Source organism: Eschrichtius robustus, chromosome X, assembly GCF_028021215.1.
Source record: "Eschrichtius robustus isolate mEscRob2 chromosome X, mEscRob2.pri, whole genome shotgun sequence".
In the NCBI taxonomy this organism is placed as follows: domain Eukaryota; kingdom Metazoa; phylum Chordata; class Mammalia; order Artiodactyla; family Eschrichtiidae; genus Eschrichtius; species Eschrichtius robustus.
In genome coordinates, this window is record NC_090845.1 from 41,569,567 (window position 1) to 41,857,924 (window position 288,358).

Genomic DNA, 288,358 nt, shown 5'->3' on the forward strand with positions numbered 1-288,358 from the left:
TTTAGGCAGGAAGAGAGTTCAGGCAACGGTGGCAGTACTGTTTGCTTAGAGCTGGAAAGAAGGTTGTGGAAAGTCAGGTCGCCAAGGCAGGTTGTGGCCAGATGGTGGGGAACCAGCTGAATGCCAAGCTGAGAGTCTGGGCACTCTTCTTTTAGGTAAGCATGTTTTTGACCCAGAGATGAAATAAAATCTGAAATTGGCCGTATTGAAGTACTTGGTAATTGGCACTTGGTGCTGCTTGCTGTAGGCCATTCACCCACTTGACAACTCCTCAGGGAGTTCTAAGGGTGGTTCAGTAGGGAGGGGTGTCCAAGTTCAAGGTAAATGCAACAGCAGACCTCTGAAAGCAACAGGCTAATCCCCAGCACCTTGGGCCCAGACTCAAACCAGAGACTTCTCAGTGAGCCCCAAAAGACATAGAGAGTAACTGGTCCTCAGAAGGGCACAATGCCCAGCAGGTCCCCCAGAGAACGGGGGGCATCCATATTTTTCTCATTAACTTCTTCGTGGCATGAAGTATTATGTCTTGCTGAGGATGGTGGAAAATATTTCACTGAAGTCTTAAGTTGGAAAAAAAAAAAAAAGAAAAGTTAAAGAGTTTTTTTCTTTCTCTTTATGACCTCAGGCCAAAGAAAAAGTTTGTCACTCTGAATGTTTATGAGAGGGGTAAGCCAGAAGAGCAGACATAGCCAAATCCCTCTGACTCATTATGAACAGTAGGAGTGGCACGCTCAATTAGCAGGCAATATAATTTACCGAGCCCCCAGGGTTGGAGGTGGTGGGACATGGGGTTGGGGGCGGGGGCGGAGTGAGGTGGAAATGAGAATTTTCAAAGTTATAAATTTACCCAAGTGAATGAGATAGCAGGTGACCCCTGTGAGTGAAGCCAGGGCTACCTGGCCGTCAGTCACTTGTGAGCTCCAATAGGTCACTTGTTTGACCCTGCTGTCTATATTGCTAAAATGAGTAATGTATTAGCAATGTGAGAAGCCTTGGATCATAAAACCAAAGGGGAATAAATCCGCCAAGACTGTCAGGATGTGGAAGAGGCAGAAATTTAGAGCTGGGACCCACTAGGCTGGGTGATGCTTTTCTCGCTCTGAGGATGCCAATTTCTTCCTCCCATGGTCAGGTCAGCTCCAGGGCTGCCCTGTATGGGTACCAGTCCAGGACTGAATTTTCTGCTGCTCCTGGTGAGGGAGGGCTGTTGGTGATAAATAGCATCCCATGGAGATTTTCTTGATTGTTGTGGTTTTTAACACATTTTTGCTCTCTGTTTCACCCTTGCGTGCTCGTTCATTATTTTCTTCACTTATTCGTTCATTCAGCTAAGACTGTTTACACACCAGCTATGTGCCAAGTGCTGTGCAAAGCACGGGTGACTACAGTGCTGGCCAAGACCCAGGCCTGCTTTCAAAGGGCTTTCAGTAAAGAGGGGCATGATAGTCTGAAAGTTTTGGGTTCTAGATTATTCCAGAATGGCCCATGCAAGAGGCCGCTCCAGACCACAGGGCAGTATAAGTCCTCAGGGAAAACTGAATCTGGCTTGGACTGAACAAGAAAGATTTCTCTGACTGCCTCGTGGTCTGAGAGGGAAAGAGGTTTGGTGGAAATTAGCCTAGAACTTTTTTCTCCCTGTCATCCTGTGTGAGTGATAAGATCTCTACATGGATTCCCAGACTCAAACCCGGACCGACGTACATGAGGCTTCACTTCCTCTTCTGCCCAAGCCTGAGTGCTACACACCCCCAGCCCCAGTGTCATTCTCACACTCAAAGCTGCTCTGTCCCATACTGGCAGTTCTGTCTGAATTAAACACTGGCTCCTCCATAGTGGATATAATTGCTCAATGGTGAAACCAGATAAATCTAAGAGTGATAGACTGATTTTCATACCTGGAGAGTAAAAATAGTATACTTACTACAACATTCCTGAATAGGGATGGGTCTCTCAGGAAGACTATTCTGTTCCATCTTAATGTGACAAGATAATTTTTGAGGTCTTAATTGATGTCCTCCCTCTCCCTATGTATTTTTCCCTTTTCCTTTTCCTGTTTCCAGCTGATAACCAGACTCTGGGCTTCCTCGTCTCAGAGAAAACTGGCAGTGGGACAGCTGAAGTTGATAATGTGGAGCGCGCTGGGGCCACAGGAAGAGAGAGGAGATGCCTTAAGGCAGTGAGTCTAGAGGAGAGAGAGCCAGGGAAACTCAGGAGGGGTCGCATTTTGTGGCTTCTGAGAACAGAGGAGATCTGCTGATCTGCACCCTGGGGGCCAAGCAAACGTCATAGGGGAAGGACTGTGAGATACTCCTTAGGGAAGCTTCCACTGGCCACAGGGGCTCCCATTCTAGAGCAGAGCGCTGTGCTCCAAGCACACCTGGGGAGCAGGGGAGCATATGGGCTGTGAGGAAGGACTTCTCAACAGTAACAAGTGTGGCAGTTGACCTAAAGACTTAAAGATATGTGTATGTGGTCTTGTCACTTGGAAAACCACAGGATGTTTGCATCACCCTAGGAGTCGGGGGAACTTCTAAAGTTTTGGATTTCCTATCAATCCAGCCTGATGGGATCATAGTATAAATGAAATTGATTTAAGTACAATTAAGAATTGCAATATTCCTACAATCCTGAGAGTATCTTCTGAGTCATACCTGTTACTCTCTCCAGATATTTCTTTCTTTACCTGTTTTGGCCAGAGTGGGGATATCAGGCCTAGCATTCAGATTGATCTTAGCGTAAAGCCTGCCCCTCTGAGGTAGACAGCCTCACCTGAATAAAAGCTTTTCTGGAGTAGAATCCTCCAGGATGTACACATACATTTTATGCTCCTACATGCACATTCTATGCTCCATGCCTCCCTTCTCTCTCTCTCTTTCTCTCTCTCTTCTCCACCTTTCCTCCCTCCCTTTTCCCCTCCTTCTCTCCCTGCTTTGGCTTCAGGGTTTATGCTCTTAACCATTACACTATACTCCTTGTCTGTCACTTTGCAAATACCAAGAAAGGATGGTCAGTTCTATCTGGGTTAATATGAAAATATATCTCCAAGAATCAAGGTGCAGAAGAGTGTGTATGGAATGATTTTTTGTGTGTAAATAAAGGTAGACATTTGAATGGATAGACAGATAGACTGATTGATGGATTTCTTGGTATATGCCTAAATAATTTGGGGGGTGGGGAGGGAGAGACGAAATGTATTAACAGTAGTTGCCTTTGGGGAGAGAGACTAGAGGTGCAAGGATAGAAATGTTCACCTTCAATTTTGTTCATTTATGTACTATTTGAATTTTCTAACCACATATATGCTTTACTTTTTAAAACTATCTACCAAGATCATATAAAAAGTGAGATTTATATAAAGCTTTTTTAAACTTTCTTCCCCAAACATCTTTTTGTACAAACAACTCATAAATACAAGTTACCAAAAAAAAAATGATAATAATTGCACTATGCTTGTCAAATAATTCTAATATTCTGATGCTTCCCCCTATAGGCCAGGAGAATTCTGAGGTGATCCTTAAGACACCCTCCGTCATGGCTGGCTTTGTCAGGGGGTCGGGTTCTAGATTGTTCTGGATGTGAAGAGGCTTGTGTAACAGATGGAGAAAGTACCTGTTGATGATTACATCTGCTTTCCTCACCCCCAAACCCTCAAAGACCCTGTGAGGAATCGAGAAACTGCTATGAGGACGAAGCTGACATTGCCAAAAGCATTTTTTTTTTAACATCTCTATTGGAGTATTGCTTTACAATGTTGTGTTAGTTTCTGCTGTATAACAAAGTGAATCAGCTATATGTATACATATATCCCCATATCTCCTCCCTCTTGCGTCTCTCTCCCACCCTCCCTATCCCACCCCTCTAGGTGGTCACAAAGCACCAAGCTGATCTCCCTGTGCTATGCGGCTGCTTCCCACTAGCTATCTATTTTACATTTGGTAGTGTATATATGTCCGTGCCACTCTCTCACTTCGTCCCAGCTTACCCTTACCCTCCCCACGTCCTCAAGTCCATTCTCTACGTCTGCATCATTATTCCTGTCCTGCCCCTAGGTTCTTCAGAACCATTTCAGAATCATATCACGTCATCTGCAAACAGTGACAGTTTTACTTCTTCTTTACTGATTTGGATTCCTTTTATTTCTTTTTCTTCTCTGATTGCTGTGGCTAAAACTTCCAAAACTATGTTGAATAATAGTGGTGAGAGTGGGCAACCTTGTTTTGTTCCTGATCTTAGTGGAAATGGTTTCAGTTTTTCACCATTGAGAATGATGTTGGCTGTGGGTTTGTCATATACGGCCTTTTTTATGTTGAGGTAAGCTCCCTCTGTGCCTACTTTCTGGAGAGTTTTTACCATAAATAGGTGTTGAAGTTTGTCAAAAGCTTTTTCTGCATCTATTGAGACTATCACACGGTTTTTATCCTTCAATTTGTTAATATGGTGTATCACGTTGATTGATTTGCGTATATTGAAGAATCCTCGCTTTCCTGGGATAAACCCCACTTGATCATGGTGTATGATCCTTTTAATGTGCTGTTGGATTCCGTTTCCTAGAATTCTGTTGAGGATTTTTGCATCTGTGTTCATCAGTGATATTGGTCTGTAGTTTTCTTTCTTTGTGACATCTTTGTCTGGTTTTGGTATCAGGGTGATGGTGGCCTCGTAGAATGAGTTTGGGACTGCTCCTCCCTCTGTTATATTTTGGAAGAGTTTGAGAAGGACAGGTGCTAGCTCTTCTCTAAATGTTTGATGGAATTTGCCTGTGAATCCATCTGGTCCTGGGCTTTTGTTTGTTGGAAGATTTTTAATCACAGTTTCAATTTCAGTGCTCGTGATTGGTCTGTTCATATTTTCTATTTCTTCCTGGTTCAGTCTCGGCAGGTTGTACATTTCTAAGAATTTGTCCATTTCTTCCAGGTTGTCCATTTTATTGGCATGTAGTTGCTTGTAGTAATCTCTCATGATCCTTTGTATTTCTGCAGTGTCAGTTATTACTTCTCCTTTTTCATTTCTAATTCTATTGATTTGAGTCCTCTCCCTTTTTTTCTTGATAAGTCTGGCCAGCGGTTTATCAATTTTGTTTATCTTCTCAAAGAACCAGCTTTTAGTTTCATTGATCTTAGCTATTGTTTCCTTCATTTCTCTTTCATTTATTTCTGATCTGATCTTTATGATTTCTTTCCTTCTGCTTACTTTGGGGTGTTTTTGTTCTTCTTCCTCTAATTGCTTTAGCTGTAAGGTTAGGTTGTTTATTTGAGATTTTCTTGTTTCTTGAGGTAGGACTGTATTGCTATAAACCTCTCTTAGAACTGCTTTTGCTGCATCCCACAGGTTTTGGGTCATCGTGTTTTCATTGTCATTTGTTTCTAGGTATTTTTTGATTTCCTCTTTGATTTCTTCAGTGATCTCTTGGTTATTTAGTAGTGTACTGTTTAGCCTCCATGTGCTTGTATCTTTTACAGTTTTCTTCCTGTAATTGATATCTAGTCTCAGAGCGTTGTGGTTGGAAAAGATACTTGATACAATTTCAATTTTCTTAAATTTACCAAGGCTTGTTTTGTGACCCAAGATATGATCTATTCTGGAGAATGTTCCATGAGCACTTGAGAAGAAAGTGTATTTTTGGATGGAATGTCCTATAAATATGAATTACGTCCATCTTGTTTAGTGTGTCATTTGAAGCTTTTGTTTCCTTATTTATATTTTGAGATGTCCAAGCAATATTAGAATGCAAATATCTGGGCAGCAGTTGGATGGGCAAGTCTAAAGTACATGATAATAAATTAGGTCAGAGGTACAGATTTAATATACATGACATACAGAATAAATGTCAAAGATATATATATATATATATATATATATATATACACACACACACACACACACAATGGACTACTACTCGGCCATAAAAAAGAATGAAATTTTGCCATTTGCAACAACATGGATGGACCTGGAGGGTATTATGCTTAGTGAAATAAGTCAGACAGAGAAAGACACAAACTGTATGTTTTACTTATATGTGGAATCTAAAAATTAAAACAAAAGAGTAAATATAACAAAACAGAAACAGACTCACAGATACAGAGAACAAACTAGTGGTTTCCAGTGGGGAAGTGGGGCTAGGGAAGGGGGAGGGACAAGGTACAGGTAGGGAGTTAAGAGGTACAAACCAGGTATAAAATAAATAAGATACAAGGACGTAATGTACAGCACAGGGAATATAACCAATAGTTGATAATAACTTTAAACAGAGTATATAATCTCTATAAAAATATTGAATCACTATGCTGTATACCTGAAACTAATATAATATTGTAAGTCAACTATACCTCAATTTAAGAAGAGAAACAATTGTGAGATTTTGATAATATTTAGCCAGGAAGCCAGGAGTGCCCAAGTCCTGTTTATGATAACTGCCCCTGGCTCCCACAAGTAGGACTCGGCTCCAGGAGCAGCGTCTGTGAGTAGGGGAATGCAGCAAGCCTGGTAGCTGGAGCTTCAGGCCCACATCCGCAAGGCAGAGGCTCTGGTAAGAGGGGCTACATCATGGCATCCAGCAAATATATAGATGCTCAGGGGGCAAAGGGCACAACCCATCTTGGTTTGCCCCAGACTGCCCCTGTATCCCGGGAGATCCCTCAATTCCAGGCAAACAGGACGATTGCTGTTCATTCTACCAGTTGGTGTCCTCACAGAATTCTAGACCCAGAAGGGATCTTGGTGACTAATTCAATTTTCTGTCTACCCGAAATTTAAGTAACAAAGGTTATTATTTGATTCAATTTGCTTTATATGTAAAAGTTGTGTGTGAGAGAGAGAGAGAGAGAGAGAGAGAGAGAGAGAGAGAGAGAGAGGGAGGGAAAGGGATGTGAGAGAGAGAAGAGAGGGAGAGAGAGAGATTCAAAGTGGGGAAGGAAATTGCTTTGTTCATCCAACAGTGATTTACTGAACACCTACAGCATTCTAGGAACTGTGTTCAATAAAGGTTTGGTGCAGTCTTCAGAAAGAAGTAACTAGAATTTCCATAATATTTTTAATTTTAAACAGTAAGAAATTAAATAGACTTTGATGATATTTAGTATGCTGGTTGAATTGGCATCCTCTCAGAGGTCACATGAGACACACAGTAGGCACCTTATTCTGAGAAAAAGGAGGGAGCTTCAAAACACAATGGGGACCAAAAGCAGATGGGGGGGGGTGGGTTGCCAGGGGCTGGGGAGAGGGTAGAATGGGGAGTGACTGTTTAAAGTACAAAATTTCTTTTTGAGGTGATGAAAACATTCTGGAATTAGATAGTGGTGATGGTTGTACAACAATGTAAATATGCCAAAAATCACTGAATTGTACATTTTTAAATGATTAAAATGGTAAATTTTATGTTATGTGAATTTTATCTCGATTAAAAGAAAAAAAATTAAATACAACGGGATGGCCAAGGCATCCTTACAAGTTCACTTGCCACCTGCCTTGTGAGGGATTGAAGTTTGAACGCTCATTTAGGTAGATTTATGGTTTATGGATTATACTATCTGAAATACCAGAATCTGTATAAAACTTCCTGGTGGGATGGGTAATAATCATCTTCCGCTTGCACCATACGGGGAGGAAATTTCTTGTCGGAAAGAAATTTTAAAAGTAGTGAAACTTAAAGATGACTACTGCATTGGTTTTTTTACTCTAAATAAGGGTTCCAAATTTGCTAACCTTTACTAGGATGTCAAGTGATCCTAACTTTTGTTATTTAGCATAAACTAAAGAAAGCACACGATCTATCCCTTTGAGATTAAAAAATTGAAAATTTTTAAATGAATGAGAAATTAACTACTTTTTGAAAGAAATCTGTGCTATGGAGAGAGCATAGATATTTGGAAGATTCCTTCATTGTGCTATTTTTGTTGCAGAAAACTGTGTGTATGGTGACACTTATAAAAACTTTCATATCTGCACACATTAAAAAAATAGAAATGAAATTTTCAGTCCTGTTTACCTATCTTCCAAATGAGGATATCTTCCAAATGTTGCATCTTCTACTTGTTTTATTAGAACAATGTGACATTAAGAGATAGAAATTCACTAGTCAATTTTCAACAAAAATCTTTGCCGAGTTGGTATATGGCTTGAAAAAAAGATTGTTGCAATTAGTCAGTGCAGCCAATGATCCACTTCTTCCCTTTGAATTTACATCTTTGTCAATGTCTTTTCCAGCCATGTCAAGCCATTACAACCAAGTTTCATCAAAATAAATGAAACTTAGAACCAGACGTTCAAATCACATTTTTACAAAGTGTTAAACTGAGATTTTGCAAAAGTACAAAGCATATTCAATCACATTGCTTTCACTTACAAAGTAATTTTAGTAAGATCAAAAAGAGGTTTTGTTCCTCTAGTTAATAATAATAATAAAAATATTTTTTTACCAAGCAGGATTTAGTCCAGGTATGCGAGACTAGGTCAGTGTTCAAAAATCAATTAATGTATTCCGTCACATCAATAGGCTAAAGGAGAAAAATCTCATGATCATATCAAAAGATGCAGAAAAAGCATTTGACAAAACCCAACATCCGTTCATAATTAAAAACTCTCAGTGAACTAGGAATAGGGGGAAACTTTCTCAACTTGATAAAATCAGAACATTTACAAAAAACCTACAGCTAATATCATACTTAATGGTGAGAAACTTGAAGCTTTCCAACTAAGATCAGGAACAAGGCAAGGATGTCTCCTCTTACCACTCCTCTTCAACACTGTACTGGAAGTCCTAACTAATGCAATAAGAAAAGAAAAGTAAGTAAAATGTATACCGATTGGGATAGAAGAAATAAAACTGTCTTTGTTCACAGAAAACATGACTGTCTATGTAGAAAATCTGAAAGCATAAACAAACAAAAAAACCCCTGGAACTAGTAAGTGATTTTAGCAAGGTTGCAGAATACAAGGTTACTATACAAAAATTAATCACTTTCCTAAATGCCAGCAATGAACAAGTAGAATTTGAAATTAAAATAAAATTTATTAAAAAAAATAGAATGACTACAGTCTATAGCAGTGATCTATATAATTTTTTACGTGCATCACGTCAGTAAAATATTTAGCGTATGCGTCCTCAATGAATGCCCATTTATCTTTTATAAATTTTGTAAGTAATGACTATGATTATACTAACACATTGTGCACACTATAACAAACTGAAAACAGACATTCAAAAATTATTTTTATAATAATTGTGTATTTTTATGTTTATTTCATCCTTTCAGAACTTCTTAGTATATATTTTACAGTATATATAATAAAATAAAATCACGAATATAATTTATAAACAAATATGCATACATTAGGGGTGGACTCAGAATTTTTTTATTAAAAGGGGTTCAAGTTCCACCAGAAACAGAGCTGAGACAAAACCTCGGTGCAGGGATTTCATCTGGTAGGTGATCCTGGAAGCAAGAGTGAAGGAACAGGGAACATGAGACAGGGAAGCTGGCAAAGCCAGTACACGGTTGAGCTGGTTACCTCTGTGGGCAACTGAAGCTCAGTCCTACTAGGAACCCTCTGAAGAACTACCAAGTGTACCTTGGAATTGGAATTGTTCCTTCAAAGATGGGACGCTGGAGCATTTATCTGCTGACTCCCATCTCTCACTGATGAAAGGTCCCTCCCACCCCCTAGTGTTAACTCCACCCACACACGCTTCCAGACTGCCCTGTGTGGGCTGAATGAGTTCCTGAAAGCAGACAGAAGTGACTAACACTTGGGGTGGGACTCTAAATGTGTATGGAAACTGTCCACCACAATCGATGTGGTGTGGAACACCAAAAGCATTTGCTACAAGGACTGTGTTAAAACAAAAGTTTGGAGAATCCCTAGTTTGTTGAAATGAAGATAGGATCCCCCTTCACCCTGTAAAGAAAACACATCCACGCAAACGTCAATGACATTATCACACTAATTATTATTACTGTTTACACATATATTTCTTTCCACTGTCCTGAAAGTGGTTCCATGAGGTTCTGACGTCAGACTGAACTCGGTGAATATCCCTGATCCTTTTCTTACTGGCTACGTGACTCTGAGAAAGTTACTTTCTTTTTCTCAGTCTCAGTTTCACCAGCTGTACACTAGAGATAATAATGCCTACCTCAAGGTTTAAAGTTAGGATTAAAAGCAGATATATGTGTAAAGTGCCTGGCACAAAGACACCACCAATAAATAAGAATTGTGGTTTTCTTTTTTCATTCTTTGCCTCTCCTATACCCCGATGCAGTAGTCATATAGCTTGGGGGTTAACAGTATAAATCTTAAGACACAAACACTTCGGTTCAGAGCCAGGCTCGGTCAAGTACCAATTTCAGAAACTTGAACAAGATCTTTCAAGCCTTGTTGAAACCCTTTCTAGCTAATTAATCCACCTCTTTATCTAAGCATATATAGAATATTGAACATAATTTAAATAGGGTGCCTATCACTGTACTTCAGACTTGCATCATGCATCTATTTCTTGATTTTATTTTCTCTCTTGAGATTTAGGATCTCACAGTGTATTGGATTATCTTTTCTTAAATTATGGAAAAGTTTAAATGGATACAAAAGAAAGAGAATAGTACAATGAGCCCCTATTACCCAACTTCAACAACTACTTTTCTTTCATCTAGGTCACTCACTTCTTCCTCTCCCATATTATTTTGCAACAAATCACAAACATAAGATCACCTTATCCGAAAAGATTTCAGTACGCATCTCCAAATGATAAGGACTCTTTAAAAAAACATAAAGACAATACTATTATCACAGCTTAAAAAATTAATAATTCCTTAAGACTATCAAACACCCAGTCAGTGCTCAAATTTCCATTTATCTCATAAATCTTTTTTAAGCATTTATTTGTTTGAACTAGTATCTAAATAAAGTCATCACATTGTGACGGAATAATCTGCCTTTTAAATATCTTTAATTCTGTAGATACCCCTTGTATCTCTTTTTTTCTTTCAGTTTGTGAAGACACTGGATTGTTTGTCCTGTAGACTCCCTAAAGTTTAGGTTTTGCAGATGGCATCTTCATGGTGTCAATTAATAGGTTTTCTGTCTTTGTATTTCCTGTAAATTGGTAGCAGGATCTAGAGATTGGATCAGATTCAGGTTTGCTCTTTTTGAGAAGAATGCTTCCTAAATGGCAGTGTGTTCTTCCCTCAGGAAGTACATAATATATGATTGTCTCTTTGTGATGTTACCAGCCATTGATGATCAATGCCTAGATCCATTAATTTCCTAGGGGTAGCACACTGACACTCTAGGTCATTAATAAAGATGTTAGATAAGGACTCATCTGAAAGTGACCCCCAGCAGCTCTGTTAGATGTCTCTTTCATAAATTGGAAAGCCATGGAAGGGTGAACTTAAGCAGGATACTTTGCATTATCCCAACATCCCTTTGTTCATGACGTTTCAATCTGCTTGAATTCGTTGAAACAACTTTGAAGTCCAGATTCAAATCAAATTTAGCGTGTTGCCTACAAACATCTCCTTAGGCTCTGGAACAAACTCATCAATCATTAAATACCAAACATGTGACATGCTCCACACTCTCTGAATGTACCATTTCTGTAAGTTACTGAAAGGGAATAGTTCATTGTGATAACATAAAGTGTCCTTTTTCACCATTCTGGGGCTTTCTAACTGAGCCAGCTGTGGCAGTGGGGCGGCAGGGCGGGGGGAGGGATTTGCTATCACCTAAGTCCTTATTTAACATCTTTACTAATGACCTAGAGTACATCAAACTACCCATGAGTGAGTGACCACTGAACTGGAAATAAGGACAGGTCACGCCTGAAATGGAGAGGAAAATAGCAATGTGTTTTGACGTCGTGTATGAACAAGTCCCTTGTATGATGGTCCGGGGAATGGGCCAGACCTGTTTCTTCACTCCAGGATATGTAGGAAAGCAACTGGTCTGCCACCTGGGAGGAGGTCTGGACTGAAAAAGGTGTGTGAGAATGATAAAAATAAATGCCTGTGCAAATCTTACATAACAAAAGCTGAAGAGGAATGGCCCCAGAAATTACAGAACAACACATGTCATTTCTGTTTTTGGAAAATATAGGAATAACATTGAAGCAAGATAAACCGTTAAGTTCTAAGCATAAAATGGTTACAGGAAAGTAATCTTCATAGCTTTGTAAGGAACTAACTCAACAGAATTTCCCATCTTAAATCACTGCATAGACAATATGCGTACTTGCTCTTGACTTTAAAGAGCCTTTGATTTTGTCTGGAACAACAGATTCATTAGCAAACTAGAAAAATCCATGCGGTCCAAACCACACAGTTTTGGGGAAGGGCAGAAGTTCATACCCAGAGACTCATTATGAATGGAGCGGTCACCAAATAGCAATCTCTTGGCTATGCCAAGCACTTTACAGACTCCAATAATCCTGACAACTTTGTGGGGTTGCTATTATTATCTCTATTTTATTGACGAGGAAATTGAGGCTCAAAGAGGCTAAGTGGCTTGTCCAAGGTCCCTCAGCCAGTAAGTGGCAGAGCCTGCTTTTAAACCCTAGGTCTGTCCGTCCAAGCCTTCATACTACTCTGCCTCATGACATTTTGGAAACAGCACAAGGACATGACATTTATAGAGCGTCTTCATCTAAATTGCCCATCAAGGGCCACCACTTAGCTTGCCCAAAGCTCAACAAATAAACACAGTGCTCTTAACAGCTATACTCTGCCACCAATGGGGAGGTAGTATGAGACTTCACACTTGAACGATGACCCTGAAGGTCAGTCTTAAATCCATTACAAAAGTGACCTGGGGGACAGAACAAGTCTGATCAACATGTTTACACATAATGGCATTCTGGACATGGGGAATCCCAGGGAAAAAGCTGCCCTGGAATCTAGGGACTACAGTATTGAAAGCCCCTAGTAAAACTCAGGAAACAGCTATAAAGCAAGAGGAAAGAGATCAGTAAAGGTAATCGCTAGGATTCAATACAATAAAATTCAACAGTCATGCCCATATATGACTAAAATACCTGCAGACTTAATTCCTAAACATGTTAGCTAAGCAGCTCTATCATTTAACAAAGATCCAAGAGAGACATATAAGCAGGAATATTGCATACAGGGGCTAAAAGACTTTTTTCACTGTAGAGTATCCCCTTTTGATTTCTACCATTTAAAAATTCAGAAAGTCTGCATGAAAAGTTGTAGAGATGATTGAACAGTCCTACTATAAAATCTACAAAAGAAAGTGAAAGAAACTAGGAGTTTTACAATAGCCAAAAAGAAAAATAGGAATAATTTAATCATGGGCTCTAAGGAAATTACAGATTTAATCTTGTTGGAGATATTCAACTGTAGTAAACTGAAAAAATTTGCTAGGCATGATCTTAATATTAATCCCTTGTAATGAAATAATTAGCTCTATCAGGGAAGTTTTTCTTCTACTCAACCCAAATTCCAGATTTTCTTATTGCTTTCTTTCCCTGGAATGGTGTGAGAAAGCAACTCTTTTGTGTAGCTAATTCTTTAATAATTATTTTAATATAATCTGGCCTTTCCATTTTAAATGTTCAAAGAAAAACTGAAACAAACTAATTGGCTAGGCCATCTTGGGGGAAAGTCCTGTAGGAACTAAAAGTAATACAATGTGGATATTTCTATTCATAAAAGAAAGGTCCAAGGGTAAAAACAATCACACGGCACCAGCATTATAGTCCAATTGTTCTTTCCAGATGGGTGATTGGTTCTAATTTATCCTTTTGGCTTAAGTTTCACTTTGAAGCAACCCAGAAACCAAGAGTGAAGAAGTGCAACAACAGTTTAGTTTTATAAAGAACTTTACAGTTTATAAATCATTTTTGCATTCTTTTCCCATTTGATCAGCCAGCAAACTCTGTGAGAGAGATGGTGTGGGAATTTTGGTTCTCTTCTGGCAGATAAAGGCCCTCTCTTCTAAGAAACTGTCGGCAAAATGGTTGGGATAGAACTAATAGGACATTCAATTGTCCCCTGCATTAGGATTCTCCAGAGAAGCAGAACCAATAGGAAATAGGAGATGTATCTATACCTATACCTATTGATATATAGGTAAAAGGAGATTTATTTTAAAGGATTGGTTCATCAGATTATGGAAGCTGAGAAGTCCCAAGATCTACAGTTGGTAAACTGGAGACCCATGAGGGCTGATGGCATAAGTTCCTGCCCAGGTCTGAAGGCCTGACAGAGAGCCAATGGTATAATCCCAATTTGAGGGCAAGAAGACTGATGTCTGAACTCAGTCAGACAGAAGAGGTGAATACTCCCTTCCTCCACCTTTTTGTTCTTTTGGGACCCTCAACAGATTGGGTGAGGCCCACCCACAATGGGGAGGGCAATCTGCTTTACTCAGTCTACAGATTCAAATGTTGGTCTCTACCAGAAATACCCTCACAGACATACTCAGAAATCATGTTTAGCCAAATATCTGAGTACCCTATGGCCCAGTCAAATTGGCATATAAAATTAATCATCACATCCCCTAATCCCATCTCAAGGAGGCAGTTTCCACCTCTGAGGGGCTCCACACTTGCTCTACCCTGGTGGTCACCTCAAGACATTTCCTCCCAAGGAGGCCTGGATGAAATCCCCTCTGAAGATCTCATGCAACGTTGGACACCAGAAACCTATCCATGTGAAAACAGAAACTCATTAATAAAAGTCAGGACAGGGTAGCCATCAGTGAGAATTAAAGAGACTCTCCAAATGCAGAGAACAGTAGCACAGAATTCATTTAAAAATACAATCTAAAATATTTGGTGTGGTGCAATCTGAGGGAGAGTTTGAGCTGATTCTTAAATCAGACTGAGATGGATTCTAATACCAGCTCTGACCCTTCTCATATGACCAGGGCAAGTTTGCTAATCTCTCCAATCTTCTGTTTACTCACAGGTAACATGGGGATTAAAATATCTCACCAGGAACTGCTAATAAACACAACAACAGCCTCCCACAGACCTCATGTGGAGCGAAAAAAGACAGACATGAAAGAATAACACACTGTATAATTCCATTTATATGAACTCTCAGAAGAGCCAAAATGAACCTATGGGGATAAAAGTCAGAATAGTACTAGCCTCTGGAGTAGAGAGAATTGACTGAAAAGGAGCAGAAGAGAACCCACTGTGGTGATGAAAATGGCCTGCATCTTGACTGTGGTGCGGGCTACACAGGTGTATATGTGCATCAAAATTCATTTACCTGGATGCTTAAAATCTATGCATTTTACTATATAGTATATTTCAATAAAATTTCAAAAAAAATATGCATATCTCATTGGGCTGTTGTGAAGGATGAATGAGATAATATAAGAAAAATATCTTCTGGTGGAGTACTTAAACACACATCAAGAAATGATGGCTGGGGCTTCCCTGGTGGCGCAGCGGTTGAGAGTCTGCCTGCCAATGCAGGGGACACGGGTTCGAGCCCTGGTCTGGGAGGATCCCACATGCCACGGAGCAACTGGGCCCGTGAGCCACAATTGCTGAGCCTGCGCGTCTGGAGCCTGTGCTCCGCAACAAGAGAGGTCGCGATAGTGAGAGGCCTGCGCACCGCGATGGAGAGTGGCCCCGGCTTGCCGCAACTGGAGAAAGCCCTCCCACAGAAACGAAGACCCAACACAGCAAAAATAAATAAATAAATAAAATTAAGAAATGTTGTAAGAAAGGTTTAATTTAAAAAAAAAAAAGAAATGATGGCTAAAACATGTTTCTTAAAAGTAACCAACTAAATGTCCATCAACAGATGAATGGATAAAGAAGATGTGGAATATATACACAATGGAATATTACTCAGCCATAAAAAAGAGTGAAATAATGTCATTTGCAGCAAGATCGATGGACCTAGAGATTATCCTATACTGTTGGTGGGCTCCTCCTACACTGTTGGTGGGAATGTAAATTGGTGCAGCCACTATGGAGAATAGTATGGAGGTTCCTTAAAAAACTAAAAGTAGAGCTACCATATGATCCAGCAATCCCACTCTTGGGCGTGTATCTGGAAAAGATGAAAACTCTAATTCAAAAAGATACATGCACCCCAGTGTTCATAGCAGCACTATTTACAATAGCCAAGACATGGAAGCAACCTAAATGTCCATTGACAGATGAATGGATAAAGAAGATGTGGTACATATATATATATACACATACATACATACACACACACACACAATGGAATATTACCCAGCCATAAAAAAGAATGAAATAATGCCATTTGCAGTAACGTGGATGGACCTAGACATTATTATACTAAGTGAGGTAAGTCAGAGAAAGACAAATGTCATATGATATCACTTATATGTGGAATCTAAAAAAATGATACAAATGAACTTATTTACAAAACAGAAATAGACTCACAGACATAGAAAACAAAGTTATGGTTACCAAAGGGGAAAGGGGGGAGAGATAAATTAAGAGTTTGGGATTAACAGGTACACACTACTATATATAAAATAGATAAACAACAAAGGCATACTGTATAGCACAGGGAACTATATTCAATATCTTGTAATAACCTATAATGGAAAAGAATCTGAAAAAGAATATAAATGTACATATATATGTATGTATAACTGAATCAATTTGCTGTACACTTGAAACTAACACAACATTGTAAATTAACTATACTTCGATTAAAAAATAATGTGATGGTATAAATATGAAAAAAAAGAGTAACTGACCTCAGAAATCTTAATTAGTCTGCATAATCCAGAAATCCCAGAGGATTCCAGAGTGGGGTGGATATTAGAGATTTACTCCCTCCTTCAGTAGCCTACTTGTGGTCTCCCACCAGCACAGCACCTTGGCCTCGCCGAGCAGGCAGGTGAGTACTGTTCAAAGAAGCTGACAGCAGGCAAGGACCCATAGGTGCATGGGTCTGAGATGGCCCTGGGCAGGGCTGCAGTCCCAGGAGGCTAAGGAGGGGACTGGCGAGGGAGGGATTCCCAATCCAGAGGAAATGGGTCCCAGTCTGGGGCCCCAGAGACTGAACTAGGGAGTAGGAGCGAAGGGGCAGGGCAAGGACCTGGCTTCTGGAACTCAGTGTCAAGGCAGGGCCTGGGCAGGAGGCTGGGTCCACCTTCTAGGACAAGCGAGGAGGAAAATAAAGGTCTTTCTGAGGATTAGGCTTACCCTGGAGCCTGGGGTGAAATCAATCCTGGGTGAATCCAGTTGACTCTGCTACCACTCAAGTTGTCTAGAATTGTCCTGGGTTGAACACTAGAGCAACACTTCTCAAAGGTTAATGTGCACATGAATCACCTGGGGATCCTGTTGAAATGCAGATTCTGATTCAGTAGATCTAGGATGACGCCTGAAAGTCTGAATTTCTAACAAGTTCCCAGGTGATATCCATGGATCACTGGGATTACCAAGAACCTCCTAGGAGATGCACTGGAACTCTTCAATTATCTGTTTCCTCTGACTCTGGGCTCAGATGAAGAGAGAGGGGAACAACCCCCAAAACACACACACACACAACTTTAAAATCATGGAAGTCAATATGCTACGAGCCATTCTAAGAACCTCACTCCTATTTACTCTGGGTTTAAAACACTGCCATAGATGGTGTTGCAAAGAGATTTATAGCTTTTAATCTTCTCATATGGCACAACTGCTAAATACAGTAAAATATATGGGACAGGAATTAGTTCGGAATTTATTTAAGACTTTATCCCCTCAGTTCATATGTCAAAAGATTGCCATTTCCAATTATTTATTAGGAATGTGATGTTTTTCAAGGTGGATGCATTACTGTTGTTATCTGCTTTCAATTAGCTGAGAATTTACTATGCTCAGCCAAACGTCCATTCATCAGCAAATTCCAGATTCCTGGCAGTCTGATTAACTTCCCAGGGCTCTTCCTTTATAGTTAAAATAAATGAGGCTGTCTATATCCCTTGCTTTCTTGCTTATGGAAGGAAAAAGAGTAGGTTTTGGAATTGAAGAAGAAGGAGGAGGAGGAGGAGAAGAAGAGGAGGGGGAGGAGGAGGGGGAGGGAAGAAAATAAAGCTTCCTCAAGCAATCAGGAAATATTATAGATAGTGATAAATGCTTACCTTAGACCAAAAGCTACTCCACGCTAGAGTTTTTTCAGCCCTATCAAAGCTACCAGTTTGGTAGTATTATACAATGCCTTCAGTGAAGGGTTGAAGGACTTGAACTTGGCACATTATTCATTGCTGTGGGGCCTGGTGTAATGGGAGAATCATAAGCTTTGGAACCAATGGGGCCTGGCTCTTAAAACTGGGGTGCGTGGGCTAAGTTTTCTAACCTCCATTTTAAACGCTCTAAGCTTCATTTTCTGTAAAATCATGGCAATAATGACTAACTTGCAGATTTATCATGAATGTAAATGAAATCGGGTTTATGAAAAAAACATGTCAACTAAGGTAACCTGGACCTTGACTTTCAAACATCATTTGTTCAAACTGCATCCACTGTGTGTGGAAGATCTCAAATCTCTCCCAGTCTCTCTGGGGACTTGAGGAGGGATTGGGGATAAAGGGATGGGGATGGTTAATGTTCGTCCTGGCCATGGTTGGCCACAAGCTCTTCTACCTTCTGAATTAGTCCTGTTCTGGATTCCCCACTGTATGTACGACATAGGTCACCCCTGCTCTTCCCAGTGTATTAGCACCCATCCCCAAATCAAGCCACTCATGCAAGGTCATGTGTGTGTAGCAGATTTTGTTACTGGGGATAAAGAGGAGGTTTACCTTGCAGCAATCACACACTTAGAATCAAATATTTGCCACCCTGCACTTACAAGCTTACAACGCCATTTTTGTTAACTATGACGCCTGCTGTCAAACACGTGACTTGGCCCTCTTTTGGCCTTCTCTCTGTCTCTCTCTTTCTCTTCCCCTTTTTCTTGGGTCGGTGGGACGAGGCAATAAAACGAAACCTAAAATCTCTTGCATCCCCTTACTCATATCGGTTTAGCTCCTGATTGGCACTGACCTTACTTTTGGGAGCCCACCTTGAACCTGAGTCTTGACATCTCATTGACTCTTCAAATGTGCTCTTCTAGGGAAGCACAATTCCTCACTCTCAGGGATTTCTGTCTGAGTGGTTCAGATCACTGTATTAGAGCCCTACATCAGTCAGACACATACGGCGCAAGCTTGATGCATGGCACATATAGGTACTGGACAAAGGTTGCTCTCATCTTAAAGTTTGCTGAATAGCAGGCCTGCCTTGGGGGAAAGTGGCAAGGCTGGTGAAATGTGGCTTCCATCTGATTTTCTAATTTTTCTCCCCTGTGTTTCATTTCTTAGTCTATTTTTGTATTTTCTGGGAAAATTATTTTCTTTTTTTCGGCCACAATGCATGGCTTGTGGGGTCTTAGTTCCCCGACCAGGGATCAAACCCAGGCCCTCAGCAGTGAAAGCGCAGAGTCTCAACTACTGGACCTCCAGGGAATTCCCTGGGAAAAGTATTTTCAACATTATCTTGCAACCCTCTACCAAAAGTTGTAAACACCCTATTTTAACTTCCAAGAATTTGTACTTATCTTCCATTTGTTCTGCTTTATCATGTCATGTTCTTGATTCATGAATTCAGTGTCTTCTCTTACAAATTTAGGAGCATTAATTATTATTGGATTTTTTTCTTTGCTGTTATTGTTGAAGTTTTCTCTGTCCCCTGAATTTTCTCTAGGTCCCTTCATTTCATGAATTTACTTGTTTGATCTCTGTCTTTTGTGTGATGGTTTTCTCCAAATGTCTGCTGACCTTTGGCTGTCTATCATATTTAACAGAGCTAAGCTGATTGGAGGTTGTGTGTGTGAGGGTAACCCTTGTCAACTGGTAGCCTTCACTGAAGGGAAACCTGGCAAAACAATGAGCTGTTTCATTGGTTTTTCTAAAGAACTTTGCTCTAGGATCACTCGGTTTCCCGAGAAAGAATCTTTTCATTTTCCACCCTTAAGGCAAAGGTAGTAAAGAGTGGGAAAAAGAGTGGAGAAACATAAGCCTGGAGGGCAGCACTCTTGGAGTGGCATACAGAGAGAAAAGAGGTGGGGGTCTCACGACGGAGCATGGGATCTTCAATTCTTCAGCCTTTCTGGAGTTCTATGCTGTAGAGCATAATGTGTTTCTCAAACTTTAGCTCACATAAAAATTACCTGGAGGGCTTGTTAAAATACACATTGCTGGGTCTCACCTCCGGAATTCTGATTCACCTGAAGAAGTGACACAAGCCCTGAGATGTTTTCCTCTACCAGTCAAATCTATTGGACAGTTGAAAGTGGCTGATGGGTATGACACGAGACACTAAAAAACGAACAAACAAACAAACAAACAAACCCCTCTCTTCCAGCAACTATAGCAAATAAATGTCCGGAGTTAAAGAGTCCTTCCCCTTGGTTAATAAACTCCCCCTTTAAACTATGACTATTCATGGAATGCAACTCACTGAGGAGTGACATCTACGGCCCCCCCCCTCCCCTTGAGTTTGGACAGGCTGATGACTGTCTGGACCAATGGACTAGGTGAATGTAAGACTGGGTAATTTCCAACTCTGGGTCAAAAAGGCGACACAGCCTGTGTTTAGTTCTCCTGAAACATTCACTCTTTGATGGCCCTCTTGGAGTGCTCCCTCTTGGAATTGAGCTGCCCTGATCTGTTGAGCCCGAGCCACATGGAGAGGCCACACGTAGGGGCCTCGGTTAACAGACCCTGCTGAGCCCGGCCTTCAAGGCATCCCAGCCCAGGCTCCAACTGTGTGAGTCATCTCCAGATGTCTGCAGCCCCAGGCTTCAAGCCATCCCAGGTGAAGCCCAGACATCAGGGAGCAGAGACAAGCCATTCTCGCCATGCCTTGTCTAAACTCCCAGCCTTCCTCGTCCAGAGAAGACTCTGTGCTTCACACCTGCTCAGAACAGCACGAACGGGAGCTGCAGGTTCACATGGATGCACGCGGTGATGTGCTTCCTGCCTTTCTCCTTAAGGACTGTGAACAACTTGAGGTCAGAGACACACTGCTTTGTTCATTGCTATATATCCAGGGCTTAACACAGCGCCTGGCATATGTAGAAGCCCAATTATTTCACCTTACTTATTGATAAATGGAGCACTCTAAGCAAAGCCTTTCAATTACTGTGTTAATAAATCCAAATTCTGCTCTTCACTTGGCTCAGAAGAACAAGTATTGCCTGGTGTAAGGCTCGGTGGTCACACAGGTGGGCTTTGAGGCTGGTCTGCCAGAATGTGAAGCCCCAGCTCTGCTTCTTTCTGGCTGTGTGATCTTAGGTGAGCTAAATGCCTTTCTGGGCCTCATTTTTCTCATCTGTAAAATGGAGATAATAACTGTACCTACCTTTTAGAAGCATCGGGAGGATTAAATACATGTACGTGTAATATGCTTAGTACATCATTTAACATTTACTAGGCACTCAACGGCTGCTAGCTATTTGATTATTGTTGTTGTTACTGCTATTATTATTATTACAAGGCAGTTCCTCCAGGAACCAAACTGCAAATTCCCCCTTCTCGTAAAAGCAGCTCCAAAAGGATGCTCTTGGCTCGGAGCCAGCTGTTGCCAGTGCCCATGGCACTTCTCTCCACTAGGCTTTTTTATTGGCCTTAGTTACCAGGGGTCTTATTGAGTTTGCTACTCACCACGCATCTGCACATATCATGTGTGCCATTGGGGACTTGTAAAATCTGTTGCTTTTTACACAACGACTCTTGGGTGCAAAAGAATCACCAGGGAAGCTTGCTAAAAATGAAGATTCTGGGCTTCCCTGGTGGCGCAGTGGTTGGGAGTCTGCCTGCCAATGCAGGGGACACGGGTTCGAGCCCTGGTCTGGGAAGATCCCACATGCCACGGAGCAACTGGGCCCGTGAGCCACAATTACTGAGCCTGCGCGTCTGGAGCCTGTGCTCCGCAACAAGAGAGGCCGCGATGGTGAGAGGCCCGCGCACCGCGATGAAGAGGGGTCCCCGCTTGCCGCAGCTAGAGAAAGCCCTCGCACAGAGACGAGGACTCGACACAGTCATAAATAAATAAATAAATAAACAAATAAATAAAAAAGAAAATAGGCACTCTGATAGAATTAGCCCTTAAAAAAAAAAAAAAAAAAAAAAAAAAAGAAGATTCTAAGGCTCTGCTTTAGCCAGTCTGGAGTAGGGCCCAGAAACAGGCTCTTTTAATAAGCCTCCCCAGGAAGCTCCAATGCAGGGGTCCCTGGAAGATCTGTTTCAGCAGGTGGTCTCCTTAAGACAAACACCACCCAAACCTTGACATCACCACCACTGATTACTCAAATAACTGGAGTGGTTTTTTTTCTAATTCTTTGACACAGAGTATCCAAAAAAATCAAGAACCTCCAAGATAAATGTATATTTAAACAATAATGTTAGTTTCTATTTCAAATAATATGCTCTGTACATTTTTTTCCAACTTCAGAAATCTCCTAAGGTGAAATACCTCTAAATTTAAAGCAATGGGTCCAATAGTTAATATGAAAAAAAGTTATATATAATATATTAAATATATGACAATCACTATATTACAGAAAGCCTAAAATGTCTGGAAACACAGAGAAAAGAGTGTATTTATAAATACACATTTGTCATTTATAAATAAATACACTCCAGAGTGTCCATAAAGTCTAGAAACACTTGAAAATGCAGCTAACATACTGCTTGATAATAAACGTATCCTGTGTTTCCCGGACGTTCAGACACCTTGTAGAATGTCAATACATCACTGTAGTTACATGATTCTGATATATCAGGGCCCACATCAAGCCTCCTTCCCTCCCTTCCCTCCTTCCTTCCTTCCCTCCCTCCCCCTTTCCCTCCTTCCCTTCCTTTCTTCCTCCTTCCCTCCATGTCTTTCTCTTTCCTTCTACCATCATTTCCTGAGCTCCTAAAATATGGGGGAGGCAGAATCCCTACTCTTAAGGAACATTCTCCTTGGGGTGTAAAATATAAATATGTGACATATTTAAATGTTATTATAAGCCACATCTCAATTAGGTGAGTGATTCAGAGACTGTGTGCTATAAAATTCTGGGGCAGAGGTGTCAGGCTGTCCAGGACAGTCCAGATCACTTTCAAGGCATTTCATTATGCTGTGTGTAGACTTTCTTCACTATCTCTCCATCTAGGAAACAATCACACAAAAGTCCAACAGCAGGTCATAAATGAGCCCTATGATACAGTGAGGAAAAAAATGTTTTTCAAATTTTATATGAAAGGACATCTTGATTCAAGGGGATTATGTTTAATTTTCCACGCTGCGGGACCTGACCCCAACTCAAGGATGAGGACAACGGCATGTCACCCAGTTTCTATTCCAAGGTTCTGACACGCGTTGGACATTGACATAGGTAGCGAAGTGAATTTCCTTTTTAAAATTTTGACTGAAATAATGTTTATTTGTTTTTAATATTGTTTATGCATAATATTCATCATTTACATAATGTTACTATTTTATGAGGTTGATTTGTATTCAATTTTTTTTTGAGGCTATGGAAACTTTCTTTTTCTTTTTTTTTTTTGTTATTGAAATACAGTTGATTTACAAAGTCGTGTTAGTTTCAAGGAGGTAAATTTTTCCATCTCCTTTCTTCTGGTTCCTTTCATGCAGGTTACTTCTCTGGGGAGGTGAAGAGATGAAGGAGATATCACCATCAGTCTCCAGAAGGCAGGAGAGAGGAGAAATTTCCTTGCTCAAAATTATCATTCATCATCCTGATCAAGAGAGTCTGCTGAGACAAAGCCTCAGACTTTTACAGAGATCATCCATGAGAATTTGCCCAGAGTAGGGTTTCTCAACTTAGGCATGATCGCCACTTGGGGCTGGATAATTCTTTGCTGTGGGGGGCTGTTCTGTGCACTGCAGGATGTTTAGCAGGATCCCTGGCTTCTACCCACTAAATACCGGTAGCACCCGCCCCCAGTTGTGACAACCAAAAAATGTCTCCAGACATTGCCAAATGTCCTCTGGCAGAAGTGGTCAACATTTACCCTGGGGAACAAAATCGCATCTGGGCTGCACACTGGAACCACCAGAGGAGCTTTAGAAAGTACTGGTGCCTGGGACTCTCCCCCAGAGTGTCTTATTTGATTGGTCTGGGGGTGGCCTGCTCTGTAGGATTTTTAAACACTTCCCAAGGAATTTCATTGTGGACCAGGGTTCATCTCAGATTTACCCACAAATTCTGCCTCTGACACGGACCCCCTCGCAAATCGCATGTCCAATGCCATGTTGGCCTCGTGATTACCCCAGCCTGCATCCTCCTGGCTTATTGGCTCAGTGTTGGCTTTGGTTTTTCAGGTTAGAACATTGCCTTTTCCACAACTATTTGTCATTCACTTATACGTTTTACCAAGGAAATTCAGACATCAACATCAGGCCAATGGGGGGCATTTTGGGGTCAAGGGGTCTTTGTGACATTCCCACAAAACACCTCAAGAAGAAGGCTTCTCTTTGCAACCCATCTTGTGAGAACGGAGGCCACGTGTGCATGCCTGGGTATGTGCGCAGGAGAAAGCACACGAAGTAAAGCAAAGGGGGAAGGGCCACAATTTCTCCTCTTGGAATTTTCTCAGACTAGCCCTGGAATGGCAACACACCAAAAAAATGAGCATCCGTGCTTCCACTTCTTTCAACCAAGCTTCTCCTGAATGAATTAGGACAGCTACAACCTACTGACCCATATCCTCTGATCTAGGAACTCTGCTCCTAGCTCTCCATCCAACAGAAATGTTTACTTATATTACCAAAAGATAAGTACTAGAATGTTCATAGCAGCACTCTCCATAATAGTCACAACTAGGAATTACCCAGATGCCCATCAACAGTGGGATGGATAAATAAACTGTGATGTATTCACACAAAGGAATACTACACAGCCATGAGAATGAACGGGCTATAACTTCACACAACACACTGATGAATTTCACAGATAAAATGTCGAGCCATAGAAACCAGACCCCAAAAAGGGTATATACTGATGATTTAATTTATATAAGTTCCCCCAAACAGACGAAACCTATTGGTACTGTTAGATGTCAGGATAGGGGCCACCCTCAGGAATGGGGATAACGAGTGGAGAGCATAAAGGGGCTTCTGGGATGTTTCAGGTCACACTTTGTTTCTTGATCTGGGTATTGGTTATGTGAGTGTGTTTGGTTTGAGAAAATGTATCGATGTGTACATTTATAATTTATGTACTTTTCTGTTTGTCTATACTTCAATAAAAATATTTAGAACTTAAGAATTACCTTCTGTTTCTCAGCTGCTGCCTCTTCCCTCCCAAGCTGGGAGACTGGGGGCTTTGACACAACACTGGTGGGTCGGGAGCCGGGCAAGTCCCAGATAACCCCTCTTATTCTTGTCATCATCCCCACCCCTACACTGCTGCCCTCCACTCAGGTAGTCATGCATAGGCTGGAAGCAGATGGCCCAGAAGTGAGGGGACTCAGTGTCCCATGGCCTGTCTGCTGGAACCAAGACAGTTCTACTGACGATCAGCCTCCTGAGACCACAAACAGAGTCCAGCTCCAAACTGGGCAGAGAGCTGTGCGATTTTTTTTTCTTTTAGTCTAGATTGTTTATCCCTAAATCAACAATCTTGCAGCAATGACAGAATCGGGCTGCAGCTCGAGGGTGGGATCCACTGGTGTGGCCTTTTGGCATGCACCACCCCAGCACGTCACACTCCAGGCTGCACATCAACTCTGTCCAGGGCCTCTGCCCCTCGTGGCAGCTAATGTGTTTTTCCCACAGATGATACCATTGTATTTGTCCCAACATCTGGATAATATTCTGGATCGCTCGCATATGTGAATCAGGTGTTTATTTTACTAGTGAACTACACCTGCAGCCTAAATAGCGTGTGCTGAGCAGCTGTTGGTGACTCTGAATTGAGACCTAGGTGAGGAGTCGTAAACCCGGAGGTTCATCCTTAGCCAGAAGGATCCAAGACTTTCCAATTCAATAAATCTGGACACTATTGAGAGAAGAGAGACATCATTACAGACAGATAATGGTCCAGAATCCCAGCCAGTGATGACTGGGGAAGCAGATGTAAGCCAGGATGATTTTTATATGTTCCGATAGCCCCTGCCGGGTGGGAGATGAAATAAGCAAAAGGTCTGATTGGTAACTACATTTGGGCCACTGAGCAATTGCAGAGGTAGAAGCAATCACATTGCCTGTGCTTGCCAGAAGGAAAAGGATGGGGTTGACCTGCTAAAGGCAATCGACTTGTCACATAGCTTTACGTACTCAGACATTCTCAAACCCAGTTACATAATCCACCTAAGATGCTGCCCGTCTGGGACAGTTACTGTCCCCCACCCCAGTGTATTCAGTTGTTCAGCCAGTCCTTCTGATGTTTGAAAATTAAAAAAAAAAAAAGAATATTTATGCATGAAGTGAGGAGCTGGGAATATAATAATGAAAAACGTGACCCCTCCCCTCAAGGAGTTCATCATCAGGGTGGCCTGGTTATTGGCTGTTATATAAGAAGCCACCCCAAAACTTAGGGTTTCAATATAATAACAGCCAGGGTGACTGTCTTAGTCAGCTCAGGCTGCCCTAACGAATACCATAGACTGGGAGGCTTAAACAACAGAAATTTCTTTCTCACAGTTCTAGAAACTGGAAGTTCAAGATCAAAGTGCCAGTAGATTTGGTTCCTGATGAGGACCCTCTTACTGGCTTGCACTGTGTCCTCACATGACTTTTCTTCTGTGTGTGTTCGGAAAAAGAGATCTCGCCCTCCTCATCTTCTTGTAAGGGGACTAATCTCATCATAAGGGCCCCACCCTCATGACCCCATCTAAACCTAATTATCTCCCAAAGGCCCCACCTCCAAATACCATCACATTGGGTGGTTATGGCTTCAACATATGAATTGGGGTGGGGAGACTCAAACATTTAGTCCACAACAACGACCAACTGCACTAGTTTGCTCCGGCTGCCATAACAAATATCATAGGCCAGGTGGCTTAAGCAACAGAAATTTATTTTCTCACAGTTCTGGAGATAAGTCTGAGATCAACGTGTCAGCAAGCTTGGTTTCTTCTCAACCTCTCTCCTTGTCTTGCAGATGGCTGTCCTCTCACTGCGCCCCCACATAGTCACCCCTCAGTCTGTGTGTTGTTTGTGTCCTAGTCTCCTCTTCTTAGAAGGATACCAGTCAGAATGGATTAGGGCCCACCATAACGATCTCATTTTACCTTAATCATCTTTTTAAAGACCCTGTCTTCAAATACAGTCACATTCTGAGGTCCGGGGGGTTAGGACTTCAACAGATGAATTTGGGGGGGACACAACTCAGCCTGTAACACCAACCATCTTGGCTTGCCCAGGACTGAGGGGATTCCTGGGATGCAAGACCTTCAGTGCTAAACCCAGGAAAGACCCAGGCAAGCTGGGACACATTGGTCATCCTAAAAAATATTTCTTTTGCTCTGTAACATGGGTAGGGCTCAGAGGAGACAGCTCATATCTGCTCTACTCATTGGCTGGGGCACCTGAAAAGCTGGGGGTTGGACCCATCCTAGGTTCATTCAAAATCTGGCAATTGACGCTGGGGAGACTCACACGGCTGCGGGCTGGGACAGCTGTTGCTTCTTGGGCATCTCTCTATCTTCTGTGGTCTCTCTTTGTGGCCTCTCCGGCATGGCGGCCTCCAGGTAGCCAGACTTCCTACACGATAGCTCCAGAATCCCAAAGCCCCTTTCCCAAGAAAGCCAGGCAGAAGCTGTGTTCTCTTTGATGACCCAGCCTCTTAAAGCCACGTAGCAGCACCTGTTCCACATTCTATGTTACCATGGCAGTTAACGAGGGCCTTCCCAGCTTCCAAGGGAATAGAGAGAGACTCCGTCATGTGGTGGTGGACTGACCAGAACATATGGGCATACAACATACTGTTGTAGCCCCGTTTAAAGTTTTTAAATTGTGGTAAAATACACAAAACATAAAACTTATTATCTTAACCATTTTTAAGTGTATAGTTTAATGGCATTAATTACATTCACATTGTTGTACAACCAATCTCCAGAACTCCTTTAATGTTGCAAAACTGAAATTCTATGCCAGTTAAACACTAACTCCCCATTCCTCTTCCCCTCAGGCCCTGGCAACCACCATTCTACTTTCTGTTTCTATGAATTTGGCTCCACTACGTACCTCGGATAATTGGAACCACACAGTATTTGTCCTTTTGTGACTGACTTATTTCACTTAGCACAATTTCCTCAAGGTTCATCCATGTTGTAGCACGTGTCAGAATTCCCTTCCTTTTTAAGGCTGAATAATATTCCGTTGTATGCACTGACCATGTGTTGTGGCCATTTCTGATCCAATCTACCACACTGGAGGAGGACACAGCCCAGTCAACTCAGTTATAGGACAGTGGCTTGGGTACTGTGATTAGAATACCACAGAATACTATGAGGGCACAGAGGAGGGGGAAAGGCTTCCTGGAGGAGGTGATGGGTTTTAGGTAGGCAGACATTGTCAACTCTGCCTTCCGGGCAGAGAGAGCAGGAAGCATAAGGTCCCTGGGGACAAAAGTGAGCAGGGTGTTTTGGAGAGCTGCTGACAAGGGTAGGGCAGGGCTGCCTGGTTCAGGCTGTGCACTCTGAGCTCTAGAGGACGCCACTCACAAGACGGCAATGGCGCCCTCCACAATGGCGCTGTGTCCAACCCGCTCATCCATCCTCAGCAGTCCCGTGAAAGAACAGGGCGGGGGCAGGGAGCGGGGGAGAAAGCAGGGAGATGAAGTGCTCAGAGACTAGGTCACCAGAGCCCAGATCAAGAAGAGTCTTCTACAAGATCCTGAGGGTTTGGGAATTGGTCCTGGAGACAATGGGAAACGGCCACAGGATTTTAAATGGGGAGGAGGAGTAACCAAATTCAGGAATTACTACGATTAATGGAAATAAAGGTACCATCATGGACTGGGGGAAGGGGGCAGATCTCTTCTAGCTCTCTCTTTTTATCTTCAATGACTGATTCACCAATCAACACCTGGAAGCCTCAGGAAGCCTGGTCATGAGGTGAGATAAGAACATACATTTTCTTCCTGAGTCCAGCATTCAGAACTCCCAGCTCTAAGCCTACACGGCATTTCCATTCTAGTCAAGGGAGAAAGACAATAGGAAGTGAAGGAATGACTGGGGTCATTATGGATGGAGATTAGTGTATGGGGAAATAAAGCCAAGTGAGCTGGTAGAGAGTGACTGGGTAGAGGTAGGTGATCACTGAAGGGCCCTCTGAAGAGGGGACTTTTTTTTGCCTCTCAGACATCACTTAAGATCTTCTCAGCCTCACCTGTTGATGGTGCCTTTGGCAAAGTTGTCTGCCCTGGTACAGTGGTGACCAGCTCTGTATGAGCTTGTGATTAACTTCAAATAGACAGAATCCAACATCACCTCACCTCCTATCTCCTCCATGTGCCTCTCACCTCCCCTTGGGATTTTCCCCCTTCACAAGGAGGCACGTATACCCCTAAGTGCAGGGAGTTGATGTCTTATGTGGAGTTGATGTCTTTTGACCCACAGGAGACAGAAGTTGGTATATTCCTCCACCTTTCTCCCCTTGGACAGACTGTCTTGAGATGCAATCCTTACATGGCTTCTTGGAAGTCAGCCCATCAGCTCAAGCAATCAGTTTCACTTGATGCTACATCTGTAATACACGCTCCATTGGCTCGCCACCCTTCCCTGCCTCACTTCCTTCGTCCCTCACTCCAGTTTCCTGGGATTGCACATCCTAATGTCATAGGACCACGTGAGCTTTCCCACAGACTCTATTTTCTGGGAGTATCTGGGGCTGAGATAGACATATGCAGATCTGCCTTTTACAAAGGTCGCTCTGATTTCTGTGTGGGTGGTGATTAGTCAGAGACTAGTGTGGAAGTCGGGAGAGACACATGAAGAGGCTCTTGCAGTTGTCCAGGCAAAAGATGATGGCTCCTGAGAGGAAGGGATGGTACTGGAGATGGAGGAGTGGATAGGTTCATGGTTTATCTTGGAGGCAGAGCTGACAAGAACAGCTACTGAATTGGATGTGGCACAAGAGACAAATCAAGGCTGAATTCTAGGTTTAGAGCTTGGGCAACTAGCCAGTGATGGTGCCTTTTACCGAGGAGGAGAACATTGGAAAAGGAGCAAGTTTGGAATACTTAATTTGCTCATCAAATGTTTTTGGAGCATCCACCACGTGCCAATGAAGGGGTTCAGAATATGCCACAGTGACATAAGGGTTATTTTGAACTGAAGATATTCAAGATTCAACAGCTGCAGGAAGAGACTTTTTCTAGCCTTCCCCTTATCTTCCTAAAAGCAAAGCCTCCCCAAATAATTCAACTCTCATAAATATCCTCCCAGGAGTTTCACAACCAGGGACAATTGACTCTTATCAATGAAGAGGAGAAGTAAACACAAGTCAGCATTTGGATAAGAAGTCACTTCAAACAGATATTGTCATAAAACTATCATATCTCCCATCTCTTCTCTTAAGTGCCCATTTGTCTTTCCTAAAAGTCATTTGTTCTCCCAGAAGTGCTCCTCTGCCCCTCCCCATCTCCTATTAAGGTGATATGTAAAAATTGTAACCACCTCCTTGGGTCACATTTTTTTCTGAACTCCTGAGCATAGGTACTTAATTAAATCTGTTTTTTCCCCCCTCTTGCTAATCTGTCTTTTGTCACTTTAATTTGCAGACCTCCAATTACTGAACCTAAGAGGATAGAGGAAACGTTTTTCCTCCTCAACACTAGGCAATGCGTTAGGTGCTTTGGACACAGGTCTGAGAGGCCCAGTCTTTGCCACAAGGGGCTCAGCAATGACAGTATTGTGGAACCATGAAAATACCAAGGGACATCAAATGTCACCTCTGGGGAGGATAGAAGGAGTCAGGGAGGGAATCCTGGAAAAGCTTAGGAGGAGTTCAAAGGGTGAGAGATTTACTCAGAAAAAGGAGCAGGGAAAAGGTGATTAAGGTAGCAAATGCAAATATGCAGCAATGTGAGAAGGCTTGGTCCAAGGAATTAAGAATGCTTAGGGAGAAGGTAAAGGAAGGGAAAGAATGAAAGAAAAATTTCAGAAGCAGAGAGGCCAGCCAAGTGAAGGGCTTTGTAGGCATGCTGCCATGTTTGTCCTTTAGCATAACAGCTAAGGGGAGCCACTGAAGGGATTCCCCAAACCATACAAATATTTGACTGTTTTGTGCTTTTGTACATGGGGTTTCCTCAGCCTGGAACATTCTCCCCCGTCCCCAACTCCTGACAAAGTGCTACTCATCTTTTCAGGTCTTAGTCTTTGGCTATCCTCTCTCTGTTGGATCCCTCTTGAAACCGAGCAGGACCCTGTGGGGCTCCTGGGCTTGGGAGCCTTTCTGTTCAGCCTCCATGACCTTCCCTGAGTTCCAAAGGGCAGGTTCAAACAGCCACTAATTAGGGAAGGGAGGGGACGCAGAGACAAGGGAGGAGCAGTCAAGGGACAATAGCGCAGCCTTGGGGCAGGGTCCTGGTTCCGCCTCAAGGGATACACATAACAGTATCTTTGAGCTTTTCTGCAGAACTAAAACCCCCAACAAATGGAAGATGTTAACTACTTGATGAAGCATTCTTCATTCCAGAGAGAGAGAACATCAGGAGACCGACTGAGGCCAGATTAAAGGAATGCAGGCCCTGCACACACCCTGATCCTTATCAGCAACCCCGCCCTTGAACCACTGCTGTAAAACTCCTCACCAAACCCCACCCCCCACCCCCCACCCCCGGGGTAGGGACACACAGTTTTGGAGAAAGCCTCATGGAGAAGGCTTCCTTGTTTTTAAAATTTGGCCGCACCTTGCAGCTTGTGGGGATCTTAGTTCCCTGACCAGGGATTGAACCTGGGCCCCTTGCAGTGGAAGCGCAGAGTCCTAACCACTGGACCACCAGGGAATTCCCAGGGTCACACAGTTTTGAAGGGCACAAGTCCACTGTGTCCCCCTTTGCCTGGCAAAGCAATAAAGCTATTCTATTCTACTTCACCCAAAACTCTGACTCTGAGATTCAATTTGGCACCAGTGCACAAAGGCGAAGTTTCGGTATCATTCTCTACCCCGCAAGCCATAGTTGACTGCAACTCATTGCTGCTCAGCTCCAGGATGCCACGAGCTGGCTATGGCCTTGGCTTCCCCCTTTCCTGCCAGGCTATGAGCTCCTTAAGGCTTGGGCTCTCTCTTTCAGGTTAGAGTCCAACCCAGGGTCCAGAGAATGTAGAATCTGCTCAGTAATTGGCTGAATTGAATGCCTTTAAAATGTGAGAGAAGCTTGAAGCCATGGAGAAGAGACACCACCCACATCCCTGGGAAGAAGAGCTGTCTATACAGTCAGATGAGAGGAGGCACTGAAAAGCCATCAAAGACTGTCTAAGAATGTCTCACATCAGCCTCGACCCAGAGACATGGGAGACGCTTTCCACTGGGTCCAACCACTCTTCAGCTTCTGTGCCCTGGGGTCAGATCTGTTGGGCTCAGGTCAGTGATGTAGGCAGTTACCCACATAGACCCACCAGACCAAGACCACCAACCTTTTTTACACAGCACAAGACATGGCATTCATTGAAAGGCTGATATGTTCTGCCAGTGCAGACCCGGGTTGGCCCTGAACCAATGGTTGGAGGGAGAAGGTGAAAATTTCCATTTCTCCTTTTCTGCTGTTATTCCCTCTTGCACATATGGGATTTATTCTTTACAGGTTTAAATGTTACATTGAAAATAAACTCAAGTGACCAAAATGTTTCACTGAACAATCCATAATAAAGATAAAAGCCACCTGCATTGGGGGAAGCACCGACAGCCAACTCTAAATTGCTCTAGTGTTTGGAACTTCCTGAATGGAATTCTCAAGCGCTTTCTGAGCAATTTAAAGAACTCATCTGTCCAGGGTTGATTAGAACCGTCCCAAACTGGGCTCATCATACCTCAAGCAAACAAAAAATGGAGGAAAACAAAACTTCCTGGGAAGACAGAAACAAAATAAAATAAAATAAAACAAAGTCACAACTGCCCCCAGTGGATTTGAATAGCATGGAGTTTCCTTATTCTTGTACAGAACCCAGTATATATATATGTATAATACACACACATATATATATACGTATATACACATATACACAGACACACATATAATTTTCCTTTTATCCCACTATGGAATCTCAGTCTAAGATGATAATGTAATGAAGAGACTTTTATGGTCATCTCTACTTTTATGGTCATCTTTATGATTGACCTCACAAAATAATGTGAGTTATATACATGCATGTACACATAGGCCAGATTCTCAACTGATGTAATTCTATGGGAATTCACAGAGTTATATTGGTTGAGAATTTGGCTTCAGCTTCACTTATTGTAGAAATTCCCATCAACTAGCCTGAGATGAGGTTCCACACACATTGCCACAGAGCTTCATAGGCTGAGAATCTGGCTGACGGAGCACAGAATAATGTCCATCCAAACATCGGCTTGGATTTTATCTGGCCTTGTTTTCCAGAGCAGCTTGCATGATGGAATGAGCAAATGCCTTTGGCCTCTGGAGCTTTATGAATCAGTGTGACCCACTATGGGAAGCCCCAGGCTGTCCATCCATCCTGGAGGGGCAGAGTCCCTTCCCACCTCAGTCTCCCTACCTGGGAATTGGGTGGGACAATCACTTGCCTCTCCCTTCTCCCTCCGAACATTCTCTGCTATTTATGAAAGTACAGTTTGTAAATAGAACTCCCAGAAAATAAGCATTAAGAGCTGGAGTCCAGCGTTGGGTGCCAGGGAAAATGCATTTATTTGCTAAGTTAGCAAGTGCCAATACCATTAATTGAATTTGTGCCAAAACATGCATTTTTGCAAATGTTGTTCTGTTCCATTCATTATTTATAGAACATCACCTAAGGGCAGTGCATGCTACAAGCCAAAAATCTCATCCTGCATTTTATCAGAAACCCATTGCAGGGAAGGGGAGAAGGGAGACGGAGGGAAACTATAAAATGAGATTTCTGGAAAAAGCTAAAAGAACTCGTCTGGCATGTTTTGTCTGGGCAAGTAATGCCCACAGGGCGACTTGATAATAATCTCCAAATGCAAGGGGACTGGAAAGAGCAGCTGCTCTCTCTTGCCACTCAGGACGGAAGAAGAAATGAACCTCCACTGCCACATGAAAGAGTTAGGCTAGTTAGAAGGGAAAACTTCTTTAACAGGGAATGTTATCGAGAGAAACTGAGAAACTGAGAAACTTCATGTGTTCCAGATAGTCTAAGGGTAAGAAGTCAATTCAATATTTCCTCAACCCTGAGACAATAGATGTCCCTGGAGGTCACTGCCACAGTAGGAAATTGTCCTGGTCCTGATGGTTTGTCATCACATTAGAGGCATGGGTTTTGGTGTGAGAAACCTGCTTTGACATGCCACATTTGGACAAATTACTTGATCTCTCTATGCCTGCTCAAGCATTTGTAAAATAGGGATAATTACTCATTCAACACTATTACTGCACCAGGCATTGTTCTAGGGGATGGGGGTACAGCAGTGAATACAACAGCTTTAAAAACCCTTGCTGATTCTAATGGAGAGGGAGGCTTAATATAATAATAAAGAATAAAGAAGTAAAATATACAACATATCAGATGGTGGTAAGTGCTATGGAGATAAATTAAGGAGGGAAGGGGATGGCAGTAGGGAAGTTTCCACTTTAAGTAGGGTTGGGGGTGGGGAGGTCGTACACTGAGGAAAGATTTGAAGGAAGGGAAGGAGTGAGCTAAGAGGGTGGAGTGGGTTGAATGGTGGCCCCCAAAATGTTATGTCCACGTTCTAATCCAGGAACCTATGAATGTGACTTTATTTGGAAAAATGGTCTTTGCAGATGTGATTAAGTTAAAGTTCTTGAGATGAGATCATCCTGGATTATCCGGGTGGGCCCTAAATCTAATGGCATGTGTCCTTGTAAGAGAGAAGGGGAGAAGACAGACACAGAGAAGCCATGAGAAGATGGAGGCAAAGACTGGAGTGATACAGCCACAACCCAAGAAACACCTGGACCAAAGAGGCTGGAAGAGGCAAGGAAGGATTCTCTCTTAGAGCCTTCAGAGGGACCATGGCCTTGCGGCACCTGGATTTCAGACTTCTGGCCTCCAAAACTATGAGAGAATCAATTTCTTTTGTTTTAAGCCACCAAGCTCGTGGTGTTTTTCATGGCAGCCCTAGGAGATTAATACAGAGGGTATCGAAGAAGTGGTTAAGCAAGAGAACAGCAGGTGCAAAGGCTCTGAGGCAGGTCTTTTGCCTGTCTGCTTGGGAAAGAGCCAGGAAGCTTGTGTCTTTGGAGTGGCAGGAGTGATGGGAGTCTGCAGCTGAAGCGGACTCTGAAGGAGTTAACAGCTGAAGGCTCTCTGCTGATGGCGCTCCCCACAGAGGAACAGCAAGTCTTTCCTGGAAGAGGCAACTGGGTGGCACATCTCTGTGCCCAACACAAGCAGTGAGTCTAGGGGTAATGCCATTGCAAAACAATGATGGCTTCGACCAGGTTGATAGGAGTGGAAGAAATGAGATTCTGAATATGCTTTTGAGGCATAGAAACAAGTGGATTTATGGTAGATTGGATATGGGATATAAGATAAAGAGGGAGGTCAAGAATGGCTCCGAGCATTTTGGCCTGAGCAACTAGAAGAACGGAACTGCCATCAACTGAGTTGGGGAAGGCTGTAGATGGAACGGGTTTTGGGGAAAAGATCAAGAGTTTGCTTTAGGACACGTTAGATTTAAGATGCTTGTTAAACATCCAAGTGCAGATATCAGATAGATATATGACTGAAGGGGACATTTCTGATCCGGAGATATACATATGGAAAAATTTTTTACTTTATTTCTTAACTTACAGAAAAATTCTTGCTTTCTGTTGTACAGTTTTATGAGCTTCAAAAAATACATAGTCATATAACCACCACCACAGTTAAGATACAGAACTGTTCCATTATGCTAATAAAATCCCTTATGTCACCCTTTTGTACTCAGACTCACCCCTCATCTCCAGCCCCTGGCAACCACTGATCTATTCTCCATCCCTAGAGTTTTGCCTCTTCCATAATTCACATAAATAAAATCATACGGTATGTAGCATTTTGAATCTGGTGTCTTTTTTCAGCACGATGTATTTGAGATTCATCCACGTCGTGTTTATCAATTCCACTGTATGGATGTACCATAGTTTGTTCACCCATTGACCCATTGAAGGACATCTGGGTTGTCTCCCCTTATTAGCAGTTATGATAAAGCTAGTATAAACATTCATGGTCTTTTGTGTAAACAAAAGTTTTCGGATTTCTTGAATATATAATGAGGAGTGGGATTGCTGGGTCATCCAGTAAGTATATGTTTTCAAAACTGCCTACTGTTTTCCAAAGTGTTTGTACCATTTTGTGTTTCCCGCAGCAATATCAGATTTTAAATTATTTTTTAAATTTATTTTTAACCACTCTAACAGGTGTGTAATAGTATCTCATTGTGGTTTTCATTTGCCTTTCCCTAACGAATGATGATGTTGAGTGTCTTTTCATGTGCTTATTTTCCATACAAGTTTCTTCTCTGGTGAGGTATCCATTAAAATCTGTGCCCATTTTTAATTGGGTTATTTGTTTTCATACTGTTGAGTATGGAAAATTCTTTATATAGTCTGCTTACAAGTCCTTTGTCAGATATGTGATTTGTAAATATATTTTCCAAGTCTGTAGCTTGTTTTTTTATTCTCTTAAAAGTGTTTTTGGCAGAGCAAAAGTTTTAAATTTTTTTTAAGATTTTTTTTTTTTTTATGTGGACCATTTTTAAAGTCTTTATTGAATTTGTTACAATATTGCTTCTGTTTTATGTTTTGGTTTTTTGGCCACGAGGCATGTGGGATCTTAGCTCCCCAACCAGGGATCGAACCTGCACCCCCTGCGTTGGAAGGTGAAGTCTTAACCACTGGACCACCAGGGAAGTCCCAAAAGTTTTAAATGTTGATGAATCCCAGTTTATCATTTTTTTTCTTTTACAGATCATGATTTTGGTTTCATATCCAAGAACTCATTGCCTAAATCAAGGTCACAAAGATATTCTCCTTTATCTCCTTTTAAAAGTCTGATGGATCTATGTTTTATATTTAGGTCTCTGAACCATTTTTAGTTAATTTTTTACAAGGCTTGAGGTACAGTCAAGGTACATTCTCTTTTGCATATTGGGTGTCCAATTTTTCCAGCAGCATTTGTTGAATCTCTACTTTCCTTTTTAATTTTAATCCTCTTTTAGTTCTCCAGATTGGATAATTTCTAATTACCTATTTTTAAGTTCACTTACTTTTTCCTCTATCATCTCTATTCTACTGTTGAAGTTATCCAGCGATTTTTTTTAAATTTTAAGGTATCATATTTTTCAGTCCTAAAATTTCAATTTGGTTCTTTCCTCAATAGTTTCTATTTCCTTCTTGAGAGTTTTTAATCTTTCCATTCATTTCAAGAATGTTCACCCTTACTTCATGGAACATGGTTATGATAGCTGCTTGAAAGTCTTTGCTAATTCAAACATCTGGATCATCACGGTGTTGGCATCTGTTGTTCTTTCTCTTGAGAATTGGTCAGATTTTTCTGGTTCTTTGTATGTTAAATAATTTTAGATTTCTTTCTGGACATATTGACTATTATATTCTGAGACTGGGTCCTGCTAAAATCCTCTTGAGAATGGAATGTCAATAGATTTGTTGTTGTTTTAGCAGGAAGTAAACACCTTAGGTTAAGACCATAAGTTTTGTCCTGCTTTCTGTGGGCGGTGGTTCAAATATCATTTCAGGATTCAATGCCATTGTTTTTATTGCCCAGTATATGTGACACTCAGGAGTGTGTCTGGGACTTGGGAGTGGTTTGTATCACAGCTCAGTTCTCAGAGATTTTACTCTGCTCCTTTTGGGTCTGTGCTGCTCATGCACAGCTTGGGGGTGAGCCCAGGATTTGTGTTAGTTCATACACAGAATTAGAGGGATTCCTTTTTCCAATTCTTTTCTCTCTGGGATTTTCTCCACATTCTCTGGCTCCCAAGATCCCCCTTTTCCAATTCCTTTGGCCAGAAAAATGGATTTTTCTCAGACTTTTAGCCCTCCCTCCCCCACCACACTGTCTTACAATTCTGTGTCACTGGAGCCACCCTCAGGGTGAAGCAGCAAGAAAAAAAATAATGGGGTTTCCTCCTACACTCTTCACACACAAGGATTCCTTTTTCTGGTTCCACTAGTCAGACAGACAAGGTTCAGGTATCTGCACCACCACCAACATTGTCACCACAGCAGTACAGATCCGCAACTGGGGTTGGCCTCCAAGACAAAGCCAGGAGAGACAAAAAGAGAAAAAAGCAAAAAATGAGGATTTCCCCCCCCCCCCAACTTACTGTTGGCTCTCAGGGGTCTCTTTCTCCAATCCTCTGGCCAGAAAGAGTGGGATTTCTATCGGAGTTTTGGGTGCCCACCCCCACTTCAAAATTCTGTGACTCAGATCTCCAGGCCACCCCCATATCAAGTCCAGAGACACAAGAAGAAAAAAAGAAAAGGAGTCTCCCTGGTACTGGCCGTTCTTCCAGTTTTGATTGCTATTGTTTACTTACCAGAGTCATCAGGTAGTTGCTTTGTATACTCTGTCCAGAGTTTTCAGTTGTCATCACTGGGAGAGATAGACTAAGTAAGCTTACTCTATCTTGGTCGGCCCTGGAAGTTCTGGGAATTTTATGTGTGTGTGCATGCATGATATTTATGATATTTCAACCATTTAGATTGGATAGTCATGATATTGAAACAATTATTCAGATTAAATGAGATCACCAAAGTTTTAGATAGAAAAGAGAAGGGGTCCAAGAACTGAGGCCTGGGGCACTCCGACAATTAGAAGTCAGGCAAATGAGGAAGAATGAGAAGACCAGAGATAAGATGAAAACTCAGAAAACCAAGTGTCCTGGATGCGAATAACAGTGCTTCAAGCAGGAGGAAGTGATCCATTGGGTCAATTACTGGCAATAAGTAATATGAAGACTGAGAATTTGCCTTTGGATAATTCCTATGGTTGTGGGGGGAATTAAGTGAGATGCTAAGTAGAACATATTCAGTGCAATCCCTTTCAAAATACCAAGGCCATTTTTCACAGAACTAGAGCAAATAATTTTAAAATTTATATGGAAACACGAAAGACACTAAATAACCAAAACAATCTTGAGAAAGAATGGAGCCGGAGGACTCATGCTCCTTGACTTCAGACTATACTACAAAGCTATAGTAATCAAAATAGTATGGTACTGGCATAAAAACAGACACATAGGTCATCGAACAAGACAGAAAGCCCAGAAATAAACCCACGCTTACATGGTTAATTAATCGATGGCAAAGGAGGCAAGAATATACATTGGGGAAAAGACAGCCTCTTCAATAAATGGTGTTGGGAAAACTGGACAGCCACATGCAAAAGAATCGTACTGGACTACTTTCTCAAACCATATACAAAAATAAACTCAAATTGAGCTGGTTATTTTTCAGAAACCAGCAGACATGGGAGAAGCTTTGAAAACCAATAAAAGTTACCACTTTGTAAGAGATATTTATATTTATAAGGCAAATCTCCATTTGTAAGGGTGTCTCCTTCTACGTACCAGGAAGAGAAGGATGACTAAATCTCTAGAAACTCTTATCAATGAAGATGGCAACTGACTTGAATGTGTATAACAACCTTACCCTTGTTTACTATGCTTTTCCTGATAACCACCCATACCTGGCCCCTGCACCCCCCCCCCCCACACCCCCAAACACACAACATCTTCTTTTGCTTTAGCTGGAGATGGTATTTAAGGTGGTGGCTTGGGCCATTTTGGAGAGTTACTCAGTTCTCCTGGGTATCTTCCGTTTATATAAGAGGTATACATGTTATTAAACTTCTGTTTGTTTTTCTCCTGTTAATCTGTCTTTTAATAAAAGGATGGTCTTATCCAAGAACCTAAAAGGGTAGAGGGAAAATTATTTTTCCTCCCTTACAATTCCATATATGATATCCTCTCAATTAAGATAAGGAAATCAATGATCAGTCAAGATTGTTTCCTATTTCAACCATTGATCCTATAGTAGCCAACTTCCTGCATGACCAATACAAAATTGCAATGAATTTGAAGGAACAGACTCCTTCTTACCTATTCTCCCTCTCACTTGGAGAAAAGCACCCTCTATGTTGAATTACCTGTGAAAGACACGACACCATCCTGTATTTCTTGGGGTCACAAATGGTGGCTTACTAGCTTATTTATGGTCCTGATCCCATTTTCTGAAAACTGTGTCACGGTTGTTCTAATAAAAGGGAGATGCCTTCGGAGAGACGTTGATGATTTTTAGGGAGAAATTAATTTATAGTAAATAAGTTGTATGCTTTGTTTGTATCCTACATCAGCCTCACCTCTGGACTGGACCAAGCTTTGGTGCATCGGCCATTACTGTGATTTATCATTAGCTGATTACCTAGTCAATTGTTCTCTTATTGAAATAAAGCGAGAAAAATCAAACTAACCTTCCATTCAATGGAAGGTATTACAAATGGCAGTTCCTTTTACACTCAAGAGACTCCAGGCAGCCCAGATGATCACCCGGTATGATGTGATACACACAGCTGCCTAGCAGGTACAATGTGGCTCTCCAAGGGCACATCCACCTCCAATCATTTAGTGCTTGTCTTTGGCCATGAGTGTGTGTGTGTGTGTGTGTGTGTGTGTGTGTGTGTGTGTGTAAGCAGGCAACGAGAGTTATTTGGGAGGCCAGGACTGATGCAATAAGTCAAAATTCTTAACACCAGATGCATGATCATCCTTCTGTGTTAAATTATTGTGGGATACTATTATTATTATTATTCACACAAAGGGAGGCTACATTTACTTTCCTGGGTGTGGAAAGGCAGGACTGGACATTTAAATCTAAAAAGTACTAAAGAAGAGTGAAGCCACGCTGGGGTTGGGGATGGCGGTGGGGGATGCAGGCTTTGAAGTCAGCAGCTCACCCAGGTATGGCTTGCCCAGAGATTGATTCAGACTGCAGGAAAACAGCACGCATGTTCAGTCCTCTGACATGCGGTAGCCTTGCTTTTCTGAGTCCATAAAGCCATTGTAAGTCTGAGATTTGGCCTTGGTTTTTCAGTTTCAATGTGATTACATTTCTAACGAGAAATCTGTAGTGGCATGAGGTTTGTCTTTTATCTCAAGCCTCTCCCAGTAAATTGCTAAACTCCCTCAATCCTCTCTCAGCAACCTTGTATGCCTGTACAAGGGAGGAAAAAAAAAACTGATATATTGTTACAACTAATGCTATTACCCCGAAAACTCCCCAGATTTTACTTTGTTGCACCAGGAATTAGAAAGTTTCTGAGGCTTTCTTATGTTTCTGAAAGGGAAACTTTGGGGGTATGCTCATAATGGGTAACCAGCCTGCAAATATGTTAGCTTTTCTTCTCATTAGCACATAGTCTCAGCTGGGAATTTAGACTTTCCAAGAGGGAAGAGCCAAGTGTCAGCACAGAGCATTCACCCAGGTTGGCTTAAGATGGGCCTATACAGCTCCTTGATACCTATACCAAAACTCCTCTGGATAAAGCGACATGGGAACATGCTTATAGAGGAAAGCAAAATTTTTTTTAAGTGGCTGGGTTTATTTATTAGAAATTAATATGCCTCTGTGGGGACTAGTTTTGTGACACATTGTGTCATTTGCAGAACTGGTTGGGGGTCCATACACCACAGCTGTTCATTTTCTCAGGTGCTGCACATTCCCCATGAGATAGTCTTCATCCACCATTAGCCTCATCCCTAATGGCCTATATTAATTTATAACTGAGGGGAATTGCAAAAATGCACTATGTTTCACAGAAGCAAGGCGAGCTCTTGCAACCCTTTTAAAGTCATAATAAATTAAGCTGCAAAGTATGCCCATATTTATCTTGCATCATTTTTATAGTTATTGCTGCTATTTTTCTTATGCTACCTTAATTAAGATATGTCTTTGGAGGATTAACTTCTGTTGGAAAAAAAAAAAGCAGAATTTTAAAAAATAGCTTTGTTTTGTTTCTGTGAATAAAGAGTAGGTGCTTTGGGTTGACCAGATGGTAGAAAGAGGCGGGGAGCTCTGGCCTGGGAGTCTCATTCTGTTTCTACCTTATACTAGCCAGGTGACTTGGGTGTTACTTGCCCCCCTCTGGGCCTCAGTTCTGGAAAAAGAAGAAGTTGGACTAGCCAATCTCTGGGGCCCTTTCCTTGGTTCTTTGACCGGCCCCTCCCGTTGTTAACTAAGCAACCAAGCCAACGGCTGTCAGATTTGTTCATGTCTGTCATGAAACTCACTGAAATAGTTAAAATCTGAGTTAGTTTTTAATGACTGAACTGAGTAGGCTACTCAGTATCCAGATAGATCATTCCACAGCTGGTTGTTATGACAACCAGAAACAATGCTGCAAAAGCCAAGGACTCAGTGGAGAGAAATGGTCACAACCAGTGGCCCCTCTGCTATGGGAGCTTTCAAAGGGCCGAGTTAGCCCTGTGGATTTGTTCTCTCCAGCCCAGGGCCAACACTGGTCCCATTAGTCTTTCTATCTGATATGAGGTTTTGCACTTAGTCATTTTACAACAGCTATGTATTTAATCTACAAAGCAACCCTGAAAAATCCCTTGGTGTAGCCAACCGTAGCCTGCTCTTCAAGCTAATTATTTTTCTTTGTTAATGAGGAAGTATCCATATGCCTAGTAAATTCTTGTCCGTATACATCTTTATTTTCATTAATTTTATGCAAGATAGCTCAAGCAATAAGTCAATGTCTGGTTAAGAAGGGCATACAATGCCCTTTTAAGGTTTTACAATCACAAAAGATTTCCCCTCTTTAGTTCCTCTTGAAGAGGCGTACTTTTTTTTTTCCAGGTCAAAGAGAAATAACACAGCAATCCTTCCAGCCAGGCTCTCCTGCAACAGGCCACACTCCACCAAGCGGAGGTTGGCCGTTACCACTTACGGTAAATCACTAGACAGCGGAGCCATCTTTGCCAGTCAGAAATATTTCCTCACCACACTGGTTCTGTTTGATTGGTCTTGGGTTTATGCAGTTCCTGGCACAGGGAGGGCCTTTTCCTCCTCTGCCAGGTTTCTTTCAGCCTTGCTACAGCCTAGTTTCAACTCTGGCTTAGAATCCAACCCACAAAGCTACCTTTCCAATTGCTCCTTTTGGCCCAAAGAATGTCACCCAGTTTCCAGTGAAGGCCTCAGTCAAAGGCCTTGTTGTTCTGGGAGGTGGTACCCCAGTGGGATGGGCCATTGCCAACCACGTCTCCCTCACCCACCCCAGCCCTGGGGACTACTGGGGGACTTTGAGTTCCCACAGCTCCATAAGCAGGCACTGAGGGTCTGGGATGCCTTTGGACAAGGTGGCGGGGCATAATTAAGGGGTTCTGAAACTCATGACTTATAAAGACCCTGGTCAAGCTGACTCTGAAAATAAAAGAGAAAAAAAAAGGTTTTCAAGCAATAACAAATAATAATAATATGGATTAGGTCTCAAACTAACACAAACTAATTTAGGATTTGAGGCCACTTAGCAGGAAACCTCCCATTCATGTTCCCAGAACTCTATCCCTCCCTGTTGTCCACACACAATGTTCCCTTTCTCAGGAAGTAATTTCTGTTAAAAAGCTTTTATTGCTCAGTTTATGGGGATTTCATACTCGGATTTACAATACTTCTCAGGCTCCATACACACAAGTCATGGGATCTTGATTTCTGAAGAGGGAGTAGCTGCTGATATCTTAAAGAAGACATCAGCTTTGGCCAATGCCCCAACTTCTTTAGGGGAAGACTTTGTCCCTAGAACTGAGAAAGGAATAATGCTGGAAATGCCATGTGGTCACTGGTGGCTGAACCTCATATGAACCACACGTCACCTGACCCCACCTCTCTCCATCCCTGCCCCTCTCATTGCTGCTCCCACTTATTTGATAATGGGATGGGAGACATCAGGCCAAAATATTTATTAAGCACACTCTGAATGCAGAACAAAGTCCAAGGCAAAAAGAATGGGGAGAAGGGAATCAAAACTTATAGTTCGGACCTTAATAGTCTTTCACTAGGACTCTCACTACAGCCTGATAAATGGTCTTCATGCTGCTAGCTTCTCCTCCATTCTCTAATCCAGTGGTTCTCAAACTTTAGGGGCATCAGATTTACCTGGGGGGGGGGGATGATTATTAAAGCACAGGTTTCTGGGCCTCACTCTCAGATTGTCTGATACAGCAGGTCTGAGGTGAAAGCAAGAATTTGCAGTATTAAAAGTTTCCAGATGATTCTTATATTCATGGACCAGAGACCACACTTTGAGAACCACTGCTCTTATCCATTCTTCTCCCTGTTTCCAGAACGATCCCCTAGCATAGGAGTCTGATCAAGCACTCATCACCCAGTCACCATGGAATAAAGTCTCAACTCAACATGACGTTTAGGGCCTCCCCACTGGGGTCCCAGCTGATGTGTGCAGTCACAACCTCACACATCCCACGTTTTAGCTTTTAGCTTGGATTCCCTCAGAAGCAAACCCAGAGACAAGGATTTGAAGGGTAATGCCAGGAAGCAATAGCGTAGGAGGCAGTAAGTAAGACAGGGAAAAAAAGGAAACCAATACAGAGTTAGTTAAAGAGAAGATTACTGCTGTGGGCAACTGGGGTCCAATCTCACTGGGGGCCTCTGGAGGACCGCATAGAGAACACCTCAGAGCTATCCTGCCCAAGAGCTGAAGTACCTGGGGAATTATCCACCAATTTCTGTCAGCCTTTCGTTGAGGGCTACCTCTAGACCCATCAACTGCCTGTCACTTCCGGCGTGCCCCTATACAAATCTAGGTCACTGTGGAGGCCAGAGAAAGCACTCAGGCAGAGAGCCCTAGGTACTTGAAGCAGGAAGCCATCAGGTCAGAGTATATGCAAATGGTGACTGCTGAGCGCTCTTTGATGCGCCGCCATCAGCTTCTACTCTACAAGTCCTCTTCATACCCAGCTCTTTCACACATCTCTTCTCCTGTGCAGAAGGGCCCAAGCCTGCCTTCTTCTCCTGCTCTGGCTCTCTGGAAGACAGAGTTTTGGATGGGGCTGAGATGATTCTTTAGGGCTTAGGTTGGCAGTAGGCTGGGTGATCATCAGCTCAGTGGCACACAAGTCTGTATGACCAGACAAAGTTAAGGAGCCCAGGGGCAGGTGGTGAGTAGAAACAGCAGCACCAAGAGGGCCATGAGCACTAAGGAAAGACGCTGCAGGGTGGGGTGGTGGCGTGGGGTGTGCTGACACAGCAGCTGAGGGGGTGTCTGCAGGCAGTCTTTTGAAGTCATCCTTTGGGACAAATTTTGAGCCTTTTGGCCTTTAGGCCAGTGGTGGCCACCTGCCCTGCAGTGATTATGAAACACAATCGAATGCAAGATGAAATAGTGGAATTACATCATCCTGTTGCCCCAATGGTAAGTCTTAGAGCACAGGCTGGTAAAGAAGGGTTTGCACAGCACTCGTGGGTGTGGTTACTGTGACCATACCCTGGCACTTAGGTGACATGCTGCCCCTTCCAAGTGCTGCTAGAACCCCCTCTTTCTCAGTCAGTCTTTGCCTCAGGCACTGAGCCTCAGATATTGTTAATTTCTTGAGAACCCAACAAGGTGAGAATATTCTCTCCCTTGATTTTCAGACTTCTTGTTCTGCTATTGGGGTTATGGGAGTGCAGAGTTATGGATGGCTTAAAGTGATTCCGGGCAACAAGGATGTGTAACACTGGTGTGTGTGGGTGGGCAAGAAAGACAAGAGTAATAAACAATCAAAAATTCCCATTTAATGTTATATAGTAACTTAATATTCACTATATAAAACTAAAATGTCTTCTGTAAAAAAAAAATAGAAATTTTTTCCTAAGGAAATCTTGTGACCGAAACAGTCTTAAGCTCATGAAATGTTAGTGAGTGGCTGATTCATATCCTTTTTTTTTTTTTTTAACCCCTTTATCCTTTTTAATCACAGTTGAAGTGATATATGCATGAACTTTGCAAGGCATAAGAAAACATAATTTACCTGACATGATTTGGGGAGAGAAAAACTGAAATATATTAAACATCACTCAACCACATTATTTAGAGAGAATAAAATCAGAGACACTAATTGCCCATGATGGCTATTTATACAATGCGCCACTGGAGTGAAGGGATCCTGGCTGCTCTTGAAATAGGCAGCTTAAATTTGATCCAGAAGGCAACCAGTGGAGCCAGTAAAGACACATAATCTGGGAGGTGACATGTTTTCTCTGTTAAAGTACAGCTATTGAGACGGTAAAGAAACAAGAACAGGCCCTAGTCTAGTCTCAAGTGAGACCGCAGGGTGGAAAAACTTTGCCCCCTTTTCTATCTCATTCTCCTGCTTGATGTCCTTCCTTCAGATGTCCTGAAGATGACCCCTAAGTGTCCCAAACTCAACCGGGCAATGAATTCTGCTTTAGAATGATCCTTTCTTTCCTCCACATCCACCAAAATGTACCTGTTCTATGTCTTAATCTTCAAAAGTTTGCTATGTGATTAATTAGCTATCAACTATAACCTAATACACAAATTCCCATAAAGACTCAAGGACAAATGGTGGCACAAGGAGAATCCATCAATTTCCCATGTCAATTTGGGGATCACATAGAGAGGTCTTCTTTTTCTTCATGCATCCTGTTAGTGTGAACAATAAAATTCAAGTGAATAAATGCACCCGAATAAAAACACCTCAGGGTTTTAAGGATTCTAGTACTTCCCAAAGAAGTTGTGATGGGGATGCATAGGTTCAGTTGCCAAATCATTTTGTTCATGGTGTTGACATTTGAGGATCCCTATTAGAGAAAGGAGAAAGGTCTACGTTCACATTCTTCCAAATATATAGGCTTGCTTGAATTTCCTAAAAATAAAAAGGTCTAAGGAAGTTACCTTAGAATTTTCAGTTCTAATAAGTTAGAAATAGATTTTTATCTTTCCCTGGTGAAATTTAAGCTCTAGTTTCCAATTCCTCAAATCATTCCTTTAGGCACTATACTACCTGGAATGGCACTGGTCTCTCTAAGCCTTGACGTATCTTCGTTTTTACGCACTGCCAGGCAATATGAATGTCATCAGGGTAATAAACAGCCAAAACAGCCACACAAAAGACACTAACCAATTTGCGCCAATGGTATAAAGGCTCACCCCCAGGTTCTCCACAAAGGGCCTGTGCCCACTGCCAGGTGCCCTTCACACCCAAAACACTATTCCTTTGCTCCCAAAGATGTTGCAGTTAACACCGTCAATTAAGATTACTTTGGGGAAGGGAATGGAAACTAAGTTAAACTAGTAGTACCTGCAATATACCAGGCAATGTATTAAGGTGCTTTCATAGACCTTTATTTCCTTTACTTGCCCCAAACGCTTGTAAAATCGGCATTATAATTCTCTACTCCTCAAAGAGAAACCTGAAAAAGAAAAAGTTACTTGCCACCTAAATTAAGTAGCAGAACAAAAACTGGCTCCAAGACCCATGCTATCTCCTCCAAATTAGTGGTTCTCGAATGTGTCATTCTCCAGACCAGCCGCGTCATCATCACCTGGGAACTTGTTAGAAATGCACATTCTCGGGCCTTGCTCCAGATCCACTGGATGAGAAACTCAGACAATCTGAGAAGCTCAGGAATTTGTGTCTTAACAAGCCCTCCAGTGAGGCTGATACTCCTCAAAATTGGAGAACCCCTGTCCTAGAGCACAAATCCACATGACGATACCCAGAAATGAGCTCATCACAGTGTGGTCCCTTGCCAGGGGCATTCAATCGTTACAAGCCCAGATACAAGCTCACTCCTCTGTAACCTCTCTGTTCTCAGATGATCTCTTAGTCTTAACAGCCATCCTTGTCCGTATCATCTTTTTGCCATTTATCACTTATGTCTCACAACAACTCTTCCACTGGGGCCTGAAACTCTTAGATCTTTGCAGTGATTTAATTTTTCACATCTGTCTTCCACTTAACAGTGCCTGACAACAGTGGCTTGCGTAAAGCTACAAGCTCCATAAATATTGGTTTCCATGATGAATGGACATATCAGAAGAGCTAACAATCACTTTGTATGCCTCAAAAATATTGGAATATTCTTCAGCCTGGAGAGAACCTATTAAATGAAATGCTGACAAATGAGAATGTGTTCTCCTCAAGGTCGGTGCTTCTTCAAGTCCGATGTGCCCACAAACCACTTGAGGATCTTGTTAAGATGCAGATTTCATTCAGGAGTCTAACATCCTACAAGCTCCCAAGTGATGTCCATGCCGCTGGTCCACAGACCACACTTGGAGTAGTGTGGTTAGGGTGTCCATGATCTCAAAGGGTCTGAAAACTGGGACACAGGAAGAATAGTTGCGGTGGAGTCCTCTATGGTTGGATTTGGATATTTGGAGGTGAAGGGTAGTACATTCACCCTCAGCTGGCCCAAGGGCAGTGAGGGGACGTTATATTACATTTAGAAGATTTTGATTTCAGCTCAATAGAGAGGAACTCCCAAACCATCAGAATTGTCTGTGCAGTAAATGGGTTGCCTGAAATTATCTGTGCCCTCCCCACCTTCCCCAGCCCGGGAAGTGTTCCGTGGCAGATGAGGGATCAATGGGCAGGGGTATCACAGAAGGGAATCCTGAATGGGACAAGATGGCCCCAGGGCCGATCCAGCAAGGTTTAGGTACACTCTTTCCTTCTCCAACTGAGAGCAGAGACCACGTCTCATTCTTATTAATAATGTTCTCAGTGTTCCTAATATAGGTCAAACATATATTCTGAAGAAAATATGAATTTATAAAAGTGCAAAGGAAAAGTGAAAAATCAGTTAAGTCCTATTACCCAGAAATAACTACTGTGAACATTATAGACTATTTCCTTCAAACTCTTTTCTAAGCATATATTTTTAAACGGTTGAGATTTTCTTGATATAAAATTTTGAACTCTGATTTTTTCCCTTAGTATTTATATCTTAAGTAATTCCTCATGTCATTAAAAAATGCTTCATAATGCTTCTTAATCGCTGCATCATATTGTTTTCTTGTACGTACTGAAATGGATTTAATCAACCCCTAATCACAGGCCATTTCTGCTATTTCCATATCCTCACTATTTTACATAATGTTACAAAGATTAACTTAGTGCATAAATCTTGGTCTGCATCTCCGATTATTTCCTTAGGTTGCCTTACTAGAGTATGGATATTTTAAGGCTCTAAATAGATATTCTCCAATTGCTTTTTAGAAAACTTGTACCACCAGAAATGAGAGAAAAGTATGGATTCCCCACTTTCCTCAGCAATAGGGAAATTACCACTTTAAAAAATTTATGACATTGATTTCATAGAAATAGACTCATTATAGTATTCCAGTTATATTTCTCTGACTCCATTTAAAGTTAAATACAATTATAGGTTTGTCAGCCATTTTTATTTCTGTTTTGTGACTGAATTCTTGGCTTATTTTCCATTAGTCCTAGAATATTCCTTATGAAATGTGTATGATATTCTTTTTACATATTGAAGATAAATCTGATAAGCCATCAGTTGTTGTATCTGCTTAAACTATTTATTGTCTAATGTTATGTTTTCAATGTTCCAAAAGTTTTAATTTCATTATCAAATCTATTAATCTTTTTCTGCTCCCTTCAACGTCTTTTATACTTGGAAAGTCTTCTCCAAGTACAAAGGATATACTTAGTCAATAAATGTTCAATTTTTATGGTTTGAATTTTGACAGTGAACTTTAATCCACGTATAATTAATGTTCAGGTGGGCTATATAGGTTTCTTTTCCAAAGAGCTGTTCTTCTAACGAATGTATTGAATAATGTGTATCTTCTCCCACTGAATTTTTCTACATTGAAAACTTTTGTTTGTTAAAGGTACAAAAACACTTTGTTCTGTCAGTTTATTAATATTTCTAGCGAGAGCATATGATTGAGTATGCATCATTTTTAAAAAATCTTGACTTAAAACTTGCAATCTCAAAGTCTCAAACCAAGTTTATTTCTCAAATTTTCACTTTGAAAAATTTCAAAACTACAGAAAAATTAAAAGAATAATACAATGAATACCCATATACTCTCCACCTATATTCACCAATTGTTTATAGTTCCTTTAACTTTTTATACGTTCTCCCTCCCCTCCCTTCCCCTTCCCTGTTTTGTTTTGTTTTCCTGAACCACTTGATAGATGCAATCATTTTGACACTTGAACTTCACCCCAAAATCTTCACCATGTATCTCCTAAAAACAAGAGCATCTTCTTACATAAACAAAATACTTGGGAAACAACATTCATACAGTAGTACTATTAACTAATAAATTGTCCATACTCAAATTTCCCCAATTGTCCCAATTATATTCTTTATAGTTTTCCTTTTCCTCGTATAGAATTCAATCAAGGGTTACACATTGTATTTAGTTCTTGTGGCCCTTTAGTCTCCTTCTTTTGTCTCTCATGATACTGACAGTTTTTCGATATTTCAGGCCGGTTGTCTTATAGACTGTCTCACAATCTGGCTAGCCTGAGAGTTTATTCAAGAGTAGATCCTAGTTAAATATTTTTGTTAGAAAAACTTCATAGGTAGTGTTGTGTCTTCTTAGAGCATCACATCAGGAGACTCCTACTGATTTTTTTTTAATCAGCTTAATTGACATATAATGTACATGCATTAAAATTAGCCAATATTAAGTGTAAAATTGAATGGATATTGACAAATTTATAGTCGTGTAACCACCACTTCAGTCATGATTTAGAACACCTGCAACATCCCAAAAGGCTCCCGTGTGGCCCTTTGCAATCAGTCTCTTGCCCACAATCTTAGCATCCACTGACCTGCTTTCTGTCACTATAGTTTTGACTTTTCTAGAATGTCATACGAATATATCACACAGACTTCTCTTGTCTGTCTTCTTTCGCTTAACATAATACTTTTGGATTCATCCATGTTGTTGTATGTATCAATACATCATAGTTTGTTTATTCATTCACCAGTTGATTGACATTTGGAGTCTCTTCTTTTTCCTTTCTGTTTTTTTGGCTGCACCCGTGGCTTGTGGGATCTGAGTTCCCTGACCAGGGATCGAACCTGTGCCTCCTGCAGTGGAAGCGCGGGGTCTTAACCACTGGACCGCCAGGGAAGTCCCTGACGTCTTTTCAACTTGGGGCTATTATTAACAAAGCTGCTATGAATGTTTGAATACAAGTCTTTGGACACATGTTTTCATTTCTCTGGGGTATATACCTAGGCATGGGATCAATGGGTCATATGGTAGGTACGCTTAACTTTATACGAGACTCCCAAACTATTTTGCAAAGTGACTGGACCATTTTGCATTCCACCAATTGCTCTGCACCCTAGCCAGCACTTGGTATTATTAATATTTTTTAAAAATGTTAGCCATTCTAATGGGTGTGTAATGGTGGCACATTGTGGCTTTGATTTGCATTCCCTTAACAGCAGATAATGTTGAACTCCTTTTTGTGTGTTTCTTTGCCATTTGAATACCTTCACTGGTGAAGTGTCTCTTCAAATCTTTCACCTATTTTTTAAATTGGGTTGTTTGTTTTCCTAATCTTGAGTTTTGAAAGTTCTTTATATATTCTGGATACAAGTCTTTTGTTGGATATGCTATTTACAAATATTTTTTCTCCCAGTCTGTGGCTTCCCTTTTAATTTTCTTACTATATCTTTTGAAGAACAGAAGTTTTACAGTTTGATCAAGTTCAATTAGTCAATTTATATGCTGTAAATATCCATATATAGGTTTTTGTATGAACTTATGTTTGCATTTCTCTGGATTAAATGCCCAGGAGTGAAGTTGCTGGGTCATATGAAAGGTACATGTTTAGTTTTTTTTTCAAAACATCTTTATTAGAGTATAATTGCTTTACAATGGTGTGTTAGTTTCTGCTTTATAACAAAGTGAATCAGTTATACATATACATATGTTCCCGTATCTCTTCCCTCTTGCATCTCCCTCCCTCCCACCCTCCCTATCCCACCCCTCTAGGTGGTCACAAAGCACGGAGCTGATCTCTCTGTGCTATGCAGCTGCTTCCCACTAGCTATCTATTTTACGTTTGGTAGTGTATATATGTCCATGCCACTCTCTCACTTTGTCCCAGCTTACCGTATCCTCCCCGTATCCCTTCCCTGTATCCTCAAGTCCATTCTCTAGTAGGTCTGCATCTTTATTCCCATCTTGCCCCTAGGTTCTTCTGACCATTTTCTTTCTTTCTTTCTTTTTTAGATTCCATATATATGTGCTAGCATATGGTATTTGTTTTCCTCTTTCTGACTTACTTCACTCTGTATGACAGACTCTAGGTCCATCCACCTCACTACAAATAACTCAGTTTTGTTCCCTTTTATGGCTGAGTAATATTCCATTGTATATATGTGCCACATCTTCTTTATCCATCTATCTGTTGATGGACACTTAGGTTGCTTCCATGTCCTGGCTATTGTAAATAGAGCTGCAATGAACATTGTGGTACATGACTCTTTTGGAATTATGGTTTTCTCAGGGTATATGCCCAGTAGTGGGATTGCTGGGTCGTATGGTAGTTCTGTTTTTAGTTTTTTAAGGAACCTCCATACTGTTCTCCATAGTGGCTGTATCAATTTACATTCCCACCAACACATGTTTAGTTTTTAAGAAAGTGCCAAGTTGTTTTACAGAGTGGCTATACCATTTTACATCCCCACCAGCAAAGTGCAAGAGATTCAGCTTCTCCACATCCAGTCAGTATTTGTTGTTGTCACTATTTTTTTGGGCACTCTGAGAGATGTGTACTAATATTGCACTGTGACTGTTTGCCTTTCCTTAATGGATAAATGACATTGAGTGTCTTTTTATGTGCTTATTTTTCATTTTTTGGTGAAATTTCTGTTCATGTCTTTTGTTCCTTTTGTAATTGATTGTTTGTTTACTATTGAGCTTTGAGATTTCTTTACATATATCCTTTGTTGGATATATGGTTTGCAAAGATTTTCTCTTGGTCTGTAGCTTGTTTCCTCAGCCTCTTAACCGGGTCTTTTGCAAAGCAAATATTTAAATTTGATGAAGTCCAATTTATCTTTCTTTTTCTTTTATGTATCATGCTTTTGATATCAAGTCTAAGAACTCTTCACTTGCCCCTTATCCTGAATGTTTTCTCCTGGGTTTTATTTTTCTGAAAGTTTTATGGCTTACCATATTACATGTAAGTCCATGATGCATCTTGAGGTGATAAAGTGTGAAGTTTAAGTAAAAGTTCTTTTCTTTTTTGACTTATGGATGTTCAATTACTTCAGTATCATTTGTTGAAATGCTATCTTTCTTCCACTGACTTAGTTTTGCTCATTTGTCAAAGATCAGTTTGTACCATTTGTGTGGGTCTATTTCTGGGTTCTCTCTTCCCTTCCATTGATTTATGTGTCTATCATTCCACCAATGACAAACAATCTAGATGATTGTAGATATATAATGAGTCTTTAAATCAGATAGACTGATTCTTCCTACTTTGTTCCTCTTTTTCAAGATTGCTATAGCTATTCTAGTTCCTTTCTTTTCCATATAAATTTTAGAATAATGTTGTCTATATCTCCAAAAATTCTTACTGAAATTTTGATAGAAATTGCATTAAATCTGTATACCAATTTGGGAGAATTCACACCTTTAGCATATTGAGTTTTCCAGACCATGCTCAATTGATATATTTTTATTGAGGTGAAATCCACATAACATTAACTATTTCAAAGTGTAACTTTTAGGGGCAATTAGTACATTCACAATTTTGTACAATCATCACCTCCACCTAGTTCCAAAACATTTTCATTGACCCAAAATAAAACTCTCTCCTTCCGGTCCACTCTGCTTTGTCTCTATAGATTTAGCTATTCTGGATATTTCATATAAATGAAATCATACAATATGTGAACCGTTTCTATCTGCCTTCTTTCACACAGCATAATGTTCTTGAGGTTCATCCATTTTGTAGCATCTATCCGTACCTCATTCCTTTTAACAGCTGAATAACATTCCACTGCATGTTAACACCACAATTTGTTTATCCATTTATCTGTTGATAAACATTTGAGTTGCTTCATTTTTAGTTATTGTGAATAATGCTGCTATGAACATTTGTGCATAAATATTTGTCTGAGTACCTGTTCTGCCTTCATTTTTGAAAGATATTTTTACTGGGCATAACATTCCACATTATCACTTTACTATTTCAGTACTTGAAAGACGTTGGTCCATTATCTTCTTCCTTGCATTCTTCCTGATGAAAAATCTGCTGAAATCCTTACTTTTGTTCCTCTGTGCATAACATGTCATTTTTCTGTGGCTGGTTTTAAGATTTTTCACTCTATATCTAGCTTTGAGCTGTTTATGATGTTCCTTGGTGTAGTTTTGTTCATATTTCTTGTGCTTGGGTTGAGATTCTTACATCCATATGTTACTTATTTTCATAAAATTTGGAAATTTTTAGGCCATTATTTCCCTGTCTTTCTTCTCCCTCTGTTATAATAATTGCATATTAGAGTGCTTTAAGTTGTCCTGCAGTTCACCAATGTCCTGTTCACTTTTTTCCAATTTTTTACTCTTTGTGTTTCATTTTGGATAATTTCTATTAGTATGTCTTCAAGTTCATTAATCTTTTTCTTCTGCAGAGTCTAATCTGCCATTAATCCCATTCATTATATTTTTCATCTCACCTCATACATTGTAGTTTTTATCAATAGAAGTTTGAGTTGTGTCTTTTTAAATCTTCCAAGTCTCTCCTTAACTTTTTGACTATATGGAAAACGGTTTTAATAGCTGTTTGATTGTCCATTTCTGCTAATTATAACATCTGTGTCAGTCTGGGTCAGTTTCTATTGATTTCTTTTTTTTTTTCCTCGTTGTAAGTTGAAGTTTCCTTTTCTTTGCATGCCTGGTAATTTTTTATTGGAGGCAAGACCTTGTGAATTTTACCTTTTTGGTTGCTGAATATTTATGTATTTCTATCAATATGCTTAAGCTTTTTTTTGGTGAGACATAGCTAAATTATTTGGAAACAGTTTGATCCTTTTAGGTATTGCTTTTTAAATGTGTCAAGTGGGATAAGAACCATGTTTAATCTAACGTTCATTATTCCTTATTATTGGGGCAAGAACTTTCTGAGTACAATTCTCCATGAGAGACTTTACAGTCAGGTTGTTGAGAATAGGCAGTATTATCAGCTTTGTTCAGACACTAAGTACCATTCTCTCTAACCCTTTCAGGTGGTTCCCCAGTCTTGGGTAGTTTCCTCACACACATGCACTGCTCAGTACTCCACTGAATACTCAAGGAGCCTTCTGAAGATCTCTGAAGCTCTATCTCTGTGCAGTTCTCTTCTCTCAAGTAATATGTCCTTTTGAACTCTAGCAACCTTGGTATTCCTAGACTCTCAGTCCCATCTCTTCTAGTCAGAGAGGCCACCATATTCTATTTTGTTTCCCTCTTCTTGTGCCATAGGCCAGAAACTTTCTCAAGGCAGTAATCTGCGGCAATAGAGGGGTTCGCCACATTTGTTTCCTGTCTCTCATGGATTACTCTCCTTCTCTACCTGAAATCCAGTGTCTTAAAAAGCATTGTTTGATATATTTTGCCTGTTTTTCAGTTCTTTCAGGGAGAAAGGTAAATCTGGACCCTGTTACTACATCTTGGCCAGAAGCAGAACTCTAACAGTAATAATTTTAAAAATTATTACTCCAACATAAAAGCGAGATCTCAAAGAGATATCTATGTTCCCACGTTCACTGCAGCATTATTCACAATAGCCAAGATATGGAAACAACCTAAGTTTCTATCAATGGATGAATGGGTAAAGATATATATATATACAATGGAATATTATTCAGCTATGAGAAAGAAGGAAACCCTGCCATTTTGTAAAAATATGGATGAACCTTGAGGGCATTATGCTAAATGTAATAAGTCAGACAGAGAAAGCAAATACTGTATGATCTCATTTATGTAGAATCTAAAAAGGTTGAACTCAAAAGAACAGATAGTAGAGTAATGGTTACCAAGGGCTTGGGGTGGAGGAAATGGGAAGATGTTGGTCAAAGGGTACAAACTTCTACTTATAAGATGAATAAGTTCTGGGGAATCTAGTGTATAGCATGGTGATTATAGTCAAAAATGTTGTATTGTATACTTGAAATTTGCTGAGAGTAGATCTTAAATGTTTTCACCACAAAAAAGAAATGGTAATTATGTGACATGATGGAGGTGTTAGCTAACACTACAGTGGTAATCATTTTGCAATATATAAATGTATCAAATTAACATGTTGTACACATTAAACTACGCAAAGAAGAGCAAAACTGGAGAATTAAAACTACTGATGTCAAGACTTATTATAAAGTTACAGTAATCAAGACAGTGTGGTATTGGTGTAAAGACAGACACACAAATCAATGGAACAGAAGGTCCAGACATAGATCTACACATATATCAACAACTGACTTTCAGCAAAAGGTACAAAGGCAATTCAGTGGAGAAACAATGATCTTTTCAACAAATGGTACTGTAATAATTGGATACCCATTTGAAAAAAATGAACTTGGAGCCATACCTCACATCATAACAAAAATTAACTAGAAATGGATTACAAAACTAACTGAAAAGCCTAAAACTATGAAACTTCTAGAAGAAAACATAAAAGAAAACCCTTGTGGCCTTGGTTTAGTAAAGATTTATTAGATACAACACCAACAGCACAATCCATTAAAAAATGAATTGATAAAATAGACTTAGTCAGAATTTAAAACTTTTGCTCTCCAAAAGGCCCTGTCAAGAGAATGAAAAGACTACCAGAATTTGGGAGAAAATATTTAGAAATAACATATCTGATAAAGGACTTATATCTAGAACATACAAGGTACTCTCAAAACTCAATAATTAGAAAACAGGCAACCATAATAAGATACTACTGTTAGGGGAACCACTGACTGAAACCGTCAGCCCTGGTCAGGCACCATAGTAACCACTTGCATGAGTTATCTTACAGCAGGAGGTCCTGGTAAGGAATGCCAGGAACTAACAAGCTACCGCCAACTGGAAGAATTCGGGAAAGGTCAAAAGGAGAGAGGAGACGCCAGTCCGTCTGTCCTACCGTCCTCCCAGAATCCTTCTCGCTGGAATCCATCTTGGCTGAGCGATGCACGCGCCACCAGGAAGGACCCTGAATCAGAATGAGTGGCCAGAGATAACCCGAAAGCTAACCCCATTACCATAAAACCCCAGACTGCGAGCCACGTGGCAGAGAAGTTCTCCTGGGTTCCCTTACCCTGCTGCTCTCCGCTCGGCGCCCCTTCCCAATAAAGTCTCTTGCTTTGTCAGCACGTGTGTCTCCTTGGACAACTCATTTCCGAGTGTTAGACAAGAACCCACTCTTCGGCCCTGGAAGGGGTCCCCCTTCCTGCAACACTACTACACATCTATTAGAATGGTTAAAATTAAAAGGCTTGGTCATACGAAGTATTTGCGAAAACATGGAGGAACTAGAACTTCATACAGTGCTGGAAGGGAAAATAAAATGGTCCAATCACTTTGGAAAAGAGTTTGTCAGTTACCGAAAAAGTTAAACGTTGTTAAAAAGGAGACAGCAGGCCCAAAATGATGTGCTAAACCCCATGTCATCAAACCAAGACTTAACACCTAGCCTAACTGCAACCTCAACACCCCCACCCCGCCCAGGAATGTAACGTTTAGCCAGTCAACCTGGAATTACCTAGTCAGCACTGGTGAGGTAATCTCCCCTGCCCCGCCCCCCGAATAGGCCCCTTCCATTCCCCTTAGGAGGGTGACCCTCCCTGAAACAATGCATTCTTTGCTCATAATTTTCTTTTTCTGCGATTTTGAGAAATAATCACAGCAGACACAGGAGAAGCTCTGAAAACAGAGGCTATCCTTTCGTAAGGGACGTTTATATCTATAATGGAAATCTCCATTTGTAAGAATGTCACCCTCTCTGCACCAGGAAGTGAGGATGGCGCAAAATCACAAGAAGCTCCTATTAATGAAGAAAGCGCTGATTTAACACCTGCAAAACAAATCTTACCCTTGTTTACCTTGCGTTTCCTGGTCATCTTCCCCTCCTCCACAACACACACCTTTCTTCTGTCTTCAGCTGAAGATGGCATTTAAGGTGGTGGCTTAGGTCACCTTGGAGAGTTACTACTTTTTTCTGGATATCTCCCATGTATACCTTCTGGGTTTTTTCTCTTGTTAATCTGTCTTTTATTACAGGGGGTCTCATCCAAGAACTCAGAACGGTAGAGGGAAAATTATTTTTCCTTCCCTACAACGGGGCTGTGTAGAAGGGAGGGATTTCAAAGGAGCGTGAGGAAATTTGGGGGGAATAGGTTCATTATATCTTGATTGGGATGACATTTCACGGGTACATAGATGTGTTAGTTTATCAGATTGTACACTTTAATATGTGCAGTTCATTGTATGACAAGAAAAAGCTCTTTTTAAAAAAAATTAGTAAGTAATACACTAGGCACTGTGATTCTCAGACAAGAGGCTCCCCCTAGCCAATCTTACCTAAGCTCACAATTACCATCAAACGTGCATCTCCAGCGCTGGTCATTCTGCTGAGATTTAGACCTGTTCATCTAGTTGCCTTATCAACATCTCCACTTCTCTGTCCCACAGGCACCCTAATTTTAATGTCGCATGCCCAAGGCAGAATTCTTGATTCCCCCTCAAACCTGATTTTTTCCTGGTATAGCCCAGCACAATGAATGGCAACTCCACCTACCCAGCTGCCAAAATGACCCAATCCTAATTTTGACTTCTTCTTCTCCCTTATCTTCAACATCCTGAACGTGTCCTGAATCTATCCACTTCTCAGCAACCTCACAACCTTGCTGACGTTACATTAATCCAAACCAGCCATCACGTCTCTGGCAACAGCCTCCTATTCAGCCTTCTCACTGCCAAACTCACTCTTGTAGTTCACACACACAAAGCAGCCAGAGATTTTTAAATGCAGACGTGATCTTTTCATTCTCCAGATTAAAATCTTTCAGTAACTTCTCATGCCCTTAGGATGACGTTCGAACGCTTTTACACGTGACGTGACACACACAAGGTGGTCCCTATTCTCATCTGGCTCCCCTCTGCAGTTGTCATCTCCTGCCCCTCCCCTTCTCTCTCTGCACTCTCTGGTCATAGTTCAAACTAGCGCTATCTGCCGCAGTCTGAAATGGCTTGTCAGCTCCGGTTCTGTATGCAGGGAGTGGCTTCACAACGAGAAGGAAGAACGGTGGTAGCAAGGGAGAAACAAGCAGGCAAAAGTAATTTTATCAAGTTCCTCTTTCAGTCAGCTGTTCTTGTACAGGCAAAGTAAGAAAAAGGACACACAGAGATGACTTTGGTGGAACTATTTCTAAAGGAGAATGTATTTTGTGTTTTTCACCAAGCCATCAGCCCCTCTGGATTTTAATATTATAGTGGGGTCATAACAAGCATTTCCTCTATTGTTGGCTTTATACAGAAGCAAAGCAGTTGCTCAGGAAGCTGGGAGACTGATGAATAGTTGGTTTGATGTGTTTGAACCATTCACCACTTTGAGTTAAATGTGCATATTCTGTTCAAAATAGACAATGGGGAGGGGCGGTCCCCCTTTCCCTCTATAACTTGCATAACATCAGGCCTCACTGCTTAAACTAATGAGTATTTAGAAGTAAAGGCTCCTACTGATTCTAGCCAGTCATTAATTCTCTGCTTGCAGAGCCACTGTGGAGTTTTTCATCAGCCACATTTTTCAGCCGTTTCCAGTTGCTTCTGAGCAGCAGCGCTGACCCTTGGCTTCCTGTGCCATGCACCAGACACATAATGGGCTCGGCAGTCCCCTTGGAAGGAATTTTACTGGCGACCAGGCACAAATGCAAAGAAGATGCATATTCTAGTGTTAGAACTCTTAGTTTGGGGGAACTTAATTGAACACGAAACGAAAATGTTTATTTAAACCAATATATAACCTGGTAGAAGAACGCGAGTGGGCGTGAATTCCAATTTCTTTTAAACTAATTGCACAGTCAGCGTTACCCTTTGTAATAATGATGTTTGCTCCATTATCACTCCAGGTTTATTTGTTAAAATAGCTTCATTGATCTCGCCTCAGTAGGTTTTCCATTTTTACACATCACATTCTCTTGGGAACTGAAAAGCACTGTGCTTCTGAAGATGCTCAGTCAACTTGAAGAGACTCATTTTTGAGAAAGTCTTAACCTGCTTTCAACTGGAAGCAATTCAAACTTTGCCCAAACAAGTATTAGGGCAGAGACTCACTACTTGAGTATATGTTTAATATCATCATTTGGAAGCTGTCTGTCTGAAGGACCATTTACAGACCAATTCTAAAGGGTATTCAAAAATTCAGGCATCTATATACTTAACTAAAACGAACATACATATAATTGGGAACGTGACTATTCATTATTCAGTGGATTCTGAACTATGAAGCAACATAAATATTTTGTGGAAAACCCTACTGTTTCATTAAGCTACTAGTGAAGGCTCCTACTGCCAACTTATAGCAAAATCAGAATGTATGGAAGAAGGGGTCAGGGAGATGAGGAACAAGTGGAAAAGGCTATGATGATGAAGCAGTCCTCACTCAAAGTAAGATAAATAAATCCAAGTTGGAAAGGCAAGAGTTCGTTTTTTTTTTAATTTGGAGAGACTTCATTTTGTTCAATAATTCCCTACTATTTGAAAGAAGGAAGGGCAATTTAAATATCCTAAACTCATGACTGAGGTATCCATAAAGCCTGGAAGCAATACAACCTCCCAAAAAACCAACTTCAAACAAAGACCGAGAATGGTATGTTTGACATTAATTGGATCAGAGGCAATACATAGACTAAAGTAGGCAAAATGTCTAAACTACTGTAATACTTAAAAGTACAATGCTCCTTATCTCCTCTCTATTGTTTAAAATTTTAACTACTTAATAAGCACTAAAGTCAACCAATAGATGCAGCAACTATGGAAAACAATATGGAGGTTCCTCAAAAAAACTAAAACTAGAGTTGCCATATGATTCAGCAATCCCACTCCTGGGCATATACCCAGACAAAACTATAATTCAAAAAGATACGTGTACCCCCCTATGTTCACAGCAGCACTATTCACAATAGCCAAGGCATGGAAACAACCTAAATGTCCATCGACAGATGAACGGATAAAGAAGATGTGATATACATATACAATGGAATACTACTCAACCAAAAAAAGAATGACATAATGCCATTAGCAGCAACATGGATGGACCTAGAGATTATCATACTAAATGAAGTCAGAAAGAGAAAGACAAATACCATATGATATCACTTATATGTAGAATCTAAAATATGACACAAATGAACTTACCTACGAAACAGAAACAGAATCACAGACATAGAGGACAGACTTGTGGTTGCCAAGGGGGAGAGGTGGTGGGGGAGGAATGGATTGGGAGTTTGGAGTTAGCAGATGCAAAGCATTATATGCAGAATGGATCAACAACAAGGTCCTACTGTAGAGCACAGGGAACTATATTCAATATCCTGTGGTAAACCATAATGGAAAAGAGTATATATGTATAACTGAGTTACTTTGCTGTACAGCAGAAACTAACACAACACTGTAAATCAACTATACTTCAATAAAAAAAAATAAATAAAGCCAACCAGTAGACATATCCACATTGCTCTTCAAACGGTTAGGTCCAAACGGTTCAGTTAGGTTAAAAAGGGGGAAAAAGGCAAATAAACACTGAACGTGAGTGATCTGCTGACAACATCCATACTTTACAACAGTGACTCAGCAAACCATTTAATGTGAACTTCAACAGCTTTTAATCAGTTCCTTATGCAAAGACATGATTTGATTTGGGCTTTCAAATGACTTTATCAATCATTCCCACAGTTCCAGGAATACTGAAAAACAATGTTCTTAGTACAAAAGGTTTGCCTATATTAACCTTCAACTCACCCAGACATCCACAGGCAGCACCTGTTTTTCCATCAAAATGAGAAATATTAGCTGCTAAAAATATAAGTATATGCAAAGGTTGTGAAACTTCTTTAAAAATTATTACCCAGGAACAATGACAATAGTTGAGATTTCTCTTTTTTAGAGGAAAGAGAAGAGGCAGCTAAAAATCTAAGTGCACGCAAAGGTGGTGAAACGTTTAAAAGTTATTACTCTGGAATAATGGCAATAGTTGGGATTTCTCTTTTTCAGAGGGTAGAGGAGACACAGAAATTACGGCCATCTTCCCCACATCCCCCAAAGATTTGAGTCACAGGGCTTATTTGTGCTGAAAACCAGAGTTATCTACTGCTTGAAACCTAAGCAGACTGCATCAGCATTTCAGGACCACCTGGGACCAAGGAGGTGAGGGCTGGGAGATTTCCAGATGGATTGTAAGACAGTTCATTGATATTTACATAAAGAGAATAAATGTTTTTCCTAAGATAGCATTTCCCTTCAGTGTCTTGAGACCACCAGCAAAAGAGGGAGGTACAGAAATTCTATTACATTAATAGTCTTTGTTTTTATGGCTTTGGCATTTATTAACTAGTGGGAGCTGTTTACTGGGTCATAAACTTTACTAATGGGCATATTATCTCTAAATTATAAATCTCCTTCAGTATATGGCTTAGTTATAAAAAGAATAATTATTTAAAGTGTCTGTATGACTGCAATGTATCATGTTTATCGGCATGATTCCTATAATGGCCGTTTAATTGCTAATTGTGGGCTTGTACTGTGAATAACCAGGGCAGTGACACACATCTATGTAACAGAACAAGCAGTTGTCATCCTACAAACTCAGGAGCATATCACTGGCTTGCTTCCTTTCCTTTTCTCCTCCTACTTCTCAAATGAACTATATTACAAGCCTATACAAGGGCTAAATTATCTACATATTTAAAATCTTGAGGGAAAGACAACTGACTGAAGAGTTGAATAGGTAACTGATGAATGTGTCAGCCTGAAAAGTTCCAGGAAAGTGTCATCCTTCTAAAAGCTTGCTCTTTGGGGAATGGAAAATCTTAAAGTGACAAAATGGCTTGGCACTGTCAGTTGTCTCTGAAAAAAAAAAAAATCAAGAAGTCAAAATTAGACTTTATGAGTAAATGGTTCTAGTATATAAATTGAGTATTCTAGTTTATTGGAAAATCCTATGGGATCTATTTTAACAATGGCACATGTGGAATTATCCTAGGTTTATATATAGAAATGGTTTATTGATGAACTTCAAATTTAAAAAATGAAGGAGCCGTTGTTGTCAAGCGAATTGGTACATCTGACTGCCAAGAAGCCAGCTCATTTCTAGGCAAAACGCTGCAAATGTGGAGTGAAAGAATAAGAAGATAGAAGGGGCCCTTGAGATGTCACCAGTTCCTCTTCCTCCCCTCAGAGCAGTCCCTGAACGTCAATGTCGAGGACCCTTCTCCATAGGCCTCCATCGTCTCTGAGAACACCAGACAATTGGATTTATGATACCTAGCACCCAGCACTGAAAAATGGGGTACACTGAGACAAACTTCTCACACTGAATTCCCAGAGGTCCATGGTTTTGACTTGTAATCGAATATACACTACATGACAAAAGTTCTGCTGCGACTCATAATGTATAGTCCTAGAAGAAAACTAAAAATAGGACTAGAGAAAAGCAAAAGGGAAACATGCTGTAGTCTTAGAATATTAAAACCTCTGGGGTAGGCGGTTATGTATATGTGGAGAATGAACCAAAACAGACCTCTGAAGATCTTCAGCGTTCACATCCTTAAATATTTCAGACATAATACATTTTTGGTCATACTATAATTATATACACATGCATATATTCCTAAGTTAACAAGCTAACTTCAGATATTAAAAGAGCATTAAAAAGATAAACACTGCATATGTTTTAATTTCTCTCCCCAATTTTTTGTGTGTGTATGTGTTGTGAGGGAGGGTTTTTTCTTCTCATAGCTTTGTTAATTTCAGAAAAAAATAAATACCTTCACTCTGCAGAGGTTTAAGGATTATTTTGAAAAGGTGAGTTGCTACAAAGTTTAATTATATAAGTAATAAGCGTGTGTCAAAAAGATTTCAAAAAAAATGTTTAATAGAATCACAACTTATTGCTCTGATATAATTTGATTTTATATTTCATATATAGCTGTCAAAAGTCATTTTCTTTTTGTGTTGTAATGAATCAAATTATGTTGGATAGAAAATTACCATAAGATTCTAGGTATTAATAAATCATATGTATAATAAGAATGCTCAACGTTTCTTTAAATGGCATTTTTAATAGTACTGGTACATCAGCAATATAATATGATGTTCTGAAAAACTGAAATGACAAAAGGAGATTAATTTTGGAATATGGATTTTAATTCAATATGAACCTTGGTTTTTTTTGTTTTTAATGGAATCATATCTACTGAAATAAACTTGGCAAAATTAGAGCAGGAAATCAGGAAATCAAAGGGAGTTAACCCAAACTGCATGGTTACTCATCCTCCAAGCCAAACACATCCTTTAAAAGGTTTAAATAGTAAATGCGTTTCACAGGAATAGGTGATGGCATCCCAAGCCACTCATCTTCACATCTCCAGGAAAAAAACCCAAAGATGGATATAATTAGAACTACATTTCAAAGTGCAGCTTTGTAAATGCAACATCAAATTGTTCCCTGTCAAGCTCTTGGCTAAGCAGTTTATTTCCAAAGCAGATATTTCTACCATCCACTTTCAGATCATAAGGACCCTGTGGTAGATTGGATTCTTGCCCTCAATCCTTCGTCCTTCCCTGTATTAGAATTATACACTGTGCTCTCTGCCATGTGAATTTGCAGAACCTCCTATGGAGTCCTTTTGCCTGCCCCTTTGACATGAATTTGACCACATGGCTGGCTTTGGCCTATGTAATCTTAGCAGATATACCACAGCCAGAGGCCCTAATGTGCTGGCATGATTTGGCTTGGCCCTCTGTGCCTCTGCCATCACCCTGAGAAGAACATGGCCCAAGATGCTGCTGGTCCCAGAATGACACAGGTGGAGAAAGCCCAGCTGGAGCCAAGCCCAGCAGATCTACGGGCCCATGGACAAGAAAAATAAACATCTGCTGTTGTGAACTACTGAAATTTGGGGGGGTTGTTATGCAGCATTATTGCAGTGATAGCTCCTCCTATACTTTATTAAGAACTCAATTTTTAAAATCCAGACTGCTAGCGTATTATACTGGTTGCTTGGTTACTGTTTCTTCAATCTAACAATGAAATGAGCACTAGATCATTCCAGGTATGTTCTTGGGGATAAGCTACTTTACATACGTGTGTATAAATACATATACACATATGCTTTATATATATATATAGTATATATGATACATATATGTGTGTATATATTTGCTAATTTCAGAAAATAAATACCTTCACTCTAAAGAGGTTTAAGAATTATTTTGATAAGGTGGGTTGCAACAAAATGTAATTATATAAGTAACCTCAAGGAGATTTCAAAAATCTTGTATATATAAATCTATACACACATACACATACACACTTTTTACTTATGCTGCGATGGTGAATTAATATTAATATCAATGGTGGGGGGGGGTGAGTCCATAACTACGGCTGCTTTTATTTCTACTGTCAAGGTTAATTGTTGCATATAAGAGGTGTTAAATCTTTCCTAGTGCCAAATTAGTATCCAGAGTCACAAGATGTCACAGAAACACAGGAAAGGGCTCAATAATTCTATGTGATGGAATTGTGGAAGCAACCTGAGTCAGTGATATTTCACTTGGGCTTTATGGGATGAGGAGCAGTTCAGCAGGGGGTTAAAGTGATGAAAGGTGCTCTAGGCATAGCGAACAGCATAAGCAAAGGCCTGGAGACCTAAAAATCTATTTTCAAGAAAGGGTGACTAGCCCAGCGGGTTTGGGGTACACGGTACAAAGGGGCAAGAGAGGCAGCTGGAAGGAAAAGGTGGGGCCGAACTTGAGGGCTTCTGTGCTAGTTTATACTTTACGCTGTGGCTAGGGAAAGGCACTGGTGGGTCTCAGTGAAATCGGATTGGAAGTTTATTAGATAACTCATTGGATGTATGAAGAATGAAATGAAGGTGGAAAATCACTCTGGAGGTTACTGCAATAATCCTGGGGAGAGATGACTGTGCCATAACCAGGGCAGCTGAGCCTGGGATGAACAAGGGCTACATCTGAAAGGTTTTGCTGCAGTAGAACATACAATACCTGGAAGGTGACTGATGTGAAGTGGTGATAAAAGAAGGGGGTCATGTTATGGGTTGAACTGTGTCCCCTCAAAAAAGATATGTTGAAGCCCTAACCCCCTGATATCTCAGAATGTGACCTTATTTGGAAATAAGGTCATTGCAGATATAATTAGCTAAGATGCAGTCATACTGGAGTAGGGTAGACCCCTTAACTCAATATGACTGGTGACCTTATAAACTAATACAGATAAGGATGGTTCTAAGACTTCTAAATTTAGTCACAGCTGACGATGTCTGTATTAGTTTCCTAGGGCTGCCATAACAAATTACCACAAACTGAGAGGCTTAAAGCAACAAAATTTATTCTGTCACCGTGCAGGAGGCCAGATGTCCAAAATCCAGGTGTTGGCAGGGCTGGTTCTTTCTGGAGGCTCTACGGGAGACTGTCCCATGCTCCTCTCCTAGCTTCTGGTGGTTGATGGCTATCCTTTGAGTTCCTTGGCTTGTAGATACATCACCCCAATCTCTGCCTATATCTTGTTCTGTGTGTGTGTGTGTGTGTGTGTGTGTGTCTGGCTTCACGTGGCCTCCTTATAATAACACCAATTACTGGATTTAGGGGCCACTCTAATCCAGTATGACCTCATTTTAACTTTTAGTAGATGTTTTAATTATATCTGCAAAGACCCTATTTCCAAATAAGTTCACATTCTGAGGTTCTGGGTAGACATTAATTCGTGCGGGATAATGTTCAACCCAGGGCAACATTATAAGCAAAATAAGGAAAGCAAGAAGAAGAAGAGTTTTAAACATTTTTAACTGGGAAAATAAGGATCAGAGGGAGAAACTAAGTTCAATCTTGGGCATTTTTATTTGAGGTACCCATAGTACATCAAAGTAAAGATTCTGGTAAACACCTGGAAATAGGGTTCTGTATAGCACAGACCTAGAGTCCAGAACTGTGCAAAGATGTGGAAGTCACTTAAATATGGGTGATATGTAAAACTATGGTAATTAATAACACTAATGCAGAATCAGAAGAGCACCAAGAACTGGCATCTGTAACTAAAGCATAAAGCCTTAGTTTAAGAGATGATTTATGATGATGATGAACTAATAGCAGACTTTTTCAGGATTATAGGCATCATAATTACCTAGTAGTGATGATGATGATGATGATAATAATACTAAATTTATTGGATATTTACTATACGACAGGTATTCTTTTAAGCGTTTTACAAGTATTGAGCTATTTAATTACTGCAGTTTAAAAAATTAATAAACAGAAACTTCAATTAAATAGAGCCAGGAGACCAGAAGGGGAAGCTTTCATGCCCTGCAATGATAGCAGAGCACAACAGGAAGAAGAAGACTCCTCTTCTTTCCTGGTAAGGACTCAGCCAGTGAAAAGCCACGGACTCTTTACTATCGCTCTCCCAACTTCCTTTTCCTCTCTATAAAAGTGTTCTCCTTCCTTTGCCATGAAGGAACTTGCACATGGCTTACCATGGTTGCAGACCCCAAAATGCAGTTCTCTGCTGATCCCAAATAAATCCATCTTTGCTGGAGAAATATCTGGCAGTCTATTTATTTTTAGGTCAACAGCAGAAAGCCCTAAGAGGTAGGTATTATTATGATACCCATCCACAGGAAAGGAAACTGAGTCAAGGGAAGGGTTAAGTAGCTTGTCCAAAGTCAAACTGCCGGTAAGTGGAGTAGGCTGGACCGCAACCCCAGTATTAGGGCTCCAGAGCTCTGCTTATCTGCTGGGCTACCCTCCAAAACCCAGGAAAGGAGTGGGCCTATTCAGAAGCAGCTGGCTCTCATCCGACATGGCTACATTTGGTCCTACCGCTTTCAACAAGAAAAGTTAAGTGATTCTTGAAGTAACACTACACTTCTCTTTCAAGAATGCCTCCTGTTGGATGCTGGAGGTTGAGCCCAAACTGCCAACCAGCTGTGTAAAGAAGGAAATGACCATTCAGATGGATGATGGCTAAACCAACTCCTAGGGCGTGTTCTGTGCAATTCATGCTACATGGAACTTAGTGAAATATGCTTCCTATGCCCAAAAGCAGTAAATCGTTGTGCGTCTGTGTGTGTGCATATACAAAATGTGTGTGTATTTCATGTGTGTGTATATGTATATATACATGTACACACACACATATCTTTTTTTAGCCCAATATCTTTTTAATTTAAAAGATACTATCATCAAAAGGCCATATATAATACATATATATATATAAAACAGTCTCCTCCCTAAAATCCACGTTATTCCATGATAGATTTTCACAGCGACTACTATATATATCAATATATTTTTCAAATCTGTTCAGTTATCCTTTGGGTAATGCTTTTAGAATTAAAAGATGCCATTATCATCGCAGTCTGAACATTGTACCATTAGGGAGATGTGCTTAGAAATGGTTCAGTGATTTGCTCATTATGATGACTATTTACAAAGATGTCTATTTACATTAGCAATAAATAATCCTGATATCAAAAGAGATAATGGTCATGCACACACCGAGACGGCTGCATGCTCTTAAAATATTTACATGTAGTTTCTCGGTTAGGGCTTTCCCATTAGCAAGTGAAAGTGTGCTCCCTTCAATTTTCTCCACATCGGTCTGGCTTCTGGGGGATGCATCCTTCCATTTCTACAACTTCAGGCCATCCTTCATATTTGTTTGTGTCTTTATTGTTCTTTATGTGCTATTCAAAAGGGCTTTTTGTCTTAATGCCTTATCCACCACGGAAGACCTAGTTGTCTCTAAAACCAAGATGAGTAATAGATGTACTCCCCAATTCAGCAATGAGCTGCCGGGCCTCATCATTAAGTTTGGTTGCTCCGTCATCATATGTTCCCATTAAGACTATTGTTTCATCTTGTATGGTCTGCAGAAACTCAATAAATGGGGCCACATTTCCTCCCCACATGTCAAAATTATCTGGTGTCTATTAGATCTCCTGTTTTTCCATTTACCAAGGCAACACTGATCCCTCTTGCAACATTATTCTTAACACCACTCATTAAAACATTGTCCTCCAGGCAGATTTTGGGTCCCACCACATTGGCTGCTCCACTTGCCATTTTAAAAGCAAAATGCTTCTCAGGGCAAGCTTTTGGGATCCCACATTTATATCTGGGAGGTTTTGTAGAACGTGCAACTGCGTCCAATGCTGACCTTGCAAATAGATTTCCTAAACTTGCATCCATTTTTATTTCAAATACTTGAGAAATAACATAGAATGTCAGCAAAAATACTGCCACAGCTACCACCAACTTTGCAGCACCTGCTACCCTCATGTTTGGTTTTTCGGCCTACGGCACTTTTCATTAAATAAGCTCCTCCAGCTTAGAAGACACTAAAGCTTTACAAGTGAGCCAAGACCGCCCTCCACAGAGTTCAAATGCAACGTACAACTCCATCCCCGCCTCTTTAGAGCACTCGGCCCCCCCCGTTTCCGACCCGAGCTGGAGCCCTCGCGCGCCCCACGTGCCAGCCGCTGGCCGGAGCGCCAGGCGCCGCGCCGCCCCGCCCTCCGCGGAGCCGGAGGACTGCTACATATCTCTTTTTAATCAATGAAGTCTGAGGTCAATAGTCATTCAATTCGACTATTCAACATGTCCTCAAAAATTTCATTATAAAACTTAAAGCAATTTTCACTCTTAAGCGGTACAGTAGTCCCTCAGTATCTTTATTGGTTCTAAGACCCCCTGCGGATACGAAAATCTGAGGATGCTCAAGTCCCTCACATAAAACGGTGTAGTATTTGCATATAACCTATGCACATCCTCCTGTATACTTTAAATCATCTCTAGATTACTTATAATACCTAATACAATGCAAATGCTATGTAAATAGTTGCAAATACAATATAAGTACTATGTAAATAGTTGGTGTGTGGCAAATTCAAGTTTTGCTTTTTGGAACTCCCTGGAATTTTGTTTCCAAATACTGTTGATCCATGGTTGGTTGAATCTGTGAATGCAGAACCCATGCATATGGAGGGCTGACTTTATTTTTAAATTTTACCATGTTATAGAAGAATATAGAACAAATATATACATTCAGAATCACTATTCCCTGATAGGTTTTTTTAAACACAAGTTTTCAATACAAAAAGAAATACATTATGCAGCTCATAACATTACAATGAAATTATTTGGGGAAAGGATTCTCTCATGAAACAGGTCAACACTAGAAGATCCTTCCTCATACCTTATTAGGCAGCAAAAGTTTTGGTTTGTTTGGTTTTTTGTTTGTTTGTTTTTTGAGCAAGGAATCATGATTTAAATCCTAACAACAAAAGAAAAAGAAATAGAAGAACTTATACTGGAATAATGATAACTCAAGAATTTGGAGATGAGAATTAAATTTATTAGCAACAAGCCAAACTTGGGTAAATGAAACTCAAGTAAATACCCCGAGATTTGAAATTAAGGATAATTTAAGATGAAAAAATAATGTAGGGGAGCAAAATCTGCCACCCCAAAGTGTGTCTCTCTGGCATGAAGATTATTTTAAGTTGATTATTTTTTTTTATTGGGGTATAGTTGTTTTACAATGTTGTGTTAGTTTCTACTGTACAGCGAAGTGGAGTTCCCTGTGCTATACAGCAGGTTCTCATTAGTTATCTATTTTATACATATTAGTGTAAATATGTCAATCCCAGTCTCCCAATTCATCCCACCCCCCCCCCCTTTCCCCCTTGGGTGTCCATACGTTTGCTCTCCATACCAGTGTCTCTATTTCTGCTTTGCAAACCAGTTCATCTGTACCTAGAGACTGTCATATAGAGTTGATTATTTTTAAGAAACAAAAGACTCAGGAGGCACTCTTACCTCCCCCTTAACTGCCTAAAAGAATTTAGATACAGGGCCGGTACCAAGAATGGAGCTATCACCGTAGATAACTACATGTGAGGTAGACAGGGAGGAAGCTAGCAAAGTCTGTTTGTTAAAATTCCTCACTGTGTCCCATTGTTTCTGCATGGCCCTGCAAACATTTATTTACCAAACATTTGCTCTTTTCATCTTCCTGTGAATTGCTTTCCTTCCCTTTGCAGTCCCAGACCCCTAGCCCCTTCTCCTTAGCCCCTTAGTCAAGAATGACAGATAAACCTCATTTTGCCTGACTGTCTTTGGAATCCCCCATGTTTACATGGATTCCCTATACATACGTACTAAATTTTGGTTTTTTCTCCTGTTAATCTGTCTTAATCTCATTTTAATTATTCAACCAGCCAAAAGAACATAGAAGGGCTGGGGGGGGGGCGGGAAATTATCCCCCCCCCCAAAAAAAGTAACAATAATGCATTTCTTTTAATCCTGATCACTTTAAATCCCATGGCTCACACAATACCTTCCTGAGTGCTCCAGCCCCCCTATGCTCTCTCTCTAAAATCAATACCACTTCCCTCAAATTTATTTCCCTTTGTCACTTTTCTCCAGGTTCTAGGTGGGAGTGACTTTTTCTGCCTAAATAACTGATAAATGCCACAGGCATATTTGCAGTGCTTGAGGAACCCAAGGTCTGTACATTGGCAATATGCTATGGTGATTTATAATAAGAAATATATATTTGGTTTTTGTCCCCATTTCTGGCACAGAGTTCTTAAAACTCTTAGAATTTCCTAAGTGAGGAGAGCGATAAGGTCTCTTTTGTTACGTTAATGAAACATTATTGAAAGGCACCAGGATGGGGGCTGGTTGCCAGTGGAGCCAACCACGTGATTAGAGGGTTGGAACTTTCAGTCCCCAGCCTCCACTCCCCATCCCCACACCTCCGGGAGGGGAGAGGGGCGGGAATTTGAGTTTATTCACCAACGGCCAATGATTTAATCAATCGTGTCTATATAAAGAAGGCCCTGTGAACACCAAAAATGACGGGGTTCGGAGAGCTTCTGAGTTGGCAAACACGTGGAGATGTGGGGAGAGTGGTGAGCCCAGGGAGGGCATGGAAGCTCTGTGCCCTTTCCCCACACCTTGCCCTATGCATCAATTCTATCGGGCTGTTCCTGAGTTGTAGCCTTTTATCATAAACCAGTGATCTAGTAAGTAAAATGTTTCTCTGAGTTCTGTGAGCCGCTCCTCCCAAGGAGGAGGTCATGGGAACCTCCAATCCACAGCCAGTTGGTCAGAAGCACAGGCGACAATCTGGACTTGTGAATGGCATCTGAAGGAGGGGAGGTAGTCTTGTGGAACTGAGCCCGTAACCTGTGGGATCTGAGGTTATCTCCAGGTAGATAGTGCCAGAACTGAGCTGACTTGCAGGACGCTCAGCTGCTGTTGAGAATTGCTTGGTACGGGGGAAAAATACACACTGGAATTGGTACCAGAATTGTAGCTAGCTCCCAGTTTTAGGGAGATTTTCGCAGGTACTCGTTTAAATGAACTAACAGGAATCAAACTGGGATCTAAAGGAAGGAGGAAGCAGGAGACAAGAGTTAAGAAACTCAGGGGGATGGGGCATCGATAAAGTAGAGGGAAAAAGTATCTTCCTCATAATTTTGCCCGTAATTGGGTCCACCTAAAGGAATCACATGGCCAATCTCTTTGTAAAATAAAGAGGTCTTTGCTAACATGAGAAATCCCCTCACTACCACTGCCTAATTGTTCTAATAAATCTGCAAATGCTCCAAACGTTACATAATATTTATGACTGGGCAGTGAGTTAAAATATTCTTTGTCCTCACTGACCTTTTATTCATCCCACACTACAAAATTCGAAGGAAACTCCAGATCATATTGTTTCCCAGCAGTGCACATAAATTTTAAGCGGAAATAACTGCATGGTGATTTTATAACAGGTGAGCTCATCCACAGCAGTCAGTCCCTCCTGTTCTAGACGAGGACGAGCCTGCTTGTATTTCTGTAAAACACCCCGCCTAAAGGTGCATGATCAGCACCTTAAATATCTGTGTGTATCGGGTTCTGCTAGCACCTCTCCTGATCCTCTCACCCTTTCCACTTTGGCGCACACCAGCCTAACTTCCAGCCATCAGCACCTGCATTCCTTCTCCTGAGAGCTTCCCTTTGGCCTCTGAGGCCTGATTTGGCTGTCCCTGTGACATGCCACAAGTGCTTGGGAATTCATTATTTTCCCCCACTTCGGGAGCAGCTCTCAAACAATGACAGGAATTGATGGATGGGATAACGCTGAGGTACCTATCAGCCACTGGATCCCTGTGTTTCCCAGAGGCATTACGCTCCAGTCATTCACATTTTTACTGGTTTGATAATATGCCCTGTATTAACTCCTTCTCTTCCATTTCTCACTTCCTTGCTCCCTTGCTAGTTACTCCCTTCACTTCGTCCAAAAAACTATTTATACTCAAATCCTTGTCTCTGAGTCAGCTTCCAGAGGAAGTCAAAGATACTATGCCATTTTGCATTTTTCAAAATTAATAAAATGTCTATGAAAGTCACAGTATAGCTCGGAACAAAGCAACTTCTTGACAAACTGTGGATGGATCCAGAGTCTCCAATGTGACTTCCAGGTAATTCCAGAGACAGTACCCAAATCTCAAAACAAAATTCAGTTTAATCTGGAGCATAAACAGTATGTGCCACGTAGCATTTTCTGGAAGAAGGAAGAACTATGAAATGCAGAGTGAAATTCAGCAATAATGCAAAATCATGACTCTAAAATGGCTGGAAATCATTGTCTGCAAGAGGGCCCCATGACAGCTTTCAATCTGGCTGTCACTAGAGCTACTTAAGATGTCAGAGAAGTTGGCAATAAATTACTTATTCATCAATGGTGAAAAAAAATGTAGCTGCCGATCTGTAAAACCACATATCCTTGAAATGGGAAGCAAAGATGGCACTGGATGGAAACCCAGTAAACAGCAGCTGCCCAGCGAGAACAGCAAAGCTGTGTGTGAGCTCATAGGCCCTGGATTTATTTGCTTTGACATTTTTAAAAGGAAATTTAATTGGATTATGTCTCCTTCTAGTTTAAAATTTTCTACTGTAGTACTGGCCACCAGATGCATGCGGGGAAAAGATCGGGAGCCAATTAAATTCCACGCTTCACTGAAACAAGGTTATTTTTATTCGTCCCAAATGTAAGGCTGATAGAGTCATGTTAGTGATTTCACTCTGTTACTCCCCCTCTGCTCAATCAAAAAAAGGATGTTTTTATCCATGAATTTGTAGAAAAATCCAGTACTGTGTATGGAATTGAAATTGTGGTTTTCTTGGATTTTCTTCCTTCTACTAGGTTGACATGACCTTGGAAATAATCAAATTAAGTTGACAGAAATCATAAAAACAATTAAATTTCAGTAAAATCAAAATGAAATTAATTTGGGGAAGAAATTTTACAGATACTTGCTGAGATAATCAAGAGCATTCTGATGACATAAGGAAAAGCTCAAAACCAGGAGATTTGCTTATATGCCTATCCATTTCTGTCTTTACTGTAATGCCAATATTTCACAATTGCTTCTCTTTGCTCTAGACAGAGCTTCAGTAGAATTGTCATCTGTGTGACTGCAGCTAAAACACAGTTGTAACTTTTAAACAAGAAACCTTTCCTTGAAATTGCATTACGGGGCAAGTAAAGTTTTCAAGGAGACATGGATAATTTTTAGCTTTAGTGATAGGCTTATTCATACAATTCAAGTAGACATCGTCCAAACCTTTAAATCGCAGTAGATTCTGGAAGTTTCCTACTAGGTCACTGCTTTGTGTTACGTAATCAGTATGTGTTTACCAGTTACTTTTTTAAGTCTTACGAGAATGATTAATAATCTTTTATTTCAACTGTTAAACTCAACTTGAAATATTAGACATAACTTTGCTTACTTAAAGGGTTGGCACTAGCCCCTAACTATATAATCCTGACCTTTAGGAATGCCTTTGAGTCTCAGCTTCCTATCTATAAATTGGGAATGATACTTATTCTCACAAAACGGTTGGGACAATAAAATGTCACAGGGTATTCCACGCTCTAAATACCAAAAGGAGATCCTCGACAAGTGGGGTGCCCAAAGATATATCCCAAGGTGTACCCCACTGTCCCCTACTCCCCAGTGCCAAGGCTATATGTCATCCTGTTGTGACAAGAGGAAACTTTAGAGCCAATTGTTAATGCTTCTGCAGTTCTAGTGCTCGTAAAATGAAGCCACATTCAATTTTTCTCAGAAATGTCAAAGGATAAGTTGCCAGTCACACAGTGCAAGTTATAAAGTTTATATGAGAACCGATTTAGTGTTAGTTTTTAAAACGTGACTTCTGAGATTAACCAGGCAGGCTCTAAACAGCGGGACCTCTTTTGCCAGTTTTACAGCTACCATCTGTGAGCAAGCACAATAGAATGGAATTGGGGTCTCTAGGCCGTGACAGCACCAGGGCAACATGCTGAGACCACAGATAGTCACATAATGGAGTGAGAATTAACTTACAGCCCCAGTGGCTCACCATGGGCTGCTGTGGAGGCCAGGCAGAGGCCCGGCCAAGGGAGCTCCTGAGAATCCAGGCTACAGGCCACAGTCAACAATCCTGGTGGGTGACAGTCAGCTCCCACCCATCCACATAGGGAAACCTCTCACCAAATCAAAGCTGGACTCGCTACAACCACAGTCCTCTCTGTGAATTTTGCTTCTTTGTTGTTGATCCGCAGGCCTACTAGCTGATGCCATGTAACAATCACATGTAGGTGGAGCCCCATCGGAGTCAGAGGGACCAGTCCTAACATCCAGCAGACCCAGCTTCAGGAGCTGTTAGTCTTAAAAGCTGGCTGTGAGGCTTGCTCACTGGAGCCCAAGTCTTTACTCTGGTAACAGACTGTACTGGCTCATCCTCCATTTGCCCCTCAAGATCCATTTTTTGCCCTTCTCACCAAGCTCTCTGCCCTGGGAGGCTGACCTCTGTGGACTGCATCACTTCTCGAGCCTCCTTGGCTCTCTGGCTTCCGAACGGGTCCAGCCAATGGGAAGCAGCAAGGGTTCAGGGTATTGACTCCACTTCCCCTCTGCCTGCCCCCTCCCTGCCCAACCACGCTTTGGCAGTGGCTACGCTCCTCTCCCTGCTGCCACTGCTCCGGCTCCTCCACTGGGCTCCAGTAATACCAGTCCCTCCCTGCTTCTCCAGACCTAGGGATGGTAAAGGCTTCCCACTCTAGCTAGGCCCTGGGCACTCCACCGCCCTGATTGGTTCCCTTAACCCTACCCTCTCCTCTGTCAATAGTCCCTGCCTTAAATCCATATCCCGACTCCTCTGAGTGGGCCGTGTGTCTCCTGCTAGAACCTCACTGGTATAGGGACCCAGCCTGCTCTGTCCCCTGGGCGCGGCTGAAGGCGTGGTTCAAGCCTGCTGGCTGGCCCCCTCTGGTCGCTGAATAGCGCTAACTTCAGGATCCCCACCACTGTGCTCCCTGTTTTGGAGAGACCCCCTGCTAGAACTCCCTGAGGCGCTGCCCTTCCAATCCCAAGTACTGTGTACCAGACCACCCCCCTACTCAGCCTGTGGTTGGCTAAAGCCCATGGTCCTGTTCCTCTTTTTTTTTTTTTGTCCATTCCTGCTTCCATTCACTGTAGTTAATCAAGCTAGGGAAGCTGTCCCAAATCTCCACCCCTACCATCCATCCTATCCATTAATGCTGATGCAAACAGAATTGGTGTTGAATCTAGTACTGAGACCTGCTCAGCTTTCATCAGCTAAGCAGTCTCTTTTCATTTTTCAGTAAGATCCCTAGTTCAGGGAAGAGAGCCTGTTGAGGACAACATTCAGCCCAAGAGTAAGGACACCCAGGTTCCGAGTGGAGGCTGGTAACTTCTGGAACTTCAGCCAGAGACAGCCTGTCCAGCTCATACACTGGAGGAAGCACGCAGCCGCCCCTCTGCTGGCCTCCACGTGGGCCATACTTCCACGCAGGAGCTCAGCCTGCCATTCCTTGTTCTCAACAGAACTTTAATCTGTCACGTCACATTCAAGGCTGGGTCACTTTCACAACCTGGTGGATCTTGTTCTGAAGTCCCACATATGATTTTTGGGCTACAGCAGACTCCCTAAGTGTTGGCAATCCCCAAAGCTCGAAGTGAGAGGTTTTCTTTGCCCAACTGGGCCCCACAGACCTACGCATCTGGTCCAACTCCTCTACCGCTTCCTCTTCTGCCATAATCACGGCCTCTTCTGGCATAACCAGTTTCTTGTCAGTTCCCTGCCACGGGTGAAAGCTCAGACAGTAATAGAGGAGCAGGTGTGTGGAGAAGGCTGTGCCACAGGCCAGGCCTCCAGTTCAGACCAAGAATAATCAAGAGTGGTTGGTTGCCAAGACATGATATACCATCCAGAATCCCCTTGAGGAAGGACTTGGTGGCCCAGCTGATGGGAGACCCCTTCAGGGATTACCTCAGCTACAGAGCTGTCTTGGCTGCAAAGAGCCACGTTACCCCAGGTCATACCCCTTTCTAAACCAACCCACAGGGATAAAGTCCAGGCCATTTTGGCCGACCTCAGGACAGCTCTGAAAGGCCATTCTAGCTCCAGAGTTCCCTTCGGACCAGCCAAGGCTGTCTTTGGACCTGCATCGAAGCTCAACTTCTCCCTCTGCCCACTCCTATGTCCCTCCCCTCCCTTCCACAGGTATTGATCCCAAGGACACTCCCAAATAAATATACTGCACATTAAACTCCATCTGCTTCCTGGAGAACCCAACCTGTGACAGGCTCTGACCCAGAGTGTCTCAGGGCATTATTAGATATTAACATTTAAGTACACTTACATGGTTCAGGAGATACTATACTTTTCATTACTCATTCTACTCTCTGAACTATGCAATATTACGCTCAACCCATTCACACTAAATATTTTCACATAGATTACAGACTCACTGATACCATTCCCAAGCTATCTTATATCCTCTTTAATGGAACGATAGCAAGCTCAGGAGTACCAGAGTGCTTCAGACTCTGGAATTTAGTTAAGTTCTCATTATTGGTTAAATTGATCAGGTACCATTTTATAACTATGTTCTTCCTTTATTTAAAAAAAAACTGGCTGATAAAGAACGGCCCCATCCAAATGTCTCCCACAGACTGAACTGCTTCTAGGCTTGGTCATCAGAATTGACAAGAGACCCTAAGACTAAAGTTCTTCTCACCATAAATGAGTAACAGTTGAAAGAGCTGACTTACTGCTAAAGCACAGGCCCTATCTGATGCTACATTGCTGTTCTGTAGCTGTTCTGACTCTTACGTTTAACGACAGAATCACTGATCTTAGTCTTGGAAGTTGACTCCTCAAGGCCCAGCCCACTGACTTGAGGACGTAAGGCATCTCCATTTTAGAACAACAGTAATAGCTAACATTTAAGCCGTTACTATGGGACAGGTACTGTGATAAGTGTCTCACGTGTATCAATTCAATCCTTACAAGCAACCTGACAGAAGCGCTACTTTTATCTCCATTTTTGAGATGGGGCAATGTGAAAGGTTGAATAACTTACACAGTCACCCAGTGAGTCAATCATAGAGCTAAGGATTTGAGTTCAGCTTCATGTGATTCCAGACCTTGTGCTCCACACTATCTCTCTAAAGAACCTGAGGTCCATGGCTCAGTAACTGCCCCAGTTGACAGAGTAGGTAAGAGATGAAATGGGGGAGGGGTGGCTAAAGGGAAAGTGGATCTCTGGCCTTTCCACGCACTGACTCCTCTTCCAATATGGGTGGTGATTCTTTTGTAGGTCCTTAAGTCAATTTAATGGGTAATGAACTATATTCAAAAGAAAGAAAGAAGGCGGGAGGAGAGAAAAGAAAAGAGAAAGGAAAGAAAAAATATCATACATCATCACATGCAGTTAGAATAGTATTGTTTCATGAGACGTTTGGGCCATTGTATATGTGCATGCTGGGTTGCTAGGGAAAAACGTCTTTCTTACTGTAGGTTGTAGTACCAAAAGGTAATTAAATTTCATTCAAGCTCAATAGTCATCAGGAAGATAAAAATTCAAGTAACAAGATACCACATGTTTTCAAAGGCAAAAATGTAAAAATAACTTGAATGCCTATCAATAGAGAAATGGATGAATAAATGATTCCATATTCATACTACAGTATTAAAGAATGGCTTAGGTCTACACATATTAAACTAGAGAAATGTCCCATGGTGTACTATTAAGAAAAACACACTGCAGATAAATGCCTGTGGTATGATTATATTTTTGTGCATGAAATGATGAAACCCCCAACACATAGGTAAACATTTGGGTGGTGGATTGGGTGGAATGGAAAAGGAGAGAAGGAGGAAGTAAGGAAAAAAACACAACAAAGGCTGTTGCTAACTAGCCAAAATAAGTATGTGTATCTTTCAGGATCCCAGAAGAAATAGCGGACATATGCAAACTGTGTAAATTGAGAAGAGTTTAATAAAGAGACTATTTACAAAGTTGTGGCAAGTGTTTAGGAAAAGCAACAAGGGATCCTCCAGACCCTCAGGGACTGTAGCAACAGGGAGCCACTGCCACCACCTGGGGCTGAAGGGGCACGTGAGGGTGGCTGCCAGAGCCCGGAGTAGACAGCTATGTGGAGAGACCCTCCAGACAGGTACTGTGGCCCTGGGCAGGAGGAGGCAGTCAATCTCTTGTGACTGTCAGGGAGGGAGATGACTTCTGTCTCGTCCCACCCTCCACTCTCCTGCTGGTGCGTCCCATTGGCTCCCCCAACTGGAGGCCAGAGGGCTAAGGGTCCCATTGATGAAGCCCACAAAGATCAGCTGTCTAGGATTCAGAGCAGGGTAGACGGGGTTGGAGAAAAGTCCCAATGGGACAATTGGATGATATCCAACACAGAATACTGTAACATTAAATGAAAAGGTGGAATATAAACTCCATCTATCATTGTTCTTTTTACATGTAAAAATTACATATTTGCATGGATAAGAATTAAAAGGTTACCAAATGACAGTATTTATTTGTTTTTGTGATAGTATCTTGGACTTTAGTTAATTAAATCCAATATCTTCAATGACGATTTGTATTTAAATGATTTTTTCCTTTCTCATGCTTTGCGGTAAAACAGACCTGAGTTAAAATTCTAACTCTACCATACCCTGGCTGTTCCTCTAACTTCCTCATCTCTAAAATGGGAATGATAAAAGTATCTACCCTCAGAAAGTTGCTCTGAGGATTAAATGAGAGAATAGATTTTGAGGTCTTAGAACAGTGCTTGACACATAGTAAATGCTTTAAAGTGTTTGCTGTTGTTATGGTGACGAAGGGTCGTCAAGAGCCTCCTATGGGGTCTACTTGTCTCCTTGTCCTCTCTCCAACCTACCCACCACCCAACCAGAGCAAGCTCCCTTTAAAGGGCATACCTGATCATGTCACTCTCTTCCTTGAAATTTGTCCACAGTCTGCAGACTTTGTAGGACGATACTCAGACCTCACCCGTGCAGGTGTCTCCAGCTTCATTCATCTCCACTCCTCCCTCTGTGCCTCCATCCCAGCCACACCAATTCTTTCCGGTTCTGCACAAGAGCCGTGGTTCTGCACAAGAGCCCTGTCGTCCCATGCCCTAGAGCCTCTGTTGGGAATGCCTCTGGGCATACCATGCCACTTTTCCTACCTAGCTCTTACCATTCATCACTGAAATTTCAAGCATCACCTCCCCTAAGACTTCCTGTGCCCCCCAACCCTCCTTAAGGTAGCAATAATGACTGTCTCTAGACCCCAGCGCAGAGCATAGAAACTGCTAAGAGTGGATACTTAAACATGATTTGTCTGAGAATTAAATTTATAAATGAATGAGTTAAGTAACTGCCCCAAAGTCACTCAGCTACATAAGTGGCAGAGCCAGAATTCAACCCCAGCTCTGTTTGACTCCAAAGGCCACCAGTGTCTCCCAATCATCTGGAAGTTCTAAGGCTGCCTGACACTCCAGAGTAGCTGCATGCCTGAGGGAACTCCCCAAGGGCACTAGACCAGTTCAGGCCAGAATGAGCTGGTCATCAGAGACCGGGAGGAATAAATGCCTCCTTTCTGGGAGTATCAACCACATGACATTTGCTTTATCAAGGGACTTTCCCAAGAAAATCAATTTCTGGAGCATGTTAAAATATAAACAAACCACCACCCACCCACCCACTCCTTAAAGACAATTGGTCCAAAGAGATCTTAGAGAATTCAGACAATTTCACAACGTTGAGAGCATCATCCGATCACATGAACTCTGTTTTCCCTAACCAAGCATTTTTCTACTGAATTTTTATTTTACATTTGGCCCCACTATGAAATATACATGTCCATACTATACTGTTTCACCCAAGGCAAACCTGCATGCACAGCCGCAAATACACTGGGGATTCTTGACATATGCACTATTTGAGACTTGCTCTTGTAGCCTATGATGATATTACCAGAATCCCTTGAAAACAGTGTTTGTATCTATTTATAACTGTAACCTATTATCCTATTTTCCATATAATTGGATACGACTTGGGTTAAAAAACATTCAGCTGCATATGAAAAATCACGCTCTTATACAGCAGATGTTCACTCAGTATGGAAAGTGAATTCGACTTTAACACAAATACCCAGAAATACATAGTGCTCTTTCCAAAAGCACTGATGTTACTATTTTACATTGAAAAATAATTTTAAGATAAAGGATATTAAAAACGCAAGGGAGGTAGCCACAGCTGGTTTTTAAAACAGGTGTTACTTTTACCTCTTTAATGCACCATACTGCTTCCAATTCGGGCATCGAGATTCACTCTCCAGTTCAGGGCACAGAAAAATGACTCGTAATTTATTTGTTTTTCACTGTCTTCAAACCTAAAAATATAATTATAATATATGATTTGACTCAATCTGCAGATTTCGGGACCAAACTGTCAGCTTAAATCCACCATGAAAACATACTACTAGATGTGCTTCAATACAGATATTTTTCTTATTTCTTATTACCTTGTTTTCTGTTTCTAACCCTCCAGAATGTAAATTCTTTGAGAGCAGAGACCTCACACATCTAATTCACCAAAGTATTCCCAGGACCTAGATCAATGCCGGCACATAGTAGGTGTTCAACAAATACTTGTTGCAGTTGCCATAGAAACAAATTAATTTATTCAGCAGCTAAGACCATTGTTATATTTTGTTAACAGTATTGAAGTTCTTCTTAGTTTAATAGGTTGATACTATGTCAGTAAAATTTTTAAAACGTCTTCATTTTTCTTAAATTGTATGCCTTTTAAATCTTTAAAGCAAGCCTAGATTCATTTTGTCTACTAATATATTTTTAGGAAAAACAAAAGGCACTTTAATCATGTATCATGTAGCCATTAAAAGGGGTTATGTAGATCCATATATGTTGTCATGGAGATGTGCTAATAATATATTGTTGAGTGGAAAGGCGGTTATAAAATAGAATGTAGAGTTATGGTCTCACTTTAGGTTTATATTTGTACAAAACAACATTTAAAAAGTCTAGCAACAATACACGGAATTATTAAGAACAGCTATCTGTAGCAAGAGCGATTATAATTTTTGCTTTTTCTTTAGACTTTTCTGTATCATCTGAACTGTTTTAAATTCATAATCAGAAAATGTTAAGCCCATTTTCATTTTGAAAAACAACAACAACAACAACAACAAATGATTACCCTGCACCATAAAACTATGGGTCAAAAATAACTAATCTGTTTGACTGCTATTTCCTAATTATGGAAATTGACATAAATTTATCCTTAACCATAATAGAGTTTTGGCAATTAAGACCCCAAAATTTCAAGACAATTGCTAAAATGACCTAAACACAAACAAAATACTTCTTACTGTAATACCTCAATGCTATTGTTCTATTCTGAATTTGACCACCTCTGCCAATTTCTAAGGCTAAATACATACTGGTTATGTAACACGATTTTTTGAAGAAAAAGACAAAGGTGGTCACTAAGGCACTGTTACAAGCACCCTGCTCCAGGCTCCTGCCCTTCTCTCAGGACCTCTAACTCAACACGCCCCTCCAACCAGCAAGTGAGGTGCACAAAGTTACTACTGCAAGGATGAACAGAGGATAATTAATTATAAGAAAACTCAGTGATAACAGAAGCAGGAAAAAAAAAAAACCTATTCATAATCAGTCAAAAGGCTTTTCTCTTTTTTTATCAAAGCATTAAGAAAATAATAGCTCATATTTATAAACTAATAACAATTAGCAGCAATAAGTTAAATGTTACAAGATGAAGTTACATAGACTCATTAAGCTAAACAAAGTAGAATAAACAGAGTGATCAGAAGAGGGGAAAGGGAATTCAGTCATTCTTTTGTGTACATTTTCTTTGGCCAAGGATTCTGGGATACAACTCCAATATGCTGCCCCCTACCACTGTTCATCCTTTGAATTTTGGCTCACTCATCATTTGAACCCCTTGAAAGGACACGTTCTGTTTATGGAAATATTTGTAGCCAAAATGCAGGACCATTATGTCTTTTATTTGCATGTGTTTGGAGAGAAGAACTAAAACTCAATCAATTAAAGATATTTTGTAAGAAACTCCTTTAGCATGGTGCCTCGAAGAAAAGTATTCCCTAATACTCTGAATAGGAGCTGAGGTCACAGAATGAGATCATGGAGGGCCTTTGACTTCCATACTAAGGACAACTAAGAGCCATTGGAGTATATTGTACAGAACAGTTACCAGATCTAAGTTATATTTTCTGAAGATCACTCTAGCTGATATATTGCAACTACAATGTAGGGGCAAGGCCAAAGTGGCAAGGGCAGTTAGCGGTCTTCTGCAGTAATCCGGACAAGAGATAATGGTGGCTAAGGTGACAGTGGTGGCAGTGGAGGGAGGGCAGTGAGGAGTGGTGAAGCCTGAATATATTTTGAGTATAGGACTCCTGAAGGATTGTATATAGTGTATAGGGGAGGCGAGGGGGAGAATGAATAGGAATGGATTCAGGACGACTCCCAGGGTTTTGCTTGAGCAACTGGAAAAACAGAGTTGCCCGAACTGAGATGGGAAGGACTGCAGGAGCTACAGGTTGGGAGAAAAGATGGGGAGTTTGGTTTCGGATGTGTTACATTTTGATGAGTCTGTAGTTCAGGGAAGATGTTTGAGTTAGAGATAGAAATGTGGGAGTCATTAGCATACAGATGATATTTAAAGCCACCAGACTGGAAGACTGAATGAGATCACCAATGAACAAAGTTTCTTCATCTGTTCCTACAATACAGAACTTAATTGTTTGTAAATTCCCATCACATTGATGACAGGAGGCACGTACTGAATCCTAGAGGTTTCAGAAGTATAATATCCCAGTAATTTGGGAACCAGTCAAAAGACTACCAAACAGATTTAGAATTACACCACCCCTCATACACAGTCCACTAACCAGTCCTGTAGGTTCTACCACCATAGCACATCACAAGTCTCTTTCTCTCCATCTTTTCTACTATTCACTAATTCCAAGCCACCATCATCTCTCACCTGGATTACAGGAATAGCTTTTGTATCTCGGTCTTGCTGCTTCTACTCTTACCTTGCTGCAAACCATCCTCCACCAGAATGATCTTTCTAAAACACAGATCTGATCAATTACTTCCTTGTTTACGACTGTGCAATGGCTTTCCAATCCACTTAGAACGCAAGCTGAACTCCTTACCAGGGTTTATAAAACCGCACATAATCTGGTCCCTGCTGACCTCTCTGACCTCCTCTGAAAACTCTCTCCTGTTCACAATGTTCCAGGTACACCAGCTTTCTTCTTGTTCTCTGAGCATACCAAGATCGTTCCCAGCAATGCAAGGCATTTGCACCTTCTGGTTTCTTTGTCTGGAAAGTCTCAATTCCAAAGTCTCAATTCAAAGGCCTCAGAAAGGCCTTCCTGCAGTTCCTCTTACCTAACCGAGCCCCCATGCCTAAGTCTGCATTCGCCCTGGATGATACAGGAAAACTTCTGGAAGTCACCACTGGAAGTCCTATTATCAGACCTCCTTACCAATCCGTCTTATATTTACTCATGCTCACCCGTTAACCCTGGGCCCCCAGCACTCTTTCCTGCCCAACTCATGATATGTCAGACTCAACACATCTAACCATTTACCCATCTCAAAAGATATTTGGGAAGGATATTCCTGAATCAAATGATATTCGGGAAGGATCAAAAGCTGTAAATGAAAGAGTACACAGCTTAGAAATGATGTATAAAATCTTTTTGAGGAAAAATGTTTGAAAGATTTAATCTTTCCGAAGTCCCAAAGCCAGGCCTCAGGGAAGAGTTGAGCTAATGTGGTAAAATACTCCAAGTTTCTCTTTTCAGTTCTGTCTTGGAGGATTTCAATGGATATGGGAATCCCCCCGAAAGGAGCAAGGGAGAAAAGAACAAAGAATCTTTCAATTAAAAGGGATAAAATTAGCCAATGCTTCTTGGAAGAATTCTTTGCTCTTGGGAAGTGGATAGAGTTGCAGTAAATCACGATGGGTCACTCACAAATATTTATCTCCCTTTCCCACCAAAATCTCACCAAAATGACAACAAAGAAATAAAAATAGGTGATAACCCCCAATGGCAAAGATAGCTGGAAAACAAGGCAACAGTGGACAAGAGATTTCAAAATCGTTTGCAAGATGGAAATCAGACTAAGGATTGGTAACTGGCTCGGCAGAGCTGAGGAAGGGAAGCTGAACTCGAAATGTCCATGGCAGAGGCAGGGGCCACTTAGAGATTAGCCAGTGTGGCCCACAAATCTTCTGAGAGGCTCAGCGATTACAGACTCCAGGTGCCAATAAAGGCAGGGATACGGTGGGGGCCGGAAAACAAGGACTGCTTGAAAGCCTACATAAAGCAAGAGCAGCTGAACCCTCAAGTATCTCCTTGTACACTGTACTCTTCCCTACAGGGGAGTGAGGCTTGTTCTCCAGAGAAATTCAACAAAAGCAGCTCTAGTCTTGGGGAGAGGAAGCATAATGGAGGGTAGAGAAGAACATTACACACTACACTGAACTTGGGTCTCTCAGCCCCCTTCCTTCTCCTTTTCTGTTTCCAGAACACCAGTGGCCATACTTAAATTCTCTTCCTTTCCCGTATCCCACCCTCCTTCCTAGCCCCACAGGAGGAGATAGGATTCTCCTCTCAATACTCTGAATGGCCCCAAATTGTGGCTTCTGGCGATTACCTAATGAAAATGTGGGCTAGGAGATGGCTCATGCAGCGAAACCCACTAATCAACAAGACCCACCCCCAAAAGCTTCCAACATTAAGGACAGAAGTCAAAACGGCAACAGGAAAAAAAAAAAAGGTATCAAGCAACAAAGGTAATTCAGGTAGCAGAGGGAACGATGTGAGATAAGAGGATATATTACACCCACAAAAAAAGAACAGAAGACTAAAAATAGGAACCAAAAGAGTGCTCTTGGAATAAAAAACATGATAGTAGTAAACAGATGCAGAAGAAGGGGTGGAATGTAAAGTTGAGGGAACCCCTTAGTAAGGACATCATAATGACAAAGAAAAATTGGGGAGAGAAAGATCCAAATTCAAGAGAGCCAAAATGTTAATGATAGGAGTTCTCACAAGAGGAAAATAAAAATGAAGGAAAGGAAATTATTTAAAAATTAATGGAAAATTTATCAGAGCCAAAGGACAGAGTCTCCAGACCGGAAGGGCCCATAAACTGTTAAGCACAATGAATCTACATACAGACACACACACAGACACACTCACACACACACACACACACACACACACACCCCACAAGCCCCATCATGAACTTCCAGAACACCAGGAATAAAGAGACGATCCTAAGAGCATCCAGAAAGAACAGCAGTAATGGGAATCAATATTATGCTAAATTCTCAAGCATCGTAACAGGAAGTAGTAGCAGTATCTAAAAATGAGAAATCCAGAAATAGCAGTACGTACATGCTATTTAAAGGTCTGCAGAAACAGCTAGAAGGACTGAAAGGCTGTTTCTTGAGAACGGGTCTGGGAGGTGGGGAGAGATGTGGCTGGAAACTGCTGTTGTCGGAATAAGTTTTTTAGAATGATTTGATTTTTTTTTTTTTTTTTTACTATAAGCATGTATCAGTTTGACATAAATAAAAATGTAAGAAGTGTAAAAAGCCGATGAGAGACCTTGAAGCGTGCTTTTCAAGGTAGTAAACTCACACAAGTCAGACCTGGCAAGGCAGGAGCACCGCTTGTTGGGAGCATGTCCCGGTTTTCCTCCATGCTCCAAAACTCAGCACAGAGCTGCCTCCCCTGGACCACTGACATAGTGAGATTTTTCACGCCCTCATTTGCTACTATACACTATATCTACTATACGCTACTGTTAGATGAGGTTGGGAGAGAGAAAAGACTAGGATACAAAGGAGTGCTGCAGCTCTAAAAACAGTCCAGGTTGGAGGAGAAGGAGCCGAGAGGGAGCAGTTTAGAGACGGAGAAAGGCTTGACTATTAGGGGAGTGAGGACAAGTAGGTCAATTTCCCCTGAATATTATCTCCCCAGCCGTCCCTCCTGCCTCATGACTACAGGTAATCATTCACCAAATCCTCTCCATCCTTTCAAAGTAGTTTGGAAAAGCCTATGAATCGCATAGAAAATGGATCTCCTTACTTCAGGGTCGTGCTGTGCTTCTGATCAAAAATGTCAGCATCCTCGTTCCCCACCTGAATCCCCGACTTCGCTCCTTGCCAAATGACATTTGACTCTTGCTTAGACTCCGATTCATGGTCAAAGGACAAAGATTTGCCACTCTGGAGGAAATTCTTTTGAAAAGGCTGTGAAGGCCATTCCAAAGAAGAGCTTTCTATGGCGACATTGTTGGAGTCAGCGCACAGCCTTCCAGGGGGACTGCCCTAAAGGGCAACACTAATTCTGGCTTTTAAGTGCGTCGATGCTTGTTAAAAAGTCAGCCTCCTTACTTTAAAGTCCCAGCTCACAGTGCTAAAGTGTTTTCCTAAAACCTCCATAAATTCTTCTTTTCCTTTGATACTTGGGCAAGCCACCATTTCCTTCCCTACACAAACTAAACGACATGTTTGTGGAAGAAGAGGGAGGGAAGGCAATTTCTCTGGTTCTCCTCTAGATAATAATGAACCCCAAGCAGGCTTCCCAATGCCTTGCTAGGTGGGAGTTCTAAGAAGTGAGTCTAACGTGTCATTTGACAGGTGCTCCTGGTCCCCCTCCCAAAACTGATGAATGGCTTGAAAACCGCAGAAGCCATCCATCTCCTTGCTGTGGGGAATAATCCTGATCTGCTTTATTTCCACCATCTGTGGAGGTAATAGGCACAGCAGCTGTATTCTGCTGAAGAGTAGTAACATGGGTCCCCCTCTGCCGCAAAGGCCATCTCATAACTTAGGGGAACGGGCTGGCGGCAGGAACAGGGCTGAAAGGGAGGGAGGGTGGTGAAGACACATTTTTGACTCACTTGGTTGTGTTTGGTTTCAGTTCATTACCCAACAAACCCAGGGGTGCACACTGAAACACCTGGTGAGAGTCTTAAAGACCAGACACTTAAGGAAAAACAGTGGAGCTCTAGGCCACCCTACCGGTTGGTCACAAAAACTTAGGAGTCGGCAAGATGGCACTGCCCAAGTTGCCAATGAGTTAACTCCTGTGATCTCAAATCGCCAGGCCTCTAAATTCCAATTGTGAGCCCAGCACAGATCTCCTTAGGGACCAAATCACCTTATATTTGAAAAGGTAGAAAGCATCTGTGTGTGTGTGTGTGTGTGTGTGTGTGTGTGTGTGTGTGTGTGAGAGAGAGAGGGAGAGAGAAGGAGAGGGACAGAAGAGGGTTTCTCTCTGAAAACTTCCCAGTGCACCAAACACTCTGCAACATTAGCAAGCACATGGTTCAACCCTTGCCCCTCAGCTTCACTGACACGTATTGTTGGGTGAAATCACTTGAGCCCCAACCATGCCTCTGGGAGGGGGGCAGAGGGAGAGGCTGGGTAGAGTATAATGAGATGATTTTAAAGCCCTGTTAACTTTTTCCATTTTAACTGATATTTCTGGATGAGGCACCAGCTCTCTTGGGAGGCCAGTTCTAAGGCATTCCATGGAGCCCAAAGACAGCTGTAAAAGACTAGCTTGGGGCAGAGCTGCTGGCGAAAGAGTCGCACTTGAATTTCCAGCTATTCCAAGCCCCAATTCAGAAGGCTACAATTAGGGGAGCAGGCTGCCTCTTTACTCCCCAGTCCCATCAGGAACACAGTATGGAATGACCTCAGAATACTCGCTACCTCTTATGGTTTGAGAACCAGGATTTCTTGCTTATTAGTACTGAGGAAATATTAATACCCTAATGAAGGCGGAGAGGGCTTGACTCCATTTACAGGGATCACCTGGGCAGAAGGCAGTAGGGCTGGACTTCAGAAGCAGCTCTGGTAGAAATCAAGCCCATGTGTTTCTCCCTGCTGCCCAGTGTACCATCATAGGACAAGTCTCTGGGACTGCAAAGGTGAATGAGATATCGTCCCTACCCCTAGGAGCTCAGATAGAAACAAAGGTTTAGGGTATCTTAGCGAGCTGTCGTTTTAATTCCATTAGAGAGCCATTCAGGCCTAAAGCAAGCTCTTTGAGTGAGAGAGCCTCCTTATACCTCAACGTTTGCGCTCACAAAATGAGGTATCATGCCTACCATCAACTAAAATGTACCTTTTACTGTGCTCAAGGATTTACAAAATATTCTAGGGCCCTAGGCACTATGTCAATACAGAGTGCCACTCCTTTTATGAACGGGTAATAGCTACCACTACATGGAACATTTAAGTCTGATGCTCTGTGCATTAGTGAAATGACTTCTGACTTCGTTTGGCAAGTAAAGTGACCTCATACCAGCTACCACAGCACAAACTGACAGGGGCTGGGTAACCAGATGTGAAGAGATTTTGAAATGCTGATTCCAGCAGGACTTGTGCTCATAAGGAAAAGACCTAACTGAATCACAAGAAAAATGGAAATGGAGTAGAGGGGAAATCTTCGTACCCACATGCTGGGTCAGGAGAAATTCACAGGTAACAATCTGGAGTGGGTGAAAGAAATCATCCGAATCTTTAGCCACATAGGTTTTCGTCTCCTGATCTGAATTCACACAGCAGCAGGGCTCTACAGCTGCTCAACAGCTGCCCAGCTCCATCCCAAGGCAGGTAAAACTGCCCCTGGGCAGAGTGTGTGCTGAACCAAGTCAACAAACTCCGGGCCTGTCTCCCACGGGAGACTGCAGACGTCAGAGGGGCTCTGGCTTAGCGTGCCACAGGAGGGCTGTGTAGAAAGAGAGTCTGGTCAAGGCTCTGGAAAGCCCTGTGGAGTCTGTGGGGAACAATAAGAATGCAGAATATAAATGTAAGCTGCAGGCTGATGGGCCCATTAGGAATTAGGGCAGTCTTTGAAAGGAATCTGCGGAGATGATGCAAAACACCAAGCATGTGACCCAAATCGTGGCAGGGCATATTGGAGGGAGAGGGGAATGGGAATGAGACATTTTCTAATCTGATTAGTCTGAAGTTTCCCCTGAGTGTGCAGAAGGGTCAGTGCACAATTAGAGGCAAAGTTAGACTGCTTAGCGGCTCAGAGGGATGACCTCCTCGGAGCTAAGCCGGGCTCGGAGGCGGATGTGATCTGAGACTGAGCCGGCTTCGCAACGAGTTGGGGAATCGTCTTTCTGCCTTTAATGTCAAATCGTCAAGGCAAAGACAAAACAGTCTGCTGAGAGGATGAGAGGATGACGACTTGGTGGCCTCAGTGCTGGATAGGAAACATCTAGGTCCCCCGGAGGCCAGGCTCCCACATTACTGGACTTTCCAGGACAACTCATCCTCGAGGCCATCAAGAGATAATCTAATAAACATCCGCAGCTTCCTGACTAGAAGACAGCTTAATGTGTGAAAGGCATTCAGATCCAACTGTTTAAAAACAAGGCTTCCTCTATGTGGAAGGACGCAGGTCTCTTCCAGTTCATTTCTAAGTCAGAGTGTGTGGTCTATGGTCCCTGATGGAAACTCCTCTCCTAGTCCCCAGTCAGTACTTAGTACCAGGTGCTATGGCACTGGGGAATTTATGTATGTTATCTCAAGTCACCCTGAGAACCGTGAGGAAGTAGGTAGTGTTATCTCGTTCTAGAGGTAAGGAATCTGGGGTTCAGGCAGGTCAAAAATCTTACACAAGATTACACAGCTAGCAAGTAGATTCAAAGAATATAGGAGACAAGGTAGGGGTAAAACTGTCAAGATGTGACAAGCCACTGCTTATTTTTAGGCAGTAAATCAAACAGGTTAGAAGCAGGCCTCTGTATCTAAGTGGATCAAATGTCTCGTCACAAGTCTTCATTACAAGGTAAGAGACAAAAAAAGAAACATAAATAGTGCTGTGAGAATCCTTAGCAGGAGATAATCACTGCCAGCCAAGCAAATCCAAGAGGGCTTCATGGATAAGGTGCTATTTGAAACGGGTCGTAAAGAACAAGCTTTCAGCGGGTGAAGAAAATTGGAAGCTAGTTCCTACTGAAGAAACAGCAAGAGAAAAGGCAAAAAAGTGGGAATGCAGGAGGAATACATGTGAAATGCTAAATGAGCCATTTGGCTGGACTGTTGGGAATGAGAAGAGGAGCTCTGGGAATGTGACAACTGTGGAGAAACCGGGCTCCTAAGCCTGCCTATTTCATCTCAGGTCCTTTACACCGGGATGGCCTATTTATCCCTCATACTGCTGCTAGCAAATGAAAGCAAATAGAGCTGATAGTCTAGAAGATAACCCCAGGTCAATCCAATGCATATACACACATCCAACTGAATTGGCCTCTTCTTGATTCCCCTCCTGATACCTTGGACTCTAGTTCTCCCACATGGGATTTAGTTTTGTCTGCTTCCTTTTGTTTCTTTTTTTGTCTCAGATGAGGACTCCCCACTCCAGCCCCTGCTTGAGAATAATGCCCTAGTGACAACCCTAAGCCCCACAATGGAGAAGGGGGAGAAGGAGCTCAAAGCTAAGGAGTTTGGTCATTCCTTAGAGAACAAAGAAATGGTACAGAAGGCTTATGAGTAGAAGAGTGACACTATGATATTCTTGCTCTTAGAAGGTACTTAGCTGCAAGATGTAAAGATGGATTTAAAAATTTAGAGGCCGTTGGAAGAAAGACCAATGTGGAAGCCCTGAAACAGTCAAGAAGAAAGGTGGGTCAGAACAAGAGTGAAGGTGGCGGGAATGGAGGGGAGAGAGTAGATGCAAGTAGTAGAAAGGAGGTAGGCCTGTCAAGACATTCTGATCTACTGGCTAGTTGTAGACAATAATTCAAAATGGTTAGAAGCAGAAGATGTGCGTTTTAAAGGTTCAGGGGTTAAGTCACAGCTCTTCTTTTTCTAGACTATGTGACTTTAGGCAAAATTTTCTCTCTCTAGACCTCAGCATCCTCTTGTAAGATAGGATAATAGCTCTGACCTCACCAAGCTGTCCTCACAAAGTAAATGAGGTAATGTATTCAAAGCAATGATAACAATGCCTAGAACACAGCCCCAAATGTCAGAATTATCAAGATAAGTACGCTAGAGGGGGGGCTGGAGTCATGCCATGGTAAGCATAAAAGATGACCAGAGTCTGGGTGGCTAGGAGGGTGGTGCCAGGAAGTCAAGAGTCAGGTTCAGTACAAGAAGTGAGGTGTTTTAGAAAGCGGTTGACTGTGCTTCCCTTTTGCAACATCATAATCTCTGCACTTTACATCTAGTGTTCTAGCAGGACAGAGCTCTGTGCTAATAACACGAGGTGCTCTTACTGCATGTCTGTGGCCATTAGAAACTACTGCTTTGAAAAATCTGCCCTAAATTTTACATCTAAGACTCTCATAACCAATGAGGTTGTACATTTTCATTTTGTCCCAGGAATCTGTGTGCATATAAGTATATCTTAATGTTAAAAAGATAAAATGATAATTCATAATAGGCTCTCTAACATTCAAAATCATGACTCATTTCTCCTTTTTAACACTTAAATGGAGATGTGTCATCGGTAATAAATAAAAACAGTCAAGGGTAAATCAAGGGCAATTAAAGGTAGATGTAAAACCAGGAACAGTCTCCGAAACAAAAATATGCAGGACATTGCCCATGAGGGTGGAGTTCTCACTTACCTGGAGAGTAAGGATCCCAGAAGATCATCATTCAAAGGTAATCTGGAGGACCTGCACAGCCTTTTGATGTCTTTGCTGGGTAATAATCTTTCCCTGCATTAAAACAAAGTAAATGGGCTTTTATATACTTTTTGTCTCTTGAGTAACAATTACACTCTATAGGAAAGAAAACACAGATGTGTCCTAAAAGCATGCACCTGGAAATAAGTATGAAAACTGGTACTGGAATCACAGTAAGGAAAAACAGTAATACTGCATTTCACCAACTTTTTTTTCCATTTCAGAAGTCACTAGATTCTGTCCTTACAAAGGCCTTTCCATCAAGATTCAGATTCTTGGTTGGTGATAGTACAGCCTATTAAGGCTGTAGCCACGAGTGTTGCTCTAAGTAATCGATCTGCATTCTTGACCACTAGTCAAAAATGGTTCTGATATTTGAAAACATCTCTTAATCTGACAGGCATCTAGAGCCTCCAACACAAGTATTATATGACTGGAGGGTGTTTTTCTAGTCTTTTCCTTGGACCCAAACCTTATAACCTAGAAGCCCCAACTGGGGCCTTAACATTCACCTCAATTTTTTCTCCAGACCAGCCCAACAGCCATTTTCCCCAGCCTGCTGAGGGCACAGAGATGCTTGTCCAATGTTCTAACTCAGACAGTGTTCTTCCAGGCATCAGGCAAAATTAGAACCAACAGGAAAGAAAGTGGGCTTCTTTCTTTGCAGTAGGTTATAAAGTGGTAAGAGAATGTTTATGTCTAGAATTGGAGCTTGTTGGATCTGGAGAACCTCAGAGTTGTCTGATCAACCAGCCCCATTTTCCCAGGAGGTGGTCCTTTAGTGAAGGAGGGTCACAATTCTCACCCTGGGAAGGGGTACCACTAGGGTGGAAGGCAAGGCCCGGGTCATGCAAAGCTCAGGCCACACATCCTCCAGGAGGCTCAGAGAAGCTTAAAGATTCAAGGAAAAATACCCTCTTTATAACAACTCAACAAGGGTGTATTATGGATTAGGGGAAAAAAAAACATATTCACAATTAAAATAAACTATGGGACCTTCAAAGATATTTAGGGTATGTAGGTAGCCACTTGGGTGCAGACTTCAGGTTTGGGGATGAAGGAAGGGGTCATGGGGAAAAGAGATGGCAGTGGTCTATAGTAATAAAATCAGAGGCTAGGGTTTGATCTAAGGTTTTCTAACTCCAGTTGAGTATTCCGCCCACCCCTCACTATATCAGTCTGTGGATAAGATGAACACCAAAACATATTAAGATGGAGCTCCAGTTGTCTGTAACAGTGACTCAATAAAGCTCAATGCAAACACGGTAAATGTATTCGAAATAGATTATGCTGAGCTTCATTATCTTCAAGGAGAAATAATTTCAAAGAAATTCTATAGAAAGTTTACTTGCAAATCCCCTGTTCTGTGTATTATAAAAGTCACACTTATAAATCCCACTTATCACTAAAATAATGTAAAGAGATGACATCTCAGAATTAAACCGTCTAACATTGATTTACTATGTTTCAATTGAAAACCTCTAGAGACCAATTAAAAGAAAATGCAAAGGGGCAATCCTATTCTTTTGAAGATACAGGGCCTCCCCTATTCCATCAACAAGCAAAGCTCACCATCCATCACTATGAAATATCTGTACCCAGATAATCTCCAAAAATGATTTAAGGTGGCTTTGCTACATAGTGGAGTATGAGGAGACATGTCAATTTTCTTTTTTGCCCTTTTTGATAAAATACAAATTCCTTCATTAGTCAGGTTCACAGAAACGTAAATGATTTATTAGAATCAATAAAATAAAAGCTTACTTTTCCCGATCTTGGTATACACAGGTAGCAATGAGTCTTTCAAAATTCTCAGAAGTATTTTTCTTGAGCTGTTCATGGGCCTGTGCAATGAGGACATTCGTATCTGGACGGGGGTCCTCAGGCACCCGGTAGTGACGTGCAATGGTTATAACTTCTTAGTCTATGAGTCTCCCGACAGACTCATCATTATTCCTCTGTAAAGAAAATGGAAAAACACTCAAGAAATTATATCTAAGACTACTTTACCTTTCTTTCTATTAAAAATATCCAAATCCCATTTTACAAAACTTTACCAACTGCCTAGAGACAGGTTATTATTTTTCTTTAATTTAATTTCTCTACCTATGAGCAACAGGAAGGCACTCGTGCTAGAATGGAAAACAATAAGCACAACAGCTTATAAATAAAATGGCACTTTGCCCAGAGTCAAACTTCTACCGCATAACAGCCTACAACCAGGAAGTAAATTCTTAAAGTCCTCGAATGGTCAAAAATCCTGTGACTAAATACATGATTTCATTCAATACCTATTAATCTTACTGTATACAAAATAGTAACAGACTTGGGGTTCTGGTTTCCCAGGGTATAAAACTTATAAATCAGTAAGTTAGAAAGGTGTTTTGGAGATGGGGAAAGCGATTGTGCACATTTCTGTAGTAAAAAGTAAAAACTGACATACCCTACCAGTGAGAGAAAAAAGTGAAAAGTGAAAAGAGCTGTGTAAAGGTACAGTTGTCTGAGTCTTTAGAAGGCAAATGGCACTGATATCATTTGGCAGAGCAAACGAACAAACAACAACAACAAAAAAACAAATGACAGCAACACATTCACAATGAGGCCTCAAAGCTTAACAAATTGGCTGACATGTTTTCAATATATTCACTATATGAAAGCCATAAACCATGCAACAGGCATTAGAAAGAATTACATCAAAATGGTTAAAATGCAAACTGTTATGGTGGTTAAATGAATAAGCTTCCACCATCTAGAAAATCTACTTACTGGGAAAAAATTCAGTTCCCAAGAATCCCAAATAAATGAGGGAATACAAGATTTGATTTCTTCTTCTGTTATAGACTGGTCTTTTGGAATAATATGGTTTTTAGTTCTTTTAAATATTTCTTGTCATTTTCACTATCACTTAAGAGATCTGTAGGTTCTTCTGGTCAAGAATTTCCTTAGATAGAGTGTAGGAAAGCCCACAGCTATGATGTTGACCTACCTGAAGGAACTGTATTTCACCTACATCCACTTATTAGGGTCTCTGGGGTTTTTGTTTTGTTTTGCTTTGCTTTTGTTTTTATGATGGGAAATGAAGGCCAAATTCAACCAAGAGGACCCCACCATTGCAGCAAGTCAGTTTGGGTTAGACGATCAATCAGTAACGTTGGCCGGGGGCTCACTACCTGGAAAACACTGTAGTCACTTTGGCATCTGAACTTTTCAGAGTCTATAATCTATTTGGGCTGTCCAGGCATCCAGATGAGCTCCCTAGCTGCTAACTGGGAGGGGCACTTGAATGAACTGAGTAATAATAATAACCCTCACCACTTGTTGAGTACTTGCTATGTGCCAGGTCCTGTGCTGCTGGGTCCTTTTGGCATGGATCATCTCATCTGGCCCAGAAGGTAGATACTAGTATTAGCCCCATTTTACAGATGAGAACACTGAGGCAGAGAAATGTGAAGTAATATGTCCAGTGTCATGAAGTCAGAATGCAAACCCCTGCAGTCTGGCTCCAGAGCCCATGCTCCTGCATACTATTCTGTCCCTCTTCTGTTGGGACACAGAAGAAAGAGTGACCGCATGCAGTGGGGCTCATTCAGGGAAAGCTGAAGGCAGTGGCTTTTGAGCTGATTTTTTAACAGACCTCTCGATTCCCTTTCCCGTCCATGACCTGTGCTTTGAGGGCTATCACTAACCCGCATAAATAAGTAAGAGAAAGTAATTTCAGAAACCCTGAGTCACCAACCATCTCTGACAGAGAGCCAAGTGACCACGGAGGAACCACACCAAGGGAAGTCCCCGGCTCATTTAAAACACTGGTCATGGAATAATCAGTCACGACACATGCCCAGAATTGAACACTATGCAACCATGAAAAGTAGGCTGTTGACTGATTGGTATTAACTGGTATGAAAGACATCCATGCTATGTTGATAAATGTAGTATGATCCCAATGAAACTAAAGATACCGGTACAAATTGACATATATATGCACAGAAAAAAAGACTGGAAGGATACATACCAAAACATCTATAGCATTATCCCTGATTGCTGAGCTTTCTTTATATATAGGTATAAAAATGATTTTATACCTATATATAAAATGTCTGCTTTTTCTGAATTTTTATAATTATCAAATATTACTTTCATCGTCAGAAAAATACCCCTTTGAAATCTTTTTCTTTTTGAGGGTAGAAAACGGCATGAAGAAGAAGTGGCACACTCCCAAGGACGAGGGAAAAGAGCGTCTGCAGCAATAACTAGAAACTTACCACGTACCTTTAACTAAACCTACTCTAGCCCCACCAGGTCATAAAAGTTTATTTTCCTCTAGAGGGGTGGGATAGGGAGGGTGGGAGGGAGACGCAGGAGGGAGGAGATATGGGGATATATATATATGCATAGCTGATTCACTTTGTTATAAAGCAGAAACTAACACGCCATTGTAAAGCAAATATACTCCAATAAAGATGTTTAAAAAAAAAAAGTTTATTTTCCTTTTCATTGGATAAACTGAAATTATCCTGACCTCACTGCAGTGAAAATTTATATCTGCTGGGTTCTGCATGCCTGGGTTTTAAACACCTCAGTATTCCACTGCTTTCCATGTTGTTGTTTTTTAAATTTTATTATTTTTTTAACAACTTTATTGGAGTATAATTGCTTTACAATGGTGTGTTAGTTTCTGCTGTATAACAAAGTGAATCAGCTATACATATACATATGTTCCCTTATCTCTTCCCTCTTGCGTCTCCCTCCCTCCCACCCTCCCTATCCCACCCCTCTAGGTGGTCACAAAGCACCGAGCTGATCTCCCTGTGCTATGCGGCTGCTTCCCACTAGCTATCCATTTTACGTTTGGTAGTGTATATATGTCCATGCCACTCTCTCACTTTGTCCCAGCTTACCCTTCCCCCTCCCCATATCCTCAAGTCCATTCTCTAGCAGGTCTGTGTCTTAATTCCCGTCTTGCCACTAGGTTCTTCATGACCTTTTTTTTTTTTTTTCCTTAGATTCCGTATATATGTGTTAGCATACGGTATTGGTTTTTCTCTTTCTGACTTACTACACTCTGTATGACAGTCTCTAGGTCCACCCACCTCACTACAAATAACTCAATTTTGTTTCTTTTTTATGGCTGAGTAATATTCCATTGTATATATGCGCTACATCTTCTTTAGCCACTCAGCTGTCGATGGACACTTAGGTTGCTTCCACATCCTGGCTATTGTAAATAGAGCTGCAATGAACATTGTGGTACATGACTCTTTTGGAATTATGGTTTTCTCAGGGTATATGCCCAGTAGTGGGATTGCTGGGTCGTATGGTAGTTCTATTTTTAGTTTTTTAAGGAACCTCCATACTGTTCTCCATAGTGGCTGTATCAATTTACATTCCCACCAACAGTGCAAGAGGGTTCCCTTTTCTCCACACCGTCTCCAGCATTTATTGTTTGTAGACTTTTTGATGATGGCCATTCTGACCGGTGTGAGGTGATACCTCATTGCAGCTTTGATTTGCATTTCTCTAATGATTAGTGATGTTGAGTATCCTTTCATGTGTTTGTTGGTGATCTGTATATCTTCTTTGGAGAAATGTCTATTTAGGTCTTCTGCCCATTTTTGGATTGGGTTGTTTGCTTTTTTGATATTGAGCTGCATGAGCTGCTTGTATATTTTGGAGATGAATCCTTTGTCAGTTGCTTCATTGGCAAATATTTTCTCCCATTCTGAGGGTTGTCTTTTTGTCTTGTTTATGATTTCCTTTGCTGTGCAAAAGCTTTGAAGTTTCATTAGGTCCTATTTGTTTATTTTTGTTTTTATTTCCATTTCTCTAGGAGGTGGGTCAAAAAGGATCTTGCTGTGATGTATGTCATGGAGTGTTCTGCCTATGTTTTCCTGTAGGAGTTTTAGAGTGTCTGGCCTTACATTTAGGTCTTTAATCCTTTTTGAGTTTATATTTGTGTATGGTGTTAGGGAGTGTTCTAATTAATTTCATTCTTTTACACGTAGCTGTAGAGTTTTCCCAGCACCACTTATTGAAGAGGCTGTCTTTTCTCCATTGTATATTCTTGCCTCCTTTAGCAAAGGTAAGGTGACCATATGTGTGTGGGTTCATGTCTGGGCTTTCTATGTTGTTCCACTGATCTATATTTCTGTTTTTGTGCCAGTACCATACTGTCTTAATTACTGTAGCTTTGTAGTATAGTCCGAAGTCAGGGGGCCTGATTCCTCCAGCTCCATTTTTCGTTCTCAAGGTTGCTTTGGCTATTCGGGGTCTTTTGTGTTTCCATACAGATTGTGAAATTTTTTGTTCTAGTTTGGTGAAAAATGACATTGGTAGTTTGATAGGGATTGCATTGAATCTGTAGATTGCTTTGGGTAGTAGAGTCATTTTCAGAATGTTGATTCTTCCAATCCAAGAACATGGTATATCTTTCCATCTGTCTGTATCATCTTTAATTTCTTTCATCAGTGTCTTATAGTTTTCTGCATACAGGTCTTTTGTCTCCTTAGGTAGGTTTATTCCTAGGTATTTTATTCTTTTTGTTGCAATGGTAAATGGGAGTGTTTGCTTAATTTCTCTTTCAGATTTTTCATCATTAGTGTATAGGAATGCAAGAGATTTCTGTGCATTAATTTTATATCCTGCTACTTTACCAAATTCATTGATTAGCTCTAGTAGTTTTCTGGTAGCATCTTTGGGATACTCTAGGTATAGTATCATGTCATCTGCAAACAGTGACAGTTTTACGTCTTCTTTTCTGATTTGGATTCCTTTTATTTCTTTTTCTCCTCTGATTGCTGTGGCTAAAACTTCCAAAACTATGTTGAATAATAGTGGTGAGAGTGGGCAACTTTGTCTTGTTCCTGATCTTAGAGGAAATGGTTTCAGTTATTCACCATTGAGAACGATGTTGGCTGTGGGTTTGTCATATATGGCCTTTATTATGTTGAGGTAAGTTCCCTCTATGCTTACTTTCTGGAGGGTTTTTTTTTATCATAAATGGGTGTTGAGTTTTCTCGAAAGCTTTCTCTGCATCTACTGAGATGATCATATGGTTTTTCTCCTTCAATTTGTTAATATGGTTTATCACATTGATTGATTTGCGTATATTGAAGAATCCTTGCATTCCTGGGATAAATCCCACTTGATCATGGTGTATGACCCTTTTAATGTGCTGTTGGATTCTGTTTGCTGGTATTCTGTTGAGGATTTTTGCGTCTATCTTCATCAGTGATATTGGTCGGTAGTTTTCTTTTTTTTGTGAAATCTTTGTCTGGTTTTGGTATAAGGGTGATGGTGGCCTCGTAGAATGAGTTTGGGAGTGTTCCTCCCTCTGCTATAGTTTGGAAGAGTTTGAGAAGGATAGGTGTTAGCTCTTCACTAAATGTTTGATAGAATTCGCCTGTGAATCCAGCTGGTCCTGGGTTTTTATTTGTTGGAAGATTTTTAATCACAGTCTCAATTTCAGTGCTTGTGATTGGTCTGTTTATATTTTCTATTTCTTCCTGGTTCAGTCTCAGGAGGTTGTGTTTTGCTAAGAATTTGTCCATTTCTTCCAGGTAGTCCATTTTATTGGCATATAGTTGCTTGTAGTAATCTCTCATGATCCTTTGTATTTCTGCAGTGTCAGTTGTTACTTCTTTTTCATTTCTAATTCCGTTGATTTGAGTCTTCTCCCTTTTTTTCTTGATGAGTCTGGTTAATGGTTTATCAATTTCATTTATCTTCTCAAAGAACCAGCTTTTAGTTTTATTGATCTTAGCTACTGTTTCCTTCATTTCTCTTTCATTTATTTCTGATCTGATCTTTATGATTTCTTTCCTTCTGCTAACTTTGGGGGTTTTTTGTTCTTCTTTCTCTAATTGCTTTAGCTGTAAGGTTAGGTTGTTTATTTGAGATGTTTCTTGTTTCTTGAGGTAGGATTGTATGGCTATAAACTTCCCTCTCACAACTGCTTTTGCTGCATCCCATAGGTTTTGGGTTGTCGTGTTTTCATTGTCATTTGTTTCTAGGTATTTTTTGATTTCCTCTTTGATTTCTTCACTGATCTCTTGGTTATTTAGTAGTGTTTTGTTTAGCCTCCATGTGTTTGTATTTTTTACAGATTTTTTCCTGTAATTGATATCTAGTCTCATAGCATTGTGGTCAGAAAAGATACTTTATACGATTTCAATTTTCTTAAATTTACCAAGGCTTGGTTTGTGACCCAAGATACGATCTATCCTGGAGAATGTTCCATGAACACTTGACAAGAAAGTGTATTCTGTTGTTTTGGATGGAATGTCCTATAAATATCAATTAAGTCCATCTTGTTTAATGTATCATCTAAAGCTTGTGTTTCCTTATTTATTTTCATTTTGGATGATTTGTCCATTGGTGAAAGTGGGGTGTTAAAGTCCCCTTCTATGATTTTGTTACTGTTGATTTCCCCTTTTATGGCTGTTAGCATTTGCCTTAAGTATTGAGGTGCTCCTATGTTGGGTGCATAAATATTTACAATTGTTATATCTTCTTCTTGGATTGATCCCTTGATCATTATGTAGTATCCTTCTTTGTCTCTTGTAATAGTCTTTGTTTTAATGTCTATTTTGTCTGATATGAGAATTGCTACTCCAGCTTTCTTTTGATTTCCATTTGCGTGGAATATCTTTTTCCATCCCCTCACTTTCAGTCTGTATGTGTCCCTCGGTCTGAAGTGGGTCTCTTGTAGACAGCGTGTATACAGGTCTTGTTTTTGTATCCATTCAGCCAGTCTGTGTCTTTTGGTTGGAGCATTTAATCCATTTACCTTTAAGGTATTTATTGATATGTGTGTTCCTATTACCATTTTCTTAATTGTTTTGGGTTTGTTATTGTAGGTCTTTTCCTTCTCTTGTGTTTCCTGCCTAGAGAAGTTCCTTTAGCATTTGTTGTAAAGCTGGTTTGGTGGTGCTGAATTCTCTTAGCTTTTGCTTGTCTGTAAAGGTTTTAATTTCTCTGTCGAATCTGAATGAGGTCCTTGCTGGGTAGACCAATCTTGGTTGTAGGTTCTTCTCTTTCATCACTTTAAATATGTCCTGCCACTCCCTTCTGGCTTGCAGAGTGCCTGCTGAAAGATCAGCTGTTAACCTTATGGGGATTCCCTTGTATGTTATTTGTTACTTTTACCTTGCTGATTTTAATATTTTTTCTTTGTATTTAATTTTTGATAGTTTGGTTAATATGTGTCTTGGCATGTTTCTCCTTGGATTTATCCTGTATGGGACTCTCTGTGTTTCCTGGACTTGATTGACTATTTCCATTCCCATATTAGGGAAGTTTTCAACTGTAATCTCTTCAAATATTTTCTCAGTCCCTGTCTTTTTCTCTCCTTCTTCTGGGCCACCTATAATTTGGATGTTGGTGTGTTTAATGTTGTCCCAGAGGTCTCTGAGACGGTCCTCAATTCTTTTCATTCTTTTTTGTTTATTCTGCTGTGCAGTAGTTATTTCCACTATTTTATCTTCCAGGTCACTTATCCGTTCTTCTGTCTCAGTTATTCTACTATTGATTCCTTCTAGAGAATTTTTAATTTCATTTATTTTGTTGTTCATCATTGTTTGCTCTTTAGTTGTTCTAGGTCCTTGTTAAATGTTTCTTGTATTTTCTCTATTCTATTTCCAAGATTTTGCATCATCTTTACTATCATTACTCTGAATTCTTTTTCAGGTAGACTGCCTAGTTCTTCTTCAGGTGTTTGGTCTGGTGGGTTTTTACCTTGCTCCTTCATCTGCTGTGTATTTCTCTGTCTTCTCCTTTTGCTTAACTTACTGTGTTTGGGATCTCCTTTTCGCAGGCTGCAGGTTCGTAGTTCCCGTTGTTTTTGGTGTCTGCCCCCAGTGGGTAAGGTTGGTTCAGTGGGTTGTGTAGGCTTCCTGGTGGAGGCGACTGGTGCCTGAGTTCTGGTGGATGAGGCTGGATCTTGTCTTTCTGGTGGGCAGGACCGCGTCCGGTGGTGTGTTTTGGGGTGTCTGTGAACTTATTATGATTTTATGCAGCCTCTCTGCTAATGGGCAGGGTTGTGTCCCTGTCTTGCTAGTTGTTTGGCATAGGGTGTCCAGCACTGTAGCTTGCTGGACGTTGAGTGGAGCTGGGTCGTAGCGTTGACATGGAGATCTCTGAGAGAGCTTTCGCCGTTTGATATTACGTGGGGCCAGGAGGTCTTTGGTGGACCAGTGTCCTGAGCTCGGCTCTTACCCCCTCAGAGGCTCAGGCCTGACGCCTGGCTGGAGTACCAAGACTCTGTCAGCCACCAGCTCAGAAGAAAAGGGAGGGAAAGAAAGAAAGAAAGAGAGAGAGAAAGAAAGAAAGAGAGAAAGAAAGAAAGAAAGAGAGAAAGAAAGAGAGAAAGAAAGAAAGAAGTAAACTAAACTAAAATAAAGTTATTAAAATAAACAATTAAAAAATATTATTAAAAATGAAAAATTATAAAAGTAATAAAAAAAAGAAAGAGAGAGCAACCAAACCAAAAAACAAGTCCACCAATGACAACAAGAGCTAAAAACTATACTTTTAAAAAAACAGCGGGGGGTGGGGGTCACGGTGTGATGAATTGGGCGAGTGGGATTGACATGTATACACTGATGGGTATAAAATGGATGACTAATAAGAACCTGCTGTATAAAAAATAAATTAAAAAAAAATACATTATGGAAATAGATAAGTATAAGAAAAATAGCTTTAATCTTGGGATTATATTATAACCTGTCATCACACAGCATTTTGTTAAGGCACAAGACTTCCAAGAAGTGTTATCAGAGATAAATAGTACCAGAGACTTAACCTTGTTAAGCAGCATTTGTTTCTACATCAAATGACGGGACAGACTTATGTCATCTTCCTTGTCAAATGCTGTATTTACTTTTACAATGTTCCAGCTTCGTTACTGAAAGATCCTGTACCCGTTTTCTTCTTGCTGAATGAATAACTATAAAATAATAATTTGTTTAAGTCTTAGAAGTGTTATAAATAATAAAGTAATTTCAATGATCTGTAAAAAAAAAAAAAACCCCAGAAAAACAAAAAAACCGACAGACAGAACCCTAGGACAGATGGTAAAAGCAAAGGTATACAGACAAAATCACACAAAGAAGCATACACATACATACTCACAAAAGGAGAAAAAGGAAAAAAAAATATATATATATTAAAAAACAAAAGGAAGAGAACAACCAAATCAGCAATCAAATCTACCAATGATAATAAGCTCTAAATACTAAACTAAGATAAGCATAAAACCAGAAACAAATTAGATGCAGAAAGCAAACCCCAAGTCTACAGTTGCTCCCAAAGTCCACCGCCTCAATTTTGGGATGATTCGTTGTCTATTCAGGTATTCCACAGACGCAGGGTACATCAAGTTGACTGTGGAGATTTAATCCGCTGCTCCTGAGGCTGCATGGAGAGATTTCCTTTTCTCTTCTTTGTTCACGCAGCTCCTGGGGTTCAGCTTTGGATTTGGCCCCGCCTCTGCTTGTAGATCACCTGGGTTAAAGGAGCAGCTGATCTGGGGGCTCTGGCTCACTCAGGCCGGGGGGAAGGAGGGGTACAGAATGCGGGGCAAGCCTGCAGCGGCAGAGGCCGGCGTAACGTTGCAACAGCCTGAGGCGCTCTCGCAGGGAAGTTGTCCCTGGATCATGGGACCCTGGCAGTGGTGGGCTGCACAGGCTCCCCGGAGGGGAGGTGTGGATAGTGACCTGTGTTTGCACACAGGCCTCTTGGTGGCTGCAGCAGCCTTAGTGTCTCATGCCCGTCTCTGGTGTCCGTGCTGATAGCCACGGCTTGCGCCCGTCTCTGGAGCTCCTTTAGGCAGTGCTGTGAAACCCCTCTCCTTGCACACCCCGAAACAATGGCCTCTTGCCTCTTAGGCAGGTCCAGACTTTTTCCCGGACTCCCTCCCGGCTAGCTGTGGCGCACTAGCGCCCTTCAGGCTGTGTTCACGCCGCCAACCCCAGTCCTCTCCCTGGGATCCGACCTCCGAAGCCCGAGCCTCAGCTCCCAGCCCCCGCCCGCCCTGGCGGGTGAGCAGACAAGCCTCTTGGGCTGGTGAGTGCTGGTCGGCACTGATCCTCTGTGCGGTAATCTCTCGGCTTTGCCCTCTGCACCCCTGTTGCTGCGCTCTCCTTTGTGGCTCCGAAGCTTCCCCCCCACCGCCATCCCCTGTCTCTGCCAGTGAAGGGGCTTCCTAGTGTGTGGAAACTTTTCCTCCTTCACAGCGCCCTCCCAGTGGTGCAGGTCCCGTCCCTATTCTTTTTTTTTTTTTTTTAATTTTTATTCATTTGTTTATGGCTGTGTTGGGTCTTCGTTTCTGTGCGAGGGCTTTCTCTAGTTGCGGCAAGTGGGGGCCACTCTTCATCGCGGTGCGCGGGCCTCTCATTATTGCGGCCTCTCTTGTTGCGGAGCACAGGCTCCAGACGTGCAGGCTCAGTAATTGTGGCTCACGGGCCTAGTTGCTCTGCGGCATGTGGGATCTTCCCAGACCAGGCCTCGAACCCGTGTCCCCTGCATTGGCAGGCAGATTCTCAACCACTGCGCCACCAGGGAAGCCCCCCCATCCTTATTCTTTTGTCTCTGTTTTTTCTTTTTTCTTTTGCCCTACCCAGGTACATGGGGAGTTTCTTGCCTTTTGGGAAGTCTGAGGTCTTCTGCCAGCATTCAGTAGGTGTTCTGTGGCAGTTGTTGTTCCACATGTAGATGTATTTCTGATGTATTTGTGGGGAGGAAGGTGATCTCCACGTCTTACTCCTCCGCCATCTTGAAGCTATCTCGCTTTCCATGTCTTTATGTGAGGATTCCAAACAAGCTGCCCCACACTTAAAACCGCCCTCAGTCATGCAGGACACGAGGGGCCCCTGAGTGGCGGCCGGGGTTGCTGCTTCACCCACACGAGCCAGGTCCTGGCACCGGCAATCCCGGTCAGGCAGTGCAAGCCTTGCCCTGCTAACCCCTTTGCCCTGTGTTTGCCACGTGTCCCTTCTTTAGGACCCACCCCACCCTGTCAAACTTTAATGGGCTTCACCAAGAATGAGGAATGTTTTCAAAAGTAGCACATTCCATTTCTTTTTACTGTGGTGAAATACACAGAAGACAAAATCTATCATTAGTGGCATTTAGTGCATTCATAATGTCATGCAACCACCACCTCTATCTGTTCCAAAATATTTCCATCACCCCAAAGAAGCAATCACTCCAGTTTCTTCCTTCCCCCAGCCCTCTCCCCACCTGGCCACCACTAAGCTGCTTTCTATCTCTGCAGACTACCAATCTGGATATTTCATATAAATGGAGTTACGCAGTATGGTCTTTTGTGTCTGGCTTTTCTCGCTTAGCATAATGTATTCATGGTCATACATGTTGCAGCAGGTATCAGTACTTCCTTCCTTTTTATGGCCGAATAATAGTCCATTGTACGAATGTACCACATTTTGCTTATCTATTCATGCATCAGTGGACATCTGGGGTTGTTTTCCCCTTTTGGTTACTGTGAATAGTGCTGCTATGAACATTCATGTACAAGTTTTTGTTTGAACACCTGTTTTCAATACTTTAGGTATTTATACCTAGGAGTAGAATCACTGGGTCATATAGTAATTTTACGTTTAACTTATTGAGGACCCACCAAACTGTTTTCTGCATACTCCATTTTTGCTAGCAGCGGTCACAAAAACAAAGGTCCAACTTCCATCAGACATAGCCCTTTTTCACTTAAACCTTCCGAGTGAACCTCCAATACGATCTGAGAGCAAAGTCTCATCTTGGTACTTCCTGCCCCATCATTTAAGGAAAATAAAAATGCACTTTAAAAAGCAGTCATAATTTTAGTGCTTACTATTGTTCATCTTAAAGACTCAAATGGCAATCACCTTTGCCTTTACTCAACATTGTACTATGCTCCTGGCACTAATATTTTATACAGATCATCACAGTAATATTTAATTAATCTTATAAGGGATGCTGCCATGATTTTCTCTCCATTTTTGTAATTTAAGCCATAAGACTAAAAAAAAAAGCCAAACTGCTCTAAGGTATTGAGGTAACTACGCAGAATTCTGAAACATGAAATGCTAAACAGTTTTACAAGACATAATTCCATTAAAGTCACCCAGTCAAGTAATGGTGAATCAAAACTTCATTTTAAAGGTCTGAATCTTGGGGTATCTTCTTACATATCGAATTGTTAAAGTGTAAGCAATGTCTTTCAAACAAACTAAAAAAATTAGTTTCAATGTAAACAAGGGCTCAAGAGTCTAAGCCTTGGGCCCTAAGGCTTACAAGAAAATCTGGTTGAGCCTAAATTAAACCAAGCAGCAACTTTAATGACAGTTAGATAGCACCCTGTATCATCTCCTTCAATTTGATATTCAACAAATAAAATGTGTTTCACTTTGTCTAATCAGAAGCCAGGCACACCTGCTTAGGCCCACAAGTAACAGAAAACCTGAGGGAATGTAGGATGTGAGCAGGTTTTCCCATAACTTACGTCCTAGCCTGGCATAGTGCTGGACTAGTGTGTTGCCAGACTGCGGAGAGTAGTAGAGACAGCTGGTAGAATATGTGTCAGAGGAAGGAGAAATGGAAAGATAGATCAAATGGAGCCAGTACAAATGTCTTACCAGATTTTGCTACCAGCCTAACTATAGCTCAAAACCATTTACAGAGCTCTTCAATCTCACTGGAGAACAAAGCCGTTACATATGGCCACGTTGGCTGGGTACTGCCCACCTCCAGGGAGAACATTTATAGACTTATGGCATAAACTGTGTCCCCTGGAGTTGTGTGACATGGTGGCCTCGCCAGAGAAGCCAAGGGACTCCAGAGAAAAAAGAAAAAAAGAGGTCACCACAGACTATAAGAAACTCATCTACCCCAGCCTGGGTCACAACCTGTTTGCAATTGGGAGGCAGTGTGGTTTAGTGGGGAAAATGTGAGCTTCCAAATTACACAGACCTGGATTAAAATTGCAGCCCCACAAATTCTCTAATAAATGGGAACTCTGGTAAATTTTGAACTTTTCTGAGGCTCTGTTCCTTATCTGTGAAATCGGACAAGACCACCTGCTTCACAGAATTTTATGTTACCGCAGGAGCCCGGATGATCCTGTGAAAACGTAAGTCAGATCACATCATGCCTCTGTTCAAAAGCCTCTGAGGGCTTGCCACCTCTCCTGAAGTTGCACCCAAAAGCCTCATGACGGCCTACCAGGCCCGACACGATGTGCCCCCTCTTCTGCTTTCTCTCTCAGACCTCGTCCCCTCTCTTTCTCTCTGCACCCACCATACTGCACTCCTTGTTCTTCCTCAAACAAGGCAGGCACATTTCCAACTTCAGGGTCTTTGCACCTGCTCTTCCCTCTATCTGGGATGCTCTTCCCCAAGACAGTTAACACAGTTTGGTCCTTCACTTCCTGTAGGGCATCTTCATCTGTTTGGGTGTCATCTTCTCCATGAGGCCTTCTCTAACCATCCTTTTCAAAAGTGTGACCCCTCCCCCTGTAAGCCTGGCATTCCCTAGCCCCTTCTCTGCTCTCTTTTCCTCAGGGGCACTCATCATACGCCAACTTAGTATTTCATTTATTTTCTTATTCTGCATATCGTCTTTCTTCCCCTGCTAGAACGTAAGCTCCACAGAGGGCAGGGCTATTCGTCTATTTTGTTCCTTGCTGAATCCCCAACACATTCAATAGCCCCTGACACATAGTAAGCACTCTGTAATAGATAGTTTTCTGAATAAATGAAAAATGAGGGTTAAGTTTGCAAGGTATGAAAAGCATTTAGCTTTCTATAGTGCCTGGAACTGTATGAATGCTCAATAAACAATATCAATTTTATTCTCATCGTCCCAAAATGAAGATAGTTTCATGTTGTATTAAACTAGATGAGTTACTTCCTTTAGGCAAGTTTATCTTGGAAAAATGTGAAATGTCTTTGATGAGTGAAATCATGGAATTTATCACAGAATGTAAAAGGAAGACGGTACACTTGTTTTAAATAGTCAAATTCAGGATTTAAGTCTGAAGTGATAAAGTAATAAGCTCCAGGTGTGCCTTCCTTTATATAATGGATAGATTTGAGATGCTGCACAAATGCTTAATTCTTAGAATTCAAATTAGATGCCTCCTTTCACTCTCTATTACATATAAAGATACTCTATCTTCATTTTGGTCATTTTTAATTGGCAATGGCACCTAACACCTTAGCTTTAAATTCCTCTAATATCTGTCAAGTTGTTAACAACAAGCAAGCACACTGAACTCTGAAATAAGTTCTTCGGAAACTAAAGAATCTTTTAACAGTATAATAATTACTGCCAAATTTCTCTGCTTTGTAAATTGATTTTTTGATGTATTTTCTCAAAGAGAAGTACATCTGCATGGAAAATCATTGAGCTTGTTTTCTTATTCCAAATAAATGTAAGCAGCTTCTAGTTTTCTCTCTGTTACTGCTCTAATCTTCATTTCACATCAAATACTATGGCTTTTCCTGTTTTGACATGTAGTGGAATGTACATGGTAATTTTGATTTATTTAGTTTGAAATCCAGTATGTCTTGGTGCACTCAACTTTGGGGTTGTTTAAGTGTAGCCAGACAAAATGAGATATTCTCATGCAGTTAACAGTAATTGCTGTATATCAGCAATATTCTTCATAGGGGTACAATTGTAGAAACCCTTTAAAACGCTCATCTATGATTCTTCTACAATTTGGTACAATATGCATTTAAGCAAGCTAAGACAACAGTGAGGTTTCTTTTGTTTTTTGTTTTTTAAATCATGTCAAGATTTTTGCATCCAGCAAGTGGACCCGGGATGATGGTGCTTAACTTGCATGTGGGCAGAAAAGAATGAATATGCATTTCATTTACAAGCAAAGTGATTTGTTTTCTACCACCTTCCTTTTCATTAACACCCATCCTGTGTTCAGGGATTATTTGTCTCCAAGCAAACCTCACTTGTTTGGCTTTTTGTTTTTAACTCTTTCTCACTGGTGGCCAGACGTGATGTTTTAGAGGCCATGCTAAGCCCTGTGACAACTGTGGTTTCTTATATGGAGGGTGACCTCATATAAGCCCACAGGTTATTTACTGGTCACACAATCGGCTGAACACAAGACCAGATCTGTGCCCTCCAGTACTTAAAATCAACTTCATAATTTAAGACTTACTCATGTCAAAACATATCAAACAAAATATAATCAGATTCTTAATTGTTTCTGAGCACACACTTTAACATATAAAGTTTATTGGCTTTACTCCATTGTAAAAGGAACACATTTCTAAACATAGAGAATTTGGATAATATATAAAAGCAGGAAAAAAACCCATACGCACTCCCACCATCCAAATATAACCAAGTAATCATTCTGGTATACTTCCTCACAGTCTCTTTTCTATGCATGGGTCTCTACTTGTCTTTTTTTTCTTAATAGTTGTGAGCATATTCTATAGTCTGCTTTTTTCCTTTAACTAATACATTTCTTATCATCACACATTCCTCTGAAACTAAAATGCTAATCCACTCTTCTATTATTGGATATTTTGTGGGCTTTTCTCAAATTTTTATATAAATAATGTCATAATGTACATATTTACACATAAACATTTGTTTGTATTTAAAATTATTTCTGTTACTGTCCCAGAAGTACAATTAGGTGGGCAAAAGAAAAGGACATTTTAAAGGATCTTGACACATGGTGTTAAATTGCTTTTACCCTCCCACCAGGAACAAGAAAGAGGCCACAGAAATAGATACTATCATTTTTTTTTTTTTTTAAACATCTTTATTGAAGTATAATTGCCTTACAATGGTTTGTTAGCTTCTGCTTTATAACAAAGTGAATCAGTTATACATATACAATATGTTCCCATTTCTCTTCCCTCTTGCATCTCCCTCCCTCCCACCCTCCCCATCCCACCCCTCTAGGTGGTCACAAAGCACCGAGCTGATCTCCCTGTGCTATGCGGCTGCTTCCCACTAGCTATCTATTTTACGTTTGGTAGTGTATATATGGCCATGACACTCTCTTACCCTGTCACATCTCACCCCACCCCCTCCCCATATCCTCAAGTCCGTTCTCTAGTAGGTCTGTGTCTTTATTCCCATCTTGCCGATACTATCATTTTTAAAAGCGTTTCCTAATTCATCAGGTAAAAATGATGTCTCATTTTAATCAACAGTGATTTGATTACTAATAAACTTGAACATCTCTTATTTGCTTGGAAATTATATTTCTTCTATAGTGTTCTGTCTGCACATGTCCCTTACCTATGTATTCATTTATTCATTCATTCATTCATTCATTCAACAAACACTAAATGAGCACTTAGTCCATGTCAGGCCACATCAACTGATGGAAAATAAGAGAATGGACTAGATTTGACTCCCAGCCCTCCATGCCTGCACCCTACAGTTCATCACAGACCAAGAGAAAGGCCAAATCAACAAAGTAGAAAAAGGGCTATAATAAAGATATGTCCAGCTCAGAAAAAGTACCCCTCACCCAGTCTGGCATGTATACACATCAAGGGGGAAATCTAGGAATGCTCCACAGTCGAGGTGTCAATAGAGCAGACAGACCCTGCAGATGAAGGACAATTTGCTAGTCAGAAAAGTAGGGTGGGGAGGGGAAGGAGGTTGGGAGGAATGGGAGAAAACCATATTCTCAAAGATACAAGGAGAGCAAGAGGATGGTACATCTTAGGAGCTGTACAAAGTACTAATAACAGAAGCTACCATTTATCACGTGCTTAGTGTATGCCAGACAGCGATCTAACTGCTTCACATGTATGAACTCATTTAACCTCACGACAACTCTTTAAGTAGGAACTTGGACTATCCCCATTTTACAGATGAAGAACTAAGGCCCAGAGAGCTCTAGCAAATTGCCCAAGGGCACACGGCTAGTATGTGGTGGAGCCAAGATTTGAACCCAGTCAGGATTCTTAGGATGACTAGAACATAGGGAAATGAAGCAAGAGATAAGCTAGAGAGTTGGCAGGTGGGGCCCAATCATGAAAGGCACACATGGGGCATCTGGGTTTTCTTCCACAGGTGAAGGGAATCTCTTGAAGGATGTCAAGCAAGCGAGCACTATGAACAGAGAGTTGGACGTCAGGGCACTCAGGAAGCAACGTGAGTGTAGGCACACCAGTAAGGGCTGCTGGGGCAGAGGAAACAGGGCAAGAGGGTGAGCTGAGAGGCGTCAACTGGGGTTGGATGTGCTTGGCCGAGGATGGGTCCCAGTCTCTTTCTTGTTCAGGGTCTGGGAAACAGGGCCATCATGGAAGCTAGCTTTGGACAGCAGAGGGGGCGCCTTTTCTACCGAGGTGAGAAGGGAGGAATGCGAAGCTGTGGATGCAGGGGCATGGGGGAGGTTTGTATCTCAGGACCTCTCTATTCTCTGCTAACCTGGAGATGAGGTTTTCTGCCACCCGTTGTGGAGAATGGGCAAAGGCATAACTATGCCTTGACCCATCCTTAACTGCTTCTTCATCCCTAACTGCCCACTGATCCATCAACTATCCAGTCTGTCATCTATGCCTTCGATTTCTTGGTCCCTATTGATCCTTTCTCTTCAGCTTATAGACATGTTCATGTCTCTCCCAACTTAAAACAACAGCAAAACCTAGCCGCTGATCTTCTGGCCAGCTAGGTCATCCCGGTGGCATCCATCAGCCTGGCAGGACCAGTCTCCCACAGCAGCCTTGTGAAGCAAGGAGCCACAGCAGTGGTGTTGGACAGTGGTCTGACCCTCCTTGGACAAAGTCACCCTCCTGGGGTTCCTGGACAACTAAGGGGGAAGGGGAAGGGAAGAGGCCTCAGGAGGAATATATTGATCATTCCTCAAGAGGAATTCCTGATAATATGGCCCATGGGAGCTCAAGGAATTAAACAGGAAAGTAGAAGAGAGATGATCATATGCCAACCTCAAGAAGACAGAATGTGTCATAATGGCTGCAGGGGCCATCAGGGAGTTCACATTTATGGTCAAGACTTCTCCTAGGACTTTTTCTTCCCTTGTCTTCTGGTTTTGTTTTCAGTTTTTTATGTACTGTTGCCATTACCTTCTATTGCTACTTGTCTTTTGCCATAAAGACTACACTAGGTTTGCTCTTAGATTCTGCAATTTTTTTTTCTAAAAAGGAACACTACGCCTTATGCTTGTCTTTGTTTCCTAATAATAGGTTTTAAAATAATAAAATATGTCATCAAATTCAAAGAATATAAAAAGTTATATAATGATCTCCTCCCCACCTCAAGCTCCAGTCCCACTCCCCAGAATTCTTTTTTCACTCAGCTTTATTGGCAGATAAATGACAAAATTATATATATCTAAAGTGTACAACATGATGATTTGATATACATATACATTGTGAAATGATTATTAGATTCTGCAATTCTATTTGGAATTTTATCTTGGTTAAGTTGAAGCTTCCCTAAAATATTTTAAACTTACAACTACCTGATTTTCAAAGGTAAGCATGAAATATGATTTTACCCTCAAGATCAAATATGAAGAATTCAGCCCTTAGTTTCCCAACTCTCTTTATTTGGCTATTTTATCTGTGGTACAAACCATGTCATCTTCCTTTTCAATTTTTCTAACAATATTCACTTCTTGAAATAATGTTTTATCCTTGAATTTAGCTGTATAACCGTGTGTGTGTGTGTGTGTGTGTGTGCGTGCGTGTGTGTGTGCGCGCGCGTGTGTGTGAAACCTGTCTTAGCGTTCAATGCTGGTCCAGTCTTTCAAGATAAGATGTCCTCCTTGAGTTCTCAATTTTGATTTTCTCTTCATGTTCTGGAGTAGTTTATGAAAGTAATAGGTCACTTTGAGTAATGTATCAAAGAAACTATATCATAGTCCGTTTTCTTGAAGATTTAAAAACATTTCTATTGTCTCCATGTACAAAAAACAACTTTTCCCCATTTTGCTTGCTCTCAAAGCACTGAAGATTTGATCCATTTTCTCCTTGCGTTACCTGAAGCCACATCTTTGTGGTTTTTAGGTCACTGGTTCTGCTGGTGGTGGTGGTGTTTTCAAGCTTTATTTTGTGTGTATGTTTTGCTTTGATGCTCCTTATAAGATTCTTTCCTCATATATGACCTTTAAATTTTCACCAAGGTGTATCTGGTGGTCCCTTTTCACATATTTTGCTTGGAACAGAGTGAAATCTCTCAATTTCCAGACGTATTTTTTTTTTCACTTAGAAAAGGATTTTTCTTTACAAATTATCATTGATTATTACCGTAGCTCCACTTGTTCAGTTCCCTCTCTACCTCCATTTCCGCTCTCTTCTTTCTCAACATTTTAATCTCTTGTTTTGCTCTGTTTGAGAGTGTTTCTAAAGATAGTTCTCTGGTTTACTACTGAGTTTTCTGCAGCGTCCAGTCTCCTATTAGTGCCTCCTGTTTAATTTTTAATTCAGAAAATATGTGTTTTGTACATTTTAATACAACTCTTTCCCTATTTTGGTCTGTGTGCTTCTCAAAATGGTCAGCTCTTGCTGAGACCATCATACATCTGGTTGTGACCATTAACTAGGTTCTAAAAACAAATAAACAAAAACCAATTTTTCATACAATCAATCACTTTTGGAATCTGCATGGCACCTCCTGCACTGCACGGTTTAGTTTCTCTCTGTTTGTGCAACCTTACAAAGAGGTTTATAGAGCAGTCTGGGCATTGGCGTGGGGCTGCACTTAACCAAATTCCAAAGGATCTGTCACAGATGGGGCGTATGTGTATCTGTGGGGGGGGGGGGGTGGGCGTTAAGGAAAGGAGGGATCCAATCATGGCCATCCTCAATAAATGTGCCCAAGTCAACATGAAAGACAGTGGGAGAGACAAGCTTTTGATTTGGAGACCAAGAAGCCAAATTTGGGGTGGGGTGTTGGTAGGGAAAAAAAGATTAAGTAGCAGAGAAAAGGCTGGGAGCCTTGTCCCAGTACCCCAACCACTGATAGAGGGACTAGAAAAGAGCCTCTCCATGCTTGGTGTCCCCAGAATTGTGCAGTCCACAATCTGTACAACCCTTACAGTGGCCCTTCCCTAGGACCGCTTAATGACATAGAAGCCCCAAGATAGACTATTTGGCTTACGCTCAATTGACAGATCGTCATTAAGGCAACTGGGTCTCCTATGCCAGGAAATAAGTCAGAAGAGGAAGAACTATAAGTCCATCGATGAATACAATGATTTACTTCCTTATCAGAATCTGAAGTAGGAAAATTTCTTACATTTTACTGTCATGTCCTATTTTTTTATTTGTTTTGGTCTTCTATGAAGAATTCTGAGCTTGGGCGAGGGCAGCACTGAAATGAGAACTAAATCACTTATCTGAATCAGAAGTCATAGACACAACCTAGGCAATCGACCGGACTACACTCTGACAGTGGCTGGAACTATTAAACTTTACAGTGTCAGTGAGAAATCATTTTCAGTCCAGATAATATAATGAGAACTTGTTCCTGGCTCCTTGTTCTAAACACCCTGTGCTTAAATTATGTAGTGAATCCTAGTGTGTAACCACAGAACACCAGACCTCAAAATAGCAGTTTTAAAAGTAATTCAGAAATCCATACGCTGATACCTCATCTATAAAGCATAAATGGCTCTAAATCAAAACTAAAGTAAATATGCTTATCTATGAAGAGTGTGGCATTTCTATAAAAACTAAAGGGAAAATGAGCAGGAATGAATTAAGATACAACGAAATAGGGAAGCTGGTTGTCAGTCACAAACCTAACTTCCCTGCCAGTTCAGAAGCCGTGTTCTCCACTCTGGGCAGGAGGGAGATTCTCTAGCAAGTGCTGGAGCACAGCCCCTCCTAAGCCACACAACGGTCACTCCCAGGGTCAAGTTTGCCCAGAGCTGACTTGCAGCAACAGCGACTAGTCACAGTCACGGTGACTTCAGGCCTAAGCCTCCTGCAGGCCTAATTAACCCGCATGGTGGCAGCAGGTACAACCAGAACAGGGAAGGGCCTCACGCCCAGAGAAAACTCAAATTCAAAAAGAGACACCCACCCCAATGTTCATAGCAGCACTATTTACGATAGCCGAGACATGGAAGCAACCTAAATGTCCACGGACAGATGAATGGATAAAGAAGATGTGGTACGTATACAGAGTATTACTCAGCCATAAAAAAGAATGAAATAATGTCATTTGCAGCAACATGGATGGACCTGGACATTATCAGACCAAGTGAAGTTAAGTCAGACAGAGAAAGACAAATACCATATGATATCGCTTATATGTGGAATCTAAAAACAGAAAACAAATGAACTTATGTACAAAATAGAAATAGACCCACAAACATAGAAAACAAGCGTATGGTTACCAAAGGGGAAGGAGGGGAGGGATAAATTAGGAGTTTGGGATTAACATATACACACCTCTATACATAAAATAGACAATCAACAAGGACCTAATGTAATACTCCAATATAAACTAAAAATTAAAGAAAAATAAATTTCACGCTGTCAGGAACAGCTTCCCTGATCATGACACCAAAAAGAGCCTAACCCTCCCCTCACTCCTGCACTCTATCCCCTGCCCTTTCTCCTCACAACACTCAGCTTTAGCTGACCTATTAGATATTTTTGTCTATTATCTGCCTGCCTCCACTAGAATGTAAGTCCCACGAGGGCAACCATTCCCGTCAGTTTAAGTCACAGCGTGTACCTTCAGTGCCTAGAACAGGTCCCGGCACACAGTAGGCGCTCCACAATGTCTGTCCAAAGCGTGACTGTGTAAAACACTTGAAGTGGTGCCTCTGACATGGCAGACGTTCATAAACGGTTGCTGAATGAATCCATCAATGAATCAATGCATGAAGGCATGAATGAGGAGGTGAACCCCATCCCATCTTGGGTCCCAGAGCTGCCCTCTCCCCCATCCCACCCCCAGAAGACCTGGGAACCAGCCATCGGCACAACCACAGGAACTTTATTTACAAACACAAGGCTGGGGCCGGAGGCGGGTGGGAAGGTGGACAGGGGCAAGGCTGGAAGTCTCCTACTTCTGCTCCCGCCTCCAGACGATGACCATGCCGCTAGCATCGCTGGAAGCCAGCAGGCTCTCATCGCAGTTGAAGCTGACATCCAGCACGGGCGCGCTGCGGCCCTGCAGCTTGTTGACGGCGGCCTTGGCTGCCCGCTCCACGTCAAAGAAATGCACGCACATGTCCTCGCTACCCGTCACCGCCCAGATGAGAGAAGACCATCAGGAGGTGCTGCAGGAGGCAGCGGGGTGCCCTGCGTGTGAAGTCTCTGAGGCGTCTGAGGTGTTGAGGGATTTGTGTCCAAGGTGTGAGGTCGCAGGGCTGGGGGCTCTGGGGTGGACCATCCCTAGATGCAAGGTCACCTAGCTGTTTTGGCTCTGCGTCCAGAGGGTGAGGTCTCTGAGCTCTTTGTTGGCGGCGGGGAGCGGTCTGTGTCTTAGGCTGTGAGGTTTCTGGGCTGTTTGGGGGTCTGTGTTCAAGGTGTGAGGTTGCTGGGGCGGGAGAGTTCTCGAGGCCCAGGAAGTCAGGGCATTAGGATGTCGTGATAGCTGAGCCAGGTCAGCACCAGCCCTGGTCCCTGCCCCTCCCTGGCCATCCAGACACCCCGACCCCCTGGGACTCACCCACACAGGCCCCCTGGCGGAAGGACATGAGGGGGCAGAAAATGCTGCGCACGGGGTGCGAGCTCTGCTCAATGGGGAAGCTTCTCTTCAGCTGCAGGGTCCCCTCGTTGTCCACCACCCTGAGAGGAGGAAGAGAGCGGGTCGGGGGGCAGCCTCAGCCCCAGAGGGGGACGAACGGTGGGCCAGTCTTGGGCTCTGTATTAGGATTCCTTCTGCTAAGCAATGGGCTTACTGTTGCTTTATGCTCGTGGTCTCTTATTTGGTGCTGACCTCTAGGAAGGTCAGAGCCAGCCTATGGCTGACCTCTAGTAAATGCCCATGACTTCAGAGTCTGTAAATACACTCTGTGTGCCAACTCCACCCTGCATCCACAGTTCGTTCCTATATTTATTTTTTTCTCTCACTTTTATTATCTGTATATCCATCTTGTGTTATAGAATTGTTTGCATCTTAGTAACTCAACTTAATCCCATTTCTGAAACAAGGCAAAATAGAAATAAGTATAAAACCACATATAATAGAAGAAAAACCTAGGGGGTATATGCCCAGGAAGTTTTTTTAATCCCACCCCAACTGTGCTCCTTTCAGAAGAGAGCCATCCAGAAAGGGTAAAGTCAAGAAAGAAAATTTCAATGAGAGCAAAGATCTCAAGGTTTGTACAGACAGCTGCTGGACCATCCGGAAGCACACACATGCCTTCTAGCACCAGAAAGTATAGGTTCCATGTGGCCAGTGGTGAGGGGACGTGAATGGAATGAATGTAACTGGGCATTTACGGGCTTGGTGTTTAACATATATTAACTCATTTTATCCCCTCAGTCATCTCCTGAATTATTCTCATTTCACAGATGAAGACCATAAGGCATTAGAGGGGCACAATGAGGAGTCAAACTTACCTAGTTTTTTTCTAAATCTTAGAACTCATGATGAAACTGCTAGACTGCCTGGTGCAAATCCCAGCTCTGCAACTTAGTATGTGATCTTGGGTAGCTTCCTTAAGCTCTCTGTGCCTCAGTTTCCTCATCTACAAAATGGGTATAAGAATAGTATGTACTTTTTAGGATTGCTGTGAGGATTAAGTGAGTTAATATATAGAAAACATTTAGTACAGCACCCGTCATGGGGTAAGTAGCATGTAAGTATTAGCTCTTTTATTTTTATTGAAGTGTAGCTGATTTACAATATTATATTAGTTTCAGTTGTACAACAGAGTGATTAAACGTTATTATAGATTATCCTTCATTTAAAGTTATTACAAAATAATGGGTATATTTTCTTGTGCAGGACGATATATCCTTGTTGCTTATTTATTTTATACATACTAGTTTGCGTCTTTCAATCCCACACCCTTATCTCCTCCCGCCTCCCTCTCCCCACCACTGGTAACCGCTAGTTTCTTCTCTGTATCTGAGAGTCTGTTTCTGCTTTTTTACATACGTTCCGTTGTTTTATCTTTTATATTCCACACATAAGTGACAGCATAGAGTATTTGTTTTTCTCTATCTGACTTATTTCACTAAATGTAACACCCTCTAGGTCCACCCACATTGTCACAAATGGCAGAATCTCATTCTTTTTATAGCTGAGTAATATTCCATTGTATATCTATACCACATCTTCTTTAACCATTTATTTATTAGTTCTAATAGTTTTTGGGTGGAGACTTTAGGATTTTCTACATGTAGTATCATGTCATATGCAAATAGTGACAGTTTTACTTTCTACCTTCCAATTTTGATGCCTTTTATTTCTCTTCCTTGTCTGATTACTGTGGTTAGTACTTCCAATACTATTTTAAATAGAAGTGGCAAGAGTGTGCATCCTTGTCTTGTTCCTGACTTTAGAGGAAAAGCTTTCAGTTTTTCACCATTGAGTATGGTGTTAGCTGTGGGTTTGTCATAAATGGCTTTTATTATGTTGAGACATGTTCTCTCTAAACCAACTTTGATGAGAGTTTTCATCATGAATGGATGTTGAATTTTGTCAAATGCTTTTTCTGCATCTATTGAGATTATCATGTAATTTTTAATCCTTCCTTTTAGTAATGTGGTGTATCACACTGATTGATTTGCAAATAATTGAACCATTTTTGCATCCCTGGAATAAATTTCACTTGATCATGGTATATGATCCTTTTTATATACTGTTGAATTCCATCTGCTAATATTTTGCTGAGGAATTTTGCATCTATAGTCATCAGAGATGTTGGCGTGTGATTTTTTTTTTTGTAGTGTCTTTGTCTGGTTTTGGTATCCGGGTAATGGTGGCCTCATACAGTGAATTTAGGAGTGTTCCATCCTCTTCAATTTTTTGTAATAGTTTAAGAAGAACAGGTATTAGCTCTTGTTTATGTGTTCGGTAGAATTCCCCTGTGAAGCTGTCTAGTTCCAGACTTTTATTTGCTGGGAGTTTTTATTATTAAAAGTTCAATTTCCCTACTAGTGTTCGGTCTGTTCAGATTGTCTATTTGTTCCTGATTCAGTCTTGGAAGGTTGTATGTTTCTAGAAATTTGTTCATTTCTTCTAGGTTGTCCAATTTGTTGGCATATAACTGTTCATAGTATTCTTTTATGATTTTTTGTATCTCTGTGGTATTGGTTGTTATTTCTCCTCTTTCATTTCTTATCTTTTTATTTGGATCCTCTCTCTTTTCTTGAGGATTCTGGTTAAAGGTTTATTAATTTTGTTTTTCTTTTCAAAGAACTGGCTCCTGGTTTCATCTTTTCTTTTCTTTTCTTTTTTTTTTTTTTTTTTTTGGTCTCTTATTTATTTCCTCTCTGATCTGCTGACTTTGGGCTTTGTTTAGTCTCCTTTTTCTAATTCCTTTAGATGGAAGGCTAAGTTGTTTATATGAGATTTTTCTTGTTTCTTGAGGTAGGCCTATATTGCTATAAACTTCCCTCTTGGAACTGCTTTTACTGTGTCCCATAGATTTTGGAAAGTTATGTTTCCATTTTCATTTGTTGCAAGGTATTTCCTGATTTCTTCTTTGATTTCTTCATGGACCCATTGGTTTTTACTTAAAAAAACCACCAATGTTGTTTAGTCTCCACATGTTTGTGCTCTTCCCATTTTTCTTCCTGTAAGTGATTTCTAGTTTCATACTGTTGTAGTTAGAAAAAATGCTTGATATAATTTTTATCTTCTTAAATTTGTTGAGACTTGTTTTGTGGCCTAGCATGTGATCTATCCTGGAGAACGTTCCATGTGCAATTGAGAAGAATGTGTAGTCTGTTATTTTTGGATGGAATGTCCTGGAGATATCTATTAAGTCCAACTGGTCTATTTTGTCATCTAAGATCACTGTTGTCTTGGTGATTTTCTGTCTGGATGATCTGTCTATTGATGTAAGTGGCATGTTAAAGTCCCCTACTATTATTGTATTGTTCTCAATTTCTCTGATTAGGTCTGTTAGTATTTGTTTTATATATTTAGGTGCTCCTATATTGGATGCATACATGTTAACAAGTAAAATATCCTCTTCTTATATTGATCCCTTTATCATTATATAATGCCCTTCTTTGCCTTTTGTTATAGACTTTGTTTTAAAGTCCATTTTGTCTGATACAAATATTGCTTTCTTGTCGTTTCCATTTGCATGAAATATCTTTTTCCATCCCCTAACTTTCAGTCTGTGTGTGTCTTTAGTTCTGAAGTGAGTCTCTTGTAAGCAGCATATAGATGGGTCTTGTTTTTTAATCCAATCAGCCACCCAATGTCTTTTGATTAGAGTATTTAGTCCATTGACACTTAAATAAATTACTGATATGTATGTACTTATTGCCATTTTACTACTTGTTTTCTGGTTGCTTTTGTAGCTCTTCCCTGTTCTTTTCTTCTTCATTTACTTTCTCCCTTTGTGGTCTGATGATTTTCTTTAGTGCTATGCTTATGTTCCTTTCTTTCTTGTTTTTGTGTATTTGTTGTAGGTTTTTGGTCTGTGGTTACCATGGGGTTCATACAAGTTAATGTGTAACTATATCTATTTGTGTGTGTATATATATATATATATATATACACATACACACACACACACACACCACATCTTCTTTATCCATTCGTCTCTTGATGGACACTTAGGTGGCTTCCAGACTTTGGCAATTGTAAATAATGCTGCTATGAATACTGGGATGCATGTAACTTTTCAAATGAGAGTTTCGGGGGTTTTTTGGATATATATACAGGAGTGGAATTGCTGGGTCATACGGTAGCCCTATTTTTAGTTTTTTGAGGAACCTCCATACTGTTTTCCACAGTGGCTGCACCAATTTACATTTCCACCAATGATGTCGAGGGTTCCCTTTTCTCCACATCCTCACCAACATTTGTCATTTGTGTTCCTTTCGACTATATGTTCTATTTCCTTGTTAAAATATATATACACTACCGAATGTAAAATAGATAGCTAGTGGGAAGCAGCCGCATAGCACAGGGAGATCAGCTCGGTGCTTTGTGACCACCTAGAGGGGTGGGATAGGGAGGGTGGGAGGGAGGGAGATGCAAGAGGGAAGAGATATGGGAACATATGTATATGTATAGCTGATTCACTTTGTTATACAGCAGAAACTAACACACCATTGTAAAGCAATTATACTCCAATAAAGATGTTAAAAAAAAAATTCTCACTGTGTTCATCTATTTTTTTCCCTAATTCATTTAGCATTCTTATTACTAATGCTTTGAATTCTTTATCTGGTAAATTGTTTCTTTCTGTTTCAAAAGTTGTTTTTTTCAGAGTCTTCTCTTGTGCTTCCAATTGAGACAAATTCCCCTGTCTTCTCATTTTGCTTCTCTCTCTGTCTCTATGAAATTAGGTGAAACAGTTACCTATGGTGGTCTTGAAGAGGTATCCTTATGTGGGAGCAACCCTATACAGTCTGTATGTACCCAGTGGCTTTGGTGAGAGAGCTGGATTTGATGTGAACACAACACATGTCGTTCCTCAGGGTGTGCTGGCAGGTATCACCTAGGTAGACAATGGGGCTGGAGATGGAGGGGCTAGGGCAGAGCAAGGTGTGAGGGGGGCTTCCCCTCTGCTCAGTGGCCATCACCACCCTATGAGGGGTAGAGTCAGGTCCCAAGTTGCTGAAGCAGAAGCCCTGAGGGTTGGGGCTGAGCAGGCTCAGTTCCATTTAAGTGCGTGCTGTTCCCCCTCCCAGCACCAGCACCTCCACCCAAGAGGGGAGCAGTGCTGGAGCAAAAAGGGCTGGTGTGGGTACTCGGTGAGAGTCACGGCATGGGCTGTGGTGGTCTGGCCACTGCCAGAGATCCGGACCACCTCTGATGCACCACCTGCATGATCACCAGAAGTGGCTACCCCCTCCTTGCTCAGATTCTGCTTAGGCTTTGAGCCACCTCAGTGTCTATTAGCCAGGCTTCTTCCTCAGTCATAACAGCCCTCACTCCAGTGTGGAGCTACAACACAAGGCAAACAGTGCTGGAGTGTTCACTCGGCTCAGGCTGGGGCGTGTGCCAGGGCAGTCACAGGAAAGCAATCAGCCACCTGTGCAGTTTCAATCACCCATTCCACCCTGCTTCAGGAGCAAGCAAGCATTAGTGTGCTCCTCATGAGTGGAGTCCAGGCTTCCCACGGCCTTCATGTTAGTCCCACTGGCTCTCTAACTAGCCAAGGGGGCTCATCTTCTCTTTGTCAGGCCCCAGGACTGAGGCACTCAATATGTGGTTCGAAATGCTCACTTCCCAAGGAGGGTCTCCACCTGTGTAATCTCCCTTTTCCTCTGAGTCCCCTCCCAGGGGCATAGGTCCCGACCTGATTGCTTCTTTTCCCTTCCTACCCAATTCCGTGCAGATCTTTCTTATAGCCTTGGTTGTACAGGAGTCTTTCTGCTAGTTTTCAGTTTTCAGTGAGAATTGTTCCACACGTAGATGTATTTTTGATGTGTTTGTGCAGGGAGGTGAGTTCCACATCCTCCTACTCCACCATCTTGATTCAAGTCTCCAAACTCAAGTATTAGCTATTATTATAATTATTAATAGGTAGTAGAATGAACTTGCCTTCAAGAAAGGCCAAAATCAGTTTAGAATCCCCTTTCTATAGGATCCTAACTATTATGTGAATGAAAGTTGAATCCAAACAAAGGTCATTGCCTTTGTTCATGCCTGTATTCATTCACTTATTCTTCAACTAACATGCATGAGGGAATAAAAAGATGTGCTGAGTGGCACCAGCCATAAATGCAAGGAGATCAAAGAGACAGAGATCACTGTGAGCCGGGGTGTTCAGGAACATCTTAAGAGAAAAAATGTAAACTGGAATATCTTTAAGGGTAGGAGAAAGCTGGACAGCAAAGGAGAGATCCCTTCCAAAATGGCGTGGAAAGAGAATGACATGAATTGGGTGGCCCAGAAACGTCAGTGCCAGGTCCCATGGTGATTGATCGAGGTTCAAAGATGAGGCTGGCATTCTCCAAGGGCAGCTCGTTCATCTCTGAACCCACCATGGGACCTGATACAGGAGTAGGTGCCTAATATATGTTTATTGAATGAACGCTACTGAGAGGCACACCCTCCATACCCAGTACTTTGGGTTGCAAAATTTACTTGAATGAAAAACAGCCAGGTAGGGCTTGCCCTATGGTGGCTTAAGTGTCATTCCCCTCCTGCTCTGTAATGTTCTCTCATTTTACATCATAATTGTTACATCATAATTCTCCCTCTTAGGAACTAAAAATTAGCATTTAGTTACTGTTTTCATTTTTTAAAACAAAACTGGGACTCTAATTAAAGGAGAAAGCCTGGGTGGCACTAACCTGGTCATTTGTTAGCAACTAATGGCCACACAGCTGCCTTGCTTTTATTCTTCAAAAAGAGACCATTAGAACACTGTATTTTGGATGAAATAGTAGTTTCACTGTTAATGATTTACCCACTCCCACAAGAATATAATCATGGAAAAAGAAATAAAAGAAACACAGTATAAAAAAAAAAAAAAAAAAAAAAAAGAAACACAGTATAAATATACATGTATATATAAAACCTCAGAAAAAGAGTTGGTCCTTTTTCCACTCTTCAGAAACATAAGAAATAGTCTATCTGTTTTGGCACAACATTATATGGTTTATTTATTCTAAAATGCCAAGAATTTTTTCTAGCATCCCATAAAACTCAAGGCTATAAGAATGGATATGCTTCAAAAATAGAAAGAGAAAAGCCTGAGAGTTATTAAGATTTTAAATAGTGGAGCTGATTTTAACTAGGTCTACACAAGCAAAGCCAAATCCACTTCAGCATAGGTATTTATAATGATGTTACATTCCCCAATAATGTGTCTAGTCTGTATTTTCTCCATGGTAAGTTGAGAGTCCGTATGGCATGGTAAAGAGATTATGTGTGGCAAAATGGTAGACGAGATAGCAATTGAAACTCAAACGGCTGGCTGAGCTTGTGAAAAAGGAGAGAAAATGGCGCAGGTACCAAGGCAAACAGGTAGCTGGTACAGCCAGAGAGGAAGGTGTACAAGCTAACAGGGTGGCACCTGGGGGAGGTGGGAATCGAACACTATTAACAGGTAAGAGCTTGGATTTTAATGCTCACTCAGGCACAAGAAACAAGGCCTCTGGCCAAGGAGAGTAGCAGTTTGGAACTCCTACATACAAAACCTGTGTGTAAAGTTAGAACCGTAAAAGGCTGCAACTGAAGTGAAAGAAGGATTAATAAACTCTAACCATTGTCTTAGACAGATGACAATGGACCTTTTTTCTGAGTCTCTGTATAAAAAGGGAGGGAGAGAGGAAAAAAGGGAGGGAGAGAGGAAAAAAGGGAGGGAGAGAGGAAAAAAGGGAGGGAAGGAGGAAGATGGATAGATTAGCTGCTAGATCTCAAAGCCAATATTCTGCCTAATAAGAATTTGTAGTACAAATTTATTTTACCCACTAACTATAGAAAGCTCCAAGGCAATAAATTAACATCAAAATTAAGATTAAATTAAGTTCAGTTTATAAGCCCGCCTGGAGAGGCAAAATCAATACTCTGAAAGTTCTACTGCTGGATGCTAAAATTAGTGGGTGAAAGCTTGAGGAAAAGCAGGATTTGCATAGTCTCAAAGTATCTCTCTCAAGGTATTTATTCACTACAAAAGGAATGATAGTAACTTTACAATGGAGAAATCTGACAAACACCATCTTAATAAAGTGATCAAGGTCAATACCACCAGTAATAAGACATCGACATCATGAGCTCCTTGATGTGATGCACTAAGAAGGATGCATCATTTCTGTAGAATTTTTATAGAAAATTGCCAAGATTGCGCCAAAAATGCATAATCTTAGTCCAACCATGAGAAAACATCAAAAAAGAATCCAAATTGAGGGGTATTCTACAAAATGACTGATTCAAAAAACTTATTCAAAAATATTGGGGTCATAAAAGACAAGGATAGACTGAGGATCTATTATAGATCACAGAAGACTAAGAAGAGAGAAAAACTAATGCCGTGTAGGATCCTAAACAGGATCCTGGGAAAGAAAAAAAGACATTGGTGAAATTCAAATAAGATGTTTAGTATATCGTCCCAATGTTAATTTCCTGGTTTTGACGATAGCACTATGGTAAGGTGCTAACATTAGGAGAAACTGAGTGAGGGGTATATGAAAACTCTCCATACTATTTTGGAACTGTTTTGTAAGTCTACAGTCAGTTCAAAATAAAAGGGTTTAAAACAAAACGAAACAAAAACAACTCTGAAAGGCCAACCCAAGCAGCAAAGGAACACTGCAGTGGGGGAAGAAAGTCCAGTTTAAGGTGAGCTTAGAAAACATAAAAGGAAATAATCCACCATGAGTGAGAGTCAGCGGATGTAACAGAAGGAGTAGTACCCCATGAATTTGGGACAACAGTGCAAAAGTCAGTAATGGACTATGAAATATTATGTTTAAAATTACAAAACAGATTAAAAAATAGAGAAACCATAAGAAAAGAACACAGATGCCATGGAAAATAACAGAAACATTTAAAACACACATGAGTGCGTGTACACACACACACACACACACGCACACACAACTAAATAGCACTTAAGGAATTGGAAGGTAAAGTCACTTAACCAATGAACTGGATGACGGATTTAAGGAAAATTCCAAGAATGCAGCACAGAATAAAAAAATCAATGAAAAGAATGAATGAGAGGTTAAAAGACATGAAAAGAGAGAGAAGTTTGACAAGTAGTTAAGAGGAAAACAGAAAACAGCTTGAGAGTTTGAGAAGAAAAACAGAGAGAATGGACAAGAGATTTGAAGAGATAATGGCTGAGAATAATTGTCAAATTGAAGAATTACAAATAGTTCCAAGATACACTGTAATGAAACTGCAGGACACCAAAAACAAAGAGAAAGGCAACCAGAGAGAAGAAAAAGGCATATGACTACAAAGGAACGATTATATTAATAAGAGACTTACCAACAACCACAATGGAGGGCAGAAGACAACAGAATAATATCTTCAAAAGGTCAAGGGAAAATAACTATAAATCTAGAATTATTTACCCAGTTAAACTTCAAAAGTAAGAGAAAAAATACATTTCAGAAAGTAAGTTTATTCATTCCCAGAGTTACAAAGCAAGTCTCAATAAATATCAAAGAATTGGTATCGTGCAAACCATATTCTCCAACTAAATGTAACAAAAAGAGAAAAAAGAACTATAAAGCTAACGTCATACACATCTGGAAATTTAAAAACAAACAAATAATTGGCCAATTTTAGGAACTATTTACACACAAAGAACAATAAACACTAAACACACTAAAGCCAAAGTAGTATTTACAAGGCAAATTAAGCCTCAAGTGCATTTCTTAGAAAATAAAGACTGATAATCAGTGAAACAAATGTCCAAGTCAAGAAATTAGAAAATAAACACAGAGAAAATAGAAAGAAGGACATAATAAAAATAAGAGTAGGAGTTAATAAAATAGAAGTTAAAGGTAAAAATTGGGGGGGATTAACAAATTGAAATCTGGTTCTTTTTAAAATTAATCAAATAACTCTAGTGAAATTGACTTTAAAAAAACAGAAAAAGCACAAATCAACAGTAATAGGGCTTAAAAAGGTGATAAATTTTAAAAATTAGACGAAATGGAAAAGTTTCTAGAAAATATATATAATTTTCAAAACCAACTCAAGAAAAAATAGAAATCTAGAATAGCATGTACTCTCCTTAGAGAAAGTGAACCATTAGTTAAAAAATCCACCCACAGAAAGAAAAGGAATGGCTATATGGTTTTACACACAACTTCTACAAAACCTTCAGAGAACTAATAATACCTACTTTTTACAGAGAGTGAACGTTCTGAAACTTATTTTATAAGACTATTATAAAACACTGATATCTAAACTGGACAAAGACAGTATGAGAAAGTAAAAGTATAGGCCTGTTTCCTATATGGACAAAGATGTGAAAATCCTAAATAGAATACCTGCATCTACCAAAAAACCTACGACCTTAATGGTGAAATATTAGAAATACCTCTTTTAAAATCAGGAAAAAGATAAGGATCCCTGCTATTACTACTTATCTTACATATTACACTGCAGCTGTTAGCCAAAATATTATAAGAAAAATAGAAAGAAATCATATAGGTTAAAAGGGAAGAGGCAGGTCTGTCATTATTTACAGTTTATATGATATGGTCCAAAATAATATCCAAAAGACACTACATATTCTGAGGACTCAAGAGGGAAAATAAGACCAGCATACAAAAAATAAAATACAAAAATCAGTAGCATTCATATACACCAGCAACAACCAACGGTAAAATGTAATTCTAAAATTAAAAGACAATATTTGCGATGACAACAAAACTATACAGTATTATAAAACAAGATACACTATATTCAAAGATGGGAAATCTCTATTTCACAGTGACAGCAGTTCTGTCCCCTAGTTAATCTATAAATTCAACACAATTCCAGTCAAAATCCAATCTGGCTTTTTAAAGAACTAGAAAGTGGTCATAAAATTGATATGGAAAATTAAAAGCCTCAGAATAGTCAGAAGAAGAAAAATTAGAACCCTGCTCTATATCACAACTTATGATGCCATAGTAACAAATTAAAACAGGTGGTACTAGCCTATGGCTAGACAAGTAGACACATTTAACAAAATAGAGAGCTTAGAAACAGATTCATATGGATATGGGACTATGAAATATGTCAGATGTGTCAATACAAACCACTGGGGAGAAAAGGATAGACTTAATGCATGGTGCTGGAACAACTGGAAATTCATATGGTATTCATAATTTCTTAAAGAGGATGCAAAATTCACTAACTATAAAGGAAAAAAGCCCATAAATTCATTCACAATTAAAAATTTAAACTTCCACATGACAAAAGACACAATACAGGAAGTGAATAGAGAAGCCAGACATAGAATACATCTGCAAAGCACATAACCAACAGAGGACTCGCATGCAAAATGTATCAAGAACGAAGACTTTAAAAAAGACTTAAATCTCAACAGAAAAATGAGCAATGTGCAAAGGATGAAAATATAAATTGATGCTTCCACTTTCTAAGAAAAATTTAACAATCCTTAGTGAAGTTAAAGATACAGCTTATAGCCTAGCAATTCTACTTCTAGGTTCCTATTCTAGAGAAACTAGCACATATCCACAGAGACATGCACAAGGATGTTCCCTCGCAGCTGTTCGTAATAGCAAAATAGCTGTTCATAAGTACAGGAGACTCAAGAATGGTGCCCAAAGATATCAGGTCCTAATCTCTGGAACCCGTGAATGTGACTTTATATGGAAAAAGGGTCTTTGCTGATGTGATTAATTTAAGATCTTGAAATAGATTACCTGAGATTATCCTGGATTATCCAGGTGGGCCCTAACTGCCATCACATGTATCCTTATAAGAGAGAGTGAGAGAGATTTCTCTCATGCACGCACACACGCACGCACACACGAGGAGGAAGCGACGTGAAGGCAAAGGCAGAGGTTGGAGTAATACCACAAGCCGAGGACTGCCAGCAGCCACAGAAACTGAAGAAGAAGGGATCAGATTCTCCCAGAGGGAGCATCACCCTGCCAGCTCCTTTAGTGCAGCCCAGTGATACTGATTTGGGACTTCTGGCCTCTAGAGCTGTGAGAGAATAAACTTCTGTTGTTTTAAGCCACCTAGTTCGCTTTGGTTACAGTAGCCACAGAAAACTAACATAATAAGAAATTGGTAAACGGTAGTTTATCCATAAAATGAAATACCATAAAACAATGAGAATAAATAAACCAGAGCTACATGTACTGACGTGGAAATAACTGAAAATCATATGTTGATTGAAAATAGCAAGTCACAAAAGGATACAGTGTTTACCATTATGTACATTTTTTTTAAAAAAATTATTTATTTATTTATTTATTTTTGGCTGTGTTGGGTCTTCATTTCTGTGCGAGGGCTTTCTCTAGTTGCGGCAAGCGGGGGCCACTCTTCATCGCGGTGCGCGGGCCTCTCACTATCGCGGCTTCTCTTGTTGCGGGGCACAGGCTCCAGACGCGCAGGCTCAGTAGTTGTGGCTCACGGGCCCAGGTGCTCCGCGGCATGTGGGATCTTCCCAGACGAGGGCTCGAACCCGTGTCCCCTGCATTGGCAGGCAGATTCTCAACCACTGCGCCACCAGGGAAGCCCTACCATTATGTACATTTTTAAATGCACAAATGATATTATAAATTGTTTATGGATACATACATATGTGGAAAAAATTAAGCATGGGTATTATATATACATCTTGATACTGGTAAGGGAAAGAGATGCTGAGGGAGCAGGCATTAGCTGTGTATCCACTTCTTGCTTAATTTTTAAAAAGAAAGATAAAAAGAAAATGTAGAAAAAAATGTTAACTTTTATTAATTCTGGGTAGTGGGTATATAGTGTCTTTCAGCACATTTTGGTATAGTTAAAATTTTAGTAATTACACTTCCATTTAAGTTTTGAAAGAGAAAATATCAGATTTGGAATCAAACAGACTTAGGTCTGAATCCCAGCTCTGCCCCGTGACCTTGAGCTGATTAATGAGTCTGCCTTGCAGGGTTATTTGAAGGATGAGACGAGTTTTATATAATTGTCCAATACAACCTCAAAGACTAATAGCAAAGTGTTCCAGGTGGGAAAAGACTGAGGCCTCTGAGAAAGCCTAGTCCTGATGGCCAGGAGCATTATATACAGTATTGTTTCCAAAATTGTTTGATCGAGCAGCACCACACCGTTGAAAAGTTTTTGAGCAGTCACCCTCAATTTACCACTTAACAGTAATACGCTTATGCTACTGTACTTTTATATACAATAAGAGATGTGCAAAATAATTTAAAGGGCTAAATGAAGATAAATGTAAATCATGGGAAAATAAATATGAATAATGGAAAAGACCATTTTCCATTAGAATGCAAAATAACAGATAGATCATCAATCCAGCCTCTTCCTTTTACAAGTAAGGAAATGAAATCCCAACAGGTAAAGTGACCTGGTCACCATGACAGGCACAGAACCCGTTCTGTGAGGCTTCATGAAAACACAGGCAAAAACTCTAAACAAAATTTTCACAGATTAAATACAACAACTATAAAAGGGAAAACAACATCATGACCAAGTGAAATTTATCCCAGAAATGCAAGTTTTAACATTTGAAAAATCAATCAATGTCAGTTATTAAATTAACAAACTAAAACAGAAAACTAATCCGATCATTTCGACAGATGCAGGAAAAGGACTTGACAAAAATCTAACACTCAACAACATAGGAATAACAAGGAACTTCCGCAACCTGATAAAAGACATTTACCAAAAAGTCTTAACTAACATTACACCTAATGTTAAAAGATTAAATGCCTTCCCCCTAATTTTAGGAACAAGAGAATGATGTCAAATGAATCCAGTTTGGAAACAAAGAAGTAAAACTGCCTTTATTCTCAGATGGCATGACTGTCAATATAAAAAATCTGATGGAATAAAAAAGAAAGCTATTAGGACAAATAGTTGAGTTCAGCAATGTATCAGGATATAAGATCAATACACAAATATCAATCCCATTTATATATACTAGCAATATACAATTGGAAATTAAAACTAAAAACAATACAATTTACAAAGGCATCAAAAATATGAAATGTTCAGGGATAAATCTGACAAGAGATGTGCAAGACCTGTACCCTGAAAACTATAAAGTATGTCTGAGACAAATTAAATTTCAAATAAATGGAGAGATACACCATGTTCACGAGTCAGAAGACTCAATGTTGTCCACAAGTTTATCTATAGATTTAATGTTATTGCAATCAAAATCCCAACAGGGCTTGTTACATAAATTGACAGGCTGATTCCAAAGTACCAAAGGAAATACAACAACCTAGTATAGCCAAAATCACTTTGAAAGAGAAGAACGAAGTTGGAGAACTAACACTACCTGATTTCAACATTTATTATAGAGATACAGTAATCAAGAAAGCGTGGTATCAGTGACGAGACAGACAGATCAATGGAACGGAACAGAAAAAGGCCCATCATATACGGACACTGATTTTCAACAACAGTTCTAAGGCAATTCAGTGGAGAAACGATAGTGTTTTTTTCAACAAACGGTGCTGAAAAAATGCATATCTACATACAAACAAACAAATAAGACTTCAATCCTTATTTCACACCACAAACAAAAAATTAACTTAAAGTGAATCATAGACCTGACTGTAAAACTATAATGCCTCTAGAAGAAAACTTCTGTGACCTTGAATTAGTCAAAGATTTCTTAGATCTAATTCCAAAATCATGATCCATAAAAGCAAATATTGATAAATTGAACTTAATCAGAATTTAAAACTTTTTCTCTTCAAAAGATACTTTTCTAAGGGAATAAAATCACAAGCCACAGACAAATATATTTGGCAAGCATATATCTGATAAAGGACTTGTATCCAGAATAAATAAAGAACTCACAAAACAGGAACAAGAAAACAAAAAACTCAAAAAATGTTTGGGAAAAAGACCTGAAATCTCCTCTGGCTTCACCAAAGATTTATGGATGGCAAAGAAGCTCATGAAAATATGTTTAACATCATTAATCATTAGGAAAACTCAAGTAAAAACAACAATGAAATACTACTACTCATCTATTAGGATGGCTAAAATTAAACAAATGGACCATACCACGTGTGGTAAGCATGTAGAGGAATTGGAACTCTCAAAGACTCTTGGTAAAAATGAAGATGATACAATCACTTTTAAAAAACAATTTGGGAAGTAAAAAGCTGAAGAAACTGAAAAATCAACAATTCTTCTTAGATCCATCTGAGAAGGGAGGTCACCGGGCAAACCACTGTCCCTCAAACTGGAAAGACAAATAGACACTCAGATCCAGAGAATCATGACTTATCAGAGCAGAAACCCACAAGCAGAAACCTCAGTGGGAACCAGTAGCAGGGTAGGAAAATCTGAACTGTAACTGATGAACTTCTGGAGGCTGCATGTGGACGAATCTAAGAGATAAAAACTCCTGGGGAGGCCAGTCATCAAGGGAGCCCCACACTTGCGTGAGCTTTATCTCCAGGAGCTTTACCAGGTTCTCACAGTGAACATCAAGGAAAAATTCTCTCTGGCTTCTGGCAGGAGAGGAGAAAAGTAACCAGTTTGAAATGTGCAAGAGCATTCTGTTCTTAACAATGCCTGCCTTCAAGGGAAACCATTTTACCAATGGGGTTTTATCAGAGCCTAACCCACCTGGGGAAAGGGAAATACTCAACTCCAGCCCCCTCCAGCCTTACACATAAGGGAAGGGAAATACCCAAATCTAGCCCCCTCCGGCCATCCTATCCCACCTAGAGGGGTGGGGGAGGAAACTAAAATGTACTTATGAAGTTCACAGCTGAGGGACACAGGCACACTAAAAAGACTGAAGCCTAATCATAGCGATAGAGAACACTTCTCCCCCGACACCTTACCACCACATCACCAAAGGCTTATTTACCAGAGTTTCTTTTATCTAGTACATCATGTCTGGTTTCAGCAAAGAATTAAAAGGCATACTAAAAGGCAAAAAACATAGTTTGAAGAGACAGAGCAAGCATCAGAACCAGACTCAGATATGGCAGGGATGTTGTAATTATCAGTCTGTGAATTTAAAACGACTACGATTAACATGCTAAGGGCTCTAATGCAAAAAGTAGACAACATGTAAGAATAGATGGATAACAGAGAGATGGAAATTCTAAGAAATAATCAAGAAGAAATGGTAGAGCTCAAAAACACTACCAGAAATGAAGAATGCCTTTGATGGGCTCATTAGTATATAGCTGAGGAAAGCATCTCTGCATTTGAGGATAGAAACATCAATAGAAACGTCCAAAACTGAAAAACAAAGAGAAAAAAGACTTAAAAAATGGAACAGAATATCCGAGAACTTCTGGAAAACTACAAAAAGTTATAGCATATGTGTAATGGGAATACCAGAAGGAGAGGAAAGAGAGAAAGGGACGGCAGAAATACGTGAAGCAATAACGAACGAAAATTTCCCCAAATTAATGTCAGACACCAACCATGGATCCAGGAGCCTAGCGAACACCAGGCAGGATAAATGCTTGCCCAAAACTACACCTAGGCGCATCATATTTAATCTGTAGAAAGTCAAAGATAAAGAAAAAAATCTTGAAAGAAGTCAAAGGGAAAAAAATACCTTACCTATAGACGGGCAAAGATAAGAATTACATCCTATTTCTCCTCAGAAACCATGCAGGCAAGAAGAGGGTGATGTGAAATATTTAAAGTGTTGAGAGAAAAAAACCAAGCTAGAATTCTGTATCCTGTGAAACTATCCCTCAAAAGTGAAGGAGAAATAAAGACTTTCTCAAACAAACACATACCGAGGGAATTTGTTGCCAGTAGACCTGCCCTCCAAGAAATGTTTAAAAGAAGTTCTTCAGAAAGAAGGAAATTGATATAGGTCAGAAACTTGTATCTATATAAAGAAAGAGCATTAGGGATTGTTAGGGAGTTTGGGATTGACATGTACACACTGCCATATTTAAAATGGATAAGGACCTACTGTCTAGCACAGGGAACTCTACTCAGTATTATGTAATAACCTAAATGGGAAAAGAATTTGAAAAAGAATAGATACATGTATATGTATAACTGAATCACTTTGCTGTACACCTGAAAACTATCACGACATTGTTAATCAACTATACTCCAATATAAAAGAAAAAGTTAAAAAAAAGAAAGAGCATTAGAGAAGGAATAAGTAAGTCGATAAAAAACTTATTTTTCTTAAGTGATCTAACATTTATAATTTGTTCAAAATAATAGCAACAATGTATTCAATTATGTGCATATACATGTATATGAACATATAGATGCTTCTGTATAAGTGAAATGAATGACCGTGATGTTATTATAAGGTTTCCTCACTACTCATAAAGTGGTATAGTGTTACTTAAAAGTGGACTTGGACTAATTGTAAACGTGTACAGTATTGCAAACTCTGGGGCAACCACTAAAAAAGATGCCACTTATAATGGCACCCAAAGTATGAAATATCCAGGGGAAAATGTAACAAAAGATGTAAAAAAAACCTCTAAAACAACAACAAAAAATACCAGTTTGGTAGTTTCTCAAAAAGTGAAACATATGCCTACTGTACGATCCACACATTCCACTCCTAGGTATTTACTCAAGAGACAGCATTATTCCCATTTTGGGGGTGGGGGGGTGTGTGTGTGAGGGGGCAGGTGTGATGGAACTGTTCTGTATCTTTATTGCGGTGGCAGTTGCACAACTCTAGGAATTTGTCACAATCATAGAATTGTACACCAAAAAGAGCGAATCTCAGTGTATGTAAATTTAAAAATAAATTAATGCCTAAAAAAATCAAATGTGTTCTTGGAAAATGAGACCACATCTTCTTCTTTGGATGGAAAACGTATCTAAATTCACAAAAGCCTCCACCCCCACCTCACCTGGCTCAGTTCTGGTAGAAAAAGGAAATTTTACCACTATTCTTCCAGATGGAAGGTACACATACTAAGAATTATTTCTTTACTTTTTTTCCCCCACCCAGCATATTCTGTGTTCTAACTGATGTGGAGATCTTTTCACAAGAGCAACTTCCAAGATGTGGCACAGGATTTCTCCACCTCTGCAGTTAAAGAACTGGGAAGCCAGGACTCTGAGGCACTAAAAGACATCAGACTGTTTCTCAAAAAGTTAAAAATCGAATACTTAATTTGAGGGCTGCATATTTTCAGTATTCTAATTCCCCAAAATGTGTTGGTGCATGCTGCTTCAGTTAATATTGTTGTTTAACAAATTACCCTAAGAATCAACTGCTTAAAGCAACTCTTTTGTTATGTTCATGGATTCTGTGGGTCAGGAATTCTGACAGGGCACAAAAGAAGGTCTGGAGTTTCAGCTGCGGAGATTCTGTAACTGGGGGCTTGAATTATGCAAAGGTGTCTTTGCTCATAAATCCAGTGCATGGCAAGGGCCATCAGCTGAGATTTCAGTTTGGGCTGTCACTTGAATTACCATCTACACGTGGTTTCCCCATGTAGCTTGGGCTTCTTCATAGCATGGCAACCTCAAGGTGGTAGAACTTCTTACACGGTAGTACAGGGTTCCAAAAGCAAGTGTCACGTCATACAATGTAGAAGCTGCATCATCTTTTCTGACCTGGCCTCAGTTGTCTCACACAGCTGTCTCATCACTTCTGTCGCATTCTATTGGTTACAAGTGAATCACAAAGCCACCCAAGATTCAAGGGGAACTGGCATAGACCCCACCTCTCAGTGGAACGAGTGTCAAGTTCACATGTTGGACACTGCTGCAGCCATCTTTGAAAAATACAATCTGTCATACATGTGTAGTATACAGTTTCCTTCAGTTAACAAGATCATTGGTATCTAGCGTTCCTCAGTTAACTGGGATACTAATGTAGTGAGAATATTTCAATTCTCAAGAAGTGGGAATGTACTACATAAGGAAATTGGTGGAAGTATAAAAGATCAGCATTTCAGTTTCTTTTGCGAAGGAGAATTTGCAATTTTAATAGTCAAAACTAAGTCACGGAACAAGAAGAAAATGAATGGGGAAGACACTGTCACTAATTTAATAAGAATTTGAAAAAACTTTAAACTCTTCCATTTCAAAATTATATTTTAAAGCTCTGGAATTGTTTTACTTCAATATAAAATATTCTGGCTTATAATAGAAAACTTTGGAATACGCATTTTAAGAATTTAAGTAAAATAAACCTGCATGCTGATCCCACAGCATACATAAAATTTAATTTGAGATGAATCATAGACTTCAAAGTAAAAGCTAAAATCATAAAGCTATTAGAGAAAAACATAGGAGTCTATCTTGGTGACTTTGAGGCAGCCAAAGGCATCTTAAGCAGAAAGCAATAACCTTAAAAGAAAAGACTGACCATTTGGACTTCATCAAAATTTAAAATATATACAGTATTCATCAAAGGACACCACTGAGAAAGTGAATAGGAAAGCCAGAGACTGGGAGAAAAACATTCGCAAAAAGTGTATCTGACAAATGACTTGTATCCAGGAAATATAAAGAATTCCAACAACTCAATAATAATACAACAAACAACCAATAAAAATTGGCAAAAGATCTGAAAAGACACTTCACACTCACAAAAAATACAAATAGCCAATAAACACATGAAAAAAAGTGCTCAACATCATGGGTTGTCACGAAAATGCAAATTTAACTACAATGGGATACCACTACATGTCTACAAGATTGCTTAAATTTAAAAGCCTAATAATAGCAAATGTTGGCAAGACTGTGAAGCAATTAGAACCCTTGTACGTTGTTAGGGGAAATGTAAACTGGTATAACCTCTTTTGGTAAAAGGTCTGCCAGTTTCTTAAAAAAACTAAACATATACCTATGTCCTAGCAATTCCATTCACAGTTATGTAACCAAGAGAAAGAAAATTATGTTCACAAAAATATTTGTACAAGAATGTTCAGAGCAGGTTTATTTATATTAGCCCAAAATTGGAAATAACCCAGGTGTCTATCAGCAGGGGAAAGAATAAACAAATTGTGGTATTCTCATACAATGAAACACTACTCAGCAACATGAAAGAATGAATTACTGATACACTCAACAATATGGATAATTCTCAAAATCATACTTAATAAGAGAATCCACAAAAGAATATATGCTGTATAATTTCATTTATATGAAATTCTAGAACAGGAAAAAAGCCATTTACTGTGAAAAAAATCAGAAAAGTGGCTGCCCCTTGAATGGGGGATGTGGGCAGGGACTGACTAGGATGGGGTGTGAGGGAACTTTCTGGGTGACAGTAATGTTGTACATCTTAATAGGGATTTGTGTTGCACAGGTGTATGCATTTGTCAAAATTAAGCAAATGTATACTTAAGGTTGATGCATTTTATTGAATATAAATTATACATCAAAAGGAAAAAAATGTAAATAAATGGTAAGCATGCTGATATATTTAGAGGGAAGTAATTGATGTCTGTGATTTTCTTTGAAGTGCACCAAAGTTAAGATGGATTAATGGATGGATAGAGGGGTGTATGAATGGAGAGGTGCATGATAAAGCAAATAATAGTAAAATATTAATGATTCAGTCTAAGTGGGGAAAATAAATGGGTAAGAATTTGTTGCTAATTTGACACGAATTTGAAAATTATAAAAACCATTCCATCCCAAATTTAATTGCGAAGCTCTGGAATTTTGTAACATAAATATAAAATATTATGGCCCATAATAAAAGAATTTTAAGTAAGCACATTAAAATTATTTGACTCTAATCAATAATCAGAGTAGAGCATCAAGTGGAACAACTCATACCCTGCTCTATGATTATGAGACTCTTGACTTTTGCTCTAAGCATTCTGCCAGCATTTGTCATTAGCTCTTTCTGGAAACTGAAGCAAGAAACGAAAAATGCTCAGTGCTCTTTGCCCAGGCTTTTTGGTTTTATTTGCTTGAGCTTTATCTATCTTTTTAATTTTTTTTTCTACAATTGCTCATTGTTAAAAAAAATATATATATCAAAGAATGAGGCAGCTTGGTGTGCAGCCTGCTAGGATTTCTTCAAAGGATACACAATCCCTGAAATATTTGTATAAATATACAAGCACATATAACCTTTAGACTTTTGGCATAAATAGGATCATATTATACAGACCTCTGAATTTTGCTTTATCTACAAAACAGCATGATATCTATATGGTAGCCATTAGTGCTGTTTACCTAACATCTGGTTTCCCTCTTTCCTCTGAACATATGGGTGGAGCCATGTGATCAGTACTGGCCAATGAACTGAGAGTGTAAATGATATGTATTTCTTCCCAGCTGAGACTTATTGGGCTTGACCCTCCAAAGCTCTCTTCTCTCTCTGGTATATTCAAGGTAGTGGCTGTTCTGTCAGATTCAGTCCCTGAGTGGCTACTGTGAACAAAGCTCCCTCTGACAACAACAATGGATACACAGAGTAAACAAGAAATGACCTTTGTTGATTTAGTTCCCTGAGATTTGGGGGTTAGTTATTACTGCAGCATTACTTAACCAATCCTGACTAACACATTGAACATTTTCTCAAGTATGCATATTTGGTCTATCTCATTCTTTCTAATGGCTAAATAGTACAGTCTTAAACCAAAGCAGTAGAATTTATCCAACTACTCCCCTATTGTTGGACATTTGATTTTTCCAAATTGTTGCTATTACAAAGCTTGCTGCAATAAATATTGTGTGCACACACACACACACACACACACATATCTATTACAATCCACTTGTCAAATTTTTTCTGAGTAAAAAGTTTCTAAACGTGCAATGACTAGGTAAAAGGGTCTAAGCATTAGATGCTGCCAATTGCCCTCTAAAATGCTGAACCAATTTAAACTCCTATCAATAGAAAATGAAAGTACCTGTTATCCCACATGCTCATCTGGAGCCAGTTATGTTATTCTTTTTAAATGGCACCAATATAATAGATGGAAATATTTCATTGTTGTTTCAGCTTGCGTAATTATTGGGCTTCTTTTCACAGGTTTGAAGGCTGTTTGTATTGCTTCTGAGAATTGTTTATTCCTGTCCTTAACCCATTTTTGTCTGTTGATTTTACAGTTTTTCATAAATCCTTAATGTCAATCCCCTGGTTCTTATACTGGTTGTAAATATTTTCTCTCAGTCTGTCCCTTGTCTTTTCAATTTGTTTACAGTATTTTTTGCCTAGAGAAATAGAAAATTTTCCTGTAGTCAATACAGTCAACTTTTCCTTTATGGTTTTTGGAAACTGTGCCCTACCTACCACAAAATTAAAATGTATTAAATGTTTCCTAATCAATTATCACTAAAACCTTTATTATTAATCCATTCATTGTCCACTGAATTGAGAATTTCTCTGTACCTTATAATAAAGTCCATAAAAATGAATCTTTTACGGGCTCTATACTCTGTTTCACTGATATTTTAGTTTAATCCTCTATTAGTATATTACAGTGTTTTCAAATATCTATAAACTACATAAATTCTAGTATCTTGACTGTAATATTCTTCCTTTTCAACATTTTTTTCAATCCCTGATTTTTCTTGAGGAACCTCAAAATCAATGAGCCAATTTCTCTCCCCTAACTCTGCAAAACAAAACCAAATCTAACAACAGCAACAACAAAAACTCACATCGTAGATTCTGATTAGAATTGCTTCAAATCTAGATTAATTTGAACAGATTAGAATTTTTTAAATAGCGTCTTCCCATTCAGAGATATGATAAAGTTTTCAAATTGTATTCATTTTAGTCTTACACATTTCTTGTCCAATTTGTTCCCAGGTATTTCATAATTTTTGTTGCTATAGCGAATAGTACCCCCCATTGCATAATATTTCCTGTTTATCACTAGTAAAGCTATTGCTTTTTATGTAGTTTTCTTGTATTTAGCTACTTTCCTAAATATTCTTAATATTTCTAATCATTTTTAAATTGAGTCTTTTGGATTTTTAGATATAAAATCACACTTGGGTTCTAATTTAAAAATCAGTCTCCAGTTCTATTTTGGGCTATTTACACAATGGGTTCCTAAATGCCTATTTCCACTATACCTAGGGTACAAAATAATGGAATTTTATGGCTGGAAGGGACCTTAAAATTATCTAATCCAAGAGTTACCTCGTCAAGTACCTTCTGGGATATGCAGGTAAGATAAATGGGAGAAGGTATACGACAATAAGGAATTGCAGAAACTGGGGAAGAGTGCAGAGAACAGGCACAGTCTGAGGCGGACAGTTGCCACTCACCCCCAACTGACAGTTGACATGGGGAAATGTAGGCCCAGTTTCTATTTTTCAAGAGGAGAGAGAAATATAGACTTTTATGTTTAAACTCTTAATTTTAAAAAACATTAAACAAAAACCAAACAAAACACGATTGCCAGCTATCAATCCATGAACTTGAAAGTAATCCAATGCCTTCACTGAAGGCAATTTAAACTCAGAAAGGTGTGTCAGAGATTGCAAAAGTAGTGGAATATAGGGGAGGAGTTTGTATTTTGTTTAGCTGCTCGGGTAGATCAGAACAGTATTTGCAAAGTGCTAAAACCAGGCAAGTGTTTTGCTTGGTTTGTTTACAAACAAGGAGCTCAGTTCCTAATGTTGACATTTTATGCCCCCTGTTTGGCTCATCTTGGCTTGGATTTGCCGTCATAGCAAATGAAGAGGGTACCTTTTAAATCGCCCATCTATATTTGGGGAAATTACCACGTTATTTTCTCCGTCACCCCAACATGGAAGTCAGAGCTCAATTTCCCAGGCTTCCTTGCAGTTAGAAACATGCTGGTGACCCAGGCTCTGCCAGTTGGGGAAGCTTACACGAGACCTTGACTTGGAAGGGATTAACAAGAGAAAACCAGCTAGGCGTGGCCACCTTTGGTGTCAGAGGGGTCCAGCTTTCAGGGGTAGCAAAGGACACAAGGTTGCCAAAAGTAGTGGCAGTGATGGTTGTGGTAAAATCAAGTTCTTGGCAGCAGCGCAAATGTAGCAATGAGTGTGGGTGGTGCAGTAGGAACAGAGGCCATTTTCTCATCAGACAAGTTCTACAGCCCAGTTCTGGGCACTGTTCCTAGAACTGAGCCTCAAGCTTGTTGCTCCAGCCCTTCCAAAGATACTGTGAACCACCCAGGATCCTTTTTAAAAATTCCTTTTCTGCTTAACTAGCCAGAGAGGATTCTGCTTTTTAAAAACTAAGCCCTCACCAGTACAAACAACACCATCAGGCAGTGACAGAATCAAATCAAAGATCTCGGTCTTTTTGATTCCCAGGCCAGCATTTTTTCGATGACATCACATTTATTTATATTTAATGCTTTTAGGAAGGTTCAAAATGCTGTTTTCAAAAATGTATGCTGAGGCTCGTATCTCAAAGATATAGTATGGACACTGTCAAAGTGTCTGTTTGGTTCAAGATGAGAGTACATGTTTGAGTGCTTTGGGAATTTGTCTTGGTTTTTCCTTCTGTTCATATAGATTCGTAGACTAGTGGCTTCCTTAAAAGATGTTAGTTAGGCTTACAATAAAAACACCAATAACAATGTACACAGAGTTGTTCAAAAAAAGATAGAGCAAAACCACATAAAAGGAGAGATAACTGTCTGAGATAAATCAGGATGAGATCATTACAATTTTCTAAGCACTAAATTTATAATCTTCTTCCTTGAAGTAAAGGACAGTAATGGGGTGGATTATATTAATGTTTCCCAACCTTGGTCCACCAACGGTGATGTTTATTTTCCACCTTCATGGCCTCCAAGTTTTTAAAGGGCTTCTTCCAACCTCATTTATTAAAGAATGCTTTCAATGACCTCATCAAGAGTAAATACAGAACTTACTGAAATATCGAAAACAGGACATAGATTCCTACTACTATTTTCGGTGACTATTTCAAACTATTCCAACTATTGGGATAAAGGGTTTTCATTTTCTAGTGTCCGCTATGCACTACAGTGTGCTACAATAAGAACTTTACATATGTTATCAGATTTATTCATCACAACAGCTCTGTGCAGGAGGTATTATTACCATCCCCATTTTGTAGGTGAAAACATTGTTCAGCAACTTACTCAAGGCCACCAAGCTGACAAATGGCAGAGCTGAGATTTGGATGCAAGTCTACAAGTCTAAAATTGAATCTGTTTACTACATTATACTATCTCTCTCAGGAAGAATTTTAAGTTTACAAGAACGAAAATTTCCTCGAGGCTGTAAATCTTGGAATTTATTACATGGATGCTCACAGGAAATCTCCTGATCCCACAGCTGATAATGGGGGTCTGAGGAAGAATGGTGTAATAATTCACTACATTCACTGAGGCCTGAGACACGGGGTGCTGGAGGTATCTAGGAAAGACTCCAGGGTGAACCGGGCACGTGTCCTGCCCTTGGAAGAGAGGTGAGCACTGAGCACACAGAAAACCAAAATACATGCAGGCTACATGGGGCGGGTGTCATCTCTGATGGGGAGATCAAGGCTCGGGGAGGTGGCCGGAGGGAGGGGCTGGCCACGTCTTCCCTGGCACAGGGCCCTCGCTGCTGCTGTCGCCTAGGGTTCTGAGTCCAGGGCCCCCATCAGGAAGCCTCACCCTGCCCATGTTCCCAACTGCACGAAACACTAGCCCTGCCGAGCCTAGTCCCTGCCTGGCTCCCTGCTGAAACCTGCCCGTCAGGTATCGAGGCTCTGAGAAAGGCTCTCTGCACTCTCTTCGATAACAATCCATGGCTGTCACAGGCCAATCTGACAGACCATGAAAAAAGGGTCCCAGAGAAATAGGTCCAGCCTAGAGGCAGAGCCAGTGAGCCCCACAAGGCAGAAGAGAAACACTCCCTCCCAAAAGTGCCCTCTGTTTCCACCTGTCCCTGCATTCCTTCGGGTCACTTTTGAGGCAAATATCTCAGGAAGGCCCATAAGTTAATCCAGTAATCCATTATCAACCACGGCACCTTATGCAGAGATAGTTTATTAGCTCCTGCCCGCAAGGTTTCCCTGAGAAGCGGTGCAAATCTCTGAGAAGAAAGAAAATGCCCGGGGCTTGGACTGCTGCCCAAAGCAGCAAGGCCGGGCTCTGAGGCGCCAGGTACATACTGAGAGGGCCAGGTATGTAAGCAGGGGAGAAAATGAGGGCCACAGAGGTGAAGCCCAGAGGCCTACACTGCAGTCCTGCCTCCGCCTGCCCACTCTACTACTTCGATGCACAAATTTGAAAAGGGAACATTTTACAAGTGTATTCATAAACCTACAGAATGTTTCAGAATGTCAGCGCCTAGAAGGGGCCTTAGAGACCATTATATGGACCAAAGAGTGAGGTGTAGGTAGGTGAAGTGAGTTGCCCAAGTCACGTGACTTGTGAGAGTCGGGACTAGCTCTCCCTGACTTCCCTACAGTCAGAGACAGATTTCCCTTCCCCAGAGCAAGGTAATCAATTATTTACTTGTTTGATGCAAACTTTAAACAGAATGTTCCTTGAGAAATAGGACCATTCATTAAATTATTCAACGAACACCTATTGTACTTGGCAGGAGCCAATTGTGGAGGCAGGGAAGTAAACGAATAACTCAACACGGGCTACCAGTGGATAATACAGGAAAAGCATTTAGCACGATGTATGGTCCACAGTAAGTGCTCGATAAACGGTGACTTCTCCAAAAGAATAATTCGAGTGAGATGGAAATAAGGGAAGAGGTGGAGGCAAGGGTCCGATCATGACCAAACTCACATGAGACACTAAAAGGTTGGGATTTGCCCTACAGCAAAGGAACGACATGATTAGATTTTAGGGAGGTCACTCTGGCACAGCTTTGGAGGATGAGTGTTAAGACAAGGAGTCCAGGTGAACAGATGAAAAGCTGAACTGCAACAGTGAAGCTAGAGATGGAGAGAGGTAGTTTAAGAAGTGCAATTTCAAGAGGGTGGGAGAGGTCAAGATAGGGGAAAGACAAGGTACAGCCTGGCCCAGGCCCTGGGGACAAGTATGGTGCCCTTTACCAAGACAGGGTCCCCGGCTGCAACTTTATGGGAGAAGAAAATGAGGTCAATTTAGGGAAAGTTATTTGGGGATGCCTTAGGGACATCCAAAGGGGAGATGTCTCGGAGGCGTTCGTATTTCCAGATTTATAATTCAGGAAAAAGGTCTGAGCACGAGGAACTAAATGGAGAACTCAGCCTTTAGCTGACAGCCAAAGCAGGGGGTGCTGGATAAAATGCAGCCACTCAACAAATATTCACACCCAGGCACTGTGAAAAGTGATAAACCTAAAGCAAAAAACAAGAAAGAGAAGGTCCTTGCCCTCAAAGAGGTTACGTTCTGGTGAGAAGAGCCAGAATATACACTCATACATACATACAGAAATAAAAGAAAAATATTAGCTAGTAAAAGCTCCAAGCACATAATTAAATTAGGATGTGGTGTGATAGCAACTGACTAGGTACTTTCTTTGCCTTTGCCCAGGAAAGAACATGAAGAGCAAAAAAGAGGGCTGAAGACCATGAACTAGGGACCCACAGATGGCGTAGTGCCCGACACCAAGCATATCACACGGACCAGGACGTCTTGACGCCTCTTCTGCACTCTCATCTGGAGACAGAACCCCCAAGAATAATCCTAGCATCTCATTATTCCATTCAGGAACTGTGATATGTAGTGAGCCCAGCACGAGGTGCCAGGTTTAGGGCAGTGAACAGGGCTGTCGACATTCTAATAGGAGAAGACACACCCAAGCACACACACACCAAGTACAGCTATCTAAATAAACTTAACTGCAAGCTGTGCTAAGTGCTATGAAAAATATAAACAAGGGGCTAAGAAAAACAGTGAGTGATCTCCTTTAGGTAGAATAGAAAGAAATCCCCTCCAAGGAAGGAGCGTTTACAATGAGTCACAGGGTTTGCCACGAAAAGGATGGTGGTGTGGACGTTCTGAGCAGAGAGAACTGCGTGTGCATAGGCTTGGAGGAGGGAAAGAGCTTGATGTGTTTGAGAAAGCAAGTGACTGACGGTCAGCAAGGCCAGAGGGCAGAGCTGGAGGAAAAGAAGTGATGACACGGGAAATACAGAGTTGCATCGCTCAAGGCCCTGCCGGCTGCAATAAAACGTTTGGATCTTATTGCAAGCCACTGAAGGGTTTCTCAAACCAGGTACAGCCTGATCTGATTTCTGTCTTAAGGAATTTCTGTCCAGGAGAGGGCCTAAATATTGGGAGCTGGTTCTTTCTGAGCATCTTTCTGAGCCTTGAGGTCACCCTGCAATCACACAGCGTGGCCATCCTTTATCCCGCCCACAATTAGGGTCAGGCCGCAGAGCAACTTTTCCTCCTTGGATCTCCTGCCTGGCCTAAGTGCTTCCCCCAAAGCCCCATAAACTTACTAAAGTGTTTCCAATAGACACTGCTAGAGTACTAGGAGAATGGGCGCTTTTGTAAAAGAACACAAAATAATAAAACGAAACCACTCCCTCATTTCTGATGGAAATTCGTTTTCCCCTCCACTGCTTTCCATTAATCCATGGCCTGAGCAATTGTCTCTGCTCTTTACCCTGTCTCCATTTATTTTCCAAGAGGCCATGAACATGTGTACTGCTATGAACAATAACAAAGAACTATAAATTCTTATTGATCCCAGAAGCTCGGGAATTCTAAACAATAAAAATATGTCCTCTGACTGCTGCTCTCAAAAGAATATTTTGGAGGCACGGAAGAGCTTTGTTAAAATAACAAATGAGCTTTGGGGACACGCTGGGCCTAATGGAGGGCTCGGGTCACCAGGTATTGATGCAACAGGCAACTTCAGACACAAAGTTAGAAAGACCTCCCTGCCACCCTCTCCTGGGCTCACGCCTTCATTCCTCAGCCACATCTTGACTGTATCAAGCTGAGTTTCCTATATAGCTTTCAGCCACTATTGTTTTTAGGAGCCAGCATTCTCAGCCTAAAGAGAAAGTCCTCTTTGTCCTCCATCTGTGATTTAATTTACATTCTCCTGAACGCTCCATTCACTTTGTTTTCAGGCTAAGAAGTCCCACAATTGTACCAGACGCTGAATTTGAATTTCCCTGTGTTTCTGCTGTTTGGAAATTTGCCTAGGTCAGTCACTGGACAGTCCTCGAATTCAGCTTAACCTTAGAGAAAATCTTTATTGTTCATGATTTCTTATAATACTTCTAACCTCTGTCATATATTTTCCCCTTGATTTCTACATTTTTGTGTCTTTCAAAATACATACGTGTGTGGGCGTACATACACACAGATGCATACATAGCACCTTTCCTCTGATAATTGCCGAAGTTTCCACTATCTTTTCCAACTGGATCGCATTCCTAAGGAGATGTCCCTCCTAGGTTCCTCAGATTTCAGAGGGGCGCTCTTAGCTGCACTGTTTTCCTGGCATTCCCCTGATCCTTCAATGCCCTGCGTGATTCACAAGACAATGTGCCCAACTGACTTACTATGCCTTTGTCTCTCTGTTCTCCCCTAGGAACTTCTTTTATATGCAAATGCATAAAATTTACTAGAAATGGGCAAAACTTGATCACAAAGTAATACGGATGTAAAGAAACACCAATTCCTAGGAAAAAAGTATGTAGGAAATTAATGAAGAAACACTAGGGAAGAAATTGTTCCTTCTGTTCTTTGGACAATCTTGAGGAGAAAACAGATTACTGCTAGCAGAATATGGCTTACCTGAATGTATTATAATCCACCATCTTCGTGTGCATGCAATCAGCAGCTGTAAACACCTGCTTGAGCTCTCTGGATTTTGATTCTTCTTGTTTTATCTTTTGTAGGGCAAGTTCAATGTTGCTCATAGGAAACTGGAAAGGGGAAAAGAAAGATATTTAAGATAGGGAGCCCAATCTTCCGGGTGGCCAGCAAAGAGATTTCATACTGTGACCCTTGACTTAGCTGGCTATGTCTTTCCATAGAGACCAACACAGAGAAGACATGACCAGATTTCTTCAGCTATGGCTCTAGGACAACGAGTGACGTTAGCACAGGGCCAGATCTGAGAGAAATGCACTTAAGGGACAGCGGGCCACAGGAATCAGAAAAGAACCACTACTCCCACCTCAGCCTCCTCCCTTTAACCCTTGGACATTGACCCGACATGTTGGGAGACCCTAATGGAGAGCACGGGGATTCAAAATTGAATAAATGGACCCCCATCTTCCCCAGATCTTTAGAGTGCGCCCCCAGAACTGTCAGCCACCAGATGATACACGCACTGCAGTCCCCTTACACTCACTCTCCAGGCAGCCCCCAGTTCCTGTCTCCTACACTGTGATTTGGCTTCTGACTCTGTAAGAATACTTCTTATTCAATCCACTAAAGCATAAGCTTGTAAATAACTACAGCAAAGAGCTAGAAAAGGAGAAGACTAAATACAAAAAGAAAAACACTGATGGTAACTTAGAATAAAGTTCATCTCTGCCCTGGGAAGGGGGAGGCATTCCCTCCCTTTTTTGCATTTCCTTTAATCTGTTTCCATGATAGGATTAGCTCTTTTGAAAAGACTCCTCAGACTGATATTAATCTTTCTCTGCTTAGAATGTCTTTGTTAAGGGTAGTTTTAAGATAATGCAGTTTTCACTTGGGATGCTGATACTAGATAATGTCTTACCCTGCTTTTATCTTTCTGAAAGGAGAAAAGCCCTTTATGTCTCATATATATATGAGATATATATATATGTGTGTGTGTCTGTCTGTGTGTGTGTATTCATGCTATATATTTTTTATATTAAAGTACAGGTTTGCACTGTGTTTGAAAATGGAGCTCTAGTTACAATAGCTATTGTAAATTGTACACTGACTGAGCTTGCTATGGGCCACATAGAGCTAAGCACTTAAAACATTTTCGCATCCAATCTTCATAGTAACTCTCTGAAATAGGCACTGTTGGTACTCCCATTTTAAAGATGCGGAAAACAAAGCTCAGGGAAGATACACATCTAAGGCCCCTCAGCTTTTAAGGAGTCAGGTTTCCTAGCCAAGCCTGCTGGTCTCCAGGAATCTAACTGCCCTATTATTGAGCCTCTCACCTGACTTCAGTGCTTTTGAAGAGCTACCGGCTCATGGTGTCACGCTAACCCAAGTTCCTAACGCTGCAAATGAAGAGATGGTGTGGCAGCCCCAGAGGGTGCTGCCCAGGCCTGCCCTCTAGAGGGACCACGCAGAGAAGAGCACTGGTAGCGGACAGCGCCCAGCTGCTGCACCTTCGTGATCACTGCAGCGCTGCAGCTTTCAGAGACCCCACGGAGGCCACACTCTCCCCAGACTCTTACCATCCAGTGACTGAGCAGGAAGGAGGCACCAGAGCTGGGCCATTCCTGCCGGACATGGGATTTCTCTGATAGCTAGCGTTTGCTCCAGGGCTCCCCATTGGCCTGGTGCAGACTTTCCCAGAGCTACGCTGTGTCTGAGGCTCTTCCCACCCCATCCTCCTTCCTTCCCTCTCCTTTCTCAGGGATCAGACCCACATCCCAGTCTCCCCACCTACTCCTGTTCCCTCCCCCTTTATCCTTCATACGCATTTGCCCCAAGACATCTCTCGCATGTCTAAGTCTGTCTTGGTACCTGCTTCTCAGAGGACCCAAACTGATCCGGGTAACGTGCTATACCCAGTGAGACTGATCTTAGCAACTTACCCCGAGCATTTTACATATAAATGAAATGGAATTGGTACTGTATCTACATAAATGGCACATAAATATTATTATTTTCAGGCAGACTTTTTAAATACATTATTTCTAGATAGATTCTTCAATAGTAGGTAATGGTTCTGAGACATACGTGTTTGCACACCGGACTAGTCCACACTTAAAAATCAAGATTTTGTCAACATGTTATTTTTACTGACCGGCACTGCCATAATGGAACTTTGAGTAATAGTACCCACGTGCCATACTATTTCAAATGAAAAAACTCTTGGCGCTCACTGTTGCCAATTTGTCCTTGGATTCCCATTTAGGCCTCAGGTGGCTCCTGTTATGGGAAGCTGCAATCCCAGCAACTATCAGGTTCCCTCGGGGTTTCTGTTTGTTTAGGTCTTGGCCTTCTCTGCGGGCCTGTGCCAATTAACTGGGACAGCACAGTGTGTGGCACCAGATTGTCTTCCTTTCCGATCATTGCTCAATTTCTTTCTGAAAACATTGTTAGCGTCAGCGGAAAACCCAGGAAACTTGATTCAACCTTGGGCCTGCCTCCTGCCTGTGCCTGGCATCCATGATGCTGGGCAGTGGAAAACCCAGCACATAAACAGAGGAGACCAGGCCCTGGCCTCTGTGACGGGACCTGTGGCCAAGTCGTGCAGATCCATTATTCATGCCCACATGTGTGAAAGCACAATGTAAAACTGGTGGCAAGATGAAGAAGAAAAGGCCTGGAGTAAGAAAAACACAGACTGCAGAGTGCTGAGAGGTGAGTCAAGAATTACACCAAGTGAGTTCACCTTATCTGAATTCCTCTCCATGTAGTTTAAGGTATACACATCAGCACTGACCAAAAGAAATAGGTAGCCATTCACGTTCACTTTGGCTCCAACATACAGCTCCTCAGCCTTGATATATTCTGAGAGTTTACTTTTAAAGACTTCTGGTCCAGGCTTCTTAACACGAATTCTTTTTAAGAACATCCCACCAGTATACCCTATAGAAAAAGAGAAAAAAAGTTAATGAGTAGGTCTTGTTCTTAAAAGAACCGTACAGGGCTTCCCTGGTGGCGCAGTGGTTAACAATCTGCCTGCCAAAGCATGGGACACGGGTTCGAGCCCTGGTCTGGGATGATCCCACATGCCGCGGAGCAACTAAGCCCGTGCGCCACAACTACTGAGCCTGCGCTCTAGAGCCCGCGAGCCACAACGACTGAGCCTGTGTGCCACAACTACTGAAGCCCGCACGCCTAGAGCCCGTGCTCCGCAACAAGAGAAGCCACGGCAATGAGAAGGCTGTGCACCGCAACGAAGAGTAGCCCCTGCTTGCTGCAACCAGAGAAAAGCCCGCGTGCAGCAAGGAAGACCCAACGCAGCCAAAAATCAAATAAATTAAAAAAAAAAAAAAGAACAGTACAACTTGCCTTTAGAGTTACTTCATGCTCAAACACAGACCGTACAACTTAGCTGTGAACTTGTGAACTCATACTGCGTATAGTACTTAAGGGAAGAATGAGGCAGTGGGTGAAGAAATGAGACTTCCTAGATGAGTGTGTAAAGAAGAAAAGCGGCATGGCATTCCAGCCTTTTCTTTTCTTGCTCCACTCCCTTCCCAGTCCAAACACTTAAATAAACACTTAGCGAGGACTTGCTATATGCCCAGCAGCATCCTGGAAACTGGGACATCAGGAACATCTTTAGAGCCTGCCTGAACAGTACCAGGCAGAAAATTTCTCACCTGAGCTTATCTCCACCTCTTTGTCCTTATACTTCTGCTGACATACAGATGAAATGTAAGATGCGCCATTTCCGGAAAGGAGCTTACTGAATTGTTTGAAGATAACTACGGGAGTCCCCTGAACTCTTTTTTTCTACAGGCAAAATATCTTTGCTTCTTTTAGCGATGCCTCATTTTTCTCACTTTCCAGAATTCTCACCATTTCCTCTGCTCTTTTCTGGGCATTATTTGGTTTTTGAGCTCTTGGAAAGCAGTGAGCAGAGTTGAATGCGGGACTCCATTACCTTCTAACTGAAAATGAACTGAAATCTTCAAACCTGTGAATACAACCTGAGACCAGATGAACTTTGGGGATCAGCTTCATCACACTCCTACCACTTGCAGAAACCAGGGGTGGTGGAAAGACATAGGCTTTGTAGCCAAACAGAGCTGGAGTCCATCCTGGCTCTGTCATTTGCTTGCTGGATGATCTTTAGGAGTCATTTAACCTCTTTGAACCACTCTGAATTCTCATTGGTAAATGGGAATAATATTTGTGGGGGGCCATGAAAATGTACTTCTCAGATTGCCTGCTGCGGGGAACAAAGTTGACAGAAGGCTCCAACTGCTATGTTCTGAAATCTATCCCCAGATTTGTGCCGAGGTCATGCTTCCCAGAGGCTGCTGCCAACACACGACTGAGCAAGGCAGGGATACTAAGGCAGGCCCATTCCTGCAAGATGGGAGCTCCTCCGACTGGTGACTTTGGCCCCAGGACTCCCAGTCGGCCTTGGCAAAACTTTCTTAGAGTTTCACTGCAGTCTAAGACCTTCCCCTTTTTCCCTTTTCTCTGTCCTTCACAGGAGTCAGACATGCACTGCAGTCTGATGGCTCTCCTGGCCTCTTCTTCTGGCTCCTGCCACATTTTCCCTCACCAGCATTTCCCCTAATAAATCTCTTGTACATTTAATCTCATCTTGGGGTTTGCCTCTTGGAGGACCAGGACTAACACAAAACGTAACCTCACATAGGTCTTCTAAGGATAATAGTAGGTACTCAATCAGGACTGCTATTATTACCAGCAAGCTTGTACTTGACTGCCATCACTCCTTCTGTTTTATGAATGCTGCAATTGGTTTGGCCATATCGTCCCCATTCTAGATGTATAGAGTTGATTTTTTGACCTTCAAGAGCATGACTTTATATTCATCCCTATTTGATTTCATATTTTAAGATCTGATTCATTATTCAAATCACCGTGGACCCTGACTTAGTTATACAAATTATTCATTATTCATTGGTGTGCTGAGTGGCTCATACCAGCTCATAAGGGCTGGTTGTTAAATTTTCAAGGGATTTTGCAAGCCAGTTGTTAAAACTGTTGGTTGCTTGAAATTGGCCATGGTTTGGGTATTTGCATCATGGAAATTGACAAACAGTACAAAACAGAGCTTTTAAAATTTTTTCAGAGAGCCGGTTAACCAGCACACCATTGATTATTCTTCTCAAACGTGTGTCTTGGGCACAGATAAAAATGTTGAACGTGTTGGGACAAAGAAGAGAGCCCTACAGTTCCATAATTTGGTAAGTCAAAATCAATGGCTCTCTTCAGCAATGGCCACCCTATCAGTCTATTGCAGAGAGGCACTCCGTGGGCCCTGCAGCTGGGACCTTGGCAACAGCCTCAACAGCCAGAGGGAAATAGACTCTGAAGATTAAATTTGTTAATCTGGGATTCTTGTCCTAGAGCTAGACAAAAATTTCGTACGTGGTACTATCAAGAATACAGATTTCTTCTTGTCTTGCTAGCTTTGCATGGAACTGGTGGTAGCCAGACCATGATTTTGAAGCCGCTGGATTCCACAGAGGTGCCTCAGAGGCCACGGAGGAAGTAGGGAGAGTGTCTAAAAGGAGATGTCCCAAGTCCCCCAGTCCTGGGCCAACCAGAACTGTTTCTCTTTTATCATTTTATATGTCTGGGTTCACATTTAAGGGATCTTTGTAAAATGAACTTTAGTGGTTAAAAAAAAAAAAATGAAAGCCACTCTCTTAGATCATCTAGGCTATAAAAATCAGACCATAGGGCTTCCCTGGTGGCGCAGTGGTTGAGAATCTGCCTGCCAATGCAGGGGACACGGGTTCGAGCCCTGGTCTGGGAAGATCCCACATGCCGCGGAGCAACTAAGCCCGTGAGCCACAACTACTGAGCCTGCGCTCCGCAACGGGAGAGGCTGCGACCGTGAGAGGCCCGCGCACCGTGATGAAGAGTGGCCCCCGCTTGCCACAACTAGAGAAAGTCCTTGCACAGAAACGAAGACCCAACACAGCCAAAAATAAATAAATTAATTAATTAATTTAAAAAAAATCAGACCATAGTCCCTTTCAACATGAAGAGACAGTTAATTATTCTGAGGAAACTGCTATGACAGGTATGTCTCTTACCTGAATTCCTCTCCATAGGTTCAAACACTGAAATTGTGTCATCACTGAGAAAATACGAAATAACAAACATCCTTTCCACATCAGCACATTTGTGTGTGATTAGTTTTGCAAAACAACGGAGTGTATTGCTTATGTTGCTGTAGCTAAATGGAAGAAAAATGAGGGTTATAGCATTATACAAGTAATCTGCCACATATTATGTGTGTAAAAAAACCTGCAGGGGCTTCCCTGGTGGCGCAGTGGTTGGGAATCCGCCTGCCAATGCAGGGGACACGGGTTCGAGCCCTGGTCGGGGAAGATCCCACATGCCGCGGAGCAACTAGGCCCGTGAGCCACAACTACTGAGCCTGCGCGTCTGGAGCCTGTGCTCCGCAACGGGAGAGGCCGCGACGGTGAGAGGCCCGCGCACCGCGATGAAGAGTGGCCCCCGCTCGCCGCAACTAGAGAGAGCCCTCGCACAGAAGCGAAGACCCAACACAGCCAAAAATAAATAAATTAATTAATTTTAAAAAAAAACCTGCAAAAGGTATGCTATGTTTTTTTATTGAAGTTTAACTGACATATAACATTATATTAGCTTCAGGTGTACAACACAATGATCGGATATTTGTATATATTGTGAGACGTTCACCACAATAAGTCTAGTTAACATCCATCACCACACTTTTACAAAAATTTTTTTCTTGTCATGATAGCTTTTAAGATCTATTCTCTCAGCAACTTTGAAATACGTACTATAGTATTATTAACTATAGTCATCATGCTATACATTACATCCCCGTGACTTATTTATTTTATAACTGGAAGTTTGTACCTTTGACCCCCTTCACCCATTTCACCCACCTCCCATCCCCCAGGTGCGCTATGGTTTTAAGATAGTAGCATAAACTCTCAGAGGTTGAAAAAGTTCAACCATCTTCTTATTAAGGCTCTAAATCTATATGCAGAGGCATTTTCTCGGTTTATTAAAATCTCTTATTCTTTCGATGTGCAGGGTAACACATTGGGAAAATGTACCCAAAACAGATGTCATAAACACACTGCTCAAACCATCTGCATTACATGGTTGTTCCCTACTCACGAGGCTGGTCAACAATCACAGTCACGTCAGCAAGAAGCACAGCACCTGGGCCTCACTGCCTGAGCAGGCCAGAGGCTGCGCTCTGCTGGTGCCTAGAGCCACCTCCCCATTTCACCGCCCACTTTCTCATGCCCATTCCTTATCTTTCTTCAAACCCCACATTGTCTCCTCGTTGAGTCACTCTCCCAGTTCCCCAGCAGCCCCCTAACTCCCTTCAAGGGAAAATTTACCTTTTCCCTTTCAAATGCTATATTAAATATGATAGACCCGCCTTTCGTAACACTTATCACCCATAAGTCGCCATTACATGTCTGTTTTCTGAAGGCAAGGACTGCATCTTATTAATCATTGTCTAAGACCACATTTTTTACATTCTAAGTGCTCAAATGTTTGTAGAAAGTTTTTATAAGATCCGTATAGATTGGAATTTGCACTTAGAATTCTGTGCATGAATAGTCTAGAAGAATGAAGATGGGATCGAAGTCTAGAATCAAAAGTTCCCAAAATTGATTGCCTGGTCTTGGAAGAAATTAATTTATGGTCTGTCAGCAGAAGCATGTCTGTGGATACCAGCTAGTGAAAGGTGGACTTCATGACAAATACTGAACGCTTTGGGAGGTCTCTGATAATCAAAATCACTACCCCAAGGAGGCACAGAGTAAAATAAACCATGTATTTAATCCCTTCCCTGTCACAACTCTGAGCAGAGAGGGCCTCACTTTCAGTCTCGTATGCTGAAATTCACTCTTTCCTTGTGATCACACTGATTTTAAAACAAACAAACAAGAAAACTTATTTGTGATTTGCAGAGGCGGAAGGTGCTTTTCTCTGCTTGCTCCTTTCTTTGACTGTCCAAGGAAGGAGGGCTGAAAAAGCATGGCACCATGATTCACAGCTTGAGGCCTCAAGTGAGATGGGAAGTAGCAATCTGGAAGGCTACCCCGAGGGCAGCCCTGGCAAAACAGCCAGATCTCCATAGCTGTTCTCTTAGTCCCTATTTTCCCAGGCGTCAGACAGACCTCATACAGCATAGGGGAGGAGAGCAGCTATCCCTCTCAACCATCTTCTCTGGTACATAATTGGATTTAAAAGTAACAAACAGATTTGGTAACCCCCCTCTCATGAAAGACCCATACTTTTACAGATGCCTGAAATATCATTCAAACAACTGAATGAGGTCTAATGTCAGGCCAAATGAATACAACTGCAAATTTAGCTTCTTAGAGCTTACATAAATGTATAAGAGTGTATGTTAAGTATGGATTTTTCATGTTTAATATGCCCTTTTTTTTTAAAACCTAATTCTAGTGTTCTGGACAGCTTATCAATCAGGAATATAATCTACTCAAACAAAATCTTTAGACCAGTCATTCACAAACTTGGCCATGTATGAAAGTCACCTGGGAGCTTGTTAAATATACAGAATCCAGAGTCCTACCCCCAGAGGTATGGATTCAGTAGTTAGCTTGCAGCTCCAGAAACCTGCATTTTTAATAAGCTCCCCAGGAGATTCTGATGAAGTCATCCCCAGAGCACACTTTGAAAAACACTTGCAAGTAGCTTCAGACATTTCCTTGGCTAATAAGCTAATTATCAAACTTTTCTAAACACTCTTTTTATCACAATATGCCCAGCACTCAAAAAAATTTTAGCATTTTCCCTGCTCAATCTGGCTTCCTGGGCCATTGATAGTCAGGTTCAAATACTCACACATACAGCTATTTGTCATGACTGCCAATAATACACTCTCTACTCAAGTCACACAAGCCACTTCACTTAGTGCCCCACACTGTGCTTGCTTCTACTTCCAGGCCTTCGCTTGGTGTCATCCCCTCCCCCAGGGTACACCCTCATCCTGTCCTATGCCTGTCCAGAGTCCTGTCCATCCATTTGGGCCCCAATCAGTAGAGCTCTCTTTGACCACGGCTGCTCACCCAGCTGACCACCTATTCACGCCTCCTGCACCGACCATTATGCATGGCACCCAATTTAGCACTGTATAGACTTGTATTCTTGACTGGTTTTTTAAAATGTGTTTATTGAATACCATTGTCTCAAAACAAATGATGATAAATTCCTAGGTCCAGCAGCCGTGTCTTAACTTTTTCTACACACAGCCCAGAGTTATCTATAATCACTGTCTTGACTTCTTCTCCCATTCTCTCTTAAATCCACTTCCATTAGGTTAGCTCTACCTAAACTACCCTTGTCAAGGTCAACAATGATCTATCTCCACAATGCCAATTCCAATGGTTCATTTTTGTGTCTAACTTGACCAATCAGCAGCAGTTGGTACAAATGATCACTCCTTCTTCCATGACATTCTTGCTTCACTTGGCTTCCAGGATCCTGTATTTTCTCTTGGTTTTGCTCCTACCTCCTTGCTTGTTCCTTTTCAGTATCCTTTGCTGGTTCCTCCTCTTTTCCTCAATCTCTTAATTTGGGGTGTCCCGGGGATAACAAGGAATAACTTGGTCATCCACTTCTCTGTGTATATTCACTCCTTCGGTGATCTCTTCTAGTCTCAGGCTTTAAATACTACCTACATGCTGATGATTTCCAAAGTTCTATCTCTAGCTCAGACCTCTCTCCCGGAACCCCAGACTCGTATATCCAACGGCCAACTTAACATCTCTACTTGATATTTGACATCTCAAACTTAACTTGTTCCAAAACTGAACTTCTGCTCTTGCCCCAGACCTACTCTAACTATAGTCTTTCCCATCTCACTAGATGGCAACTCCATCTTTCTAGTTGGAGGAATCTTGGGAGTCATCTGTATCTCCTCTCTTCTTTCATACCTCATGTCCAATCTGCCAGGAAATCCTATTGGCACAACCTTCAAAATATTTCCAGAATCTGTTATATCTCATCATTTTCATGGTACTCACCCTCATGGAGCCATCATAACTTTTCTCTTGGACTACTGCAGTAGCCTCTTAACTGGTCTTTACTTCCACCACTGCCCTTCTACAGTCTTCGCTCAACACTGCATCTGCAGTCATTCTTCTAATATGTAAATCAGATCAAGTCACTCTTCTTCTGCTCAAATCTCCCAATGAGTCCCCTTATCACTTGAAGTCAAAAGAGTCCTGACAATGGTCTGCAAGGCCCTATGTTATCTGATCGCCCATTACTTCTCTTAATCTGTCTGCTCTGCCCATTACTCATCTGTTCTATCCTCGTCAGCCTCCTGCCTGTTCCTTGTGCATCCCAAGCCTGCTCCTTGCTCAGGGTCTTTACACTGACTGTTCCTTCTGCCTAGAACATGTTTCCTCTCCTCAGTAAAGTCCATCCAGACCACACCGTTTAAAATTGAAACCAGGGGTGCTCTTCAGGCCCACATTCCAAGTCCCCTTTATTCTTTTCATAGCTACCTTCTTTATTTTTTCCATGGTACTTTAATACCTTCTATATACTACAGAATGTACTTATGTATTACCTTTATTGTTTATTATCTGCCTCCCCAGCTAGAATGTAAGTTCTATGAGGGCAGGGCTTTGTATCTGTTTTGTTCACTGATGTGTCCCAAGATCAGTGCTCGGCACATAGTGGGTACTCAGTAAATATTTGCTGACTAAGAAAATGAATGGCTCACCCAGGGCTACATACCTGCTGAGAACCTTAAAGATAGCTATAGCTATAGTCTTATGGTTAGAAGAGACATGAAGGCTTATTATTATTGATGGGGAAAACTTGTTTAAAGAGGAAAAAAACATGACTGATGGAGACAACAGATGGACAATATCTGAAACAAGTCAGAGGTTAAGATTAAACCGTGAATTTTTAGATGCTATGTGATTATGAATAGCACAAGTCTGGGATAATAGCCTTCCTGGTAGGAAGTCATCCGTCTCTTCTATCCATCATTAAGAACTAAAAGGGTGCATGTTCATTCTATTTACTCACTTATTCATCATTCGTCCTCTTACGGACAAAATATCTATTGAACCCCAAGTACATAGCCAACACTGTTCTAACTCTAAGAGAAGCAATAAAGCCAGTCCCTGCCCTCAAGGAGCGCTTGGTCTCGATATAAACAAGTAATTGCCACACACTGTGATAAGTACAGATTCTGGGGCAAGAAAGGTGAACTCCAGGAGTCAGACTTCCCTGTGTTCAAATCCTACTTCAACTAAAAATTAGCTGTATGAGCTTGGGCAAATCGTATAGCCTCTCTGAGCCTCAATTTCCTCATGTGAAGAATGGGTACAATAATATTACCGACTTTATGAGGTTGTTTTGAGGATTAAATGAGACCAAGTATTGTAGTTAGCATACCATAACCATAAACTGCTTTTTATTAGTAATATTATTATTGTTAGAGGTATGATCAGCAGAGTATTGTGAGCACACAGAGAACAAAGTACCTAATTCAGCCAGGTGCAGTGAGAAAGATATTCTTCTGGTTTTCCCAAGTCAGACTAGACAATCTGCCCAGCAGGCCACCACAGTGAATTTTTACCCAGACAATAAAGGTCTTCATTCCATCAAAAACCTCATACGCTTTAACTTGAAACTATCTCCTCCAATGACTCACAGTAGATCACCATTAACCTCATACAACAATAAGCAGCCAGTACATTTTTAATAGCAATATATATAATCAATATATGTCATGTACTATTGCACGTCTCAATTCACGGTTTATTTATTTGCATTAAGAAACTGTTCTTTGTATGCTTTGTGAGATCATCTTCCTTAGGTTCTCACGGTTTTAAAACCTTGGGTTATTCAAACTCATGTATAAGTCTCCAGCTGAATGTGCCAGTTTCTATGGAAACAAGGTCACTGTGTGGGAGGAGCTTGAGGGAAGTGTACTCCTGGCACAGAACAAGCAGTGGACAGAAAGAAAAGAAATTAGACCCATTCGTGCCTGTACCACCATCCTCCGGCCACAACAGCATGACAAGAACGTGGAATGCTGTCTACAGTCAGTGCTCTGTGGGCAAGTTGACAGAAAGAGAGACTAAGGCAACTACCCACAAGGAGCTCTTTTCCCCCTGGATTCCACAAGTAACACACTGGATCGTGTTTCATCCTGTTTACTTATAGGAAAAATTCCCTCTCCTTTTACAATAGGGACATTCTTTCTGCCCACCTCCTTTGGTGGCTGCCCTTCAAAACAGCAGTTAGTGAAAAGTATCCATCAAAAGTCCTGCCCTCGAACTTCACTGTAAACACTGCTACCTATAAGGGAGGATGGAGTATGAGTTGGTGTCCCTCTTATATGATCGAAATCAGTGGTTCTCAAACCCTGGTGCCCATCACCAGAACCCCCTGGAAGTCTTGTTAAAACACAGTACCAGGCCCCACGCACAGAGATTGGGCCTCGATAGGTCTGGGGTGAAGCACGGGAATCTGTATTTCTAACCAGTGCGGAGGCCACACCTTGAGTAGCGTCAACTCTGAAACTTAAAAACAAAACTCCCAAGTCCTTACAAATAAAAGATTATTTCTTAAAAGACAAAGGACATCGTGTCAGGGCAAAGGCAGCCTTTTAGACATTCTACACAATTCGTAACATATTTTCACCATGTTTACAGTTAGAGCAAAACTATTCTCTCCACCTCAAAATATTCTACAACGGTATCTGATGCCATTAAATTTTATCGAATTCAGGGTGCTGTCTTGTTCTTCTCCTTCTCCTGCTCTTACTCCATGTTCCCTTTATCATTTTTCTCCACAGGTTCTCCTGACCCACTATTTCCCTCATGCCAGGACTTCGGTGTTTAGCCCGCATCCTATTCAAGCATCTGCAACATTTTCCCACCACTCTTCCTCCCTGACTTCTTTCTCCAGGGCCTCCATTCTCTGAAGAAGCAAAAAGTAGCCACGGGCAGTGCTCACAGCTATACACATGACTCAGGGGCAGATTTTTCCTCATATATATTAGGAACACTTCTGAAAGTCCATCTTTTGAAATCATATTCCACCACACGAGCAATCTATGGTTACTGAACTCAACCAAATCTCTCAAATTAAAACCACGTTAATTGCCAAATAACATGCTAAAAAACACTTATAAATCACTGAAGCCACTACAGCCTATGGGCCAAATACAGCCAGTCACCTGTTTTGGTATGGCCTATGAGCAAAGAATGATTTTTACATTTTTAAATGATCGAAAACAATCGAAAGAATAATATTTTGTGATATGTAAAAATCATATGAAATTCAAATGTCAGTGTCCATAAACAGTTTTATCGGAGTGTAGTTACATATTGTCTGTGGCTGTTTTCATGCTACAATGACAGAGCTAAGTGGTTGTGACAGAGGCCGCGTGGTCTGCAAAGCAGAAAATATTTGCTACCTGACCCTTTAAGAAAAAGTTTGCTGACCCCCACTCTACACCATTTCTTAGGGACCATCCTGAGGAGATATATACATGGAAAGGCATATATATACACGGAAAGGCAATATAGATTGTGGATAATATGGCTTTAGTAGCTTCCAGATGACCCATTAAAATAACCACTCAACGTGAGGGTGTGGAGAAAAGGGAACCCCTTGTGCACCGTTGGTGGGGATGTAAATTGGTGCAGCCACTATGGAAAACAGTATGGAGTTTCCTCAAAAAACTAAAAATAGAACTGCCATATCATCCAGCAATTTCACTTTTGGATATATATGAAAAGGAAATGAAATCACTACCCCAAAAAGATATCTGCACCCCCATGTTCAATGCAATATTATTTGCAATAGCTAAAAGAGAGAAACAGTCTAAGTGTCCACTGACAGATGAATGGATAAATAAAAACATATATATATGTGTGTGTGTGTGTATATACATATATCGATATTTATATAAGATACATACACACAATGAAATATTATTCAGCCATAGAAGAGAAGGAAATCCTGACATCTGCGATGGCATGGATGGACCTTGAGGATATTATGCTAAGTAAAATAAGTCAGACAGAGAAAGACAAATACTGCACGATCTCACTTATATGTAGATTATGTAGAATCTACAAAAACCAAATTCATAGAAACAGAGATCAGACTGGTGACTGCCAGAGGTGTGCGGAGCAGGGGAGAATTGGGTGAAGGTGACCAAAAGGTACTAACTTCCAGCTATAAGATAAATAAGTTCTGGGAGCATAACATACAACATGATGACTAGAGTTACTGATAATGTATTGTATATTTGTAAGTTTCTAAGAGAGTAAATCTTAAAAGTTCTCATCACAAGGAAAAAACTATAACTATGTGAGAATGATGAATGTTAACTAATCTTATTGTGGTGATCATTTTTCAATACATACATATATCAAATCATTATGTTGCATACCTTAAACTTATACAGTGTTATATGTCAATTATTTCTCAAAAAGCTGGAAAAAAATAAAATAACCACTGAAGTAAGAACCTGTTAATAATTACATATTAATCAACTTCATTAAAAAGGTATAACAACATGTCCCTGGACTTGAAATCAGACAAATTAAGTGTCATCTGTTTTGTCACGAGGACAATATTATAAACCCTGAACACATTTGGGAAAGATCAGACTAAAACAGCGGTTCCCTCAAGCACCTGTCATTTTCCATGAACTTCTTGAAGTTCCTCTGATGAGGTGTGGGCACGAGGCCTATGCAGGAGCAGAGAGAATCCTCTTCAGAACCAAAGCCGGTGTAACGTGGAAATTTCCTTTCTATATTTGGAGGAGGTGGGGCCTTGCATGAAATCGAGGTAAAGTTCTCTATAACAAAACAAAGGCAGATGAAACATCAATATTTTTTTTTGCCCTGATTATGGCTGTTTTGAAAGGTTTGTTATGTTTTCAAGATGAACATGGAGATCTTTGTAGACTATTTTAAACTCTTTCAAACAAAACACAGCAAAATCCTGGGAGGGTAGGTTTCAATCGTGTTTACAAAAACCACAAAACTCACTCAATAGTTGCCATTGGTTCAAAAGAAAGGAAAAAAAGAGAGAGACTGCCTGTGTCGAATAAGTAAACATTTATCTTTTGTCATCGCATCCCCATTTCAGAATATTTTTTGTTCTTCCCTGATTTTTCCAATGACAGGAAAATTCAAACTTGGAACTTTATGCCACCCATGCCATATTTTAACCTGTAATGTAGCCCTGTCCTATCTTTAGTCAACAGTCACTAATCAAATTCCTTTCCAAACAGGACTGACTCCTAAGTGTTTTGCTTTACCTTCCCCATCTGATGTCCCCTCCTCTTGTGCCCACTTTTTAAATGCTCTCCCTTTCCTCCAACTCAGCTCCAGGCCATGACACTTCACTGTCTAGATCAAAAACAAAAACAAAACTTCTTCTCACCAGCCACCACTCCAGGGTGCTTCTGTTATTGCCCAAGTAAAGACTGCAATCGTACTGAAATGTGATGAAGCAAAAATAAATAAATAAATAAATAAGGAATAAAACCAAAACCAAACAAACGAACAAAACCTTTAAAACAGCCACTGTCTACTCTCAAAGGGAGTGTTAAGTGGTAAATACTGTTGACTTTCTTTATTCATTTGTCATCTGTGAAGAAGGAGAGGCATATTTATAATAGCCTAGGAGCTGTTGGTACTCATTTGTGAGGCTGTACAATCTCTGAGAAGCAAGTGTGTTCTCCAAAGCAAATAATACATTGACTCAACAGATCCCAGTCACCTGTGTTTGTCACACCACAAATGGCAAAGAAGATGTCAGGGTCTTTCTTAAAACAAAACAAAACAAAGCAACAAAACAAAACAACCCATGGAATCTAATTTCTACCTCTTCCCCAAGGTTGACTATCCCATAGGCGTTTCCATTAATGCGTGAAAGGAGGTTCACATAAGCAAAGATTTCCTTTTCCATTGCCAAAGTTCTAATAGAAGGAAGAGTACAGATTTAGTGCATACCTCTCTAACTGAAAATGTGCATCAATTTGTCATCCAAGGCAACCTAACTCTTAAAATTGAGGGAGTCTTTTTTTGTACTGATTGATCAAAAGGCTAAGGGTTTGAGGCTGTTTCTAACTCTGATTTGAAAACATTTTCAACTTTCACATTTACTTAGACTTCCTAACAGCCTTTGTGTGAAATCTCTTCAAGCATAATCCCCAAAAGAGTATTGTTCCATCCTAACAGAAACTGCTTACAGAAGACATACTGGCAAAGAGAATGCCATCAAATATTTCTCACCGACTCAGTGAAAGGGGGCAGCCAGACTGCTGGTACGGAAGTGACTGGTGAGCCTCTCCTATTGCTATTTTTGTGGCAATTAAAGAGAAGCTTTGGTAATAAAGAGGAAAGTTCAAATCTTGGAATTAGGCAGAATTACAGTAGACCCTTTCATTGCTAATTGTTACATGAAACACACCACTAACTGGTACCTTCATTTTAGGAAAAGGACCATAGGGATTGCAGGGAGAGCTCTACATGATTATTAGAAAATTGGGGCGTGATTGGTTTCTTCTAACAGGGGACATACGCATACAACTCTATATACTAATCTACGCAGCCTAACCAAAAGAGGACACATATTGAATCTCACAGTAATTAAGAATGCATTCTACACCTCCCCCCAAAATTACAGGTTTATAACACAAAACAGGTTTTGTTTTCTCAACTACATAATTTTTGCCACAGATTTAAGTAACAAAAGAATCAATTTAGAGCTTTCCTCTGCACCCACAGTGCCATCTAGTGTATAAACGCCGAGAACTGTTCCACTCCACCATGTCTGACTTTTTTAACAATCCAATCTTTTTGGATACCCTGACTTAAGATCTCATTTTTCTGGGTAATTGCGTATATTCACAAAGGTTTGAACTCGCACCTGAATAACTTTCTGTCTTTGGTTTTCCATCACCCCAGCATCCTGCATGTTTCAGGTGTTAAAAAAATATTTAATGAAAAAGTATACCTTTTTTTTTTTTTACAAAGCATCTTCCCAAATATCTCCTTAAACTGACAACTCTGATGGATCCTGAGACACATCTGTCTTTCAAGTAGTCTGATTCCTCTAATTCCAAAAGACTTGTAAAAACATATATATTGAATGTCCATCCACACTGACCAGATGGCAACAAATTTACCGAGAGGTGATAGATTTTTTTAAAGGATATGTCTTAATGCTCCTTCACAGTGATTTACGATTCATCATCTCATTTGGAAACGATCCTGGAAAGAGCCTTCATCGAAGTTCATCTCTGATGTACTAGTAACCCAGATATGGACCCAGGTTTAAAGCTTATATAATTTGGGAGAAGCTCTTTAAGACTAAAAATGTCAAATAATTAAGACAAAATTAGGCCCAGGACCTTGGAGTGGGGCCCCTGCAAAGAAAGAACCCTAAAGCTTAAGCTTCATTAACTTCAAGGTAAATCCACCTCTGCTTGTACCCAATACCCAGGTCAAATGATTTTGGTGGGACGTTCATTTTTGGGTCAAATAATTAATGAATCACATAATTTTCTAGCTCTAGCTAGAAAACCCTTAGAAATCATCTAATCCTCAACCCTCTTCACTTCATAGGAGAGGTTAAAAAAAAAAAGGTGAAATTGTTAGCTCTATCAAAGCCATGTGGAGAGACGAGAAGCAAATTCTACCTCTGTCGCTGCACCTTGGGATGGCTAATTTGCTCAAGTGATCATTAGACTCTCATCTTGGATGCCCTGCTGCTTCTAACGCCAAGAGTTCAGAGGCGGCCATAAACAACTCCACAAAATTAAAGGTGCTTTCAGTTTTTTGCTTATCCTTAGTGTCGGTATAGCCTAATAAGTATTCGAGAACAACGCGAATGAATGGTCTTATTACTAGTTTGGCTGTCCCAACCACTAAGAATCGATAATAAGAAAGTCCTCTTATAGACAAAGAAATAATAACCCAAGGCAGGAATTCTAGGTGAGAACAGTTGACATTCAAATCCCTGTCTCTTCAGTGAAAGAAACACCTGCTAGAGCCCCTGGAGCCTTTTCCAACCTTCAGGCTACAGGAAAGTCCGACAGGCCTCCATCTGCCAGTCCGTGTTCATGCACATGAAATAATGAGGGAGTGACAAGCTCCCGCCCGGCAGACACGCCAGGGCCAGCGGGATGGCCAAGCTGCCTAGTGGGGGACTCACATTGGACTGTTTTGTGGAAGAAGTTGCCTTCTCTTTAGAATCCTTAAATACACAAAACAATCTCATCTTTTTAGGAGTCAGATTGGGTTTTATGCAGGGGTTACATACATCTCTTGGAATTCTACCAAGCCCTCTGCTTCCACATAATAGAAAGCTTACTCATGCACAATTCTTGGGACTGTGGCCAACTCCATCTCTTAGTCTGTCTGCCATTTTTTCTCCCCCAAAATATGTTGGGGCGGCATTAGGTAAGAGAAGGTACTGAAGCACCCAGGCTGTATACTGCGTTAGAAATTTCCCCCTGGCTTCCTCTTAGGGAGGTCCCTAGCTGTGTCGTTGGCAGTTGTCAGCTCCTTCCTGTGGAGACCACAATTACTGACAAGGAAGGAAATGTGACCACCGTTATTGCCAGGACTTTGTCCTGGTTTGGGCTTCAAGGATACCAAAATATAATGCATAAAACTTGGTCAGTCTCATGAATTTTTAGAACCAGGTGAGTTATAAAAAAATTAAAATGTCAGAAGTAACTGTATCTAAGTAACATTAAGTCTATTAATTTAATGTTACCAAAAAGTCAGGTAAAGCAAATGTAAAGATTATCAGAGAATATTGATTCACTCCCCTCCACCCTGAATCACAGATATAATTTCCAGTCATTAGTTATATTAAGTACACTGCTGTTACTCAAGAAATGTTGTGTAATAATAGTGTCTGTTAAATGGGGTATTTTAACATATGTTATGAGAAGTATAAAAAGTCAGCGTGACTATAAAATACATCATAATTTTGCATTTGCATAATTTTCTGTTTAAATGCATAATGCTCACGTTATATTAGCTTTAAAGGCACAAATGACTTTTTTTAACGTAATACAGTAAGTCTATAGAGTGAGCAAAAGAAGTGAGCAGAAAGAAATTAAGCACTAGGGCTCAACTGAAATGGACCATAGGGCATTTGAAGCTGATACAAATCAAGCTGACAGACAAACATCAACCGAATGTTGGACTTGCTATTTAAGGGATCATATGATGCTTTGAACCTTTACCACGTCCTTTAAATTAAGGTAATCTTTCAGTAGGACACAGGTAAATGTCTTCAGTGACTCATTTCATATATATATCATTTTTAAAAATTTTCCAAGTCTACACTGAAGACTTGCTGATTCTGAACAGGCACTTACATTCATTAAAAAGCAAACTATCCTTCCCAACTATCTAAAGGTCACTAGCAGCTTCTCTACAGTAGCCACTACCTGCACATTCCTGGCTGCTTCTTGCCCTCAGTCCCTAAAACAAATATGCCCAACTGTGTCCACTAAATAGGACTAATTTCAGAAAAGAATATAAGAAGAGGCCACCAATTTGGCTCCATTTTGACTCATCTGGCACGCAGATGCTGTGGAACAAGTTCCCTTAATGCACAGAGGAGGGAAATTGAAATTCTTTTTTATTCCAGCCCCTTTGTATGCTGTGTGCCTTCTCCCATGATATAAAGATTCCCAGGAGGCCAGGAATACGACACAGTGGGGACACCAAGACACGTAAGGTGGGCCTCGTCTCATTCTAAAGACAAAGCACCTTGTCTTTTAGGAAGCTGTGGTTGCTTCTGGCTTCCAACTCATCGCTCAGGAAGTGAGCTCGTATGAATGCTCCAAGGTTCAGAGCGGGGTAAGCATCCCCCATCAGAGCTCCAAACCCCAGTCTGGGAGGTTGGCACCTTCCACCACCCCACTTCGCCAAGCACCGGTAGGTACCTGGAGCCTGGGGTAGAGGGCCCAGGTGGGGGCAGAGCTGGCCGGCAGGTTTAGCAAATGGAGGGGCGTGTTTTTCAGGTTTCGCCGCAGATCCTCCACCTGCTTCTGTGACTCTTACCACACCGTGTAACATGCGGTAGGTCTCTGCTCCCCTTCAAGCCTAGAAACTCCTTACACAACTCTGCAGCTCCTCTGTCGACTGCAATGACCTGCATGTGGTAGGTGCTTAATAAATCACTGGTTTTCATTCTGAACTGCGCTAACCTGATCTGAATGGAACGGATATCTAAGAAGAGAGAAGCTGGAAGCCTGGCTGAGCCTCACCAGGAAAGGTAGAGCAAATTGGCACAATTCCCCAGAGAGCTCAAATAAGTATATCCTCTGTGGTAAGCAAGAATTCAGTGAAAAGAAAAGTGTTTGGATTTCCATTTTGCAATTGCTTAACCAAAGCATTTCCCCCATACTCTAGTGAGGCAGGGGGCTATACGGGCAAATGGAAGCCTTTGGCATCAGGCAGACAAGTTCAAGTCTCGGCTCACCCTTTACTTGCTGCATGACCTTCGACAAGTAAGCCCCTTGTACGCCATGGTTTCTTCATCTCTAAAATGGGGATAACGAGCCTACCTTTCTAGAATTGTTGTTAGGAATAAATAAGACAACAGATGCCCAGCAGTTAGCAAATGCTCAATAAACGGTAGCTATTATGAGCTTAGAATTTGAAACTCAAAAGTCAGATCAAGCCTAACTAGGGAACAAAGACTCTAAGTTTTACATATTATTTTCTAATTGACAGATGTATCACTTACCAATTCCATATTTAGTCTTACAATAAGTCTTCATGAATTCATCACAGTCACAAAGGAGCACTTTCCTTCCCCACACATTGATGGTGGTTCCTATGGACAGGTCACTCTCTTTGTAAAACTCTTGGGTCTACTTTTCCTAGCTAAGAAAAACAAAGGAACGTGACGTTGACACCACAGACCCACCAAAGACATTGGCACCCACCCCCAAAGGGAAAAAGAAATTTAAAAAAATCAACTATATCATTCATAACCAAAATTTTTAAATCAAATCAAAAGACAACCGCTCAATATTAACATTTTAAAACATTCTTTTAGCAATGCAGTGCCACCAAATGGCAGTGCAATGCATATATTTATATACTCATCGATTTCATTCACAATCAATCTCCCAGAAGCAGAACACGTAACTCACCCCACATTCCAGGTTCCAGGGAAGTCACACTGGAAACAGTAATAAAACGTGACTCACCTTGTATTTATCCAACAGGCAGCCATACACTCGGTTCTCTGACAAGCCACCATCTCCATTGAGAACTGTCCGGTCTGTTATCTGGCCTGGTTGATAGACTCCAGGGGGGCCATACTGGAAGATAAAAATGAAATCAAGATGTAGTGGATGGCCTCTAAACACAGACGTGCTCCTGTTGAGGGACTCAAGCGGGAAGAGGCACCCCGTATGGTTCTTCTCTGCCATCCCGAGGAAGACAGGACACAGACTCCAGCCACCTTTCCCCCTGCTTCCCCACCCGCTGCAGGCTGGTCTACACTCCCCCCCCCCCTCCTTCAAGGCCCTGATAAAGCCCCATCTTTCCCCCTGACCTCTCCCATCCTACTGGCCTGTGCCCAGTTCAAACTTCCGTAGCACCCACCTCAGGGTTAAACCACTTTTTGTTGCTCTCTAATTGATTCATCGGCAGTCATCTTTAAACTCCAAAACGCCCTGATGGAGAAACCCTGCCTTGCCTTCTTTACTTGCTTAGCACCCTGCCTGATCCTGAGCAAGGACGCACTCATTGGCAATGGAGTGCAGTCAGCCTCTAACAGAAACTGTGGCCCGGAGCAAGCCAAGGAGGGCACTCCTCAGTTCCACCCCCACTGGAGGTGGTCCAGGCAGGAAATATCTGAACTAACTTATAGAAATTGATAGTGATCCATTTATCCCATACACATGAGAAATCTGAATCATGCCAGATACGTGTGACATAAAATGTTTAAGTTTCAATGTGTGAACTTATGATGTGTGGGGTGTCAGTAAGCCACGTAACGAAGAAAAAACAGTACGTTTAGATGCAAACTCTCTCTTCGCTGCTTCCTAGCTACAGGACATGGGGCCAGGCATTTATCTTCTCAGGACTTCAGTTGTGTCATCTAACCGCAACAACAGTACTTACTCCTTGCTTTCTCAAAGGATGCTGTGAGTGTCAAGGGAACACCCACTGCTACTGTATCTCTCCCGAGAATGGAAGCTCCACGAAGCAGGATTTTATCCATTTTCTTTCTCACTGTAACCCCAGAGCTGGCACACAACTGACACTTACTAAATATTTGTTGAATGAAAGAATAAATGAAGCAACTGATGTCAAGGAACACTGCAAATGTCAGGTAGTATGTCATTATAATTTTATATTTAGCCTATTTTTCAAAGCCATTCTAAAAACAGGCTTCCCTGGCACCTCCTGGCCACCTGCTGTGCATACGCCCAGAGTTCGCTCTGGGACAAATCCTGCCCCTGCCCCAAGAAGCAACACAGCAGGACTTCTGGCAGGAGACTCAGAGAATCTGGAAGAGTCTCCTGTGATAAGCAAATAACCAGTGGTTGTTTGCATCAGAAATGAGCATTACAGTAATCTTTTCAGTAGCACTAAGAATTAAGTTTCAAAATACTTTATCCAAATAAGAAATAAAATATAACGTAGAGCTGTGAATAAGCCTTGATACTTTCACGTGTCCTTATAGGTGTTCATAGGTCCTTAGATAGTGCTTTTTACTATATTATCTCATTCAGTCTTTACAGTTATCTCAGGAGGGAAGCCTAGTTAACTGCACTTTAGAGATAGGGAAATACGCTCAGAGAGGTTAATGACTTGCCCAAGGTCACACAGCTGTTAAGTGGCAGACTCACAATTCTAACCCAGGTCTTCTGTCTCTGTGCCATTTCTGCTGCACCCAGGTTACATTAGCTCTCAAATGGCCATAAACATGTGTAGAAATCACTTGGACAACTCTTTTTTAATAGTAAAAATGCAAAAGCTATCATTGTTGCTAGCCAGTGGCTAGTTGGTGACTGGTGCCTACTCTCAGAAGAGTCACTCCTGTGTGTGTGTGTGTGTGTGTGTGTGTGTGTGTGTGCGCTTGTGTGTGTGTGTGTGTGTGTGTGTGCTTGTGTGTGTGTGTGTGTGTGTGTATTCACAACCCAGACCAATACAATGGGATCTCCTCAGTAGGCTACAGAGGCCAGAGGCCAGTGCCCTGCCCAAGGCCACGAGCAATCCTTTTACTAGAGAGTCATTTACCTTCATAAGACTCATGGTGAACTCACTGATGAATAGGTAGTTCTCTTGCATTTGACATTTTTCCTTTACTTGCCTCAAGCCCTGAATATTCCAACTCCAATTTGTCATATCCTCTGTATTACTTTCATAGATGTACGTTAATAGAGGGCACAAAGTGAGAGTTTTCTAAACACTTGCACTAATACATGGTGACTTGTCATCACACAGTCATAACACATGACATTCCAGACAGTGAGTGACTAGAGTCTTCAGCCCACCTTAGGCAGCTTCCTCCTCTGGAGGAACGATGACGTAGCATCTCTTCCTGAGTTATGTGGCAATACTCTTTTGATTTCGATGGTATCATCAGACAGAAAGTAATGCAGGATGAGTTCTCTACGGTCCCCAAACACTGAGCCTGAGTCGTCCCACAGGCAGAAGAAACGCAAAACCTTCCTATCACACTCAAGGAACTGTTTCAGAGTGTCGAAGGACTCATAGGGACGTAAGGGTTCCATGCAGTGTAGCTTCCGCCAATGGAGAAAAGGTTAATGAGAGTGGAAGTTTTTCCATAGTTGCTTCTGGGATGCAAGCAATCAAAGAATATAAAGGTATCTTTTCTATAGACTATTCAGTGACATTTTTTCAAATTTCAACTAACCACATACATGATATGCATATATAACCAGTTTCAACCTTAGAAATACAGACAATCAAGTATTAGGAAGCTTTTCATTATTATTTTAACACACTAAAATATACTTCTATAATGTTTCTGAAAACTGACTTTTCTCAAAGACTTAAAATTCTTGTTTAAGAACAGACAGAACTAATATATGGTGACAGAAATTAGAACAGTTATTGCCTCTGGGGAGAGGACTGACTGGAAAGGGGGACAAGGGAACTCTCTGGGGTGATGGAAATATTTTCTATCTTGATTTTCGTGTTGGTTACTAAATTGTATACATTTTTAAAAACTTGTCAACGGGTATGCTTAACATTTGTACATCCAAGCCTATGTTAATTATACTTCAACCAAAAAATTCTTTTCACTGAAAACTCATATCTGTATATGCTTCTTACTCATCCAAAGATTTTTGTGAAGGTAAAAGAGAAGAAATATATTCACAGTTTTATTTTGCTCAAAAGCTTTAGATAGTGAAGATCTGAAAGGCCATGGAAACAGGAGCAAAGCAAATGGAGAACTTTCCAATCTGTACAGAACTAATGCGCGGGCTCTGGCCCCCAAATCAGGAAGCACTAGCTCGGCAGTCTTCTCAGCCCAGCTCCTCTATTTGCACAGTCTCAGCCCTGTCTTGGAGCAAACCGCCCCCATTCTATCTAATGTAGCCTAATAGGATGGTTATATAAGGAAGTGCTCACTAGCAAGGGAGATGTAGTCCCACATCGGGTTGTATAATCTTACTTGTAAGTTCTCAAAATTTTGCACCTGTCCAGGGCAGTCTAGGTGCAGACTTATCCCAAGACAGTGGGGGAGAGAGACATGATGGCCTTTCCAGAGGCTCTTCAGTCTTATCCTTGATATATAAATGAAATTACGAGATCTCTACTTTCAACGATTGAAAAATCTTTCTTTGGCATTATAAGGCCTCTAAGAAATGCATTATTGATTATATACCATCGAGGCTCTTTTCAGTTCAAGTTAAATTGTTTAATTTTAACTTTACATTTCAAGGCAGCAAACACTGGAGAAGTAAATGCATTAAAGTCAATATAAAAGCCTCTTACTAAACTCCTAATTTTCCACAGATTTCTATATTTATTGAAGAGCTTTCTCCCTGAGGGAATAAATGCTAAAATGATTCTTCCAATCTGAAAGGAAAAACATTTCTTGGCTGTTCTTGGTATTTATTCTTGATTCCTGGAACAAAAGATTATTTTCCTTATAAACTTATGAAATAACACAGTGTTCTAAGTATTTCATATAATGCATCATCATTCACAATAACTATCATATAATACCAGCTGTTAGTGAATGAATGTAGCCAGATGCAAAGGGTGGTAAATCATATAGATCCATTTCTTTTAGGTTCTCTCTGCTGGTTCTAAAGACTTTTGTATTTATCTAGACTCCTTCTTCTAGGGCATTTGGAAAAAGTAGAAATGAACCCAAACCATAAATCTCCTTGCATGCCAATACACACAAGTACAATGCCACAGGGATTTCACCTTAGATATGCCAGGATCAACAATATATATTTCTCAGGAGGGTTGTATGCCTACAGCATTAGAGGGTAATTCTGCTGGGGCTAGGAGGCAGGAATAGATGAATGATCCTACATGCAGCTTTTAACAAGAGATCAAAGCAGAATCAAAGGAGATTTTTATTCTAAATTTTATGTTATCTTTCTGCAAAGAAGTTAATTACAAGTTTTAGAAACAATAAAAATGAGACTAATCTATAGGGATAGAAATGAGAACTGTGCTTATCCCTGGGTGGGGAGAAGGACAGATTGCAAAAAGGCATGCGGGAACTTTCTGGGGGGATGGAAATCTATACCATGATTTTGGATGTGGATTACACGGGTGCATGCATTTGTTAAGACCCATCAAACTGTATACTTAATTTCTGTGTATTTTACTGCGCATAATCATACTTCAATAAAAAGAGAAACAAATGACAAAAATGAAAATGAGGATAAGAAGCAAGAGATTTAAGTTCAAGGCCCAGCAAGAAGATTGGTGAGGTATGTGACCTTCCACATGACACTTGCCCTTTTGGGTATTCAGATTTTTCTGTAAAACATAAAATTTGGGCCAAGGGATCATTAAAAAAAACTTTGGAAAGACTACAGTAATACTACTAACACTGATTCTTTCCTCCCTACACTAGCTGGGGTCAGCCTTCGAAAACAAGCATCCTGTCATCATAGGAGTACGTCGAAATCATGGCCCTCCTCACTCCTGAACACCTCTGCGTCTGATAACACCATAAAGGGAGCTGGGAGTCCCAAGGAAGAAGGAAAAAGGCGTACCCAAAGGGTTCAGTAAATCGGTAGCACAGGAGCAAAGATTCTCCCAGAGTTAGGCAACTAAAATGGGAAAAGAAAAGGCAGGTAAGCGTGGACCCAACTCTTTCACTGTCAGTGACCACAAAGCCAATCACGGCCTCTTAGAAACCATCCCATGCGGGCAGCTCGCTGAAGACTCCTACTTCCTGGAAGGGAGACTCTCCGTGGAGAGAAGTGGGCGCAGGGGCAGAAAGTGAGCATCTCCTGCACCGAAGCCAACACCCAGCCTTCCCTCCAGCCCAGAGGAAAACAGGACAACTCCAGTGACCATGGCCCCCAAAGTTCTTTCACATCTGCATCAGGAGTACCAATACCCTTTACTGACTTTGAAGGGATTCTCACCTTGAAGATAAGAGTTCATGGATGAATCAACTTACCTCTCTCCGTGTCTTCAGATAAGGATCTTCTGGACACTGTCCCAGGGGGTTTAATCTGACTCTTATTTTCTTCAAAAAGTTTTTTGTGAATGTATCACAGTCATAAATCTTGAATGTCCGACCATGAAAGACAATGTCTATGTTGATGTTAAAATGATGCACAGTATAAAACTGACCCTCATCAGGAGGCGGGAGAGAAATCTGATGACGCCAGATAAAAATTCCTACGGTGTGAAATAAAACACAATTGTTTCATCGTGTGGCTCACCAGAAAGAGATCACAGTACATCTTTATAACAACCCTGAATGCTTTCCCACCACAGTGAAGCGGGCAAAGGGTTGGTTCTTGGAGAAGTAGCATCAGTATGTTCAAACTCTCAGGGTGCCAGAGGGAGCTGAGACTTCTGAGGCCCAGGGTAATTTGACCAGCCTTGCATGTTGTTAGAGTTGCCTAAGTGGTACTAGGGTTTACTCTATTAAAGTAAACCATAAAGACTAGGGCAGGGGGGAAGGAGGAGGGGGTATGAACAGAGTGACCTAATGTGCCAGACACTACCATCATGTCTTTTCCCAAAACAAGCATGCTCACTTTCACCCACTAGCACTCAATGTGAGCACAGTACGCAAGGAACTAAGACCCTAAAGCAGAGTACTCACAAAAATGCACACTCTTGGTTGAAAAAAGTAAGCTAATAAGCTTCACTATGGTAGATGCTAACACCATGATTTACGGCTTCTATAAGCATGAATGACTTTATGCTGCTTTGAAGCTTCTTGGAATCTTCTTCCCTCTACCAACCTCTTCTCCCTCCTTCTTCCTCTATGGACTCTGTCCACCGCCACCCATCCACTCCCCCAAAGTGAGAGTTATCAGAGGCTTCAAGTTTTAACCAGTGCTCTGGGCTAAAGGTTCTGGATCTCATCCCCTCTTCTACTTCCAACCCTATGATGCCCATTCACTTCTCCTCTTGAGAATATGGACCCAGGGTCCCGAAGTACACCCAAATGGCAATTAGCCACTGGAGGTAAAAAGGTTTGCTAACTAGATGAATGTACCAACTACACCACACCACACCAGCCAACTTACCCAAACACTGCTGAAACCTGTTGTCAAGGAGTGTTTAGGGTTTGAGAGTTTATCCTACTTTCAAGCTAACAAGTTAGCCTGCCACAATTTCATGGATGCTGGTAGAAGACATGAGATGCTTTGGTTAGAGACAAAGGGCAGTTTATTACTCACAGTAATAACAGTACCCAGAACATCAGCATTTTTGTACCAGTTTCCTGAGCCCCAATTCCCACAGGGTGACACAACAAGGGCCAGGTAACTTCTGCACATGCAGTAGGTTACACGTTATAGGACAGCAACCCTGAGATGAGAGAACCTGAATCTATTATAATGGGCAATAAGCATCCCTGCCTTTTGTCTCAGAGGGAGAAATTACCTTTATTAGACTGGACAGTAAACATGTCTGCCTTTTGTTCTAGAGGGAGACACCACCTCTATGTTCCAAGGCTGTGAGCAAACCTGCACTTTGCTCCAGGAGGAGAGACTATCTTTGTCTTCCAAAGCTGTGTGCTATATAAACATCCTTGAAAAGATAATCCAGAACAAAGAGCAGACAGTGTCTCTGCTTGCAAGATCCACAGAAATGCAAGATACCTGCGGAGAATTGTCTCTCAACCTCTGTAAACTGACTTAAGCCTGAGAATCTACTCCAGGAGCAAAGACAAAAGGAGAAAAGGCAAGCAGAGCAAACTGAGGGTCTAATGGTTCAAGAAAAATTGGCTTGAGTGACCTGTGTATGGAGGCATTTTAGTATAAAGATGTCAAGCAATCTTCTTCACGTTTTGTATAACACTGAGAATGGTGCCTTTTCCCAAAGTCTAGAAATACTTAGAAATTATTCATTCCTTATTCATTAAGGAACAGTTAATGAATATCTTTATGTGCCAGGAACTGTGTTGAGCTCTGTTCCATTATTCTACTAATCATCTTTTCACTCTGTTGAGGGGAAATTAACTAGAATCATTTTCATCTTCTTTTCTTTGTAGCAATTTTTAATTACTCGGTACATTAAATTAAAATAATAAAACTATAAAATTAGAACTGGCCTAGAATATTTTTAAATGTACTACATAAAAGATGATATAATTTTACGGCAAAAAATTATACTTCAATTAGCCCTTAATTCATGCCACTGAAAACAGTATGCAAATTATTTAACGATTCAAGATTAGACATTTAGAACAAATTGCATACTAAACACCCATAAAAGCATGGGCATTTCAGGTATTTTCACGAACCATTATATATCTCTTTAAAAATACTTATATTGTGACAGTTTTTAAAATATATGAAATTTATTCAACAGCCAAGAGCTTCTTTAGGAATTCCATCTATCTTGCATTTGTACTTCACTATAAAAATTCAAATAAGCAAATTAGTGCTGATTTCTGTTCAGTAAGACTTCAAATAGAAATCCTGTATTTTTCTAGGTGGGAAGAACTGGCCCACCCACTGAGCTTTTAAATAGTAATCATCACAATCATCATCATAGCCCTAGGATATGCTTTCATATATTTTTCTCATTTAATCTTCAATAATCCCACCAGGCAGATAATGCATGAAATACAAATATTCAGTTTATGGATGAGAAAACCAAAGCTCAGGATGGTTAAGTGACGTGCCCAAGGTCACGCACTCACAAATGGCACAAAAAGATCTCGAACCTGGGTTTTTCAAGCTCTGAGTAAATACCATTACTTTCCACAGTTTGCACTGAACTGTATCTCACTGTATGACAGCCACAAATTACTTAAGTGAAGGAGGGGAGGGAGTGTCTTAGGCAAAACAGGATAGAAATGGGGAGAAGAGCGGCCAGTCACCGTGAAACAGAGATGATGGAGTTGCTCTTCCAAAAGAACAGCCTCTCTCTTCTCTAAGAGTAAATTTCTGGCGAGGGCCCACTTGCCAGCGGCAGCAATCCCCCGCCAGGGTCAACACCACTGTGTCACCTGTCCCCGCCCCTCCAGGAGCCTGCATATCTGCAACGTCCACACTCTTCCTTATCTTAGGTCCCACACTCCTCTCACTAGATGGTTCTCAGAAGAGGCCAGGGAAGTTCTTTGTGGCAACAGAAGAGAGTCCTGACCATTCATGGATTGCAAAGAGAAGGCAGGTCTAACACTAAACAAGAAAATTTTAATAACGAGAAATCCAAAGTCACAATCCCATGTTAATCAGAAAAGTAACATGGGCATTTGAAATGTAGTTACACATGAGAGCTTTCAAAAATACATTTGTGGGACCTCTCAACTGTGCCCTTTGGGAATTAAAATTTCTATTTATTGGTATTTGTATGCTTATAGTTTTCCATGATAAATGGCAGAAACTCCACCAGCAGAAGTTTGTTCTGGAATATCAAAGAAATATGCAGGATGCCATGTCTTTGGCACACATTGAAGAGCACCCAAGACCATCAAGATATATAAATAAAAATAACATTACAAAATGGAAAAACAACAACAAAAGCACTATATCTGCCCTTGAAATGTTCAGATATTTATCTTCTTAATTGGTCCATAAAGACAATTTGGGCAGATGTCCAGGCATCAGGTGTCTGCTTTTAAGCTCTTCTTTATCTTCATATTTCTCATCTCTCTTTCTTTTTAAAGGCCCTGCTATCTGATTATACTCTGCAAGCTTTAACTTTCTAACACTCCCCTGTGGTTTAGATCAAAATGATGATATATCCATTTATGTTTAATGCGTTTTCATTTCATTCAGCTTGGAATTGCTTTAGATCTTTGCTCATACCACTAAATTTAGTTTTTAGGAATTCACCTTCAAGAATTAAGACTCCAACCTCTTACTTCTATCTTAAGTATGTTTAGTTCATTTTAGTAACACTGCAGACCTAGGGTACATCCAAGTCTAGAGGCAGGTATTTCTTAGGTGAATGAATATATGAGTGGAATTGCCACTTGTCATCATGTGTATCCTAAAAATACTAAGACCATTCACTGTGATCAGCCATGATAGAGTATCTTTTCCTCTTATGTTCACTATAATTCCTTCACTAAAATTACTATTACATTTCTATTTTTATGAAATGTCATCTTTGTGGAGTTTGATTTAATGAGAATAACTTTTTAAATATAGCTAACTTGACACTTGCCTTGCAGCAAAAGAATAAAAATTTTTGAATTCCATACCTCTGATCCCAGTAAGAAACAATAATCCTATGCATCTCCCCCTACCCACTGAATGAGCCCCAAATGACAGCCTGTTGGGTATTCTGTCCTCTTGCAATACCACCCTCTTGCCTAGTTTTCCTTACACACTCTATGATCTGCTCCCAGTACCTCCCAACTCCTCGCCTCACCACTTTCCTACCTCTTTACCTCATGCTGTTCCTTTTGACTAATGTGCCTTCCTCTTCCAACTTTATCTGGAGAAACTTTTGAGGTACCACTCAAATGCCTTATTCTCTAATGGATACTGGCGTTTCCTCCTCTGATCCCTCAAAGTACCTCATAGTATTCACAATGACTACACTGTGTTATGGACATTGTCTGTCACATTCCTTTCCTTTTTTCCTCCCTCCCTCCCTCCCTCCCTCCCTCCCTTTTTCTTCCTTTCTTCATCAAATTTACTGAGCAGCCATCATGCACCAAGCACCTATCTTCACAGTGACTTACCTCCACTCCTATACTCCACTCTGCTCCATTCAGCGACAGTTCTCTCTGCAAAGTCCACCCTCTGGGGTTGCCAGATTTACCGAACTGACAAGCGAGATGCCTGGTTAAATTTGAATTCCAGATAAACAATGAATAATTTTTAGTATAAGTATGTCCCGTGTAATATTTGGGGCATAGTTATACTAAGAACTACAAATTTAACCAGGTATCCTGTATTTTATCTGGCAACTCTACTACCATCCCACCATTCCACTTTATGGGATGCATACTTATTAGGTATAGCATATGCCCAATATAAATAAATGACTTCTATTTTGTGATTTTATATATATATATATGAAATACTACCCCGTTGAGGGGCCAAAGCAAGTCACTAGTGGAGATCAGTATTCTTAACCAAGGATGCACTGAAAATCAAGTAGGAGCCATTTCTTTTTCTTTCTTTCTTTCTTTCTTTTTTTTTTTTTTTTGGCCGCACCTCACAGCATGTGGGATCTTAGTTCCCTGACCAGGGATCAAACCCAGGCCCCCTGCATTGGGAGCATGGAGTCTTAACCACTGGACTGCCAGGGAAGTCCCAGAAGCCATTTCTTGACCCCAGGCCTACAGAATCAGAAATTCTGCGGGTGGGCCAGGAGATTCTGATGATTGCTCTGCGCTGAGAACAAGTGGTACAGACCTTACCAGAAAATCATGGCATGTTTCTAACGGTTGTCCTTTCTTTAGTATAGCTTAGTTGGGACTTGGCAGCATTTGACAAACAGTTGTTCTGTTAGACAATCGGAGGTAAAACTACTAGGATTAACCTCTGACCTTCTTGGCTTGGCATAACATCGTTTTAACTATATTCCAGCAGAACAGCAACAAATTCTATGAATATAACACATCTAACCTAAAAGAGAATGATGTCCTGGCAAGAAATGAAAGCAAGCCTCGACGTGCATCAGTGACTTGACTTTTCACACACATGTATCTCTCTGCCAACGAGGATTCGTGAATATGTTGTTCTGACGAGAAGCTACACAAAACTGAATGCCTATTTTGGCACCACGCTAAGGGATGCCTCTTTTATTTCTGGCTTATTCCAAACTCCCCCTCCCTAAAAAAAATTACATGATAGGAGAGGCAACTAAGAAGGGAGGCTATAATTCATCCAGGTGCACTAATTTCTGAATGGTCAGCTCTACAAAAAAAACAGGTGCATCTGATCTTCCAGTTCATTGGGAAAATATCAAAACCCTGTGGAAGTAACAGGAGCACCATCAGTGCCCAGCACCTAAATGTGACCCCCTAACCCCTTCTGAGGGCCCGCAGGCACGTGAAAAGCAGTCCCAGGCCACTCAAGACACAACTGAGTGTCCCCATCCCACTGAGGTCTGAGCCCTTGGCTCAGTAAGCTCATTTCTTTTTTCCCAATCGTTTAATTTAGGAAAGCCTGAAGAAGGCATTTCAATGAATTTCCAAAGTTTCCTCTGTCCTAACAGACCTTCCTTAACAAGAATCATCATATTAAGTAATTAATTAATATTTCAAGAGAGACCGGTTTCTCTCTAAACAAAACTTGATGATAGAGTGGTTATTTGTGTTTGCTTTCCACAGGAACTGCTAGAGCCCGCCAAGTATCTCCACTCTGCTGACAAATTCAGTCTCATTACGTATCGTGATTACTAATGTATTCTGTACATACCCCTTGAGCTGCGTCTCACTCAGGGAAATGTCCTGATCAGAGTGAGCCCATCAGAAATTCTGAAAATTTCAAAAGAGACTTTAAAATTGTCTTCTCCTAAGGTTTTTTTTCCCCTGAGTCTTTATGAATAACATTCCCTCCTACTTACATAAAAATTATTTTCAAGTAAATCATTATAACTACCTTCAATTTCCCTTTGGAATCTGCCTATGTGAGATTTGAAATCAAGAGGCTGAGAGAATCGAAAAGTCTTAATAAAAGCCTTTCCAAGATCCTCATAGAGGATGCATTTCATTTTTCCTCTTGGAGTTTAATAAAGCTAAGATTCACTGGACAGGGGCCAGTGAGCTACGGGAATATGAACTTTTGCCTTAGAAGTAATAAAAATAAAAACATTATGCAAGTCACTAATGCAGGTTCAGGATGTCGTATGACCTCCAGTCCATCACTTGTGTAAATCTGATGTCATGTGGGGAAGGTAATCAAAAAATAAGCAAAGCTTAGTTAGGGAATATCAGAGTAAAGCATTTAAGTGAAAATGTATAAAAAAATATTTTTTTGCTAAAGCAGTAATGTCACTTACCTAAACAAATGCACTTAGGCAAAACAGATGTTCATAGAAATTAAAAGTTGTCAATTTTCTTAATGTTTTGAAATAATTCTTTAAACATTTTCTAATACATTACTGTCAATATTTAAGAACTGCATTATATATGTTTAAAATGACCCTAAAGAGTATAAAGACCTACAAATATCATATGATACTGCTTATATGTGGAATCTTAAAAAATGGTACAAATGAACTTATTTACAAAACAGAAATAAAGTCACAGATACAGAAAACAATCTTATGGTTAGCAGTGGGGAAAGGGGGGGAAGGGATAAATTGGGAGATTGGGATTGACATATTGACAATATTGACATACTGACATATACACACTACTATATATAAAAGAGATAACTAATAAGGACCTACTGTACAGCACAGGGAACTCTACTCAATACTCCCATGTAATGTAATGACCTACATGGGAAAAGAATCTGCGAAAGAGTGGATATATGTATATGTATAACTGATTCACTTTGCTGTATACCTGAAACTAACACAACATTGTAAATCAACTATACTCCAATAGAAACTTTTTTAAAAGAGTATAAAGACCTCTTGTCCCTTTACAAAATAAAATATCACACTTCCAACTTTAAAAGTTTGTGAAAATCTTTTCTTAAATATCAAAGCATTTCCATATTTCCTAAAAGATTTATCATTAAGCCACAAATTCTCCAAATAAAAGCCAGGGAGTAGATATTGTATCAGCTGGAACACAAAGAATCATGAGGACAGTTCATATTGCCTCCCCATACCAATCCTCACCTGCTCCCTCCACCAGTAAAACCAAGCACAACACTAAATCAAATCTTCTTCCTCTTTCCACCACCTCAACAGTGGCTCTCTCCCAACGTGGTACAATAGCCTGAGTCTGCTCATGATCTGGGCACCCCTGATTCCCAATCCACAACTCCAGTGTTGACTTTTTTCCTGAAAACACATCCTAAGGTTCCACCTGCCTTGTGGGCAACACCATACAGATGTTCTAACACAACTTGAAAAGCCTCATGACCCAAACACACCCCAGCTCCAACTCCAATGCCGCTCCTTGCTCCATGTTCCTGGGCTCTATTAACGCATCACCATCCTCTCAACCACAGCATGAGCTCTGAGACAATCGGTTAAGATTCAGATGGAGCAAATTACTTCTCTAAGCCTGTTTCCTTTCTGTAAAAGCTGATGATAACCTACTTTAGATGGTCACTGGGGTGATTAAATGAGATAATGATAAAGTAGGTACCTTATCATTAGATATTCCCCTTCCTCACTCTCTATATTTAATCGCTGGCCAAGGCCTATTAACTGCCAATCAAATGTGTCTACAATCTTTCCCCTATGTTCTCTTCCTACCATCATTGTCCTGGTTTGGATACTCAGCACTTCTACCCTGAACAACTGCAAAACTCCTGGACTAGTCACCTTGCTCCCTTTCCTCTCCAACCTGCTTGCCTACAAGCTCCATGAGATAGGGATATAATGAGTCTTATTCCTTTTGTCCATTTTCCCAAAACCCAGCACAGTGCCTAGCATGGAGTAGACACTCAACAAACACTTCATGACAATGCTGACTGGCTCCAAATTAATCGTCCAGACATAACGAAGCCATGCTCTAAGAACAATCTCAATCTCGTGAGCACTGAAGGAAGTCCTTCGCATACTGACTCGTCATAACATTACGCTCAGAGGCCTATGGTCCTAAAACTTCTCTGTTTCTCCCCCATGGAACCCATGGTGGTATATCAATATGGAGGCACTGGGCCCAGATAAGTAGTTAGTAAGCAAAAAGTTTATTCAACATAGGCAGAAAATCATAAGATGTGTTAAATAACGATAATTTGATAGTAAGTAGAGCATGTATATGTTAAACACAGAAAGAAAGGGATGGAAGGACCAAGAGACAACTACTTTTCAGTATGTATTAAATATACATGAGGTACCTGGGCTCTGAATATTCATGATACACTAAATATACAAGAGGCACTAAATATTCATGGCCACTCAATATTCATGAGGCCTTAATTTGGCCACTCATTCATTGGTGACACCCATTCTAGCCCCATGTGTCCTTTGCCCAAGAAACACAAATAAAACCCATGACTATTCAGCAGGCCGACTGGCAAGCTACAGCTGTGGCCAGGCCCACTTGTCCCTACATCTTTCCAACAGAGTAAGTGTGTGCCATTAGCCTAAGGTCCCTTCTGTCTGTGGTCTTCCTTGAACTTTAACTCTGGTCTCCAAACCATACTATCGTCAGAAAAGCCTGATGCAACAGAAAAAGAGAGAGAGGACCATTGCCTACCCCAGGATTCAGGCAGGGTGGTCCTTCCACCCACTTGTACCTTGTCCTAAGTATGTGAACCTCTCTGCCAAAAAATTATTCCTCTTACTGACCTGAGTTCTGACCCCCTAGGTCCTGTCCTTGAGGATACAGAAAATTAGGTCACCCCTCCCCCACGTGACAGCCCTTTAGATTCCTTAAGACATTTATCAGGCACACCCGAGTCTTCCCTTTACAGACAAATAGCCCTTTTCACTATTCTCCCTTACACATGATAAATTTTCAGTCCTTTCACCAACATGGCTGCTGTCGCTTGAAGGCATCCAGAACTTGGCATTGTCCAAAGTAAAGGACTTACAGCACACACAGAAGAAATCAATTACCTCCCTTGACCTCTGCCATGCTTCTGCTAATGCAACCTAGGATTAGCTTCTCCGCTGGCCACGTCGCAGAGCTAACTCTTGTCTGGCTGAAGTGGAGTATGGGTAAAGATGACTGGCATATGTGGGGCGAAGGAGCAATGGCGCTCTCTTGAAGCACTATGAAAGTCTGTAGTTAATAGGTATGAAGATGAAGAGAGAGTGGTTGAAGCAAACAGCAGTGAATTCAAGAAAGGAGAGAGAAGCCCAATCTGGAAGTGGCAGTGGAGACCGGTCTTCTCTCTACCCCTGAGGGTGTTATGAAGGAAGTAATGTGGTCATAGCAAAAAGACAAAAAAGAGTTTGAAGAAAAAAGTCAAAGACACAGGAGAGTTTGCTCATACTAGAGCAGCATGTGAAAGATACAGGGATGACACAGAAGAGTGAGTGAAATGGCCAGTGTTGAGGTGTGGAGGGTAGAAAGCTGATAAGTCAGCATCAATAACTACAAGCTATCAGCGTGTTGACATTCACCATTGCCAACAAGTTAGATACCTGCGCAGTAGCATGGGGTCTTTTAAAAAGCGAGAGAAAGATAGTATATAAAGGCAGTAGTTAGAAGTGAAAGAACCATAACTCTGCTTTAAATAGATACCTTGAGGCAGTCCGCTATTTTTCAATGCTGGTTCATTTACTTGAATTGTGTCATCTTCAAGGTAGAAGTAGATTTTATAGCATCTTATTCTATAGTTTTCCTGAATTTTATCAGGTACTTCATCTTCTAAATAGGCATCAAAAGATAATACCTGTTGGAATCATAATTAGAAACTAAGAAATGAAAAAAATTCAGCGAACTTAAAATCAATAAAGCTACTGCCTGTATACTTTTTGTTAACGTAAAGAAAAAATTTGAGGAAATTTTTGCAAGAAGACATTCTACACATCAGCTATGAGAATGGATATACAGTCTAGGTTACAGTATATAAAGATTATTTTATATTTTCATCACTGTCTGGTTAGAATGAGGAAATGATATTCAAGCAATAAATCCATCATTCAGCTCCACCATAAACTGAACTAGCGTCTGTCTTTGGAATTTCACAGTGGGATTCCATATGTATGTGCTACAGACAAAATAATATTCTTTCCCACAAGACGAATATAAGAAGTTTTGTCATTTTTTTCTCATTAAAAATACCACAAAGCTACCTTGGTTCTAGGATAAAATTATTCTCATCTCTGGTCCTGCTGATTGCTTGCCTTGAGGCAATTCAAACAGGCGGAGCTGAAATTCTTCCAATGCACTGGAGACCCCACCCTACACTTCTTCAGGAACCTCAAAGAGCCTAGCTCAATGCTAGACCCAGCCTCATCTTATTGTGTGTGTCGGGGTGGGGGTGGGGGGTAGACATGGGTAGGAGAGGTGGATTCTAAAGCAGTTACGGTAAAAATCAGAGAGAGTCAAAAATACCCTTGAAAATTCCTTAACTACTTTGGAAAACTGTGCCTCTCAGTAAGTACAACACAGCCCGTTTTTCTCCCATGTTGAAGCAGAAGACTGACTGCCTCTTCAGTTGAAGACCAGTTGAAATAGCTTCCTTAGGTTTAGGTGCCATGTTGTATGAATAATACATACCTTTCACCATTAGAATCACTCTCAACACAACGACCTGCTTACACACACTAAGAAAGACGTGGTAATTGAGGACAATTGAAGGAACAGTAGAGTCAGGCTACCATTTCAAGCTTGGCCTGGGGCACAAGCTCCTTCAGAGCTCCATTTTAATACTTCCTTTGCTCTCATTTTTGTTCAATTTTTATAATTAAAGTTGCAAAAGTTAAGTGTACATCTGTTGTAACACCAAGTTAATTCAACATAGACAATATATATGTGAGTGAGGCTGTTAGGCGCAATCTAACCTCTAGGGGTGGTCAGTTACCCTAATTAGGAATATATGCTCCAGGATTGTTTGGCAAATTTCTATCAGAAGCCCATGCTTCAGAAGTGGCTGACAAAATGCCTCAGTAGTTTATTTCTGACCAACAGAAGAGGCTTTGCTAATCACCATAAAGAATATTAGAAATGAGTTTTAGCTAGTGAAATAACTGTATTCAAAATGAATGGATCAGTTACAAATATTGACCAGCCACTGTCTTTACCAGAACAGGTTCTAGGAATCTAGGGAGCCCAGAGATCTATACCTTCAAAATGGCACCTTTGTCTTCATTCCAAAACGGTCCTATGTTCAGCTGCTTTCTTGGGGAATTTATCTGGGCTGATTCCAGTTAGAAAGTTAGCTAAACTCACTACTAGAATGTTGTCACATTTGTGTTGAGTGAACATTTCCGGTAAGATGCTGTTGGATGGGTACAGGGTTTCCTTCTGGGGTGATGAAAATGTCTTGGAACTAAATAGAGGTGATGGTTGTACAACACTGTGAATATATTAGATGCCCACTGAACTGCACGCATTAAAATGCCTAAGGGTTAATTTTATGTTATGTAAATTTTACCTCAATTTTTTAAAAAAGATGTGGGATGCCGAATTATATTGAACACTAAAATAGTAAACGTTATGTTATATGAATACTGTCTCAATTTTTTTAAAGTAGGGGGGAAAAAGATGTTGTTGGAACACCTAAAAGGACAAGAGAGCTGGGGTTCCATCAAGCTTTCAGTAGAGGAAGTGAGGAAGAGCAAAATATGCCACCCTAGAAGGTGCCACTTTACAATGTGGGTTATTTTGAGCTGAAGACAGAGCCCAGCAGACCCAGGAAGAACTTTTTACCTCTCCCTTAACTGCCTAAAAGGACTTAGACACGAAACCTGCACCAGGAAGAGAGCTACTACCAGAGAAAACTTATTTATATCAGAAAGCCTTATCAGCATGGCATGGCAAACATTTGTTTACCAAACACTTGCTCTTCTCATTTTCCTGTGAATGATCTTTGAAGCCCCAGACCTCTACCCCCGTCTACTTAGCTCAGGATGGGATATAAGCATCAAGTACCCGACTGCCAAAGAGTCTCATATTTTTATGGGGCTCCGATATGTACAAAATTTCCTTTTCTTCCATTAATCTGTATTATGTTAATTTAACTATTAGTCCAGAGAAAGAATCTAGAAGGGAAGAAGGGAAAAGTTTTCTGCTCCTACAGTAATATTCAATCTGAAACTTTTTTTCTTTGTAATTGGGTAGGAAAGTGTAGAGAGACTATTCATACCCCACCTACCTCTATGTATTGAATGCTACTGGTATAAATGTGTGCATGACCGAACTGCCAGAGATCAGCTGACAATATCGTCAAGCGTATAATCATTAAATATTTATCAAGCAAATGATGCACTGAAAGAGAATAAACGATGCTCAGTGGAAACAAAGAGAAAGAAAGACATGATTTTAGGCTGGACTTCAATATTTCTAGAAGAGGGACAGACTGATATTTCATGTTCTGGTCCCCTGAGAATACAGGGCTGACGAACTCCAGCATGAAAGGTAGAGAGCAAGTCAGAGCAGTAGAGATGGAAAGGTAGAAAAAGAAGAGGGAGAGGAAACTGTAAAATGTAGCAAAATGGCATTTGAGGGAAGAGATACCAAATAGATTAAAAGTGATCTCACAAAGGTGAAAGACCTAATTGCAATGGAACTTGATGTACCAGAGAATCCAGAGAGAACAATCTAAAATAAAAACTGTGAGAAATGAAAATTTATAGAAACATAATTATGATACAAGGTTTCATCATAATTTATGATGTCAAGCAGAGACCAGATAAATAAGGTCCTAGAGGATGTAATTGGCTGTAATTTTCTTGAAAACAGAATGTAAATGCCATTTGGCAGGTTGTGTGATCTTCCATTCCCCACAGGCCTCTACAAGGCCTGTATTATATGAGGTTACCTGCCTGATCCCCAAGGCATTCAGATTTTTGATGCTAGCCAAGAGGATATAAAATCTGAAATCAATTAGCTTTAAATACTAGATATGTGATATTTCCTCATATAATGGAAAAAAATTTAATGTTAATATTTCTGAAATCAGATTCTTCTTACAATTAAAGCCAAAAGAAACTCAAAGCAGTCAGGAATGCATTTTAATGAGGAACATAGATGTAACTTGATGTAAGGTGTAAATTTAGCCTTGTGGGGAAGGAGTTAGTTCTGTTTTCATGTCAACTGAGTTCTCTGCTTTGCACTGCATATCCCAAATAGCTGGATTTTAACATCAATCTGGAATCCTAATTTTCACTTAAAATGTTTTCAAAATGTTACTGTCTGATGTAGCATTGACATAAAAATGCTAGAAGACTGTCCATCGTGTGCTAGGCAATGCAATCATAAGGCAAAAACAAAAGTCTAATCTCTCAGAATAAATCACAGAATTTTAAAAGATCGTGAAGCTGGTATGACCAATGCATGAGTCATAAAGACTATTACTCAGGAACCAAACATCTGAGTGTCAAAAGCTTACAGGTGAATTCCCAGGGAAGCTGTTAGGAAAGAAAGAAGCACCAGTAATGTTCAATAAGGCTCAACGTTTTATAAAGAGATCAACATCGTAAGTGTAAGTTTAAAATGTTTATGTTCTATTTAATGAAAAAGGCTCAGATGTAAATTGCGAGGTACTAAACAAAAAGGTACATAATAGTAAGGATAAATGCATGCTATCATAGGTTAGTTAGCAGACAATAAAAATTTGTGTACATTTAATGCAGTGTTGTTTATTCTTCTGGAAAAAGATGTTATTATTATTTTTTTTTGATGTGGACCATTTTTAAACTCTTTATTGAATTTGTTACAATACTGCTTCTGTTTTATGTTTTGGTTTTCTGGCCATGAGGCATGTGGGATCTTAGTTCCCCGACCAGGGATAGAACCTGCACCCCCTGCATTGGAAGGTGAAGTCTTAACCATTGGACCACCAGGGAAGTCCCCAAGCTGTTATTAAATCAATGGTTTCTCTTATGACTATGGAATCTCAGAATTAAGGAAATAAACTATAATGAATTTTGTATTGCATATAGAGGATGGCTCCTTTATACATGACAATGGTATATTTTAAGAAATTTATCATATGTGAAGGGCAGCACAATATAACACCCCAAAATATGCTTCTTTGGCATAAGAATTATCTTGAGCTGATCATTTTTAAGAAACAGCTGAGAAAGAAGAAGTTCTGAAATGTGAGTAAAAGTTATCCTTTTGTAAGAGACTTTTACATTTATAACGGAAATCTCCATTGGTAAGGGTTTCTCCCTCTCTGTGCCAGAAAAAGGAAGATAACTATATCTCTAGAAATGCATCAATGGAGAAAGCATGAACTTAAATCTGCATAACTGTACCGACCTTTACTGTGCTTTGCCTGATAACCTCCCGTAACTGGCTCCCCCTACCCCGAACATCTTTTGCCTTTAGCTGGAACTAGTATTTAAGGTGGTGGCTTGGGATATTTGGGAGAGTTACTCAGTTTTCCTGGTATCTCCCATGTATACAGGAGGTAAACATGCTATTAAACTTGTTTGTTTTTCTCCTGTTAAGCTGTCTTTCATTACAGGGGGCATCTCAGCCAAAAACCTAGAAGGGTAAAAGGAAAATTATTTTCCTTCCCTACATAGGCTAATTTACAAAAAAAAATATTTTTTAAATAAATTTAAACTACAGAAATCATAACCATCAATCACAAGCAATACAACTAGAAATGTATCATGTAACTATAAACAAATATTGTCACCCCTAATAATTATTGTGAGGAGAGTAAATTTTAAAATACAAAAAATAAGTAGAGAATTTAATGAAATTTAAAGAGGTATAAACCTATAAGATACAAGCAAATCTGTAATCTTAGGTAAATTACTGGATTTAGATTATAACATATGAGAATTTAGAGTTAAAGACAGCCAACGCAGGTAAATGTACTAACTCAGTGATTCTCAGCCTTCTCGGCTTCTCATTAGGAACTTAAAAAACAAAAAAAACCATACCCAAGCCTAAATAAATTAAATAGGAATCTTGGAGGCAGTTAAGAGGGGCATTAGTATTTTTTTTAAAGCTCCACAAGTAATTCTGAAATGCAGTCACAGTGAGCAATGGATTGAACAAAAATTTTTGAAAGTGCAAAAATTTGTCATAAGGAAAACAAGTCTAAAGCAAAAAAGGATAAAAGCACAAATAGATAAATTTGAAAGGAGAAAAACAACTGCAATAAATAAATCCAAGAGTTTTTATTAATAAATAAAATAGGTAAGATTCTAGCGTTGGGGAGGGAAAAAAACTTTCCTCTACCCTTCTAGGTTCTTCTGACTGGTCTAACGAATTAAACTGACATGAGACAGATTAACAGGAGAAAAACCAAATTTCATTATGTACGTATAGGGGCTCCGTAAGAATATGAAGCCCGAAGACAAGTTAGGCAATTGAAGCTTATATGCCATCTGAGAGAAGGGGAAGGGGGTAGGAGTTTGCGACTTCAAAGGGGAGGAAGGCAATTCACAAGAAGGTGAAAAAAAGCACATGTTTGGTAAACAAACGTTTGCTGGGCCATACAGAAGCAATGGGAGAAAGAGAGGAATTTTAACCTGACACTTTGCTAGGTTCCTCCCTGTCTCCCTTCATGGAACAGGTCCTGTATCTAAATTCTTTTAGGCAGTTAGGGAGAAAGTCAAAGGTTCTTCCTTAGTCTTTTGGGCCTTGATTGTTTTCAGCTCAGGATAATCCACGTGCCTAAAAGACACTATTTGGGGTGGCAAATTTTGCCCCCCTGCACTAGCAAAGACAATCAAAGAATGTAAATAAATAAAATCAGAAATGAGATAGTGCACAACATAGAGAAGTAATAAATTATAAGATGTAAGTTATCTTATTATAATAAATTATTCAAGCTTTTATGAACATAAATTTTAAAACCACAATTAAATGAGTGATTTTCTGTAAGAATTGTGAAGTATCAAAACACAATGAATAAACTAATAACCAAGTAAGAAGCAAAAAAATTACCAAAGTATTGCCCCAACAAAGGCTCCAACCAGGATGATTTACTAATAGATTCTTTCAAGCTTTCAAGGAAAAGAAAAGCACCACTTTATATAACTCCCCCAGGATACCAAAAAAGATGGAAAGCTACAAAGGTGAATTCCAATGCCTAATACACAAGGTATTAAAAAAAAAAAAAAAAAAGAAAACTATGGAGCAATAGTTTTCACCCTGGCTTCACATTAGAATCACCTGTACAGCTTTATAAAATCATGATGTTTGGGCCACATCCACACCTATACACACCCACACACAATGAAATCAGAGTCCCTCAGGTCGGGCCCAGGTATCAGTGATTTTAAAGCTCCCCAAGTGATTACAATGTGCAAGCCTAGGTTGAGAACTACTGTTCCAGAACAATTTCATTACTTATGATTTATAGAGCAAAGACCCTAACTAAAGTACAAGCAAACTAAATTCAAGAGTCCATAACAGTCATAAGCAAACTACACAAAAAGCAGCATTTTCCTCACAGATGCAAAGATGTTTCTAAATTAGGAAGCAAGAGCAAATATATAATGATCTCAAACTGTTTCCTACCACATATGTTTTAAAATTCAAGAGTAATTCCTTAACAGGATAAAAAAGCATCTGCTTTAAAACAATAGCCTAAACATCCAGTATTATATGTAGTTGAACTATGTGTCTGCGACAATCAGGAACAGAACAAAAATGCCCCTACCAACATCATGATTTAATATTTTTTAGGAGTTCTGGACAATGTAAGAAGTAAAAATATTAGCAAGAAAGAGACAAAAGCATCATTATAGATAGACAAAATAATGGCATAGGGAAACGCTGAAAAACTAAGAATAAATAAAAGATTTCAGCATAACCACAACAACTGAATCAAAAATATTCTTATGTACTAGCAATAACCACCTGAAAATACAGTGGAAGAAAAAGGTATGTTCACAATAGAATACAAAATTACAAAACACTTAAAAATAGTTTTAATGAAAACTCTGTGACCCAGATAAAACTCTAAAAGTATTTACTAGAAGATATAGGAAAACTTGACAAATAATAGGACAGGCAAAGTATATTCTGGATAAGCAGACTAAAATAACATATTTCAAATGGATATTTCATTGGTGTTTTGGAAGGACTTGAAAAAATAATTCTAATTTCATCTGATAAACAGTCAGCCTATTAAAGAAAATTATGAAAATTAAGAGTAATGTAGAAGACCTAACTCTCCTAGATTTTATACCTTACTTACTATTATGCTTCAGTTATTAAAACAGTGCAAAACCAGAGTAATAAGAGACACACTAGTGCGTGGAAAAGAATAGATAGTCTGGAAATAGGCTCTATTACATATAGGAATTTAACACATGATGAAAGAGGAATCATATCAGTAAGTGAAAAAAGTACTAACTTGGAAAACCATCAATGTATATCTCCACCTAAAATAAATATAACCCAAAATAAATATCAGATGGATTATCAGCTTAAATATAACAAATCAATCCCTTTTACCCTCCAAAAAAAATTATATATGTGGCAAAGCCCTGAAAGGGAGGATGGCCATTCCAGACTTAAGAGAAAAAGACAAAATTATGAAAGAAAAAGTTAAAATTTAACTACAAAAACAAGCTATAACTTCAATAGGCTAAAATATAAACTAAAAACAGGCAACAGGGCTTCCCTGGTGGCGCAGTGGTTGAGAATCCGCCTGCCAATGCAGGGGACACGGGTTCGAGCCCTGGTCTGGGAAGATCCCACATGCCGCGGAGCGACTAGGCCCGTGAGCCACGACTACTGAGCCTGCGCGTCTGGAGCCCGTGCTCCGCAGCAAGAGAGGCCGCGACAGTGAGGGGCCCGCGCACCGTGATGAAGAGTGGCCCCCACTCGCCGCAACTAGAGAAAGCGAAGACCCAACACAGCCATAAATAAATAAATAAAAATTAATTAAAAAAATAAAAAAACACAGTTCAAGTACTTTCTTTAAAAAAAAAAAAAAAACCAACATACCAGTTAGAAATTTAGAACATATGACAAAAGCTTATTTTATAAAAAAAATTTTAATTAATTCTTAAAGGATCTTAAAAAAGAAATGAAAACAGAAATTAAAATGCAGGAGAGGTTCAATTAAAAAAAGGAAAATATTCACTCTAAAAAAGTATCAGGTAAGTACAAATTAAAATAACAGTGAGGCACCGGTTTTGTTTGTTTCTCCTATTAAATGAGCCTGGTAGGGTTATCCATTACCCATGGGATTGTAAATTATTACAGTTCTTCTGAGGTAGTGTGATGCTCTGAAGAGCCATTTTAAAATTCCTATACTTCTTCTCAGGAACTCCATTTCCGGGCACGCAGCCCAAAGAAACAAACCAAAATATGGAGAAACATATGTGCAAAGATGTTCTTTGCAGCATTTTTTTTATTATACAAAAAAATTAGAGTGGGGTAAATTAAAGATCTAACAAGAAAGGAAGGATCTGGTGAATTATGGCACATGTATGTATTCTATGGAATATTATGAAGGCAGTAGTATGATGTTTTTTAAAACGATGCAGCAATAAGAGAAATGCTTAGGATACGCACAAATGTCGAGTGAAAAAAAACCACAGGACTGAAAATGGTAACATACTACAATTATGTTTTCGAAACCATGTATATTTAAACTATGCTTTATAAACCATAATTATGCTTTTCAAAAACACTGGCAGGGGGTGCGGGGAAAGTAACAAAAAGCAAGCAATGGCGGCAACTCCAGTGGCGGGCTGGCTGAGACGCACACGAGGCGGGGGCGGGGGGGAAGGGCGGGGGGGAGTGGGGGTGGGGAGTAAGAAAAAGCAAGCGATGGCGGCAACACCAGCGGCGGGCTGGCTGCGACGCACACGAGGCGAGGGGCGGGGAGTAACAAAAAGCAAGCAATGGCGGCGACTCCAGCGGCCGGCTGGCTGCGACGCACACGAGGCATAGGCGGGGGCGGGGGGGGAGGGGCAGCTGTGGAGAGGAGGGAACAGACCTGAGGTAGAAGCGGAATGGGGGGGCACCCCGGGTTGCGGGAGTACTTCCGGTGGCCAGGGCGGGTGGCCGGAAGGAGCTGTGCCCTCCCCCCAACCTCCTCCAGCACTGGGTTCAGCCCCGCCCTCCTGCACTCCCTCGGTAGCCTGGATCTCTAGGCCACCAGCCCAGCTCAGGGGCCCCCGTGTGGGGTCCCTAAATTACCTTGCAGCGTTTTCGAGGGCTCTGACATCTCACAAGGGCCTTGTATTCCAAACCGAATAGAAAAGCTTTCTAGTCCCAGAAGTGCTTTGATATCCCGGAAGTGCCTTGACGCCCCGGAAGTAACTGTGCAAAAAAAAAAAAAAAAAAAAAGTCGCCGTTTTTCTCGGGAGCTCGCTGCGGGCTTGGACGTCGAACCAAGCCTTCAGTCGATGTTGGATCTTTGTGACTTTTGCAAATAGTTTTGAGATCACAAACTCAGTGGAAGGACTTTGACATCTCTGGAACACGGAGAACTGTGATGGGCGAGTGAAAGAAAGGAGAAAGTTCCCTAAGCCGCGGGAGCGGCGCAAGGTAAAGGACCACAGGAGCGGCACTTAGGTAGGATCCCCCAGCAAACGCGGATGCCTCTGGGGGCCCAGTGACGTGGCCTCCTCCAGCCAGCCAGCTTAGGGCTCTGCATTACGTTCTGGGGAGCCTAGCCGCCCGGGTGCCTGAAAGCACAGAAGGAGGTCCTTGTGGCCGTCAAGCCGAGGTTTCCTGGGGTTCATCCTGTCAGGGAAATTCCACCTTCTCATTTTACTTCTCTTTATACTCTTCCCATTCCTCAGGTTCGCGTGCGGGTGGAGCAGCCTCCAAAGACTACCTGATTCGGAGCACTCCGGTTTCCTCTCGTCCGTGGAATCGCCTCAGCGCCATCCCCTTTGTGCTTTGCCAGTCCCGTTCTAGAAGAAATGGCTTCTCCAGAGGATGCCTACAACCTTAAGGGTAATTCCAAACATAGTTTCTATAGCTCCATAAACCCTGAATTTGCAGCCCTAGCTGAGGGTCAGAATAACGAGACTGAGGAAGCAAACGAGGGCCAGAGAAGCTGGGGTAGACAGCAAGACCAAGGCTCTTCAGTGATATACGTGAAGGAGATCCAGGGCATCCTGGGAACATCGATGCCAGAAAGAGAGGCTGCCACTAGTACAAAATGGAGCACAAGACAGCAGCCCAACTCTGGAGGAATATCAGCCAGGGATGTCCCCTTCTCTGCTCCTCAAGGAATAGTGTCTGCCTCAGAGGTCAGAGAGGAGAAGATACAGATCAGCGACTTCTGTGACAGGAGAATGATGGTACATCGTGAGAAGCCGCTTGGTTACCCAAGGGCACTCACTTTTGAAGAAGGCTCTCCAGCCCCCAAATTTCTAGGCAGACCTGACTATGATTCACAAATCCAAAAGCATCAAGATAAGAGTATGGTAATTGAGCGCCCTTCTTCGGGAGGTGGCTGGTCTGAGGTGAATGAGAGTTCTGCCTTCAGTTTCCCTCAGGAGGAGCCAGTCTCACTCAGTCCCTTGATAATTTCAAAGCCTCCATCCTTCACAGCTGAGCCTGTCACCTACTGGCCTAATTTGTATAGTGGTCCTTGGCATAACTCTGCCAGCTACTGGCCCAGTAGTCCCAAGCCTCCTTGCTCTCTCTCCATGGGCGGCAGCAGCAGCAGCAGCAAGACATCCCAGGTTGGGAAGAGCAGCCAGAGTTTCTTGAGTGGTTATCCCTTCAGTTTTCCAGTGTACTCCCCAACCTGGCTCAGAGAACTGAAGGCATCAGAAGAAGATCAGTCTCTGAATTCTCATTCATTTCATTTCTCCAGAAGTTCAGAAGCCAGGATGAAGGAGAGGAGACACCATCTCCAAGAGGAGACACCATCACGTTCTTGGGGAGGATATGCATCTTGTTGCCTGCCAAGGAACTACTGGCAACAAAGCCTACAGCAGGGTTTCATTGATACCCATTGTCACCTGGACATGCTCTATTCCAGGTTGTCTTTCAAAGGGACGTTTGACCCGTTCAGAAAAATTTATAGCTACTCCTTCCCTAAGGAATTTCACGGCTGCATCTCTGATTTCTGTGATCCTCGCACACTGAAGGGTGGTCTATGGGAGGAGCTGTTGAAAGAGGATCTGGTCTGGGGGGCCTTTGGCTGTCACCCCCATTTTGCACGTTACTACAATGTGAGCTACGAAAGAAATATTGTGCAAGCCTTACAGCACCCCAAGGCTGTAGCATATGGAGAAATTGGCTTGGGTTACTCCCATAAGTGCATCACACCTGTCCCACAGCAGCACAAGATATTTGAGAGACAGCTGCAGCTGGCCGTGTCTCTAAAGAAGCCCATGGTGATCCACTGCCGAGGAGCTGAGGAAGATCTGATGGGCATCCTGAAAAAATGTGTGCCCTCTGACTACAAGATCCATAGGCATTGCTTCACTGGCAGTTACGCAGTCATCAAGCCCCTTCTGGACTACTTCCCCAACATGTCTGTGGGCTTCACTGCACTCCTGACTTACTCTTCTACCTGGGAGATCCAGGATGCTCTGAAAAAGATCCCACTGGAGAGAATCGTCGTGGAAACCGATGCTCCCTTCTTCCTCCCTCGTGGGGTTCCCAAAAGCGTTTGCCCGTTTGCCCACCCAGGCCTGGCCCTGCATACGGTTCGAGAGATGGCCAGAATCAAAGATCAGCCACTCTCCCACACCTTGGCCACCTTACGAGAGAACACTAGTCGCCTCTACAATATTTAAGCAGAGAGGGCACAGTCAGGAGTCTTCCAGAAAAGGGAGACCAGCAGCCTGACAACATTGACTTGGCTTGAACTCTGCCTGTGTCCCAGGTCAAGGGTGTGTTTGGCAAGCCCATTGGAACAGAAGAAACCAGGACAGGATGTTCTCCGCAAAACTTCTTCATAAGACTTCTGCTTCTGGCTGGTAGGGTGGGGTGCAGTGGGATGGGAGGAAGACTAAGGGGAACTGCCCTTGATGTTATTAGGGGTTTCCTTCCAGCCCAGTTGTGCCAGGGTAGTCAGTAGAGAAGAAAGAGTTCCATAAGGTTCTGGTTTGCTAATCCAAATCCCTGTTCTCTGCAGCCTGTGTTTCTGAGCAATTGGTGACTAAAGTCACCCTCCTACTTGTCTTTTAAAAAAAAACAAAGCAAGGAATGTTGAATTTTAGAAGTGAGCTAGGTGATTTGTTCCGTTTATTCCCAAAATGTATTTGTTATTATAGGAATTCTATAGTCCATATGGGTTGTTAAATTTGTAAATTCAGTGACTGTTCAACTTGCAATTTCTTATTTCTAAAGATAAACCAACAGTAGCATTTCATCTAAGAGGAAATCAATTTAGATAAAAATTAGTTAATAGTCATAATGTGCCAGGGAGGGCTGTGGGGGACCTTAGAATTGATGGGAGCCAAATCGGTTGAATTTTACAACCACTGAGGAGATGAGGTTTGAATCTGAACTGAACTCCCTCCCCACACTTGGATAATTCCAAAGCTCTTCAGATAACTAGCATACTAGTAATAGCAACTCTTCATTCAAATTGCTCTGATTCTTTAACAAGGCCCAAATGTAGATTACTTAGAAATACCATTCTCCACAAGGGCAGAAACAGAGAAGAGCTTCAGCTGCCCATTTGGCAAACAGCCTTCCTCCTTGAGAAATTAAAATGAACCCACATTTTAAGGAAAACATTTGAGTTAGGAAATTTAACTTTGCCATCCAAGGCACACACCTAAGTCTAGGAGTCTGATTACTGGATGAGAAATTCCATTTTTAAAATGGAAAATCTCTTTTACTCTTGAAAACTAAATCAATGAAAAGAGGCCCAGCATACTCCAGACTTCTCTAGTTCCCTTTGTGCCTATTTATGAGGATCCAGAAAAATCAGCTGGCTCCTCACCATCTGGCTCTCAGCTCAGAAGTCTCCTCCACAGAGAAGCCCTCCCTGACCACCAATCTGTAAGTGTTCACCTCACCTGCGAGGAAAAAAAATCCTGGACTTACTATTTTGATTTAATCCTAGCACTTAGCCCTGTCTGAGATTGTGCTGTGAATAGATATGTGTGTTCATTGGTTATCTTCCCCACTAGATTGTAAGTTTACAAGCTTGTCAGTCTCGTTCACACTGTACATACACCCGATGTTAGAAGAGTGCCTGGAACAGAGCAGGCACTCAGCAAAGATTCCTTGGATTAACATATGAATGAATAACTAACTTCATTAACACCCGGCAGTTAAATGATAGTATTTGGGCGAGGTGGCAGATATTAGTAAGAGAATAGAGTAATAAGCCATCCTAGTTCTAGCATTCCTCTTTAATTTACAAGGCAAGGCAAGGTTGAAAGGCCACCTGTATTCTGCCGGTAGATGTCATCCATAATAAAAGAAATAAATGAAAAAGATCAAGCTCTACCAGGAACTTGACAGTTCATATTTCCTATAAATAACACTGAGTATAGCATAGATTTCCCCTTTGTTGGGAATCCAGTCTTTTGAGAAGAAGAAAGCCGTAGCTGAAGTGCTTCACTTTCCTTAGTAGAACAAAAGAAGCTGATGCAGTGTTAAAGGTGCAACTTGATTATATTTTTCAAGACAGAAGACGTTCAAAAATTAAGCCAATATTTTGAGTTAGGAAGGTTTTTTTCTATTTAATGTACACTTTAAATAGACATTGTTCACAGTGTGTCCCTCAACCCACTGGAGCCCTGAGCTTGTGATAAACAATTTTAGGAAAGAGGGTTCCATGGCACACACTTTTGGTAAATAATGAGTTGTACAAAGTTCCTCAGATTTTTTTTTCATTTCACATTTCCTGTGATAATGCTAATGTGAGCCACAAATACCCAAGAAGGTATTTCTCAAAGTTACTTCTAGATTAATTTGATTAACTTGAGGTACAATTCAGTGAGCTCAAGTTCTTTGGAAACACGACCTTAGTCACACTCTTGCTGTTGCCTTGCCCTTGTCACATTTTGTACATGTCTCCACTCATCACATTCTAACATCCTCTTTCATTTACCTTTCTCACAACATAAGATCTGTGGAGAACACAATGTTATTCATCTGATTCTAGCAAAGTGACATTACCAAGTGGGCATTTTAAAAATGGGTGTGAATGAACGGTTGCTTTTGTAAGCGCACGATCAACAAGATAAACAGGATATACACATATTATAATTAAAGTAAGTTTCCTTTCCAAAAAAAAAAAAATGATCTCCTTCTTATATGGAGAAAATACTTTCCTTACCTGCTCCTCTCCCTCTACAATCTTGATGGCAAATGCATAGACCATACTCTGCAGTGTTTCTAACGTGCAGGAGAGAACCTTGCCATAATTCAGCTTAATTTCTTTAGGAATGGGAGTGAGCAATATAGTCTTTTCTGAGTGTAGTATATCCAGAGTGGCCTAAGTCAAAACTCACTATCTTCCTTTACTTATTTCTTGAATACAGTAAAGAACACTTGTTTCATCTATTCATGTTACTAGTAAAAAACAAAAAAACAAAACCAAAAACAAAAAAACACAAAAAACAAGAACCAAAAAAAACACAAACAAAAAAAACCACCAAAAAAACACAAAAAACCCCACAAAAACAAACCAAAAAACAACTCGTGATCCAGATGTCCCTCCCTCCCACCCTCCCTATCCCACCCCTCTGGGCAGTCACAGAGCACGGAGCTGATCTCCCTGTGCTATGCGGCTTTGAGACTACCAAAGAGCACAAAGTGGGGGGAAAAGTCCACAATCCTGCTACTTAGAGACAATCACTTTAACAACTGGAGTAGCTCTTTGGAGGTTTTCTCTAATATTTCCCTAGTTATTGGCCAATTCCAGTGCTGTACTCCTTGAGTCAACTTTGCTACTTAATATTTACTATAATATTCACTTCACTTTATAATAAGCATAAGCAGTGCATTTTATTTCCTCTAAATTTGTGATTTAAATACATTATTTTGTGTATTTTTGTTGTGCTTTCCTGAGGAAATAAGCTAGAAGTTTTTAAATTCTGTTGTTTTTAAGACTCAACTCTTTGACTTCTTGTTCAAATCTATTCTGTTTACTGATTTATAAAATTCTGCTTTTAAGTTTATTAATTTTTCCTTCAGTTCTCAGATGTATTTTTTTGTGTTATGCTTTTCCTAATGCCTTAATTAAATGCTTGGTTTATTTTTAATTTAGGGGGGAAGAACAAAGTATTCAATATTACAAATCTGCCTTATAACTCTGCTGTATCTATAGGATTTTTTATTTTAATGAAGTTTATTTTCTCCCTATAAAAATTAATACATATGCATTACAAAAATATGAAAATAGGAACAGAAAGAAGTGTAGGATATTTCTACTACCTAGAACCCACTGTTTTGTTAATGTCTTTCCTTAACATAATTGTGATTCTATGTCAAATTTTGTATACTTTTAAAAAATTCATATTTTCATTATGCCAAATTATATATGCTTTTAAAAAATGATTGCTTTCATGCCCATACTCACTGACGATTTATGTGCCACAAAATCCCACCACCAATCTATATACAGTTTTCATGTTCTGGTGTATTTTTACTTTAAAAGTCTTTTTTCTTTTTTAACGTAGTTAAAAACGCAAAGTATATATGTTTATTAAGCAGAGTTAAAGAAGGAATATTTACAGGTCCTAGAGAAAGATGATATAAGAAGCTTTTTCCCCCATTGATTAAGATTTCAGCTCTATTCATTGTTACTTTTAATTTGTAAAGAATTGTCAGTTCAAGTGTGAATTCCAAAAATTAACATCTATTGGAACAACTCCCTTGAATGGTGAAAAATACTATATTTTTTCTCTTTATATCCCTATCTTGCATTTGTCATTTTATTATTGTTCATTGTGCTTTTATCTTCCAATAAACGTTTAAAATGTTTACACTGTTTTCAACTTTATTTATATTTTATAATTACTTATAAGTTTGTTTCCATTGCTCACCACTAACCCTTTTATTTCATGACTTCCCTCATGGTTGAACTGTTTAATTTGCTTTACAGCTGGCTGGAGTACATGTTCAAGCAACTTTCTCAGGAAAAGTATGTGGATGGCATATTTGTGAGAGATCATATATCTGAGAACATCTTTCTGCGGCTTTCACTAATAACACCTTGGCTGAGTCTAGAATTTGTGGGTCACAAACATTTTCCCCTAACAGTTACAGACATTGCTTCCCTGTCTTCTGGCATGTAAGACTGCAGAGAATTCTGATGTCAACTTCTCCTTCTTTGGGGGTTAAACTACTTGTTCTCTCAGGATGCTAGGTAATTTCTTTGCTTTATCCTTGAAATTAACATAAAAAATGCCAGACTATATCTAATTATTGGTCTCTTTTTTTGTTATTTTCTCTGGTACACGGTAAGCATTTGATCTGTAGATTTGTGTCTTTTTATAGTCGAGAAAGTTGGTTTTGTTTTTATTATTTTCTTATGGCGTGCTTAACTGATTTGGTTGCTTTTAATCTAGCTTCTAATTCTTTAGGAACAATTGTCTATATATTATAAGAGCTCCATCCTCTGTCCAGCCTTTCATTACCTATCTCAAGCTCTCATATCTGACCTTTTCCTCTGCATTCTGGGAGAATTTCTCAAGTTTGCCTTTTCCATCACTCATCTCATTTTCTCCAGTTTCTTTTTTTTAAATTTTACTACATATAATGCTTTTTAGTTTCCTCACATTTCTTCCTTCTTCAGCAAGTTCCCTTTCCTTTTCACCTACAGTCTCATTCAGCAATATTTTAAACATATTCTCTTGTTCTCTTTTCTCCTTCTAGACTTCACTTTACTTTGCTTTAAACGCTTACTTTGTTTTGTAGACTTCTTTGCACTCAATAGAAAGCACAAAGCAAATCGTTACCAAAAATATTCATTTTTCCTATAGAAAGCATATTTTTAAAATAAATTTTTTTTTTTCCTCTGCCTCTTAAATACTATGTTCTCCTCCATTTACGTTGCAGAGCCTTTTCAGAAACCTTCTGTTGGGTTTCTTTGTTCATTCTTGAACAAAGAGCAGTCTATCCAGGCTGATGTTTTTCTAAAAATAGGGTGGGCAGGTCTTCTTTCCTTCCTTCACCGTCCATTCCAATGTTCTGATTCCTCCTCTCAGTGGGAAGCTGGTTGATAGAAATTCATATACAGCATGTTAAGGGAAGCAGGGAGGGAGCTGGGGCCATGGAGAGTCCCCTGCAGGAAAAACTTCAGATTTTTCCATACAAAAATTTTATAAATTGACCTGACCTCCACTCCGGGAACAGAGCGAATATAGCGAGTCCTTCGTGTGCATTGCCTGTCGCATCAGAGAAATGCCCTAATGCAGGGCCTGCTTTTTCCCTCAGTGTGACTATTCTTGGGCCTCCTAGTGACACTCTTAATCCATCAATAGCTGTGAAAGTAAGCCAAGTGGAAGCCCCTACAGGTTGTCCTAACACCCCGACTCAATTCTTGTCACTTTCTTAGGAAGTGAAATTGCATGTTGGTTTTGGTATAATTCTTCAATATGATTTCATCTGCACTGTATCTAGTGGAAATTCTTCACAGTTTGCAACAAGAAGATGGACCTCCCCCCTGGCCTCCAACACTATTATGGTTTCTCCGTATTTAAAAATGTTGAAGTCATTTTAATTGGGATTGTGAAGGTGGAGAGGTTCATCTAAATATCAATGCCTAAGTTATAATCTCACTCCAAATTCTCATTTTTTCCTCACTTTTTTTTGATAAATTTATGTTCCTATGGATACTGTGTTTAAATAGGCATATCATTTTAGAAAATTCAAGTTATACAAATCTGAATCTCATTTAGCTTGTTGAACATAAGAGATGGTCAATAAAGGTAAATTCAATAAATAAATGACAAAAAATACAAACTATAGAAAGATGATTTCCAGAAATTTTTCATATTATAAAAATATTATCATCATAAATCCATTTATAATTTATGCTCCAATTTTCATGACTAAATCTAGGGTGGGTTTAAGATGAAATGCACCTAACCTATATGGACAGCATAAGCATTCATCAAATTTATTTTTACTTGTCTGCTTCTTCTTAAGACCTGATTTTATGGTTTATAAAAGGGGAAAAAGATGTGACTAGAATGCTAGAATATTATTCTTGTAGCTGTATCACTAATTAACCATATAACTGGTGCAAACCACTTAAAGTCTTTGTTCCCTGGTTAACCTTTTAGCAAAACTTAGAAAATCAACACTTGCTCACCACAGGACAGTGCAGCACTATTTAAAGGATTAAGAAAATTATGTATATATAACAGCACTTTGGAGAGAAAATGAATGTATAAAAATACTGAATAATATATAAATCAGTGTAGGATGCAAAGCTAGAAGCTTAAAAATACTGTCAAAACCACATCTAAAATTGTCTTTTCACATCCTTATGGAATCTATTGGGCAAGGCAATTTAAAAACACTTGATATTACTAAGAGAAGAGGTTCAGACCCACTGCTTAAAAATAAGTCTTCCTGGAAAAATAATTAGGTTGAGAAGAAGGGGGTAACCCTATCCAACAGAAATCCCATTGCTAATCATGGGGTTTCATAAACTGAATAGAGAAAAGTGAATATTCAAATATTCAATATTAAAGATACAAAAGAAAAACAGCACCTACAATATAAAAGACAAAGAAAAATATTTGGTAAATATATATATAAAATTTACCAAGTATTTTATATATATATATTCAGAGGGAATAATAATGGGACCTGAGGCAAAAACACTCTTTCTTGCCATCATTTTGAGATATTATGTACTTTAAAAGGCTGGATTCCTCCCAAAAGAGTAAGAAGAAAGATGCTTAGATAAGATGCCTTCTATGTTCTCCTCCAATCGAAAGAATCTATTCTATACTTCTAATAATTACTCAATAAACTGGACTCCCCTGTACATTAGATTGTCCTACTGGTTTCAAAGGATGTCACTTACTTCCCACAAGTGCATCAACAGCTGAGATCACAAAATGGATACTTGATATGGAAAGGCTCCTGTATCAAAAGCAAAGTAACACAGACCAACCCAGTTACAGAGCACCTGCTAAGTTCAAAGCTCTATGCGGAGGGTACAGCATTCAATAAAACAATCTCTCCAGCTACAAGGATTACACAGTCAAGTAAGGGAGATTAGACTATATGCAAATAATTGCAAAACAGGGAATGGTACCTCCAAATAATTATAATGCGCTGGAGATAAAGTGAAAAGCCATTAGGAGAGAGAGACAAAATAATATTCTTACAAAGCCATTCAGTATACATCGCTGAGCACCTGTGATGTGTCAGGCACTGTGCTAGGCTCTGAGAATTCAAAGATAAATGAAAATAGCCAACTCTGATTAAGTAGTTATAATGGGTCAGGCAATGTGTTAAGTTCTTTTACACTCTTATCTCATTTACTCCTCACAACACAGCTCTAAAATAGGTAATATCGTGATACTTGTTCTACAGAAATCAAGGTTTAGGAGGTTAAATAATTTACCCAAGGTCTCGAGATAAGAGAATAGGACAGCTGGGGTTAGAACCCACACTGCCTAGCATCAGAGGCCACCTTCAGAGGTTAAGCATTATGTCCTGAACTGCCACAAGATCCCCACCACACTCCAGCTCAGTGAAGGACACAGAGAAGAGTAACAGGGCTATTCTAACAGGGGTTTGAAAATGCTCCAGTAGGAGGGGGAAGTGCGAACCACCTGAGAGAGCATCAAGAAGAACGCATCACAGTGGAGGTGACAAGTGAAGTGAGTCTTCGAGGCTGAGAGATGAAAGAACAACTGCGTGCGTGGACAGGTGGGTAAGGGCATTCTCTGTGGAGGGAACAGCATGTACAAAGTTACAAGAGCACGGTAGTATATGGTGTGTGGGGTCCTGCGAGTCGTTCTGTGTGGCTGAGGGCTGAGTGGGGAAGGGGTGGCAGAGGAGATGAGATGAGTAAGGTACAAGAGCCAAAAGACAGGTGGTCCCCAGGCCATGCAAAGCTAAGTCAAAGGACTCTAAATATTTTAGAAAGTTAACCCTGTAGCAGAGTGGGCAGTTGAAAGGGGAATCAGACTGAAGGCAGCGATGGCGCTGAAGAGGCTACTCTCTGGATGAAAGATATGAAATAGGATAACAGCAGTGGCCTTCGAAAGGAGACTGATGAAAGGGAGATTTTAGAGGGAAACAAGAGAGGACTGGGGTCAACTGATCAGTGACAGAGGGTAATGGTGGCTCTCTTACTTGTTTAAATGTAAACAAAAATATATAATTTAGTGACTTAACATTTAGATGTAACTCAAATAATGAGCCAATGTGGACCAGGCCCAGCATGGTAATATAGTCCAAGAAAAGGCTGAGCAACCAACAGCAATTGAAAACTCTGTCTCACCTTAGCTCCCTGAAGAAACTCTAAAGGTGATCCAATTTACACTCCACATCTCCACTTCTCACAAAAATGCCTTTCCTCTCTTTTTCAAGTCTTGTCAGTCTCACATTTCCTCACCATCAGCTCTAAGACATCTCTCTCCCTCTCTCTCTCCTCCCCTCAGCTCTTTCCAGCCCTTCTCCCTTTTCTGCATCCCCCAAAGCCTGAGAATCTGACTGAAAAACTCAGAAGAATCCTTAGAGGATGGAGCGGGGTGGGGGGGGGGGGCGGGGAAGTGGAATGAGCAAAGACAAATTTTTGTTCAGCAGGCAGGGTGTGGGGAAAAGGAGAAAGCTGGGAACACACATTAATAATATTATCCCCATTACATATCAGTAAGAACCAAAGCTTCAATTAATAAAGCTGACTGTAAAAGCCAACTAGACGAGAATTGAAAAACAGCTTTATTTTTGAAATTCAAACACAAATGTAAAAATGAATGCTCTGATAATCATCAGAGAAATGCAAACCAAAACCACAATGAGACATCACCTCATACCTGTCAGAATGGCTATCATCAAAAAGTCTACAAATAACAAATGTTGGCGAGGATGTAGAGAAAGGGGAACCCTTGTACACTGCTGGTGGGAGTGTAAATTGGTGCAGCCACTATGGAAGAAAGTAAGAAGGTTCCTCAAAAAGCTAAAAATAGAACTATCACATGATCCAGAAATTCCACTCCTGGGTATGTATCTGAAAAAAACAAAAACACTAATTCAAGAAGATACATGCACCCCAATGTTAATAGTAGAATTATTTACAATAGCCAAAATATGGAAGCAATCCAAGTGTTTATCAACATATGAATGGATAAAGAAGATGTGATATATACAGACACACAGTGGACTACTACTCAGCCATAAAAAAGAATGGAATTCTGCCGTTTGCAACAATGTGGATAGACCTAGAGGGTATTAGGCTTAGTGAAGTAAGTCAAAAAAAAGACAAATACTGTATGTTATCACTGATATGTGGAATCTAAAAAATAAAATAAATGAATTAATATCACAAACAGACTCACAGATATAGAGAACAAACTACTGGTTACCAGTGGGGAGGGGGAGGGGCAAGATAGGGGTAGGTTTTAAGAGATACAAACAGCTATGTGTAAAATAAATAAGCAACTAGGATATATTGTATAGCACAGGGAAATATAGCCATTATTTATTTTATAATAACTTGAAATGGCAATTCAATCTATAAAAGTATTGAATCACTATGTTATATACCTGAAACTAATAAAATATTATAAATCAACTATATTTCAATAAAAAGTTTAAAATAAATAAATAAATAAATGCCCTGAAACACCAGATGAAAAAACTCAACAAGTAGAACCAGAGATAGAATAAAATACACTCAAAAACAGATTTTATATTTTAGGCTAAAAAGGAGGGCAACAACAGGGTAGACTACAAAGGAAGTAAAACTTTGATTAAACATAAAAGGGCCTACATGAAGTTTCTAGAACCTAGATGACAATGGTGTAAAATCTTTGAGTTTAGAATAATCGGAATGTAAATACAATTGTAGTAGCCTATTACTGACTGCTATTAGTTCAGAATAGTGAAAAAGTAAAACAATAATAAATGTAGTTATTTATCACCTTTCCCCTAAAAGACCATTAAGTGAATTTGCTAAAATAGAAGACACATGACAAACTCTCTTAAACAATAGAAGACTTTTTAAACTAACTTAATACCCACAGAATAAATGGAACACTGGGGAACAACTGGAAAGAGCAATGCATCGATAGCTTACTGGCTACTTTTTAGAATTCACTGGTCTCAATGGTGGCATCTCCAAACTGATTCTTCTGGAATATGGCAGACTTTGTGCCAAAGAAAAATGCAAGAATCCTGCAGCACAGGTGATGACTGGGATAGTCCCAGCTTCTGCTTCACTTCCCCTAGGAACACCGCCCTCCCTACCCCACGTAAGAAAATAAGCCAGGCCTTAAGCAAAGGAGGAGAGTTAATTCTTCAGGACTACATACGATGAGCTGGGCACTTGATGTGCACTGTTCATTTGATGCTCATGGCAACTCTAAGATAGGTTTGTTACTCTTACTTGACAGATGAGGGAATTAAGACCAAGAGAGGTTAAAAACATAGCCCAGATGACATAGGTAATAAATGGTAAATCCAGGTTCTGAACCCATCTGTCTAACTGAAACCCTTGCTCTCTCCACTACACCAGAGAGCCTCCCATTACAGGGGTGTTGCAGGAGGACCATGTTCCCAAGGGATACCCCAACCAATGTACACAGAGTTCATTCAAACAATGCTCCATTTGGAGAGACATACATACCCTGGGTTCAATCCTAGAGGTAAAGGGAAAGGAGAAGACCCTGGCAATAATGATGATGATTCTACTTTCCTAAGAAGAGAAGTCAGCAATTGCAAGGCCTGCGACAGAGGAAGACAAAGTAGGCAAAGGGAAGAAAGTTAAATAGGGCACACATGATGGAAGATGAATAAAAATGCATGAAAGGAAAGAGAATGAGGATGAAGAGACAGACGAAGTCCAATAAGAGAGAAAAAGAAATAGAGAAAGAGGTCAAAAGAATGCAAGGGGAAAGATTAAGGAGGTTGAGAGATGGGATGTAAGAAAAGGAAATGGGACAACATTGAAGAAAGAATGGAGATAAGCATTTCTGTCCCCCTTTCAATAATGTGGAATTCATGCCCTCCCTGCCACCTCCCCATTTCTGATGTCCTAGAATGAACGGCCATGCGCCCTCAATTATTTGTACCTCTGATAAAAGGTTTATGATAATGACATGTGTCCCTGAAGAATCCTCTTTATTAAAAGAACTATTACCACACTAAACAGCACAATGAATTTCATACTCAGAATAGGTGTTTAACTACAGGAGCATAATTAAAATAAGTAGAAGGATATGAACAATTCTAACATGTTTAAATTTAGAAATTAACAATGCTAAATGTTTTTAAACCTCTGAAGGGAGTTAGGAGAGCAATTTATTTGAAAAAAATAAAAACCAGCATGTTTAAAAATAAAGGAATATCAATCCAGAGAATGAAAAGCAATTATAAAAATAACCAGAAATCTGCCATGGTGAATTATTACATGTGAATTGGCTGCACTTTCTTTATATACATACACAGCATCAAAGCTGTGCCTCAAATCTTAAATCCCAAACAGTGAGCCAGACTCCAGAGAAGACATACTATAAGATTCCATTTATATGAAGTTCAAGAATAGGCAGGGCTTCCCTCGTGGCTCAGTGGTTAAGAATCCGCCTGCCAATGCAGGGGACACGGGTTCGAGCCCTGGTCTGGGAAGATCCCACATGCCGCGGAGCAACTAAGCCCGTGTGCCACAACTACTGAGCCTGTGCTCTAGAGCCCGCGAGCCACAACTACTGAAGCCCGTGCGCCTAGAGCCCGTGCTCCACAACAAGAGAAGCCACTGCAATGAGAAGCCAGCGCACTGCAACCAAGAGTAGCTCCCACTCGCTGAAACTAGGTAAAGCCCACGTGCAGCAACGAAGACGCAACGCAGCCAAAAATAAATAAAATAAATAAATAAATAAAATTAAAAAAAAAAAAAAAAAAAGAATAGGCAAAACTATGGTGATGCAAGTCAGAGCCATGGAGGAGGGCTGAATGGAAGGGGGTATGAGGGAACTGTCTAGGGTGGTAGAGATGTTCTATATGGTGTCTGGGGTGTGGTTACCTGTGTATACATTTGTTAGAACTCATGGGACTGTATGCTTAGAATGGGTACATTTTATCATATACAAATTATACCTCAGTAAAGTTGATTAAAATAAAGACTCAAACAACAAAATCCTAGAGGAATACAGTGTTCTGTGTCCTGATTGTGGTGGTGGTTACATGAATCCGTACCTGTGATAAAATCTCATAGAACTATAAACTAAAGGGGAAATATGAGTGCATGTAAAAACTGGTGAAATTCAATTAAGGTCTGCAAGTTTAGTATTATACTAATGTCAATTTCCTGGTTTTGATAATGTACTATAATTGTATAAGATGTTGTTGTTGGGGAAAGCTGGGAAAAGAGACACAGGAACTGTCTTGTGCCATTTTTGTGATTTCCTGTAAGTACAAAATTATTTCAAAAATATTTTTTTAAAAAAGAACAAGGATTATATAGTTAGTATTTGTACCATCACCCACCATCAGTGTTAAAAAAGGGTGAGCTTACTATAGGGTAGAATCCTGCAAATACAAAATTCAGGAAGGTAAATAATCTTTTAAATGTTTCCAATAAACCTGCGGCTGGTCTGAATTCAGAGAGGGAAGTACTTTTTAATAAATAAATGTTACTGTATAGATTAAAAATTCAGATCAAAATATAAATCAGCCTAAAATATAAGTCAACAAATCAAACAGTAACTAACAGTTCCTAATTTGTGAACTAAAATGTTATACATGACAAAGATTTTTGTGTTCAAAAAAAAAAAAATCAGTATGTACAGAGAACAGCCATGTGAAGAGGCAGCAAGAGGGCGGCCATCTGCAACCCAAGGAGAGAGGCCTTAAGAGAAACCAACCCTGCCAGCACCGTGATCTCGGACTTCTAACATCCAGAACTATGAGAAAATAAATTTCTGTGGTTTAAGGCACCCAGTCTATGGTATTTTGTTATGGCAGTCCTAGACTAATATATTAAACTGTAATTTATATGCCATAAACTCACCTCTTGTCAGCATACAGTTCAATGACTTTTCATAAATTTATAGACCTATGTGATCATCACCACAATCCAGTTTAGAACACTTCTATCACCCCCGAAACACTCCCTCTCCCACTGCCAACCCCAGGCAACTACTGATCTGCTTTCTCTGATATATTTGCCTTTTTTAGAATTTCAGATAGATGGAATCATACAATATGAAGTCTTCTGTGTCTGCTTTCTTTTACTTAGCATGTTTTTGAGGTTTATCCACATTGTACTATATACCAGTAGTTTCTTTTTATTGACAAATAGTTTCCATTGTATGGCTATACCACATTTTGTTCATCCATTCATCAGTTGATGGACATTTGGGTTGTTCCCTGTTTTTGGCTATTATGAATAATGACGCTATAATCATTCACATACAAGTTTTTGCGTGAACGTATGTTTTAATTTCTCTTAGAAATATATGTAGGAGTGGAGTTAACTGAGTCATGTGTTAGCATATATTTAACTATTTAATAAACTGCCAAACTGTCTTCGAAAATGGCAGTACCATTTTATATTCCTTCCAGGAATATATAGAAGTTTCAGTTTCTTAACATCCTTGTCAGCACTTGGTATTGTCAGTCTTTTTAAGTTATAGCCATCCTAATGAGTGTGTAGTGGTATCTACTCAGGTTTAAGCTCAAAAAGACAATTTTAACTTTGGGCTAATGAGAATAAGCCACAGGCCTACTTATTGATAAAAAGTTTAACCCTGAGGGGAGGGTCTTAAAATTTTGCCTGGTAACCACACTCTAGGTTTTAGAAAAGAGGGGAGGAAGAACTCTCTCTTCTTCAGTCAGAGACTCATTTATGAACCTCATTCTTTTTATTCCAAATACATTTATTCCAGATTTGGGGGTTTTAATTAAATGCCTTCTGAATTTCAAAAGATTAAAGAAAGCCATAATGCATGATGAAATTAGAAACTTTATCAGTTTAACATAAATTTAAAGAAGGTAATTTTGTGTTTTAGAAATAGATGCAGAATATACAGTTGAGAATTTGGGGTATGACATGTTTGATTTCAGGCAAGCCTTTTGATTTCATCTTTAAAGCTAAGTAGCTAAAGATTGTGTAATTGTGACCTAAAACATGGGATTTAAATGGCAATGTATTACAATCACATTGTGTTATAATTATACATATCGGTGTCTTTTATGAAATGATTCTAACAGGTTTCAGATAATCTGAAAGTTACATAAACCTATGGAAAATTTTTCATTTGACCTTTTGGGTATGGTTTAAAGGTATAGTATCTGACACATTTTCTAGTTATTTTTAAATTTTTAATTGTTATTTTATTTTTATATACGCTGATTATATTTTGTAACATTCCTAATTGGCTTTAGGCAAAACTTCAAGGCTCTGTAGTCATGTATTGTTCTTTGCCAATCATACAAAATTCTAGCCTACTTGATCGCTCCTTGATCCCCTGTGGGAAAACTAAAAGTTTTGGCTGGTATTGGGTAAGGAGAAAAGCAGCCCCTGACATGCAGGAGCCAGCCTGGCACTATCAGCTGGCCTTGGTGCTGCTACAAGCTGGTCTGGCAGCCACAGCAAAGCCTTGGTGTTCTCCCGCTGAACATGAACACTTCCAGAAAATACCATCCTCAGACAAGGCCGCTCTGTGACCACAGTGGATCAAGACCAAAAAAACAGACCACTCCATAGCTACATCTAAACACAGACAGAACATAAACATTGTCCAAGCCACAAAATGCCAAATATCCTCCTGTCCTAGCTCATGGGAGTGACGGCTGCTTCTCTCCCAATTACAGATGTAGCCTCACTCTAGTCTGCTGTCTCCATAAATGAGATTTATTAAGATACACAGTCATAAAAAATGGGCAGAAGAACTGAATAGACATTTTTCCAAAGAGGAATGCAGATGGCCAACAGGCACAAGAAAAGATGCTCAACATCACTAATCATCAGGGTAATGCAAAACCACAATAAGATATCAACTCAAATCTATCAGAATGGCTATTATCACAAAGACAACAAATAACAAGTGTTGGTGAGGATGTGGAGAAAAGGGAACCCTCGTATACTTTTGGTGGGAATGTAAACTGGCGCAGCCACTGTGGAAACAGTATGGAGGGTTCTCAAAAACTAAAAACAGGACTACCATAGGACCCAGCAATTCCACTCCTGAATATGTATCTGAAAAAAAACCAAAACCACTAATTCGAAAAGTTACATGCACCCCAATGTTCACAGTGGCATTATTTACAATTGCCAAGCTATGGAAGCAACCTAAGTGTCCATCAGCAGATAAATGGATAAAGAAGAAGTGGTGTGTATACACACACACACACACACACACACACACACACACAATGGAATACTACTCAGCCATAAAAAAGAATGAAAATTTTTGCCATTTGCAGCAACATGGATGGACTTGGAGGGCATTATGCTAAGTAAGATAAGTGAGACAGAGAAAGACAAACACGGTATGATATCACTTATAGGTGGAATCTAAAAAACACAATAAACTAGTGAATACAACAAAAAAGAAGCAGACTCACAGATATAGAGAACAAACTAGTGGCTACCAGTGGGGAGAGGGAAGCGGGTAGGGGCAATACAGGGGTAGGGGATTAAGAGGAACAAACTCTTAGGTATAAAATAAGCTGCCAGAATATATTGTACAACATGGGGAATATAGCCAATATTTTATAATAACTGTAAATGGATGGAATATAACATTTAAAAATTGTGACTCACTATATTGTACACCTATAACTTACATAATATTGTACAGCAACTATACTTCAATTTTAAAAAAAAGATACACAATCATAGAAGTACCCCCGCTTCCTGAGAGCACCCAATCCAGAGCAAGGCCTCACCTCCTTCGATCCTCTCCAAAATTACCTAACACAAGCCCAAATCTTATAGTAAGTCTTTTCTAACACCTGCTTACTTAGACATCCCACAGTTACTCAGGGTATATGTTTTCCCTTACTGCAAGGAATAATAAACCAACTTGTTCAATTAAAAAAATACATCAAGGTGACCCAAGAGATCAAATTATACTTTAAATTTTTATTTCCATATTGTTCAAAGCATAGAGATCCACACAGTACTAAATAATCAGCTCACCATAAACTCAATGTCAATGAATGCAAAGTTATTAAAATTCTAATTCTGTGGTCAGTAGTTTTGATTATAATTATTATGTATACAGTAGATGGAAAAAACGAAATATTTCTAAATGCATGCATACCCCATAGGATCGACCTTTATCCTGCCACTTACTATAATAGAGTCATTTGCAAATCAGCCAACAAATTAGGCTAACTAGGAGCCATCGACAAATGAAGAGAAATGAGTGTATAATTGTAGAGTCTATGTAAATGATGCTTAACATCCAGATAAAAGTCATTAAAAAACATTCAGTCATTTGAGTATTTCTAACTAGTCTGACTTTTTTATAAAAGCAGGTAACGATAGCAACGGCGGCGTAGTATAAACTACTAAGTGCCCAACTTCAATCACCAATGAAGCAGTAGGTGACTGATGTAATTAGAAAGAGCCCCAGGCCAGGAGATCCAGGGTCTGGGCTCAGTTCTAGGATGAATTTCCCCGTAGTCACAGACTACACGCCACAGACTAAGACTCAAGACTTAGGTAGAGACTGCTAGAGGTAAAGGGGTATTAGCAACCAGCTAGCCAAGCCCCACATCACGGTCAAGGAAACTCAGGCTAAGACGCATAAGGTGAAAAAGCCACAATCAGAACCCTGACTCCTGCCCCACTTCTTGCCAATGATTCCTCATTTATAAAATGAGAACAATCATCCACATTTGCTTCTTCCTGGTAGAGGTGCTGGGGTGACGACTGGAACTCACTGGTTGAATATGTGCTTGCTTGTATTTAAATGAATTCAACGAAATGACTAGTCTTCGGGCAGTAGGTGCAGTATCAGGCAAAATTATGTTTGGCTATTTGCATAAATCCTCCCACTGCCAAGGGTTTTAAGCAAGTTAGGACTGTGTTTCTCAATGGGAGCAGTACTGGCATTTTAGGCAGAATATTCTGCCCGGTGGGGGGTTGCCCCAAATATTAATACAAGGCTGGCCCCCAGCTACTCAAATAGCAGCAGCACCTCTGGGTCACGTCTGGCCCTAGGGCGAGGCAATTTAAAGCATCAAAACTAATGCCAGAAATCCATGATGAACAAAATACCACCATGTTAAACAAATATGGAATCAGTGCTACTGATTTTTCTTTTTGCCCCAGGCTCCAGTATGGCTCAGCATGGCGGTTACTGATCCTGTCTTTATTATAACATGCCGGCATTTTGTTCAACCTGAATTTTTTTGCATTAATTTTTAAGATATTTCATTAAAATATTACCTGGCGGATTACTGAATTTTGGGGGTGCCCCTTAAATTCTGTACCCAAGACAAGTGCCCCACTTGCTTTATCCTAGTCCGGTGCTGCTGCCGGTCATTGCGACAACTTAAAACACCTCCACACATTTCTAGACGCCTCCCTGGGTTGAGAACCTCTGAAATAGGGGCTGATTTTTCTCATTTAACAAGAAGTCCGGAGAGACACAGCCCAGGCCTGAAACAGTGGCTGCATGATGCCATCCGGGCCCTAGATTCCCTTTATCTCTGCTGCAGTCACAAGACGGCTGATGTGCCCCCAAGGAATTATGTCCTAGTTCCAGAGAGGAAAACAAGGCAGGGCGAAGGGCAGGAAAAACATACCAGCTGAGCCTGACTCCTTTAATTAGAAAAATACCTTTCCCAGGAGCCCCACCCAATAAACCTTAACTCACATATCATTGGCTAGAAGTGAGCCAAGTGGCCAGCCCTAGCTGCACGGAGCCTGGGGGAGGTGAACACCTGTAAGTGGGCACGTCTCCAGCCTGAATAAAACTAGTGTTCTCTCCATAAGAATGAAGGGGAGAGTGAAGAAAAGATAAATAGCTAGAAATGTCTGCCATGAGGGCCAGGCAGGAAAATAAATGCTGGCTCTTTTGCGTGACTGCAAATAGCATCTTTTCTGCTTGTAATTTGATGGTCTGCCTGAGCGGAGCATTTTGATGGTCACTTTTAGAATTATGGATAGAAACTGGAACATTGTCTTAGGTTGGGCTCCATAGAAGCAGAACCTAAAACAGGGATTTAGGTGCGTGTGATTTCTTAAGGGCATACTCTTGGGAGAAACCTGTAAGGGAGTGAGGGGAACAGCCAAAGGAAGAGAAATGATCCAAGCGAGGATGCATTCTCACATGAAGCTTTGCCGAGGCTTAACGCCACAAGGGGCTATGAGCCTAAATCACAACACAGACCTGTCCCACCTTAAAGAAGCTCAGCCTTTTACCCTTGAGAAATCAGTCAGCCATTTGCTACCCGGTCCTGTGATGAAGGGGCCAGTGTAACCTCCCAGGTTACCTCTCTGGGTGATGCAATGCCCACTGGCCAAGAGCAACAATCCATGGAGGGTTACAGGTGTGAGTTGTTTGCCAAAGCACTTGCTGCAGCTGTGGGGGAGGGGTGCCCCACCCCCTATCATGGGTCTGGGTGGGCACCAAGAGCATCTACTGCAAATATTAATTTTGATGCACTTTCCAAAGAACTGCCTTTATTTCTACTTTGTATTGTTTGAGAATGGAACCCTAGGTATATTGCTATGATTAAAAGCTGTTGGAAAAACTGGCAAGGAGCTGAAAGTGTCTCATTTTCAAGAAAAATGATTAACAGGTGTTGACTTGTTTTGTTGACCCACAAATGCAGAAAGTGCTTTATAATTTGCTCTGGGTAATAACCAGGATCCAATCTGCAGTTCACAATCTCATCAGAGCACGTAAATATTTCATAGTCTTAGTGTCTCATTTAAAGCTCAATGAATATTTAATTGAAGTTGACCAAACAAAATAACTGAAAGAATTATGTCGCATTTAGTTAGGCCTGAAATGAGCAAGCTCTTCATTTTCTCAAGTAGTTTAAAGCTAAAATTATTCCAACTTCATGAAATATTCTACATAATTTTATAAGTAATTAAAGGGCTATAAAATAGGCTCGAAAGGCACATATTAAATACCGAGAAAAACATGAAAAAAATGAGTTTTCAACTTTAAATGCAAGAGAATACTTTAATATATGGTGGCCTACATTATTTATTCAGTGGTGGATTACGTTATTGTCAATACCCTCTTTTTGACACAAGAAGTAAAAATAGAATCTTTTTTTTGACCCTTGCAAATTAAATATTCTAGAATGATGATGTGCAAACACCTATAAGATTGATATTAACAGGAAGCCATGCATGATCTACCCAAGTAAGTCAGCCCAGAAATTGTTTCTGAACTCTGGGTCCAGCATTAAGCCAGGTACTGAAAATAATCAAAACAAGAAGAAATATTGGTCCACTTTCAAAGTAGAGATGGTTTCCCAGGAAAGAAGCATTCCCGTGGTCTGTTAGATCTCCACAAGTGTCAGAATGGGGCTTCAAAAGAAATATGTGCTCTAATTGATTGACCCTAACTCAGATGACATGGGATATGTCACTTCTACCAAATTTGAAGACATTTTAATTGGAATCAAAGTATTGCCAACCAATCCATGCTAAGGCTGCTAAAAACTTCCTGGTAAACTTAGCATACTACGGTTTGAATTCTTTAGTCCTGAGTTATTTTTTAATTACAGGACCTAAATAATCTAATAACAAGTTCTTTTTTGGAGAACAGACCATGGGGCCATGATACAAGGTTGTGTGATAAACAGAGCATATCCATATAGCTGCCTTGTGGGAAATAACTGGTCACCTTGGGTTTTTTCCCTTTGATCTTAGTCTCTTTTTAAGATACTCAAAAGGATTGCCTTCTACAACTGTCAATATGCCAGTATACGTTATGTATACAAACACATATCACTAAAAAGTTCAGACTCTTGTCTAATAATGGCACCTCTTTCCTTCACTTCTACAATTCATGCCATGTCACCCTATGGTCCTCAGGGATGAGGAACCGTAATTAGTATGGAGAAAAGAAGAGAAGGCATTCTCCCGTTGTATTCAATGGCACATTCAGAATCAAACAAAATTCTTTAGTTAATGGCAATCACTAAGCAAAAGTGGCAGTCTGACCAGACTCTTATAGTCTATAGAAGGACATTATCCTGTCCAGGGCAGGAGATGAGAGAAAGGTTGATAAGCATTAGCCAAGAAAGGTGATGAACATTAAGCATGCTGCAGCCAATGTAGCTAGTCAGAAACAGGAGCAGGGATAACTTTTCTTTGTTTAGGGTACTTTTGTTCTAAAATGTGTCATTTCAGATGAACATTTACATTTACATTGAGGACTCTTATTTTCTCACATCTACTTAATATTTAGTACATGTAACATTTTAAGACCGCATTTCTCCCAATGTCATGTGACTTACCTGTTTATCAAAAGCCACCCAGGATGGTGAATCAGTTCCCATTCCTTTAGGAAATACACTATGTTTTGGGTTTATCTTTTGTCCGAGAAGCAGTTCTCCACCTATTCCTGGTTTATCTTCACTCACCAGCATCCTAACATTTTTGCAAAAGCCCCAATGTTGAGATTTGTGGAATTTCTCTTTTCCCATCTGTGAACACAAGAGACAACATAAAATGGCCAAAGTTACTCTTTGTGACTTTTCTTATTTGTTTGAAAAGGTAAACACACTTCCCATCATTTATTTTCCCATTACAAAATGCAAATTAGAGTGGCAAATAATTATGATCAATCTTCATTATAGTGTCTCATTTTAAATTCAATTCATTTTAACAAATTCAAAACCTTGAAAAGCAATAAGAATAAACCCAATGCTCCATGCTATTTTAAAACATTTAAAAATTATTACTGCAAGTGAACATTTAGGACATTAGCTTGCTAATTGGTCTATTCTACTTATTTGCCAAGAATGTAAACAGGAAAAAAAAAAACTCCTCTACTTCAGAGTAAAAATGTAACAGTTTTCCCACAGAAGTCTAAATATTATTTTCATCAAAACAGAGAATAAAATCTTTTCCTCATTAAAGTAAATGTCACAGGAAATTCGTCAGAGCTGACATTCTCCTCCTAATTGTAGAACCTTGCCCTCCCTCTTCCCCACTCCCCTCCCATCTTTTCTGAGGATCTAGGCAGAGAGGGCAAAGCCTAGATAATGCTACCAAGGATTGGAAAAATGTGGGCCTACACCAACATGCAGGCACTGCTAGTAGGAAAGTAAAACAGAAAAATCCCTCTGAGGAAAGACATGGCAATACCTAGCAAAGTGAAAGGTGTATATGCCCTGAGGCCTAGCAAGTCCACTCCTAAATATCTTTTGCGCCGTGCATGGGGAGCTATAGATCAGATTATTTGTTACAGCAGTGTTGGTAAGAGTGAAAAATAGGAAATAATCTAAATGTCCATCAATAGCAAAAAAGATATCTCAATTAATATTAATATTAATACAGAGGTCTAAAATTATATGCATCGATATGGACAAATCTCAAAAAAATGTCAAGCAAAAAAAAGGTAGTAGAAAGGCACACAAAATTTGATCATTTCACTTATATGAAGTCTGAAAACATTCAAAAATACAGTATTATTTATGGATAATATAAGCATGGAAATAAGCAGCAAATTCAAGTTAATATAATATCCAAGATAATACATGATATATGATACAATAAATATCGTATATATTTATTATGATATATGATATTTGTTGTATCATATGCATATCATATCATGAACATCCATGTACACCACAGCTCTGTATAAAATATAAAACATTTCAGATACAATTAAAGCACTCTCTTATCCCAAGCTCCTGATTTCGATATCTGTGTCTGTTTCTGTTTTGTAAATAAGTTCATTTGTATCTTTTTTAAACTAGATTCCACATATGAGTGATATATGATACTTGTGGATGAACATACAAATACTACTGTATATAAGATAGATAACCAACAAGGACCTACTGTATAAATAGCACAGGGAACTCTACTCAATATTCTGTGATAACCTATATGAGAAAAGACTCTGAATCACTTTGCTGTACACCTGAAACTAACACAACATTGTAAATCAACTATACCCCAATGAAATTAAAATATTAAAAAAAGAAAGAAATAAAATAAACAAATAAAGCCCTCTCTCAGAGTTCATGCCCCTTGCCTCCCTCTCCAGAGGTAACCAGTATCCTGAATTTGCTGCTTGAACTTTATACTTTGCCAGGATTATATACACCAGAGCAATAGCCTCCTGCAAAGCATGACGCATTGGCAGGAATTCTGAAAGGACGTTTGAAAATACTTTGTTTCAAGGCAACCTATGAAATGAGGTAAAATATTTGCAAATAATATATCTGATAACGAGTTAATATCCAAAATATATAAAGAACTCATACAACTCAATGGCAAAAAAAGTCTGATTAAAAAATGGACAGAGGATCTGAATACACATTTTTCCAAAGAAGACATACAAATGGCCAACAGGTACATGAAAAGATGCTCAACATCACTAATCATCAGGGAAATGCAAAGCAAACCCACAATGAGATATCACCCCACACCTGTTAGGATGGCTACTGTCAAAAAGATAAGAAATAACAAGTGTCGGCAAGGATGTGGAGAAAAGGGAATCCTTGTGCACTGTTGGTGGGAATATATATTGGTGTGTATGGAAGTTCTTTAAAAAATTAAAACTAGAACTACTATATGACTCAGCAATTCCACTTCTGGGTATTTATCCAAAGAAAATGAAAACACTAATTTGAAAAGATATGTGTACCGCATGTCCATCTGCAGCATTATTTACAATAGCCAAAACACAGAAACAACCTAAGTGGCCATTGACGATGAATGAATAAAGAAAATGTGGTGTATATATGTATATACAATGGATATTATTCAGCCATAAAAAAAAATGAAATCCTGCCACAACATGGATGGACCTTGAGGGCATTACGCTAAGTGAAATAAGTCAGACAGAAGAAGACAAATATCATATGATCTCACTTATATGTAGAATCTTAAAAAAAAATAAAATTAAAAAATTCTAAAAAGCAAGCGCATAGATACAGAGAACAGATTGGTGGTTGCCAGAGGTGGAGGGTGGGGAGTGGGCAAAATGGGTGAAGGGGATCAAAAGGTACAAACTTCCAGTTATAAAATAAGTAAGTCCTCGGGATGTAATGCACAGCATGGTGACTATAGGTAATAATTACTGTATATTTGAAAGTGGCTAACAGAGTAAATCTGAAAAGTTCTCATCACCAGAAAAAAAAGAACTTGTAACTATGTGTGGTGGTGGACCTAACTAGACTTACTGTGATCATTTTGCAATATATACAACTATCGAATCATTACATTGCACACCTGCAACTCATATAATGTTATATGTCAATTACGCCTCAATAAAACTAAAAATTAAATACTCAATATTAAAAGGAAAAGACAAGACCTCCTTTCCCCTTGTAGGGAAGACAACCTGGAAGAATGGGGAAGAGCCTGAGCAGCCTTGCCCAGGAGAGCCGGGGCCACTACAGCTGCCCTGGGCAGAGGAACAGCCCAGCTCGAAGGCTGTGGGAGGAAAGCTAGAGGCAGCAGTTAGGATGGTGACCTGCAGCCTGGCTCTGTCCCACAGAGAATCCATTGCCACAAACCCCACCACCACCCCACTCCCCCCGACACACACACACACACACACACACACACACACATACACTCAGTTTACCACAAGTCAGTCCCAGATCACCACAGCAAAGCAACAGTTGGGTTGGTTAAAATGAATGGAGGAATAACATAGAATTTTACAACAATGTTCCCTCTTTTAAAGCAAGTAATTTCAGGTAATCACAAACTCACCTCAGGTCAAACCAACAAATGTTTGTTAAGCATTTACTATATTCCTAGCTTTGTGCCAGTCATGCTACTTAAAATTATGTTTTAGCTCCATACAGTTTTTTTTTTTTTTTTTTTTTGGCTGCGTTGAGTCTTCGTTGCTGCATGTGGGCTTTCTCTAGTTGCGGCGAGCGGGGGCTACTCTTCGTTGCGGTGCGGGGCGGTGCACGGGCTTCTCATGGCGGTGGCTTCTCTTGTTGTGGAGCACAGGCTCTAGAGTGCAGGCTCAGTAGTTGTGGCACGTGGGCTCAGTAGTTGTGGCACGTGGGCTCAGTAGTTGTGGCTCGCGGGCTCTAGAGCGCAGGCTCAGTAGTTGTGGTGCACGGGCTTAGTTGCTCCGCGGCATGTGGGATCTTCCCAGACCAGGGCTCGAACCCGTGTCCCCTGCATTGGCAGGCGGATTCTTAACCACTGAGCCACCAGGGAAGTCCCCAGATACACTACTTAAAACAAGCATAAAACTCCACCCCTGCCTTGAAGAGGAAACCCACTCTCTTGCTGATGAGCCAAGATTTAGATATATATAAAACAACTAGGAAGCAGTACAGCTACCATTTTCGACCACTTACTATGACCTAGACCCTTTACTAAGGGCTTTATATACATTACCTAATTTTACCATCACAAAACTATTTGATATGCATTATCACTGCCATTTTACCAATGAGGAAACCAAGGCAGAGACAAGCAGGCTAGCACACCCACAGTTATATGGTAACTAGTGGAGCCTGCATCTGAATCTAAGCTCATTGACCCTAAGCTCTGGTAAGTTTATCTACCTAGAGCCATAAACTGATGGGCTGAAGTAGTAGTGTTGAGGTCCTGCAGGTAGTTGGATACTGCCTTGGGCCTGGAGGAATGGGATGAATTAGACAGGAGAGGAGGGAAATAGGAACCCTAATGCTTTGCTGATGGGAGAGTTAACTGCCATTCTGGAAAGCAATGTGGTACTACTTGGCAAAACTAAGGATGTGTATTCCCTATGATTCAAGAATCCCACTCCTGGATGTGTATCTCAGAGAAATTCTCACAGTAGCCAATAAAGGGACATATATGAGAATGTGTAATGGTATTGGGTTGGCCAAAAAGTTCATTCAGGTTTTTTCTGTAACATTGTGGAAAAACCCAAATGAACTTTTTGGCCAACCCAATATTTTGGGAAAGTTGGAGGCAATCTAGATATTTATGTTGAGGAAATGGATAAGAAAATATGGTTTAATGGATAAGTACTCTATGGTAGATTTTCACTTCACTTCACTTCACTTCACTGCTTTGAAGCAATAAACCAGATGTATTAGCTTAGGCTGCCGTAACAAAATATCATAGACTAGGAGGCTGAAACAACAGAAACTGATTTCTCACAGTTCTCACAGTTCAAGATAAAGGTGCTGGCCAGGCCAATTCAGTTGCCCAGTGAGGGTTCTATTCTTGGTTTGCAGACTGCCAATTTCTCACTGTGTCCTCACAGGGCAGTGAGAGAGAGAGCAAGCTCTCTGGTGTCTTTTTCATAAGGGCATGAATTTCATCATGGGAGCCCCACCCTCATGACCTCATCTAAACCTAATGACCTCCTAAGGTCCCATCTCCAAATACCATCACGCTGCAGGGTTAGGGCTTCTATATATGGATTTGGGGAGGACATATAGCACCGGATGTACATATAGCAAAACAGATCCTTAAAACATATCGTTGGGTGAAAAATGGTATCTGTAGCATACAATATCATTTATACATCTTTTAAAAACAAAAAATAATGCTACATATTTTTTAAGAACACATGCAGATTCAAGAATGTGCATCAAAGACATCTGTATGGAAGCCTATATGAAGTGGAAGGGGAATGAGACTAGGGGTTGGGAATGATGAGGAACAAAAATACGCAAAACAAGAGAGAGACCTTGCACAGATCAATGATGATACTGGGACATAAGTGGAGGAATATAATTAGTTCACCTCTTCGCACCTCACATTAAAAAAATGATGGATTGGAATGAGAGGTGAGAAGTAGGCAGACGAGGCAAGCTGCTAGTGCACAAGGTGAGAAAGGCCTGCACGAGGGTGAAGACAATGGGAATGGGAAGGAAGGAACATCCTATAGGACAAGGACATTCAAACTATTATTGAGGAAGGGCAAGTTTGATTGTTTCTTTTCCCAAATCATTTCAGACCCATACTTTTATAAAATACAATAAAATTAATTATAAAAAAAACTGAAACAAAAACAAAGACATAAAAACTTACAAGCCCACTAAATCACACCCTTGGATATCATGGCAAGGTCATATTGCTATATAAGTTTCTAAAGACTCCCAGTGTCACAAACACACACCACACTTGGAGTAGCACTGCTACAGTAGACAGCAGGGAAAGAAACCAACGTCTGTGATTGGATGTGTTAAGAAAGGAAGAATGATGGGAGGTGACTTGCAAGTTTCATGCCAGCCTCACTTCCACTTTGGAAGGGGTAGTGGGGAGAGCAGAAAAAGCAATAAGGAGGACGAAGTACTTCTGTCACCTGGCTCCTTAGCCGATATATTGCTACAGCTCCCAAGCATGGCCATAACAGCACTGGCTGAGCTTCTCACTTCTGAAATTTCTGAAAGAAACTAAAGCAGTGGACTGAACCTGAAGAGCCCTCAGCAAGGCTGGCCTTCCCTTTCCTGGTCACCCTCACAGCAGCAAGGGAAAGAGAAGAGACTGGAAGAAGTAAAGGGGTTCCCCCCCACCAACCATACACATACACAACTGCTATGAACTCTTGTCAGTACATTTTTGTCCAGTTAGTGACAATGACTAAGTATACCGTACAATGGGGCCTTTTTCTTTAAACATAAGATCTATCAATGCTATGAAAATTGAAGAGAAACCACAATGTGTAAAATTCAGAAGGTAGTTCAATCAAGTTCCTGCTAAATTGATGAGCAATTTCTCTATGCAGAGTATTAGCTGGATACTTGTTAAATATTTCCAATTCTTTTGCTAAATAAAATCAAATCAGCCAGACCAAATTCTTAAATATTTTTTAACATGAAAGAAACTATTACTAAATCCTTCCCCAAACTCTTGGTCTGTGTAACACATTCAAACCCCCAAAATCAACAATACACATATGCTTCTTTAAAGTTCAGTAATGTCAATTTCTATTGTTATTCTCACCAGCATAGCATGCAAAATTCCATTTCTAACTTGAAATTTCAATTCAAAATTCTATACCTCAGAAACTAATTGCTTGAGGATTTGTTTGGTATGATGTAAAAGCCCACAGGGCACCTGTTTCAAATGTTTGCCCCTCCCAATACACACACACACACACACACACACACAAACTTGAGATTTGCCATTATAATCTCATAGGATCACATGTCAACCTGCCCTTTGCCCTAGTAACTGTGAAATGGTGCTCAGTCTCAGTCCAAAGAAATTAGGCAAATGTCTTAGCAAATGATAAAATCAGGAACATACTATCCACAGATCCAGTGTTCCTTGATATCTCAACTCCTTGGGTCCCATCCCACTTACGGCACCACTACTGGAAAGGCAGCAGCCAAATCCAGACTCTCCTTGATGTTTCACATCAAATTAATAGCTGGTACCACCATCCCTTCCTTGTTGCTAAAGATTGGAAGAGCACTTTTATCACATGACTGGATTGATTAATAAACAATCAGTAAGTTGCCAGGGCGACTACAGAAACCGTAAAGCTAACCCAAACTGAGAAGCAGGTTATAGTCATCAGTATCAGGAGTTGTTTATCCATTTATAATCTCTCTTTTAGAGCTTCAGCACATCAGAGTCTCTCTGTTTCTATCTAGACTGCGTCCAAAGCCCAGATGCTTGACAACCACATGACAAAGGCAAGAAGAATAAGGTGCTTGGCAAGAATCTGACAGCTCATTAGGGCCACCATTAGCTAGAAGCCTATCTTTGCAGATGTGAATATCATTATCATAGCCATAAAAGCTGACATGTGTAGCAGTGCGCTAAGTACTTTAGAAGCACTAAATTCTTTTAATTTTCAGAGCAAATCTCTGAGTATGCTTTATCATTATCCCCATTTTATAGATGGGGATACTCAGGAACAGAGTTTAAGTAATTTGTCCAAGGTCAGTCAACTAGTATAGTGAATCCAGGATGAAAACTCACATGCCTGAGCCCTTAGGCATTAGGTCTTGCATTGTCTGTGCTCCCTTAGAGAAAAGGAATAGATCTCCTCTTGTTTAAGTCATCAGGGCAGAATTACTACTTTTGCTTTTGACAAACATAATAATGAGAATGACCACCATGACATGGAAGAGAGGAAATAGATCAGATCATTGGACCTGGGCTCAACCCCTTAAAAGCAGAACAGGTATTAGAGAGTACTGTAGATACCCTTTTACAGTCACCAGAAGTTACTAAAAATTTGGGGCCTGAAGAAAGCCAGTTAATATTTAACATTTTAATATGTATTAACAACACTTACTTTTCTAACTACTTTTTGAGGCTTACGGAAATTATGAATTACCTAAAACTATCACTCTTAGATATTCCTGCCTGATCAGGTTTGAGACTAGTTTGCTTCTGCTCCATGAATAGGTTTTTCTCTCCCTTCATAGCATATTTATTTCAGAAATTCATTTTCTCTTTTCTTCTTTTCTGTACTTTTATAGAGAAAAAGAAGTCATTCAGCAAATACCGTGAACCTCCCAGAGAAAATAACAACAAAATTGCCTTGGGTAGAGTTCAGGACCATAAGAGCATGAAAGCTATCATTACTGATTAATAAAGCTAAGTCACTCAAAAAGAAACCCTAAATGTAAAAATAAAAAGTCATGTCAAAGAAAACTTCAGTCATTTTTAAGCTGATTTTCCTCTCTTTCCAAACCTAACTAGAAAAAACGTTGTGCTCATGAATCTTAGCCATTCAAGTCAACATAACAAGATTGGTTTTATATACTTAATAATGTATTTAAATCAGTAGAGTAAAAAATAAAATTAAATCGATAAGATCTAGAAGGATGTGCAGCCCCTTCCTCAGAAAACATTGCCCTGTTTTTTTCCTCTAAATAATTCAACTCAAAGTACCAATCAAAAGAATTCTAAAGACTTCCCCCAAAGTCAGTTAACATCACTGGCTCATTGTAGCTGATTAGTACATCCATTTCCAAATTCCTTCTCCCTTGCTGGTCTCCATTTAGAAGCTAGAAAAGGCTAAATACTCCACTTGTTTCCTCAGCCTCCTTTTCAGAATTCTGTTCTGGGATTCTAGAAAAGGATTTTGTCCTCCTGAGCCAAGGGACAAATGCAGGTGATGCTGCCCCTAGCTCACCTTTTCTTGCCTTGAGATGTATACATAATGCCTGGAGCTGCAGCAGCCACCTTGGGATCATGGCAGGAAGGTGAGGAGGGTTGCAGAGATGCTGGCTCAAAGTTGAGCCTTTAAATGTATGCCACCAGCCACCTACCTCCAGACTTCCTGCTTGGTTAAAAAAATAAATCCCTGCTTGTTTAAGCCTCTATTGGTCAGGTATTCCATTACTTGCAGTATAAAGCATTACAAATTAATGCATTTAGTCTTTAAAAGCTGTGCTTTAATGCCTTTTTTAAAAAACAGAATAAGATTATTAAGTGACCTATCTAAAGTGTAATTTTCTTTATACATTGAGAAAAATAAATATCTTCTCAAACTTTGAGCACAACAAATATTAGTAAAGTTTATTACCTTCACTGACTTAAGGGATATGTTTGAGATTAATTCTAGAATTTATGGAGAGGGACAACTGATTCTACTGATAAGACTAGAAGAATAGAAAAGATAAAGGCAGCTGTGAGTTGTATACACATGAGCAGTACATCTGGAGATGGAAACCACAAGTTCATGATCTGTCCCAATACCTGCCTTATGAATATTATGGAGGAAAGTCTACGTCAAGGTAAAACCAGAGAGTTGTTCATGGGATGGAGGTTCATGAGTGTGTGTGTGTGTGTGTGCACACGCACACACGCACATTGGGGGTATATAGGCTGAAGTAAGCTCCTTGTAACATCCAAGTTCAGCACTCCTGTAATAACATACTGGCTATACTAGCATCTGATGCAAGTTGACGGTCAAAGGAAGTGGCACCAAGAAACAAAGCACCTGCAACGCAGTACAACAGTCACACCTGACCTCCCTCTCCCCCAGCAAAGAATCTGTGGGCTTTAGGAATGATGGGCCACTCAGGGTAAGACCTATGGATTAAAAAATCTTGGGTCAGAGTGGAGGGGTGAGATAGAAGGGCAGCACAGCTTCCAACTATACTTCATGAATTGCTAAAGACTTTCAGGGACAGAGGCAGCCTTTTCCCATAGCTGTGAGGTAAGTGGATGATGGAAGCCCAATGGTAGGAGGGGGCGGTGACTGTGTAATTGTGCTGGGTGTGTTTTAGGACTGGAATCTGAACATCTGCGTCAACAGTCCCTGATGCCACAAGATCAAGGATTAAAACAAAAATTATAACATAATCTGATACTCATGACAATGATATTTAAAAGTGGGAAACGTTAAAGATACCTAAATGAAAGTGAGGTTTCCATACTTCATCTGAAGTGGTAAAACGCTGATAGCAACAGACCAAAGTCTACATAAGTCGCATATATATATACTGCAATATCCAGAACAACCACTATGAAAATTATACTAAGAGATATACTCAAAAACACTATAAATAAATCAAAATAGAATCCTAAAAGAAGTCCCAGTAACCCACAGGAAGGTAAGAAAAGAGAAACAAAGAAACAGAAAACAGATAATAATATATTCGACATAAGCATTAACAAATCAATCACCTTAAATGTAAATGATCTAAATACATTAATCAAAAGATAGAGATTTGCAGGGTAGATTTTAAAAGCATGACAAACTACATGCTGTACACAGGAAACTCATTTCAAATTCAATATATAGGTCAGTTGGAAGTAAAAGGATGGAAAAAAATACACCAGGGAAACACTAATTTTAAAAAAGCAAGAATGGCTATATCAGTATCTGATAACCTAGACTTCAGAGCAAAGAAAATTACTAGAGAAAAGAGGGACACTACATAATGATAAAAGAATCAATCCACCATGAAGACACAACAAACTTAAATGTGTATGCACAGGACTTCCCTGGTGGCCCACTGGTTAAGAACCTACCTGCCAATGCAGAAGACACGGGTTCGAGCCCTGGTCCGGGAAGATCCCACATGCCGTGGAGCAACTAAGCCCATGCGCCACAACTACTGAGCCCACGTGCCACAACTACTGAAGCCCATGTGCCTAGAGCCCGTGCTCTGCAACAAGAGAAGCCACCGCAATAAGAAGCCTGTGCACCACAACGAAGAGTAGCCCCCGCTCACTGAAACTAGAGAAAGCCCACACACAGCAATGAAGACCCAACACAGCCAAGAATAAATAAATAATTAAATTCATTTTTTAAAAATGTGTATGCACAAAACAACAGAACCTCAAAATATATGAAGCAAAACCAAAACAACAGAACCTCAAAATATATGAAGCAAAACCAACAGAGCTAAAAGGAGAAATAGACAAACCCACAATTATAGTTGGGGACTTCTACAATTCTCTCAGCAACCAACAGAACCTAATTAATATATATAGAACACTCCACCCAACAACGGCAGAATACAAACTCTTTTCAAGTGTGCATGAAACATTCACCAAGACAGACCATATTCAGGGCCATAAAAGAAATGTCAACAAATTTAAAAGAATGAAAATCATATAGATTATATTCTTTTGATAATGGAATCAAACTAGAAATCAATAACAGAAAGATAGCAGGAAAATCTCCAAATGCTTGGAAATTAAACAACACACTTCTAAATAGTCTATGGGTCAAAGAGGAAATTGCAAAAGGAACTTTTAAAAATAGATATAACTGAAAGAAATGAAAATACAACATACCAAAATATGTGGAGTGCAGCTAAGGCAGTGTTGAGAGGGAAATTTATAACACTAAATAATTATATTAGAAATGAGGAAAGATCTCAAATCAACAGCCTCAGTTTCTACTTCAAGAAATTAGAAAAAGATGAGTAAAATACCCTAAAAGCAAGCATAAATAAGGAAACAACAAAAATTAGAGCAGAAATCAATGAAATTGATGAAAACAACAGAGAAAATCAATCAAATACAAAGCTTGTTCTTCAAAAAATATATCAATAAAATTGACAAATCTCTAGCAAGACTGAAAAAAATTTTTAGAGATAAGATACAAATCACCAATACCAGAAATGAAGCAGGGGTTATCCTCACAGATCCTAGAGCCATTAAAAAGATAATGAGGGAACATTCTGACCAACTTTACATATGTAAATTCAAACACTTAGAAAAAAATTGATAAATTTCTCAAAACCACAAACTAACAAAACTCAATCAAGATGAAATAATCTAAATAGTCCTATAACTTTTAAAGAGCCTGGATTTTTAACTAAAAGCCAAAAAGAAACTCCTATGCCCAGCTGGCTTTACTGGAGAATTTCACCAAATATTTAAACAAGAATTAACACCAATTTTATGCAATCTCTTCCAGAAAATAAAAGAGGAAAGAACTCTTTCCACTTCATTTCATTAAGTCAGTATTATCTTGGTACCAAAACTAGATAACACAGTTCAATCAAAGAAAACTACAGACCAGTATCTCTCGTGAACGTAGATGCAAAAATCCTCCACCAAAAAACTAGCAAATTAAGCCCAGCTTTGTGTAAAAAGAATTATATACTATGACCAAGGGGGATTTATTATGCAAGGCTGGATCAACATTCAAAAAGTAATCAATGTAATCCACCATATCAACAAGTAAAGAAGAAAATTCAAATGACCATATCAATTGATACAGGTAAACACATTTGACAAAATCCAACACCCATTCAAGATTTTTTTTAAAACTCTCAGCAAGTTAGGAACAGAGCGGAATTACTTGATAACGAGCATCTACAAGAAACCTACAGCTCACATCATACTTAATAGTAAAAGACTAAATGTACTTCCCCTAAGATCAGGAACACGGCAAAAATATCTGCTCTCGTCACTCTTATTCAACATATTACGAGAAGTTCTACCCACTGCAGTAAGGCAAGAAAAACAAGTAAAAGGGATACAGATTGGAATGGAAGAAATATAACTGTCTCTATTTGTAGGTGACAAGATTGTCTATATTTTAAAAATCCCACAGAATTTACCCCCAAAATTCCTAAAACTAATATTGAGTTCATCAGGGCCACAGGATACAAGATCAACATAAAAAAATCAATCACACTTCTATATGCTAACAATGAACACAGGAAACTGAAATTTAAAACATAATGTCATTTACAATCACTCCAAAGAAAACAAAACACAAAGCATGTACAGGATCTGTAAGCTGAAAATTACAAAATGCTGATGAAAACAATCAAAGATGACCTAAAGAAATGGAGAGACATATCATGTTCATGAATTGGAAGACTCGACATAGTAAAGATGCCAATGTTCCACTAATCCACTAATCGATCTAAGGTTTAATACAATTCCTATCAAAATTCCAGCGAAGTTATTTGTAGACTTAGATGAACTTATTCTAAAATTCATATGGAAAGGTGCAGGCCCTAGACAAAGAAGAATCTTGACAAAGAAAAATAAAGTGGGAAAAATCACTATACCTGATATTAAGGTTTACTATATTACTACAGTAATAAAAACAGTGTGGCATTGGCAGAGGGATAGACACAGACCAATGGAACAGAATAGAGAACACGGAAAGAAACCCACACAAATATGCTCAAATGATTTTTTTCCAAAGGTGTAAAAGCAATTCGGTGGAGGAAAGATACCCTTTTCAACAAACGGTGCTGGAGTAATTGAATATCCATAGGCAAAATCAAATGAACCCTGACCTAAATCTCACACTTTATACAAAAATTAACTCAAAACAGATCACAGACTTGAACAGAAAGTGTAAAACTACAAAAATTTTAGGAAAAAAGATAGGAGAAATTCTTCAGGATCTAGGGCTGAGCAGAGACTTAGTATCAAAGCATGATCCATAAAAGGAAAAAAATTGATAAGTTGGAGCTCATCAAAATTTGAAATTTTTTTGTTCTGCAAAAGACAGTTAACAGGACAAAATGACAAGCTACAGATTGGAAGAAAATATGTGCAAACCACATCTTAGGCAAAGGGCTAGTATCTAGAATGTATAAAGAATTCTCAAAACTCAACAGTTAAAAAAACAATCCAATTAGAAACAGGCAAAAGCCATAAAAAGACATTTCACCAAGGTGGATATACAGATGGCAAATAAGCACATGAAAAGATACTCAACTCATTAGCCATCACAGAAGTGACAACTAAACCCACAATAAGATATCACTACCCACCTATCAGACAGCTAAAATGAAAAATAGTGACAACACTAAATGCTGACTAGGATGCAGAGAAACTAGATCATTCATACAGTGTTGCTGGGACTGTAAAATGGTACATTTGCTCTCAAAAACAGGTTGGTAGTTTTTTTTATAAAACTAAACATGCAATTATCGTAAGATCCAGCAATTGCACTCTTGGGCATTTATCCCAGAAAATGAAAACACATGTCCACACCAAAACCTGTACATGAATGTTTGCTAGCAGCTTTATTCTTAACAACCAAAAGCTGGAAATAGCCCAGATATCCTTCAACAGGTAAATGGTTAAAGAAACTGTGGTACATACACAGAGTACTACTCAGCAATAAAATGAACAACTGATAAACACAACTACCTGGATAAATCTCCAGAGAATTATGCCAAGTGAAAAAAAAATCCCAAGAGGTACATACTTTATGATTCCATTTATCTAATATTTTCAAAGTAATAAAATTTTAGATATAGAGAACAGGAATTAGGATGTGGTGAGGAACGGCAAGACGGGGTGGGGGGGGAAGGTGCGGAGGTTGATGGGAAGGACTTAAGTGTGGTTATAAATGGGCAACAGGAGGGATCCTTGTGATAATGGGACTGTTCCGTATCTTCACCGTCATGGTGGTCACAGTAACCTACACATGTGATGAACTGTATAGACGAAATGCACACACGCAAATGAGTACAAGTAAAACTGGGAAAATCTGAATAAGATCGGTATATTATATTAATGTTTATATCCTGGTTGCACTATTATACTATAGTTTTGCAATGTTACCAATGGGAAAGTGGGTAAAGGGTACACAGGATCTCTCTCTGTATTATTTCTTATAGCTGCATGTAAATGTACAAGTATCTCCATAAAAATTTCAATTAACAATAAAAGGAAAGAGAGGGTTTACTTTCCTCAGTAACTAGGAGAGGTTCTACTCAGGTGCCTTTTATAAGGTATTAAGTATGAACATGAATACAGATGAGCAATGAATGACTGAAGTCTCACAGAAATGAGATGGAAGATAGTCCTATAAATGACAAAACAAACATCTCTGTTTCAATTACCAAACACAAGTGAAGAAGAAAAGGTGGTCTAAATTAACCATTAAACCATGTGAACTGACCTGGTCTCCCCCCAAACTCTAGCAGTTTGTTACCATTCTCTTCTTTGGAATGCCAAACACATAGTTAGGAAAGCAAAGAATTTGGCCTTCAACTGGCCAAGCTTGTCACTTTGTCACAGTGGAGTTCCCAGGTCAAATTCCGGCATCCTGGGGCTTGGTTAATGAGGGAGTGAAAATGCCTACCTCTCCCTTCTTTTTGCTTTGCAGAACCCCCCCACCCCACACACACACACACAAAGCTGGCTCTGCCCTTTCTACAACTGTAGGAACAGGATAAACTCAGGAAATGACCCAAGAAGTCCCTTTACATTTGCACTAGTGCGTATCTGGAATCCTGTTCTTGGGAGACTGGTCTGCTAAAGGGTCCTGCCTGATGAATGCGCAGAGAAAAATCTGCTGCCTCCAGAAAAAGCCAAACTGGATGCCAACAAGGAAAAGAGAAGCTTCCCACTGCATGGCACAACAGGCCACAGAGAGGCTTTGAGTCACAACTTGCATGGTGACACCTTCAGGCTGTCCTGGCTGCTTTGTATAAACCACGCATCCTGAGAGGCTTATCGCCGATTTAAACCACAAAAGCAAATGCCTTTCTTCCTCCTTTATATTCACTCTTGCTAAAATAAATATTTTTTCCCACAGCGGCAGTGGAAAACACTAGTGAGAAGCATTCCAAAGGTGATTCTCCCAAACTGTGTCTATCCCCGCTAGTTTCTAGGCATGGCTGCTACAGGTAGACAGGGGCAATCGACAGGCACCTATTCAAGGCCTGCCCTGGGTAAGGAAGAGCAATCCAAAGGGCATCAATCCTAGTTTCTCAGTCAGCTGAGGAATGTTACAACCACACATAAAGAATGCAAAACACAACACAGCCAATAAGCCAGTAAATGAGTGGTCTGGACAATATGAGTGTTCAGGGTTATGGAGCCAGAGAGATGGCTCCTGCTGAGATGATCAGGGAAGGCTTTAATGAGGAGGGGGGATTAGAGCCAGGTTTCGAGGGAAGACTAGGATCTGGATGGGAAGAGGAAGAGGTATGAGAATGCTGTTGGAGAAGGGGGCAAGTAAACCAATAGTTGAGTGGAAAAGTCCAAAATATATTCAAAGGACAGACAGTGAGCTTACTGGTTTAACTGGAGTGTTAGGTTTGTTTTCCATTATGAAAAAGAAGATTGTTAAGAAAGAATGGTATTGTTTGAATTTTTACAATGATAATATACTCGTGTTACTTGTATAATTAAAAAACACAAAAAAATTTTAAAGAAAGGGATGCTAAGGCTGAGGAGAGCATCTAGACTCACAGGTTTGAGTCTGTGGCTGCTGTGGCAAACAAAGTTTCCTGGCTCCCAACAGCCATTAATTGCTCCCTTTTCTCTTTCCCAGCTCCAAAAATAGATGGTGAAAAATCAAGCTCCCAGTGTCCCTTGTAGCAAAGGATAGCCATGTGACTCAAGTTTAGCCAATAAGATGTAGGGTAGAAACCTAATGGGGGACTGGGAAACATTTTGTTTTCTGATATAAGAGCCTTCCCCCACCCCTCCTTCCTGCTTGTCTTGAACACTGTTGTAAGAAGTTGTGATGTCCGGAACTGAGGCAACCATCTTGCAACCATGAGGTCACAAGCCTAAGAAAGCAAAGCCAACATTCTGAAGATGGCAAAATGGAGAGAGAAAAAGAATCTGAGTATCCTAAGTGACATAGCTATAAAGTTCAGGACAGAATACAAAAATGACCAAAGTTAGGTGTTTGATCCCTGAATAGGCAAAGTGACTCTAATTTCTGAAATGCAAATTAACATTTAGGAATAGCAATGGAGTTTTATGTCATTTCCAAAGTTATGAATAGCAGCTTCAAGAAGTGGCCCAGTCTGAAATCATGTGATTTCAAGGACATTTCAATAGTTACCAGGAACAAGTAACAGAAAACTAAATCAAAACCATCCTGTGATCTGGCACAGTAAACACCTATTGTTTGTCCAGCAATTCCCCACCACCAACTCCTTTCTTTGGCTATTTATTTTTTTAACAGTTTCACTGAGGTATAATTTATATATCATATGGTAGTTTTAATTTTAGTTTTTTTGAGGAACCTCCATACTGTTTTCCATAGTGGCTTACATTCCCACCAAGAGTGTACAAGGGTTCCCTTTTCTCCATATCCTTGCCAACATTTGTTACTTGTGTTCTATTTGATGATAGCATTCTAAGAGGTGTGAGGTGATAACTCATTGTAGTTTTGATTTGCATTTCTCTGATGATCAGCAATGTTGAGCATATTTTTCATGTGCCTGTTGGCCATCTGTATGTCTTCTTTGGAAAAATGTCTATTTAGGTCTTCTGCCCATTTTTAAATTGGGTTATTTGTTTTTTTGATATTGAGTTACACGAGCTGTTTATATATTTTGGGTATTAGTCCCTTAACTGGGTATATAGCCAAAGAAAATGAAAACACTAATTCAAAAAGATACATGCACCCTAATGTTCATAGCAGCATTATTTACAATAGTCAAGATGTAGAAGCAAACTGTGTCTATCATAAAGTTCAATCATTTAAAATATACAATACAAAGGAGTTTACTATAATTACAAAGTTGCACAATCTTCACCATAATCTAATTTCAGAACACTTTCATCATCCCAAAAAGAAACCCCAAACCCATTAGCAGTCGCTCCCCACTCCCTCCCTTCCCCCACACAGGTCTAGGCAACGATTAATCTTTCTGTCACTATAGATTTGCCTATTCTGTACATTTCACATAAATGGAATCATGCAATATGTAGTCTTTTGCATATCGCTTATGGTATAATGTTTTTGAGGTTCATCTATGTTGTGGTATGTATCAATATTTCATTCCTTGTTATGGCTAAATAATATTCCACTGTATTGATATACCACATTTTGTTTATCCATTCGCCAGCTGATGGACATTTGGGTTGTTTCCACTTTTTGGCTATTATGAATAATGCTGTTATGAACATTCATGTACACATTTTTTGTGGACATATGTTTTCTTTTCTCTTGGGTCTATACCTAGGAGTGCTGTGTCATATAGTAACTCTATGTTTAAACTTTCGTGGAACTGCAGACTTTTCCATAGCAGCAGCACTATTATACATTCCTACCAGCAACATAAGAGGGTTTCAATTACTACACATCCTTGCCAACACTTGGTATTGTCTGTTTTGTTATAGCCATTCTAGTGAGTGTGAAGTAATATCTCATTGTGGTTTTAATTTCCATCTCTCTAATGACTAATGATATTGAGCATCTTTTCATGTGTTTATTGGATATTTGAGTGTCTTTGGAGTAATGTCTACTCAGATCTTTTGGCCGTTTTTAACTGGATTATTTATCTCTTTATTGTTGAGCTTTTAGAGTTCTTTATATATACTGGATATAAATCCCTCATCATATATATGCTTTGCAACTATTTTCTCCCTGTAAAATAACTGTAGTTGCCTTTTCAGTTTTTTGATGGTTTCTTCTGAAGCACAACTTTGGCTATTTATTTCAGCATTATTTGTAATAGCAAAAGACTGGAAATAATACAACTATACATCAAGAGGGGATGAGTTAAACAAACTATGGTATGTCCACACAATGGAGTACTATGTAGCTACAAACGGAATACGCATTCCAATGGAATGAGTATAGCTCTGCATACGACTATTAAGAAATCTCCAAGATATACCTGTTAAAATGAAAAATGGAAGGTGCAAGAAAATATGTAGAGTATGCTACCATTTATTTAATAAGAGGCCATGTAAATATAGTTAAGAATTTGTTATTTTAAAAAACAAAAACAAAAAAGGAAGGATAACCCAAGCTAAATAGTTTCTTTTTTAATGTTACTTCTAGAGGGAGTGAGGGAGGGAACAAGACTGAAGGGACAGGGAGAAAAGCTAGGACTTGTCTGAACGCACCTCACTTTGTAAATTTGCCTTTGAAACCACAGAAATGTTTTACTTTTACATTATAATAAAACAAAAATTTTTAAGTTAAAAATGAAAAGCAAAATGCAACAGTCAACCTAACTGGGTATTGAGTTGGTGACTTAACCATACTTAAATGAAATTAAAACCCAATAATTTGACCATACATTCCTAGGGGGATAAATCCTAAAATCAGTAAGAACTACAAAGAAATCTTAACCTATTTTCAAAACTCAAATTGTTAATAATAATGTTATTATTACTCAAAAACTATTATATGGATATATATTTTTATTTATGGTAGGATAAAGCAAGTAATTATGTTAATGTCCTTATGAATCAAGATTTTCAATGTAAGTAAAAGATAAGTGAAGAATCAAAGAAGTTAAATAAAAATCCTATAATCCTTACTTAGCATTTCAAGTATCAGTTTGGATTCATGTGGTATTTTATCTTTAAAAATGTATACATATTTTCTAGCCTTGTTTTAAGAGAATGAAAATTCAAGCCACAGACTGGGAGAAAATATTTGTAAACCACATATCCAAAAACGGACTTGTATCCGGAATATATAAAGAACTCTCAAAACTCAACAGTAAGGAAACAACTCAATTAAAGATGGGCAAAAGACACAAACAGACATTTCACCAAAGAGGATATACAGATGGCAAATAAGCACATGAAAAGATGTTCAACATCATTCCTAAGCCATTAGGGAAATAAAAGTTTAAATCAGGATGAGTTACCACTATACACCTATGAGATTGGCTAGAATCCAAAACACTGCCCATGCCAAATGCTCTCAAGAATCCGGAAGAACAGGAACTCTCATTCGTTGCTGGTGGGAATGCAAAATGGTACAGCCACTTTGGAAGACTGTTCAGCAATTTCTTATAAAATTAAACATACACCTATGGCCAGTTCCCAATTTACATGAAAATCAAGGATCCTGCCATTCACAGGAAAGCAGTGAGCATTTTGCTGCAGTTTTCAACTTCTCACATATATAAGCAAAGCTTTCCTTGTTTAACAAGTATCAAGAGAAAGGTGAGAAATCTTCTCATTTCAGTTGAAAATGAAACCTGTGAGTGCTTATCTCAAATTTGACTCAGAATTACGTGTCTATGTGGCAAAATACAAGCATCAGTTTCACACTGAAGAGCTAATTTTTATTCTTTATTTTTAGTTTTTAAAAAATCATATTCTTATGTATATAGGTCTACAAGGAAATTAAGATTATGATGATTGTATAACTGCCTATATTTGAGCCTGATCATGTCAGTCAGTAAAAAAAAACTTAATTTTTAGGTCTCACATAAAATTGTGTCTTAGGCTCTATTTTTATTCATATTGCTTTGTCAATATGATTTTAGTAGCTTTGCTTATTTAACATTGTCTATATTTTCATGTTGTAAACAGCATTAATTAAAATGAATTTATTTATAACCTTAATTTAAATTAAATCAACTGAACCTACTTTTTGAAAAAGTAAGTCCCACCTTGGATTAAAACAGTTATTCAACAGAAATGTATGATGCTGCCTTATGAATTTTTTTAAGGTATGAAAAGGAAAGAAAGGAAAGCTAAGCTTAACTACCTGTTTGTTTCTCAAGAAAACCTAGCTATGGGCTTCCCTGGTGGCGCAGTGGTTAAGAATCCGCCTGCCAATGCAGGGGACACGGGTTCGAGCCCTGGTCCGGGAAGATCCCACATGCCGCGGAGCAACTAAGCCCGTGCGCCACAACTACTGAGCCTGCGCTCTACAGCCCGCGAGCCACAACTACTGAAGCCCGCATGCCTGGAGCCCGTGCTCCACAACAAGAGAAGCCACCGCAATGAGAAGCCCGCGCACCGCAACGAAGAGTAGCCCCCGCTCGACACAACTATTGAAAGCCCTCGCGCAGCAACGAAGACCAAACACAGCCAAAAATAAAGAAATAAAATAAATAAATTTATAAAAAAAAAAAAGAAAACCTAGCTAAAAGTCATTTTTTGTTTTAAATAAGGGAGAAAACTACTCTTGCTCATACCATTATACCACATTTCATACCTTACGGCACCCTCTACAGTAGAAACTCTGAGAGGATTTTTAGGCCTACTTGAATAAGGAGAAAAGAGGAGAAATCAAGTAGGAAATTTTACAATACAACAAGAAAGAAACCCTTGACCTTTCCCCTAGTACACTCCCACTTGTGTTAGAGTTGAGATCCCTTGTGAGAAAAGGAAACCACACAGACTAGGTGAATTAATTTGCTGAAATCAACAAATCCACAGAAAACTATTACTCTTTACTCAAAAAGACAATTATTATTGGATCACTACATCTACAACTCATGGATCATGCTAAGGTACCATGGGCTATAGAAATCATCTTTATGCAGGAGTTCCCCAAGACCTGAAAATCATTTCAAAGTTTCCTCTGGGGTAAAAAGATTGTGGGATGATGAAAATATGTTGGAACTACTTAGACAGAGGTGACAGTTGCAAAACACTGTGAATGTACTAAATGCCACTGAATTGTACACTTTGAAATGGTTAATGGTTTATTTTATGTTATGTGAATTGTACCTTAATAAAAAACAAAAACAAAAAAAAACACCGAGAAAGGCTGACTAGGATCAGTTGAGACTTCCTGAAGGGTAAGAGACTAGATTTGGCCTTGAAGGATGTTGAAGATCAGAATTTAAATCAGAGGCAAGAATTGGTGGAGATGGCTCTAATGAGAGTGTTTTTCAAACGCTGACTGCCACAATAACAAACAGATTTTAGTGCAACCCAGTTCACGTACACACGTGACAGAAACAAAAGTTCATGAAACAATACTTACTCTTCCCAAGCATAATACACAGATTCTTTTATTCTATTCCACCCTATTCTGTTTATTTTTTTCTTTTTCTTTTTCCTAAATCCTGGTCATGATTCATTAAACTGATCTCACAAAATGAGTGACAAACTCTAATGGCCTGGGGTCTCAGGTTAAGGGCTTTGGACCTGATGCAGCTTATTTTAAGGCCGTGGAATTGACTGCTAAGAACATAGCCAGGAATCTGCAGGCAGAATTTTAGGCTGGAAAACCCTCTACCTTGTGAATAAAGTGGTTGTTTTACGATTATATTTGTCATTGAGCTAAATTTAAATTGGCTTAGCTAACACCACACGATGAAATCAATATGTGTACTGTGTATTACTCATAGTTTTTCTCTCTCAGTTGTTTATCATTTAAATTGCTGGTAAATTTCCCAAAGAGTGATTTTTCCTACATGAATATATAGGTTTATATTAATCTAGATAAAAATAAATTTCAAGGTATTTCTGTAAGAGAGACAGTTTCTAAATATGTTTTATTTTACTGTTGTGAATTCAAATAATTTCTTTTTCTTCCTAAGGAAACAGTTGCTTCACTATAAATTAGAGGATGGACTATTTACGACAAACCCTCCTAAGATGGTGGCGAGGTAGCTTCATAAAAACCAGAAAGTGTGCTCCTCATTATTCATTAGAGACACTCAGGATCAGCTACACAACCATCTGTCTAAAATGCTGTAGAAAGGATTTTCAGCTTTGGCTGGAAGTGTCCCTTTTAACTTTAATATCCTATCATTCTTGACAATATGCCTGAGATTCTCTTAGCTCAATACAAATCCAGCATGTAAGTTCTTGGAAAAAAGATACTTCGGGTCTGGAATTGTGATCTTTCCCTAAGGTTTGCAGTTAATTCACATCAGAATAATTTTAACGTCATCAGTGATACAAATGCTTGTATTTTAGAAAGCACAATACTTCCTGTATTTCAGATATAGAAGGAGAGGTTGCACATCACCTAGCTGTGGACAGAAACAAATCTATCGCTCATGACTGACCACCAGCAGCTAATTAAGGGGGGCAGCAAGTTCCTTTTTTAATTTCTAAGAAAAAGCATAAAAGTTAGTTAGCTTGTGTTATAATTTTAAACCCAAACAGCCAGTAATTATGCTATCTCCAGGAGGCCAAGGTTTTTCTCTCAATAATTTAATTAAGCAGACAAAGCTCTGTAATAGGCAGGAGGGAGGCGGGGATAGAAAGGCCAGATTTGGCTTTACTGACTCTCTGACCATTCTGTGCCAGAGAACATCCAATCTTTTAACTAAGTGCAAGGTTTTAAAAATATCAATTTTTTGGCAACACATAGCACATTTAGCCCCAAGGCTAGTGTAACAATTTTTTTAATGCAGCCACCTGCTTTGGGCACATACTAGGACACTCAGTATATAAATACTGATTTGTTGAATGACAGCCCAAGGTATCTAATAAGTATACTGTCATTCTCTAGTTCTCACACACACACACCCTCCTATCGGTCTGAGGCATGAAGTAAATAAATATTTTTTTAAATACACTCACAAGTCTAGAAGCAGACCCACACATATTTTGGATACTTGACTTATGACAAAAGTAGCTCTGCAGAGAAGTGGAGAAAATGTGGCCATTTCCCAAAAATGTATTAAGGACAACAGAACCCAAATGGAGTTGCTTATGCTAAGCCCCATGTTACCAAACTGAAATTTAACTTAGTTACAGTTTCAGCTCTCCCAGAAATAGAATCTTAAACCAATCAACCATGAATTTCCTGATCAGCATTAGTTAGGTAATCTGCCTGATAAACCCCTGCCATTCCCTATAAGGAAAGTAACCTTACAATAACCAATCCGATTTTTTGCCTAGTGCAACTTCCCTACAAAATCTCTTGCCTTGTATAGCTCTTCAGAGCTCCTTTCCATCTGCCTGATTCATTAATCACTGAATAAAGCCAGTAAGCTCTTTAAAATTTACTCAGAATTTTGTTCTTTAACAAATGGTTCTGGGTTAACTGAATATCCACATGGGGAAAAATACAACCTGACTCCTACCTCTTTTCATACACACACACGAAAATGTATTCTAGTTAGATTATAGATCTAAACATGAAAGGTAAAAACAACGAAATTTCCAGATGACACAGGAAAATATCATCATGAACTTGGTGTAAGGAACTATTTCTTAAATAGGAAACAAAAAGCACTAATTTAAAGGAAAAATTCTTCATCAAAAACATCATTAAGAGAGTAAAAAGGCCAACCACAGACTAAAAGATATTTACAACACAAATATCTGACAAAGGAGCCATATCCAAAATCTATGTAGAACTCCTACAAATCACTAAGAAAAGGGCAGGCAACCCAACAGAGATTAGACAAACGACAAATAGACACCACACAAAAGAGAATATCCAAATGACCAATAAATGTGTGAAATGTGCTCAATTTCGTTAGGAATCAGAGAATTGCGGATTAAAACTACAGTCACACTACACCCACTGACCAAAACAACTAAAATTTAAAAGACTAACAATATCAAGTGTTAGAAAGGCTATGGAGCAACAGGAACATAAAATGCTGGTAGGAATTTAAATTGGTATAAGCACTGTGACAGCATCCACCAAAGCTGAACATAAAAATATATTAAAAAAAGAACTTTACTAAAAAAAAAAAACAAAAGAATACCATTTGATCTGGCAATTGTACTGAGAGACATGAACAGGAATAGTCACAGCAAACTATTCTTAATAACCCCAAACAAAGCAAATCTCTATCAAGAGTAAAATGTGTATATAAATGATGTCATACTCATACAGTGGAATACTCTAGAGCAATGAAAACATACAAACTATCTCTAAAGACAGCCACATGAACAAATCCCGCAAACAATGTTGAGCTTAAAAAAAAAAAAAAAAATCCAGTCACAAAAGAGTAAAAACCAGACATTTGCACTGATAGAAATTTCAAAAGCAAGCCAAACCGAGCTACAGTGGTAGCAGCCAGGAGAGGGGTTGCCTTTGGAGCACAGGGAAGGGGTAAAGACCAGAAAGGGTCATAGGTAGGGTTGCCATGTAAAATACAAGCTGCTCAGTTAAATTTGAATTTCAGATAAACAACAAAGAATCTTTTAATATATGTAGGTCCCATGCAATATTTGGGACATGTATTTTTACTTGGTAAATCCAGCAACCCTAGTCAACGTTGATGCTTTGGGAGTCCTGGTAATATTTTCTTTCTTGATGTTCATTCTGTGATCATCCATTGTGCATTTTTCTGTATATGTGTTATACTTCACAATTAAAAAAAACTTTAAAAAAAGCAAAAGTACACTCAGTGCAGCCTTGCAGATTTTAAAATATCTCATTCAACCACTGTTCTTCCTTCCCACCCTTAATCACTGCACGTGAGAGCTGTGGATCTGAAGTGTTGCTAGGCCCAAAGCTGTGGGCTCTACGTTCAATTTTGATTACAATTACTTTTACGCAGCATGCTTCTTTACTTCTGGAATCTTTTTTCATGCCCTGCCTTTCAGGGGTCTTACTTAATTTGTGTGACTGGCTTAATCTTACCTAAGGGCAACGTTAGGCTGGAAGGCCAGCCTCTATGCATCAGCCAAGAAATGCACAAACCAGTGGTCAAGAAACAAGTTGAACTGGCCAGCTAACCTGTGGGGGTCAGAATGCACCTGAAGCTATAAAGATAAGTGGTACTTTAGGGCCAACAACTTGGACGCGGACGCTGTGAAGGATCCATAAAGTCGAATGCTTCAATCTGCTGCCTGCTTTCTAAACTTAACAGAGGTTTACACAAATACCTTGAGTGGCTCCAGCAAGTTCCCTCCCATCAGTGTATTACTTACCTACTTCCTACAGACACAACTGGAAAACCCAAGTAAAGAGTAGTGACCAGTGCAAACAAAAACCTCAATCATCTTTCTGCCGTGGTTTAAATAAGATGCTATTTACTGGCAAAAGTTCTTGCATGCTCAAGGTTTTTAATGTTGTTGTGTTGTGTCGTTTGGTACTTTCATCTTGTTTTGAAATGAACCACTGCCAATTCTAAATGAAGAAAGAACTCCTCCAACTTTGGATCCTTCACTATAAAGTTTAGGATCAAACTTTATAGGCAGGTGGAACCCTTATCTGCCCCCTACCAGCCTTGAGAGTGCCAGGTTTCTTCACTCTAATAGCAAACTCTTTCACAAAGGGTATTAAGGCTCGTGATTAGGCTCCTGGGCTGTGGAGGCTGGTTGCCTGGAGGGAACCCAGCTTCACCACTGAGATTGTGTAGCTCTGGCCAGTGAGTGACTGACTCATCACTCTGTGCCTCAGTTTCCTCCACTGCAAAATGGGAATTAAAAATAGTAGCTAATACAAAGGGCTGTCGGGAACATCTAATGCTGTGTACGGTGATTAAAGCACAGCTCCTGGCACACCTTCAACGCTCAACGATGACTATCATCAGCAACCTACCATCGGCTCCCATCGAGGGTCCTAACACCTATAAGGACTCCACTTCTGTATCTAACGTAGGAAAAGTATCCAGATGCAGTTGGAGAGAGGGGGAAGGGGAGGTAGAGAGTAAGGGTTCCACCAGCCTGCAAACTTTGGTCCAAGCTGCGCCCAATCCACAGAAGGCGAAGCAGCGTCAGGAGGCCTCCAGTAGGGGCCGGGGAAGTGTCCACACCTGGACCCCAGACTCCGGCCGGGACCTCTGACCTCGGGCGCCCTCACTAATCACGTCGCGGTTGAAGCTGTTGCCCTGCAGCAGCGGCAGCGCCATGGCTCTGAGCGTCCGAGGGTCAAGGGGCCGAGAAGAGGGGCCGGCAGGCAGCTGCCACCCTGCGGCCGCGCTGTTTGACCCCCGACCCCACGTTACCTAGAGACCGAAATAGGTGTCACGAAAGGAGAAGGGGCTTCGACAGGCCGGGGGCTCGGGGCGGGGCCGGGGCGGGGCCGGGGCGGGGCTAGGGGAAAAGCTCCCCGCCCGCACCTCCCCTCCCCTCCCCACCCCACCCACTCAGCCGGGTATGGGTCTCCCGAGGCTTTTCTCTCCACACGCATTGTGCAGGCACAAAGGCTGACGACCGCACCATTCCCCGCCCCCGCGGCTCGCTGGTTTAACCCTTGGATGGGGCTCAAAGCCTTTCATGTACTGAAGCTCCTCTGTTGCTTGCACATTTCTTGCCATTTGGTTATTAAATTTAGTTCAAACACACAGAAAAGTGCAGAAAATAAGATGACACCCGTGTGCTCCCAGAAATGTAACACCAGTGAATGTTACATTTACATCAGCTTTAATTTTGTAATGAAAACGTTCCAGATGAATCCAAAGCCACACATGCCCCCATCTGTCTCCCCACCCCCACCCGCGCGATCACCAGCACCGGAGAAAACCCATACCACCATCCTCAGTCCTTCCTCTGTATCTTTTTATATTTGAACTAAACATTTGTAAGATGCTCGTTCCTGGTGCAATCATGGTGGCCAGGGGCGGCGTGAGTTGGCACAAAATGCAACCTCTGTCAGTCCATCATGCACCCAAGATGCCCAAGCCAGAAGCTCCTCTCCCCACGCCTACAGCTAATCCCTCCCTGAGTCCTACTCTACAGTTTGGACACGCTGGGTATCTCTCAGCCACCACCCCTTCTGTCTCAATCGAGACCCCATTATTTCTTGTCTGGTTTTCTTTTAAAACAAGCAAACAACAACAACAAAAAACAACTAAATAATCTTGCCTCCAGAGCCATCCTCTTATATAATTCATGATGCACCTGGTAACTCTTCTGCTTCAATATTCTTCTATCCTTCACGAGGCAGGCCAGCTCCTTAACCCAGTCAGAGCCTATGTCAGAAGGCGCCCACGAACTCCCTCCATCCCTTTCTTTGCCCCGCTCCTCTACTCCAGCTCCGAGAAACCACTGGCAGTTTCCAAACCGGGCTCTGCAGTTTCTCCCCTCTGGGATTTTGCAAATGTCACTATCTGCTAGAAAACACCCTTCCTTCCTATCTTTAACCTGGGTAACCCCTTCTTGTCTTTCAGGACTTGGTTAAGTGTGGGAGAGAGGTGTGGAAGGCTTTGTCATTTCTGGGAAAACTTCCTCCACCTTCTCCACTCCCCCATCTGTATTAGGTGCCCATTCTAATGGTGGCTTTTGTGGTACTGCATTGTAATCATGGTTTTACTTGACTCTTTTCAAATGCCCCCAAGTTCTTCCAGGGCAGGGACTCTATCTCCTTTTTTATTCATTAAAAGCATACATTATTGTTTTTCTGTGTTTATAAATTTTACACTATAAATTTCTTTTTTTTTAAGTTTATTTATTTTATTTATTTATCTTTGGCTGTGTTGGGTCTTCGTTGCTATGCGTGGGCTTTCTCTAGTTGCAGCTAGTGGGGGCTACTCTTCGTTGCGGTGCGCGGGCTTCTCATTGCAGTGGCTCTCTTGTTGCGGAGCAGGGGCTCTAGGCATGCGAGCTTCAGTAGTTGTGGCATGTGGGCTCAGTAGTTGTGGCTCCCTGGCTCTAGAGCGCAGGCTCAGTAGTTATGGCGCACGGGCTTAGTTGCTCTGCGGCATATGGGATCTTCCCGGACCAGGGCTCGAACCTGTGTCCCCTGCATTGGCAGGTGGATTCTTAACCACTGCGCCACCAGGGAAGCCCTACACTATAAATTTCTGCTACCTGCTTTTTTCACCTAAGATTTTGTTTTTGAGATTTCTACATGTTAACACATGTAGATCTATTTCATCCATTTTAAACGAATTGTATGATTATACCACAAATCACTGATCCCTCTGTTGTCAGCTGTTGATGTCATCTGTTGATGACGATGAGGTTGTTTCCAATTTTTCAGTAGTTATCAACAATGTTGCAAAGAACAACCCTCTCCTGTTTCTTTGGAGATTATCTAGGCTATATACCTAAAGGTGGAATTGTTCACACCTTCATCTGTACTGGATCTCCAGAATCTTTGAACCGATTAAGAAAGTTCCCCTTTCACCTTCATCCTTTCAACAATAGGTATTATCAAATTGTATAATTTTGAACAATCATCTGAATAAATGTGAAATGGTATGCCATTGTTATTTTAATTTGTTTCTCCCTAATTCCTAGTGCAGTTGGTCATCCTTTCACAGGCTTGTTACCTTCTTCTGTGACTCATCCATTCATATCCTTTGCTGATTTCTCTATTTGATCATTTGTAACTTTTAATATATATTCTGGATACTAATCTTAGGCATAGCAAATATTTTCTCATCATTTGTGGTTTGTCTTCTCCATTTATAGATTTCTTTATTGTACATGAATATGTCATTTTACTCTACTTAGATCATTCTTTCCCATTATGGTTTGTGCTTTGTATGTAAATTCAAAAAATCCTGTAGAACAAAATTATTCTCCTACATGTTCTTACAAATATTTTTAAATGTTTCTTTTTTCTTACTTTTTAAATTGAAATAATTTCAAACTAATAGAAAAGTAGCAAGAATAGTACGAAGAACTCCTGTTTGCCCTTCACCCAGATTCCCCCAATTGTTTTATATTTTACCATTTGTGTTTTATCATTCCTTCTGTATATCCAAAATTTCCATTTTAGAGTAAATACCAGACATCATGTCCCTTTACCCCTAAATACTACAGTATATATTTCCTAACAACAAGGACATTCTCTTACATAACTGAAGTACAATAATCAAAATCAGAAAATTGGTATTAATTGAGTACTATTTCCTAATCTAAAATATTTAATTCAAATTTTTTCAATTGTCCCCAAAACGTCCTTTTTAGCAAAAAAAAATTAGTTTAAAAAATCTGGTCCAGAATCTCATCTAACATCACAAATTAGTTGTCACATCTCTTTATTCTCCTTTGATCTGGAACAGTTCTTCCATCTTTCTTTGTCTTTCCTGACCTTGATATTGTTGAAGAGAATAGGCCTCTTCAACAAGAATAAGAACATTATTTGGTAGAATGTTCTTCAGTTTCGGTTTGACCAGTGTTTTCTCCTGAGTAAATGACTGTCTTTTTGTTCATGGCATTTTAGCAGGAACACCACAAGAGGAACGCTGTGTCCTTCTCATTCATCAAAGGAGCAGGTACATAATGTGTATTTTAACCATCAACAGTGAAGTTAACTTTGATCACTGGTTAAGGTGGTGCATGCCAAGTTTCTCCACTGTAGTGACTTTTTTTTTGCCTTTCTAATTAATAAGAATTCTGTGAGGTGATCATTTGGAACTATGTAAATACCGAGTTCCTCATTAAACTACTAGCATCAATGATGATTTTGCCCAAATCATTTATTACCACTGTGATTGCCAAAGGATGATTCCTTAACTCCACCATTCCTTCTACATATATTAGTTGGCATTCTTCTACAAGGAAGAACTTTTCTTTCTCTCCATTTATTTATTTATTCATTCATTTATATCAGAATGGTCTACAGACTCTTGTTTTATTCCGTGCATTATAATCTGTTACTATTATTATTTTGATGTTAAAATCGTCCTACATTTGGTCAGTGGGAGTCCCTCTAAGCTGACTCCTCTGTTCTTTTGATTTTCCCTACCATTTTTCAAGTACTTCCTTGTACTCTGTCACTACAAGATATTCGAGATATCTATAGTATAGGCAGACATAGATAGGCACAGATAGTATGTTTCTTTCCATTTCTGTCTTTGGATGGATAGATAGATAGATAGATATAAAGACATATTAAAACCCTTGAGTTTATACTGGTATGTCCAATTTCGGTCAACACAATAGAGTATGTGGTCGAGTTCCCCTTTCCACATCTATAATGCCCTTCTCAAACTGTAAGAAATCTGATTCCAATTACCCTCAAAATATTTACTTATTTGCTCAATACTAAAAGACCCCCAAAGCAGTTTCAGAATAGCTAACTAATGTCATTGTGAAAACAAACCTACTAACTAAAGTTCAGTATATGTTTTCAGGGTTTTTTTTTCTTTAGTCTTAATGTATTTAGTCAAAATACTGTGTTCCAAAATGAGTTGGCTGTGTTTCCCCACTCTTGTCCTCTCCTCCCTGTTTAGACTGATTATGTTACTCATTTGAAAAACAGTCTGGTTCGTTCTTTTCCCATTTGTAGCTCTCGCTCAGTTTTTTGCTCCATCCTTGTCTGTTTCTCCTTTGTCTTTCTTATTTTGTAGTTGTGTTTCTCCCTTTTCCATTTGATTAATTTAGCTAGTGGTTTATATATTTTGTTACTTTTTTCAAAGAACCAGAATTTTGATTTATTACTCTGACCTATTGTTTTCTATTCCTAATCTTCATTATTTTTCTGCTTTTACCTTTATTTTTTTCTTCTTTGCCCTTTCTTGTGGCTCATTTGTTGTTCTTTCTCTCACTTTTTAAGTTGACATAATTCATTCATTTTTATTGATTTAAGTGTTTAAGTATATGAATTTTTCCTCTGAGTTCTACTTTAAATGTATCCAATAGTGTCTGATATGTAGTGTTTTCATACTGGTTTGTTTGTTTTTAAAGATATTCTGTAATGTTGGCTTGTATTTTCCATTTCACTCCAGTTGTTTAATAGAAGACTTTTAAATTTCTAGTTGGAAAAAACTTTTTAATCCTAGTTCAATTTTACTGTGATAATAAAGTATTGTTTGTAATATTTCCATTGTATAAAACTTATTGTCGATTTCTTTGTGACCTAACATTTCATGGACTTTTGTAACTATGCTATGCGTAGCTGAGAAGGAAGGCATACTCCCTATTATTCAGTTCTAAAGTTCGTTATATGTAAATGAGATCTATTTTATTGATTATGTTGTTTACTTCTTCTGTATCCTTACTTATATTTCTGCCACTTGATCTGTTCTGCACTAGGAATGACCTATTAAAGTCTCCTATTAGCAATCTGTTTCTATCTGTATCATCTTGCATCTATAGTTTCTGCTTTTTAAAGATTTTTAGAGATTTGGGGCATAGGTTTTCATAACTGTTATACCTACATTGTGAAATTGAAATAAGATATCCTTTTTTGTCACATTTAATTATTTTTTGGCCTGAATTCTACTTTGTTTGATATCCTTGATCTCACAGTCCCCACTTATTTGTTATTTTCATTTGCCTATGCCTCTATTTTGAGCCTGTCTGACTCATTTTGATTTGAATGTATCTGCATACACCAGATATTTGGGTCTTGCTTTGTGAGCCATATTGAAAATATTTTTCTTTTAGTAGGTGAGTTAAGCCCATTCACACTTCTTGATAGGACATATTTTTTTATCTCAACTCTGATATATTATTTTATATTGTAATCACCATGTAAACTATGTACGTTTACTGCTTCTTTTTCTTCATGATGTGTTTTCTTTGCTATTGTAATTTATAAATTCTCTTGGTGTTCAAGAAGGCTTGTGTTTTTGTTCTAGTGTTTATTTCTGTACTTATAACTTCTTTAAGACAATTGAACGTCTTCAGTTTTACCAAATAATATTAAATGTTTTAAAAGTGATTATAGCCAATACATTGAAATTTTCATTTCAATAAATATACTTTTATTTCTAGAAGTTTCCCTTGTTCTTTTTAAGTCTATATGTTCTTTCTTTTAAGTGGGATCCTGCTCTTATAATTTCTCTTGCTTATTTTCTCTTTAATCATTTTTAAAATACTTAGTTTAGGGTCCTTAACCAACAATTCTACCCTCTGATGTTCACCTTCCCTCTTTCCTGTGTTGGCTGACTCTTCTTTGTGGCAGATTGCTCCCTTGTGTGTTTATAAATGTTTCTGGTCATCCCATCTATGGGGCAAGTAGTAGAGCTGGGACTCCCACCTTCTGATTCCAAGTCCAGTGTCCTCTTCAATATGTCACAACTCACACACTCCACACCCAGAAGGCCTCTGCCTTCTACAAGGAGGATATTTTCCAAACAGAAAAGCGGTTCTAATAAGAATGACTTTCTTAAGGGGGTAACAGAACAAAATATCTTAAATTAGAGCTGTCCGAAAAATCTAGGGCCTGAGTCGGCCACACACATCTATCGCCCTGGCTGTTCACACATGCTATCTCCTTTGAGCACACTGATACCTCCACTTTTGTACTTCTGTAGATACTTCACACATAGAGTCTTACATTCATTGATTCAATCGTTTTCCATTTAGCAAATATTTATTGAGCATCTACTCTGATGTGCCAGGACCGCTTCCAGACATTGGGATTAATCAGTGATTAGGACAGAGTGAACACTTCTAAATACCCCAGATCGGAGATTCTCAGTCTTCTGCAACGTGCAACTTTTCTTCTTGCTTTGTTTTCCTTCCATGACACCTATCTTCCCATTCCTTCTGCTCTGACACATCTACCACAAAGGAACATCTGAAATGGCATGTATCTCTCTTTAAAATAAATTGAAAGTAAACTAGTTCTGAGAATTGCAAGACACCCCTGGAAATAACTGAAAACACTTTGGGGCATGTCAGGACCAGTGCTGGGAAGCACTGTTATTGATGTTCAAAGAATCTATGTTACACACACCCGTGGATGAAGAAAGCGCAGGGGAGGCCAGCAGAGCTAATACTTCTGAGCAAGCCCAAACTAGCCTATGAGCAAGGGAATATTTGCCCGGTTGGAGAATTTCTTTTGAGGAATGAGGTCATCCTGCAATCTAGAGCCTTTCGACAAGATGCAAGAGCCCTTGGCAGCAGGAGGGAGTGCCTTTGACAGTATTTCTGCTGGAACTTCCTTTTCTCCTCCATTGAAGCCTTGCCTCTCAAGCCTCCCTTGCCCTGATGTCCTCATAAATATCACTGCCCCATTCCTCTGAGCTCCTGAAAATTGATGCTCTTCATTATTTTGTGCTCACTTGGGTTATATCCACATTTCAAGTCCTCATCCTGAGCATTTAAAAGAAGAATTAGCACCAACCTTCACAAACTCTTCCAAAACATAGAAGAGAAGGGAGCACTCCCTAACTCATTCTATTAGGCTAGTATCACAAGAAAAGAAAAGTTATGAATACCCCTTAAGAACAGAGATACAGGAATCCTCAACAAAATACTAGCAAGCGAGATCCAGCTATATATAAAAAAGAGTATACACCATGACCAAGTGGGATTTATTCCAAGAATGCAGAGTTGGTTTAGCATCTGAAAATTAATTGATGTAATATATCATATTAATAGAATGAAGGACAAAAACCACGTGATCATCTCAATAGACACAGAAAGAGCATTTGACAAAATCCAACACTGTTTTTTGATAAAAACACTCAACAAACTGAGACTAGGAGGGAACTTCCTCAACCTAATAAAAGCCTTACACACACACACCAAAAAACAACAACAACAACAACAAAAATAAAATAAAAACACACACACACAGGTAACATCATGTCTGATAGTGAAATATAGGATACCCTCTCCCTAAGATCAGAAACAAGACAAGAGTGTTCACTCTTGCCACTCTGTTCAACAATGCTCTCAGGGATACATGACCAATACACAGAAATCAATTGTATTTTTGTACATTAACAATGAACAATTTGAAAGCTAAATTAATATTTACAATAGCATCGAAAAGAATAAAATACTAAGGAATCAATTTAACCAAAAACTAAAACACTCGTACATGAAAACTACAAAACATCAGTGAAAGAAACTAAAAAAAAACCTTAAAAAATGGAAAGATACCTATTTCATGGATTGGAAGACTTAATATTGGTAAGATCACAATGCTTTTCATATTGATCTAAAAATTTAATGCAATCACTATCATAATTTAAAATGCTTTTTTGCAGAAAACCTGATCTGAAAATTCACATGGAAACGCGAGGGACCCAAAATAGTTAAAACTGTCTTGAAAAAGAAGAACAAAGTTGGAGGATTTGTGCTTCCCAATTTCAAAACTTACTACAGAGCTACCATAATCAAGGCAGTGTGTTACTGGTATAAAGGTCACATACAGATCAATGGAATAAAATTGACAGTCCAGAAGTAAACTCTTACATTTACAGTCAATTGATTTTTGACAAGGGTGCCAAGATAATTCAGTGGAGGAAAGAATAATCTTTTCAACAAATAGTGCTGCAAGAACTGGATATCCATATCTTAAGAATGAATTTGTACCCCTGCTACACACCAATACATGGTCATCATACCATAAACAAAAATTAAGTTGAAATGGACCAGAGACCTACATGTAAGAGCTGAAACTGTAAAACTCTTGGAAGAAAATATAGGAGTAAATCTTGAACTTAGTTTAGGCAATGATTTTCTTGGTATGACACCTAAAGCACAAGCAACAAAAGAAAAATAGACAAATTGATTTCATCAAATTTAAAAACTTTCATGCTTCAGAGGACACCATCAAGAAATGAAAAGACAACTCACAGCAAGGGAGAAAATATCTGAAATCACATATCTTCTAAGGGACTTGTATCTAGAATTTATAAAGAACTCGTACAACTCAACAAAAAAGACAAGTGACCCAATTTAAAAATGGACAAAGGATTTGAATAGACATTTCTCCAAAGAAGATATACAAATGGCCAGTAAACATATGAGAAGATGTTCAATATCATTAGTTGTTTGGGAAATGGACATCAAAACCACAATGGGATACTACTTCACACCCACTAGATTGGTTATACTCAAAAAGATGGACAATAATAAGTATTGGTGCAGATGTGGAGAATTTGGAACCTGCATACATTCCTAATGGGATGTAAAATATTACATCTGCTTCGGAAAACCATTTGGCAGTTTCTATAAAAGTTAAACACAGAGTTTTACCATATGACCCAGAAATTCCATCTTTAGGTATATGCTCAGTAGAATTGAAAACATATGTCCACACAAAAACTTGTACATGAATGTTTATAGTAACATTATTCATAAGAGTTAAAAAGTGGAAATAACCCAAATGTCCATCAATTGATGAATGGATAAGCAAACTATGGTATATGCATACAATGGAGCATTATTTGGCCATAAAATTATATAAATTAACTGATTCATATTAATGTATCAGTTGATCAACCTTGAAAACATTATGTGAAGTGAAAAATGCAATATGCAAAAGGCTATATATTGTATAAGTTCCTCATATGAAATATCCAAATAGGCAAATCCATAGAGAAAGGCTGTAGGTTAGTGGTTGCTGAGGGTTGGGAGCAGGAGAAATGGGGAGTGATTGCTAATGGGTTTCTTTTAGGGATGACATAAATGTTCTAGAATAAATGATGATCAATGTACTACTTGTAAATATATTAAAAGCCACTGAATTGTACACTTTAAAAGGTGAACTTTGTGGTATGTGAATTTTCTTTCAATAAAGCTATAAGGAAATATTTTTAATTCATTAAAATTAAATAAAATTAAAAATTCATTTCCTCAGTTGCACTAGTCACACTTCAAGTGCTCAATAGCCATACATGGCTAGTAGCTACCACATTGAGTACACAGATATAGAACATTTTGGGTTATCACAGAAAATTTTATTGAACAGTGTTGATCTAAGTCTCACTACAACATCCCAGAGATTTAAGAAATATATCGAACCCACGCAGTGTAAGGGCCTTATTTGAATTCTTACTTGGACAAACAGTAAAATAAAGTTGAGAAGATGGGGTAATTTTGAATATTGATTGGATATTTGGTTATATTAGGAATTACTGTTAAATGTTTTAGGTATGACAATAAAATCATGGTTACGTCTTCTGAAGGTACTTGTCTTTTAGAGATAAATACTAAAGTACTTATGGATGAAATGATACAATGTCTGGGATTTGCTTCAAACTAACCCAGGGATCGGGAGATCAGCGCAAATACATATAACAAAATTGGCCATGAGTCAATAACTGTTGAATTTCAACAATGGGTGTCTGGGAGCTCATTGTGCCCTTCTCTCTATCTTTGAAAATGTTGGAAATTTTTCATAATAAACAGTCAATAAACAAACAGGCAGCCACTACTTATTCGTATCTAATTGACAATTACCTCATGAAAATATAGTGTTGTCAGATTTTCTAACGTTTTAAGAGAATTCAGGAATCCAGATTCTTATGTAAAATCTCTGGCATTTCATTGCTGGTTCATTTGTTTAATTACAGAGCACAAAAAAACAATCACATCTGGAGCCTGGGTTCAGTACACAGCCCCCACTCTACAAGGTCCAATTTAGAATAATCAATAGAATTAATGGATTCTGAGGTCGTCCATCATGAAAGTGATTTATTTTGAGCATATAATTAATATTGTGTATCTCATTTTTAAAAATTATGACCTATTTCAAAAAGGTACAAAGAATAATAAAATAATCACTCATATACCTGCTATGCAGCCTTAACAAATCTTAATATTTGGCCATATTTGCTTCACAAAGAAATAAAATGTTATGGATACCATTAATGTCCTCTTTCTGCCTCTCCTTAATCCCATTCCCTCTGCCTCTCCAAATAACACTATCCTGAAGTTTCCATCCATCTTTCCAACCAAATTTATAGAATTTCACTACAGCTGTATGTATTCATAAACAAATAAATGTTTTTGTCCTGTTTCCAGATGTTAAATAAGCAGTTTCATTTTTAAAAAAATCAATTGCACTTCTATCTACCAACAACAAACAGCTAGAAAACTAACTATTAAAAAGACCATTTAGACTAAATCAAAAAGTAATATCTATCTAGGAATAAAGCTAACAGAAGATAAGCAAGACATTTAGGGAGAAAATGATAAACTACATTGAAAGGCATTAAAGAAGACCTAAATAAATGGAGAAATATATTACATTCATGGGCTGGAAGATTCAATATCATGAACATATCAATCCTCCTTAATGTCATTCCAGTCACAATCCCAAAAGAGACATAAAGTGGAGGGGGAAAAAAATCAAGTTGCAGAAGACAACATACAAAATGATCTATTTATATCAATTTCAAAAACACACAAAAGCAAACAATATATTGTTTAGCTATACAAACATATATGCAAACTAGAATGAAAAGTAAGAATATGATAAGTGGAAATACATGATAAGAGCTACAATTGAGTAGGAAGGGAACAGGAATTCAAAGGTGCCGATAATGTTCTATTTCTTAAACAGAGTGATGTGAACATGAGTGCTCATCGTATGAAAATTCTTTATACCTTACGCATGCTTTATAACTAGTGTTTTGTGTTCAATCAATATTTAATAAAGACCAATTTTTTAAAAATAATGATATACATCTATAACACTACCATGGCAATATGTCAACAACATATACGGTCAAGTGATAATGTTGAAAACCCTTATACACAATATTAATTAAAATATGTACCAAAATATTAATAGTGGCGGTGTAAAATATTACATAGAATATGCACAAATTGTTAATAGTGGAAATAAGCACCAAAATGTTAATAGTGGTTATGTATAATATTAAATAAAATATGCACCTAATTTTAATAATGGTTATATATAATATTAAGTAAAATGTGCACCAAATTAACAGTGGTTATGTCCTAGGGAAAGTTTGGCTGTCTTTAACTTTCTCTGTTGTATAGGAGTTGGATTTTTTGCAATTCACCATCAGAAAAAAAAAAAAAAAGAAAACAGAAAAAATTTTAATAACAAAGAATCATAGACTTGCAGGAAATATTCAAGGTATATTATATGGAGAAAAGACTGGATGGATTAAAAGAGAAAAACCTGAGAGCAAAGCAAAAACAGGGGAGGGGGTCTTAAAGTAATTCAAAGATGGGGTAAAGTGTGGTGACCAAGGAACTGTAAAGAAAGGGCTAGATTCAAAACACTTCATGGAAGAGCTCTAGGGGCAATGAGACAAGAAAGTGCCTACATCTAAGGGGTGGGGAGAAAGGGAAGACATGCTTTCAGGGGGAGGTAGAAATTATATGTCTGAGACATAATAGCAAACTTACCTCGTTCTCTTTTTATAAATGAGAATATAGGCACAGAGAGTTTGAGCAACTTGTCCAAGTTTCTCAGCTGACAAGTGATAGAAGTGGAATTCAAATCCCAGCTGTCCACAGCCAAGACCTTTGCGCTTAACTGCTATACAGGTGCACCTCTTGCTATCCATTAGGCAATGTCCAGTTCCACTTCTTTGATATTAGTGGTTAGGGGAGCTTAAAGGAGATGTTAGTACCGAGGACAGAATATTTGGGAGTACACTACATAGAGATAGCTGTTAAAACTGAAAATGAGTTCTCTGATAGGAGATTACAAATGATACAAAGAAGAGAACTGAAGAAAATCTTGGAAAACAGACCCCTTTACTACCGCTATTATCTTAACAAAGTCAAGTGATAAGAAATAGAAGTGACAAGAATTAGAGAAAGACATGTGTTCAAATCCCACCTCTGCTACTTACTAGCTGGGTGATCTCAGGGAAAACCGCTTAACCTCTCTGTGTGGCAGTTTCTCATCTGTAAAATAGATGGTCATGAGAATTACATGAAATTGTATGTAAAGTACTTAGTATTGTAGCAGCCATATAATGGGTGCTCAATAAGTGCCACTTTATTTTTAATTTTGTATTAGAAACAGGAAGATCAGAGACTGAGAAAGTAGTATTTAGGCACATAAACATATTTGTTGAAACTCTAAAGAAATGTTCTTCTTCCTGACATTTTTATAAAAGTTCTCCATTTCTTAGGGCAAGCTAATCTCTCCCTTGCCTCCCAGTTACCAAATTATGCATCACTTTACTCATTACTTTGATCTATTTCCCTTCTAAGTAGAGGTACCCTTTCTTTCTTTTTTTCTTTCTTTCTTTTCTTCTCTAAGTGAGAGAATCATAGGCATGAGAAAACAAGGAAATAGAGCAGATCTGAGAACCATATCACAAATAAACACTGTAAAATACATGTGTTAAAGTTATTTTTAAAATAAAAAAATACAAATTTGAGAAAAGGACAGTATACTACCAAAAAGGATAAGGAATAATTGCAATATGAATTCTAGAAATGATAAATGTTATCACTAAAGTTAAAACCTCAGTGGACAATTTAAGGAATTAGATATATTTGAAGAGAGGACTGGTGACTTGAAAGACTTCTTGGGATATTTCCCAGAATGCAACACAAAGAGATTAAGAGCTGGAAAATATGAATGAGTGAAAAAGAAAGAGGCATGTAGAAAAGCATGAAAGAGTCCAACATATACTTAATAGAGTTCCAGAAAGAGAAATTAAAGAGAATGTGGAAAAAAACAACCTTCAAAGGGGTAATGACTAAGGATTCTCCACAGTGCTTGAAGACATGAATCCTTAGTTACAGGAAAAACAACAGATCGCAATCCAAATAAATAAAAATAAATTTCAGCCACAAAAGCTCACCATGAAAGCTTATCAAATATATGCAGTTAACGCGCCACCATCAAAAAAAAAAAAACCCAAAAAACAAGCCACCATCAACATTATAGAGAAATATAGTTAAAAACAAGTCAAGTGAACAAAAATGAGTGATGCTGGAACTCTCATACATTGTTGGTGGGAATGCAAAATGGTATAGCTACTCTGGAAAGTGGTTTAGCAGTTTCTTATAAAACTAAACATACACTTATCATGTGACCCAAAAATCCCTCTCCTGGGTATTTACCCTAAAGAAATAAACTTATATGCTCAAAAACAGTGTGCATTAAAAAATTTGTGTGCAAATATTTATGACTGTTTTAGCTGTAATAGCCCAGAACTGGAAACAACACAAATGTCCTTCAATGAGAGAATGGATAAACAAACTGTGATACTTCCATAGAATTGAATACTACTCAGCTATAAAAATGAACTACCAATACAAGCAACACCGTGGATAAATCTCAAACGCATTCTGCTAAGTGAAGGAAATCTGACATAAGGATCCATACTGTATGATTGCATTTATATGAAAAGACAAAACTGTAGTGATGGAAAACAGATCTGTGGTTGCCAGGGGTTAGAAGGGGAGCACGAGAAAGTTTTGGGATGTTGCAACTGTTCTATATGCTGACTGTGGTAAGGGTAACACAAATCTACATGTTTTAAAATTCACAGAGCCGCACATCAAATGAAACAGTCAATGTTACAATATGATAATTTTAAAAATGAAAAGTGGAAAACCTGACTAAATCAATAACCTTGGAAGAAATAAAAAAGACAATCCAAGATTACTGCTAAAAGGCCACCAGGCCCAGGGGGTTTAATGGGCGATGTCTCCTAACCCTTCAAAGAACAGATGTTCTCCTCATTACACTGATCAAGAACTTCTAAAAATATTGTTTCCAACTCTCCTTCTGTTATGCTAACTAGCAAAACCCTAATACTGATATCAGATAAAAAGAGTGCTAGCAAAGAAAGAAGGGAAAGAGGAAAGGAGGAAGGGAAAGGAGGAGAGAGCAAGAAAAAACTATGGGTGAATCTCACTTATGAACATAGTTGCTAAAATCCTAAATAAAATCTTAGAAAATTGAACCTAGCAACATATTGAACAAATGATACATCATGACAAGGAAGAGGAGAAAATTCCCAAAGAATATTTTAGGCTTTAGAGGAACTCAATAAAACAAAAACTCAAGGTAGATTGATAAAGCCACAAAGTAAGACAGCTGTGAGGCTAAGGGAAGATGCTTGTACATGCAGTGTATCTAAATGTACAGAAAAAGATCTGTGTTTCCATTTCTGACAATATTAGACAGTAGATATTCTTTCAAATTCACCACTAGGGGACATATATAAAGCCTGGATGTGTGTAAAGTCGTAGAATAGGAAGGAAGCTTTTCTTGAGCTGGTCTTTGGATACCTCTCTAGTATCTTTTCACACTGACTGTGCCCAGCACATTACTCAGCAGCAATCCCAGTGAGGCTTACAGCAAGACACAAAAACCCCAATGTTTCTTTTTTTTCCAATCCTTCCCTCCCTCACCCCATCTCCCCCTTGTCAACCACAAGTCTGTTCTCTATATCTGTGAGTTTGTTTTTATCTTGTGGATATGTTCATTTGCATCATATTTTAGACTCCACATAGAAGTGATATGGTATGGTATTTGTCTTTCTCTTTCTGACATACTTCACTTAGCATGATAATCTCTAGGTCCATCCATGTTACTGCAAATGGCATTATTTCATTCTTTTTTATGGCTGAGCAGTATTCCATTGTATATAGGTACCACATCTTCTTTATCCATTCATCTGTCAGTGGACATTTAGGTTGTTTCCATGTTTTGGCTGTTGTCAATAGTGCTGCTATGAACGTAAGGGTGCATGTATCTTTTTGAATTGCGGTTTTGTCTGGATATATGCCCAGGAGTGGGATTGCTGGATCATATGGCAACTCTAGTTTTAATTTTTGGAGGAACCTCCATACTGTTTTCCATACACCAGCAATGTAAGAGGGTTCTCTTATCTCTAGGCCTCTGCCTTTCCTGCCCCCAGCCTCCTGGTCAGTTACTACTTGTCCTTGTCATACCCAGGCTCTCTCTTCCAAGAGAACTCCTCCATTCCCATAGTCTCCTGCACAGACCACCAGCATACATGCTTTTGTCCATATATGTTTTTCTCTCTCCAACTGAGCTGAAAGCTCCGTAAGGGAAGAAACCCCATCTGACCCATATGCATCTTAGCATACAGCAGAAGCTCGATAGACCTTTATTGTCTGAACTGAACCTGAAACACAGAAAGTAAAAATTTTAAATCAAGTAATGACATACTGATTTTATAAAAATGAGGAATGCTCTTTATAAAAAAAAAATGGTCAAGGAATATATCAAAGTACAAAGAAGAAAGCTGCAAATCCCCCAGAGTCCCTGGAAAGATCCAGCGTCTACAGATCCAATGATGGAGACAGAGAATATAACAGTCCAGATACTCTGAAATAATTTCATAAGAACACAGTTGGACTAGACATGTTAGATCTAATAAAACATATGAAATTTAATAATACTTTAATTTAACTTGAGAAAAATACCTGAAGTGAATCTGCAGGAATTTTCCGAACCATCCATGAATGTTTCTGCACCACGAGCAGTATTAGTGAGCTTTTAAAAGTGATTCAGACTCCCAGGCAGATGATCTGCATTTGGCAGAGTAGTTAACAACTTCAATTACTGTGTAACTTTGGGACTGGTTAAGGAGTTCCCAAGAGGAAAGAAAAGTTTTACTCAGAAACAAATGTATCGAGTTAAGCAATGGGGAGTTCAAAAACAATTATTATTAAGAGCTTCACTGTTTTTTTAACTTTGCAAAATTGGTTTTCATTACTTTCGCTCTTGGTTCAATAAAAAGGCTTTTAAATTGGCTCTTTTTAGAATTTAATAAGCTCCTTAAAAGTGATGCAACTATTTCTTAAATCCTGAAATAAGCTTTCCACTGCATTCAAATGTGCCCATCTGAAAAGGTTGATTCCAATCAATGGAATTTAACAGATACACCTAATTGAAGGATTATTTAGTGAGATTCTGTACTTCCCTACAGAATACAATGTAGGAGAGTCACTGCCCCTACTTTTCTGGAACTTACAGTCTGGTAGAAATGTGTTCATTCATTCTGCAAATACTTTTCACAAAAGATGACAACGTGCCCAGCACTGTGCAATACACAGTGGTTGTGATGTTTACGTCACACCAGGGGTAAATGACGAGTGAAGAGATCACTTTGGACTGATACAGTCACAGAAAAGTATCTCATTGGTGCAGTCTCCACCATTATGGTAGTATCAGTTCCAGAGATAGGAAAGTCATAAAGGTAATGAGTTTGGGGTCAGTGTTACCAAGATTTTTTCAGTTGCCTGGTCTCATAACTTCAGAGCAAATGGTATCTGTTTTAAGTAAACTGATTTTGAGATCCCTTTGAGGAACTCACAAGAAAACAGTCAACCCTCAGTTCTTCCAGACTCAGCACTCTACTGCAATTGGTTTCCAGTCCCTGAACCTAAGGGTCTTGCTTTGTAGATGCTTTCTAAAAAGAGTGATGGACACTACTATATATAAAATAGATAACTAATAAGGACCTACTGTATAGCACAGGGAACTCTACTCAATACTCTGTAATTACCTATATGGGAAAAGAATCTAAAAAAGAGTGGATATAGGTATATGTATAACTGAATCACTTTGCTGTACACCTGAAACTAACACAACAATGTAAACAGCTATACTCCAATAAAAATTTTTTAAAAAATAAAAAAAGAGTGATGGAGTGGTCAAGAGTCTGGACTCTGGAACCGGGCTGTCTGATTTCAATCCCAGCCTCTTCCCCTGGTGAGCTATGTGATCGGGGACTACTTATTAAATCTCTTTGTGCCTCAGCTTCCTCATCTTTAAAATGGGGATAATAATACTACCTATATAATAGTTTGAGGCTTAAATTGAATAGCAGATGCTTGGTAATTATTAACTATCTTCTTTTTCAAGTGAGGGAACAGAAAGAAAAGAGGCCCATGGATAGAATATGAGTGAGTGAGCACACTTAAGGGGTAGGAGGGGGATGGAAAGCCAGAGAGGAAAGTAGAGAAAGGACAGAAGAACTGGAAGGTAGATAACAGATTGTGGTGCCCTAGAAAGCAAGGAAAGAGAGAGTCTCCAGAAACAGGAAAGCATCAGCTTCAGACACCGCAGTCTGAGGAGAAAAGGTCACTGTATTTGGGAAGTAGGAGGTCCTTGCTGATCTTTAAGAGACCAGCACTACTGGCCAATATTGCTTTCTTGTTATCTGGTTTACTTTGAATTAGTACAACTGTTAGCCACTTGGCACTTCCTCTGTGATTATATTTGGTCAGTTTCTTAAAAGACGAAATACTGTGTAATGGGATAGTGTCTGGCTCCATACTGGCTCTAGCAAGAGCTAGAACAGTGATTCTTAACTTCACATTTTCAAAATGCCAGGACTTGTATATTTTATAATAATATGAACTCTCAAAGATGATGATGATATAATTTTCAAAACCGAGATCTCACTCAGTTATATCTCAGAGTACCTCAGGGAATGAAAGGTCCTGCAAACAGAAATATATTTAAATTCATCTATGAATCAAATAGATGCCTAGTGATTCATTTAATATTATGGGACAAACTGTTTCTGGGTACCTGCTTTTTGTCACATGCTAAGGTGTGGTCTGGGGATTGGTGGATGGTTTGACCTAGTCCTGAACCTCAAAGTTCAGGAGAGAGAGGTAAACAATCTTAATGTAAGCCAATCAGTCTATGGAAGCAGTGGGCACAAAATACAATGTGCAAACTGACAAAGGAAGGACCCACTTAGCCTGGAGGAGTTTAGAAGCTACACTAAGGAGGTGACATTTGAACTAAATCTTGAAGGCTGAGCAAGGACTTGCCAAGTGGAAAAGAGAGAAAAGGAAATCTCACTTTTTAGAAAAGTGAGTCAGGTGTCTTGTCATCAAAACAGAATATCCCCAGAGGGCTGCACGTACCTACAGACATTTTCATTGTCAGTTACAACATTCAGACACTCTTAGATAGAACCAGCTGGCTTCTTTGGGGGAAAATTTCAACTCCTAACTATATTTTGTTTTCTAGAACTCTGTATGTAACAATGAGTTTTTTTTTTTTAAAGCAGGCTCTGCTTTAACTGGATATTTGCAGCACATCAAAGAGGAAGATATGCTGGGAGAGAGTCTGAGAGTATTAAGTAAGAATGATTTTCAAGTAAGGTCATAAAAGCAACCACATTTTGTGTCTGAGGGTGTATCGGGGGTCCCCAAGCCCACCCCCAGGCGATGATTCAAGGGGGGTTCTCACAGGACTCAGCATATAGTTGTACTCATGGCTGAGATTTATCACAGTGAAAGGAGACAAAGCACAATCAGCCCAGGGAAAATGCGCGTGGGGAGAAGTCCAGGGGAGACCAGGGGCCATTTTCCAAGCGTCCTCTCCCAGTGGAGTCACAAACAACTTGTGACAACACATGTGAAATGTTGCCAACTATAGGTGGTCCTTATAGATACGGTGCCCAGGGTTTTTACTGGGGGCTGGTCACATAGGTACCCCTTGCTTAGTACATCCCCGAATTCCAGACTCCCAGAAGGCAAGCAGGTATTCAGCATAAACCTTAATGTTTGCACAGTCTAGGCACAGTGAGCCACCCTTATCAGTTCTGGGAATGGTGAGAACCCTTCCCAAATCCAAGTTCCCAGACTCCAGCCAAGGGCCAATCTTGCAAGCAGGCCTTTCCAAGGATAAGCAGTTAGGCATGCTATGTTAACTCTTTTCTGCCCTAAGGGTAATATTGGCCCCATGGATACTTTTTTCTTTCTTCCTGGGTTGTATCATTATTCCATTCTCTTGAGATCTAAAGCACAGGCCTATTAGTAGAATTGAACCAACATATATTTGGGTTTTGAGTGTGTGTGTGTGTAAAATAATCATCATACCTGAGTCAGCCTAAACATTTTGAGTTGCAAATGTTGTCTGGAGTCTTTCCTTTACTGCTACAATTTGTTTTTAATTTTATTGAAGTATAGTTGATTTACAATGTTGTGTTAATTTCTGCTGTATAGCACAGTAACTCAGTTATATATATATATATTCTTTTTCATATTCTTTTCCATTATGGTTTATCACAGGATATTGAATATAGTTCCCTGTGCTATACAGTAGGACCTTGTTGTTTATCCATCCTACATACACTAGTTTGCATCTGTTAATCCCAAACTCCCAATTCTTTCCCTCCCCCACCCCCCTCCCCACTTGGCAACCACAAGTCTGTTCTCTATGTCTGTGAGTCTGTTTCTGTTTCGTAGATATGTTCATTTGTGTCATATTTTAGATCCTACATAGAAGCAATACCATATGATATCTATCTTTCTGACTTACTTCACTTAGTATGATAATCTCTAGGTCCATCCATGTAGCTGCAAATGGCATTATTTTGTTCTTTTTTATGGCTGAGTAGTATTCCATTATATATATACACACCACATCTTCTTTATCCATTCATCTGTTGATGGACATTTAGGTTTTTCCATGTCTTGGCTATTGTAAATAGTGCTGCTATGAACATAGGGGTGCATGTATCTTTTTGAATTATAGTTTTGTCTGGATATATGCCCAGGAGTGGAATTGCTGGATCATATGGCAACTCTATTTTTAGTTTTTTGAGGAACCTCCATACTGTTTTCCATAGTGGCTGCACCAATTTACATTCCCACCAACAGCGTAGGAGGGTTCCCTTTTCTCCACACCCTCTCCAGCATTTATTATTTGTAGAGTTTTTAGCGATGGCCATTCTGACAGTGTGAGGTGATACCTCATTGCAGTTTTGATTTGCATTTCTCTGATAATTATGGCTACTGCATTTTGAAGTCCTCACCCAGATGAGTAATTACAAGAAAGTGTTGTGGCCTACTGTCAATGTTGTATTTTTTAAATCATCCTTCAGCCATTAAAATTTGCTTCACCTGCTCTTAACATGAGTTTTCTATATGTAGGTGCTCAGGGAGAGAACAAAAAAATACTCCTCTGAGCAACATTTCTTCTTTACTTTGGTCACATTTTTCTCTTTAATGTCCATACCTCATCTGTTGTGTATGAAACGGTAATTCCATTTTTAGTACTGAGTTTGCTTATGAGTCAGATTTTTACTTCCCTTTCATTGTTTACTGTGTGGTTGACATGCATGTCAATCCTGCATAAAGCAAAGTCAAAGCTTCACAAGCTGGGAAATATTTGAAATTGCTGATAATCACAGTTTATTCAAATAAGACTCTCACTTCCTAAGAATTCTTCTATATCATCTGATACCCAAATCTTACGGATCAATTACCTTCAATTTTTACTCCTAGAAGATTATAGTACTTCAAATAATGACATTCCTGTATACGTTCTTCTTCAAATCCTTATCCCCCCAACAGTGATTTCAATTGATTATGTATTTATTTTTATTTATTCATGGAATAAACATTTATTTAATGCATATCACATGCCTTCTACTTATTACGTGTACAAATAATGAAGAAAACAAGGTCACTATCCTCAAGGAATTAAATGTCTAATAGGAAAGTCAAACAGGTTTAAAAAATACAAATATCTATAAAACATCAGGTATTCAGGGCATGGAATAAGTAGAGGGGATGCAGTTCAAGAGAGTCAGAAAAGGTTTCACATATATGAACTGAGTCTTAAAAGATAAGCAAGTAGGGCTTCCCTGGTGGCGCAGTGGTTAAGAGTTCGCCTGCCAATGCAGGGGACACGGGTCCGAGCCCTGGTCCGGGAGGATCCCACATGCCGTGGAGCAACTAAGCCCGTGCGCCACAACTACTGAGCCTGCGCTCTAGAGCCCGCAAGCCACAGCTACTGAAGCCCATGTGCCTAGAGCCCGTGCTCTGCAACAAAAGAAGCCACCGCAATGAGAAGCCTGCACACCACTACAAAGAGTAGCCCCCTCTTGCTGCAACTAGAGAAAGCCCAAATGCAGCAACGAAGACCCAACACAGACAAAAATAAATAAATAAAATAAATGAATTTATAAAAAAGATAAGTGGGAATTCATCAGAGAACTTCCAACATTCTGCATATACAATGACCTATACACAAGGAAAACTTTTCCTTCCTTCTAGGGTCTTAGTCTGGTCTAATAATTAAATTGACATAAGACAGATGAACAGGAGAAAAAAATATTTAATTTAGACTTATTGGAGCTCATAGAAATATGAGACTTAAAGAAGTGACCAAAACAGGGAGCTTTTATACCTTTTAGACAAAAAAATAATAAGTCTGTGAAGAATCTACAAGACAAAGAAGTTTGGACTTAGGGTAGTAAGTTAGTGAAGAAGCAACAAGGTTTGTTTATACAGCCTTCTCGGCCCTGAATTTCCTGTCTCTAGTGATGAGGGTGCCTTCTCCCCTCCTGGTACAGGGAAGGTACCTTTCATATGAGAGATTTATTTCCTGATTTCAGGGGGACAAAGGAAGGTCAGAGTGTCTTTCTTGTGCCAGCTGTTTCTTAAGTAACTTTAATTCAAAATAATGAATATGCCAAAGTGGCATATTTGGAGGTGGCCTGCCCTGAACCCCATCAGAGCCAAAAATGGAAACAAATGGCATGTTGAAGGAAATTGCTAGTAGCTTAGTGAAACTAGCTTGCCAAGGGTGAGGCATGTGACAGGAGATAGAACTGAAAAGATTATCAGAGGCCAGATCATGAAGGGGCTTGGAAACTCTGCTTGTGAATGTTGACGTTGTCCTGAAGGCAATGTTTAATCCTTGAAGAATATTATGCAAGAAAGAGATATAATAAGGTTTAATGTTAGAAAAAAAATATCTCTCGGGGCAGACTGAAGGGGTTAAAGCAGAAGCTATTGAGTCCAATTAGGAAGATGTTGGCTAATCCCAATTCAAGACCATCTTTTAAGCTGTATTCAAAAAAGAGACTATGATGGGCATGGACAACATCTATAAAATGCTATCTCTCAGGATCGTCTTGAGTAATACACACACATTGTCTAGCAGAGAGTGGCCAGTCATACGACACATGCTTTGCACCACTTCCCTTTTTCCTTCTCCTATAGAACATGTTAAGCTTTTACTTCCCTTTATTCATGTCTCACGTGAAGCTCATGGTGGCAGTGTAGGTGTGGGTGTGAATGAGAGGAGCTAGTGATGGTGAAGATAACTGAAGAGCCTGCAACGGAGAGGAAACTGAGGACCATGTGAGGCAAAGGAGACTTGTTTGGGCAATTTTTTAAATTAACTTTTTCATTGGACAAAAACAAATTCACGACTAAATGTGAGTTGCAAAAAAAAAGTCAAGTGCCAAAGTCCATTTAAAAAACTGAAAATCCTACACTAGTCTACTCCCATCTTCATAAGTAACCAGTGTTAAGAATTTGCATGTCTCTTTTCGGAATTTTTTTAATACATTTTAACAGGTATGCGCATGATTTGGTTGTTCTTTGTTTGTGTTGTTTTTAAAAATATCACATTATACCTATTGTTGTACAGCTTGCTTTCTCCACCCAGATATATTCCTTGGAGATCACTCCATGTTAGCACATGAGGAACTACCTTGTTCTTTCTCACCAAGGCATATAATTTCATAGTATGGCTAAATCATACATTTAACCAGTGCCCTACTGATGGACTTTCAAGTTGTTGTTGTTATTATTATTTTTATTATTACTATCATTGCTATTACAAAGTGCTGTAATTTCCATCCTTGTGTATTTATCTTTGAACGAGTATACAGGTATTTCTGAGTAATAGGTTCCTAGAAGTAGAGTCAATAATATGTATTTCAAACTTTCATAAATAACATTGGGTCTCTTTTGCCCAGTGATTCCCCAGCTGGGTGAGAGAGAGCTGCCCCTCTGTGTTGCCTGGGAAACTTGTCAAAACCACCTGGGCCATCCTGACATGCACACCCCCATCAGATTCCAGGGGGTAGAGAAAGGGGGAGAAGTGATATGTGTAGTTCCCTGGGTGATTTTGTTCCATACTTCCCTCTCTTGAGGACCATTGCTTTAGCTCTTCTAATTAGGAGACTGATGCTCTGAGTTAATTCATTTTCCACCGGAGAGAGCTGTGTTGGCCACAATCCCTGCGAGAGAAAATGTTCCTTTAATATTTACAGGCCCTGTATTCTTCAAGAAGCAACTCTTTTTTTCCCCAGAGTCAACATCGTTTAATGTGAACAATTCCCGGTTCAAAAGAATAGGTCAGTGATGGTCTACAAAGCAGGAGGGAACCCAAGAGCTTTTCTATTTCATCTCCAGGCCTCTAGTCAAAACCATATTTAACCACTTAGGGCCTAAGTGCCTCAATTGCTTCATCCTTATCCCGACCCCATACTCCAGGTGACTGTCCTAAAAACTCCTCAAAAAGAATGTTAATATTTTTGGGAAAAAAAAAGTAAACAGACAAAACAGTAAGGTTGCTCTCAATAAGATAGGAACCTGAAATTGGACATAAAAGGCAAAAAGACTGTTTAACCCCTTTAACAATTTTCAGACAAGCAACTGAATCTTTGTGTAACTTCCTTGAAAAAGAAACTTTAACCTAAAGGGTCAACACACTTTACTAGAATTCAAAGGCCCAAGATTTTAAAAAAAAGGACTAAACTTCAGAAATGGGGACTAATTATCTAAGAAGAGAGAAAAATGGAAGTTGGGGATATTTTTAAAAATAGCTTCCAAGCACAGGAAACAAAATCATCATCTTCATCATCATCATCATCATCATCACTAGCTGCTCTCCGTTTTCACCAGGAATGAGTCACTTAGACATAGATTTGAATTACACATAAAGACAGACTTAGCACATTTCTTAAAGCAAACTTTCATTCTAGTTAAAGCATTTAGTTGCACTTAAATGAGAGATAATAGATTATCCTTCTTTTTGGAATGAGAAGCTATATGAAAATTGTACCAAGTTGTATGTAACCCCCAACGTGTCAGCCTTCCCTACTTCTGACAAAGACTCTCTCCTTAACCAAACTTGAGTCAGGATCCTCTGAGTCCTCTTCTCAACTAGGCCCCAACCTTCGGTTCTGTCCTTGGCCCACTTAGTTCAGTGTTAGCAAGAATCCTGCTGGGTCAGCTTAGCAAAAACCCTCACTCTTGATATCTGACCAAATGCCTCATCCCCCACCTTCAATATCTTATCCCTCTGGCCTTCCTGAAGGCTGGAATCCTGTCAAGTCAATTTAGCCAGAATCCTCTTTACCCGGATGCTTCCTCCTAGTAATTTTCTATCCACAGACCCCCACCCTGCTCCTTGGCTATAAATCTCCACTTGTTCAATTGTATTCAGATTGGAGCCCAATCTCTCACCCCTACTGAAAACTGGCATTGCAGTGGTCCCTGTTGAAGAGTCTTCCTTGCTATCTTTAACAAGGCTGTGGGAGGTTATCAGGAAAAGCGCAGTTAACAAGGATAAGGTTGTTATGCAGATTTAGGTCCTTGCCTTCTCCATTGATAAGCGTTCTAGAGATTTAGTCATCCCTCTCTTCCTGGTACAGAGATGGAGACACCCTGACAAATGGCGATTTCCCTTATAAATGTAAATGTCTCTTTCAGAGGTTAACTTCTACTTGGTTTTCAGATTTTCTCCTATGTCTTCTCTTTCTTAAAAATAACCAGCTCAAGATAATCCTTATGCCAAAGAGGCATAGTTCGGGGTGGCAAGTTCTGTTCCCCTTCAGTAGTAATAATAATACTTAGTCACTTTCCTTGACCCTCAGCTTCTCCATTCATCTGTTGCTCTCTGAAGAGAAGCAAACAAAAGTGTCCGCCTACCCTGTTGATGAGTCTTTGGTGGCTCGTCTTCGTGGCTGCTTCCCAGATTATTTACACGAGGGCCTGATCAAAACTTTTGAAACAGTCAGTTGAAAAGATTTATTTACCTTCTTAACCAATGGCTGCCTTTGACCCCATTCTCAGTCCAGTAGGAAGAAAAAGGATGATCTCACTCTTCCAGTTACAGTTGTAAATCATGCAAATCTTACTTTTCCTACACATAATCGAAATAATTCAACAAATACATATTGAATTTTGACCATATATCAGGGACTAATCTAGGTACTGGATCTACAGCAATGAAGAAAATGGAAAATACCTGCCCTCATGGAGCTTACCTTCTGGTGGGAGTGATCTCAGGTGGCCTCAGCCTGCAGTTGCTTGAAGCAGGATTTCAGTTCCCGACCAGAGACTGAAGTCAGGCCACGGCAGTGAATCCTAGCCACTAGACCACCAGGGACCAGTGACCAGTGACAAGGCCCTGGCCCATCGGCTGTGTAGGAATGAATTCCCTCAAAGACAGAAAGTAGTGGAACAAGGAAAGTGTTTATTAGGAGGAAAAAGAGTAAGTGTGGATAGACATATGGGTGGACTCAGAGAGAGAGTCACGTCCCCGTGGTAGTTTGAATCACTTCTACGGTGCATTTCTTCCAGCTTTCCTTTGGCCAATCATCTTGCTTTGCCTGGTTCTGAGTCCGTATTTGGTTTATCTCAGGGTCCTCCCATGTGTGCGCGTGCATCTCTTAGCCAAGATGGATTCTACCTAAGAGCCTATGGGTAGGTTGACATCACTCCCTTTTTGACCTCCAAGGAGCCTCTCTGCACATGTGTAGTCGGGAAAGTCTCCTTGACCTTGAGAATGAGAAATACATGGTCTCTATCTTTTATCTAGGCAGGGCCCAGCGCCTCTCTCACTCCTGCTACTTTGGAGTATCTGTCCATAAACTCCAGGGGACAAACTCCAGCTGCTCGACCTGGGGCCCATCTATCTCCTGCCTCCAGAGGAGGACAATTAACTGGGGGGAATATGGAGTACTATAAGTGTACTGCAATTTTAAATATGTTGGCTGTATTATTTAGGGTCTAGACAGGAAACGGAAACCCCACTAGTTAAGTGAACAGATAGAATTTAATCTAAAGAATAAATAGATTTTTCTCCTCCCTCCAGCCCTCTTCTGAGGTGAGTTTCCTCTAGATGCTTATCCCTCTTCTGGATTACTTTTCTGTCCTAGTCTCATCCTTCACTGGGGGATGGAGGCATCATCAAATCAGAAAATGGAGCACTGGCTTCCAGTCCAAGATGATGACATAGGAAGACTGACCTCCTCCCACAGACACAATGAATCTAAACCTATATAGAGGAAGAGCAATTCCTCCTGAGGAAGAAATGAGGGCTGATTGAACAGCTTCAGCACAACAAGAAATAGAGGGACCACATAAAGACAAACAGGAGAGAGATGGAGACACAGTATCTATGGGATACCTCCAACATAGCAACCTGCAGTAGAGAGGGATATCACTGAGAGCCCCACATGCAGACCTGCCCACCCTGGGGCACAGCAAAAAAATAGTGATTTAAAGGGCACTTAGACTATACAAGAAGGAAATCCATTTACTAACCCTAGAGCATCTCCAAATGGACAGAGAGACTGCTGGAACTCTCTCTCGGGTTGGAGGTGTCAGAGAGTACCAATTTTTGCATTCCCCCCTCCACCTGGATAGCACAGGTGGGAACACAGTCCAGGCACTAGCCAGCCTGCCAAGGCCGCCACAGCATGCCCCAGGACCCTGGCCCTCACCAGTTACATCTGTCACCCCAGTGCAGCCCTGGTGTGGCACACCCTGGGCCCCTCTGCCCTTGCCCACTCCAGCTCCAGCTGTCCCACCAAGGTGGCCCCAGCACAGCACTCCCCAGGACCCCCCAGCCTATGCCTGTTCCATGTCCAACCAGACAGCCAAAGCCACCCACATGCAGTCTACACAGGGGATGCATCTACACAAGACCATGCCTTCAAGACTGGGAGAAGTAGCTGTTTCACCTAATTCATGGAAACAAATACATAAAGCCAAACAAAATGAGGAGGCAGAGGAATATGTTTCAAATGACAGAATTACACCCAAGGAAACAACCCTAATGAAACTTATAAGTAATTAACCTGATAAAGAGTTCAAAATAATGGTCTTAAAGATGCTCACTAAACTCGGGTGAAGTATGGAGAAACACAATGAGAACTTCAACAAAGTGTTTAAAAATATAAGAAAGGATCAACCTGAGCTTAAGAATACATTAACTGAAATGAAAAATACAATAGGGGGAATCAACAGCAGATATGATGATATAGAAAAACAGATCAGTGATCTGGAAGACAGAAGAGTGGAAATCACCCAATCAGAACAGGAAAAAGAAAAAAAGGAATTTTAAAAAATGAGGATAGTTTAAGGGACCTCTGAGACAACTTCATGCATACTAACATTCACATTATAGAGGTCCCAGAAAAAGAAGAGAGAAAGGAACAGAAAAGTATTTGAAGGAACAATGGCTGAAAATTCCCCTAACCTGGGGAAGAAAACAGACATCCAGGTCCAGGAAGCAGAGAGAGTCCCAAACAAGATGAACCCAAAGAGATACACAGCAAGAGATATCATAATTAAAATGGAAAAGTTAAAAAGAGAATTTTAAGGCAGCAAGAGAAAAACAATGTCATATACAAGAGAACCCCCATAAGACTATCAGCTAATTTTTCAGCAGAAACTTTGCAGGCCAAAAGAAAGTGGCATGATATATTTAAAGTGCTGAAAAGAAAAATCTTACAGCCAAGAATACTGTATCTGGCAAGATTATTATTCAGAGTTGAAGGAGACATAGAGTTCCCAGACAAGCAAAAACTAAAAGAGTTTGTCACCACTACACTGGCCTTACAAAAAATGTTAAAGGATCTTCTTTAAGTGGAAAAGAAAAGGCCATGGGAATTCCCTGAAAGTCCAGTGGTTAGGACTCCACATATATGCATATATGTATAACTGAATCACTTGGCTGTACACCTGAAACTAACACAACATTGTAAATCAACTATACTTCAATTTTTAAAAAGATGCCTATTAGACATATAATTTGGGATATAAACCTGGAGATAAGGAGAGTGGTCTGGACTGAAGATATAATTTTGGTAGACACCAGTTTGTGGTGGTATTTAAAGCCATGGGAACCATAGTGAAATAAAAGTGCATTAATGCAACTATCTGACCAGCAGAGCCTAAATTCCCTCTGATATTTTTTACAAGGTGATTGTCTAAGTGCTGAGTAAAGGACTTGGGCAAACATCACAAGCATTATGTGATTCAGGCTAGAACTCGCAAGCAGAAGATCAGCCACAGAAAGCACACAGTGCCTCTGTCTCCTGCCATCCCATGAAGTGGTGTATTGGGGCTAGAAACTGCTAAATACATCACAGGTTGTGCTCTAGGGAGGGACCCACGGTCCTGCTGCTCTCCCAGGGAGCATCTAACCAAGCATGTGACTATGACACCCTTCTGATCATAAGAAAGGCCTTCCTAACAGAGACAGCCCGCCGCAACTGGCTGCCAGCTGACTAGGGAGCTTGCATACCATTGTGACATCACCTTCCTTTGGGAGATGGGGGAGCCAGTGTCCCAGTTAGCTTTGGGGATTTCTAGCAGACAATTGTCCTATTTGTCTCTCCTCACCAACACATACTTGAACTCTGCCAAAGAGTAGGAACTACCTGATTCCATATTTAAGCAGAATTACTATAGAACTATTTCTTATACTTAATAAGTACAGTTGACCCTTGAATCACACAGGGGTTAGGGCACTGACCCTCCATGCAGTTGAAGATCCGAGTATAACTTATAGTTGACCCTCCATATCCATAGTTCAACATCTGCGAATTCAACCAACCATGGAGTTCAACACCCATTAATTCCTTCCCTTTTAAGGCTGAATAGTATTCGATTGTATGTATACACCACATTTTATCTATTCATCCATCCATGGACATTTGGGTTGCTTCCGCCTCTTGGCTATTGTGAATAATGGTGCTATGAACATGGATGTACAAATATCTCTTCAAGATACTGCTTTCAGTTCTTTGGGGTATATACCCAGAAGTGGGATTGCTGGATCATATGGTAATTCTATTTTTAATTTTTTTGAGGAACTGCCATATGTAATGTTTTCCATAGTGGCTGCACCATTTTACATTCCCACCAACAGTATACGATGGTTCCAATTTCTCCACATCCTTGTCAACCCTTGTTATTTTTATTTTCTTGTAGTAGCCATCCTAATGGGTATGAAGTTCCATTTTACTTTTTGATGCATTCCAAAGTAAATTGCAGACCTCCCCCCCTCAAAAAATACTTCAGAGAGCATATCATTAGCTGGAGTTTAAAATTTATTTACAGGCTTTTCTCTTTTGATATAACGTTTGTATACAATGAAATGCTCAAAACTTTAGCATACATTTACTGAGTTTTGACAAATGCATACTCCAGTGTAACCCCAATCCCTATCAAGATATAAAACAAAATTTCTTTATACCCTTCCCCATTTAGTCCTTGCCCCCAGAATAAACAACCACTCTGATTTTCTTCTACCATAGTTTAGTTCTGCTTGTTGTAGAACTTGGCATAAATGTGATCATACATTATGTACTTACGGCAGGCAAGAGGAAGAATGTGCCTTGCAGACATCCAACTCCAGGAAGCATCACTGACCAAGGGCCACAGCTATTGGGCTCCAAAATCCATCGTGGTATTTGCACAGATGCCGTGCCTCCCACTGGCTGCCCCAGCCAATGACTGATCCAGGCGTGGCACTAAGGCAGGCCGGTTCCTGAAAGAAACAAGACTTCTGACAGCTGACTTTGGTTTGAGGACAGCCTGCCGGCCTCGCTGAACCTTCCAGAGACTGCATGACAGTCTAGGACGCTCCCGCCCACTTCCTTGCCCTCTCGCCTTCCCTTGGGTCAAACCAACATTACAGCCCATTGGCAGATCTCCCAGCCTTGCCGATGTCTCTCCCTGTTTCTCTCATAGTCATTTCCCCTAATAAAGTCCTCGCACATTTACTCTTGCCTGGGTGTCTGCTTCTCAGAGGATCTGCTCCAAGACAGCATTGCTTTGTGTCAGGTTTCTTTCACTCAGCATATCGTCATCACGATATTTCTTAATTGGTGTTGTCAGAACTAAACACTGCACTTCCATGGAGACATCACAATTCTCTAAATACATCTCAGGTCGGGTCAGCATTTTCAGTGTCCCATAGCTGACCCAAGGGAATGATGTACTTTATACTAAATTACTTCAATCATTCTCATGCATGCTGCTGTTGAGCCTCACCTCCCCCATCCTTTATCTGTTGGATTTTAGACACAAACAGAAAATCAGACAAGTAACTCTGTCAACTTTTCTTCCTTAATACAACAGCAGAAGTGATATGTACATGCAAAGATGTTTGTCCCAGCTGATTTAGATACACAAATGTGCACAATAGTGTAGAGATTAAGAATATGGGCTCTGGACCCAGCCTGCCTGGCCCAAATCCCTGCCCCAGTAGTGTATCAGCTAGCAGTGCTTTAGGCTGCAAGTTACAGAAAAGCAGACCAGCAGGAGTTTAAAGAAATAGTTCATTTTTCTCACATTATATACAATCTAAAAACGGGCATGTCTTGGCATTGGTTTGCAGGCTTCACAGTGTCAGATCTGGCACTGGTTTGCAGGCTTCACAGTGTCAGATCTGGCATCTCTGCAATTCTCTTGGCCTTTCACTTACACTTGAAAGATGGTGAGATGGCTGCATAACCTTAAATCATTTCTTCTGTATTTAAGATGATAAGACACACAAAGTCTTTGCTAGAAGTAACCAGCAAACCTCTGCTTATGTCTCATTGGCCTCTCCTAGCTGCAAAGAAGGCTGGGAAAGCAGAATTGGGCTTTTCTTGTCTAATGATGGAGGTGGACAAAGGAGAAAGTGTTGGGAATGGGTGTCCAGTTTGCTAACCAATGTAGACGCTATAGCTGTTCACTACCTGGACAATCTTGGGCAAAGTAACATAACATCTTATGGAAAACCCCAAACGAACTTTTTGGCCAACCCAATACTTCCCTCTCTCACCTCAGTTTTCTCATCAATAATGGGTATAGTAATAAAATTTACTTTCTAAGTTTTGCTGGGACGATTAAATCAGTTATTATATATGAATGTTTAGAACAATGCCTGGAACATAGTAAGTCCTTAATTATGGTAGATATTGTTTATCATACAGGAAAATCAAACATAACCAAAATGTTTATCACAACAGGATCAGTTATGTAAATAAATCTGTCTGTGTTTGGGCTGATATAAGAGAATACCATAAAATGGGTCGCTTATAAATAAGAGAAATTTATTCTCACAGTTCTGGAGGCTGGGAAGTCCAAGATCAAGGTGCTGGCAGATTGTGTCTGGTGAGAACCCCCTTCCTGGTTTATAGATGGCCATATTCTCCCTTTGTCCTTACATCGCAGAAGGGACCAGGGAGCTCTCTGGGGTTTCTTTATAAGGGCACTAGTCTCATTCATGAGGACTTCACCCTCATGACCTAATCATCTCCCCCAAAACCCACCTCCAAATACTATCACATTGGGGATTAGATTTCAACAGACACATTCGGTCTATAGCATTCCACTGATCCAACTGGAATACAATGTAGCCATTAAGATGTCAGTTGATCATGATTGACGTTGTAAGATCTACCACGTATTGTTCAGTGAATACAAGTTATAGGACAATACATAAAATATGATCTCTGTTATATAAAATTATACACAGTGGAGTGAATATAGTGTAAAAAGAAACATCATTTTCATGGATCAGAGATCTCCTAGGGCCTCAACTACTTCCTGTTTATGTGAACTTTTTGCCATTTTCAGACCAAGGGTTGACTTTGTTCTCTGAGGAAATGACTTAAAACTTCTCCTGGAAGAATTTAAGAAATCACCAAGACACCTCATTTACAGTTGTATAACTTAGTCCCAGATAGTGTTTGACTCAACAAGTATGCCCTATATGCTTAAGAATTCGGATTTTTTTAGGAAGAAAATCCGATCTTTGAGTGGCACACCTTAACTTCTCATTTTTGAGAAGTTATACAATGTTATTCATAAAGAATGTTAATTTTAATTTGCATATTCAGATAGCAGAATCCTCAGATTTTTTTTTTTAAACAGTCCAAGAAATGTAGACAATTTGGTTACTCTGAAAGCACCCTTATGTCTATGTCTCAAAGGTGGCTCTGATGGCTTCAGGCAGATGCTCTCACCTGCCATTGAGCCCCATCACGTCTTTGACTCCTTTCAGGGCAAATTTTCTGTTACTAAAATAGAAGTGTTGACCAAACTATTTAACAGTAACAGTTTGTCAACCTCTAAGCTTGAACTTCAATGTAAAGGAGCACAACCTTTCAGGAATTCATTTTCAAGTTTTACCCTCTTGGTAAAATATTCAGTGTGGTTTGGAATATCAAATTCTCTGTGGGGTTTGTCTATTTCACAGGCCTCTGAACTACTCATGTGCTCAGGGAAGAAAAGAGCAGGCAAAACTCGAAGCTAGAATTTAGATTGGAGAGTACAATTGTAGAGGAGATTTTAATGACACATGCTAATTGCTAAGAGACCTGGGAGAGCCTTGCAGAGTGTTGGGAAACATCCAGAAAAAAACAGCTGGAACACAGCATCTAGAAGAATCAGCAGATCCTCTGCTATAGCCCCATCCTCTCCAGTAACTGTTATATATTTTGCTTTGGTATCTCTCTACAGATGGTGAGCACATCACTGGGTTTCTGGGCAGTCATGAGTCTAAGAGAGACTCCTCTGGTAAGAAAAATAACGCCATTGTTCCCTCTTTGCCCAACACACTGGCCTTCCCCCTGGGCAAGGTGGTGTCTGGATTCCCTGCCGCTCTCATATAGGGGTGCAGAGGGGGATACTTGAGCCCTTGCAGAGCCAGGAGATCAGCACCATTTAAGGCTCAGTGCCTAACACCAAGTTAGCCAGCACCCTGGGCACCGGAGAGGTCCCCAGGTGTCTATACCTCACTTGCCCTCACCTTTCTCACTTCATTTCTTGGGCTGAAGGCATTCTCTGGCCGCCAGAGCCAGCTTTGCCTGCCAGGAATTCATGCTCAGGGGTGGAGGCTATATAAATGCACCAGCTTCCTTGCCTTCTAGGCAGGATAACTCATTTCCCAAAGTTCTCCTGCAGGACTGAGCCCCAGTCACCTACATACAGTGGCAACTTGCTCAATAATGGACCATTTATTGGATGCCTTCTCTTCCCGGTCTCCCATCTCCACGTCCCTCCCAGTGTTTCCTGGGATCACCCTCAGAATAAACTGCCTGCTTCCAAATCCTTGTCTCAGAATTGCTTCTGGGAGAATCCAAATGAAAACACAGACATTGAAACCGAGTGCAGGGAGGAAAGGAACAAATATCCCACACAGCCTTATGATGAGTTGAAGCAAGCACAGTCTTCAGAGTCAGATAGGACCGGATTCTAATCCTGAGCTGTCTATATCCTAATTCTGTAACTCTGGCCAAGTTATATACTATCCTGGAGTCTCAGTTTACTCACTTGTAATATCCTTCCTCATAGGGTTGTTGTACTGAACAAGATAATAGGTGTAAAGGGCCCAGAATGTAGGATGAACTTGAAAGTGGATGAGATTATTATCACTGAGAGCCTCCCAACTCCCATCCCCAGGCTATGCTATGGAACAGAAAACTGTACTTTCTGTTTTAAAGTGGCTTCCCAAAGAGAACTCTTTTTCACACTCATATGCCCAGTTCCAATTACTCTCAAACACCGAATGTGGAAATGCCCCCTACTCCAGCCTGATTTGGGCAAGGAATATGCTTTAACACCTAAGAGATGAAAATTCACCGAGTTTCTTTAAAGGTTAATGTCTGCCCTAACTCATTGCCTGAAACCAAGCAGATGGTCCTCAGCCACATGCATCACTTGAGATTTTTCAACAGAAGCAGCCATTTACATCAGGGGAGCAACAAAGCCCATCATATGGAAGGGGTAACCTTCTGGGAATTTGGGGAAGCAGACAGAATATTTCACTTCCCCAAGGGATCCCAGCATATGCTGTGGTCTCACCTGGTCCCCAGGGTTTTTGGAGACTGTATTTTGGGATTGCTCTGGTGTGTTTTTATGGTGGAGTTACCACCGGCTCCCTTAAGGGCTAAATAATAATGATGCTTTGAATTTGCATAGCACTTTTACTCCTTTAAGTGTGTTAATATGTAATATTTTGTATTCCAATAGTTCTCACATCAAGAAATTGTTCCTCTTTTTCAATCAGAATTTTTGTAAACCACACCATATTTCTCATGGTTACGTCCCTTTGGGATTTATAGACCAAATAAATCCCTCCTCTGCATTAACAACTTTCAATAGCTGTAGATCGCAGCCATAGCCCATTTCTCTCCCTCCTTTCATGCTTTTATCCATCAAATTCACTCCAAACCCATTTGAAAGCTGGGGCCAGGGGTAAGAGTGCCATAAAGCACCATAAAACTCCATCAGCAATGTCTTCAATATACCTTATATATTTCCTCATCCTTCTTGCCTGTCATTTCTTCTAATTATTTTTGTGCCTATTTTCTGGTTTCAAGAGGAAAGAAATATCCTAGGTCAAAATGTCAGCAACATCACAGTAGAAAAGAAATTTTCAAGTCTCAGGCCTGCAGAGTCTCTTTCAGACAAAAACAATTCCAGCCATCTTGGACCTTCTTGCCTTTCTTTGTTTTCCTCCATCTCTAGATGAAGGCATTTAAATCCTTCTGCACCACGTCTACAAAATGAAATAATACAGCTAATGCAGATTCAGTTACTTCTTTCCCTTATAGCCCATTCAGACATCTTAATCTGACAGGCCTAACAGTTGAGAACGCTCCCCTGTAACTGTTCACACACACACACACACACACACACACATTCACACACATCTGCGCCATTCTGCTTTTCCGCTGCTCACCATCCCATTCTCGCTCAGAATCCAATCCCCACGTGACTGGGCCATAGCCAATCTCCCACCAGGCTGTGTCCTAGATTCAGCTTCTGCCTCAATTAAGGAAACATGGGAGACAAGGCAGCACTTATTTTTAAATTAAAAGCCTCCTGGCTTCCTCCCTGCCCTGATCAAAGCCACTTTGAACACACTCTTCTGCTCTGGCAAGCAAGGGAAATAGTGTTGCTTGTAGAAAATGTTCATGTAAAGAAAGCATTAGAGCATCAGGAATATGTGAGGGGCGGAAGTCCATGCGGAGAAAGCTCAAAAGTTTGTTTCTCTTCATTCCAGGAGTTCTCAAAGAACATGATTAAAACTATGTTTTGTGGTTCTAATTCTTTTTACTTATTTTAATTTTTATAGGCTTTTCTTGTTTCTCATTTAGTGTTTGATTGATTGCTTCTTCTTAGCCTTGCCCATTTTCATTCTTCTTTTTTTTCTTTTTAAATTAATTTCCCCCTTGGATTTTCCTTCTCAAAAGCCCTGTTTGCTTCATTTTTACCACCCCTCCATCCCCAGTCTTTCAACTGCATCCCCTGCTTCTCTGTACCTTCTCTACAAAAAGAAAAAAAAAAAGAATCACTGACCTAGCTATCCTTTCTTATCACTTTTCACCCCCTCTAAAATTGACTTGAAAAAAAATGTTGGAAGCAGTATGATTCATAATAGACCCAAACGGGAAACAGCCCAAATATCCATCAACTGGCAAATAAACAAATTGTTACATATCCATACAAAGAAATATTACTAACAATAATAAAGAATGAACTACTGATAAACACAATATCTTGGGTGAATTTCAAAATAATTGTTGAGCCAAAAAACAAAAACAAAAAACAAACAAAAAAACCCAGCCCAATCAAAAAATGGCCAGAAGACCTAAATAGACATTTATTCAATAAGACATACAGATGGCCAATAGGTACATGAGAAGATGCTCGACATCGTTAACTTTAGAGAAATGCAAATCAAAACTATAATGAGGCACCACCTCATGTTGGTCACAATGGCCATCATTAAAACGTCTACAAATAACAAATGTGGAGAAAAGGGAACCCTCTTACACTGTTGGTGGAAATGTAAATTGGTGCAGCCACTGTGGAAAACAGTATGACGGTTCCTCAGAAAACTAAAAATAAAGTTGCTGTATGACCTAGCAATCCCACTCCTGGTGATATATCCACACAAAACTATAATTCAAAAAGATACATGCACCCCTATGTTCGCAGCAGCACTATTTACAGTAGCCAAGACATGGAAACAACCTAAATGTCCATCAGCAGATGAATAGATAAAGAAGATGTGGTACATATATACAATGGAATACTACTCAGCCATAAAAAAGAATGAAATAATGCCATTTGCAGCAACATGGATAGACCTGGAGATTATCATACTAAGTAAAGTAAGTGAGAAAGTGAAAGACAAATACCATATGATATCACTTACATGTGGAATCTAAATTATGACACAAACGAACTTACTTATGAAGCAGAAGCAGACTCACAGACACAGAGAACAGACTTGTGGTTGCCAAAGGGGAAGGGGGTGGGAGAGGGATGGACTGGGAATTTGGGACTAACAGATGCAAACTATTACATATATAATGGATAAACAACGAGTTCCTTGTGTAGCACAGGGAACTATAGTCAATATCCTGTAATAAACCATAATGCAAAAGAATATGAAAAAATATATATATATATATAACTGAATCACTTTGCTGCATACCAGAAACTAGCACAACATTGTAAATCAAGTATACTTCAATTAAAAATAAATTTAAAAAAGGTAACTGTTGAGCAAAAAAGAAGTCAGACATAATGAGGTATATACTGTATAATTCCACTTATATGAAGTTCAAGAATAGGCAAAATGAAGCTATGGTGATAGAAATCAGAACAGCAGTTGTGGAGAGATAGGGAATTGAATAGGAGGAGACATGAGGGCACTTTTGGGGCTGATAGAAATATTCTTTATCTTGATTAGAGTGTGCTCTCATTTGTCAAAACTCATCAAACTGTATGCTTTAGATCTGTGCGTTTTACAGTCTGTAAATTATATCTCGATTTTAAAAGAAATGTTTTAAAGAATTAAAAAAGGAGATAATTATTAATTGTGGTACTTACATAGTATGACTTATAACGTGACTATTTAAAAATCATTTTTATGATCCCATACCCAAAGAGTGGCCAAAATGTGAACGTATGAAGACCCTGAGCTCACATGCTTCCACGGGCACACCGAAATTACAACTATTTGCAGAACAACTATCTATGAGAACAACATGAAGACTAGCAGAGAGTATTTTCCACAACTAAAGATATAAAGAAAGAACAACAACGAGATAGGTAAGAGGAGCAGAGATGCACTGTAGTCAAGGTACCTACCTCCAAGTGACCCACAAACAGGAGGATAACCACAATTGCAGAGGTTCTCCCCAAGGAGTGGGGTCCAAGCCCCACATCAGGCTCCCCAGCCTGGGGGTCCCACACAAGGAAGACAAGTCCTCCAGGACGTCTGGCTTTGAAAGCCAGTGGGATTTGCCTGTGGGAGAGCTGGAGGGCTGTAGGAAACAGAGACTCTGCTCTTAAAGGGCGCCTGCAAAATCTCACACACTCTGAGACCCAGTGCAGAGGCAGTAATTTTAAAGAAGCCTGGGTCAGACCCACTTGCTGATCTTGGAGAGCCTCTCAGAGAGGCAGGAGGCAACTGGGACTCCCTCTGGAGATGTAGACGCTGGTGGCAGCCATTTTGGGAGCTCATTCTACCATGAAGACACTGGTGCTTACAAGTGCCATTTTGGAATCCTCCCTCTAGCTTAGTTCAACCAGGGCTAACCAGTTAACACCAGTCTAGGACCCCTCCCAGGCCTGCAGCCAGCTGCCCAGACCCCAGCCCCACCCACCAGCAGATGGCAGCCTCTGCACAAAGCAGAGCCTGGCAGCCACCCAGCCCCACATACCAGCACATACACAGTATTCAGTCCCACATCAACAGGAAGGGCCCCTTAGCCCACATAGGAGGCACTGCTAGATCATATAGCTCTGGTGTGCTGCTGGGCCCCATAGGATGTGTCCTGCGTAAGGTCTCTTCTCCAAGATCAGGAAATGTAACTGACCAACCTAATACATACAAAGAAACAGAGAATTAGGCAAAATGAAGGGACAAAGGAATATGTTCCAAAGGAACCAGATAAAACCCCAAAAGAAAAACAAAGCACAATGGAGATAATCAATCTACCTTATAAAGAGTTCAAGGTAATAATTATAAAAGTGCTCAGTGAACTCAGGAAAAAAAAAAGGATGAACACAGTGAGAAGTTTAACAGTTAGAAAATATAAAGAAGAACCAAATGGAGCTGAAGAGTACAATATCTGAAATAAAAAATACTCTAGAAGGAATCGACAGTAGATTAGATGATACAAAGGAACAGATTGGTGAAGTGGAAGACAGAGTAGTGGAAATCACCCAAGCTGAGCAGAAAAAAGAAAAAAGAACTTTTTAAAATGAGAACAGTTTAAGAGACCTCTAGTACAACATGAGGCATACTAACATTCATATTACAGGGGTCCCAGAAGGAGAAGAGAGAGATAATGGGGCAGAGAGATTGTTTGAAGAGATAATAGCTGAAAATTTCCCTAACTTGGGAAAAGAAATAAAAATCAAGATCCAGGGAGTTCCCTGGTGGCCTAGTGGTTAGGATTCTGGGCTTTCACTGCTGTGGCCTGGGTTCAATCTCTGGTTGGGGAACTGAGATCCCACAAGCAGTCCAGTGCAGCCAAAAAAAGAAAAAAATGAAGAACGAACGAAAGAAAGAAAGAAAGAAAGAAAGAAAGAAAGAAAGAAAGAAAGAAATCTAGATCCAGGAAGCACAGAGAGTCCCAAACAAGATCAACCCAAAGAGGTCCACACCAAGACACATTATAATTAAAATGGCAAAAATTAAAGAGAGGATCTTAAAAGCAGCAAGGGAAAAGCAACTAGTTATGTAAAAGGGAACCCCCATAAGACTGTCAGCTGACTTCCAGCTGAAACTCTGCAGTCCAGAAGGGAGTTGCACAATATATTTAAAGTGATGAAAGGAAAAAAGCTACCACCAAGAATACTCTACCTGGCAAGGCTTTCATTCAGATTTGAAGGACAGATAAAGAGTTTTACAGACAAGAAAAAGCTAAAAAGTTCAGGAGCACTAAACTAGCTTTACAAGAAATGTTAAAGGAACTTCTCTAAGCAGAAAAGGTCACAACTAGAAATATGAAAATTATGAAAGGAAAAGTCTCATTGGTAAGGGCAATATACAGTAAAGTTGGTAGATCAACCACATATAAAGCTAGTAGGAAGGTTAAAAGACAAAAGTAGTAAAATCATCTATATCCACAATAAGTAGTTAAGGGATACACAAAACAAAGCAATGTGAAATAGGACACCAAAAACATTCATTGCTGGGGGGAGGAAGTAAAAATGCAGGGTTGTTAGAATGCATTCAAACTTAAAGAGATCATCAGTAGATGAATAGGAAAGAAGATATGGTGTGTATATGTACAAGGGAATGTTATTCAGCCATAAAAAAAGAATGAAATCTTGCCATTTGCAACAACTTGGATGGACCTAGAGGGTATTATGCTAAGTGAAATAAGTCAGACAGAGAAAGACAAATACTATATGATCTCACTTATACATGGAATCTAAAGAACAAAACAAGGGAACAAACATAACAAAAGAGAAAGAGAGTCATAGATACAGAGAACAGGTGGTTGCCAAAAGGGAGAAAGTTGGGGCTGGGTGAAATAGGTGAGAGCTATTAAGAAGTACAAACTTCCAATACAAAATAAATGAGCCATGGGGATGAAATGTACAGCATAGGGAGTATAGTCAATTATAATGTAATATCTTTGTGTGGTGATGGATGGTAACTAGACTTATCATGGTGATCATCTTGAAATGTATAAAAATATTGAATCACTATGTTGTGTGCCAGGAACTATCACAGTGTTGAAGGTCAGTTATACTTCAAACAAACAAACAAACTCGCAGAAAAAGAGTTCATATTTGTGGTTACCAGAGGTGGAGGCTGCGGGGAGGGGGGACTGGATGAAGGTAGTCAGAAAGTACAAACTTCCAGTTATAAGATAAGTAAGTACTAGGGATATAATGTACCACGTGAAAAATATAATGAACACTGTTGTATGTTACACACAAAAGTTAAGAAAATAAATCCTAAGGGAGTTCCCTGGTGGTGTAGTAGTTAGGATTCCAGGCTTTCACTGCCGTGGCCTGGGTTCAGTCCCTGGTCAGGGAACTGAAATCCCGCAGGCTGAATGGCACGCCACCCCCCACAAAAAAAAAAAAAAAAAAAAGGCAAGAAGTGAAATCATATATAAGAATGGCCCCATTTCTCATAGGAAATGTTTTATACGGCATATGCATGGAATATAATGGAGCAGTTTAAAAAAAAATTTAAGTCACTAGCACTCCCCTTCTTTCCATATAAGAGATTTTGCTTTCCCTAATGTTTGATTCTGATGGTTATGTAAAGTGGGGCTTTAAAGAAAAAGCAATAATTCTTCCAGAAAACTACAGGCTGTACCTGTTTCTTTAGTATGGTCACCTCAAAGTTTGCACTGGGTTGCACAGAAAGTGAAGGGATCCTGGAAGTCTGCTTTGTTTTCTTCCCAATGTCCCTGTGTTTGGTTCAGCAGACCTCTCATTTGGTTTTTGTCCCTTTTTCCAAGTGGCCAGAGCCCTGTAAGCTTGCCCTTCTGTGGGCTGATGACCCACTTCTTTGCCTCTTAAACCAGATATGGGCAATCATGATATCCAAGCTGTCGCCACAGGGTTTTCTATCCAAGTAATTTCAGAAGAAGTTAAATGACTGTGAGAAAGCTGAGATCCTTACAGAATGCAAGTGATAAGCCACATGATTTTCAATAAGCACTGATGGGGATGGTAGGTCTTTTTTTTCCAGATCAATTTAGCTGAAGAAAGTGAAAAACCTTTAAGAAGTGATAATGGGATTATCTTGGTGATTCTTAGACTTATTTTTTTCAGAGACGATACAAAGAAGCTGATCACTCTTGAAAAGAGAAAGTAAGAGAATAAGCAGCAGGTAAAAAGAACTAAAGCATGATGGGGTCTTGATAGGTACCAATCGAGGGGAAAGTGAATTTAAAAAAAAAAAGAATAAAAACTTGGGAAAGACAGACTACATTTTCCCATTCTGTCCTCATTTTCTTAATTCACTGATGAATGTATCTTTAGGAGAGAATCAATTCTCATTTTTGTGGCGATATGGGAATACTTCTCCTTGATTGACTAGTTCAATTCCTCTTTTGAGGAAGAGTGGTGTTGCAGGGGTTAAGATGAGGGAGAGATGAATAGGTGGAGCACAGAGTACTATTAGGGCAGTGAAACTATTCTGTATGATACTATAATGATGGATACATGTCATTATATTATACATTTGTCCAAAGGCGTAGAATGTACAACAAGAATGAAATCTAATGTAAACTATGGACTTTGGGTGATAACGATGTGTCAGTGTAGGCTCATCAGTTGTAACAAATGCACCACTCTGGTGGGGGATGTTGATAATGGAGGAGACTATGCACAAGTGGGGGCATTTGGTATACGGGAAGTCTCTGTACCTTCCTCTCAGTTTTGCTGTGATCCTAAAACTGCTGTTGAAAAATCAAGTGTTTAATAAAGAAACTTTAAAGAAAGAAAAGTAATAATGATTAAATTTTTTTAAAGAAGAGTGGTGCTGGAATAGACAGTTATTTGCATACACAGTATCCATTTCCCCCTTCTTCCTTCCTAACAGAACCCAATTCTGTTCAAGCATCCTCCTCACTTCCCCAGAGCCCAGTTGACTCGGGAGAAACTGACTCCTTCCTTAGCTCCAGGAATAGGTCTTGATTAGTCTCAGCTATTCAAGGTAATCCCATCATTCTTACCAGTGATTGGTTCAGAAACCCAGCCTTAAGGGTAATCAGTGCATGGCATTCCCCAAGCAGCTGTGGTCACATGACCTTAGCCCACCCAATCACACTATAGGAAAGGACTTTTAGGACATGGTTGAGGAAGATGGTTTCTTGCACTCTCCCACTGAATGTGAGCAAGGAAGCACATTGTCCCAGGTGCTGCTGGCACTGGCAGCCACTTTGCAACCATGAGGGAAGTTAGATTGAAGACAAAAGAAACACATGAAGGAAAGCAGAGCCAAGAGAATTGAAAGAACAGTGCCTGAAGCTTGCATTACCTTTGGGCATGGTAATAGATTTCCGTATTTTTAAGCCAGTTTGAGCCTTATTTTTCTTACCTGCCACTGGAAATAATCTGACTGATATAGGTGTTCCCTACTTGATGCATATAAATTGGTTTTTACATCAGCTTTTGTTCACATATATCCATAATTATTTTTGCTGCACTCGGGCAACCAAGTATTTTCAAAACATATCATACGGGACTTCCCTGGTGCTCCAGTGGTTAAGAATCCGCCTGCCAATGCAGGGGACACGGGTTCAATCCCTGGTTGGGGAACTAAGATCCCACATGCCGCAGGGCAACTAAGCCTGTGCACTCTGGAACCCACACGCCACAACTAGAGAGAAGCCCGCATGCCACAACGAAGATCCCACGTGCCACGACTAAGACCCAAGGCAGCCAATAAATAAAAAATTAAAAAAAAAAAAACATATCATACACAGTCAATTGTGTTAGTAATATAATAATAAGGCTCCAATAAGACTAACCAAAACCCTAAACTCACAGGATTTGATCAGATCTGCCAAACTGGTCAGTCATGTGTTTGTTCATCCAACAAGGAGTTATTGAGAGCCTAATATGCATCAAGCATTAAAAAATGTGAAGTCCTTCTGTCCCTTTAAATTATATTTGAGTACAAAGAAAATAGGGCAATCTGTGATGATGCGTATATTCATTACAAACTACTGCACAAATATTTGGCTCATAACTACGAGTTAAATGGTATGACATTTCCGTGAGAAAATCAATTACTTGAACATGTGTTGTATAAAATATGTTAAATCATTTATTTGGATGTTGTAGATTGCATATTAGTTTTTAACCAAAGGAAATACATGAAAAAAACCACGAAATGCACACTCTATACATTGTAAATGTTGTGTTATGCCCAAGGGCCTATTGCAAGTGAACAATTTTTTTCTGGATGAGGAGAGTGGTATCTGAAAGATCATAAGATCATAGATCCAAAGAAGGGAGTCCTGTTGCAACGAGTTCTTCATGAGTTAAGGTTTGCACCTACTGATAACTTGTCTGTTCAAAGACAACGTTTCATACAAATAGCTACGTGTAAAGAATGGGTAGATTAATCATTTCACATACCAAACTGTCATCTAAAGTAATTTGGAATTCTATCTGCCTAGGAATTAAAAAATAAAGATTTATGGTGTGATGTGAGTACCTACATTTTGATGCTTTTTATGGTTTCAGCAATTTTGAGGAAGAAG

At 40.1% G+C, this 288,358-nt stretch overlaps 1 protein-coding gene, 1 non-coding gene and 2 pseudogenes across 2 annotated transcripts; 1 reads left to right on the forward strand and 3 right to left on the reverse strand.

Annotated features, from left to right (window-relative positions):
- Nucleotides 1-31,879: 31,879 nt before the first annotated feature.
- TRNAG-UCC (transfer RNA glycine (anticodon UCC)) lies at nt 31,880-31,952 on the reverse strand. The gene has a single exon. It is a non-coding gene; the product is annotated as a tRNA-Gly (tRNA).
- Nucleotides 31,953-64,660: 32,708 nt separating this feature from the next.
- On the reverse strand, nt 64,661-218,029 carry EFHC2 (EF-hand domain containing 2). The gene is given in 17 exon segments (XM_068533696.1): nt 64,661-64,760; nt 68,282-68,321; nt 82,104-82,171; nt 93,474-93,566; nt 95,298-95,476; nt 104,742-104,754; nt 111,796-111,801; nt 147,893-148,023; nt 150,657-150,853; nt 154,015-154,157; nt 162,638-162,803; nt 168,731-168,860; nt 169,191-169,313; nt 171,501-171,749; nt 174,632-174,855; nt 184,925-185,075; nt 217,841-218,029. Coding segments are annotated over 17 exon segments (2,202 nt in total).
- On the reverse strand, nt 68,736-69,733 carry LOC137756980 (protein FAM3C-like; annotated as a pseudogene).
- LOC137757417 (putative deoxyribonuclease TATDN2 pseudogene) lies at nt 194,822-197,043 on the forward strand (annotated as a pseudogene).
- Nucleotides 218,030-288,358: the final 70,329 nt, after the last annotated feature.